General features: G+C 40.4%; 24 protein-coding genes across 47 annotated transcripts; 8 read left to right on the top strand and 16 right to left on the bottom strand.

The window, feature by feature from the left end:
• Window positions 1-6,372: 6,372 nt before the first annotated feature.
• On the top strand, window positions 6,373-15,434 carry RB195_004797 (uncharacterized protein; the record flags this gene model as incomplete). Its single annotated transcript, XM_064182806.1, has 15 exons — window positions 6,373-6,423; window positions 6,483-6,645; window positions 8,256-8,367; window positions 8,443-8,511; window positions 10,641-10,694; window positions 10,999-11,358; window positions 11,690-11,801; window positions 11,870-11,904; window positions 12,150-12,226; window positions 13,403-13,465; window positions 13,545-13,624; window positions 13,811-13,949; window positions 14,624-14,717; window positions 15,208-15,357; window positions 15,428-15,434. The coding sequence occupies 15 exons, from the start codon at window positions 6,373-6,375 to the stop codon at window positions 15,432-15,434; spliced, it is 1,566 nt and encodes a 521-aa protein (XP_064034073.1).
• A 2,563-nt stretch (window positions 15,435-17,997) lies between these two features.
• On the bottom strand, window positions 17,998-26,563 carry RB195_004796 (uncharacterized protein; the record flags this gene model as incomplete). Of its 3 annotated transcripts, none has more annotated exons than XM_064182805.1 (17): window positions 17,998-18,217; window positions 18,422-18,469; window positions 19,373-19,451; window positions 19,522-19,601; window positions 19,668-19,755; window positions 19,813-19,892; window positions 19,954-20,038; window positions 21,264-21,352; window positions 21,416-21,509; window positions 21,579-21,688; window positions 22,752-22,842; window positions 23,435-23,523; window positions 24,894-24,981; window positions 25,040-25,125; window positions 25,178-25,247; window positions 26,407-26,473; window positions 26,525-26,563. In XM_064182805.1, the coding sequence occupies 17 exons, from the start codon at window positions 26,561-26,563 to the stop codon at window positions 17,998-18,000; spliced, it is 1,503 nt and encodes a 500-aa protein (XP_064034070.1). The 3 variants fall into 3 exon arrangements, with proteins under 3 accessions (XP_064034070.1, XP_064034071.1, XP_064034072.1); XM_064182804.1 differs by having other exon boundaries at window positions 21,585-21,688; XM_064182803.1 differs by lacking the exon at window positions 26,525-26,563.
• Window positions 26,564-27,815: 1,252 nt separating this feature from the next.
• RB195_004795 (uncharacterized protein) lies at window positions 27,816-34,732 on the bottom strand (the record flags this gene model as incomplete). 3 transcript variants are annotated; one of them, XM_064182802.1, is made up of 19 exons in its annotated part: window positions 27,816-27,840; window positions 27,919-28,046; window positions 28,116-28,238; window positions 28,835-28,942; window positions 28,995-29,199; window positions 29,268-29,374; window positions 29,455-29,607; window positions 29,701-29,771; window positions 29,884-29,974; window positions 30,045-30,144; window positions 30,481-30,568; window positions 31,124-31,515; window positions 31,576-31,619; window positions 31,672-31,740; window positions 32,055-32,167; window positions 32,239-32,362; window positions 33,172-33,285; window positions 34,458-34,536; window positions 34,602-34,732. In XM_064182802.1, the coding sequence occupies 19 exons, from the start codon at window positions 34,730-34,732 to the stop codon at window positions 27,816-27,818; spliced, it is 2,265 nt and encodes a 754-aa protein (XP_064034067.1). The 3 variants fall into 3 exon arrangements, with proteins under 3 accessions (XP_064034067.1, XP_064034068.1, XP_064034069.1); XM_064182801.1 differs by having other exon boundaries at window positions 32,245-32,362; XM_064182800.1 differs by lacking the exons at window positions 34,458-34,536; window positions 34,602-34,732 and having other exon boundaries at window positions 31,124-31,619; window positions 33,172-33,255.
• Window positions 34,733-38,231: 3,499 nt separating this feature from the next.
• Window positions 38,232-42,082, top strand: RB195_004794 (uncharacterized protein; the record flags this gene model as incomplete). Of its 2 annotated transcripts, none has more annotated exons than XM_064182798.1 (4): window positions 38,232-38,371; window positions 38,727-38,796; window positions 38,960-39,055; window positions 42,080-42,082. In XM_064182798.1, the coding sequence occupies 4 exons, from the start codon at window positions 38,232-38,234 to the stop codon at window positions 42,080-42,082; spliced, it is 309 nt and encodes a 102-aa protein (XP_064034065.1). The 2 variants fall into 2 exon arrangements, with proteins under 2 accessions (XP_064034065.1, XP_064034066.1); XM_064182799.1 differs by lacking the exon at window positions 42,080-42,082 and adding an exon at window positions 39,137-39,229.
• Window positions 41,848-42,174, top strand: RB195_004793 (uncharacterized protein; the record flags this gene model as incomplete). The annotated part of the gene is made up of 3 exons (XM_064182797.1): window positions 41,848-41,910; window positions 41,975-42,026; window positions 42,080-42,174. The coding sequence occupies 3 exons, from the start codon at window positions 41,848-41,850 to the stop codon at window positions 42,172-42,174; spliced, it is 210 nt and encodes a 69-aa protein (XP_064034064.1).
• Window positions 42,175-44,529: 2,355 nt separating this feature from the next.
• Window positions 44,530-49,235, bottom strand: RB195_004792 (uncharacterized protein; the record flags this gene model as incomplete). 3 transcript variants are annotated; one of them, XM_064182794.1, is made up of 9 exons in its annotated part: window positions 44,530-44,619; window positions 44,939-45,065; window positions 45,122-45,219; window positions 45,362-45,442; window positions 47,020-47,118; window positions 47,175-47,260; window positions 47,454-47,598; window positions 48,218-48,318; window positions 49,193-49,235. In XM_064182794.1, the coding sequence occupies 9 exons, from the start codon at window positions 49,233-49,235 to the stop codon at window positions 44,530-44,532; spliced, it is 870 nt and encodes a 289-aa protein (XP_064034061.1). The 3 variants fall into 3 exon arrangements, with proteins under 3 accessions (XP_064034061.1, XP_064034062.1, XP_064034063.1); XM_064182795.1 differs by lacking the exon at window positions 49,193-49,235 and having other exon boundaries at window positions 48,218-48,289; XM_064182796.1 differs by lacking the exons at window positions 47,020-47,118; window positions 47,175-47,260; window positions 47,454-47,598; window positions 48,218-48,318; window positions 49,193-49,235 and adding an exon at window positions 45,560-45,571.
• Window positions 49,236-55,163: 5,928 nt separating this feature from the next.
• RB195_004791 (uncharacterized protein) lies at window positions 55,164-62,898 on the bottom strand (the record flags this gene model as incomplete). The annotated part of the gene is made up of 6 exons (XM_064182793.1): window positions 55,164-55,181; window positions 55,967-56,155; window positions 58,068-58,163; window positions 59,117-59,202; window positions 62,702-62,774; window positions 62,842-62,898. 6 exons carry the CDS (start codon window positions 62,896-62,898, stop codon window positions 55,164-55,166), a joined length of 519 nt encoding a protein of 172 aa, XP_064034060.1.
• A 1,087-nt stretch (window positions 62,899-63,985) lies between these two features.
• On the bottom strand, window positions 63,986-64,417 carry RB195_004790 (uncharacterized protein; the record flags this gene model as incomplete). Its single annotated transcript, XM_064182792.1, has 1 exon — window positions 63,986-64,417. One exon carries the CDS (start codon window positions 64,415-64,417, stop codon window positions 63,986-63,988), a length of 432 nt encoding a protein of 143 aa, XP_064034059.1.
• Window positions 64,418-72,984: 8,567 nt separating this feature from the next.
• On the bottom strand, window positions 72,985-75,835 carry RB195_004789 (uncharacterized protein; the record flags this gene model as incomplete). The annotated part of the gene is made up of 3 exons (XM_064182791.1): window positions 72,985-73,009; window positions 75,034-75,197; window positions 75,806-75,835. The coding sequence occupies 3 exons, from the start codon at window positions 75,833-75,835 to the stop codon at window positions 72,985-72,987; spliced, it is 219 nt and encodes a 72-aa protein (XP_064034058.1).
• A 13,150-nt stretch (window positions 75,836-88,985) lies between these two features.
• On the bottom strand, window positions 88,986-102,597 carry RB195_004788 (uncharacterized protein; the record flags this gene model as incomplete). Of its 2 annotated transcripts, XM_064182789.1 has the most annotated exons (12): window positions 88,986-89,027; window positions 89,087-89,149; window positions 89,298-89,339; window positions 91,188-91,235; window positions 91,301-91,359; window positions 91,939-92,206; window positions 92,264-92,389; window positions 92,445-92,591; window positions 96,359-96,416; window positions 101,370-101,452; window positions 101,523-101,560; window positions 102,525-102,597. In XM_064182789.1, 12 exons carry the CDS (start codon window positions 102,595-102,597, stop codon window positions 88,986-88,988), a joined length of 1,047 nt encoding a protein of 348 aa, XP_064034056.1. The 2 variants fall into 2 exon arrangements, with proteins under 2 accessions (XP_064034056.1, XP_064034057.1); XM_064182790.1 differs by lacking the exon at window positions 102,525-102,597 and having other exon boundaries at window positions 101,523-101,543.
• Window positions 102,598-103,041: 444 nt separating this feature from the next.
• RB195_004787 (uncharacterized protein) lies at window positions 103,042-105,497 on the bottom strand (the record flags this gene model as incomplete). Its single annotated transcript, XM_064182788.1, has 4 exons — window positions 103,042-103,116; window positions 103,182-103,265; window positions 103,322-103,373; window positions 105,445-105,497. 4 exons carry the CDS (start codon window positions 105,495-105,497, stop codon window positions 103,042-103,044), a joined length of 264 nt encoding a protein of 87 aa, XP_064034055.1.
• Window positions 105,498-109,999: 4,502 nt separating this feature from the next.
• On the top strand, window positions 110,000-133,632 carry RB195_004786 (uncharacterized protein; the record flags this gene model as incomplete). Of its 5 annotated transcripts, XM_064182785.1 has the most annotated exons (19): window positions 119,768-119,869; window positions 119,940-120,086; window positions 120,157-120,291; window positions 120,358-120,507; window positions 120,762-120,950; window positions 121,922-122,048; window positions 122,622-122,902; window positions 123,270-123,349; window positions 125,672-125,729; window positions 129,443-129,577; window positions 129,642-130,257; window positions 130,826-130,911; window positions 130,983-131,097; window positions 131,600-131,676; window positions 132,178-132,283; window positions 132,342-132,412; window positions 132,495-132,641; window positions 132,700-132,783; window positions 133,561-133,632. In XM_064182785.1, 19 exons carry the CDS (start codon window positions 119,768-119,770, stop codon window positions 133,630-133,632), a joined length of 2,778 nt encoding a protein of 925 aa, XP_064034050.1. The 5 variants fall into 5 exon arrangements, with proteins under 5 accessions (XP_064034052.1, XP_064034054.1, XP_064034053.1 ...); XM_064182784.1 differs by lacking the exons at window positions 121,922-122,048; window positions 122,622-122,902; window positions 123,270-123,349; ... (9 more) ...; window positions 132,700-132,783; window positions 133,561-133,632 and adding exons at window positions 110,000-110,104; window positions 110,175-110,312; window positions 110,371-110,511; ... (4 more) ...; window positions 115,350-115,499; window positions 115,776-115,964 and having other exon boundaries at window positions 119,663-119,869; window positions 120,762-121,070; XM_064182783.1 differs by lacking the exons at window positions 119,768-119,869; window positions 119,940-120,086; window positions 120,157-120,291; ... (4 more) ...; window positions 123,270-123,349; window positions 133,561-133,632 and adding an exon at window positions 133,252-133,536 and having other exon boundaries at window positions 125,664-125,729.
• Window positions 133,633-133,801: 169 nt separating this feature from the next.
• Window positions 133,802-134,689, bottom strand: RB195_004785 (uncharacterized protein; the record flags this gene model as incomplete). Of its 2 annotated transcripts, none has more annotated exons than XM_064182781.1 (1): window positions 133,802-134,689. In XM_064182781.1, one exon carries the CDS (start codon window positions 134,687-134,689, stop codon window positions 133,802-133,804), a length of 888 nt encoding a protein of 295 aa, XP_064034048.1. The 2 variants fall into 2 exon arrangements, with proteins under 2 accessions (XP_064034048.1, XP_064034049.1); XM_064182782.1 differs by having other exon boundaries at window positions 133,802-134,572.
• Window positions 134,690-134,792: 103 nt separating this feature from the next.
• Window positions 134,793-136,448, bottom strand: RB195_004784 (uncharacterized protein; the record flags this gene model as incomplete). 2 transcript variants are annotated; one of them, XM_064182779.1, is made up of 1 exon in its annotated part: window positions 134,793-136,448. In XM_064182779.1, one exon carries the CDS (start codon window positions 136,446-136,448, stop codon window positions 134,793-134,795), a length of 1,656 nt encoding a protein of 551 aa, XP_064034046.1. The 2 variants fall into 2 exon arrangements, with proteins under 2 accessions (XP_064034046.1, XP_064034047.1); XM_064182780.1 differs by having other exon boundaries at window positions 134,793-135,248.
• Window positions 136,449-136,532: 84 nt separating this feature from the next.
• Window positions 136,533-137,223, top strand: RB195_004783 (uncharacterized protein; the record flags this gene model as incomplete). 2 transcript variants are annotated; one of them, XM_064182778.1, is made up of 3 exons in its annotated part: window positions 136,533-136,538; window positions 136,925-136,994; window positions 137,063-137,223. In XM_064182778.1, 3 exons carry the CDS (start codon window positions 136,533-136,535, stop codon window positions 137,221-137,223), a joined length of 237 nt encoding a protein of 78 aa, XP_064034044.1. The 2 variants fall into 2 exon arrangements, with proteins under 2 accessions (XP_064034044.1, XP_064034045.1); XM_064182777.1 differs by having other exon boundaries at window positions 136,533-136,622.
• Window positions 137,224-138,320: 1,097 nt separating this feature from the next.
• RB195_004782 (uncharacterized protein) lies at window positions 138,321-180,504 on the top strand (the record flags this gene model as incomplete). Of its 3 annotated transcripts, XM_064182776.1 has the most annotated exons (27): window positions 138,342-138,427; window positions 157,699-157,807; window positions 157,875-158,010; window positions 163,522-163,578; window positions 168,766-168,867; window positions 169,750-169,824; window positions 169,899-169,971; window positions 170,064-170,156; window positions 170,232-170,339; window positions 170,410-170,504; window positions 172,716-172,812; window positions 173,096-173,246; window positions 173,326-173,429; window positions 174,188-174,344; window positions 174,499-174,604; window positions 175,249-175,391; window positions 175,452-175,576; window positions 175,643-175,756; window positions 177,226-177,353; window positions 177,425-177,576; window positions 177,885-178,011; window positions 178,312-178,411; window positions 178,474-178,671; window positions 178,811-179,056; window positions 179,123-179,209; window positions 180,173-180,332; window positions 180,427-180,504. In XM_064182776.1, 27 exons carry the CDS (start codon window positions 138,342-138,344, stop codon window positions 180,502-180,504), a joined length of 3,207 nt encoding a protein of 1,068 aa, XP_064034043.1. The 3 variants fall into 3 exon arrangements, with proteins under 3 accessions (XP_064034041.1, XP_064034043.1, XP_064034042.1); XM_064182774.1 differs by lacking the exon at window positions 163,522-163,578 and having other exon boundaries at window positions 138,321-138,427; XM_064182775.1 differs by lacking the exon at window positions 163,522-163,578.
• Window positions 180,505-185,220: 4,716 nt separating this feature from the next.
• Window positions 185,221-197,164, bottom strand: RB195_004781 (uncharacterized protein; the record flags this gene model as incomplete). The annotated part of the gene is made up of 17 exons (XM_064182773.1): window positions 185,221-185,377; window positions 185,467-185,735; window positions 185,799-185,882; window positions 185,948-186,082; window positions 186,174-186,289; window positions 187,466-187,659; window positions 187,909-187,987; window positions 188,057-188,133; window positions 188,210-188,301; window positions 188,369-188,486; window positions 188,596-188,681; window positions 189,613-189,737; window positions 189,791-189,883; window positions 189,955-190,113; window positions 190,552-190,644; window positions 196,808-196,967; window positions 197,090-197,164. The coding sequence occupies 17 exons, from the start codon at window positions 197,162-197,164 to the stop codon at window positions 185,221-185,223; spliced, it is 2,112 nt and encodes a 703-aa protein (XP_064034040.1).
• Window positions 197,165-198,855: 1,691 nt separating this feature from the next.
• Window positions 198,856-199,131, bottom strand: RB195_004780 (uncharacterized protein; the record flags this gene model as incomplete). The annotated part of the gene is made up of 1 exon (XM_064182772.1): window positions 198,856-199,131. One exon carries the CDS (start codon window positions 199,129-199,131, stop codon window positions 198,856-198,858), a length of 276 nt encoding a protein of 91 aa, XP_064034039.1.
• Window positions 199,132-206,535: 7,404 nt separating this feature from the next.
• RB195_004779 (uncharacterized protein) lies at window positions 206,536-216,426 on the top strand (the record flags this gene model as incomplete). Of its 6 annotated transcripts, XM_064182767.1 has the most annotated exons (25): window positions 206,536-206,688; window positions 207,483-207,661; window positions 207,714-207,897; window positions 207,997-208,105; window positions 208,183-208,322; window positions 208,456-208,595; window positions 208,695-208,884; window positions 208,953-209,019; window positions 209,135-209,234; window positions 209,375-209,443; window positions 210,023-210,154; window positions 210,216-210,453; window positions 210,509-210,575; window positions 210,783-210,964; window positions 211,026-211,133; window positions 211,197-211,313; window positions 211,934-212,035; window positions 212,085-212,183; window positions 212,242-212,358; window positions 212,426-212,548; window positions 215,039-215,186; window positions 215,238-215,306; window positions 216,015-216,130; window positions 216,202-216,279; window positions 216,367-216,426. In XM_064182767.1, 25 exons carry the CDS (start codon window positions 206,536-206,538, stop codon window positions 216,424-216,426), a joined length of 3,087 nt encoding a protein of 1,028 aa, XP_064034034.1. The 6 variants fall into 6 exon arrangements, with proteins under 6 accessions (XP_064034034.1, XP_013309062.2, XP_064034036.1 ...); XM_013453608.2 differs by lacking the exons at window positions 215,039-215,186; window positions 215,238-215,306; window positions 216,015-216,130; window positions 216,202-216,279; window positions 216,367-216,426 and adding an exon at window positions 213,469-213,495 and having other exon boundaries at window positions 207,498-207,661; window positions 211,203-211,313; XM_064182770.1 differs by lacking the exons at window positions 215,039-215,186; window positions 215,238-215,306; window positions 216,015-216,130; window positions 216,202-216,279; window positions 216,367-216,426 and adding an exon at window positions 213,469-213,495 and having other exon boundaries at window positions 211,203-211,313.
• Window positions 216,427-216,583: 157 nt separating this feature from the next.
• Window positions 216,584-219,649, bottom strand: RB195_004778 (uncharacterized protein; the record flags this gene model as incomplete). Its single annotated transcript, XM_064182766.1, has 3 exons — window positions 216,584-216,663; window positions 219,315-219,426; window positions 219,533-219,649. The coding sequence occupies 3 exons, from the start codon at window positions 219,647-219,649 to the stop codon at window positions 216,584-216,586; spliced, it is 309 nt and encodes a 102-aa protein (XP_064034033.1).
• A 4,965-nt stretch (window positions 219,650-224,614) lies between these two features.
• Window positions 224,615-243,850, bottom strand: RB195_004777 (uncharacterized protein; the record flags this gene model as incomplete). 2 transcript variants are annotated; one of them, XM_064182765.1, is made up of 6 exons in its annotated part: window positions 224,615-224,692; window positions 224,757-224,843; window positions 225,744-225,874; window positions 227,329-227,411; window positions 228,366-228,454; window positions 243,809-243,850. In XM_064182765.1, the coding sequence occupies 6 exons, from the start codon at window positions 243,848-243,850 to the stop codon at window positions 224,615-224,617; spliced, it is 510 nt and encodes a 169-aa protein (XP_064034031.1). The 2 variants fall into 2 exon arrangements, with proteins under 2 accessions (XP_064034031.1, XP_064034032.1); XM_064182764.1 differs by lacking the exon at window positions 243,809-243,850 and adding an exon at window positions 233,049-233,078.
• A 293-nt stretch (window positions 243,851-244,143) lies between these two features.
• Window positions 244,144-254,181, bottom strand: RB195_004776 (uncharacterized protein; the record flags this gene model as incomplete). Its single annotated transcript, XM_064182763.1, has 10 exons — window positions 244,144-244,467; window positions 246,036-246,101; window positions 246,160-246,292; window positions 246,406-246,473; window positions 246,548-246,631; window positions 246,886-247,008; window positions 250,510-250,723; window positions 250,788-250,843; window positions 250,925-251,137; window positions 254,062-254,181. 10 exons carry the CDS (start codon window positions 254,179-254,181, stop codon window positions 244,144-244,146), a joined length of 1,401 nt encoding a protein of 466 aa, XP_064034030.1.
• A 1,895-nt stretch (window positions 254,182-256,076) lies between these two features.
• Window positions 256,077-257,165, bottom strand: RB195_004775 (uncharacterized protein; the record flags this gene model as incomplete). The annotated part of the gene is made up of 1 exon (XM_064182762.1): window positions 256,077-257,165. The coding sequence occupies one exon, from the start codon at window positions 257,163-257,165 to the stop codon at window positions 256,077-256,079; it is 1,089 nt and encodes a 362-aa protein (XP_064034029.1).
• A 2,498-nt stretch (window positions 257,166-259,663) lies between these two features.
• On the top strand, window positions 259,664-260,011 carry RB195_004774 (uncharacterized protein; the record flags this gene model as incomplete). Its single annotated transcript, XM_064182761.1, has 1 exon — window positions 259,664-260,011. The coding sequence occupies one exon, from the start codon at window positions 259,664-259,666 to the stop codon at window positions 260,009-260,011; it is 348 nt and encodes a 115-aa protein (XP_064034028.1).
• Window positions 260,012-260,652: the final 641 nt, after the last annotated feature.

Here is a 260,652-nt window from a genome sequence, read left to right as displayed (position 1 = left end):
GGTCTATCTTATCCGTAGGAGAAGCGTATACGAGTTGTCATGTTTGTAAATTGACGGTAAAATGAGATAGACTGTACTGTAGTGAAAGTTTGGGTATTTTTGCTTCCTTTGACGTCTGCCACGTCGGTTATTGATCAGCAGGCTGCTAATTGATTTTTTTTCATTGATTTTTTCTTTCTTCTGCGTTGGTATATTCGACTGTGATTCTTCCTTTTCTGCTGATGTAACGAATGACATAAGGTTAACAAGTGGCCCAACCTAACCCTATATATGTATATGGTAGGCAAGATGAGAGCACGTCGGCGCTACCCGACAATCCATCACATCACGTAGAAAAAGCGGGCAAATAAGAAAATTTTCAGATCGTGTTAGATTGTCAGATAGTTTGGTAATACGGTAGGCAGGAACGCTAGCTGTTTGTGTTTCTAGTGCTTTTGCAATGCACGATCCCATCATAAATCAGTGTTCTCACCGAGATATTTAATTTTTAATATTCTTATACAATAATTTCACATAAAATTCGTTGTTTTGTGTCTCCTCGAATACATTATGTGGCGTTCACGTGATGCCGTTAGGATACTCCTCTTTTATTGGTTGGTTTTATCATTTTTGATTAATAGGCCATTAATAGACCAACCCCTGGGAGATGTTTCTGCTTGAGCCCGTACTTACCAGATTGCACCCGTGCTATATTTCACTGCTTATAAATGTATCAATTTTATGTTGTTCTTAAGATAAATCTTGCGAAAAAAGGATAAGAATTACTCGGATTGGAATAAGACGAATAGCAGTGTTCACGTCATGACGCTGTCCTGACCAAGTTTGGAGAGGCGAGATTTATTCTCTTACGTGTGAATGTACCGGCCGCTACTCTTCGTGCTAAGTGGGCTGTTTACCGCGCCCGCCTTTAAAGGCATCACCTCACGTATCTGAAGTTGTACGGATTTCCGGTGGAGTATTCGTATACGTGATCGTAGATTATTGAGAGAAGGGCGTTTCCGTCCATTTCTTCCTAATTGCTGTAGAAAACGGCCCGGAAGATACGGCTTCGGGAGTTCTGGCGCACTATTTCCTGCTAGGAGTTCGAGTGGAGCGCGCCAGGCTTATGCGGCGCCGCATCTTCCAGGCCATTTTTTACTGCAGTTAGGAAGAAATGGACGGAATCACCCTCCATAATCTACTATGCCGTATACGAATACTCCAGCTGAAATCCGCACCACCTCAGATTCGTGGGGTGACGTCTTTAACTTATCCAAACCTGACAGAATAGTACACAAATATAAGAGAGATATCAACATCGAACCTACTTTCACTTAGTCAGTGAGGTAATACTATGACAATACGCGGTTTTCCGCGTCTTGTTCCCTGGTAATAACTCTCTCTTCGCAACCTCGATTCACAGCAAGAACTCGCACAGGACTCATCAATTCGCCACTATTCCATAACGTGCGAGACGCGTCCCGTGTGGACTGCTTATCTACACTGAGTAACTGATTACCTTCAGGTCATCAATGTCCGACAGTTCAGTTTCATGAAACGGAGAGCTGTTATGAAATATTCCACGCTCTTTCTACGTGTTTGACCGATTTCGGGTCGGCTCTAACAGTGTCTTGGTCAACACCACCTTCTTGCAATATGTGGGCAATTTACGTCATATAACTGTGTAGTTATATGGCTTGTACGTGACCAAAGTGTATACTCGAATCCATGATTGCATTTAGTACAAGCGGGGCTATCATGATCAGGTAGCAATCAGACTCGTATAAACGCCCTAATTTCACCTACTACCAAGATACAAGAAATAAATATCAAAACACGTACTAAATAAGCTAGACAGATGCATAAATTAAACGGATAGGGACAGCGATTAGAGATAGCATATTACGTGTCTGATGTGGTGAGGGAATCCGTGGGAAAAGGTACTGAGATGGGATTGTAGATTGCGAATTCGGGGTGGTACCGCTCATCTTCTCATAATTGTAAAAAACAGCATTGAAACCGCAGTGGTTCCTACGACGTACGTTAGAACGCGTCTCTATGTGCACGCTCCCTTATATTCGTTGGTTGCACTTGAATAGGCTGGTGAGGAGACCAGATTAATCTTCGACAGCTCGCATTTGGATGCGACGCGGGCAAGAGGGTGGCGCGTTGCAGCTAAAGTTACCTCCTACGCCGTTTTTACGTCGATTAGGGAGAGATGAGCAGAATCACCCCATCTCGGATTTCGCAATCTAAATACAAAAAACATACAAATATCCTTCAATCCATCTCCGGCTTTTCCCGTGGATTCTCATCATGTCCTCATCATGACACATTCGTGGTATGCCACCTTTAAAAATTTACAACTATTGAGATCTAGGGGCGGGTGTAGTGTAGCGGTTAGAGGTTCCGCTTCCTGCACAATAGATCGAAGGTTCTGTCCTGGTGCTCACCAAGCCTTTCATCCCCTAGGGTGGATAAATTGGTACCAGACATGTCTGAGAGGATAAAAACACTGACTTGACACATCGGCTAGCCGCCGCAAGTCATTGTATTGGCCAGTTACATGTTCGTAAACCTCAAACGATTCGGAATTGAAGTGAAAGTTGAAGAGCATCCCAAGCGGATTGATTAACGCCAGAAACTTTATCCTTTATCCTTTATTGAGATCCAGAGTACTATTAGTGTACCCCGGGCCATCTGCAACAGGTAAGTACATTCGCGTTCAGCATTAAAAACACTCGACGCACTGTCTTAAACCCCAGCCATATGTTTCAACAAGTCATCAACAGCTAGAGAGTAGGTGGTAGACGTGTATCGGTAGAGAGAGACATAATGGTGGTGGGTAATTGTGGCATTGTTCCAATGTCTTTTCACTGTAGCATAGCCTAAAGAACTTAAAACACTCTTCAATTGGCATTTCTCAGCACCTCCATAACTGAATTAGGTATCCTAACATAATTTCTGAAACTGTGTCATACCAAGAATAACTCATCAAATACTAAAGGAGTGCGCAGCATAAGTGCCATAACCTGTGGATGTGAGAAAAGGTGATGTGCAACTCATGCAACTTATACTTAAATACATAGATGGCCCGTCTTCACTGGATATGCGGCACCAGCATCTTTCCCACTTGTTTCCCTCACCGTTGTCATCCAAGATATTCTCAAGCTTCGTGAGTAACGTTAACGAGGCCTTTGGACCGTATCCAGCTGAGCTCAGCTGGTGCATTCAAGCAGCGAACACATCACCCCTCAAGGCCGCGATCTCCCTCGAGGACGTTCAGTATCTCTTTAATTTCATTCTGGCGTTGTAGTCCATCTATCGTGCATTCTTCTTCTTTTCTTCTTCTTCTTCTAATTTGACTGGTCCATCTATTCTCTGCTTTCGATATGTATTCCACTGGATCGCGAAAACGGGACACTGCTCCTAACTGGGAGCTGTGAAGACCGGCTAGGTGTTGTGTGCGTCAGCTAAACTTCAGGAGACATCTCTCAAGAGCCATGAGTAAGTAGCTTCCTAGAGGTGTCTCCCCACGTCGTAACGAGGCCGTAGTTGGAAGAACCGTCGAGTCGAACAGATGGGCAGAAAGATCTTGGTCCGTTGCTGGGGATACTGTCGCCTTATCGTAACCCTCCGATGGGTATGTTAAGGGGGCGGTGGAAAAGCAGTATCTGAGTGGTGCATCGATCGTAGCGACTCCGTAATTTCCTCACATACGACGCGTCCACACCTTGATCGACTAGCGCTGACAGTATTGCATTCCTTTCTTCGCTGTCGAAGGCATTCTCAGTCGGCGAAGGTTTGAATCAGAAGCAGGAGATAGTCCCGGCAGACCTCTATGACCCTTGACACGCTCTAGATGTGATCCATGCAGATGAATCCGTGACGAATTCGGGCTTATTCTTGAGGCCGAGCTTCACCCAGTGTCCTAGATTTGCGCGTAAGGATGATCTTGGTGAATATGTTGTACAAGACACTCAACAAATATATATCGAACGATAGTTCCGAAGGTCATCTCGGTCACCTTTCTCGTGAACGGTAAAAACGGTGTATAAGGTCTTCCACTAATCAGTGATCTTTTCTTTCTGATCATAGGACGTCATGTGTGCCGCTAGAATTACATGAAGCGAATGCCCACCAGGCCTTAAGCACTTTCGAAGGGAGATTCTGCGGTGGAATTTCACCAGTGGGGATGATCGGGCTTGGCACAGAAGTTGACGAAAGGAAAAATCTCAAGTAAAAGCTTTCCGTTATTTCACGAAGGGAAGAGGCGCGAATCCTGTCTTCGCTCAGGAAGGCTGTCAGCGGAATATTATAGCGGCCTCTGCAATTTTCCTTCAGACTTGTCTTTTGTACTGCTTCCAGAACCTTCTTTTGCCTATACTCTGAAAGATCCTCCTGCAGCGCCTTTCTTCAGCTAGTGTTTGCTACTAGTCGCTCAATGTGCCATGCATTTGGATCAAAAATTAAAGCCCTCCTTCTTCCCAACAATCCTTTGCTGGCCTTCGAAATTTGATTCAAGTTTGTAGTGCGCTGCTTCAAGGTACGTTCAGTCGCAGTCCTCTGAGCAGCAGGTCGTAGTCCACTTTTGGGTCGTCTTCGATGTGCCAGTTACCTATCACGTCTCCCCCTTTGTTGCCGATAGCAGTTATTCCTTGTGGCAAAGTTGTATTTTCAAACGAAGGAGATATTGGGTGATTTTCATGTTCACCGACGAGGATCTTACTCCATGAGAAGAGAATTTTCATGAAAGAGGCGAGCGGCGAAATAGCGCACAGCGAGACGATTGCTGTTTCCATTCAGGTCCCGCAGTCTAAATCTTCTGTGACTTTTCCAAGTTTTGCGTTAGTCTCCGACAAACGAATTTGTAAAAGGGTTTCTCGTTGTTGATCAGTTCCTCCAGTTCCTAATAAAACGATTACAGTTCGGATCCATCAGCTGCTGATGTTCGTGTGAAGCAGTTGATGGTGGTAGCGGGTTTTTCGTGCAGAGAGCGGAGGCGAGGAATAGCCACCCGAGGTGACAGGAAATCGACAAGATGGATACCGCCTACGTCTCGCGACGAAACCTCCGCAAATAATGAGTATACTGTCATTCATCTGTCGTTGGCTTTGTATGTTTACAGTCCCCATGGCGAGTATTGCATGTGTCGCCTTTGTCTAGAATCAAAGGCGTCTTGAGCAATCTGAGATTTGATCGCGTCTCACCGACTGACCTCTGAGACGACGGCGCCCATTGTTCAGGACATTGAGGCAGTGTATATGCTGGAATGGCATGAAGACTTTTCATCAAACTAAGCAGGCCTGCCATGGCGAGCTAAGCTTTCATCACAGGTCGTCCCCCAACCTATTAGGATCAGAGAGCACTCTTGCGACATTTTGCTAAGACGGTGGTGAATCTTAGTAATAGTTTATTCCTAGCTAGGGTTCCGCTTCCGAAAAGTTGGAATATCGGATGTGTCGAACTTCTCAGCTTTTGAAGCCCTGCCAGAGGACATACATACCTCGGCTGTGCGACACCCAGAGTCACCTCCATGCCACTATGAGGAGGTTGTGGAGGATGCAACGAATAACATCCAGGAAATTCTAGCCAATCTTTCGGATTTTTCCAGTTTTGTTACAAGAAATAGAAAGGACAAACTGTCAGGCGTTATTCAGTCCTCTTCAAATGCAACAGCACGTCCCCATCAGTCCAAAATCGTTTGAGATTTATGAACCCATGTCTAACCTATATATTGACCTGCGGGAGCATGCCGATGAGTCAAGCTAACGTTTGTATTCTTCCAGACAAGTCTCATACCACTTTATTGATCTCGGAGAGATGAAGGGCTTGCTTAGCACTAGAGCGGTTTCGAAACATGGGTGCAGGCACAGCGAACCTCTTACTGCCTGCGTTACATCCGTCCCCAGTTTACAGCTTTTATCCTCCCTCCATTTTTCAAAATCTGAATTCAAAATGTGACCCTCTACTACCACGGAATAGTAACATGATGACACGCACCGGTGCATCATAAAGTCGTCAACGTGTTAATTAAGTAGACACGAGGCTAGAGCTCAACAATAGCTGCATTTCTAACCATTTTAACTGCAACAATTTTTTTTTTCAAATGAGAAGCAGTGAGATTTCAGCATAGTTAGTTACCGCAAGGAGTTATATTGGTAGAGATGGCTACGTTATTGTGGAAGAACATCTGTTATGTTCTTTGCTGGAAATAAAGGACAAATACTCCGTTAATACCAATTTTCCACTACAGTTTATCCGTGATAAGTAAAATTATGCGTGTTTGTAAGAAGAGAGCAGTCGAAAAAGCGATAAACACTCATCAAAACACTGTTAATTGCTGAGAAATAGGAAGAAGATCGGGGCGAGTATGGTTCATTTTACTACATCATGCACTCGAGTTCAGCGGCCGACGGTGGCCATTCTTCAACTCAACCAAAAGTCGTAACAGCTAAAGTACTGCCTTCTCAATTATCAGAGAGAAACTTCGATTTTTTCAGAATCGGAACACAGACGAACATTATGACAACATAGCACGAATCGTAGATCAATCTATAACAAATGCAAATCGAATACTCGATACACTAGGAACAAAAAAAGAGAATATCAACAAAAAAGCACGTGGTAAAAGAGGACCAGTACCTGAATCGAAATGTTCCTTAGGTGCGCTATTTTATTTGCTGTCTCTGTTCCAATATGACTACATAAATTGGCTGCACAAACTCTACATCAATGAATAGGCCGAGAACGTGGCCTTATTTTAGCGAACACGATCACTTGAGAATTGTGTATGATTCTCGATAGCAGAAATATGCCAGCTGTTCATTTATTTGTATCACCTGCATCATCTGTGCTCTAGTTGTTCAGCGATTTGCTCCAGCGCGAGAACCAGTAATATTTAATTTCGTCCCGACCGCACGCAAGGTTTGGCCAGTGTCTTCTTTCCTCGTAAGAGACATCTTTCCTTGAAGAGCTTTGTGAAAAGGTCTGGATATCGGCGGTCTTCCTGCGGCGCGTTTAATAGGTGGAATTCAGTTGTCCACAGCTCTGGTCCGACGACTGCTGTTAAAGCGCATCAGCGGAAAGTAAAATAAAGTGGCAGGACCACTTTATTTTACTTTCCTCGGCGGATGCGGTTGCGTCTCTGATCTTCGATCGATAACGTGGATCGACAACGTCGCACTTCAAATCCCTTCTTCTAAATGCGAAAAGTGGGACACTTCTAGCAATCACCCTTCCAACTGAGCGTTCTATGACGCTGATCGCATTTTCCTCATGTTTGGAAAATGCAAAATTTCTGATATTCGTGCGTTTCTATTGTCACATATAGGGAGATGACAATAACTACGAGAAAGGATTGTAACCTTGGCTTCTATGGAATGTACGCGTCGCACCGGCACCCGATGTAGCGTTGTAACTTCATTTTTGACGTAAGCGGTGATCATATCCCCAGCATTCCCCAGCAACAACATCCATAATGAACTAAATCGCAAACCCAAACGATGATGACGATTGCGACAATTTCAGCTACTTGCCTGCGAAAGCAGTATGAGTTGGTGCTGAAGAAGATGATCAACCAATCATACCCTCTCTATGTCGCCTGCATTTCACCACAACACCGCTCCATGTCATTTTGACCTACGTGTAACGTGATTTCACGGTGGAGAGCTGGCGGATGGGATCGAGGTGGAACCACCACGAAGCGATGAGCGATGCTAGGAAAAGTCTACTACTTCTAATCGCTACGCTCCGCCGCACTGTTTTAACCGTAATCACTAACGCAACTGCACCGAGCTTCAGAGGCCACATGCAGTGAAATTTTCCTAGTGCGGTAAAAGCGCTGCAGTGAAAAAGTGTGTCTTTGTTGGACACATTGTTATCCAATAGAAATTTATAAGTTTCCACTGGTCTTAGCACTGGAATTGTTTCTGCAACAAACGGCTAGGTAACGCAGCGAAATATCACTGCACTAAGTTTGATCAGGAAACCAACCACACCAGTACTGGATAGCTCAGTTGGATAAATGAGTCGCCGACGGTTCAATTTCTGTCGCGTTTAATCTTACAATGACTGATATATTGGATACGGGCTCAGATAGTTTTGGGTCGGCTAAACACGTTAAGGAAGCACATGAGATCTGTTAGAGAACAGAGTGGTGATTATAACTTCAAAAATACTTAATTATTATTTTAAAATTATAATCATTTACCTATATTATATTATATTATATTATATTATACTACTATAAAAGGCAATAGAGCATTTATTTTAAGCTTCAACAAGCAGCGCTGTTGGTTCACAATCTACTTTTTCCGGGCCTTCTACAAGAGGTTTTCAAAGTTACGTGGATACTCCGTCACGGCTAAGGTCGTATTCAAAGTCAAAGTGAGAAGTTTAAATAACTTTTCGAGAATCTGAAACCTATTGTACATAAGACTCTTTAATGTACAAGTAATTAAGGAAGTCAGAAAATAATGACATGGTGCCCCAGTGTTCTTGTAAAAGAGGAAGGGAAGAATGCACTTGCAGGTTCGTATTGGCATACTACATTTCTACTACCACCTCCTAAAGATTCGCAAATATTCATGATATAAATCAAGATACTAACATTAAAGAATATAACATGGAATGTGATATTATACACAATATTCAATTTTCTAGAGTTCGTTATTTTACCTGAACAAAAAATAACTGAACTTTAACTGAATTCGCCGGCAGGGGAAACGTTTTCACGACCATTTTCTTCCGGCAGAAACTATCCAGCAATTTTCGAGGATTGGCCTTGTTTCAATTTCTGGTTAGAGTCGAAAATAATAATATTTTCCGCTATGTCGGCAGTACTTATGGGAAGAAAAAATGAGACCTAGTTTAGACTCGTTGGTGAACTTGTTTTGGAGTCGCTTATAAAAGTCTGATCGCTACCTGCACGTGGTGTCCCTGTTTTCATCTATACCCTCCACAGTGATATGGACCAAGATTCTCATACATTGCAAAAAGAAGCGGTCGTCCAGCATAAGCCCACAACTTGAGCAGTCAGCTACGTGAAGGAATCGTGAAGAATTTATTGGAGAGTATGGAGCCAGCGCAAAAATGCCGAAATATTAGTAGTACAAGGTTTTGGAACAGATTATCTCGGAGCGACTTATTAAACGTTGGGAAGAAACAACGCGCGACGAAGCTGGCTTTGGTGCTGGCCGATCTACGATTGACCAGAATTTCATCGTTAGGAGGGTTATCGAAATCTGGGAGCGGTATTCGAAGCCAATTCAATTAGTCTTTCTGGAGTTTGAACCCACTTTCGACTCTCCACATCGGGCAGTCTTCTCAATTCTCTCTCTCTCTCTCTCTCTCTCTCTCTCTCTCTCTCTCTCTCTCTCTCTCTCTCTCTCTGTGGAGTACCAGGAACGTTCGTTCGTCCACTCAATGTCATAAATCAACGAACAACTGCAGCAGCTCGAACACAAGCCGGATGTAAATTATTGTTTGAAGGAACTGAAGTGAAGCGAACAGGAGCCGTGGGACCCTTCTAGTTCAACTTCGTCATCGATGGCTCATGCGAAGAGCAGTCCGTCAGTGTTCTGCCGGCATCCTCTTAACGCCATCAGTGTTCTTTCACCAATCTCAACTACGCTCACCATGTTATTTTATTTGCGAATAGCAATACGAAACTTCAACAATCTTCTATCGAAATTAACTGGAGCTCATGGTCTACTTCTACGCTCTGATAAATGTGAACTGATGTCTCCTTGAGACCTTAAACCGGCATCAGGGTAGGCCAGCAACCGATCAAGCTAGTCGATGCGTTCTGTTACCTGGGCTGTTTGCTGAAGAACAACAAGAGATATTTAGCGGAGATGCGCTAAGGTCACCTCTGCATTCAACTCCTTAAATAAATTCCGGTTGTCCACCCCCATTGGCAACGTAATCAAGCTGCAAGTGTGCCCATCCGCAAGTTGTCCCATCGTGATGCACGGATCATAGAGTTGAGTAGCACTATCCACGGTGATTTAGACAAAAAGAAGCTGTTTAGATGACTGCTTTGCTACTTTTGGCCTAAGGCATGTGAGAATGAAGATCTTTACACAGAAATCGATGAACAGTCGAGTCGTAGTACCGGCGAATGACACGTGAAGGTACCAATATTTTGCACCGCTGTCGAAAGTGGCCCCGGAAATTCTTTGAACACGTATTGAGGAGACCAGCAGAACGCCATGTTCAACGTGTTCTGAGGAGTCTGTCGGTCGAGTTCAAGATCGAGAGCCCCACTGAGCAGAAAATGAAAATTCGGTGTCCGCGAACGAGCGTTTGAAATTAACTCGAAATTGGCCAGATGATATGGCGCTTACAAATTGATTCGAAACAGAGTGTGATATCCCGAAGTGGTGCGGTTCAGAACGGTCAGAACACTTCATGTCAGTCCATTTCCTATCTTTTATGAAGACTCGTTCTTTTTTTCCCAAACTGCACTGCTGTGCGCAGGAAGAGAACAGAATTAGTACTAACAAAAAATTCCTAAATCTAGAAGAGGAAACACTTTCTATTAAAGGAAGTTCCAATCTTTCTTTTCATGTCATATTCTATTTTTTTTCCCTGGACTGTGTAGTTATCTTTCAGTTAGAAGATGTTCATGGATAAAAACAATTATCATTACTTTATAGGGAAATTGAACTCCGTTACGCCGATGCTTTGGCGAAATGGGCATCATCTTCTAGGTTTGTCTAGTTTCTTTTTTTTTCTCTCTTTTCCAATGCCCAGTAACACGAATGAAGTGGGAAAGTGGCCGCAAAAAAAACTCAAGCCACATTCATTCTCGCTCGTTCTTTGCAATTCCTATCAGTTCCCGATCACTTATCTAGATTGATATCGGAAAGATTTTGTTATGTTTGATCAGGACAGTGAACTTCAACTTCTAATAAGAAGAAGAAAAAATCTTTTTATCTGCAAAATCGCAAAGCTCTCCTCACAGCTGGCTATTTCTGGATTTTATAACGATGATAATATATGAGATTTTTCCAGAACAGTTACCCCAAATCGTGGTAACGTGTCGTCAAGAAGCAGAAACAATACGACGTCTCACATATCAATGTCTTCTGTTTATCGCTCTAGCGCCGGTTCTTCAGCCGAATTTTCGGAACCATCGAATTCTTCGCGATATATAACGTTGAAAAAACCACGACGACGGAAACTTCCATATCGCCGAGAAAAACCGAGACATACACACACCGACAAAAAAGCCTCACAAACTCATGTTTCAAATAAAGAGGAAGAAGGGAAGGTTATCGAGGAGCAGAAACATCTCACGAGTGATAACGCTAAATGCAGAACTTGTATAACTATTACACATGCGAATAACGTCTATATCAAATGTCGTTGCGGGTGAGTTCAGGATTCAATCTGTAGAAAAACCTTCGATAGATTCACAACTCGCTGATTCAAATTTCTGAGCATTCGGTTATTTCTTTCGGTATACATAAAGGTCAGATTCTCTTTGAATGTTCATTCGAATACTGGCACTGCCACCACTGAGGTGTTCGATTTGAATACTCGATCACATCACCTATTCGAGTGATTCACGTTGCTAAATCTTTCGAATAAAAAAAAGAAGGGTTATATTCATCTTCGATAGAAGATATGCTATGGTGGAGTTTCTGCACGTACTTTTCATTCATCTCCTTATAATTCCCTCTTAAAGAATTTTGCTGCTTAGACATACTTGTCACCAACAAAAAGGTGCATCAATCAAATTTTCTCTGGGAAAAGAAGCAAAGCATCCATTGGTTGTACCATCGTCACCAAAAAAGCCTGCAGCAAAGGAAAAGGTTCGTAAATCCATGTCTTTTTTTTTTTCTTATTGCAACAGTTTCTCTAATTTGTCCCCAAATTTCAGAAGAAAACTTCATTTGGCACAGACAGTGAGAAAAAGTAAACCCATATTTTTATTCCTATGCAGAACCACTGCTACAGATTTGATCTCGGCTCGATCACAAACAAATTCGTGTGCAGTAAATAAGACGAAGGGATTGAGGAATTCGACAAACTTGACCAAGTATGGTTCATCTGAAGGGCAGCAGATTTGCAATGATCGTTCGAACACAGATTCGTAGCAGTGCCAATGTCACCTTTTGAAAAGAAACCTTCCCAACTTCATGTTTTCATGAACTATTCAGAACAGAAACATCGTTACATACAGCTCGATGCTACAGTAAACGTGTCGCAACATCTCCAAAGAAGAAATTTAAAATAGGTGAGAAACACAAATGCGATTATAGGACACATATACTCTGCGTTTAACACGTGACAAACAGACGTTTGTTCTCGAAGGTGAATGGTGATAAATATATTAGTGAGGTTTATTAAATTAAATTTGTTACTGTTGTACGCCTCGGCGAAGATGCGGACAACCGCGCCGGGCGATAACACTAATCCCCACCAACACCAGCCCGCCGATAAGGTAAATACCCTTGTAAACTTATTAAATACCATTTATTACAGATAATTACTTGTTATACTACTGTCTTATGCTTTATTTCATTTATTTACGTGCGTCTTAGTTGTCTCCCATCTCCTGGTCCACATATTTCGTTCTTAAAGGCAGCTTATCACGAAATTAATAGTTATTTACTATGTAATTTAAATTATTTATTTATTTCTGATATTAATTACTAAGTTACAACATGTTGTTAGCCTTGCATCGAAATTAGCTGCATTTATCAGGGAGCAGACTCCGACTCCTCCCTGATGAATGCAAGAAAATGTAGGCCACCTGTCGAGAATCGAAACCTGTCGCACTCGTCGATGAGTTCTGTTATTTGGGCTGTGCGCTGAAAAGCGATGGCAAAGAGATATTCAGCAAAGATGCATCAAAGCTAATTTGGCATTTAACTCATTGACTAAGTGCCTCTGGTAGATTCTCTGGTAGATCACCAACGCCAACGACGTCAAGCTGCGAATATACCTATCTGCAATTCGCCCTATCATGATGTACGGATCGGTGACCTAAGCAGCGCCCTGATTGGGAACCTCGACTGCATGGAAAGAAGCTGTTTAGATAGAAGTTTGGCTACTTTTGTCCAATGGTGTGCCATAACAAATAACTTTACTCGAAAGTGGATACGGTGTACTCGCAGATGACTCATTTGAAATTAGAAGCTTAGTCCTAGAAATAGATTTACATTGCTGTTTCAGGATTAGTATTATTTTCGAAAAATGAAGGATCAACTTTCCAGAATAAATTTCTAATTACAAATGACACTGGCGCAAGTATGAGGACGATTCACTGATTTTCAATCGAGAAACACTTATAAAACCTTTTGGCTGCTACTACATATGCACTTCGTCTGTCACCCATTTTGCCACACTCAAAATTATATTTGCTTAATTATCTCGTTTTGAACCTAATCAGATGTGATAAATATTTCAGTGAATCCGGAAATTCTTAGTAGTCCTGCTACTGACCCAAGACTGCACACACCAAGAGTGTCTAGTATGTCAACTTCTCGTGAAATTTTAATTTTTTCGTTCTCTTTTTTTCAAAAAGCTAGCTTAGTGGCTCTATATTTCAGCTAGTGAAAAATTAAGAAGAGATTTCTGTCGTCGTACATTCGAATCAGAAATGAATCATGAAAAACCACCAAGCACAACGGTAAAGTGATAGATTTGGGCAAATATCACTCACGACTTGATCGCACTGATCCAACTCAGTGATAATCAAGGGGTTACTAGAAAGTGTTATCCATGTTATCCAGATGATTTGTTAATTGAAATTGTACTATCTACTCCAAATATCAATGAATCATCACAGCTCAAGAACTCTAACACTATTTTGCAGAAACAACCAGCAGTTCCTGCGAAACCGAGATCATCTCGTTCGCGTACTCCTCGTGGATATAGAAGAGACTCTCGTAGTGAATCCAGTAGAAGAGAACCGGATCTGCATACGGCTCGTTGCAGAACACCGAAGAAATCTGGTAATACTGAATTAAATGGGGGTTCTCGAGCACTGAACAAGAAAGAATTTCTGGTGCATTTGCGTATGCGCACACCGACTGCAGCACAGAGTTGGGTCAAAACGACATGAAACTAGGTATAGTTGCGTTAACGGTTGCGCTCGAAGCGGTGGAGCGTAGAGGTTAGCATCGACGTTGACCTGTGCTAGCACCACTCATCGCTATTGTTCGCGATGGTCCTGCATCGACCGTAACAGTTACGCTTCACCGCGCCGCTTCCCTTACGCAACTTCACCGAGCTTGCGTCGCTTCGACCCGACTTTAACGCAGCATAATGCTCACGTTCAAGTGTCCGTTGTTTACGATGATGCGCGATTTTTATGCGAACATTTAACCGATGAAATTGAAGGAAAGTCGTCCTTTCGAAGTCACTGTACCGGACGAATATGCTGCGACTGTGCAGGGTGAAGCGCATATACGACGTCCTTAATCGCGCTGCTGCGACGCGACCGCAAAGGACACACAAACACACTGGCACTCCGCTTGTCTGACGATCGCTGGCGCATTTTCACTGTATCGCTGGTGGACTACTCGAAACACTGGTGCCTACCGCGACGCCTTGCGGGTGGACACGTTCGACGTCGATCCTATCCTAGCAGCAAGTATAAACAAACTTAGCAATTGAATTTTTGCAGGGCGAGGTCGAAGCGAACATGTGCGCAAAGGACGAACTCCGAGAGGTTATAAAGGCAAATCAGAGGACTCCTCCATAAGGACAGCAAGAGCTCAGTAAGTTTTCTGGATTTGAATTGCCTGGATGATCAGGATTATCTTAAAATAGGTTCTAATGTTGCTGCTATACTATGGTTTTGATTTTCTGTAGCAGTTTTTTTTTCCTGCACTGCCGCTCCCAATATTCCACTGATACCGAACTGGCAAGCAGAATCACACGCAGAGGTTCCGAGATTAGATCATAATAGAGGGACAAAGTGTCTGGCGTAAATCAAACCACTTGGAATGCTGCGAAATGGTTGGCACTAGGTCGCTCTCGAACCATTAACCGTGCATTCATAGCTGAACTGCTTACGGACTGCGCTATATCCCTCCCGAGAGCATAATACAACCTTCATTTCGACGAACCCATACATGGGTTGTGATTTCCAGTACTTTCTAGGACATCCGCGATTGATCAAATACTTTCCAAAGCTTTCTTTAAGTCCACTGGTTGCCTGACAAAAGCTTTACTTCACAATATTTTAGAATGGAAACTTGTTTTTAGAACTCCTAAACAGAAATCAGATGGTTTGAAATTTGATGCGACATTCCGTGTAAATGATCAGGAAACCAACGAGCTCCATACTCTCATAATTAAAGCAGATATACAAGGCAAGAAGATCAAGAAGCTCATAATGAATGGAAAGACGTGCAAGTGTGTGAAACCCACATCTTAAAAACAACTTATGGTTTTTTTTAGATGTAGGAAAAATATCAAATTACAGGGTCTGATGAAGTACCGGAAAAAGACCTAATGCGGCGTTGGCAACGATATCAGCATCTAATCTGATGATTCTTGTAGTTCTGCTTGTACTGTATATTTACGAGGAGATAAATGATGAAAATTAAAATTAGACTATTGTTAGGACTAATTTCAATATTAAGACACAAAAGTATAGAAGGATAAAGTCACTGGCGTATCAATCCACTTGCGATGCGCCAACGCGTTTTACTGCAATTCGCAATCGTTGAGGTTTTGGAACGCGTCTTGCCCTATACAATGGCCTGAGGGGGACAGCCGATGTGCCAAGACAGTTTTTATGAATACACAAGCGAAACGATACCTAACCGATATCACAAAACTGACAATATTCGAGTCTCTATGAGCAAACATAGACTTCAGTGTGTAGATCATAAGTATGACTGTGGCCCGCTCAATTCCCTCTAACCGTCCTAAGAATGGGATGGGACACGGTGTTCGCTCATACGAGATAGGTGTGGATGAGCCGCGCTTGTGCACGCATCGCATGCACGAGTGAGAGGAGAAAATCAATAAGGTATCGTCAACAGCGTATTTAGAGGCATCACCCTACGAATCTGGGGTGATGCGAATTTCATGTGGAAAGTTCCTATACGGGCTCGTATATTATGGAGAGGAGGGTGATTCCGTCCATTTCTTCCTAATTGCCGTAAAAAACGGCCCGGAAGATGCGGCGGCGCGCTCCAACCGAACTCCTTGTGGAAAATAGCGTGTCGGAACGCTCGAAGTCGTATCTTCAGGGCCGTTTTTACGGTAATAAGGAAGAAATAGACGGAATCACTCTTCTCCCCATAATCTATGACTCCGTATAAGCATAACCCACTTAAAACCCGCACCACCCCAGATTCGTGAAGTGAAATAAGTGGGAGGAATGAAATGGCTGCCGAAAGAACCTGAGCCTGTACAAGAGGTGTGTCCTAACGTAGCCAGTAGGAACAAACGCCGTCCCCCCGCCGTCTTTCACCATGAATAGAGGGAATTGAGTGGAGCCACACTCACACTCGACTATTTACACTCTGGTTTCTATATTTGCCAACGAAGAAATCAAAATCACCAGTTTTGCGATACGCTGCCTTGAGTCCTTCTTGGAAGTTGAAGAAGAAAGACAAGGATGATCCTGTTCCCGTTTCCACTATAATTTACCAAGCTCGATGAGTTCATCATAGCTGATAAATAGAAGCAAGACGGATATACGTATATACAGTCATCCAATGAAAAATCGTCGGCAGATATATGACTGTATCAGTGCTAAATATGTTTATCCACAACACGGCAAAATCCCGCAGCAAAGCGTCGTTGCACCGAGTTTGTGCTAAGAAATCAAGTAAATAATTTTGGATGAGAGAAAAAATGAACCCACTGAAATGGCGAGAAAGTGTTTTCGTGGAATTACAACTACGAAAGATGTATGATTGGACAAAAGAAATGTGACGGAAAATGAATCCCTGCATACTAAGATCTTAGAAGTGCCACACGAGCAAAACAAACAATCAAACAAACAGAAGATGGATATGCTGAGACTACGTAACTCTATTCTTGCATCACTATACACAAAATAACGAAAAACCACAAAACGCAGAACGAAAAGCGGTCCGTGAGTATTCGCATAATGCAGAGAAGCTCAGTACCTTCACCGATAACCCATCGCCTTAGCACGTTACAATATATTTTACGCCATTTACTTGTATGTAACGTATTTTATTGTTTTTATTTGTATGTAACGTATTCTCTTGCACATCTCATCACAGCACAAGTTACTATTCGGGCAAAGAGCGAACTAAGAGTTGGACCAAAGGATTACGGATTCACTAAGATTATTTTACTAGGCGTATGCCCGTGGGTCGTGCAGTAGAATAACTACGGAACGTTAATCATGCGCAGTAACAAGAAAGAAAAGAAATTTAGGACGGAATTCCATTTCTTCAAACTTAAAGTCAAACTTAAAGGTAGGGGGCACTCAGCCGCTCTCTCATTTCTGGAGGTAAATAACTAATTCAGTCGGGGCCCTAAGAGTTAAGCATTAGTCCCAGAAGACTCAACCAATAGTCCCAGAAGAAGACATGTAAGTTAAAGTGACTGAAAGAAAAAAGGAAGTTAGACCCTACGGAAATAAGACTGCGACTAAATGCCTCCTCCCCCTTCCGCTACTACATTTTCCCCGGATTATGAAACCACCAAGATTATCTTACTAGTTGTTTGGCCGTGGACCGTGCAATAGAATTGTTCCGCTAATAGTAACCCTGCATCCAACTTACATTTGACTCCGGTTTTCATCTTCGGTGTCAGATAGATGAAATCCGGAGTCGTTGTACATGACCTGTTTGGTTACGGAGATGCAATTCCTTTCTTTTTATGTTTAAGGTTAAGGCCATTATCCAAACGCTTACGCTTCCAACCTCTGCGCATTTCTAGCTGGAAATAAACCTAGGACCTCCCCTTTAAGTGTTAATCTGACATTTTTTTCCAATGAATTGTGTTCAACAACGGAAAATTGCAATCTTTTTATTGGATTGACTTTTGTATGTTTTTTCTGTATCATTCTGTTGCCATTTGTGCAAAGTTTGACACTTTTGATATCGTTATAGCTAGCAAAGCGAACGCGATAATCCCGAACACAAACGCGATAATAATCGCTGAAACTTCGTCGTCACTCTTCATAACCTTGTTTAGATGACCGAAGTTGCAATCCGAATCATCATTATATCTCTGACTTTCTCCTTTAGGAACAGGAACACCTCTGCTGTCAAACCTCATTCTAAAAAAAGTCGTATGATTCGAAAGTCTATGAAATTAAAGCAAACTTATCCTTTGTAACATTTTATAATACACAAAATCTACGAAATAGAATAGGTCTACATCTTCACGAGAGCGAACAAAGACGGTATAGTTTTACAGATCTCGTTTGAATGTATTATTTGTCAGAAATGAACAAGACAAAAAAAGAAGATACAAAACATACTTGTGCACTGGCGTAATCGCTTCCGCGGAACCTCTGCCGGATTTATCTCTGAAAAAACCAATTGAATCGCTTCGGAAGAGTACGTCCAGAAATTTGAGTGCATATGCCATTTCAGCGATGGTACTGTTGTTAACCGAAATGTGCAAAAGTATACAAAAGTGAAGTATGCATAAGTATACATAAAGTATAGTATGCGCAATACTGGATCATTTTCTTATAAGTATCCGTGAAAATAGTCCCAGATTTGGGACGCCTTTAGTTTTAGTGTATCTCAATTAATCGCGCCCACATCTCAATCATTCCCCAAACATTACCTTTCTTTCAAACGACATCCGCTAAATAGTCATTAATCATCTAGTCGAAGCCATACAGTTCGAACACATTTAATAGTCACTCATCAAAATGGAAATACGAAATGCCGTACCGGATACTCAGATGTCTGAGAAATTAGAAATTCGCTGAAATGGCACATGATAGTCCACAAAAGGAATTCAACAATCGCACTAATGAAAAGGTCTTTCTAAGTCCATGAATATTAAAGCCGTGGTCGAAAAAAAACAATTCGATTCGATTCGATTGAACGATGATCACAGATGGTGACTATAGTCATGTCAAAACAACATGAAGCCCTGTACAATTGCGTAGCAGCAGCACTCGAAGCGGTGCGGTGGAGACAGCGGTTGGAATCGAGGTGGGACCGTTGCCAACTGCAGCGATGTGTGGTGCTAGCAAAGATTCTACCACGACTATAACCGCTACGCCCGCCACTTGGAGCGCGGCCTCCTACGCAACTGCGCCGTGCTTCTTGCAGCTTTGACCTTACTATATATAAGATAGAACAAGGTTAATGCTAAAAATTTAATTGCTATGCACCTGTTTTCAAATCAAACATTAAACGCGTTGAGTTCTTGAGAAAACATCAATGTAAAAGTATCAAAACATGCTACAAACCTATCCTTTGATCGCGACATAGCGAGATCTCTTTCTTCGTTAGCAATTCCTGTCTCAAAACGTGCGGCAGAACGTTTCGCTGAAATAATACGGTGTGGCAGTAAACAACAGAAAATGATTTGTAGTGAAACAAAGTTGTTAATGCTAACCTTTATCGCTTGCCTTCAACATTCTTTGCAGCAATTCTTCCGCTTCAGTTATGTTCATGAAGCGATCACCAACACGTATTCTGAATCCAGAGGTCTACGTATTTGGCTAGAAAACAGTAAGCAAAACTAAGCAAGTTTTCCAATACTTCTGTCTACGACTAGATGCTTCTCGTACTGGAGTTGATGCACGTGACGTTCGACAACTGTCAATTCTGTGATAATTAGGTCGCGGCACTTAAATAGATTCGAAATATCCTGTGTAAAAAATTATTTTCAACAAACGAAACATACATGCAACTCTTTGATTATCACTTCTGGAACGAACATTCGTAGCTGTCGAAGGGTTCGGAAGAGAAGCCTGAGGAACACTTCTGAAAAGAGAAAAAAACGTGAAATCAGTTGATTAGTACATGGTTCCAAATACGGATATACTTTGTCACTACTGTTGGTGATGCTGCTCTTGAAGTGCGAGTGCTGTCAATTCTGTTGAAATTGGTATAATGACGACGAGATTTCTCTGCAAATATTGGGAAAGTTTGCATTTGTATACCTAGCTTGCATCCCAAATTATCATAGTCATAATCATTTGGAACACTACAGATCACGACTGTACTAAGGATTAATAACTAGTCGTAATAGATTATCGTGGAAGAAAAACATCAGAACGTAATCTGTTTGTAACCATTTGGACTCGGCGTCACAATCAAGAAAAACGACCTAGTGTAGACGGCTGTAAACGATATGTGGCAGTGGAGCAAGCGGGAGCATTCTGGATGCGATTCCCTTGCCTGCAACAGTACGATGGCAGGAAATGAATAAAGGTCCCATCCGGATCGCAATCGCAGCACACATACAGCAGCCCAAATTGAGCGCAGCAGTAGGCAATTTTATCAGACTTCAGGTTCTTGTTCCGAACAATGTGTTATAACAATGTGTTAAAGACGAAAATGAATTGGAAACACAGTACAATGCGTCGAGAAATTTGCGTTGAAAAAAATGAAGTAAAAGTGTTTATGGTTAGTACATCTTGGGTAGAGAAAAAAGCACGTATTTCACTAGCTGGGTTTTTCTCCTGGATTTGCGGATAACTTCCGAAATTACTCTTAACAAGTTCTTCGGTTCCACCTCCTGCGCTTTGCCCCCATCCGCTATCTTTTCGTTTTTTCATTTACCATGAATGAAAAGGAAAGGACGAAAAAAAAACAGAATCATATTTGAAAACGTTACCTAGTTTTACCTGTGCTGACACCGAATTAGCGTGTACAAATATTAAAAGATAGCAGATGATTCTGGGTGAGTGCAGCGCAGTCGGTTAGAGGTCCGCTTTGGTCGCATGTTTCGTGGATAGACACCGCCCCGGTGGTGATCAAAGCTTTCATCCTTTCCGGGTCGATTGTATGGGAGGATACAAGCATCGACTTTATCATCGGCTGGGCATCAACCTATGAATTGCAACTAGTAGTACAGTACGAAATCACTCGTAGACGGAAGAATGGAGGAAGAAAGAATGAAACTAAATGAGCGGCTAAGTAACTGAGTAAGTCGAATGACAAACGAGGAAATTTTCCTACACGTTAAGAATAGAAGTTCCAGCCCATTTCCAACAATTAATACTCTCAGATAGGATCAATGAACCCCCAAATGTTCGCCAGAAGATTGAGTGGGAAATGACCATCACCGAACACCGTCTAATTTTGAAAAAGAAAACTTAATTTCGAACAAAAAGTTCGTTTGCGACTCACCAGCATTAGATTCCTTCTTCAATTGAGCGAGATTGCGCAATAAGCCCTCAGTTTCTTCTCGAGAGAAAAATCTACCACCAATGCGAATGCTGAAATGATGCAGTTATGTCAAAATATCAAAATAAAATAATAAAAGACCACTTTACTAGGACCTCTGTTCAAGTTGTACATCTTCTTTCCTGTTTTGAGCAGCATAATCCTTGTTTCTCCTCGCAGAATCTTTGTCGCGGTCTACATTCTTACGCTCTGAATTATTGAAAATCTCTATTTTCTACCGAGATCTTTCACATATTAGAAGTAAAACACAAATCGTACCAGAACCTTCGCCTTTCCGACTGTTCGAGTTTGCCAATGTCCCTTCTGTTCGTTTCTTCGATTTTTTTCGCGAAGCAGAATCTTGTTGTTGTGGATGAAATTCTTCCATACTATAAAATCCAACCTTCTGTTGTTGTAAACGAAGAAATAAGGGGGTGAAGAATTGCATCTTGCAACTTGTTTCACCTATTACTGGACAGAACAAATTCAATTTTTGTTCATTGTTCACGTTACCTGTTGTTTGTAGCACGGCTGTCGGCTTTGCATTACGGTTTAAATCCGACTATTCATTTTTACGTCCAATCAATCTTTTCTAATTACATTCATGTTGTTGTTTTGCGTGTGTTGTGTCGTTTACAGTAAGGTCAAGAGGACCTGAAGCTTGGTCCAATTGCGAAGGCGGCTGCGTGGGCTGCAGACTTCCGGCCCTCTTGACACTCATGGATGTTACGTCAGGTTTGTGTTGTGTGTTTGTATTTTATGGGTGTTTCCCTTCTTGGATTATTGAGTAGAAAAAAAGGAGAGGGGAACTGACGATCTAATCTTCAGGACGTCAGCTTGTTTGAATCTAGTGGCTACTCTAAACGCTCTTATACGTATTGGAACGCGGAAGTAGGACGATTTTTTTGTGGTTGAAGGCAGGATAGAACCCTTGACTGAGTAGATCACAACAAATGAGAAATATCCATCAAACCGTCTTCATCAAGTTCTTGAACAGCATATGTGAGCAAAATTTACTCACAATTTTATCATTTATCTCTGCCCCATCTTCAATTTGATGGGAAAAACTCGTTCTATCTTTTCTTTTTCTGGTATGTAATCGAGTCCACACGACATGAAACATAGTGCAGTTGTGAAAGTGCACTATTTTTCATGTCGTGTTGACCACTCGAAGCGGCACGGTGAAAATAGCGGATGGAATCGACGTGAGGCCATGTCGAACTGCAAAAACGAGCGGTGCTAGCGTGGGTCCCTTCTCGATCCTAACCGCTATGCTCGACTGGTGTGCTTCGAGTGCAGCCGCTTATGTAACTGTACGGTGCTTCATGTCCTTTCGACCTTATTATATTTCTTATTATTTTTCTTATTATATAAACTTTTTTGTGTGGTCTTTCAGAGACCTTCAGAAGTAACCATGAAGAATTTCAAAAACAGCTGTGTAAACAAACAAACTTTCGTGGTGGTGACAATACGAGCTCATCAGACCGATTTCCTGTACGAAAGGTCTCCGCGGTTCTGGTTTCCGGCGATAGAGCAGCCTGGTCTGGAATTATCTTATATGATGCAGACGGGTCAAAACGATCTATACTTGGGTCAAACCTATATAAAGCACGGACAGTTACGTAAGCGGCTGCGCTCGAAGCGACGCGGTGGAGATAGCGATTGGAATCGTGTGAGGATCCTCGCTACCGCCACCCATCTCTGCAGTTCGCCACGGTCCCACCTCGTTTCCAACCGCTGTGTCCGCCGCAACGTTTCGAGCGCAGCCGCTTACGCAACTGTGCGTGCTTCATTTTGTTTTGACCCGACTATAAGCTTTGGCGCAGTTGCGTGGACGGCTGCACTCAAAGCGGCGCGGTGAAGCAAGCGGTTTCGATCGGAACTCTCGCTTGTTGCAACCGGTTAGCATCGGATGATTGAGGATCCCACTTCGAAGGCAACCGCTTCCGCAACTGCACAAAGATTCATGCCCTTTTGACAATACTATACACCTATTACACTACGACTCTAATACTGGCACCCAATAAGCTATGGTTAAGTTAGGTTAAGGAAGGACTTCAGTTCACTTCTGGAGTTCTTTCATGCACTCCGAAGGAGTTTCTATGAGCTGTTATTTCAGACAAAGAAGAACTTACCGTTCTTTTGCTTCTGCGCATTTGCAACGTTAGACTCCTCCAAAGGATTGGGATCAGTTATTGAGACTATATGGTCGTCGAATCGAATTCTACAACAAATCATACGTTCACTTCCACCGCGTTTACTTCAATTTAGAATCGTTTGAGGTTAACGAACACGTGTTCGGCCTATAAATTGGCTTGCCTATGTATCAAGCCAGTGTTTTTATCCTCCTAAACAAGTATGATACCAATTTATAGACCTCAGAGGGATGAAAGGTGCGGTTGGCCCTAGTAGGGGTCTCGAACCATCTACCGTACGGCCATAGCGGACCTCATACTGACTGCGCTACATCCGCCACAACAATAGAAGCTTACATAGATATAAACAAAAATCTTCTCATATAAAACAGAACAAGGAAATGCTATACGAGAAACAACAGTTACATTGGGTGCCGAAATCCTACAACCGGATGATTCATCTGCGCTAACGCACGCATTTTCACTGTTTTAAATAATGCATTGGCACATTTCCTCCAACTTTTGCGTCCGCCCAGTCGAACGCGCACTGCTGGAGTCCAGATGATGACGTTAAGTAAGCGTATCACGAATTTTCCACTGTTGTGTTCTTTACGCGAGTGAATAAAGGTGGAGTATCAGGGAATCACTGTGAATTCCCACCTCAAATTCAGAAGAACATGTGCACAGCAGCGATGCGTGTTTTTGTCTCCTCAACGACGCAACTTACAGCGACCGAGTGTCTCGCGTTTGAACGCATAATTAGCTGCATAGCTGAGAAGATAGAAACTCACGGGGCTAGACTTGTAGGGAGAATTGAGAAGAACTGAGAAGAATTGACTCCTCTCTTATTCGTGAACTACACCACTTCCCATATCCACTTGTGCAGATTTCATCAAAAATATCTATATGCACTCCCTCTGGACGACGGGAAGGTTTTCCGTGTACACTTTTGCTTGCCTTTTTTGAAGATTGCAAATGTAGCAAGCACCTACATTGTGGAGTGAAAGCGATACGAAGTATGTGACAGATGCGTAAGCGGCTGCGCTCGAACCTGTGCGGCGGAACGTAGCGGTGAGAATCTAGAGGGGACGCTTGCTAACATCTTTTATCGCTGTAAATCACGATAGTCCCACTTCGATTCCAACTGCAATCGTAAACGACAACACCAGTTCGAGCGCGGTCGCTTACGCGATTGCACCGTGCTTCTTGTCATTTTAACACGACTATCGTCACATTTGCGCAAGTGCCGTAATTCCAAAAAGTGCACCGATCACGAAATCTGTTCACTCATCTTTAGAATTCGTCGGAGTACTTGTTTTTATAGTGTTTTCAGTTTAGATTTTAGCAATCTTAAGCCAATAGGTTTTCCCCTCATCACAGCTTTGGGTAGGCTTCGCTTTCTGATGTAAGCGTGGAACTGCTGCACTTTGCTAGTTAAGCAGTTTAGCATCAGACTCACTTGTGTAAAGATGGTAGTGACTCGTTGCTTGAAGATGATGGAACAGACATTGACTTATTTAATTGCTCTTCTCGCCGATGACCCCGATCTGGAATGAAAAATAGTCAATATCAGAAAAGAAAATGAAGGACGAGTCACGTGCGTACCTGAACAGGTAACGTTCGCCTTTTCTCTCTTTTTTTTAGACTTTTTGGAATCTTCCAGTTCCACTATATTGTCGTCGAAACGAATCCTGGAATGTTGCATGTCAATACAATACAGATAATTTCATATACTGCACAGACTTGTCTAGAGAAGGAAGTGATTCTCCATCTGAATCCGTCTCAAATGCTGTTGTTTGGTTACTTCGTTGACCTGAATATGGTTAAAAAAATATTGTAGTACTGCTCAGCAAAGAAAAAATACTGCGACTTCGTCTCGTCTTGCATTTGTGGTCGACCAGCCCAGAGTATACTAAGGCCCAAACGACGTGAAGCACGGTGCAATTGCGTAAGCGGCTGTCCTCAAGCGGCGCAGTAGAAAGAATCTGGGCGGGATCACTGCGAATTGCAGCGATGAGCGATGCTAGCAGGGCTCGCTCCCCGATCCTAACCTCTACGCTTCACCGGAACGCTTCGAGCGCAGCCGCTTGCACAACTGCACAGCGCTTCAGGTCGGTTTGATGGCGGCACAACCGCTTAGGCTCTTGTCGGATTCTTCAGGGAATTCTCATTGATGCTGCATTATCACTTTATCGTTTATGTACAAATACAAACAGTTCTCGAGTCATTTTCATAGTTCTGCCGCGCCGTGCAGTATAATGGATAGGGAAGCGGAAAGCGAAGGTTTTCTTCTCTTCTAGCTTAAGCAACGCCGTTTTGACTAGAATCTAAGGAGGACCCTCGCTAGCACCACTTATCTGTGCAGTCTACAATGGTCCCACCTGATTCCAACCGTTACTTCGACCGCCCGCTTCGGGCGCAGCCGCTTACGCAACTGCACTGTGCTTTACATGTCGTTTGGACCCGACAATAGCGAAGGTTCCATCCCGATTGCAAGGGGCTTCACCGCACCCTTTCGTGCAGCAGCTTGAGCAATTGCAAGACGCTTCCGTTCTTTTTGACTCGACTATACAACGGACACCTCTGATAGATTCGTCAGAAGCACTCATGTGCTGCAGCAGGTTGGTACTCCTTCCGTGGCCGGGATTTTCCTCGGCGGTGTCGTCTCCTACAGTAGCCATGGGTGTTCGATTAATAAAAGTAGGGAAGAGTCTGTCAACCACCAAGAGAAAATGATGTGGATCACCACCGTTCGCCCGAAAAACCTCAACGATTGAGAAACGCGAAAGCCTCAAGTCAGTAACGAGCAACGAGTAACGAGCGGCTTCGCTAATCGTCACAAGGACTTGAATATGAACCCTTCTCGTTCACTCCACCGCCGACCAAAGCGCATCGCAACATTCCAAACCAATGTGAATATTGGCGCTCGTATAGTGCTGTAGCTCAAAAATTTTTGAAAACGTAACCATTACCGGCTAACTTGCTCGGAGTCGAATCCTCCACATATGTTTTCTTTCTATACGAATCGATCTCCGTCATCTTAATTATATGGGATTAGAAGCTCCTTGCGGAGGAGAACCGTAGGCATACCACCAGGGTCCAGTTAGTACAAACTGAACCTCGCTTCATCTCCTCTGTACTCTTTGTTTATGTGACCGATAAAGATTGTGAGATGAGCTAAGTTTTCTGATCGTGTATGGTGGGTCCACTTATTTGTAAACTTTATTGATACCGCAGAACAATATCAGTTCACATCTTTTAACCAATAAGAAGAAAATCTGTATCTGATCTGAGACCATACCTCTTTAGAACAAATTTGTATTCTTTCTACATCTTAAAGGTGACGTCAGAGGGAATTTTCGGCGCTCCCATATACAGTTCGGAATGCAGCTTGCAAATATCACAGCAAAACCCGATACGCTCTCACGAAATCATGGAATCAAGAGATCTCAATTTACCAGAAACGGTAACCTTTTACACCCAGACGCGTGCTAGAATGGAAGCGCATAAAGTGATTGATGATGAAATTGCCCAAGGAAACAACTTTTTACATTCTACTTCATTTACGATTGATGAAATCCACCAATATATGCTTTCATTTCATTGTCTATGTGTGCATGTAAAGACTTTCTTCACCGGGTTAACTGAGGTTCTGCAGTTGGATCCTACAGTAGTCAACATCGAAAACTTCCACGGACGCTGCCTTTAACAGAGAGGAAACATCAACACAAAGAAAACATCAAAATAAAGAGAATATCATAATACAAATATCAATTAAAAACTGTTCTGGAAAGAACGGCTTCTCGATTCCTCGGATAATGTTGGAGGTGTTACTTAACGCAACAGTACCATTACTTTAAAAATATAAAATACAATTAACTCTGAATGAAGTCAAGAAAACAATGTAGAGGAAAAGGCAGCACCCACGATAAAATCATCGGTATAAATTATAACGAGTTAAGAGGAGCTGCTATGTGTATTAAGCAAACACACTAGCACCAGTAAATCGATTCAGTTTGCTTAGATTCCATTCAGGAATACAATTTGACGGAAAAGTTTCGATTTACAGCGCGAAATTACTGAGCTGACTGACCACATATTTTGTGGATTGGTGTGCATGTATGGAGAGAAGGAGGAGCTGCACGTTTCTAATGTGGTATTTGTGGAATACACCAGTTCTTACTGGCAGAGATACACTTTAAGGATTTCCGTAAACGCTGTCCTTAGTTTAATCCAATAAAACCCATAAGAATATCATGCTCTCAAATTTTTGTGGGTGCAACCTCTGAAAAACATGAATGAAACAACCACCACTGCGATGCCCACGAGATCTTCAGTTGGTAGTTGATGTATCCTTCTCCGGAAGAAATATGTACACCATTCAGACAAAGATTTCCAACGCAGAACTATAATGTAGTAAGAATATTGATGCAATGCTCCAAAATTTCAACTCCGAACAACAACAAACCACTTTTGACACTAACCTCTCCCATAGATAGGCATGCGCTCCACAAATGAAATTCCATAGTGCTGGAGAAATCTCACAGAAACATACACGCTTGTTGTCTTCAGCAAGGTAGTCGATCAAAACTGGATGCTTCTCCTCAACAGCCTAGGAAAACATGATAATAACACTTCAGAGAAGTAAGGAATAAAAGAGCTCCAGTGGACAAAAACGAACTCGGCCCATTTCCACAGCTAATTCTCGCATGACGTCCCTTGTACTGCCAACTGGGAGTTTTGTGAGATCAAATAGATGAATTTCCACGTCTAGTAGCGCCTGGCATTCTGAGTCGAAGATTGTCTAAAACCAAAGGGTCCAACCAAATGACTGTTACGATCTTACCCGATCCTTTCGAATGAGTTTTCAATGCTATTGCTCACGTTTCAACGTTTATTGCTCTCGTTTCCCGTCAATTTTTAGACGCGAAAAAATCACCTTTAGAAATTGGAACAAAACAGTATGCAATAGTTTACTGTTAGTTATAGTAAGGAAGGGGCAGGGAGGTGGAGACTGGCGGTCGTAATCGACGTAGGACCATCGGAACTGCAAGTTTGTATGGTGCTAGGTGGGGTCCCAACTCGATGCTAACCGCTACGCTCGACCGCGCCGTTCCGAACACAACCGCTTACAGAACTCAACCATGGTTCATGTTGTTTTGACCCTGATATACATTGCTTTGTTCCATAACCAAACGTCTATAAAGCATTGCCCTTGAAAATAGAAAGATTAGAAAGTTCCGCGGGTCTGTGGTTTGCGTAAAACTAATTAGAATCTCTTTAAGTAAAATAATATTGAAATCGGGCTTCAAACAACCTGTGGCTATTGTTTGAAGTGAAGCTTCGGGAAAACAGTAAAGAATAAAATAAGTGAAAGATACTAGAACTACGTGAACCAACATCTTTCTTCTTGACCATCGCAAAAGAAATACAGACAGCCGCATGAGCCACCCTAGCTCCTCCATCATCACGAAATCGAGACTCCAACAACGCCAATTCCAGAAGATACTAAGAAAGAACAATAGTAGTTAGATAGCGGGCACATGATGACTAGACTCACGTGAGCAAAACGAATTTGTTCCTGGTCGCTACGAATGTAAGCTAGCATAAAATTAGCAAATACCAAAGGTGTAGGAAAACAGAGCCCATCGTCTAACTCGTGAATGATTCGTTTCTCAATTTGACAGAGACGAGACCTGTCTCGAGAGGCACCCGCTAGACCATCTACTATACCTGGTCTCAGTGAGTCATATTCTTCCATCTTCCTGAAACTTTTTTTTGTGCCTCATCGCAAAGTAAGGTCACCCAGTAATAATAAAAAAAATAGACTGACGTTCCAAGCACCATTGAGACTGCACATACATCAACCAAAGCTCCACTTGCAATGTGAAAAGAATCCAAACATTTGTCCATGATATAAGCACCAAGATGGATGGATTCCTGCATAAAAAGAGTTATCTAATTCATGCAGTGATTATAAGGAACAGAAAAAAAAACAGCAAGTGCTATGCAGCCCCTACCACCGTATGCCTCAGTTTCCTCATTTCTGAGATAGCTCTCATTATCGCTGTGCGACGATTCGCTTCGGATGCTCCACCCAGTTTTTGAGCTGCCATAAAAGAAGTGCCAATAGCATGAATAGTCGCTTCCTGGTGACATAGCCAGAAATATGTCTGAATAAAGAAAAACAGGTTGAGGGACAGATCCAGCAGTCACGTATGAGGCTAAGGTGTTAAAACGACGAAATCATCTGAAAGAATGCTCACTTCTTTCGCGTACTCATTACAGTACCTTTCCAAATCCAGAACAACGCTATCACTTTGAGTTTTCTCACCACCTTAAATTGCCAACAGTGAAAAGTGAAAGGGATATCCGTCGACTCAATTTGTTAACAAGTTCACACAATTTTGCTTGCTCGTTCGAAAAGGGAGCCACAGAATCAGACTTACCGGGATCGTACCCGTCTGATTCACAAAGACCAAAACGGCCACGTTTGGCTACAGGGCTGCGTACCGGAGAAACATCAGACGTCACAGCGCTCTATGACAGAATTGCATATCAGCAATCAAACAGAAATATCCACCTCGAAGTCTATGTATTGCTACCATACATCAACGGAAAGGCTGTGCTTATCTCCAAGTTCCGGCAGTGACACCGAAGAGGGTGGATGTATGACAAAAGCATTTGAGTCGTAATTAGCGCTCTTTTCTCTAAAAGTTCGTAAGGTTCTCGTAGGAAGGAAACAGGAGTCATTTGAGAAATTGTCACAGGCAATCTCCCGCGAAAAGAACGGCATCGAACACTACAAAGGCTCCAAATGCTAAGAGAACAATTCCAATTGACGGTTACGTAAATTTGTAAAAGTCAAGAGAAATTAGCAACAATGTTACAAAAATTCCAAAAAGCGCCTCTGTTTTTTGCTGAAATAGGAACAGTAAAAAAAAAAAACGTAATTATTTACTGCAAATATTTCACCAAAGGGAAACACTATAACTAGTTCACTAGTTGAGAAGGAAATCTACAATTGTGTGAAGATAATAAAGCACCTGCAATTCGTAGATTTGTCCAGTTGGTGACGCCGACCATCGCAAAGAGAAAGTGAACCAGAAGAGCTTCCACTTTGTGAGAAGAAATCTAGAAAACAGCCAATCAAGTTCATTTCTACTCCACAAAAAAGTGGGCTAGTACAATCCAGCGTCAATAAAGAAGTGACTAACGAATCAAAATACACTCGGGTTCATAACGACTTGAAGCGAAGCGCAGTGCGGCTGCGCTCGAAGCGAGGCCGGACAACTGTGTGGTTTCGATCGAGATGAGTCCTTAGCTAGCTTCACTCATTTCTGCAGTCCAAGTGAAACTAGCAATGATCCCTCTTCGACCGCCACCTCCTTCTTAACGACCTGAGCCTAGTGCAGCGGCGTGCGCGACTGCACTCACCAGTGAAAATAGCGGTTGGAATCGAGGTTGGGTCATCGCAAACAGTAGCGACGAGAGGTAGTAGCAAGGGTTCCCTCAATAATAACCACTATGCCCTCCCTTCCCCCCACCTCCCCCAGCGCTTCGAAAGTTCTGGGAAGGGGAAGTAGATTTCTGCAAGACCGACCATTTTTAATTTGCTACACATTCGATAACTAGGCGTATTTTGCCACAAAACAAAATTACGATGTATTCTGTGCAAAATTTCCTCACCGCTTATTGTTCCGGTGCTCTTTTGAGTTAGGCTCAAGTCACAAGAAGTGAACCCTTCTTCTACGGCATCGATGTATTCCGCAGGTGGAAGAGGAAGTGATAAGGGGTCCACCACCGGGCTCAAACCTGATCCTTGATCGAGAAATCCTTCATCATCCTCTGATCGGTGGGAATACGTAGTGAAATTCGGGAATTTTCGACCGTTTGAGCTAGCAGAGCTTGTCCAGGAACGGCTCGAAGAGCATGTCGAATACCCTTCCGAATGTGAATCCTTCGCAGATAGCTGGCAAGTATTGTAGCCAGCTAATTGACTTCCGCGAGCTGCTGATCGTCTAGAGACTGGTAATGGTGACGATACAGGCGTAATTATCCCAGTGATTGTACTAATGACCCTGCGTGGACTTCTTGAAGTGATAAACTGATCACAATCCAGAAAAGTGAATGAAGAATACCGCGGTGCCACATCCCTCCCTTGAATTGAGGTATGTTCGGTTTTCTAAACACTTAAATTGGAAGACAAAAGGAACTCATTACAAAGAAAGACAAACCTCGGAAAAATCACTGCATAGTGAAGTATTGCTGGAAATATCCGTGCCCAATGAAGGAAATAATGCCGACTGGAAGCAAAGAGTTATTTCTGTAGTTCCTCTCATTACCAACATTGGTTAAAAAATCAAAATCGTGTTTTAATACAGGCTTTTAAAGGAGAGTATCAGAGTATATCGTCGCCTTCTCATACTAAATACCTATTTAGATTTTAAACATCAGCATTGAAAAGTGTTCACTACTTTCAATGAAAGCTGATCATGTTTTATAAGGCAGAAGCAACTATTCCCTTATTCCAACTATTATTCCAACTATTCCCTGCTTAGCAAAAACTTCACACGGCCACCGGTAAGAGAAGAGATTAAAAAAAAAAAGAAAAACTCACAGTATTCTGCGAAGCGCGGTAAGGACAAACATAATCGAAGGCACGAATTTTCTGGTTTCCAAATGAAGCTTTACATGCATTCGAATATATATCGGTGTAGTGAAGATAGTCGTCTAGAAGAAGAACATCTCACAAAAAATATAAAAATACAGATAGAATAAACAAATCTAGAAACAAAAAGCACTTATACTTTGTGCCGCTAGTTGATCTCCATAATCTTTTACAGGTTCCTCTTTTATACTGTGGTAAAAAGCGTCACGTTTCTCTGCTGAGAGAAAAGAATTGGTCTGTGGAAGGGAGTGATCTGCCTGGAACAAGATATACGCTCTTATCTTCTGCATAAAACAACAATCAACTTGGAAGTGGAACAGGCAATCATTGAAGAACAAATTTCGATGTGCAGCTCTTTCTTCCACATACGAACAACGACAATTAACGCCCATTTAGACGAATCAAAACGACCGTAAGCCTAGTGCAGCCGCGTAATCGACTGCGTTCGAAACGACGCGTTGGAGCATGTGGTTGCGATTGAGATGGGACTATAACTAACTCCGCTCAGAATTCAGAGCACCTGGATCGCAAGCGTTAGCTCGACCGATCGCTTCGAGCGCAGGTACTTAGGCAAGTGAACTTGACTTCAGCTTGTTCGATTTCATTCGTCGTAGGAATCTTTGTCGCAGCAGAACGCTATAAGCGGTAAATGAGGTAGTTATCAGCAGGAGCAGCAGATTTTCCCCTTCTATAAAATTAGTAAGTGCTTTACTTCCCTTTCCTTCTGGCAAAAATAACTTAGATGTCTGTTCAGTTCTCCTTCACTGTTAGAAAAACAAATGCCTTGCGCAAGAAGTAGCATGCATACAACACTCCCCAGCTGAATGCTAATTCCAAAAACCACGAAATAAAGAAGCAAATATATCACTTACTCAGGAAATTATATATATATATATAAATCTAATTTAAAAATCAAACTAGACCTCCAATTAGCTGAGACGTTGCATCATATCGAGGAACATTGAAAACTGACATCAGATTTCGCTATGCATATTACAAGATCATGAAGAATACAAGGTAGACAGGAAAACTTTAATTTAATAGCCAGATAAAAAATTCGACTTACCGATGATAGAGTAGGTAGAATAAGTGCTGGAGGACGAGAGACAATCGGACGCTGACTCATAAAGGTGGATTTTTTGCTTGCCATCAATAATATAACAAACAAAATAATAATTCCCTGAAAATAAATACTTTGTAATTAGTGGATACTTTGTTAAAGAAAGACAAAAAAAAGTAAGAGAACACTAAGAGAAGAAAAAGAAATGTTCATCCGAGATACAAATACAAGAACAGTTCATATTCGAATAAAAAAAAAGAAAGGACTTAAAAAAAATAACAGGCTTTTTTAATTAAGAGAAATAAAGAAGAACAAAACACTTAAGGATGTCACAGTTATTTCTTCATTCATTCATATACACTAAAGTAGCACAGAAAGAAAAAAAAAACACTGCTCGAAATGAAAACAGGATTCTCTCTTGATTTTTTCTTTCCTCACGAGAAATGAGGAAAGGTTTGACATAACCTATTCGTGGTGGGACATTCAAGTCGTTCTCATCTTTTCAGAAGGTTAAAGTTACTCGTACTTAAACTGTCAATTTTAAAACAAACAAAAAAAAAAGAGAGGAAATAAAGACTGTATTTACACTCATGGAAGACTATGACCTGTCATTATTGATGGTCAAGCGTCACCCGGAATAGCCGCAGTCGCAGATCCAACAACCTCGGGACGTTCGGTGCAGCTCCGGAATTTATAAATTCCAAACTATTTCGGATATCTAAGATATCGTGAAAATTCGTCTACGATTGCTACATTTTGCTGATTTTCTTTCAAAATCCTCACTTCGGTATTTTTCTGTTAGGGGCTGGTAATATTTCCAAGCGGTGACAACAAGCAAAAACATTTACTTGTTTGTTTATTTGCTCTAGAGCTCCGAGTGCTGTGGAACATTAGATACAGTCGAGCTAAATCGATATCACAGAATAACGACAGTAAATTACATCTCCGTTAGCGTTTTTCAGCAAATTTGTGACGAAAACAGTAGCGCATCTTTTCGTTGTTATTTAATTTTGTCTCAGGAATTTCAAATTTTTTGTTGTATAGTCGGGTCAAAACAACAGAGAAAAAAAACAAAACAAATGCTTTGTGCAAGAAGATGATATTCACGCACAAATGCCAGCTGAATACTGCTTCCAAAAACGATGAAATAAAAAAAAGAGCGAATATATCACTTACACAGGAAATTACATACACATATAGTAAGGTAAAAACGAATTGAAGCTCCGTGCAGTAGCGTAAGCGGTTGCGCACAAAATGGAGTGTAACGATTAGAATCGAGCGGAACCACTCACCGCTGCAGTTGGAGATGGTCCCACGTCGATTACAACCACTAGATTTCCTGCGCAGCTTCGAGCGCTGTGGCTTACGCAACTGCACAAAGCCTCATGTCCTTTTGACCCGACTATAGCTGGGTCAAAACGACATGAAGTACGGACAGTTGCGCCAGCGGCTGCACTTGAAGCGGTGCGGTGGGGAAAGCGGTTGGAATCGAGGTGAACCATGGCGATGTGCAGAGATGGGTGGCGGTAGCAAGGATCCTCACACGATCCCAATCGCTACGCTCCATCGCGCCGCTTCTAGCGCAGCCGCTTGCGCAGTTGTCCGTGCTTCATTTCCTTTTGACCCAACTATACAGCAAGTAATTTGAGATTTTTAAGACAAAATTAAATGAGGAAGAAAAATCCACTATTTTGGTAGACACATATCTGAAAAACGCTGACGAAAATGTAATTTACTGTCGTTATCCTGCGATATCGAAGCGTCGAAACATCACCACTGGATTTATTTCCTGCTTAATTGTTGTTAGTTTGTTTTCTAGAAAATACTCGAGTGCGAGAATCATGAAAATAATGACATAGTAGGGTCAAAACGACATGAAGCACGTACGCAATCGCGTACGCGGCTTCTCTTGAGGCGCTTCGGTGGAGCGTAGCAGCTAGTAGCGTGGTGAAAGTCTTGCTGGCACTACCCATCGCTGCAGTTTGCGACGGTCCCACCTCGGTCCCAACTGCTGCCTCCACCGCGCTCTTTCGAGGGCGTACGCAACTACACTCGCGATTCATGTGGTTTTGACCCGACTATATGTGCTGGGAACGCACATTTCTGCGCGCACGACTCAGTCCGTGACCGTCGGGACTTCGGTCGAACGAGAGCTTGGAAGGTTTCCTAAGGGACCTGCACATTTCCGAAGCAAAACCGTTTACCAGCCCACAATTCTCAGAGCTTAGGACCAATGATCCGTGAAGGGCCTACTAGTTCCTTCCCGCAGCTATGCTTTAAAAAAATCTTATCACAAAATTGACGTGGCAAGGAAAGTCCAAGGAAAACGTAGAGTTCAGGTTGTAGATTACCAAAACGAGCGTAGCGCCACACAATTCGTCCTAGGCTTGTAAGGAAACCTCATCAATCATGGCTCACCGCTGGCTCGTGAACGCGGCGCGTGCGCAACAGTGACGCGTTCTAACGTATCTCGTAGGAGATAATGCAGTCTTTCACACCGTTTTTTTTTTCTACGACGATTAGGGGAAGATTAATGGGCCCAAGTTTACTTTCGTCATCTACAACAAAGACTCTACCTTTTCCTCCCGAACTCCGTACTATGTCAATTTCATGATACGCTGCCTTTAAAACATAGTTTGCAAGTATTACAACGAAAGCACGATACACCTCTAGTAATCCAGAAATCTAAGAACTTATCAGTACGCGAAACAAACATTCATATGAACACATTTTCTTATCTGTTTTACTTGGCGAGCACGTCCCATACGTTCACGTCCCTGTGTGATGATGTGAGCGGTAATGAGCACCGACGTGAAATCACCCATCATTTCATCTTTTCGCCAGCCACCATCTGGTTGTTTCCTCAAGTGTTCGCTTTTTCGTCTAGAAGGTGTACAGACTGTTCTTCGTAGCCATTATTCAGATATTCTGTTCTGTAGTCACTGTACCAGGTTCTTAGGAATTCAGTAGTGTCAAAAGCACGAAACAGGGTGTAGTTCCGTAAACGACTGCGCTCGAAGCGGTGCGGCAGAGCGTAGCGGTAAGGACCGAACCCTTGTTAGCACCACCTATTGCTGCATTTCGCACCTCGATTCCAAATAGTATCTCCACTGTTCTTCATGTCGTTTTGATCCTGAAATACCTCCGTTAACTCCTGGTCGTGTTGCTTCGAGCACTCAGGCGTCACAGTCACTGTTCAAACTAATTCGAAACTCAACGATTGCTACTAGTACAGGAAAAAGGTGTAGCTGGGGAAGGGAGCACTCTGACGCGACAGAATCGAACTTGCTTTTCTGTTGTATTTTCTGACATTGTAGCGGGTACTTCGACTGTTCCAGTACTGTAATAGCGTGAACAGTAGCTGCGATAATTCTTCGCCAGAAAACGAGAAAACGCGGATCTGCGTTTTTTTTTTGTTACGGATTTCAAGTGCAGTATTCGTATACGGGATAGTACATTATGGAGAGGGGTGCAATTCCGTCCACTTCTTCCTAATTGCCGTAAAAAACGGCCCGGAAGATGCGGCGCGTGCAAAAGGCTGACGCGCTCCAATCGAACTCGTTGTAGAAAATAGTGCGCCGGAACGCTCGAAGCCGTATCTTCCGGGCCGTTTTCTACGGCAATTAGGAAGAAATGAACGGAATCACCCTTCTCCTAATAATCTATGATCACGTATACGAAAAATCCGTACCACTCCAGATTCGTGGGGTGATGCCTTTAAGGTATCTGATGGGCCTAGACAACAATAACTTTCCAAAGAGGCTGTAGGATTTTGTGATAAAAATTTGAATGATACAAAATTTTTTGAAACACCATTTAATAGGCCTCTTCCTCCTTAAAAAATATATCTACATGATATTTGAAAAGATTTTCGACAAATCACAGAAAAATGAGCTATATGTAAAATCACATTAAAAGTTTCCATCTTTACAGATTCAAAACTGACCACAGCTGAAACATATTATAGAGAAAAATCATAGGACAGAGATTGCTCTATATTGTGTCGTGCCGAATTGGCAAATCTAATTTGTTAGCGATTTAGCGCGAAAAAGGCCATGGAGCACAAGTGAATAGCTGAGTTAGTCAGGGCTCTAAAACTTGAAGGCATCACTCCACGAATCAGAGGTGGTACGGACTTCAGGTGGAGTATTCGTATACGTGATGGGAGACTATAGAGAGGGGGGTGATCCCGTCCATTTCTTCCTAATTGCCGTAAAAACGGCCCGGAAGGAACGGAAAAAACGCCGCACAAGGTTGGCGCGCTCCAGCCGAACTCCCTGTAGAAAATAGTGGGCCAGAGCGCCTGAAGCTGTATACGGAATCACCTCACTCTCCATAGTCTCCCATCCCGTATACGATTACTCCACCTGGAACCTGCACCACCTCAGATTCGTACGGTGATGCCTTTAAGCATCAGTCTTAGAGGAACCACAACGTGTATGTTGAAGCTACTAAAAAAAAGGAAGACAGAGTTGTACTACTACTGTTTCTACTTTACCAAATCTTTCAAACAAGAAGGAAAATAGTTGTAGGAAGATCTGACTTACTTTTTTTCTGTTAGTAACTTTAGCTTACATGGTATAGATCCGCTAAGACTAATGCTTAGGTCTTCGGACCCTGAGTAATTTAGTTATTTACTTCCAGAAATAAGGGCGCCACTGAGTGACCACTCTCAACTGCGTTTTACCCTAAACAAGTTTACGAGAAATGAATAACCAAGTCATATCATTTATTAGTTCCAAATAAAAAAGAAGAACTGAAAATGGATTCCATAGCTATCCACAATCACTAAACATGCATGCAACAACTTCTATTCACACATTTTCGATTTGTATTCGCAAGTTGGCGGCCCTAAAAAGGGCTTTGGGTAACCCTTAATTAGGAGTGTTCACATTCGCCTGCTTCACGACTTTAACGGGACTTCCATAGTTGTGGCAAAATCGCTCCTTCCAGGGCAATCCACGATCATTCGTCGGATTCTTGCTTTGGCTTCGATGCAAGCTTCGGCCAAGTAGTAATCAGAGTGAAGTCAAGAAGAGTCAGCAAGTTAGAGACGGCTATTATGGATGGGTACCGTTAGGTATCCGCAGCCTCTACGACAGCCTATCCTTAGGGGAAACTACTGGCAACAGCGATCGTTAATTGCGCTGCGTTCGTCTTATACACCGCCCATCACATCGTCCATCTTTGGCCCTCATCGTCTGAGGTGCGAAATATGCCTCCCAGAAGGGTTTAAGCGTTTAACGGTTAACGTGCTCTATGCATTCTTTCCGTGTCTTGTGTTCCATGACGTTTTTTGTGCTCTGAGTGCAGGTCAGTACACGCTATTACAGTAGTGGAACAGTCGAAGTACCCGCTACGATGACACAAAATACAGTAGGAAAGCAGTTTGATTCTGTCACGTCAGAGTGCCCCCCTAACTACATTTTACCACTAATATTTATTATTGTAGGGAAGTGTGGGATCATCGTGCACGACAAGCCACATTCATTCATCGTTGCCACTCGATTCCACGTGGTCTGACTTTTAATAGATGAGAAGCTCAGAAAATCTTGCTACAGTAGCCTAGATGCGACTGAATGCGATCTTCCAGTGCTTTCTGTGATCTGCCGTTGTTTGACCAGAAATCGTGTACGTATTTCCTTCGCGGGAACAACCATGCAGTTCATGGAAGCGCTATAGGCGATAGGCCGCCGACCGCTCAACTCTTAAATCCTCCTCCCTACTCCACATGCGATTTGTCATATTCCTAAGAACTCGTGAATTTGTTGTTGAGTTTTACTTACTATTTCAGGCTGACATAATTTCTATGGGATCAGCTTCACGAAGATCGCAAGCACCTATTGACCACACTGCTGGACAACTATCTAACGAGCCGAAGGCCCCCCAGGTGTCTCGTTTATGAGGAAGAGTTCTTGTGTTCTCAACAGAAGCGACCATAGAGTTGATTATGAATGTGATGATGTTATAGGATCCTATAAGCTTTCCGCAATCTGGCGAGAAATTGGCTAACAACAATGGTGGTGATATCGTAACTCAGATAGAAAATACGCAGCTCTTCTAATTTGCTGATTAGCGACACCGAAGAAAATACGTTGAACTGCTACCAAGTTTCTTTGTACTTTGCTGCATTTGAAGTGTCTCGGGAGTTTTGGATAGAAGCAGACACGTCGAAGCGCTTAAGTTTTTTTTTTGGTGTCTCGAGCTACAAGTTTGGACAAAGGAAGTTTTGTAGGAAGTGAAGTGGGATTTATTGGCCATAGCGATGAAAACACAACTAATTTGGGAGTCATCGAGTACATTCTTTAAACGATAAAGTGGATGAAGTGTGTGGCGTTCATTAATCCACTCGGGACCTGTCACCACGTTCACTTCAATTCAGAATCGTTTAAGGTTTACAAACGTGTAACTGGCCTATGCAATGACTTACGGGCCTAACCGATGTGTCGAGTCAGTGTTTTTATCCTCCCAAACAGACAAGTCTGGGACCAATTTATCTATCCTGGAGGGACGAAAGGCTTGGTTGGGGCTAAGGCAGATTGGAACTTCCGATCGATTCTGTAGACAAAGCGGAACCTCTTGCCTTCGGCGCTACATCCAGTTAAAGGCATCACCACACGAATCTGAGGTGGTACGGACTTCAGGTGGAGTATTCGTATACGATATAGTAGATTATGGAGACGGGATTGATTTCGTCCATTTTTCCGTTTTTTACGGCAATTAGTAAGAAACGGAGGGGATCACCCTTCTCTGCATAATCTACGATCCCGTATACGAATACTCCACCTGAAATCCGTACCACCTCAGATTCATGGGGTGATGCCTTTAATTCCTTATTACGAAATAATAAGGAATCAGGTGTCTTTGTCCACTTTTCAGCAGTTTGAAAAGCACATAACGCGAACGAATTCCGCACTCCAGTATGTATGGGACTTTTTTTCTATGTTATTCACAATTTTGCTACCTATTGTACTTATAGTCGTGCATGGAATCACAGAACATTAGCTTTCTTTCATCTAAGGATATCTTTTTTCTATTCATTTTGTGGCCGGTTAAAAATTAACACGAGTAAGACATTTCGAAGCTGGAGATGCAATATTAAATTCATCGCAAATTTCCTTTGAAAGGAGCCTCAAATTTTGTAGAACTTGGCGCATTGACGAATTTTCGCTCGTGACTCGATCCACGAATGATATTCTGGTATGGAAGTATTCAACTCAATTCACAACAAAACGTTACGAAAAAAGATATTGAAGAAGTTCCGCTCTGTTCACGTTTTTATTTGGTCTTTTTCTAGATGAAAAGTTAATATCAATTATTAAAATAAAATTATGATTTGATGATAATATGTATATAATGCATATAATTATTTGAAAAAAACTGTTTTTTTTTAATCACCGAAACGGTTATTCGTGTATGTTTAGTGGAGTTATGTATGTATAATGGGGCCGCGTATACAACTCTGATTGCTACCTGCTCGTGGTGACCCTGCTTTCCCTAACACAATCAGCATTTGAGTGTACGCATTGGGAACGTACGTGCTATTTAGCCTGCACAGCTATGTGGCGCAAGACTCACAGATAATGCGGAAAAGTGCTGTCGTCAGCACATCGCCAAGGCTCACACCCTGAAGGGCATCTTCCTGGAGGGAGCATGGAATCGTTGACAACAACTATCCGTTTCGTTACGCTGAACTGCTGCACATTGCCGAACGGACTCCAACAAGCCGCCCTGTCCGAACATCTGGAATATCCCTGTGTGCCATAGGCTGCATTCCAGGAAACACGCATCAAAGACCGGCCCATCATCAGTGTCACAGATTACACCGCCTACAATGGCAGTCGGATCTGGATCTGGAGAGCCCACGCACCTACGGTGATCGCTGAAGAGAACAAGGACGCTTTCTATGATGAGGTCAATGCGTTGATTTCTAGGATACCCAGCTAGCAGGAGGTCATTGTCGGAATCGACGCGGAAGCGAAGATGAGACATGAACAACAATCCGTTATGCTAGGTAAATGGTACTACCCTGTGAAACACATCAGAGCGGTTACCGACAGGTTGACTTATGTGAACGGACAGGCTTCCACATTCAAAAGGAATCATCGTCACTCTAAGTTCAAGTGTCAAGGGTCAACCCTTTTAACGCTTCAAGAGCAGCGCAAGTGAAAGATGAGAGCTCTCAAACTTCAGCTCGGCTACGTCTTGACGAAGAATGAGGAGTTCTTCCTCGATCGATGATTGACGGGCAGGCCTGAAAGACCAAAAGTGCAGAAAGAGATTTTGCGAACGAGTACCTGTTCATGTTGGAGTACGGACCAGGAAGAAGCTTTGCGAGGACTCCGTCTCAAAGTATATCCGAGACGCGGCGAAAAAAAAAAACGGTCGAGGGTCCAGAGCAGAGAAAGAAATCCGCTTCCATATCTGAGATAAGATCCATGCGTTGAGTGAATACTGTTGAAAAGGCGTGGGGGACAAGAACCCGAAGAATGCCTACGCTTCGCTGAATAGCAGCATATTCCTTTCGCATCAGACCGTTGTTCAAGTCCCATCCTAGCATTTGCGTCTAGTCCGAGAATGAACATCTACTGGCTGATTCAACGCATTGAGTTCATCATAGAAGGCATATGATCTCATTCATCACTCATATTTATTGTTGTCTTGAGCGATTTTCGTAGGTGCATGGACATCAACTATCTAGAGTTGACGTCCTCTGTGATACCGCAGTTGTACAAAGGCGCACAGGTAGTCATTCCTTACAAGTATTGCGCAGCCTCCTTCTTTCTTTTCATCAGCATTTTCGCTGTAGGTGGTACAATTATCGACTGTGTCTTATGTATCTATTCTTTATTTTCTTTGCAGTGAGTTTCATTGAGGATGGCAGAAAAAATTATTTTTATGATCGTCTTTTTAGTGAAAGGGAGCACAATGGTTGTTTCTGATATCAACCGGATGGCACTCCCAAATCGGAGTATTATCGGGATGGCAGTCTTGAAGAGGACAGTGTAGGTGAATCAAGTGGAGAGCATCATCAAGTTGCCAATAACAGTCAGCATTACTGTTATATGGAAGCAAGACTGTCTACTATCCTGGAGGTCACAAAGGACCCTAAAAATATATAATCCGAATTACAGTTATCATTTGGTGATAATTATATCATAATTACTGGTGGAGCTGAGCATAATTATTTTGTGAGTTGTTGTGTTTTATATGTAGTAGTGATAAATGTGTCACTTGGCTAATTTAGTGTTTTCCTTCTCCTTGCATGCAGAGTATTTCAGAGTGGTATATTTTGTTCCCTAATTCCTAATTTTTAAAACAATCACGAACGTTTATTAAACCTTTGAAGGCAGCACATCACGAAACTGATGATATCGAACGGTCTGGAGGACTAGGATATATATACTATACATTATGTATATGCATATATATATATATATATATATATATATATATATATATATATATATATATATATATACTAGTGTGCAGGGGCGGGTGTGGCGCAGTCGGTCAAAGCTCCATTGCAGCCACACCGTCAATGATTTCGAACCACCCTAGTGACAACCAAGCCCTTCATCTCTTCGGTGTCGATAAATTGGTGCCAGACCTTCCTGGGAGGATAAAAAGACTGAGCTCCGCAAGTCCATTATATAGGTCAACACGCGTTCGAAAATCTCAACGATTACCAGTTGCAGTAAAATGCGTTGGCGCATCCTAAGTGGATTGATACCCCAGAGACTTTATCTTTTCTTATAATGATGTGCAAAACATAAGGACGAGGTAGGTAAAATAGTATAACATATTAACAACAAATTATACTATAACAATAGTATAACATATCAACAATCAAATTCATATAAAATATGGAAAACTATATGAAATGTACTATAGTGCAGGAGTATGTTGTCAGAGGTCTCTCAATTCTGCACAGAAAGCTGGACGTCACATGGCGTGGAGCTACCGTGACTGTAGCAACAAATGGGGCTGGGCCTGCAACATAAGACAATTGAAGTGGCAAGAAAAAAAAACTTTTTTTTTGAATTTGAACAGTGGTAGCGTTCTTGATTACAACGGCCCGGAGACAACATAAGTAATTTGGATGACTTGGTAAGGATAAAGAATAAAGGTTTTGGCGTTAATCAACCCGCTTGGGATGTGCCCCACGTTCACTTCAATTCAGAATCGTTTTAAGTTTACGAACGCCTGACTGGCCTATACAATGACCTGCGGTGGCTAGCCGATGTGTCAAGTCAGTGTTTTTATCCTCCCAGACAACTCTGGCAGCAATTTATCGACCCGGAGGGATGAAAGGCAATTGGTGGGCAATAGGGCGGATTCGAACCTCCGATCGATGCAGAAAGCGGAACCTCCAACCGTTACACTACACCCGCCCCGGATGGCTTGGTACGGGGAAGAATCATCGGGAAGCAGGAAGTAGGACGAATTGTGACGAGAGTAGCCCTAGAGTTTAGTACTGCTCACAGCATTGTTTCACGTGCATGAGGAGCACTTCGAACCACAGGCACTGCTGCACGAAGTGGAGAGGAGGTGGTCGACCACCGTCAATTACAACAACAGATAACCACTATACTATGCAACATGCAAGCAGCAGAATTTTCAATGTGTTTTTTCCCGTTTCAACGGCACGTAAAATTATGCGGTTTATGGATATGTGGAGTTATCAGTATCTGCCAACAATTTGTACTTTTTCGCCTATTTAGCATAGCTGTGTATCGGTGTGTTTGCATACAACTGTATTTTTTCGTATTTTTTCGTTTTTGTTTATTTCTATCTTCTCCAAAGTTTTAAATGTGACAACATCTAACTACTTCAGAGGTAGATTGCAGCGCATTTTTTTTCTTTAGCTTTTTAACTCTGTAACGAATATAATTGTTCTGGTGTAAGGTGGACATTCAAACTTGAAGTGCATTAAAGGCAGCGTACCACAAATCTGAGGTGATGCGGATTTCAGGTGGAGTATCCTTATACGGGGTCGTAGATTATGGAGACGGGGGTAGTTCCGCTCTTCTCTCCCTGCATCACTGCAAACAGCCGCCTCCAGAATACTGTTTTGACGACGCCATCTATTGCAACGCTCCACCCCTTGCGCCGCCTCCGCCCTGCGATTCGTCGAAAATCAATTCGGAACAGCCAGATAGGCAGTAAGGGACGCTACGCGTGTACCACCTCAGATTCGTGGTATGCTGCCTTTAAATAGTAATGCTTTAATTTAATCAAAGATATGGGACGCTACAACATTCAGGCTTGTAGTAAATAATGTAACAATGATTTTTCAACGTGTTAAGAGTGATACGGAACAATACAAATTTATCACTTCTGAAATCACTCAGATAAATAACGTCATAAATTAGTGGCTAGAACAGCCATTCGCGAAGGCAGGAATCCTTCACTATTATCTCGTAAACGTCGTACCCACATCCATCCATCTGGCTGAAATAGAAATAACGTTTTGAAACTCCATAGGATAACCGTAGCATGTGACATCGAATTCGGTGTAATTTTGTTTACACACGTAAAGTCAATACGACATGAAATACAGTGCAGTTTCGCCAGCGGCTGCACTCCAAGCGGTGCGATGAACCGTAGCGGTGAGGATCGGGGAGAGAACCGTGATAGTACAGCAACTTATGGTGCCAGCAAACTTACGCAACTGCATCGCGCTTCCATCGACTATATGATTTCTTTTTTTTTTGTTGCTAAACCCTCACTAAGACCTAAATATACGAACGATTTTGATAATGAAACCTACATCATTGGAGATTACCGTAATCCACTCGCCTTGCTCTACGGTAATGTCCAGAGCATGACGTCCATCAAAATCCTCAATCACAAGACGATGCTCATTTTCTACGCTAGATTTCGCTTGGGATTTTTGTCTGAAGAAGATCATCTATAGGGAATTTAAAACTATAAAATGAACGATAGAACTCACTCAAAAATGTCAAGATGGTTTGCTGGCACAAATCCTTCATTATGGTTTCTGTTACGAACGTAGGTCCATTCCTTATCATCAGTGTTCAGGATGATGACCTGGACAAATATTCAATTTTTCTGGCACCATAGCGTTTCTAATGTTAGGATTACTTCACTTCTACTCTAATTAGGACTACATCCAGCTCTATTGATTGGAAGGTTTGCTAATGTTTTTGTTAACGTGATCATTCGTTATTACCTCCTCTCCTTCCCACACGTTAATGTCGTCCGTCCTGATAGCGTCGTATCGATGACGAATTCTAGCGCGGCCAAGCTCTTTCTGTAAGAACTTCACTATTTAAAGGCATAATCCCACGAATCTGACGTGGCATGGATTTCCGACGGCCAACGACTATACGGGGGCGTAGATTGCAGAAACGGGTTGGATTTCGCTCACCTCTCCCTGCATCACTGTAAACAGACGGCTTCGGAATGGAGTTCCTTAGGATGTCCTCTATTGCGCGCCATCCTTGCGCCCCGCCCTCGCCTCCAATTAGTCGAAAATCCATTCGGAGGCCTCGATGGACAATTGATTTCATTCGACGAATCGCAGGCGGGGAGCAAAGGTGGCGCATTGCAATAGAGGATGCCGTAAGGGACCGCATTCCGAAGCTGTCTGTTTACAGTGATGCAGGGAGAGATGAGCAAGATCCCACCTGTTTTTGCAATCTACGCCCCGCAAAGTTTTTGAGCCTCGGAAATCCATACCACGTCGGATTCGTAGAGTGATGCCTTTAGTGACCTGATTGAATAGACTGTAGTTCCAAAAAAACTCAGAGAAAATCAGTTCTAAAATCTTCTGGAGCTAACACATGCGAATAAATCCTCGAAGTAGATAACAATGTTAGTAATACGCCTATCCGCAGAGAAAATTTTCAAATTTTTTAAAAATTTGCCTCTAACAATTCAATCAAATTTTTTCCCTAGGCTTGCAACTACAACCTTGTAAAGAAATTTGATCTGTGAAGAAATAGCGGTGGTGTAGGCGGTTTCTTCTGAAATACTGCGCATGTTTGAGCAACTTGACAATTTGTTGGAAACCTACGCAGATCCGTGGTATTCTCGCCGATCCAAGCATAGGCATTTGATGACACAAATCGTTAATTTGAAATTCGATCTCCTAATATTATTTCCAACATTTCGAAATGAGTCATTTACGGAGAGTCTCCTTGCCTTCACTGTTTTCCCACTTCGAAAAGTTGAAACCATATTAAACTAGCGAGCTCCGTTGGTTAGAAGACGGTGTAGCGTAGCAGGTAAGAGGTTCCGTTGTGTCTCCGTGATCGATTGGAGTTCCGCCCTAGTTCCAGCCAAGTTTTTCATCCCTTCGAAGTTGATAAATTCTTAGCAGACTTGTCTGGGAGGACAAAAACACTGACCTGAGATATCGGGCAGCCCCCGCAAGTCATTCTTAGGTTGCACGCGCGTTCATAAACCTCAAACGAAGTCTAAGCGGAAGTCGAACACGTCGGGGCATTTCCGCAGAGATTGATTAACACCGTGCACTTCACGCTTTATCCTTTAACGTGCACGGTATTACACCTTTCTCTGGTACGGTACGTTTCTCAACACCAATCACTTCATCGGCAGGATTTTTTCTTGTAGGCCACCGTAAACAATTCTCTTCTCAATACCATATTGGTATTTAGGAAGAGAATCACCCAGTCGAGATGAGCAAAAACAGCACATGTTTTTAGGACTTAGCTGCATATATTTTTGCTTGAAACTTTTCACGGACCTAAGAAACATATGCGAAAGACTATTCTAAGGTAGTATTCGAACCGCTATTACCAATAAGAAAATTTCCGACTCCGAAGGTCAACCAATCCTGTACCCATACCGAACGAAAGCACTCACTGTTTGAAATGGCTGTCCTTCATCCTTTTTCACTGGAAGGCTATCCAGGAACCTTTGCAGGCTAGATTTGTTGATGTCATCATGCCGGTAATTTCTGACCTTAATTTTTCGTAATATTTAGTGGTAGATTGAATAAGGATTACTTTTGTACTCACGGGAATCGTCGTTGCGTTTTCTTGGTCTTTTCTCGAACTTCTTCGACGTAACTTTGCTGATGGTTTGTTCAGTTTCGGTTGAACGCCTGAAAACTACGTAAATTCTGGACGATTCTACGGATTTCTATGGGACTTATTTCTACTTATTTGCCGTCTACAGAACTGGACTGTCAACTTCTAAGAAACCTTGCCCATCACTCCATCAAAAGTCACACATTTTGGATTTGTAGTCGATTTCTTATGTTGTTACAAAAATCAACGTTGGAACATTCATCTCACCTTCATGCGTGTCTACATTTAATCGACAATAACCTTGAGGCACGAAACCACGTTTCCCATCCGTAGCATGGACGTAGATCCAGTCGTCTTCACGATAGATGGCTTTCACCTTGGCTCCTTTTGCTACGGAGAGCTCATCGGCAACCTGTATTACAGCAATGCATTAATTATTCTGATTTCCCACGAAACACTCATCTAATCGCTCTTTTTTTCTTCAGTTACACCTCTTCCAACTCTTTCTGAACTGACTGTTACTTTAACTATCTTTTTTCTCGGTTTATTCAATCGCCCAACACCAGAGGATACCCCAATCCACAAATCTGGGGGCTCGCTACGGTAACAATTTTCGAAAAAAAGCAAACAAAATTTCCAGAATTAGCCCCTACTGACAGAAGATCCTTTTTTCTGAGCGGTTACGTTTTTCTGTGTTTTCTGAATGTGCCCTTAAACACCGAAAGAAGGAGTAAATTGAGTTCGAGGAAGGCAGGAGGATCTAAGCCGCTGTGAGCTGAACGCACAAATAGCCGGATTTCATTAGTAAGCATTGGAAAATCCATAAATTTCTACTGCAATAATCATGAGAAAAAGGAACGAATGGAAGATTGCTCATGGTTTTGCATGAATAGCAAAAATGGGTTAATTAATTATTTAATTGTTTCAAAGACTATTGAAAACTCTTATAAGAGGAAGGTACAGAAATATTAGAGAAGAATTGCATCTAAAGCAGAATCGCTTGTGCATGTTTGGAAAAGTGGTACTTTTACCGTGGCTGTGAAATTCTTCGTCACTCTTCCAGTGGTGAATGGTTCTATGTGTTGAATACACGCAGTGTCCATCCACATCCGGCTATCCTGACTAGACGAATCTGAAAATTTTCTTTTCTTTTCTTTTTCAAAAAAAAAATGTAGATAGTTTACTTAAGAGAAAAATTCATCCGGATTTCAAGTATCTTGAAGTAAAAGCTCGCGATAATGCCAAATATTAGGGGAATTTTTATTAATTGCAGGAGAAGTGTCATGAAGTCTCTCTTCTCTTCTTTTTAGCTCTTCTTTTTTAGTATCTTCATCTACAGTTCGGTCAAAAATCGCAATCGCCATAAGTTTTTACCTGTTCATTTCGATCTACGGTTGGGGTTTGGTTAACTTCCTTCTCAAATTGGAAACCAACATCTTACGTGATGACAGTAAATTCTTAATAATCTCCTGTTGGGTAAAAACAGCGACGCCAAGGTAAACATTCCTGTTTTTCTTCACGATAGATCAAGATCTTCAGATCTGAGTGTAGCTGTGTGTTCTATGTATGTTCGGAAGTAGTCCGAAGGTACCATAACCTTTGTAACTCGGACTAAACACTACTAGACAAAAAAGAAAAGCATCCAATATTCTAAATCCAGATAGTTGAGAATAATGGCCTAAAATATTGAATAGACAGCTCATCAATCAAAAAAAAAAACAAACTAAAAATTTTAAAAGTAGATGTTAAAAATTTCAAAAATAAATCAAAGTCAGAAGTAAATCTATCAAATTAAGTTTCGTCTTTCTAAGTAAGTTTTCAAACTCAACTAACCATTTAAGTCTAAAAGTTTTAACACTCATTCTTGAAAAAGAGTGGAAAGCCTGGAAAGCCTGTCAATAGTTACTGAATATCAAATAAACTGACTTTTAAATTCTACTACTGCGAAGATTTCAAAATGTAACTGTTTCAGCTTCCTGGAAATAAAGAATAGTTCTAAGAATCACCTGTTCCAGTTAGAAGCTTTGAAACGATTCGTCGAATACCCATTTTATGAATTGAGTATGGTTCAGGATTCGAATAAGTTGCTTTCTTAATCAGAAATATAATTGATTAGTGCTGATAGACCGTGCTGATGAATTGTTGAAATTTTGAGAAATGGGCTTCCAGCCAATGCATCGTTCGGAACTGTCAAACGTTATTTGCTCCCGTGCTAAACAAAGGAAAATCAGATCACCGTGCGCTAAATATTGTTCCATTTACGTTATTCATTCATTTTTCTTTGAAATATGAGGAATCTCTCAGGATGTAATCATATTTGTGACCTCTATAACATTCTAAATACCTCATTTTCACTCTCATTTCCATTCTCATTTCTATGTTATTTTTCTGTGGAAATTTATACCTCTGCTTCAATTTTATTTGAGTTATTAATCTAGCCGGTAAATTTCAAACTTGTTTTGTAAAAATGAAAGAGATAGGTTCTCAGGCATATCAATCCGCTCAGGATGCGCCAATGCGTTTCACTGGAATTCATAATCATTGGGGTTTTGGAACGCCTCTTGCCCTATACAGTGGCTTGCGGGGCCAGACGATGATCACGTCAGTGTTTTCGTCATCTCAGACAAGTCTGGTTCCAATTCGTCGACCTCGGAGGGATGAAGGGCTTGGCTGGCACCAGGAAGATTCGAACCACCGACCGTGCGCCCCTAGTGGACCTCTAACCGGCCGCCGCACATCCGCCCTGACTGTTTTTGTGATTTTGATAAATTGAAGAATACACGATTTGCGAGCTACGTACGACAACGTTGCAGAGCCCGATCGGGAATCCCCTTCGATCTCCGTTGTCGAATGTCTACATTGGACGAATCGACCGTAAACATCTGCGTAGCGGCGAAACGTTCCAGCTCCACCTAGCAATTTGGCTCAATGGTCGTCCGCAACAGCGACATGCACGTGACTGAAAAAAAAAATTGAACAAAAACTTCAACAGCGCCTGAAAAATTGAATGCGGTCACGAAAGTGCAGCATTGAAAAAAACGCCACTTTCCACGTGGGAACACACGCAATATTACACCATAGGTAAGGATTTTTGACGAGATTCTTGCATATGTTTATGTGTTTATATGTTCGGTTTACATGTTTGACTTTTAAGATCCCACGGGTCCCACAATTGGCTCGAAAAAATTCGTTGGTCGTTGCGCTGTCTATTGATTTATTAAAGGTGGTCTATCACAGAATTGACGATATCGGTACCTCTGTAATCAAAAATAGAGGAAGAAGTGTAGCTCACGAATGTAAGCGTAAACACGCTGAACTCCCCTTAATAATTCAGAGAAAGGAGTGTGAAACGGTCTTTATGATCCCGTTCCTCCAACGATACAACTTAGTACGGATGATAGAAGGTGGAAATTGCGTCGTCTTCCAACATCCAAGCAATAAAACTCAATAAAGCATAATCTGCCCCAGTCGCTCAATCGCGTAATAAGTTGCATCGTTGAGGAGATGAGACCATGCGAAGCTGTTTCAGACCCCTTTTTCTTAATTACTAGGATTAATTAATTGGATAAATAACCAGTATAAGCTTGATCACGCTCATATTCGTCGTGGAGAGACCCCAACATCGTTAGTAGTGTTCAACGCTGCCTTTAATGTTGGAGGAGGAAGGAGTGATGGCTTTCAGTTGATAGGAAGGCGTATCAACAGACAATACGTAGTCCGATTCTGTGCATAAAATAATTCCTGGTGGACGATGTCGGATAAATTCGTGCCAGACTTGTCCGGAAGGAGAAGGATGCTTACCTCATAGAACTCGACTGGGTCTCGTCAATTTATTGTATAAGTCGCGTAAACGTTCATAAATTTTTGCGATAGTCCTAAAGTCGATAAAAAATAAGGTGACTAATCAACGTTAAGTATATTATTCTTTATCCTTCTAATTCAGGACTTTTAAATTCATCAATGATATGTACAGAATGATCCGGAAGGTAATCGCTGTATTCGCTTCTCAACAACTTCTGACTCCTCCATTTTTCTTTATACCCTAAACCTATACTTGTAAGATTCGTTATTTTGTCGTTCAAGATTTATTTTACAAGTAAACTGAACTTTTTAAAGGAAAGTGAAGTCTTTTAAGAAGTTTATTTCACTTATAAAAGGGGCTTAGGGAAGAATAACTTCAAAGTATAAGGAAAAATGGAGAAGTCAAGAGATGTTGAAAAGTGAATATACCTTCCGGATTACTTTGTATAACAGGTGAATCTAAAATTTTTTAACTAAAACGACAAACGATAAAGTACCGGACGCTATTTATTCTCTTTAGGATAACGTCAACGCGTTCGACTTCAAAATCGTAGAAGTCTATGAAGCGAGTTTTTTTTTTAAATTGAATTTCCATCTAAGTCTTGTGAACTATTAGAAATAAGAAATATACGTGGCATTTATTTACGTTCATTTAAAAGGCTCTTAGAGCTAAACAGTTATTAATCAACTTTATGACCTTTTTTCATGCTGGTTTTCCATTCGATGAAGCTGATGTCAATGACCGATCGATTTTTCCATTCACATGGCCTTTTTCCTTCTAGTTGACGTCTCCTCCCTTCAGACATATGTAAGAATGCGATACTTTTATTTGAAGTGTATTAAAAGTATAAAACAAAGTACAAGTATTTAAGAAAATTGAGAAGAAACTGAGCGTTCATACTGTATGTACAGTAGTCATCATCCGATCTTTGTAGTTAACTGACGTGATTAGTGATATTAAGCAGTCCTTATGGTGTCACGAGGCGGGTGTGGTGTAGCGGTTAGAGGTTCCGCTTCCTGCACAATCGATCGGAGGTTCGAATCCGCCCTAGTGCTCACCAAGCCTTTCATCTCTCCGGGGTCGATAAATTGGTACCAGACTTGTCTGGGAGGATAAAAACACTGACTTGACCCATCGGCTAGCCCCCGTAAGTCATTGTGCAGGCCAGATACACGTCCGTAAACCTCAAACGATTCTGAATTGAAGTGAACGTGGGGGCGAATCCCAAGCGGATTGATTGACGCCAGAAACTTTATCCACTTTATGGAACCCGATTGCTCAAGTCTCTTTGATTTTCGCTGATTTTCGCTTTTCGTTTTAACGGATTTGACGGGAATAATGGCTAATAAGACAATATTCAAGGTTTAGGTAGAGAAATCTTATACTAGAACGGTGTTAACCATGCGAAAAACTGTTGTTATGAAACTGTGGAGATATTTTGAAGGAGAATCTCAACGTGATGTATACGTATCCGAGATGAACCTATCAAAAATTCTGGAAAATCCACCAACAACTACGTGACTCGACAAAAGAACGACTGATTGACAATTATCGTCACATCGATTAAAATCCATTCATCAAACATCTGTTAACCGGAGCATTGAAATAAAAGACCATTGTATTTTGAGCTAAGTAACTAGGTAACTCCAGAGTAAAATTACATTCGATTAAGCATTAGTTTGGTTCAAAAAAGCAGTTCTTTTGTACCATCGATTTCAACACTATTTTATAGTAATAAAGTAGGACATTTGTACGATGTATTATATATTGTTTATACTGTATTTTATGTTCATATATTTTATGGGAATATTATTTTATGCACTTTCTAGATATGTATATGAGAATTAATTCAAGTTGGTCTTCCTAAAATATAGTGCAAATCTGCAAGTCCCCTCTACTTGAATCCTGATCATTCCGTATTAAATCGATGCTCTCTTATTTTCTCAACGAAGATTTGATGGTGTTTTATTTGTGGCTTGTCTTTTCGAGAACTTTGTTTCTATGAAATGTTTGAAAATTGCTTGAAATGCCTGGTACTATGTTGTCTGATACTATGCATATCCAATGAAACACCTTCATATCTGCCTCTCCTTGCCAAAGCCGATCACTATGGATTATGGATTCATTGGATTGAATTACCCTAAAATTACATAGACAAGTGCGCTTGACAAAGTTATCGCTATCAGCGTCATTATCACCATCCACAAATTGCCTAACTTTTGTTGTTTTCATTAGAATACTTTGTTGATTAAAATTTTTAGAAGAAAAAAAAACTCGTTAAAAAACCATTGTCAAGCGAAAAAGTCTGGAATAATAAAAAAAAAGGAATGCGTCTCCCCACAAAAAAAAGCGTACTTATCTATGGGATTTTAGGGGGGAATAATTTTACCTAGTGATTTCGAAATGTGGAGTTAAATGAGTTAAATAGAATTATTTGGTTTTGCTGCGAGATACCGTAACTCATACCTAACACTCGTGTCATAAGCATGGATGTAATCCAGTCACAGTTGATCGTCTAACTCTCCTCATAATTGTTCCAACTTTGTAAATGATAAGGCTAAGGTGTGGGACCGGTCTGGTCGTTACGTTACGAAGAGACCGCGCCCACAGTATTCTATGCTTCAACGCGTTAATAGTAATACGTGGTTCTTTGAATAAAATTTTTGGAATTTTCAAATGATCCTTGAAAGGTTTCAAATTTTGTATTATATACATGAAAAAGCATAAAAATTTTTTGGTTACTCTTTGAAATTTGTAAAGAATGATTTTTTTAAACTTACAACTACTTTACACTTAAACGTTTTATCTCGCTAGTACCTGGTTCTTTGAATGAATTTTTCCAAGTGGTTCAATAACACTTCTATTTTTTCGAATTCTGCAGTGTTAAGAAATATGTATGTAATTTTTTTTGAAGAATTTTGGAAATTTAAAAAGAATTTTTTTTTCGAATTTCGGAGTAATTATTATTTTTATTGTGAAAATTCGCATTTATTTGCTTATATTAGAACAATGACGTTCAAATGGAACTAAATGTTATCGCCAAAACACTCAGCTACAATCTTAGTATCGGATAATGTGTTTTTCATGTAAATTTGGGGAAGAAATCCTAAAAATTGGGGAATTTTCTCAAATTGTATGCTAAATACATAGTGATACGAATGCAAACGGGATTTGCCTGTCGGCAAATAATTAATTATTCAAAAATCCATGAGTGTAATTATCAAAAAGTAACAATTAAGATTCTTTCGTGTAATTTTGTGCATTATGTATTCAACGTCGAAGATTCGATGGGCAAGATTTATTCCATCGATTCCAGAGAGTGAATGAAAAAAAAGAAACGTCTTTACATAAGTGGAGAACAGTTCACAGTCACTACACACATGATTACGATAAGGGGGGGGGGGGGAGGGGATTACGGTTACCGCCTGGCGGCCGACTAAAATGATGAGGTAAAGCTAAAATGCTAGAAGACGAAGAAGAAGAACGTGACTTGATTAGAGGCAGCTGGTGTTTGTGTTTTTTATTTTCTTTTATTTGTGACGAGGCTACGAGCGAACACGAACGAATGGAGCGAACTTCAAGAAACTCCTCACTATCTACACAAAATACAAAAATTGAAGTAATATTTACAAGATGGGAAATGTGCGAAACGTACGATGATGGTGGTTCACGGTGGCTTACGCTTACTTCGCTCATTTCCACAGCACACCCACATCTACGGTGAGACATGTGTGCACGTCGTTTTTTTTTTCATAAATCATGTTTTTGGCAGCGGCACATAAGGAAAGTTGGCCACAAAATTTTCCAGAGAGAGAGAGAGAGAGAGAAGGAGAAAAAAATTAAATTCCATACTAAACTATATACACATGATTCAACTAATTACAGTACTAAAGCCCAAACAATGGAAAAAGAAAAGAAGAAAAAAAAAAAAGGAAAATACGTAGAGAAAATACGAAACCCTACGAAACGCACTTAAAATGGTTATGAAAGAGCTCTTTACATACGAAATCATTTTCTTAGAAATGGAAATAAAAACCTATACGGAAACTTGTGAAAATATACGTACACTATACAAAAAAAGAGATGTTTTTAAGGATTGAATAGAACCAAAGAGAGAACACTAGCTGCTGAGTCGGTCCGTTTCAGGTGGTAGGTCGTCGCTGGAGTTTCGGTGCTTAGTCGATATTGTTGACCTAAAATTAGGAAATGTAAGGGATACACGGGGTTTTTGGTTTTTTCGTCATTGCCTACTCTGTCCAACGTGTCCCAAAAATTCCGCATGAAAGCTAAATAAGTAACTGGTTAGGCGCAAAACAATGAGTTTGTTGAATCTTCGAGATGGGAACTGAGTGATCAGAGTGAGTGAGCAGAACACAGAAATCCTTATCACTACCTCTGTGTAGATTTTTATGTCTTTTTGAGTATTTTCTAAAAAATTTCTTCTATCTCTGTCCAGTATCAGCTGGTTTTATGCAATAAAAAAATTCTCAGTACACATAGATCTTGATAATTTTGACGAAAATAATGCACCGGCACGTAAAATTTAGACATAGAGGTGGAGTGGTGAAGCGTTTTTTTTTTTCTTGCATTTTGTTATGCGACGAAAAATCGCTAGAATTATTTAGAGAGTAGGAGAATGACGAAAAACAAAAAATAAAAATCTGACATTGGAGTGAAATGAAAAAAAAATCCTCCGGCGGAGCCGTATGACAAAAATTTGCAATAAACGAGTCATAGTAAGAAAAAAAGTATTCTTTTCGTAAGCGTCAGAAAATCTCAAGGATTTCGAAAAAGTCTTCTTTTGTGACCGTCAGAAAATCTCAAAGATTTCGAACTGAAAATCTCAAAAAATACCCTTTAGTCTCGAAAATGTTGCGTTGTACTTACTTACTTATTTAATTTATTTATTTGTTTATTTATTTATAAGATTGGCTAGGGATTCTATCATAAATAATCGATAAAATCAACATCAACCTACCTTGCGATCATTATTACGTCCTGATGACATCTTCCCGGCTTTTTTCGAGCGTGTTTTCGTCTTCGATTCGCTACTCACATGAGTAACAGCCGTTGCTCGTTTCAATTTAGCGGCTGATACCAACGGATTCTTCGCCTTCAATGATGTTAACGGCAGCGAAGTATTCGGCGAATCGGCATCGGAAAAAAGCTGAAAAAAAACTATCTGTGAAAAACTTTAGGGAAAAAAACCCATTTCAAAGCAATAGAATTTTCCAAGTGAATGAGAGAATTCGTTTCTTTCTTTCTAACTCGTAAAAGCGTCAGAGGAATACCGTAATTTGAACGAATTGACGATAAAAACCACTTTAACTAGGTTATAAGGGAAATAATAGTGTAAACTCTAAATTAACTTCACTCCTCCCCAAATTTCCCCTTATGCAGCGCGTTCCAATGCCAATGCTGTGATCGGAGGCGAACTGAGTTGCGGGGTGAGAGTACCTGTCCACCAAGCTATACCAGATCCACCTAACTATGTAGCAAATAGCTACTTGATGACTTAGGTACTGTAGCGCTACCAAAAGCGGCCCTCTTTGTCCGAAAGGTCTGGTTCTTGTCCATTGTGTGACTCCGGTTCACCGGTCTCATCTCTACCAGTTATATAAAAGCAGTAAACAGCATGAATTAATGACTTTTGATCGCAATTACGGACAATAATCGTAAATTAACGATCGAAGGAATCGGACACGGCGGATGACGCAACGTTAACAATGCGCAATTCGGCGTAGACAATCGTAAATCTTGAGGGGAACAGCCGTAACGATTGAAATTGGAGCGCAAAAACTGAAATTTGTACAGTGACCTGTGTGGTGGTCGGTCGTGCGTCACATGATCACACCATAAAAAGAAGGGTTTTTCGAATTTCGAACAAATTCCATTGGATCCGATGCTCGGTCTGCTCGTGCGTAGTAGTGCGACCGATCGGATCGAATGGCTACACCACATGACCGCCTAAGCACGTGGCTGCCACCCCCCGATACGTACGCATATCGGACGCAACGTGACGGCACTAAGTGACGTGTGGTCGTGCGTGATCGTCGTAACTACATGATAACTTCACTTTTATCAAAGAAACGACGAATGCGTGGGTGTGACCGATTAGGCTTCGTTAAACAGACTATTGTGACAGGGCTGCGGTGGTAGTCTGTGCTCATGTTATTGTGATTTTGATACGATTTGACAGGAGCGGTCAACAAGCCATTAGAATTGTTGGAACCTTGCCAAACTGGCTAATTCATCGAAAATACCATCATCTCTTGGGATATGTGAATTATATTATTATTATCTCTATTCATCTTTTGGAATATGTGAATTACGGGGCTAAGGATAAAATCCTTGACTGGATATCTGTGCATCCTTACACAAAAGGATCTCTCATGCCTTATTTTGAACATTATTAGTCTAATTACGGTATTTATTATGGCTTAGGATTTTGAACCTTGCCACAATTCACAGTTTTTAAATTAATCGACACACTAACTAGTTTGGTAAGATCCCAACAATTCTAACAGATTGCTGACCGCTTAAGTACCAACTTTTTCTTGTCTTAGTACTTGAAACCTAACTACGGTATGTAGGTCCCAAGATGTCCCATCTTAGAGTCTTCTAGCAAATGGAAAATCATAAAAATGTTGCGTTCAGACGAGTGTACTCCAGGAATTGTTGCTACGTTTATTTCGGAAGGAAATTAAACGTTCTCAGAAAAAAAGGAGCAGATAAGAATGCTAATTCTACATTGCTAATGTACCTAGGATGTTCTACATATCCTCTTCCAGATCCACGCTAAGATCATCAGAAAACCCGTAAAGCTTGGGTTTGCTTAGCCAATAGTGGTAATTTCCCGTATGTCACTTGATCCGTTGACAGCTTCGGGCAGCTAAGCCCCGACTACGGCTGGCTAATGGGGTTCACTCTTATATACACCGGGAACATTAATGATTTTTCGACGCGACCTCCAGACGAATAACCAGTCGTCTGTGAGGGTCGCCGGCCGGCCGGTCGTCGGTCGGCCTAGCCCTACACGTACATACATATACGACGAGCATTATTTCCGCTTCACTCACCACTCGCTCCAGTTGTAGTCGATGCGCTGTCGCAGCTTTCGCCTGTCGTAACTCTTCACTTCGTCGAATCTCTTCGGCGGTGGGAGCGGGCGCAGACTGAAAGCATGACGTGCATTAAAGGGTCTGCGAAGCGGATCCGTGCCCGCATAATCCGTATCCGGAAGATTCACACGGGGGTTGAGTTTATGCAGGAACATCCTCTCTTTACATAGAAGATTATATAGAAGAGATATGCTCCTTGATTAGTAAGATGCGTGGATGTTAGAAAAAAAAACATTTAAGAAACATCGCTGAGTCAAGAAAGCCACTGTCAAAATAGTAAGGATTTAATTGCAGATCATTTTTATTCCGCAAAAATACGCATCAAATCTTTAGTTGACGTGGATTGCGGGGAAAACTGTGACAATTGTCCTTGTTTATTGTTGTTGTTAATTGTTTATTACTTACTCCAAACAAAAAACAGTGGACAAGGAATTTTCCTGGTGAATTTTTCATAGGATACAATTTCATATCGTTTGAAATCCTATACCCTTTAGAAAATTGACCAGAAAAATATAAAACTTAGAATTATTCTTGTTTTCATAATCTTCGGCTACTTTTTATTGTTTTTCTGTCTAGTTTTTTTCTATTTTATCTGAACTTGGTTGCGTTTGTTATTAAAGGAATTAAAACCATTAAAAAAAAACCTGTACTCACGCCAGAACCTATAATTTCTGCAGTTTTATGTGTTATTGTGGATATATTTAAACCAGGAGACAGAAGAAGCTTAAATAATTTTAATTGATTCCATCTTTACATCAACCTTCCTATGAAAAATTTTATTATAAACCTACAAAAGTGTGATTCTTCCAAATTTTCCTCGATTTTCTCCCAAATAGCAGAATAACTCAAACAAAAAAGGGATGTGTTATTTTAAAAAAAGTGAATTTCATTGAATTTGTAATTGTTTTATAGTGCGAAAAGGACCATTGGCTTGCTACCGTACTCTAATACTCAACTGTAATCCAACAACGTTTGCATAGAATTGTTGTCTGAGTATAAACGCTCACCTTCTTCGAGGCGAACGACAATTGATCGATGTCGCGTAACTCAAGATTGGGAATCAATTCCGGAGAGCTGCGACCAGACGGCGCATCTGAAATTCTGAATTATTAACGAGATGAACGAGGATCGTAATGGAATTAGCGAAGCATGGGCAAGGGGAATGGGAGATGGGTCAAGAAACCGTCCAGGTCTAATTGATTGATATTGATTTACTTCTTTTATTGTTTCAACTCTTTTTTTTACTCCAGGACCACCGGAACCAACTACTTTTTCTAAGCTAGTCAGACTAATGAAATCAGAGATACTCCATTTACGATAGGTATAAAAATATGAGATTGGAACTATTGTGGATTGTAAAAAGGGAAATATGTGTGGACGTGGAGATCAACCGAAGAAAAGGTGTCATTTCTAGTTTCTTTCAACTTTTCAATGAAATATGTAATGGAAATCAGCGCTGATGAAAGTTTCCCCCTCTGGCTGACTTCTCGCCGCCGACGATATTCCCTGATCGATCTCAACAACTGAGCGATTCTGTTTATGTAACGATGTTGATTACGTCACACACACGCACACGAGAGGGAGGGAGGGAGGGAGGGAGGGACGGAGGGAGCTGTGTTGGTTGGCCAAAGAGTTGTGAGCGACAGCTGAGGCGTCACACGTAACTACTCGACAAACGACGATGAGGACCACGGATGCCACCACCACCGCGCACATACTTGAGAGCCGGCCATGGTTCTGTTCTCTCTCCCCTGGATGAGCACCTAATCGATTGGGCAACTCCACAACTCCGGATTGAGCATCAGCTAACCTTCAAAAACAATTTCCCTGTTAAAAACTCAGCTAAAGCAACTAAATGCTCCTTTAGACGGATATTTTTCATACTGAACACTACCCGTTAACAGGACAACTAACATAAAATGTTCTCAATTTCACTTTCTATGGAATATTCACCGGAATTTACGCCTTCAACACTCGAAGACTATGATGAGCTCAGCTCGGAGTCTAACAAAGAATTCTATTCATCGTTCATCGGAGCCGGAAATTTTCGTGGATTTCAACTTTTAACGGGGGAACTGCGTTCGTAATTGCACGAGTGGAAATGAGGGCGAACGTAATAAAAGTGCGAATTTGAACAGAGAGAGGGAGAGAGAGAGAGAAAGAGTAGGACAACAGGTTTCCTACCTAGGATATGGGTCAAATGCAGCAAAATATTTATGTAAGTTTTTTTTAAGATCAACTCAACCATAGCAGAAAAATTCCCGTTTCATGTCCAAATTTTTGTTCCCCTAAAAGTAGTCATTTTCCGTATTTCGTGAGATTTCGAAATTTCCGTAACGAATCGGAAGGCAGAGTGCTGCTATCTTCATCCGGAGCACACGGAACAGTGGATTATCATCACCTTAAGTAAGGTGGAAACGATGTCGATGTGGGCGGCACTTTACCATCCACTGCGGCACGTTTACTCTAAGGTTGAACCTACTATTAGCTAAAGCCGTTAGCCAGAAAAAAAAACACTCCAGCGTCAATGGGTTTTTTTTAACACCGTCTCTCTTATACTAAACAATCGCAATCGCATATTTTTTTTTCTTCTCGAGTTCTCCCCAACGATCCCCCCTTCAAGGCAGAGAAAATTATCGTGTTATTGACGAGGACGTGGTGAATTTTTGGCACTTATCTGTGAGAATCGTCGTCGTCGTCGTCGTCGTCGTCGTTGTCGTCGTTGTCACATTTTGTCCGTGTGTTCATGCATGCATCACTAATTGTTACGCATATGTTAAGATCGTGCGGGTGCGGGCGCGCGCGAAATCGCACGCGTCAACGGGACATTATCGCATGCTGGTTGACTGCCATACAATGAAATGCCAGTTTCGCACGCGTTTTGCGCCTGTGAAACAAGATGAACAAAACAGCGCCAGCGCCAGTTGAGTGACGATACGAGTTTGTCGCAACTGCACTGACAGACACACATACAAAACACATACGCATCATATAATCGCGCTACGTAATCGCTGCGATAGAACATTATAGTGGTTACGCGCGATCGCGAGGATAGACTGGTTATGTATGTGTATGGATGACCGGGCAATAGTTCAAAAACATTGTGGATAAGCGCTTCGGATCAAAATTTCAACATCTTAGGCTAATAGGAACGGTTCAGGTACAGCGCGAGGCGGGAAATTTCGCAGGTTTGGTCAGTGGGACCCTATATCAATGCTACAACTCAATTATAAGCAATTTCTTGGAGGAATAGAGCTCCCAGATATGAACAAGACGTGGAAAGTGGTCCTATCGCGATAGAAAAGTCCCAACGGCACTTCATCATGATTTATTGGAGTTTAAAGGGACATCTAGACTTCGATCAATATGTCATCCATGGGACCTACCTCTAAAATTCCTACGACACTACGACCGACCAACTACAACCTTCCTACTGCATTTTTAAATCTACTTAATACTTTATGGGTTCGATCACAATTTTTGAACGTGTCACAATTCAAAACTTCTGATTTTTTACAAGAGAATAAGCATACAGTAAGTCTACAGTAATTCGCAAGTCTTGCATTCTCTAAACCTGAGTATCGATTTTTTTTAAATTGCTTTTTTGTGGTTCTAAGCGAGGATTTCATGAAAATTACAATCACCTGGTTGGAAAGCTATCGAAATTCCACCCAGCGATCGTAGTTCTTTTATCAAAAAAATTCGGATTTCTTAAAACCGTACTGGATAACGAGACACCACTATATTGACGTGATAAAATTCATCTCCCTGGAGGATTTTTTTTTTGCATCAAACCACTACAGTCCCCACTAATTACCTCTATTCATCCCTCATTGTTTTTCCTTCGATCCCCCTCGCCTTTGCCTTCTCTACGTTCAAACAGTCAGCAAAATAAAATCATGGATTTGAACCAAACGCGCCAAGCTGTCGACTATGCTTACGTAAAGCCGGAGAAAAAAAGGCTAACTCTATACAACTCCTCAATTCCTCCGCAGTTTGAGAGCGCGCAGACACATGAAAACTCACAAATTGTTGAGAAATTCCGTTAATGTGATTTAAAAATTGAATTTCATTTTTTAAAAAACCACAAAAACTGCTTATATCGCATCGTTCTTGTCATAAAATCGATTAAGAAGAAAGAAGTACGCTACGATACAGCAAAACGTCGATCAATAGTCATTTTACCATGTTGCCGTCGATTTATTCCAAGGCTGCCTAAGCCATAAACGCGAAATTCCTCCTAATCCTTAGATTTTGCAATAAAAAGGGGTTACGAGAAGACTGTTAACTTCAGGGTCGCCCACATTTTTTTTACTGTCTACATTCTCCACCTCGGAACGTTCCAGACAGAGTCAGCTGCGAATCAATCTGCTATCCAGCTGACCTCATTAGTCCTCCTTACATGGAGTAGGATCTGACCCTCCCCCTCCACCACCCCGCTCCAGGACGTAATTTAATTCGAAAACATCGACTAAGAAACAGCCTGTGAAGTGTGCAAAAAGAAATCTGGTCGAAGCAATGAAAGTTCACTAATAGGTCTCGGAACGATGAATCGTTGAATGGAGAGTTCTAGAAACAGCTCCAAAACTCACCATCGACCAAGCACCAGTCATCCTCGGTCATCTTACCAGGTGGGCACAGCGACGCTTCACTGTCATTGGAGACCTGAAGAATCGAGAATTTATCTATTTCATGCCCTAAGGCGAGATTATTTCGATTAGGTTAGACTCACCTGCGAATCGTTGGAGTCCTCAGCTCCGAAGATGTAACCGTAGAGACCGTGCAGCATAGTGTGTTATGGATGGAGGGAGGAAAGAGGGTGGTGGAGAGGAGAAAGCCTACAAGGCACGCTCTACATTATTGATGAAGCACACATAGGGGACGAGTGAAAATACGACGACGACGACGACGACCGAGGCCTCAACGAGAGAGGTCTGCCGCTAGCTGGTTTCGATCAGACTAGTCACTTGAAAAGACGGAGATAGGCGACAACAGGGCGGTTTTTTTTTTCGCTCGATTGATCTATGATACAAAAGAGAAATCCAGAAAAAATGGTAGTTATGAAATAACCAGTAAGAAGCAAAAAGCGCATAAAAACAGAGCCGATTGAAGAAAAACACACATATGCAAATGAACAATGAGCGAGAGAAAGGAATCAACGACGAAAAACATCGCAATTACGAGAGTGGGCGGCGCTTCGCCACGCCCACTCGATTATTTTCGTCGTCGTCGCTCTGGAAATAACAAATCAGAGTTCTTGCTTAAAGCATGGTGAAGTCGAGGAAAAACAAGACCATCGTTCAACCGCAAGGAATGGAGTGTTGGCTTGGATCAGCCTAAGTCTTCAGAGGAGAGCAGAACAGGAACAGAACGAAAGGCGGAGATGTCACACGCTTCAAAAATCAACTGACAAATAACTACGGTAGGAGAAAAAAATTCTTCATAAAAATAACGTTAATAATGATCCATCAGGACTCTTTAAGCGGATCCTTTGTTTATTTCTTTCCTACATGGTATATGGTTTCAATAAATCCACACCTGAATGAGGATGTTCCTTTGAAGAACAAGGGAAAAGAGACTGAAGGTGATAAAATTGTGAAAAAAGCGCCTGCAAGTGTTCTACGCCTCGTTTTCTCTCACCAATGATATTCATCGAGGAAAAACTCGGTTTCCGAATATTCGAATGTTCGAGTAGTCATTTAAGTGAAACTGAACAAGATAACACGAAGTCATTTTGTTTGTCACTTTCGACATGAGTAGAGAGGAAGGGATTGTTATCGAATATAATGACTATGAAAGCGGAAAATATTATTTTGAAATGGAAATTCTTGAAATAATCCAGGACGAGATGGATAGGAAGAAACTGTGAACAAGCGCTACCTCTCCAAAGAGTGCAAAGCAGTTGAAGAGGTGGTTTGGCCGAGTTCCCATGACGCCGTATCGGCTGGAGAAAGCGCGAGGACGGCGATAGGGCCGCCCGCCCGCCCGCCCGCCGGTCCGTCCGCCCAACCACACACGGATATCATGTGAGTGGTGGCGTCGGCTGCGGCGGCGGCGACGGCTGCGACGACGACGACGACGGCGTGCCCGTCCGATGGGCGGTCGTTGACCTCCTCCGTCCACGCTGCCGCAATGACGCAGACGTCGTGCGTCCGAGACGAGGGACGTGTGACGCGGACGAGAGCGCAAAGATGTAGACTGCACGCACACATCGTTTCCATTATCGGCTGCGCACCGTTTGAGGAGACGGAGGAGGTGGGAAGGAGGTTAACACGAGCCAGCAGGTGTACACACCGCCGCACACACATACACATATCAACAACAATGCGCATAATCGTGCTTCACTCTAGTTAATTGTCTGCGCTCTCCGCTTCCACAATACTATTTAACAACTCTATAACTTTTATAACGAACTTTATATAAATCAATAGATTCCTCAATGATCTCCGTACTATCGTCCAACTACAGTACACCACGCAGTTGCGCGTACGGTTTAATCGAACCAGGTGAAACCACAGAACCACATGTGGTCTTATCCAAATTAGTGGTGGACGCGGCACGCGCAAAGACCATGACCGAAAAGCGTTGCAGCAGATCAATAAAATGGATCGATAGCATCTATGAGCTAGGAGAGTTCGTAATAGAATAGAGCAAGGATTCAGAATGAGAAAATGGTACTCCGATTAAACTATGGTGATCTTTGAAAGGGGAAAATTTTGAACTCCTATGTTCAGGTGATAATCGATGAAGAAATGAGGATCAATCGTACATGTAATAAAAACCATAACAATAGAAATTAAAAAAATCACGAATAATGAAAGAATCCAGAATTTTCGAGCTATAGGTGAAGCGTCTTTCAATAAATTAGTGATCATTTTCTAAAATTTTCTGTAAATTAATGAATTAGAAATTTTACAATTTGATGCTTAGATATTCCATCGATTAGTAGATCACACAGACATGACATAGCACGAAATCGTTTTTTTTTCTTCTTGAAAAAAATATACATGTCTATTGGCTAATACAAAATATTTTCTGATTTCACTTAGTAATTATTGATGCCCCCCTCACGAAGAAACGTAGAGAAGGTTCATGGATCTCATAAGAGGTTGATTTTCTTGGTTAGAGCCGAAATTACTTCATCTCTCTGCGTTTCTATCACATACATTGTGTCTATGATTTTTATTTTATTCTTATTTTTTATTATATTATAATTTAATTACAGATATTCTACCCTTGTGCCTCTTCTAGTAGAGAAATCTTACAAAAAAAAACATGAAAATTCATTTTATAGAGTATACAGTAATCATCGAAAATTTTCCCCTCTTACGACACGATACGTTACATAGTTAGCGCTTGCACGTGACTTTGCGTTATCGATCAGCGACAATGAACAGAAGCTCGTCGCAAAGTGGCGGCTCACGGAACAAAACGATCTTTGCCGTACACTATACCATCAATGAGTTCTACTGGTTTCGTAGTTTTTTGTGTGGAAATAATTTTCTTTTCAGGAAAAAATAATGCTATAGATATTTGAAATACGAGATTACATGGCCAAAAGCAAAAGATCAGTTCTCATCTCAATTCGACAAACAGATACGTTGATATTCTCAATATTTTTCCCCGTTATTTATCGTTCAATCGAAGAGAACGAAAATATATTTCTGGCTCGGCAAGCAGAAGAAAAACGTAGAGACGCAGAAAATCGCGATTATTGATTTCTTCGATGGTGTTTTGATGATGTTTTGTATTTGCCGCGCTTTTTTGCATTCACAATTCGAATCACGTTTAGACCCGATAAGACGCGTTTCTTTTTTTTTCGTGTTTACACTTGTCGCTGACAAAATCCATCACGTCAACAGACGAATTTTTACTTTGAAACGTGTGCGAAAACATGTTAGAGTACCAAAAATTATTGTAAAAACATGTTTTTTTGTACAAACGTAGCTATAAGATTTTATAGAAGATATCCAAACTGATCGATATCGATTACCAGTGTAGATCAAAAACCCGCGCTCATTTGTAAAGCGGAATTTTCTTCGCTTAAACACACGTTTCCCGCCGTCAATCACACACACACACATAGCGATATCGGTTTACACGCAAAACAATGTTATAGCAAACATGCAATCCTATGTAGACATAGTATATGTTTGCATGGATGTGTGCGTACTGAAAAAGCGAGTGAGAGCAAGCGATAAGGAAATGGTGGGTCCTGAGTGGATTTTTGATGTGTTGAGTTGACAACGAAAAGACAACTAAGACTGATTATTTTAAGGGAAAAACACCAATCAAAGCGTTGATAAATTTTTTTTACGTCGTTTAATTAATTGGCTAACACGCACGTGCACCATTTTTCACCGATGATTCTAGAGGGCAATGAACGCGGCGGGAAAAGGAAAAAATAACCTCGAAGCCACGCCCATTTCCGATCACCGACCGATTCGCAATCGAAAACACGTGTGCTAAAATCCATGCCAATCTGCTGGAATTTCCGAGTTTTTTTTTTTCTTTTGGTTTTTCTCTCTCGAAAATATGAGAAAAACTCGAGAATAACGGGGAAAAGCGTGTATGAGCGTTAATGTTTACGTTTTGAAAGTAAACATAATTGTGGTGTGATGCGGGTATGTCTGTCTGACAGGCCGACTTGGGCGAACAATTGGCGCGTGTTTTTTCGTCACGTATGAAAAATATAGCACGTATAAAGAAAATAAAAATATGAAAAATATAAAATATATTTTCTATAGACGTGTAAATTCGAAAAGGTGGAGAGATGTCATTACGCGGTAGTGAAAAAATTCCCCTTTGACACTTTCAGGATAAATTACTGGGGGATGGGGAGGGGGAGAAGGCAAAACGGGAAAGAATTGTCCTTGAAATTTGAAAAAGGACAACATATGTAATTACGTAAGAAAAATAAAAAAGCTCCCATGACCGTCGCCCGAGAACGGAAAGAGCCTCCACATTGGAAAAAGTGGCTCTTTGGATGGAATTTCTGATTCAATGCATAAAACGTGAATAAATAAGTGTGAACATGGATGTTATTGCCCTAAAGAGTTGGGGCGAGCTGGGGAGAAAAAAGGAAGAAGAAAGGGAAACATTTCTGGAAATTCAAGCAGTGAAAAGTGAGTTTTGATCTACCTTCCTTCTACTGTTCCCGTTAAAATTAATTACTCCTACATTAAAATTCTGCAGGACCTGCTGCATTCTTTAATTTGACGATGATGATTATTCTTTTCATGGAATTTAAAAAAATTAGATTAACTCAAAGATCGAGGATTTGTTCTTCATAAAACCTGGTAAAATCTGGAAAATCTCTTATAAAAATAATTGTAGCGCTTAAATTGAAACCTGAGTTGGACGTGGACGGGAACGGAACCGAAGGGAGAGGGAGGAGAAGGGAAAAAAAGGAGAAGGGGTGGGGTGGGGAGCGGTCTGCCAATCCTCAAAGAAACGCACTTGCAACACAATGGAACGACTATGTATGACATGTTCTGGAAAGCCCTCCCCCCTCCTCTTCCTTCCCCCTCCATCCCACCTCTCCCTCCATTCTTTCTCCGCTCCTCCCTTTCCTCTTCGCTTAATCTTAATCCTCCTCCTCCCCCTTTCCCATTTTACATGAATGATGTTGCACTCGAATCATTCGCCTGTTAATATTTTGTTCATTTAAAATTATTACGGTAGCAAAGTATGCTTTTGTTTCAAAGAAAGCGATTACCGTATTCCCTACATATGTAGTTCTACCGAAGAAAGAGGGAAGGGTGTGGAAAAGCCTTCACAGCTTGTAGGATCAATTTAGGATGAGGGAATTCACATTTTTCGATCTGCATTCCTTACGTGACTCAATTTTTGTCGGAAAATAACCGCCACGTAGACAACAGTTAGTTCTTCATAATCAGCCAAAATTCCTGATCGAGCCGTGTCCAGGGAAATTAGCCGGAAGCCTCCTGCTTTTTCCAGTGTCTCTTTGCTTACTGTGGCAGAACGTGTTATAAAAACAGTTTTCCTGGATACAACTGTTTTTTCACAGTTTTTTTTAAGATGAAATTTGCAATTTTCTACAAATAAATTAAAAATGCCACTAAACAGATGCGGATTCCCACACAGAAGAGTTCGAATTGCTGCCCGGCAGCTGGAAAAGCGCAAACAATGAACAAGAGAATCCTGCATCTGGTCGTTCGTTCGTGCTAGTAGTTGTCACCGGTTTTTCTTCGACGAACACCATCAACGATCTAATCCTTTCCTTCTAAACATACGATAAACACATAAACATATGCCAACTCTACAAATCCATCAGGATTTCGAGTTTATTCCAGGTTTTTATTGCTGAAAAATTCTTTAGAAATGGAAAGCAGAGATATTTTTGTACGGCGGATGAATTGCTTGTAAAAAAACACAAGGAACATTCTCGTTCTCGATTGGTGGATGGGGAAAAAACGAGGTGAGGACCAGTTGTTTTCGTGCGCGAGCACGAACCCGCGATATCACGAAAACAACAAGTTTTTTTTCTCTTCCAGCAGCTCACTCAGCTGACACGCAGGACAGGAATTTTTCGGGCTGATAAGAAGAATCGACGACGAGAACGACGAAATACTGTTCATATCAATCAGTACTTGTTTACGAACGGCTGATTTACTGATAAAAGGATCAGTGGCGACACATTTCGTCGACTGGTGATTTTTCGCTATCAGCGCAACATGAAAAATTGCTTCGTTTGCAAAAAAGAAAATCCTGCACTGAACGAACGTTTGCTTCCAGAACTTTCTTCCTAACAAACAGTAACAGTATAGAGTTTCACATCGTTCAATGGTAACAAAGAGCTGCCAAGTGTGGAACGTGTGCAAACAATGATTCAAAACACGATTGCAAATCTCGAGCTGTGTATCCATCTTCTCCCACTCCCTATTAGCAATAATATTTCGATATTCGGAGTTTTTCCACAGTTTTCTACTTGAACGACATATCTGTGCAATCGAAAGGATGGGAAAGAACTGGTCGCACACGATGAAAAAAAAACAACGCTTTGTTGGTGAAACCATGGGAGAAACGGAGAAAAAAGCGCATAGAAAGGAAAAAGAAGAGGAGAAAAGTTGAAAAAAGAGTCCCAAGCGGAATGAAAGTGCTTCGAAAAACGTCCACGAAAAGAAAATTTCGGTTTTTAATGGATTTTATAACAAAGAGAACAATAACAGTTAGGAAATAGGCACAATAACAGCAGTTATTGTGTCTATTTCTTAACTGTCTCTATTATTTAATCATCTATTGATTGATTTATTTGATTCAATTTGATTTGTTGGTAAATTATATAATACCCTTTTTCCTCGAATAAATATTCCTCCGTAACCTAAAAGGTTTTCTAAGCGACCGGCACCAAATAGCTGCGTTATTGTCACATTCTGCCCACGGAAATCACGGGAAGCGAACTACGGGAGTAACTGCTGCTATTGTTCTGCTCATTATAGAACTCAGCACTAGTACAACCTTATTTTTCTGGAATTTTTTGTGATTTTTACCGAGGAGGTAGACTAGAAAATTCCTCCAAAAGTATATTTTTTATTTGTAAATAATAAGCAAAGAAAATAAATAAAGAAAGAAAATAAAGATGATAATAAAAATATTCTAACATCTTTAGCATTGGTTTATCGTAATAAACACAATAGAAGGAGGAAACGATCACACTAGTAACTTCTCTGAACTTAAATATAACATTTACAGTCTTTATTAACATTTACTTTTCTTTTTTTCTTTTTTTGTTATTTATTTTTTTACTATTATCTTAGTTGATTTATTATTTAATATTACTCGTTTCTATTTGTGACTTATTTCTTTTTCTTCTATTTATTTATTTATTTATTTATTTATTCTTCTGAGGAGGTGCTACGTTTAAAATCTCAAAAATTTCAAATTTATGTTTTATTTCAGAAGCTCGAGCAGTATGTAGTATACAAACGGGACCCAATTACCATATTAAACGACGTTACTAAAACTCCATGCATTCATGCGTACGAGTTCCTGGCCACAATTTTAATGTGCTCCATAAAGGATCGACTCGTTATGTCGTTACAGGGTTTTTTTTCTAGCGAAATAAAATGAATGACTGAAGTTTTTGAGGAGGGACGTTTTTGAGTCGTTTGGATTTATGTGCATTTGCAGTAGTTGCAATGTATTCCACGCAACATTAAATTTCAACGATAGGGAAAAGTTGACAAGTGACTAGACGTCATCTAGGTACACCTCCTTCTTTTAGTTTAAGTGCACTCGGTGCTGACTACTGTATGATGTGCGAGTGCGAGTGTGTGTGTGTGTGTGCGTTTAAATTGACGCATACGTTATTTGCGTTACGCAGTGCATACACGGAAATCGATATGCAAATAATGAGCAAAACGGACCAGATGTTTGGCTTTTAGTGTAGTGTAAGGTTCCTAATGCACACACGTATCGGTATTAAAATGCAAAATGGCGGCGCTTCACGACGGCTAGACGAAGAGGAATTTTTGCACAACAGCACTTAGTAAGTTCAGGTGTACTTGTGTAATTGCGGACGTGACGTGAGCAATAAACGGAAAATTTACATCCATCGACATAAACAGGTCTTCGCCACATTCGAACTCTGAACGTTCTGTTGGTGGAAACGCTGTTGCGCTATCATATTCATTTCTCGTTAACTCGTACAAAAACAAAACTCGCTGACCAGATCTGTTCACTGATAAATATATGAACAAATCATGGAATCGAAGTACAAAGTATGGATCAACGTTGAAATATCTATTTGCCTAGAAAAGATTATTTCAAAGGCTTAAAAAATTATTACCGCCTGATAAATGACATCAATTCCCCGGATGGAATGTTTTGTGGATTGAAATTTCGCTGACCACGTCCCCACTTCAATTAACGCTGTGAAGCGGAATGAATTCCCCTGCTAAAAATTGGGATAATTACGTTTTCCAGGCGAATTGGCAGCAAATATTTCCTGAATTAGCAGCTGCAACCTCTAGCTGAAAAGCATTGAACAATTTTTCGGTGAATTTTTCCAAGGAAAATTTTTTCCAAAGTTGGATAAATGCAGCTGCACGGTTGTTGATTCGTTTGAGAACACCTACAGATTTTTTTTTTTCAGAAGCAGAAAAGATGAAATATAAAAATGTAAAATTAGGAATAAAATGTGCGAATAAACGATCAACACAGCGGTAAGAAACATCTAGAACGTGGCAATATTTCGCCATTTCGACAAAATCTGTGCGAAATGCGGGAGTTCCCCAGTACATACACTCGTCACTTGCTCTTCTACCGCTGCAGTGCTGCCAAAGTGTTGATTTTCTGCTGAAATCGACACAAGGACGGTGGCGAGCTGCTCATGTTCTAAAAATGTTCTAAAAATCCAGAAAGTGACACGGGATCTCTAAAGTCTCACAAATTTATTGGAAATTTTCTGGATTTTGGAGTTTTTCTTTTCTTTCTTTTCGAAGATGGAGAGATTCTTCAGAATTACTTTTATCACTAATTCTAATATTTCTAGAATGTGAAGCAAGGAAACGAGGAATTTTTTAAATGTTTTAGGGGCAGCAGTGAGGAGTTAGTGGAACAGTGGTAGAGTGGCATCCTTCAGTTTGTATACAACAACTTCCCATTTAGTAATCCTGTATCACTGGATCGGTTCACTACGCGCATTCGCGGTGAAGTTATTTTCCAAAAATCGACTGTTGCTCCAGGAGAATTCCGTTTTTCGTTACAAACTTCAATTCGAAAATCATAAAAACCGACAGCGACATCTCGTTTTTATCGATTTACTCTTATAAACGGTGGGTGTCCGTTTTTGTTTCTGTGCGAATGTGCTAAATTTTAATGACGTCGGGATTCAATTTATCCTTTATTTGTATAATTACTGCCCTATTACTTGTATTTCAATGAATGATCCAGGGAATTTCTTGCACTTCCAGGCAATCCTTTAATGTTTTAGTTGTGTTAGTTGTTCTATAGTAGTTCTTAGTTCCCTTAACATCAAATAGGTTTTTTTGTGATCTTAGGTCCATTTTCTATTAGGCGTGTTCATGCAGAATGATTGATGACAAGCGATAGCATGTGACACGTTGTTTTCACAAATACAAAACACCTAAATACCGTATGACTTTCAAAAAACATCCTAAAAAATCACGTGATTTTCCGCGGAATAAGATCTTAGAAATACGAGAATCGGAGAGCAAAAGGTGTGGCTGCGTATTGTGGAACGCGGAACGAAGTTGTTGTTTTTTTTTTCATAGTGGAATCACCACATTAATTAGCAACAGATGTTTGTTAACTGAGGGCAAAGCAAGCAATGTGAGGTGAGAGCTCTGACGATGATGAAATGTTGTAAACCACCATGAGGATACGAGAAAAAAAAATAAAAGAAAATGGGAAACAAAAAGAAAAACGTGAGGAAGATAAGCTTCAAGGTGGAACTACAGTTTTCATTTTGCACTCCCTCCCCCCTCCACCCTTGGAAACGTCTGCAAGCGAGTAAAAGTATATAAAATATTAACTTGTAAAAGTATATATATAACCATATACTATACTGATTCTTTAGTTCCTTCATAGCTTTAAAGATGTTCTTTCGACTACTCGAAACTATATTCTATTCTATTTATTCTTCATTCTATTTTATTTATTTATTTATTTTATTTTTTTATTCTATTTTTTTATTTTTTTATTTTATATTTTACTCGACTATCATTTGAGGGCGAGTGTAGCGCAGTTGGTAAGAGGTTCCATTGTGACTTCATGATCGATCGACTGTTCGAAACCGCCCTGCTGTCAGCCAAGCCATTCATCCCTCCGTCGTCAATAAATTGGTACCAGACTTGTGTGGGAGGATAAAAACACTGACTTGAGAGAACGGTTAGCCTCCGCAAGCCTGGCAACGCCTAGGCATACCTCCATAAGGATCGATCAACGCTGTGAATTTTTATTTAGTCATATTATTATTATTTTATTTAATCTTTATTAATTTTTTTATATTAGGATGTTTTACGAATTTCCCTTCCAACATTATTCAGCTAAAATCATAATTCATAGGTGAGGTGTCCATCTCATTGAGAATATTGAATGATATCAAAAATAAATTTTCCGAAAATTTTAACACTAGAAGAAATTTGATCCGTTTCAACTATTCGGGTATTCCAAATCAAGCAGGGCGAATAACTATGAATAACCAAATTTTCTCTCTCAGTATCTGAAACAACCGATCCCCTCATAGGGTGTTTATTGAATTTTCGCGCAGAGACCCAAGAGAGTTAAAATGGATGCAGCTAACGACGCGGAAAAAAGATGTTAGTAGCGTTTATGGATATTGACTTTATGAGGGAATAGAGGTCCTACCGCTCTCATCGTTTACGATACCGTATACCGGGAACTAAATTGTATATCATGTGACTTTCAAAAAACATAGAAATCACATGAATTTCCGCAGAAAATGATCTTAAGAACTAAGTAGTCACATTAATTCTTCGTTTTTCGAGAAAATTCGACGACGAATTTCGAGATGAAAATAAGGTAGGATTACTCTTAAAACTCGAAAAAATCCCAGCTATGCCAAGAAATAAAAATTACAGAATCGGAAAATATACGTTTTAAAATGCGTCTCGCCGTTGGGGGGAGGGGGGGGGGGGGGGGGCTGGAGTCAAAGTGGCGGTGGCAACTGGCGTGGCTGCGTATCTCTATTTCGTAATAGCAGATTTTGTGTTGTGCAAAATTGCGAAACATCGCGAACCTGACCCTCCCCCCCCCCCCTTCCTCCAAAGGTATATAGTACCAAAAAGGATTAAATGCTTGATAATCCTGCGAAGAATCTGGAAATTATACTGATTCTTCTCGATTCCCCTCGTCCACATTGAAAAATTCAAAAAATCCCTATCACATACCTAATCAAAGAAGGATTTTGTTTACAGTCATGCTTATATTTGTTTATAACGTCGCACTTCTTCGTATCTAATAATGAGTCAGAGAATACGATCTTGAGGCCAATTACACATAAAATATGGTACACACCATAGATCGCTCTTACAATCAGTGCACAACTGCACATTACGGTATGGATCCCCTGTAGCGCAACGTACGGAACCAGCTCTCCCACCCAGCGGGGTGCGACGGGACGGATGGGGTGGAGGATGGTACATGTGTACATGACTACACGAGTGTAGTAGTGGTGGTGGTAGTGTTCCCGTCACCAGAGATTGAATGATAACTTGTTTGATAGATCGAGTACCGGTTGTCGAAATTGGCAATCTGCCAAGTTAAGTGGTACGGTAGTTTGAAAGAACTCTGACAAAATACCAGCAGCTCCTCACCACTCCATCTTTTTATTTCGCTTTAAAACTGGCACACAAAAATCCAACTCTAACAATCGGTGGTCCACTAGCATAATGGCATTAAGTCATCAAGGATCTGGAAAAATCGACGAAGCCAAAACGTTTGCCAGAATAAGAATCGACAAGAATCTTGGTTTTTTTTTTAAAAAAATTTTTTTTTTATTTTTTTTTTTTTAAATTCTCAAAAAAAAAAATTTTTTTTTATTATTACTGTCATTTAGTTTTGTTAGGACTCTTTACGAACTTATGTATGTAACGTCTTCCTCTGTGCAATTTCAGCGAAAAAACAGGACAGGCACAGGAGAAACGTTTTAGAAAAATAACCCCTGCTTGAATGGATCATAGGTCCGGAGTGGAAACACCCAAACACCGCTTTAACAACGGGTCCTTTCTAAGCGAGTTATTGCATGAATTTCATCGAATTATTTAAAAAAAAAGACCTTTGACAGACTCGACGATAGTTGACAGTGTTCCCTTCGGCTCATTCAAACTTATTGTTTAAATAATATTAAAGGTGTAATCACTCAAATTTAAGAGGCGTTCTATTGGCAACAAAGAAAAAATACGGTACAGAAAGACACCTGTAACGGTAGTAGCACATACGCACAGCTGGTGCGACCGCGTCGTGTTTTGTTTTGCACACGACGGAGGCGTGGCCATCGGCGACGATCAGCTGATCGGGATAGAGTGCGACGAAATAGTATGGCGGAAGCGGAGCGATGAGACATGGCGGGGCGTTGCACAGCTGCAATGATCAATGGTGATCATATTTTACTGTTGTTGATAAGGTAATGAACAAACGGGATGATATTTACACAACAACAATAACAGTTATTTAAAGGTAAATAGTGTGTGCGGATTTGCTTTACGGCACATTTGTCACACCAGCTTCAAGCTGACTATAATCAGTTGAAATCACTCGCGTTACGCGTATGCGATAACCGCAAAGTAGACAAAAGGGCGCCAGCGGAACTTACTCGAACCATTCCATGGGACTATCGATTAACACCCATGTTGTAAAAGATCTATTTTCAGTTGTAGACTTTCGTATCTACAGAGCTGCTACGCTAAGGAACCATCGGATAAAATGTGTGTGATAAAGTGTCTGGCGTTAATCAATCCGCTTGGGATGCGCCGCCAAGTTCACTTCGAGTCAGAATCGTTTGAGGTTTACGAACGTGTAACTGGCCTATACAGTGATTTGCGGTGGCTAGCCGATGTGTCAAGTCAGTGTTTTTATCCTCCCAGACAAGTCTGGTACCAATTTATCGACCCTAGAGGGATGAAAGGCTTGGTGAGCACTAGGGGGGATTCGAACCTCCGATCGATCGTGCAGGCAGCGGAACCTCTAACCGACTGCGCTACACCCGCCCATTGTACCATGCACTTTGCTTGGATAAATATGAATGAAACCATGAAGAGATCATCTACATCACCAATACGGGCGTGGCTTAGCTATAAGCAACGATTTTACCTCTTATTCTGCGGAAGTAACCCTTGACAATTCATCGACCACCTACTATCCGCTGCAATACAATGTGATACACTAAGCTGACATAGCTGTCTTGAAGAGGAAATTTTTTTCTGAAGCATAGCAGGTAAGTATGGCGCAGCTGAAGTGATCAGTGGTGTGATCTCGGCAGAAATTATCATTGCAGGGAGCAGCGGAGATAATTTTGAAGTGCAACGAACAATTCTTAGGTCAACAGAGATAAAAGAATGATTCATCGCTTCTCCTTCGTCTTCTGTCGAAGAGTTAGCGATCTTACTGTAGATGTACGTATGTCAAGCGCATTAATCGCAACATAGGTGGTGACCGGCCTAGCTGCAGTGACGTCTCCTCATAATCTTACCACTCTGAACCGATTCCGAGGAGTCCGTTCCCTACAGAGTGGGTGACTAGAGACGTAGAGTTTTTAATACACTAATTGAACGGACCGAGATGGTGGTACAGCGGAATGTATTTATTACATGAATGTAGATAAACAGAACAGATGCAAGCAATGTGATTTACTGAATGAGTGGGCAGAGCGTTCTCTGCCACACTCTTGGACGGTACGAGTCGTTAAGCCACGAAAAATAACCATAACAGTGCTTTATACCACGCTCCTTATCTATCATCGGGATCGATGATGATCTTTCACTACAGAAGAGAACCCTAGCTCGGTCTCTGAGCGACGTCGCGAAGTTCGAACGTAATCAACGCGTTACTCGGGGGCGGGTATAGTGCAGTCGGTAAGAGGTCCCGCAGTGACCGGCTGACTGATCGATGTTCCGGTAGAAACTGTCCTTGTGTCAGCCTAGCCTCTCGTCCCTTTGGGAGTGATATTGACGGGATTGGACTTGTCGGGAAGGACGAAAATACCGGCGTGACACATCGGTTAGCCCCCGCAGGTCAGGGTCTTGTTAAGGATAGACACGCGTTCGTAAACCTCAATCGATTCCCAATTGAAGTGAACCCGTTGGCGCATCCCGAGCGGATTGGTTAACGCCAGACACTTTATACCTTATCCTGCTTATCTAATCGGTTTAAGGAAACGTGAAGAATATACTTGTTTAGGTCACTCAAGACATGTTCATGGCAAGCTGGAATCTCCACTACAGAGGTAGAAGTGGCTAAGCTAAAAGTTGTTGTGCCTGCCCACAATTTTCAGGAATATTTTAATATAATGGATTTTCTGGCGTTTGAGGAACCTTCCCTTCGCATAGAGATTGTCCATTGGTCATCATAGTTTCCCAAAAATAAACTCTTGCCATATTTATCTTATTTTTGCTTCATACGCACCAGTGGTGCGCAAAAAAGGAAAACACACTCGTCTGAGACAGATTTTTTTTAAGAAATCGGCACCCAACTTATTGTTAGTAAAAACCTGACAAAACAATTAATGTATCTGCACTATCATTTGACTTTCAGATGGATCTCTCCTGTAGTCTTCCTCAATCTCTGTTGTTTACTGTCGTGTTTACTAGGTTCGTCAGTGTATTGAATGCTCTGATCAGTGGTTCACAACAATTATGATCAAATGTAACGTCTTAACAACACATATCAATCACCCGTAGGAACGTGGAATCAATCGCATCATCCGTGCCTACACCTAGAGGAAAGGCGAAATTGTTTCTAATATTTCACTTCAAGAAGGAAGGAAGTTCACGTAACAGCGAAGAATTCTACAAAAAGTGCTCGACACGTCTAAATGTATATTGACAAAAGCAGAAGAAAGCTACATATCTGTTTGCATAAGATTTAGGAATAAGTTGTGGACGTTTTTTTTAATGTTTAACGTGAGTTTTATTAGTTTTTTGTGTTTTACATATGTTATGGAAGCGACATAGAAATAAAAGAATAAAAGAAAAAGTATTTCCAAAATATTTTGTCAAAGCCTTTTTTGGAGGAAAATTCTTCACTATCCAAGTTGGTCATTGTCCGATTATCCTGCTTATCCTAGTTGTTCTATTATTATTTTATTTACTGTTTACACAATACCAATCTCAGCTTCCGAGAGACTATCGTGTCGATTGAACGCAAAAAGCAAACTTTGTCGAGAATACTCCGTTTTGTCCGTCACTTGACACTTCACTTCGATAGTCTGAAAAAAACGTGAATCGATAGAATAAAAAAAGTCAAACTACTGTTATTTTGTGGAGTAAGATTATATGGAACAATTCTTTTTTAAATTTTTTTTACGATTTTTATAGAACAATTAAAAATAGTTTTTTTTTTCTGGTGCGCACTCTTCACATTAAATTAGCGCTCACGACTTATTCCTCAGCCTAATAGAAAAATAATAATAAATAAAATAAAGATAATAATAATAAAAATAGTAATAACACTTTAAATAAAAATGACAATAACACTTTAAACAGGAAGTGTTTGCTGACCGTGAAACAACGCGCTATTCTCCAGTAGAAGCGCCGTCACCAGGTACTAAATGATTTTAGCCTCCGGACAAAAAAGCCCCAAACACATGTTTAATTTTTTTTTTGATTTTATAAAATTCTTATTATTGAATGTTTATTAGCTGGGTTTATTTACCTAGCAATACTTATTTATTATTAAATATCAAATACTTGTTATTAAACATTTATTATTTTAAGTACTTGACTGGTTGTTTGCGCGTTAAAATACGTCGTGGAGCGTCATTTGTTCAGAGCTAAGAATCTATTGTCCACGAATGCGTCATCATCGTACACACAACACAGCGTAGTAAGCAGACAGACAGACAGACAGACAGACAGACAGACAGACAGACGGACACACACACACACACACCGTATGTGTCAGTTATACATAAAATGAACTATACTAGTGCAGATAAACAAGCGCTCAGCCAGAAAAAAAACTGATGAAAATGCTCTTCGGACAGGGACAACTGACCAAAAGTGCATCGATAGTACAAAAATGAAGGAACTAGTGTAGTTTTTATGAAACTTCTTTTACTGGCTTCGGAGCTGGACTTCCGGAGAATAAAATTCCGCAAAAAGAAAGACGAAATTCCCACTTCTTTTTCTAGGATATTTTGTTCATATTACCTATAAGAATCCTATCCACGTGAATGTTCAATAAGTAGTTATGATAACAATTATTCGTTATAGAAATACTAACACTACCGTAACGTTATTCAAATTTTTCTCAAAGGTAATGCAAAAGAGTGATTACAAAAAAACTTACTTTTCCTTATTGAATATTTGGGCATCTTTTTTCTTAATACATAAAAAAAATAAATTCAGCGCATTTTTCTTCCAGGAAATATGGCGTAACGCTGACAAAAATGCAAGTCTATTTATCTTGAAAGAAGTACGCATTCAAAGTTCAGGATAATGGATACCTTTAATATCCGAAGCAAAAGAAGGTATTCGTTATACGTTCTGTTTCTGTGCTTTTCTTTTAATCCTAAGTATTTTTGTGACTTCTTGCTGTTTATGTTTTATGTGAATAATCCCAGATCTCAATACGGTAATTTTTCTAACTTTGACTTTGAAGGATTTCGGGACCACTTCTCACCAGATTAGCTTCAGTTATCAGTTCATTTCATGTTCAAAATTATAATCTTTACATCATCGTTACAGCTCATTACTCCTTATTTTGAAATATCCAGAAGTACTACTAAATACTAATAATACTATTAATTAAGCGCTTAAAGGCATCACCCCACGAATCTGAGGTGGTGCGGATTTCAGGTGGAGTATTTGTATATAGGATAGTAGATTATGGAGAGGGGTGTGATTCCATCCATTTCTTTCTACTTGCCGTAAAAAAACAGCCCGGAAGATGTGCACGTGCACAAAGCTGGCGCGCTCCAATCAAACTCCTTGTGGAAAAGAGTGCACCGGAACGCTCGAAACCGAATCTTCTGGGCCGTTTTTTTACGGAAATGAGGAAGAAATTGACGGAATCACCCCCCTCTCCATAATCTACTATCTCGTATACGAATACTCCACCTGAAGTCCGTACCACCTCAGATTCGTGTGGTGATGCCTTTAATCTTTAAATGTAATTGAACTGGTCCTGAATGGAAAGTCTAAATCAGCTTTACACCATTAGAACCATCGGTTGTAACACTTCTTATGGACGGAGTTATGTGGGGCTGACGTCATTGATCGCATTAAATCGCACCCGTAGCATGATCAAAGCTTGATCGCTAAGCAGGAATAGCGCAAAAACATCGGATTGTGATGTCAGGTGACCGTAACACAAATCAAATACTGTAGGAGTTTTTCAAGTCAAGCAGGCATTACTCTTGTATGAAAGTATTGCTGGTAGATTTTTTTTTTGAAATCCGCATTCAAGAACTCGGTCATTCGAATCGATCAATTTAAAATTTTTCCTACTTGCATGCGATATTTATGCAACTTTCATGCAATATTCCTTGCGTACTCATCTGCTAATCGATATCAACACTTAAACTAATCAACAATTTCTCTTCTATTAGTAATTGTTTGTTTAAAAACCTTATCGTCACCTTAGGTGCATTGGTCGTAATATTTGACAAGATAAACTCGGACAACTCACACAAATCAATTAGTGGTCAGGGCTTACGTTTTTTACATAGAAGAACCTAGTTGTAACTGCTTACTATTGATCCATTTTCTTCTCTACCTCCCACTAAAGAAACGAGTAGATTTTTTTTCTTGGTTCATAAAACTGTATAAATTCGTCAGAAGCCTGTACACAGGAGGTGTGGCTTGGCTACAAATATATGATTGTTCTAGAACGATGAAAACAGTTTCCACTCGTTTCAATTTGACAACGGTACATATTTGTTTAAATGTTTTGTTTCCATAGAGTTAAATTTGTCAGAAAACATTGTGTAGACGTGAAAAACGCCATTTCCCTGCGCTAATAAAATGTGATAACAAGTTACAGTGTTCATCGTTTATCTTTTTAATCTCGCTCTTCTTCTATTCAATCTCTTTAACACCACCGCACTTCCTGTTTTGACCTATGCTTCAGAAATCTGGGCACTTCGCAAGCAGGAAGAGAATGTCATTGAACGCTCAATCGAACGAGTGATGTGTGGAGTATGTCGCTTCACGCAAATGAGAGAGTGGGGTCCGAAGTTCTGTCCTACGTCAGCGATCGAAGATTAGAGACGACGGCACATTTGCCGCAAGGAGGATAAAGGAAAAGATGGGATGGTGATGATGATGCAAAAATGATGCAATCCATTTTGAGGGAAACTGTTGGACCAAAGTTGTGAGAGACTTGGTCACACACGATATTAAACACCCTCATGGAAGATCGCCAACCCGATAGCAAGACTTCTTCGAAAAGTCCTTTAGAGAAGAATTTGATCCTTTTAACGTCCCTCCCGGAAGAATGCAAAAATAGGTGACTCTCGCATGCAATTGAAAGAAATAGAGGAATTACTAGCGCTCGCTCGATCAAATCGAAGAACAGCAAGAGTCAAGGTGAATCCAAAAAAGAAGTGCGAAACGATTAGGTATGATTCCGTCTCCCAACGATGCAAATTATCACGGGTAATAGAACGATGGGAAATCCACCACGGATTCTCTGCGATATTAAATGCACCAAGAGGAAGGCTATCGATCCATAGCCAGATCCTTTCACGAAAGCTTTTGAAGAAAAATTTGATGCTTATTTCACCTTCCCGAGAAAGGCAACGCAACTCAAGCACGCGATAAGGACAAAGAGAACAATTACAACTACTGGCGCCTGCTTGGTTAATTTGAAGAACAGCGGGTGTCCAGGCGATGAAGGTGAAACTATAGAAACAACTTTAGACACAGTAAAAATTCAATTTCATAAATCTCAAGGTTTTTTAAGTGCAGATGTTACCAGGAAGTGCGAAATTGCAGGAGATCTTCTCGCAGGTGAATGACACAGTTTTAAAAGCCAGTGTCTAGTCATCCACAAAAAAAAAATTCTCACCAGAGGCATGTACAAGGCAACTATTTACTAATGAAATTTGATAAGTTAATAAATAACATAATAATAATTGATAATAATACAATCTAATAATTTAATGCTATTGCCGGGTGCCGCCAAGAGATCTCGTTGAGGTATTGGATAATGTTGCTCACGAAGTAGTGCAATCTACTGTAAATTTTTAGCGAAATATAGTTTTTAACTTAACATTTCGAGTTTAGAGATCTGTTGAAATTCATTTTCGCTTTTTTTTCTTTTCACATACATAAAATTCGTCGAATGTCCTTCAGAAGAAGAAAATGGAAGTCGCTATGTCGAACACTGACTTAGCTATTTCTCTTCACTCTCCACTCCTTCAGTTGAACCACCTCTGTTCACTTCAACGTCTTCTTCGATCTCGGGTCGCTCCGATCTGTACAATTTCAATGAGTATTCATCAAAGTAATTAATCGCAACGTTCTCCTTTATCGCTCTTAACTGTCCTCGACAGAAGTGAAACGGTCAAGGGCGGATATTTTTTTTTGTTCTGAGAAAAGGTGTTCGTTTTAGAAGCAACCACATATAATCATATAAGAAGTATTGTTTTTTTCTGGAAATAGTCGTTCACAGAGCTGGTACCGCTAATATACTGGGGCTCTATGTAATCGAGAAAGGATACTACCTCTTAGATGGTACCCAAAATATTCAGTGCTACTTTCGAGGACGTAATACGAGGATTAAGGTTGGATAAAAAGGATAAAGTGTTTGGCACTGGTCAATCGCTTCAATCTTACATCATTTGAGGTTTAAAAATGCGTGTCTGCCCATAGCAATTCCTTGCGCGGGCGAGCCGATATATAAGGTCAGTGTTTTTTTTTTTGCTTCCTTCCAGACAACTCTTGTACCAGGTTATCGAACCCGGTGGAATGAAAGACTCCGTTAACAGGGCAGAGCGGTTTCGAATCATCAATTGGTGGTGAAATCGCAACGGAACCTCTTACCGTCTCAGCTACACCCGCCCCTAGAGTAACGCATTCGAACTTGGCTACGTCGCTTAGAAACCGAGCTAGAGTTCTCTTCTTCTGCCTAAGGACAAACTCCTTGGAATCGGTTCAGAGTAGCATGATTCAGAGGAGAACTTCTCTTTAGCTAAGTCGAATCGCTATGTCGCGATTACGCCGCTTGACACACGTACATTTACGATAAAATCACTAATCTTCGACACAGGACGGAAAAGACGTAGTCGCAGCGGAACCTCTTACCAACTGCGCTACAGCCGGTCTATGGGTAATGCGGGAGTGCAAATTATCGAATCCTTAAGTTACACCACATTCATTCGTTTCATTCTAGGTGCTCGCATTAAATCCTATTTCCAGAATACATAAATAAACACACAGATAATTAAAGAGATAAGAGTAAATTTCTATACGTATTTACGTGCAGAACAGATATAGAGCCTGCTATAAGAGCTCTGCACAACCTCTCTTAAAATCCTCGAAAGCAGTAAGCAAGGAAATCTCTTCTTGTTTTATGAGACAACATTTCCGCAAAAATTACGGTAGCTTTTGTTTTTCTATGACTTTCATTAGTTTTCCGTTCCTAGAACATTCTAACAAAACAAAAAAGACAAACAAAACAAGGAAAACACACAACAGAACCAAACACAACAAAAACAAACAGAACTACAACACAAACAAAAAGATTGTTCGAGATAAATTCTACTAATTCTATTATCAGTTCTACTAGTGTGAGCGAGAGAAAAGAAAATTGGAGGCGATGGCAGAAAGAGTACAATGATAAGTGTCTATACATATGTATGTGTTTATATATGTACCGTAGCAGGTGTTTTTCAGGAATTTTTGAAAATAGTAAAATCAACCCAAGCAAGCTAATCCTCCATTTTAGTCCCTGATGTATGTTTCACCTAGTTGTATTTATATTATTATTTATTTATTTACATTAATTTTTTTAAATTTTATTTTAATATGCTCCTCTGTGTCTCTGCCTTCACCGCGCTTACGCGCCTACCTCTTAACGAGTTCCACTTAAAGGCACCACCCCTGGAATCTAAGGTGGTACGGATTTCAGGTTTCTTTCAGGAATATTCTTATACGGGATAGTAGATTATGGAGAAGGGGTGATTTCGTCCATTTCTTCCTAACTGTCGTAAAAAAAGGCCCGGAAGCGTCCCGGCGCGTTATTTTCCAGAACGAGTTCGATTGGAGCGCGCAAGCCTTGTGCACGCGCCGCATCTTCTGGGTCGTTTTCTACGCCAGTTAGCAAGAAATAGGCGGAACCACTCATCTCACCCGATCGGGTTGATAGTAACGAATAACACTGTGTTTGAAATTCTTCGAAATCGAGCAGAAATTTAGCGCTGGAGCGGATGATCGAACAGTACCCTGAGATCTGTCGAAAACTGCTGTACTCGTAGTCACTAATTATATTCTAGCTAATTAATGGTCTCAGAATTGACTGTTAAAAGTGTATTTTCCTTTCTTATTTTTCTGGTGAGGTTTACATGAAGACTTGACACTCACTCCAATAGTAATGACGCGTTACGAGATGAAAAAATAATCGCGGCTCAGGATTTACGAGCAGCTGATCGAGGCAATAAAACCGCAATCCTACCGCAACATGTGTTGTTTGGCATCGAGGATCTAGTAAAATATGTATTGGATGCCACAAAACTGGCTGCACTGAGTGGATTCGAGGGGAATAATTGTAGAGTATAGACGCATTTTATGGCCAATTTGTGCATTCACGGACCTCGTCGCATCGTTTATTCCGCAGGTGGCAAATAATGATCTGTGACCATGAAAAGGATGACTCAAGCATTATCTGGAGGAAACATTTCCCAAGAAAATATCAATAAAAAAATCTAAATATAAATCTCACTGAAAATTCTACGGTTCAATAATCGAAGATCGAAGAAGATTTCCAAAGATTTTCAAATTTCCAAAGATTTCCGAAAATCTGGAACTTCTAGGAAATATAAAATCTTATAGCGAGAAGGGAAGATTGCAATTTGATAATTAACTTGTTATTGTAGTTATGTGACATAGTACAGTTCACGTAATTGATTGATTGATAACGATATGATATTGATCGTAATTGATTTGATTTTGATTTTTTTTGGTAATATTTTCAACATTGTTTCGTGCAAAAACTAGAATTGCCTTCTTTTTCACTGTTTTAATGTAACTTTAATTAATTTTTCACTTTTTGCTAATCCTATTTATCGCTGCGCTTTGTTGCAATTCAAATTTTCTACAAATAAGATAGTTTGAAGAGGTTTGGATGCGATTGCACGGTCGGTGCTTCGAGACCGATTCAAACCAATCCTTTCCACCTTCCGTAGACAATCAAATTGGTGCTACAATTGTCTTCGAGGATGGAAACATTGATTTTATTCATCGGCTGGGCTCCGCAAGTAATTTATGTATGTTTTATGTCACTTTGCCCGTATTCGCAAGTAATTTGAGAAAACAAACATTTTTGTCATGTAGAAAATTACTTCGTTTCAAATGTTTGTTTTAATTTCCAAAGAAAAAAAAATTGATCTTAAAGTACACTACCACTTATTTTCTATTAATTCTTACTAATTCTAAGTAATTAATAACTTAATTAGCCGATTTTGTACAATGAAATGAAAGGGAGGAAACTAGTTTTATTTTTCATCATTAAGACAAAGATACATCTATAACAAAAACCAAAGATCATCTATGCAACGCATACGTGAAGCGTTGATCGTAATCCCATAGTGCATTTTCGTGCACAGCGGGATGTCAGCTGTCTACGTGGGCGAACTGGTTCGTGTGAAGTTTGTTCCCACAACGATTACGTGCGGCGTCCTTCTACGGAAAAGGGCAGAAGTTTGTAGTCTAGTCATTATCGCATAATTATGTCAGCAATGGATGAAAAAAGACGCGAGAAATTCGACGGAAATGGCGGAGCGAAATTTTGAGACCCTGGGATGTAATCGAATCCTTACAGAATCCAAAATTCTTAGACTTAACATTTAAAAAATGCTAACTTGTTATTTTACTGGTAGCAGATTCTACATTGATATAGGTGCGTTTTTTTTAGAAATAAAAGTTAAAAAAGGGATTTTTAAATTTTAAAAAGATTTTGGTTGGACTCCATTATCGTACATAAATACTAATGGAAAAATTAGAAAATAAATGTGAAAATTTGGAAATTCTATGGGATCATTTTAAGTTTTGTACTGCTGTTTTTTTAGTCGTACGCAGTTCTTACTGTCAGTCGTGTGACGGTCATTTCATGTCTCTCTTTCTCTCTATTCTTCCCTATTTATTTGCTCTCCTTATTTTTCTTTCTCTTCATCCACATATTTACTTACTCATTCAAATATGTTTTCTATAATTTTTCCTGCTTATTAATATGTTTATCACGTCATTTATTTATGAAGCTGTGGAGGTTCGGGGATATAATAAAAAAAAATATCTCATCTAGATTTATGTATATAATTCATATGAAAATAACTTTACAAGGTTGGAAGTGAAAATAGCCATTGAAACATAATGATTTTCAAAGTAAGAAATGAAAAAGAAAAGAAAGGAAAGAAAACTAGATAGTAAACTAAGCAACTGTAAAAAAAAAGCGATGAGGAATTTTCGTCCGAGCCACAAAAAAAACAGATAGGAAACAAAAAAAAACAGATAGGAAACAAAAAAAACAGACAGGAGCAGGAAAGAGTGCATTATCTAAACATTCTGGGATCCTGTGACAAAAATTCAAAAGAGTATTGAAAGCAAGAAGAAAAAAGCTTGTTTTTCTAGTTTATCTCTCCAATCCAAGTGAATATTGCATCAGAACTGCTGATTTCTGGAGATCTTTTGAATTTTTAACTTCTCTAAAAAAAATTTTAGTGATTTTTCTTGGATTTCTAATTAGGTATAGTCTATTGTTACTCGTATGAAAGGACTAACACCAACCATTCCTTCGGTGCCTTGGAAAAATACTTACTAATTACGATTGTCGACGAACACAAAGAGCGCCGTGTTTCGTTGTGGAGAGGGCAGACCGCTCGACAGCGTAGACTACGTTTGAAATGTGGAGAGATTAGACGATAGAATAATTGGCATTGTTTGTTGGTTAAGTACATAGAATAGCGTAGGGGCAGCGATTTTTTGCACATGTCCAGGAAATCTCACGTAATTGAAGGATTACGCTTCAGGAAGGGGTCGCGCGGCGACAGCGAAGGTGTCATGGACACGTTTTCTTTATTTAATCATGACCTAGGCTCGGAATATAGGATTTTATCGGGATTTCATCGATTATTTGGGGTATTTTAAAGTCTTTTCGAAACGGATTAACTTTTTCTATTAATAGGCTTCCGAGATTTTTTTAAATAAAAATTTCTATCTAAATTTCTATGAGAGAATGGAATTACCAGACCAATATTAACCAAGGAAAAGAACTGTGTGGAGAAAAATCAAGAAAAAGAAAAGTGTGGAAAATTAGGATGGATCGATACCTACTTTCAGGTATTAGCCACGTACTTCAAAAAAGAGGAGATGTCGAATAATCGAATAGTCGCATAAAAGTGGAATTAAAGAAGTAAAGTTAAAGTATTTAGATCATGCTTCTATCATAAGGATAGATCGATACCTACTTTATTTGCGTGCGTTAAAGTAACACAACATAGTAGACGTATAGATTTTTTGTGAAGGCGTTACCGGAATAAGGTCAGGATTATTTATTCGGGACATTTATAATAGTAATGTATTAAAATGAATAAACTTATTCGATTGATAAGGTGAAGCAAGAAGCCAAGGCTGCTAAGTCTCTATAACGGCTAACGTTTCGACATCGTCAGAGCCTGAAAAGTGAGGGAATCGAAATGACTGCTGAGATGAACACAAAAATTTAGGCTTCTTTCTCTTGTTTCTAGATTTTATATCTTGGGGACGATGGCTTCTTCCGGATGAGGGATTTGAGAGGATATGTTGCAAATTTTCTCATTTTTCAGGCTCTGCCGAAGGCGACAACGCCAAAACGATAACCGTAAATAAAGACTGTTGACAGTTTTGGTTTTTGCTTCACACAATCAATCGAATAGTTGCTGTCCTTAAGCCAAGATTTAAGGAAGGTCAAGGTTTTAAATAAAGTTAACCAATAATTAATAAATAACTTCTGACTTCATAATTCTGCTCAGCCACTTCCAACACAGGCAACACGTTCCAACAGTTAATAGTTTAGCGTCTGGATTACGGTACTTGATGTTGTACTACCTAACTGTATGCTGCATCCTCTACTACTACCTCCTATCATAGAACAAGGATCAGAAATCTCTTGCCTGTGCTTCGCTTCATGTCTCTGCTCATCCCGGCAGTGTATTGCCAGAGACAGCTGAAGGATATAATTTAAAGACCATTAATTGCGCATACGCATGGATCCACGCATGGCTCCACCAGGTGCTCCAGGATGTCGTTGACATGTTGGGGGCGATGGTAGCGGCGGCGGTAGGGGCGGCGGTGGCGGCGGTGGCGGCAGCGGTTAAGCTGCGTCACGTCGTCACCGTCGTCTCAAAATTCACATCACAGTGTTTTGTCACCCGATGCGTTGCGCAATTTGCGTACGGGGTCAAAAGGTTCACCACTGCACCACACGAAAACAACACGTGCCATTCCATTGTATGTAGTGTTGAAGTACTTGCAGTGTAGACATTTTAGGGACTTGCAAGGAGATTGTACTATTCTCATTATATTAAATACAATACTAAATTGAATTTACATAAGGTACGATAAATAAAACTTTAGTAATAAGATAATACAAATAATTCAAATAAGTCTAAGTATAAATTGTACTATTCTCATTGTACTTAATTGAAAATTGTATTTATCATTCAGGAAGAATTTCTCGAAATTTCGCCTTTCTTACTGTTATTCACTCTACTTTTCTTTTAAAATCTAGTTATTAAAACAATTCAAAACCAATATTAATCCTGTATTTTTTTTCTCATCTCATACAACACATGGTAACACAATACAAAGTCAATTCGAATATTTTTTTCCGTGAAAAAAATAACACATGGAACGATCGTTAACTGAAAAGCTAGTCACTATAATTATTCAGGCAGTAATAATTGTCCAGATCATCAATTTTTTTTCTAACAAGGTGTATACCCACACGTATAAACTTCTATGTCTTAATTTGCATCTTGAAATTCGGGTCTTTCGACACCTTAAAAATACGAATTTTGAAATTCGTACTCGATCATTTTTCCATGTTTAATTACCAACGTTAACTTTTACGTCTTCTTCATCATTCGCTGTGCAATCAAGTCGTATGATAGGTCCTTCATCCTGAATGAGCGAAAAGAATTTGAAAGTTTGAGCAATAAGTAAATTCAAAATAATAATAATAATAATTCGTGATAATAAACGAATTCAGTTGTAAGTAAAGGTAAGTTCTACTTCAGTGAAAGATGATAGCAAAAAAAAAAACACCCACCTCTTGAGTGGCAACTGTTCTTGATCCCATTTTTTCAACACTCTAAAAAAATGCGAATGAAATGTTTATTGTTAGTAATTATACGAGAAGTGGGGGAGAGAGGGAAGGAGGTGGCAGAGTAGCGCAGCCGGTTAGAGGTTCCGCTGTCCGCAAGATCGATAGGAGGTTCGAATCCGCCCTAGTGCTCACCAAGCCCCTCATCCCTCCGGCGCTAAGTAAAGTAAAATTGGTACCAGGCTTGTCTAGGAGGATAAAAACACTGACTTGACACATCGGCTAGCCACCGCAAGTCACTGTATGGGCCAGTTACACGTTCGTAAACCTCAAACGATTCTGAATTGAGGTGAACGTAGTGGTGCATCCCAGGTGGATTGATTAACGCCAGACACCTTAACCTTTGTCCTTGTTAATATTTAGACGTTCCAGAGAACACAGAGTTGCCGATGCTCGCGTAATAAGTTGCATCGTCGGGGAGACTGGATCACACAACGCTCATACTCCTCAACTACATTCCATCCCAACCTAATCGTGAATACTGCCCGAAATCGTCCATTTCGTGATGTGTCACGTATGGAAGCAGATGAGGCTATGAAGCAGAGCAGCAGCAGACGGACAACTTTTCAAAGACGTGTTGGATTGTTATGCGGACTGATCCCTCTCGGTGGTACTGATCACTCGTTTCTTTTCGGATTTGTGGAGAAACTCGAGCGCTCTCACCGTGATAATTGTGAGCTGAACTCAGACTACGAAGACTTCTTCAGAGGCTTCCATTCCCACTTTTCATTTTGTTGCGGATAATCTCCGTTAAAAAACGGTGGATAAAGAAACATCTGAAGAAGATGTAAGTGTCGAAACGTCCGGAAAGCATAATAAAAGTTTGACCTAATAACCTGGGAGGTACATACAGTATAAATTCTCTTATTTCATTTCAATTATTACGTATAAATTCATTACATTACATTATTATTACTCATATAAAATTATATTTTATTTCACGTTTAATCCAAATCCGTGCAAGTAGAACGTACAAGTGGAGAGATCTCAACATGAAAGCTTTCGCTAAAGCTATAAAATGGGGTGTGACGGGTTCACCGGCGTCGGGTTGGCGCGCTGGCGCCAGATTCCTATAGAAGGGGTTGCGACGGGTCTCGCGGCGTCGGATTCCTGCGCAATAACTTCGTGTGCATGTCGTGAAAGGTAAATGGTTGCAGCCGTTTCATAGCCGTGGCCACTGAGCGCTTTGCTTTTCACCTTTATGACTCCTCCGCCCCCCCCCCCCCCTTATGCCTATTTCTTTCTTCGTTCGCCTCAAGTTTGTAGCATGCCGCTCTCAGAAAGTGGAAACACGCATGCAAACGACTGCTTAAATAGTAGCAAAATGTTTATGTGATCTGACGTGGGCCGTTATCTTTATCAGTAGGATGATGTCATTCACGTCACTTTATGCCAAAATATCATTCTCTGATAACAGTTTATAGAAAACAGGAAGAAAACCATGTTTCGCGTGATACTTTTAAATTTTGTCTATAACATATAGATAAAGAGTGTTTAAAGCTGAAGTTCGAATGTTCTCCAAATGTAGAACTGATGCGTTTAGAAAGAAGACTATGAAATCTTTCGCTTATAGTTATAATATAAAAAGAAAGAAAGATTGTTGGAGATACACAAGTCCAATTTCATGGAACTAATAACACTATTATTAACTTTCGTTGATCAGTGAAGGCAAGCGCAGCAAACACCACAGAAACAAAACAGCGAAGCTGAAATCCAGCTTTAGCCGGAAGTTCAAACTGGTTTTTGAATGTCTTAAAAACAGTAAATTGTTATTAGTTAAAAAAAAAGAATTTTCTGAAAACAAAGAAAACGATGTGAACGAAGTATAGCACTCACTGTTCCTCCAATTCCAACAACATTAACTACTAGTTTTCTTCTCTTTGCCTAAGCTTTGTATTTTTCGTAATGAGCAAAAATAGCAACGACGTGAAAACTTGCTTAGTTATCACCTTCTTTTTCTTCTTAACATCCTTCGAAGGTATTTTTCGTGCTGTCTTCTTTTTCAGAACTAAAAATATTCGTGATTATTTAGTGGAATCAAACAATATAAACGAGATTCTTTCACAACATCTACTTCTACAGCATAGAGACAACTGCGATCCATGCTGCTCTCACTAACACAACTATATCGAGATAGATTTAAAGGAATCACCCCACGAATCTGAGCTGGTGCAGAATTCAGGTGGAGTATTCGTATACGGGATGGGAGACCACGGAGAGGGAGGTGATTCCGTCCATTTCTTGCTAATTGCGGTAAAAAAACGGCCCGGAAGATGCGTCGCCGCACAAGACTGGCGTGCTCCAATAGAACCTCTTGTACAAAATGGTGCGCCAAAACGAATGAACCCGTATCTTCCGGGCCGTTTTTTACGGCAATTAGGAAAAAATGGACGGAATCACTCCCCTCTCCGTACTCTCCCATCCTGTATACGAATACTCCACCTGAAATCTGCACCACCTCAGATTCGTGGGGTGATGCCTTTAACGAACAAAAGGCAGCTGAAAACGGAGGTATAACCGTCATTGACCGCTGCCTTTTACTGCGATAGTCGTGAGTTCTCTCAGCAAGACAAGAAATTTCTCTAACCTTTCACAGCGTTATCTGTGTCTGATCTTACAGCGGCTGCTCTCCTTTCCTCTTCGCAGTTATCTTGAACGCGATACGGTCCCTTATTTCTTTTCTCGTAATTCTTTTTGCATTGATCATCATTTCGTTCTTTATTAGTCTTTTGTTGCTGAACTTCCCATTTTTCACCGCTTGCTAGCGCAATTTGTGAAGATCCAGAGCCGGAACACCATAACTCAGGCAACAACTTGGGGTTTGCCAAAAGAATATCGAGAAGAATACGTTTAGCCTGTAGAAAAATGATGTTTAGCTAAGAATAATAGTTCATACTACTGAAAGTGCTCACCCGATCCTTGTTCTTGAGAAATACGCGTTCTTCATCAGTTATCGTGAATCCCAAAGCTTCAGCATTTTTCTTATTGTTGAAGATCGATTTTTTAACAGCTTTTTCAATAAGCTTTAGGGTGGCAACCTGTGAATTAACCCATAGTTAATAGCATCCATGCTCTCAACCTTATTTCACCCACCTTATCACCTTGACAAGAATTTCTTTCTCTTGTGTTGAAATACTTGAACACCATTAGTGTCTCATTCATGTCCAGTGTTTTTTCAAGTAAACGATGTTTGTTCCAGAGTTCTAGTATGTGAGTGGCCATTGCGATTGTTTTCGCATCCTAAAAAATGTTGGTTTGAAGGTTTAAAGGTAAAGGTAAAGTTTAAAGATTTTTTTCGAAGCAACATTGTTGAACCACCCGAACGGTGAATAGATAAGGAAGAATCGTGCTTGAACTAAACATATAGTAGACGACAAGAAGCAAGGTGCAGTTGCGTAAGTGGCTGCGCTCGAAGCGGTGCGATAGAGCATAGCGGTTAGAATCGAGGGAGAACTCTTGTTAGTATCATCCTTCGCTACAGTTCCAGTTCGAGGTGGCCCCACCTCAAATTCAACCGCTTTCTCCACCGCGGAGCTTCAAGTGCAGCCGCTTACGCAACTGCATCGTGCTTCACATCATTTTGACCCTACTATACTTGGACGTGAAACAATAGAAATATACCTATTTCCGTTGAGAAAGTGTAGCACAGTACTAAGAGATCAGAACTATATTTAGGTGATCGATAACTTGACATCATCCAAGATCAACTAAGCCTTTCACCTCCTCGGACACGGTTCATTACTTTCTATGATTCTGAATTAAAGTACCCCAATGAGATCCGTCTACACATGGCGTTTGCATGACTTTAGGCTCTCGCTTCAGTATCCATCGCTGAGAACAGACCCACTTTAGGTCTCATCGTAGTCATCAAATGAATGCTGGAATTAGCCTGCATCAGTAGAACCATAAACACGAGAAGCTTTCAATCTATTCCAATGCTTGTCAAACAATCCGTGGAGATTCTTGAAGCTTAGCGCATCTCAAGATTCGATTATCAAGCGTGTCGTTGTTGATGCACCATTTACATCTCAGCTCCACTTGATCGCATCTGAGCTCGACTAAGATTATATTCTGACTAACTGACAGATACACGGGTCTCCCTCACTAAAAGAGCCACAGCAAGTTAATAGCGATGCCACGACACAAGATGGCGGATAGGATGCTAATAGCGGACAGTAGCGATTTTTTTCTTTCTCGAGACGCAAGTGGATTCACTGTGCGGAATCCCTGTTTCTGCTGTGCTAAGAGTGACTATAGGATCCTTGTAACCCGCACGTCGGCCAGGTCAATTGTCTGCAATCAACTGACTGGGAGTTGTGAGGGAGGTTCTTTGGAGTCGCCTCCAAGAAACAAGCTCCACTTGTTCTCCCCAGAGCGACTTTCTCCCACCAACCTGTAAGCTAGAAGCCGGGAAACTGCCCATGGGTTTTAGGATTACATGCAAGACACAGTAACAAGTAAGATTCCCCTGATTCCAGAGGAAAGCCTGGTACGGCAGCGCTAGGAAAAATGTGGTTGCAGGAGTCAACTAGGCTACCAAAACGGAAAGGGACCAGGACGACAATCTGTACTTACAACACACATAGGTTTGCATTGGAAATGAACATTGAAGAAGAACATATGATGATGCATGCTAGGACGATTAAGTGCGACGTGATCGGACTGACCGAAACGAGGCGATGCCACCCACTGAACGCAGTGTATGACGCTGAAGAAGAACTGTTCTTAGGAACATGCGACAGTAGAGGAGTAGTGGAGATGATGTCCTCGTGTACACAAGTAAAGCAATGAACATCGACTCTTTCGAGCAACTAACAAAACAAGCAACCCGAATCACAAGCAACCCGAATCGGAAGTTAACGAATGGAATGATGAGATTCAACCCAGCTTTGATTATCTTCGTATTTTACTCCCTAACATCAAGCTACAAACAGGAAGTCGAAGCTTTCTATATGGACCTGGAAAACTTATACAGAGAAGATCACACCTCCTACAACATCATCGTTTGTGATTTCAACACCAAAATTGGGCCCAGACGAACGCCTGTAGAACTTCACATCGGAACCCACGGCATAGAATGCAATGAGCAGGAAGAGAGACCTTCCGAGTTTATCATCACGACTAAGACCATCGAAATTCGCAAATTCAGAAGCCCTCGTGCCGGGAGCTGGACGTGGGAGCCACGCAATGAAGGGTAAAAGTTTTGCTTGACGGATATCGCTGTTGCACCAAAGCCTTACACGGGATTACCTTCTTTGAGGAAAATTTTCTTTCGCATTGAGAGGAAAGAAAGCCACGAAGTTCAGGAGGTGGACTCAAGCAACCATCATCGACCAGGAGCTCTTTCGCTTGTCGACTTTTGAGGATATACTATCATGAACGATATCAGTGTTGGGTTGTCGAAAATCTTCAACTGCACGATGTAGGCTGAGACTTTAAAAGTCACTAAGAGACCCTCTGGCTAATAGCTAACAGCTAATAGGACAGCGTAGAGGTGTATGAGCTGCAGACAACCATGAACTCACTTTCGAACTCGCGAAAGAAAAAGAAAAGGAAAAAAGACCTCGGAAAGAAGAGAACAGCAGTATTGGCTGAAGCAGCAGAGACGGGTAGGAGCGTTCGCTAACTTCGCAACCGTAGAACCAAAAATAAATCTCTCCGAAACTCGGATGGGACAACCACAGCATCGAGAAGTGGATAAAGAAAGTCATTCACGAATATTACTCACATCTCCTCGACAGCCATATCCACTTGCCTTCTCATTGTCACAGAGAAGACGGAGGTATTATTACAAAAATTCTCCCGTGCGGAATACAACTAAAAGTACGACATGAAATCAAGTCAGTGAAGAATCGTACTTCACCCAGTTCCGACAGAATCAACATCTCTGAACATCTTATGTACCTACCGCCAGTCCTCATCAACACACTGGCGGGGCTCTTCGCTCGTTATCTGTCGGAGTGCAAGGTTTCTAAGCAATAGAAAACCGAACAAGACCGCGTTGTTGTATAAGTAGGGAGTCCCACAAGGCTCGGCAACTATCTCCCAATCTGCTTACTCTCTGTCATCTACAAGCTCTTCAAAAAAGTCAGCTCAGCTCAAAGGGACGATCATATCCGCTTGCACCGGCTACGTTTATCTGGGTAAAGAGATAAACAAGAAGAACGACCGTGCAATAGGAAAAGAGCATCCTGGGGTTGTAGAAAAGGAGAATGTAAAGAAGGCCAGGATAATCGGGCTTTGTTCTCATCATTTCAACACCGCCACCCATCCTGCTTTGGCCACTGCTGCAGAAACCTAGGCACTCTGCAAGCAAGAAGAAACTGCGATCAGCCCCATTAAAAGCTCAGTCAAAAGAGTAGAGTAAAGAGAAATTCTGTAAACCGATTATTACAGACTTCGTGGCATTTAGCAAAGAAAGTAAAATGAGGTGGACTACCAACGTGATGCGTTATAACGACGATTGATTAAACCAGAGCCGTAAACTTCTGCGTTCCAGATGCTAATGAAAAGAGCATAGATCCGATGGCCACGTTTCTTCACAAAAACCTCTGAAGAAAAGGGTGGATCTCTTCCCGTCTCTCGCGAAAAAACAGACCACTGATTGACTCTCGTATGTAATTGGTGGAAGTATTAAGGAATTGCTGGAGCCCGTTTGGTTGCAGTTCGAAGAACAACGGAGGTCAAGGTAAATCAAGGAAAGGCGAGCGAAACAGCCTTTTGTGAGCGAAGTAAACTCTTACAAAACCCATTAAAAGTTCCTCAGCTGGTGCTCGGAAATAAGCCTTCGAAATAACAGACAGCAGAAATGTTTTAGTAATATTGCTGAGCATTTCCTATGGAACCACCTAAACTAAATGTTCATACCAATATTTCCCTCTAACAGTTACTACTATGTAGTTGCCAGTGAAGTGAAATGTTGTTCTTAAATGATTTTCAGAGTTTTACAATGTCAACTGAAAAGAATTTGTTCCGATCCTTCTTCTTACACAAATCGCGAAGCTCACCGGCGGCGGTGATCCCGGATCTTCTTGTGTTGGGTTTTCCTTCTTCCCATCCTTCCACCTTTAAAAAGACGTAAGTGTAGGAAATGAAGACAAAGAAGGAAATGTTTAGGAAAATCTTGGAAAGTTTTCTTATTTTTTTTTCGAAAAATTACTTTTTTCTTCAATTATGCGGACCTTAGACAACAACTAGGTTGCCGTCGCTCCACTGCTCGTGACAAATTTCTTAGATGGAACCGTAGAGGGGTGCTTCGCACGCCTCTTTCCGGATTATCAGGAAGAATTAAGCATTATCAAGCTCATACTCTCGAACTACACGTTCATTGCTACCTATTCCTGGATAAATTCCAACATCGTCAATTCCGTCTTACGCTTCCTAAAATATTCTGAATACGAATATGACTCATGGACAGGTCATGAACTCATGGTGGAGAACTATGAAATGCAAACCGTCCGAAGTCAGGCACCGTAACACGCGAACGTTTGGCGTGAGATATATTGTTAATTTTGTGCAACTGCACACGTTACGCACACTCGACATGATAATGCTCCTGGTCTTACTATTCATCTCTACTTTACATCCAAGAATGACTTAGGTTAGCTTTTCCTGGTTATTTTGTATGTGTTCTGCTTTTTTATATATGCGATTACAAGTGAGATTGTAACTTCAATTTCTTTTCTACTTTTTTTCCCCAGAATTTACTTCAACATTGTTTGCTGCAAGCTTCCTCATCTTCTCTTTTAGCAGTACTTATTGAATGAACTGGATGCGAACCACTGGATTCTCCATAGGGGAAGCTTAATATGTATTTTACCGTTTTGAAGGCTACTTTAGGTCATCATCAGTCTGATGGCGTTTCTAATTTGTAGAGCTTTAATTCTCTCAGTGTGAGCTTAAAGAACTACGCTAATGTCAATAAATGTTTTATTATGCATGAACCAATACGTGTGTCCACATGAACGTTTTCTCACCTAAGAATTCGAAAGGGTACATCACGTACTTAGTGATGTCATCAAAAGGCTCCTATTTATCTTGAAATCTGCAAGACCAAATTAGAACATCTAATAGCAAACAATAATGATAACAAACATGTAAACATGCAATCAAGTCGTTATCTGAAGTTGTTCCTAACCAAGTTAGGCAGACTATCATCTCTACTACCAACACATCTCCTCAACTTACTTAATAAAGACTAAAGAGGTATAGGAGCTCTCCACCTGAAATCCCCCCCCCCCCCCACGAATCTGGGGTGGTGCGGATTTCAGGTGGAGCCTTCCTATATGGGGTCGTAGATTATGGAGAGAAGGGTGATTCCGTCTATTTGTTTCTAATTGCCGTAAAAAACGGCCCGAAAGACATGACTTCGAGTGTTCCGGCGCGCTATTTTCCACAGCGAGTTCTACTGGGACGGGCCAGCCTTTTGCATGCGCCGCATCTTCCGGACCGTTTTTTTACGGTAATTAGGAGGAAATGGATGGAATCACCCTCCTCTCTAGCCGACCCCGTATAGGAACTCTCCACCTGAAATCCGCATCACCCCAGATTCGTGGGTGGTGCGGATTTCAGGTGGAGAGTTCCTATACCTCTTTAATCTTTATTAACGCTGTTCGTGTTCGCCTGCTTCGTGACTTTACGAGGACTTCCACTGTTTGGCCAAGGTCGCTACTGCAACGACCACCCAAGACTGCAATGGCCTACAATCTTTGTGCTTTATGGAGGTTTTCACGAACTACAATCTTTCTCCTCCATGGACTTTTTTTCGGGCGCCGAAATGCAAGCTAACGAGGGCACGGCTGAGTGGCCCACCCTACTACCTTAGCACCTCGTGTGTTATTTAGACTGCCCGCAGAGTTCAGAGCCGCGCGGTTTGGCGGCTCTGCAGTTTTGGTGGTTATTGAGCGAACTTTTGGGAGTAGTCAATAACCACCAAAACCGCGCGGCTCTCAAATCTGTGCGCAGTCTTATCCATTCCTTGGCGTGTCTGCGTTGTGTGCTAATGCACGTAAACAATATATCTCACGCCTAATTCCCACAGTTTATTGTGTGCAACTTTAGACGGCTTTCATTTTCATGCGGTGCTCCTATCATGCAGTCTTATATGCACGACCTCGTACGGCCTACTCGATGGTCCTACGATACGTAATATGTTAAGACCAGGACTTATTTGCGTAAAAAATGTAGTTCCAGAGGAACGTAGAGCACTCAGTGGCCCCCTTATTTCTGGAAGTAATTAGTAAATAATTAATTCATTCGGGGCCCTAAGACCTAGGCATTAGTTTTGGAGGTTTATGACATGTGAGCTAAAGTTACTAGGGGAAAGAAGTAAGATAGAGCGTCCAGGAATAAAGACGCCAGTGGCTCCCCCCTCACCCTCCCCAAACTACATTTTCCCGACAAAAAATAGAAGATTCAGGTGCATAGGTCGAATTACAGAAAAAGAAACGTCAAAAAAAGCGGAAAAAAATCACCAATTTGTCTCTACAGTATGACAATGGAACGACGCAGGTTCGGTCCGCTAAGTCGAATTTCTGCAACAAAAAAAAAGTTAGAAACTTGAACCTTCTTCAAGAAGATGACGAATTTAATTCTATGTAATTTTCAGCAGTTTAAAAGTGAATATATTGGAATTTATTGACTAAATAAGCTCAGATTCTGTGCACATTGTTAGGTCTGGGAGATCGCGAATAACTTCCTAATAGGAGGACCAAAAGAAATGTTTCAGGTACTTTTTGAGAGAAGAAGGTTTGCTCTAAAAAAAACAGTCATATCGCTGTTTTTTCCACTTTCTAGTATTTTTGGAATTTTGATGGCACAAGGTTGGAATAATGGTATTTCCTATCTTTGTCCCATCAAAAATTTAGAAAAACGGGGTCCTGGAAATCGAATGATGTAGCATCTGATAGAGAAAGTCCTCGGCTACAAAATGCTTGAAGACGATTTGCATCGCGCTAATTTACTCTGAGTTATTGAATTTTATTCAAGGTTGTACACTATTTGGTGCAAGAGCAAATTGCGGATTTTGGCGAGCTTTTCCATTACAGAAAAATGTGGCGGTGTTTTAAAAACTCAGCCATATATTCGGGTAGAAGGTTTTTTTGATTAATTAATTTCATTATATTCACTTTTAAACTGCTGTTAACTACGTAGAATTAAATTTTTCATTCTTTAGACGTGGTTTCAAGTTTCTTACTCTTTTGCAAAAACTTGACTCAGACGGGTGTCGAACTTACGAAGTCTCATTGTTACCTTGTCAACTTGTTATACATTTTCAAAACAAAATGTTGAGGATTCCATACTGTCCTACGCCTGAAACTAAATACAATATTTTGTATTAGGGTGTTCGGAAAGTATCTGCGGAAAAAATTTCGCAGTAGCGCAGATATTTTGAGATGTTCTGGAAGTTCCCGTTTTAAATATATTATATAGGGACACCACCGCTGTATACACACAACACATCTGGCTCCCTCTTCTTTGCCTATTTCATCCATTATTAGCCGAACATGCCACCTATATTCGACACGTACTCCTTTACGAGTTCGAATCTGGCCACCCTGCCGCTGAAGCCCATCGAAACTTAAGTCAAATATTTGGCACTGAAGCCCGTTCTGAGCGGCCCGTGCGCGCCTAGTTGCAGCGCTTCAAAGCCGGAAACAAGAAACTCGAAGATGAGCCTCGCTCTGGTCGACCGACGAACTGAAGAATCTGGTGGAGCAGCATCCATGTGAAGGTGTGCGGTATCTTGCTGCCAGTCTTGGCTGTTCGCTCTCCAATGGACTGCGATCTTTCGGAATAGTGAAAAAGCCCGGTCAGTGGCGCCCACATGCATTGAGCGGCGGCAACCTCCAAAGACTCCTGAACATCTGCACTCAGCTGCTTTCCAGAAGCCGCAGATTCGACTGGCAGGGCAACATTGTCACTGGAGATGAAAAATGGGTCCTATTCGTCAACCACACCCACAAACGCGCGTGGTGCGCTGGCGATGAAATGCCGGATCCTTTCGTGAAAGGTGGAATCTATGAGAACAAAGTCATGCTGAGCGTCTGGTGGGGAGTTTATGGAATCTACGGTTCCGAACTGCTGCCGGACAGCACGACAGTTACTGCCGAGGTCTACTGCGCTCAACTGCAAAGACTGGCCGATAAGATCCGCAAGAGCACCTGAAGCTTGACAACGTTCGCCTGCTGCACGATAACGCACGCCCTCACATCGCGAAGAAGACTTCCTAGAAAGTTCTGGAGCTCGAATGGGAAGTTCTATCGCACCCACCTTACAGCCCGAGCCGTGACCACCTCGAAAATGACTTCGGACTTTCTTCGCCTCCAAGTCGCCGGAGTTCTACGCCAAAGGAATCCGTGATCTTGTGGTACGTTGGCAGGATGGTCGATGTTGATGGAGATTATTTCGTCGAATAGCAAAATGTTGTTAAAAAGCTGTGTTGTTTTGAAATTTTACCGTATTTTGGCAGATGCTTTCCGAACACCCTAATAATTCATGTAATAATTTTATATCATTCATTGTGATATTTTATAATGTATATAATATTATCATTCCATCCTCCATTCACCACTGCCCACCGCACACTCCCTTACGACCCCCTCCCTTTGCAACCCTCTCTCATTACGACTCCTCGATGGGGAAGTCCCATCACACGCTTGACCCTGTGGACACGATACAGGTCCATCAACTGCCTGTTAAATTTTTTTTACTTGAATAGGCTGTCGAGTAGACCTCGTTGGTTTTCGACTGACCGCACGTGAATGCGCTACTGGAATCGTCGTAAAAAAACAACGTTAAAGACGCTTTTTTCACGACGATTAGGGAGAAAGGAGCGGAACCATACCGGATCCTTCAATCTACAATCCCACCTCTAGCTTCTCACATGGATTCCTCACTACGCCAAAATCGTGTTATGTTGCCTTTAAATTGAACTTGTTGTATAGTCGACTCCATTCAAACAGACACGGTAACGGAAAGGAATTACGATGTGAGTGAGAGTGTTTCTGAAAAGCAAACCTCAATTTCCCTTTCCTTATGTGAGCTTTAGCGGGTTGCGCATCCCTTTCGTTCTCAAATTCTTCACGTTCTTCATCCAAATCCTATGAGACAAAAGTAGTGCTGTTGAGCTTTATGTTCCATGAACTAGCACCTGGACTGTTTATCACATACCTTTTCCTGATTCATTATCATTATTGATGAGTTAATTCCTAAAAGAACATTTTATCCAGAAGTTTGTTTTTCTGACTTTTCTAGGGCGGAAAATCTAGCGATAAACTTGACGATTTCCTGTTTAAGATTGATTTGAAAAAGATTAGTGTAATTTAAAGGCATTAATCCCAGCACTGTTAATGTCTTTATCACGGCATTAACAGTGCTGGGATCTTTCCACGAATAGATAGGGGTTGCTTTGATGTACACGGGTACAACTGTAATCACGCTCAATGCCGCTACCAATGAGGTAAAAAACGTGTGAAACAGCCTTGTTTGATCCCGCCCACCCAGCTTGTTGCGTCTTACACGGGCAACCTCGTTTTCGTCCAGCGACGGTAATCTTCGAAGCGTGAAAATGAGGCCGATTCTGCTAGTTATTTGAGCTATATTAGTGGGGTTAAGGACGTTGGACGATTGAGTTTCCCACCTTCTATCCCGCAATAAGTTGCTGGAAGAAATCACAAGGCTGTACCGCACATCTTTTCTCGATTACCAGCGAAAATTGATCCTGACTATCCACACACTCCGTAAACTCAATCTCTACCACTATCTAATCGTGAAGATTTTCCAAAATCGTCAATTTTGTGATATGCTGCCTTTAATTTAATTTAATTTAATCCCGGACGTTAGAGCGGTGAAAGAGCATTGCTCTCACAGTGACCTAAGAGATAGCGTAGAAACACTTATGTCACCAATCAGTGACATAACTCATTAAGATCCAGCGCTACCTGTTTTTGCTACGCTGTGTTCAGCAGTGAACCAAAGACAAACTCGTAAAAAGAGTTCTCACAAACGACAACGTCGGGAAAAGTTCGGAAATAAAGTAGAAACTTTAGCCAGAAAAGAATTAGTCACTTTTTGCTAAGTGAGTTCTATCTATAGTAGGGTCAAAACGACATTAAGCGCGGTACGCAGCTTCTCTCGAGGCGGTGCGGTGGAGCGTAGGGATTAGGAGCGTACTGGAACCATTGTTGGCACCATCTTTCGCTGCAGTTTGCGATGGTCCCACCTCGGTTCCAACTGCTGCCTCCATCGCGCCGTTTCGAGCGCCTACGCAATGCACGGTGCTTCATGTCGTTTTGACCCGACTATAGCTGGCTGGCATTACTTTAGTTTTCATCCAAATTTTCCGACTGAGTGCGACTTCACGATGTATACCCAGGCAAAAACGACCAGAAGCAAGGTCCCATCACGTGAGCAGCTGCGCTGGAAGCGACAGAGTGCAAATAGCGGCTGGAATAGGCGTGGTACTTTGCGAACTGCAGCGATGAGAGGTGCTATCAAGTGTCATTCTCGATCTCGACCGCTACGCTCGACCGCGCCAACGCAGCCGACAATTACTCTGTGCGTCATTTCATTTTGACTTTACTACAGTTGTACTAGTGAGTCTCATAAGCAAAATTCTACTTCTTCATTTTTTGAGTACATTTAGGTCCGAACTAGTAGATAATTGACAGACGAGGACAGATCCTAATTATCAACGACGCTTGATTAGAATATGTAGAAACTTATCATAGTCTTCAGCTTTCATAATTGAGTGACTTGAATGTGTCTGTAATTTTCGAGTTTTTTTTTTTTGCTATGACTTTAAAAGTTTATTTTTATGCTTCACGAAACCTGCTTTTCTCTTAACAACGCTAAGATACGGTCTCCTATGGTTCCACGCTTCCGAACACGGACATCACCAATTTTCGCTGTCATCTAAAAATGTCATACATATGGTAGAAGTGGACACAATACACCCACAATCCACTTACGGCTGGTGAGTAGGAAAGAGTAACACTCCTCTGCAACCAAATCCTCTCAAACCTACAATTGATGCTATCATTATGATAAACGAAAATTGTTTAGATGCTTATTTTTTCTCATTTTATTCTTTTGAGTTATGCCGAAAGGTCCACAATGAACAAAAACATTGCTCCATTTTGATCATGTTTGTCGCTGCTGCAAGGCGGTGCACTTAGTTTTGCTGTAGTCAAGTCAAAACGACACGAAGGTTGTGTGCAATTGCGGCTGCGCTCGAAATGGAGCGGTAGAGCGTAGCGGTCAGGTCAAGGAGGGAGCCATGCCAGCACCACTCATCACTGCATTTCGGGATGGTCCCACTTCGATCGCAACCGCTGGCTTCCACCGCGCCGCTTAGACAACAGCAGCGATGTTCACGTTGTTTTGACACAACTGTAGGTTTGGAACGCAGTCTTGCAGGTGTCGCAACAAAAACGTGAAAACTCCCTACAAATTCAGAGATCGGACAAATCAGAGCTGTCATGGCTAATTAGTCTGTTTAAAGGCATCGGATCAGGAATCTGAAATGGTCTGGGTTTCGCAGGGAAAGCTTCTATGTGGGGTCGTAGATTGCGGGAAACCAGGTGGTTCCTCTCATCGCCCCTTAGTCGCTTCTAAAGCACTTTTTTAAATGCAGTTTACGACCCCATCAAAAATCTACTTGAACGATTGCGCGGGCATTCGCCTTGTGGCGCCCTGTGCCATCTCGGCGGAACTTCGCAGGCTTAGGCAACTTAAAGGTATCACCTCCACGAATCTGTGGTGGTGCGGGCCTCAGGTGGGTGATGCCTATACTTGGACGTATATTATAGGAAAAAGGGTGATTCCGTCCATTTCTTCCTAATTAAAAAACAGCCCGTAAGATGCGGCGTGTGCAAGGCTGGAGGGCTCCAATGAAACTCGTTTTAGAAGATAGTGCCCCGAAACGCTCGAAGCCGCATTCTTTTTTTGCGTTTTTTACGGCAATTAGGATGAAATGGACGGAATCACCGTCTTCCCCAGACAACCCAGAGTTGACAAAATTCTAGCAGAATATCTACTTTTTTTCCTCGTTTCTGCTAGGCCGTGCTTGTATCTCTAGTATATCTTTTGTTCGTTCATCTCTTTTTGCATGCTATATCTCATAAATCAAGAATAGTGTGCTTATGTCTACTGTCTGCTGATGTCTGAAGTATTTTATATTTTATATGTCACAATAATGTTATACTTGTTGTACATATATACAGAACACGTAATACTTTATAAGCATATCGTACATATATGATGCGTAGGTATGACTTTTGTGCCGTTCTTTCTCTGCGTTTATTGTCCTCTTCACTCTTCTCTTTCTTTTTTTTTTACTTCGATATTGGGAGAGCTGCAATGCTATGTTAGAATATATAGTTCGCTGGAATATAATTTTTAAAGTGTAGAGATATGAAATAAATAATTAAAATATACATATGGGAAATGTGTAGAAGTGTCTAAGGAAATGGGAACAACTCGCAAAACAAATTCAATGTTCAATTACATGAATAATGCTGTTACACCAAAGATTGTGGTAGTGGTGAATTGTAGAAGTCAAGAATCATTGAAAGCATCACCCCACGAATCTAAAGTGGTGCAGATTTCAGGTGCAGTATTCGTGTATGTGATGGGAGACTATGGAGAGGGGGGTGGTTCCGTCCATTCCTTCCTAATTGCCGTAAAAAACGGCCCGGAAGATGCGGCGCCGCACAAGGCTGGCGCGCTCCAGTCGAACTCCCTGTAGAAAATAGTGCGCCAGAACCCCTGAAGCCGTATCTTACGGGCCGTTTTTTTATGGCAATTAGGAAGAAATGGACGGAACCACCCCCCTTTCCGTAGTCTCCCGTCTCGTATACGAATACTCCACCTGAAATCCGTACCACTTCAGATTCGTAGAGTGATGCCTTTAAACGCGACCTCTCGCGCACCCATTTAGAGGCATTAGCCCCCTCTGGCGTGGTATGTATTTTCGTTGGAGTATACCTATATCGGGTCGTAGATCATGGATACAGGTGTGGTTACGCTCATTTCTCCGTGTATCATTTGTAAAGGGGGCGGGTGTAGTGTAGCGGTTAGAGGTCCCGCTTACTGCACAATCGATCGGAGGTTCGAATCCACCCTAGTGCTCACCAAGCCTTTCATCCCTCCGGGGTCGATAAATTGGTACCAGACTTGTCTGGGAGGATAAAAATCACTGACTTGACACATCGGCTAGCCACCGCAAGTCATTGTATAGGCCAGATACACGTTCGTAAACCTCAAACGATTCTGAATTGAAGTGAACGTGGGGGCGCATCCCAAGCGGATTGATTAACGCCAGAAACTTTATCCTTTATCCTTTTATCATTTGTAAACAGGCGGCCTGGAACGGCGTTTCTTACGACGTCCTCTATTGCAACGCGCCACCCTTGCGTCCTGGCACCGCCTGCAATTCGTTGAAAATCCATACCACGCCAGATTTGTGAGCTGATGTCTTTAAGTAGAGTAGATGGGGTCTTATCTAAATCTACTTAAAGGCATCACCCCACGAATCTGAGGTGGTACGAATTTCAGGTGGAGTGTTCGTATACGGCATAGTATATTATGGAGAGGGGGGTGATTATGTCCATTTCTTCCTAATCGCCGTAAAAAACGGTCCGGAAGATGCGGCGCGTGCACGAGGCTGTCGCGCTCCAATCGAACTCGTTGTAGAAAATACCCTGACGGAGCGCTCGAAGCCGTTTAAGTATTCGCACTCGCAGCTATTCGACCTTATTTCAATACAAGTTTCAATGGGTCCAATGGATAATCTCCACTTTCGAGACGCCAAAAAAGCGTTTGCTACATAGCCTATTCTAACTTCAAATGTCTGCTGACAAAGGTAAATTATTTCTGGATGTGTATTCTATTGTGTGTGTTGTGACTTCTTTTCTCACTTGAATGACCTTTGTTTCTTGGCCTGTATTAGCTAGGAGTTGTTTTTGTGAAGAATTTAAGTTTGATTCTTTGCTTGTTGCATCGCCTACAATGATTTCTCCATTACTATTATATTTGCTATGCTCTGCTAGAATTGATCACTGCAGATCCATTCCTTCCGATAATCAGTGTACTACGTGACACAACTATTCAATGCAAGTAGTTTCTTCCCAATTTTCATCGCACTATTCCTCCTATTAACTGAGACTAGTGATTGTACAAGCTTCTACAAACTCTCTTTGGTGAGCTCGGAGTTATTTTTGCAAGGAATTTCAACGCACTACTTATGCAGTTGAAAGCTGGGTTTCTTCTACGAGTTGTTCCCATATGCCCGCACATTTCCACTGATGTTTATCTCTACACCTTAGAGATTCTATTCCATCGTACTCTCCTTCGTTTCTAAAATTATTCCATTTCTACTCTGAAGTGTCGAGTATAGCTTTTCAAATTATTCTTTTCTATGATTGACTTATCGAAGGTTGGAGAGCATACTGTTTCATTGAGATAATGATTTGCAACCGTTCGAGGTAAAAATTTCCAGAAACTCCTCGTGATTTTTGTCTGTTACAACGCTTCGTAAACGACAATCTACTACGTCCATATTTTCCTTTCATTCCATTTACTTTTGCTCATACTTTATTCTTGGTATTATAAGAGTGTTAACTTGTTAAATGTGTGGTTATCGTTATTGAAAGCCTCTTTATTTCGGAGTCGTATAGTTCAAAAACCATACCTTCGATAGATCAATAATTGAAGACGATTATCTGAAAAGTCTGGAAAGTAATGCTGTTCAGTTCAAAGGAGAAATGGAATTATTTTATCATCGACCCCGATGATAGATAGGAGGCGTGGTATAAAGTGCTGTTCGTGGTTATAGTTAATATTCTAGCTCATATTACTACTTGTACGGTCCAAGAGTGCGGCAGACATTGTTCTGCTCATCTGTACTCACATAATAAAGACATAAAGACAGTTGACCTAATGAATCTCTTAAAAACAGAGATCACTGCAAAAGCCTACGTCAAAAGCAGACTTGGCCATAAACATATCAACAAGGCCATCCCATCAAAGACCAATCATGACAAATTAAGGACTAATCGTAACTGCTTGTTCTGTCATAAGGACAATCATGTATCAATGCAGTGCCGAACGGTTACGGATCAAAGCATTCGCCGCAAGATACTTAAGGAGCAGAATCGCTGTTGGAAATGTTGCTCCCCTAATCATAGCAGCTTTGATTGTCAAAGATCAGACTGTCTAAAGTGCGGACAAAAACACCATATGACCCTCTGCTTTAAGACAGAGCAACTCAGTCAAAACAACAACTCGAAACCCAAATTTGTTTGCGTTGGCCAAAACATCGACCGCAATGATATATAGGGGGCGTGGTATAAAGTGCTGTTCGCAGTTATGGTTACTCTAGCTCATATTACTACTTGTACGGTCCAAGAGTGCGGCAGACAATGATCTGCCCACTCACTCATACAATCCTATTGCTGGCAATTGTTCTGCTCATCTAGACATTCCACTGAACCACCTCTTTTTGGTCTGTTCAAATAGGGTGATAAAATGCCCTAAAGTCTCTAGTCACCCACTCACACATATTTGAGCAACGAAGAAGGGGAGTACGGTGGAATAGAATCTCCAAAGTGTAGAGATAAACGTCAGTGGAAATGTGCTTCATGGGGACATGGCAACAACCCGTGAAAGAAACCCAATTTTCAACTACATAAATAATTCGTTAACAGGGAAGCTTGTACCAGCTATGTGTTTTAGAAACCACGAATCTTCAAACTTCCTGCCAAAAACAACTTCAAGCACAAGTCAAGAAACGAAGACTATTCAAGTGGGAAAAGAAGTCACAACATGCGACACATCTAGAAATAAATTACCTAAGTTAGCAGACATTTAAAGGTTGAATAGACCATGTAGCAGGCGCTTTTATGGCATGGCAAAAGTGGAAGTTATCCGTTGCACCCATTGAAGTCAGGTCGAACAGCTGGGAGTGTCTTTTAACACGAAAGGCCCGCCGATATGGCAGACTTGGCTGCGAACCAGCGCTCCACGACGTTTAGGTATATTTAAATGGTAGCGCCGCAATTCACTGCTTCGACATTGTTTTTGTGGTTTTTCTGTGTTTCTTTCCCTTATTTTATTCTTTTCTTGCCGTGGATTTGTCTGTGGCTACATATTCCTTTGTTTATCTTCTATATTATCATGTTTATTGTTGTCAATCTGTAGCAATCTTTCGTTGCCGGCTATTTTTCCTCGTTTCATCCGCTTCCCTTTCTTCGTTATTCTCGCCTTTCCTCCACCTATTCCTTTCCGATCATGCATCCTGTTTTGTCGCTGTCGATTGATATAGTGTGTTTCTTACTCCGTGCTTTCTGTTGCACCTATAGTAAAGTCAAAACGACATGAAACACGGTGCAGTTGCGTAAGCGGTTGCGCTCTAAGCGGCGCCGTGGAGCGTGGCGGTTAGAGCGCAACCGATCACGCATCAAGAGAGGGTTGCTGCCCTGATTCATTGCTGCAGTTCGCGATGGTCCCACCTCGATTCCAATCGCTATCTTCTGCGCGCCGCTTTGAACGGAACCGCTTACGAAATTGCACCGTGCTTAAAGGCATCACCTCACGAATCTGAGGTGGTGCAGATTTCAGGTGGAGTATTCGCATACAGGATGGGAGACTACGGAGAGGGGGGTGATTCCGTCCATTTCTTCCTAATTGCCGTAAAAACGGCCCGGAAGATACGGCTTCATTCGTTTTGGCGCACCATTTTGCACAAGAGGTTCGATTGGAGCGCGCCAGTCTTGTGCCGCGCAGCATCTTCCGGGCCGTTTTTTACGGCAATTAGGAAGGAATGGACGGAACCACCCCTCTCTCCATAGTCTCCCATCCCGTACACGAATACTCCACCTGAAATCTGCACCACCTCAGATTCGTGGGGCGATGCCTTTAATATCGTTTTGACCCGACTATATTTCCACCTCTCCTGCTCTTAGGATAAGTACTTTATGGCTACATCTTCTTCTGGTCCTAGCTTGGTTACTGTGCGGTGCTACTTTTCACTAGTGACTTTCACTTTTTCAGTGCTCTTTCATTCTTCTATGTCCTCTTGGTGGAGAAGTACTATGAGGAGAAAATTTCGCTTCATTCGACTTCCCCTGTGTTCATCTCTTTATCTTTCTTCTCTATTTATGAGGCTGTTAAAAAATCTCAATGACGTTGCTTCTCAAATAAATGGGCTTATGTTTATATTTATACCTGTAAATAAATAAATGAATAAACATTTACATATACATATACATATAAACATAAACATATGTATGTATATAATGTACATGAACACATGCATATAAATGTACATATACACATATATATGCATAAATTATAACAAATAACAACAACATCAAGTTTTCGTATCATCCCCTACTCTGCTTATTTGATCTATGAGTTGTCTGCCGACGGTTACAAACTTATGATGTTCATGAAAACTCATTATTATCAATCAATTCATTGCAATATCCATCTCATCGCTGATTGTTTTCTCCTAGACGAAAAGTGAAATCCAGTAGCTTCAGATAATGGCTAGACGTATGTGCTGTATTTGCCATTCGATTCTGCCCGAGGCGTACCTGCGATATTTTTCCACACTGATTAGACAGGCCGCAGTTCTGCTATGTACAATGGTGTTATTCTGTGACGCTTCTTCCGAGGACTTGAAAGCCATATACATGGCTCTAAAAGGAGGGGAAAGGAGAAGACTCTGCGATATGCACTTTATCGAGACCGTAAGTTGAGAAACCTGGATGGCTTCTTATATGAAGTTGTTAGTCATTATGTGAGTTACTTTATATACAGGGTCAACGTTTAACAGCTAAGATAACGTCCTCCGGAGGGATTTTGTCGCGCTCAGAAGATGGATCTTATTACATACGTAGTAACGATATTCCTCCGCAACTACTTACGAATCTGCGAGCTGTTTTGAGCGGTTTCGATGTGAGGTTTTGTAAGTTCAAAGACATCGTTCCACAGTTCACAATAAGCATATTGACAGGATAGTTTCCGCTTCACTGAAGCTGATATAGTGACATTTGTGACGGACTGTCTGTACCGGCATTATAATGGCGAGGTGTGGAGGGGTCCAGACTTGAAGTTTCCTGAGACAGTACAGCCTACAGAAGTAGAGGTCGAGGAGGTACAAATTTTCAATTATTCGTGTTTATGAAGTATGCTTTGAAAGGGCAATTTACCAGGAGCCAGGTACTAGCGGATTTCAATTTGTTGCGTCTTTCGCACCGTCTACTTCTAAGAAACCAAAACTTGAGTTAGAAAGTGCAAAGGAGCAACAGTCGATTTCGAAATGCTCATATGCCCACTCTGTTTCCTCGGGGAGTGCCACGGTAGGTCCGAATGTGTGGAAGTGCGAGATGTTCTGTCGGTTCAGACTCGCAATTCAGCATGTAACTGTTCAAATTGTCGAATTGAATGGGTAAAATTTTGAGCTGTAGATTGACATCAGTAACTGATGAATCATAGTTTTCCTGTAAGTCGGTTTCGTGCCCAAGTTCATGAAGTACAAGTTTGGATCCTCATTCGATCCTGGTTGGGATGTCCAGTACATATCTGAGCGGGACAGCGGCCTAATGAGTATTTCATGGTGGAGAGGGAACAGTTACTCCGACTCTTTCGGATCTGTGCGCAGTGGGACCTAAAAATTCTCGACAGGGTCACTGTGAGAATTTCCAAGCTTCATCTACACGAAATGTTCTCTAGAAAGAGAGCAGACCAAGCGTGCTACTGCTCTTTTTGGTGACAAAATATATAAGGGGAATATTGTGGCTGCAGTTGCAACGCTAACAAGAGGACTTCGATTCGTCCTAAGTTACTAAGCCATTTCTGCAAACAAAAAAAATCTCCGTTGCTGTTCGAAGACAAACATCGTACGAATTCTGACCTATACAGAAAGTTGCGTGAGAAACGTGTAAGAGCAACAAAAGCAGAATTGAACGAGTTCTAATTTTCAATGAAATGGTGAGTGGGTGAATTTGTATGAGAGTCATATGTTTGTGAATGTCGTGTAGAAGAGCAGAGCTTCTGGTAGTCAAACGCTAGCCAGATAAGGTGGGGATACAAGGATTATGACAATAAATTGAAAAGCGATTTATGAGTGTATTCATTAATATGGATTAATCAATTCCTTAACAGATTAGTTTCTATTACTGCTGTTATGATCCCATAACGTAACACACAACAAAAACATAAGCACATTTATTTGAGAAGCAACGCCATAACAATTTTGTAATAGCATCGCAAAGAGAAAAGAAATTCTCCACTAAGAGCAAATAGAAGAATGAAGGAACACTGAAAAAATGAAACTCACTTGTGAAAACTAGCAACGCACAAAAGCCAGGTTAGGACCAGAAGATGTACCCATAAAATACTCACCCTCGGAGCAGAAGATATGGAAATAGGCGCGAGAGAAAAAAAAAACAGTAGCAGCTCACTATAGCGATCGACAGCGACCAAAAGAAGAGGCTTGACTGAAAGGCAATAGGTGGAGGAAAGGCGGAAACAGTGAAGAAAGGGAGGCGGATGAAACGAGGAAAAAGAGCCGACAACAAAAGATTGGTACGGATTGATAACAATAAACATAATAATGTAAAAGACAAGTTAGCGAATATGTGGCCAAAAACAAATGCACGGTAAGAAAGAAACGAAAAAATGCAAACAAACACGAAAGAGAACCACAAAAAACAACACTAAAGCAGTCCTGTCGGGGCGTCCTAATTGATTTTCGATTTCCGACACCTCGCAGGCGCTATGCGCCGGTGTCTAACCTTGCACAAAGTGCGAGGTTGGCGTCTAGTACGTGGAATCGTACAGCCATTAGGGAAGGATGGGCGCAACCATCTGATTTCCCGCAATCTAGGACCCTATATTGAAGCTTTCCTTGCGAAACCCATACCAGATCAGATTAGTGGTACGATACCTTTAACGAAGCAATTCAGCCGCAGTGAAATGAATGCGCGTAAACTGGCGCGACGTACCGCGAATTTCGGATTTCACCAGACAGTGCGCATATTTGCCGACGGTTCGCTCTTGTTTCTAGCGTTTCTCTGCAGCTAATCGTTTTCTTATTTCGCCGTGCATTTGTTTTTTTTAACGCTAATAATCTGTTCGCACCTGCTGATCACGCGAACCTTTGTGAGGATTTTGTTCAGTCTTCAGTTATTCTCCCATAATTCCTCATTTCAGTATGTTCTATTCTGGTATTCTTTATTTTGCTCAATCTGTTCACATAGGGGCTTCTGTGGTAGTGCGGTTAGAGCTTTCGCTTTCTGCACGATTGATCGGAGGTTCGCTCTAGTGCTCACCAAGCCTTTCATCCTTTAAATAAAAATAAATTGGTACCTGACTTGTCTGGGAGGATAAAAACACTGACTTGACACATCGGCTAACCACCGCAAGTCATTGTACGGGCCAGTTACACGTTCGTGAACCTCAAACGACTCTGAATTGAAGTGAACGTGGGGGCCCATCCCATAAAGCGAGAAACTTTGTCTTTGTCTTGTCTGTTTACATGTGATATTGTCCCCGCAAGAGTTTGTAGCTGTTAGTTCTCTTTGCTTAAGGAGCTTGCGGCTTGGAAAGGAAAGGATGATAAGATTGGACAATTCCTAGTGAATTGTGTCCTAGCTCATAAATCTTCTAGGCTGTGTTCTGTTAAAACCGACATATCACGTAAAGGTAGGGTTAAGGGTGTAGGCAACAAGTATGACAATGACGACACTCAAATTGTTTCGAAAAACAACTTTGGAAACGGGTTTCAAATCTGAACATTCTTACAAGGCAGGTCATTACTCAACTTTTCTATACACTTCGATCCGCTCAGTGATTCGCCTATCAATTGGTTTTACTTGAATAGACAGCTTTGGAGATCTCACTGATTATTTATTCATTCGAAAATACCCATAAGTTTCACATAAAATAGAAACGACAAAGAACAGCGCTCAATAGAATTCTACCTAAGCTTTATACACCAAAGTTAGCTTTTTTGCACTTTTCTCTGTAGTGTTTACAGGTCACTCCGCTGCAACAGAATAAGAAAAATACTCACACGAATTCCTTTTTCAAAGCTTAGACCGCTATAGAGGAACAACGGTCACCAGAGTTTGGGTAACCAACTTAAAGAAATCACCTCGCGAATCCAGGGTGGTGCGTGTTCCAGGTGGGTTATGCCTATACGGGGTGGTAGATTATGTGGAGGAGGGTGATTCCGTCCATTTTTTCCTAATTACCGTAATAAGCGGCCCGGAAGATACGGTTTCGAGCACTCTGTGGCGCTATTTTCTACGAGTTCGATTGGAGCGCGCCAGCTTTGTGCACGGACCATTTTTTTTTTACGACAATTAGAAGAAACACCCTGCTCCCAATAATCTACGACCCCGTATAGGTTTAACCCAACTGAAACCTGCACCACTCCGGATTCGCGGGGTGATGCCTTTGACCTAGAACGGACGAATCTGGCCGGGGCTTTCGACGAACGGATGGGGGACCTCAAGCGTGAGTGCTTACCAACTTTAACGGCTAACCACTGCTGAGAGAGAATAAAGACCAACTATGTGAACAAAGGATAAAGTGTGTGTCTGGCGTTAATCAATCCGCTTGGGATGCTCCCCCATGTCCACTTCAATTCAGAATCATTTGAGGTTTACGAACGTGTAAGTGGCTTATACAATATACAATACAATGACTTGCGGTGGCTAGCGGATGCATCAAATCAGTGTTTTTATCCTCCAAAAAAAATGTCTCTCAGACAAGTCTGGTACCAATTTATTGACCCTGGAGAGATGAATTGGTGAGCACTAGGGCAGATTCGAACCGATCGATCGAACAGGAAGCGGAACTTCTAGCCACTACACCCTTCCTATATGAACAAACGCAAAAAATAGTTTAAAGAGGCGGAATTCCTGCTAGCTAGTGTCATTGTCGTGCTCTTTTTTCTAAAATGCCTCGTAGGAAAACTCGAATTCGAAGACCGTTTCTCATGCCGTTTCTTTTTTTCATGTGAGCGGGTATACGCTCTTCTGCACCCCCATTTTTCTTGGAAGGATCATAACGTAAATTTCGTGATATGCTGTCCTTAAATTAGTCGATCTTTCTTGGGTTTCACTCTTTGGTGATCTATTAGTAATATGGTTTGGCGTTTGTAAACATGCGAAAACAGTGCAAGTCTACTGTGGAATCGTCTCATTTTCTTAGTGATTAGAAACGTCTTCTCGCTGATTAGTTTTGCATTTCAAATGAGGTTTGAAGCGCATAAGTTTAGATAATGGTGAAGCGGCGAACCTGCTGCGTGTGCAGGCAATTTGTTGAAGATGCTTATTCCCGATGGGCTTCTACTTGCCATAAACAACGTGCTGTTCTACTGTGCGGACTGGTGGTGTTCGTCTGCGGCAACTTGAAGACCCTGAAAGTAGCATACGAACTTATGAACTCGAAGAGGAAAAGGATTTGCGATCTCCACTTTATCGAGACTGTAAGTCGAGACAACTAAATGGTTTCTAGCGTGAAACAGTTGATGTTTATGAGACACATTTCTAATGCAGGGACGATGTATGACAGATCAGATAATACTGAGTGGAGGGAGTCTGTTACGCTCAGATGAACAAGGCGAAGTTAGAGCTTACATACGGAACAGTGATATCCCTCAACATCTAGTTGAAAGTCTACAAAATGTTTTGAATCGTTTCGATGTGAGGCTACGGTACTTGATTGGTTTTGATATTAACCGAGTTTTAAGGTCTGACTAATATATTATCATTTCTCAGGACGGTATTTTCTTCTCTGTTTGTGATGTGGGGACATTCGTCAATGAATGTCTCTGGCGCTACCATAACGCTGAACAGTGGATGGACCTGAACATGCAGTATTCGAAGCGATTGGAATCACAACGCGTTAAGCAGGTTCTATGAATCTCTAGTCATTTATCAGATTTAGAGGATTATGAGTATTAAAAGAATGCTTTAACAGACTGTAAGAATTGGCGGCTCTCATGACCTTCTTCCTGCTTCAGCCCAATGTATTCCTGAGAGTCCAAAGCTTGAGCTAAAAACTGTGGAAAAACAGGAGTCGACGGATGGGTCGTCAAACGGCCATTCTTTTTCCTCGAGATTCGTGACGGTATGTTCGGTGTAGGAGAAGTGCAAGGTGTTTGGCTCGGGCGCACCCTCTACCAGTGATGTAATGGTTTTTAAAGTAGTATAAGTAGCTCTGTGAACGTTGAGAAGTGCGCAGGTTATTATATGAGAAGCATCAAAGTAATACTTGTTACAATAGACTTATCATGCAGTTTGCCGAGAACTGGAAATAATGTGAAGCAAGTGAAACACCCTGTACATTCGTGTCCAAACTATTAAATATTGAATTATTAACCATTAAATCATACTGTTCGCACAGGTCGGTCCTTTGCGCACACCCAAGGAGGAACCATCTGATCCCACAATCGATACTTCCTGGAAAATCTCCGAGTTGCCTCCGCAAGATCCTAGTCTGCTCAAGAACTGCTTCATGGTGGAAGGGAAACAGCTAATTCAGCTGTTTCGATTTTGCCCACAATGTGGAAGCAAAATCCCACCAGGGAACAAAGTAAGGCTTTTGGAAAATGGGACCACACCTATCGTGCAGCACCTCTGCAGCATGTGCTCGCTTCGAGGAGAGCCAGTGAAACGGTGGGTTGGTCAGAAGCATTTGCAGGATGAGCTTTAAGGACGGTGTAGAGCGTTACCGTAACTGAGATTTTTCGAACCTAATTGTAAATATGTTGGATGTTGTATGGGTTCTTTTCTGTTGCTTCGTTGTTCGTGCGATTCTCGCAGTGAATGTTTTTGACATTCTAGTTTTTTTTGTTCTTCCTTCTTTCCTGTTTTTCCTTGTACATATTTCTTTGTTCGTTCTTCATGAAGATCTTCATCACGTGTATCTTTGTGTTGCAAAAGTTATATTTTTCACATTTGCACTAAACCCGAGTTCTCAGCCTTCCCTCAGGCAGGATCCCTGAAGAAGAATTATGCGATAACTGAATTTGTATATATTTGTTGATGTTTTCTTTCTTTTTCATTCGTCTATACGACCATTTGTTCAGAAGATTTCCTTCACTCACTTAACTCACTTTTGCTTCTATATGCTACGCAAATATCAATATAATCTGACGATAGGACAGACTAGGTGGAGCTATTTCATCTCTGTAGCGTTGTCATAACTGTTTCTTTTCACCTCAAACGTGAAACTCCAGGCAGCTTTAAGCTTTACGTTGATAATGAAAGTTATTTTTCTCATAGTTTTTATATAAACCTTAAATTGTTCACTTCAGTTGAGCTATTTTCTGCATCTCATTGTCATCGATTTCCCCCTCTGTAATTTTGAACTATTTTGCTCGATATGAAGTGAAACGTGACAAATTTGGATTGTAGCATATGCTTACCACGAATGTAGTATCCACTTTGCCCAAAGTTATCGATTGATTTGAGAGTACTTTCTGCCTAAACTTTGCAAACGCTTGGAAACCGAGGATATGGCTCAAACTGATCACCAACTTTACTTACCTGACATAATCGGTGGGCTCATATTATCACAAAACGCGGTTGCCCTCATCTTTGCCGAGCCGTATCGTCTTTGAACACAACTTTGCGTAACCTACTGGACTTACAGGAAGAGCATGCAAAAAATTCATCCATATGTCGCTGTTTCATAGCCTACGAGGCTTAACATCGCGGGTGAACTTTCTTTCGACATCGAGTGCGCGTCGAAAATGTCCAGCACTTCAGCGTAACGAAACGGAGATTTACCAAAGATTTTATGCTCCGTTTAGGTATTTGACCTAGTTGAATGGAGTTTAGGCGGGGTACTGGCCAACAGCACCTTTTGCAATAGCTAGGAAACTTCCACATGACTGTCCAACTTGTATAGCTCTTGCGTGTTGAAAGCGTATACTCAAATTGCACTTAGGGCCTCCGGAGCAGGCAGCAACCAGACTCGTATATTCGACCTCTTGATCGCGAACATGACAAATATTTCCATGCAATGGTGCACGGAATCAACAAGTTATTGATTTTGATATTACGCACCTTCTTCATAAGCTTCGTAAAACTATTCCATTTGAGGTTGCCATACACCCACTAGTCACAATTATGATAGGTTTTTGTACAAAATCACGGGACTTTATCGAGTTCTTGCCATCGATATTTGTCATTATCGAAAGCTATTTTCATGCAATCGGCAGAGAATTAATAAAGTATAGACTTATTGATCGGTAGAGAATTAATAAAGTATAGACTTATTGATCTTGTGCAGTTAAAGTGGGGTCAAAACGACATGAAACGCGGTGCAGTTGCGTAAGCGCTAGAAGCGGTGCGTGGAGACATCGACATTTTTCGAAGGAGATTGTGGAAAGTGAATTTTGACCTATAAGAGATAGTGTTTATTGGATTTTTTGGTAATTGCTTTTACCAAGTAATGGGTAAGGTTTGATACGGAGTTTGCTAGTATCGAAAGTATCGAACAAAAATGCAAAATCTTTTCTATGAATCTAAAGATCAAACAAATCAGAGAAGTCCTGTCCAAACGATTTATTTGGTGAATACTATGCGATACGCTGCGTAACTTCACCCGCAGTGAAATGATTGCACGTGAAGTGGTATCGCTAGCATAAGCGGATTTCATCCGAGTGCGCACGTATTTCTCGACGCTTCGATGTCGTTTCTACAGTTTTCTTAGCGCTAATCGTCTCTTTATTTCACTCTGCGTTTTATTCTATGCAAATAATCTGCTTGCACCTGCTCCCTGCGCGAATGCCCTTTTCTTTATTGATCGCTGTTCACGTTTCTTGCAGTTGGTGGTCGGAGTGAATTATTGCGGGCACAACGTAAAGTAACTTCATTTTCCGTTATTTTCTCTCTCTTTCTTTTCAAGTTTGTGTTGTGAGGATTTTGTACAGTCTATGACCTCGATAATAGTCGGGTCAAAACGACATGAAGCATGAATAGTTGCGTTAGCGGCTGCGCTCGAAGCGGTCCGGTGGAGACAGCGGTTGGAATCGAGGTGGGACCATAGACAACTGCAAAGATGGGTGGCGGTAGCGAGGATCCTTACACGATCCCAACCGCTACGCTCCGAGCGCAGCCGCTTACGCAACTGTCCCTGCTTCATGTCGTTTTGACCCAATACAAGCCACTAAAACACAATATACCCGCAGATTTTGCTTAGGCGGCCGCGTCACGGCGGGCCACATTGGAGCATGGCAGCGACGGCGCAGGCTTCTACTGTTTACTGTTCGCAACTGTGAGGACATGTAAAGTTCTGCTCTTCCCTCATTTTCTGTCATTTCTTCAATGTCGTTCGTCTCAACAGTCTAGTTTCACTTTTGGTACGCTATTGCTTTTTTTCAATCTTATTGCTACGTTGCTTATATTAAAGAGTTTCTTGTACAAACTGTACTTCTTTTCTCTTTAGGTATGTATTTCAGCTTCTGTCGTCTCTTTAGAGTCGTTCGTTACGTAAATATAGCTTTACTTTTGATACATTACTGCTCTTTATTGAAGTTTATTCTTCCCCGGCTGCAGATTCCTAAGGGTCGTCCCTCGTTAGCAGCTGTATGCTGTGAATCTCCGAATTGCTACAAATGCGATCTCTATGCGAAAAAGTATGGTTAATAGTGTAGATAACGGTTGTGAACGTGAATACGCTCAATTACTCAAAGTCCTCTTGAAAAAGGGCGTTGCAAATAGTTTACGTGCTCGAATTTTCATACGAAACATCTTGTAACATCCCACCACTGTACACCCACCGACCCGCTCAGCAGCTTATTGGATTTACGTGAATAGGCTGCTGAGGGAACCTCAGTGGCTATCGTTCGTTCGTTCGCTCGCTCGCAGGCGCGGCGTACAATTAGAGGAAATTCAGCGTCATCACGCACATACTCGTAATCTATGCTCCTAATCCTATCCCATCGTGAAGAGATCCCGTCATCGTCTGTTTCGCCGTATGTTGCTTTTAAACTTATCTTTTTGTGCTTTAATAAATTGACTTATGCATATACTAAAAAGTGACGTTCATGCTTTCAAGTGTTTCCGTTTTGGTTGATTTCTTTGTTATTTATTCCACATCATCTCCGTTCCTGAAAGGTCGATTTTTTTAAAAGAGTTTGGCTTGTATTCTCACATTTGTAACCATGTGTGACTGCTACAAGTACATATGATATTGATTCAGTTTTTTGGCGATTAGAGGCGTTTCTTCGCGGATTACATTCACATTGAAACGAGATAGAGTAGAATTTATCCTATATTTAGACAATGGGAAAGCGTACCTGCTGCCTGTGCAAGCGATTCGTTGAAGATTCTCTCTCTCGAAGTGCTTCCACGTGCCATAAACAAAGCGCTGTTCTTCTTTGTGGAATGGTGGTGTTTCTCGGCGGTAACGTGAAGATCCTGAAAGTAGAATACGAACTTTTGAAATCGAGCAGGAAAAGGATTTGCGATCTCCACTTTATCGAGACTGTAAGTTGAGGCAACTAAATGGTTTCTAGCGTGAAACAGTTGATGGTTATGTGACACATTTCTAATGCAGGGACGATGTATGACAGATGAGATAATACTGAGCGGAGGGAGTCTGTTACGCTCAGAGGAACAGGGCGAAGTTAGGGCTTACATACGGAACAGTGATATCCCTCAACATCTAGTTGAAAGTCTACAAAGTGTTTTGAATCGTTTCGATGTGAGGCTACGGTACATGTTTTTATGTTATCCCAATTTTATGGTTCTGACTAACTAATATAATTTGTCAGGATGGTGTTTTCTTCTCTGTTGGTGAGGTGGGGACATTCGTCAATGGATGTCTCTGGCGCTACCATAATGGTGAAAAGTGGATGGACCTGAAAATGCAGTGTTCGAAGGGATTGGAATCACAACGCGTTAAGCAGGTTCTATGAATCTCTAATCAGGTATCAAATTTGGAGGATTATGTATTGAAACAACTGTTTTGTCAGACTGTAAGGATTACTGGTTCTCGTGACGTTCTTCCGACTTCAGCCCAACGTTTTCCTAAGGGTCCAAAGCTTGGGCTGAAAGCTGTGGAAAAGGGGGAATCGATAGAGGAGTCATCAACTGGCCATTCTTTTTCTCCAAGATTCGTCACGGTATGTTCGAGAGTGTAGAAGTGTAGGGTGCATTGCTTGCTCAGATTCTGTCCTTTGATATTATGATTTCTAAAGCAGTACAAGTACCTCAGTGAACTTTGAGAGGTGCGTAAGTTGTTATATGATAGGCATCAAAGTCATACAAGATACCATAAGCTAACCATCTGCTTCGCAAAGAACTAGGAATAATGTAAAGCAAGTAAAACACCCTTTAGACTTACGTCAAACACTATTGAATCATACTGTTCACATAGGTCGGTCCTTTGCGCACACCCAAGGAGGAGCCATCTGATCCCACAATCGATCCTCCTTGGAAAATCTCCGAGTTGCCTCCGCAAGATCCTAGTTTGCTCAAGAACTGCTTTTTGGTGGAAGGGAAACAGTTAATTCAGCTGTTTCGATTTTGCCCACAATGTGGAAGCAAAATTCTTGAAGGGAACAAAGTAAGGCTCTTTGAAAATGGGACCACACCTATCGTGCAGTACCTCTGCAGCATGTGCTCGCTTCGAGGAGAGCCGGTGAAGCGTTGGGAAGGTCAGAAACATGTACAGGATGAACATTAATTGCTCTTCTTCCTTCTGTTTTTCCACTACACCTTTCTTTGCTCACTTTTCAAGAAGATCTTCATCACTTGTATCATCAAAACAGAGATTCTCTGTGTTGTAAAATTGTCATATTTTCGTCATTTGCATTGAACCCGGGTTCGCAGTCTTCCTTCAGGCAGGATTTCCTGAAAATGAATTAGGTAAGAGCTGGATTTGTTTGTGTTTGATGTTGTTTTCTTTTTCTCGTTTTCTGTAAATGAGCATTTGGAAGTTTTTTTCACTCACTCAGCTGTTCCTTTTGTGTATTACACATTCTACAATATTGCGACAATAGGATGGAGTAGCTGAAAAACTTCTGTCTTTCCAATATGTGTTTCCATCTAACCCAAAGCGTAACTGATGGTAGCTTTAAGTTATCCTTTGATGATGAAAGTCATTTTCTTATGCTTGTACATAGAATTTAAATTGTTCACTTCAGATGAGCTATTTTCTGCATCTCTTTGTCGTAGATTTTTCCATTCTTTCAAACGTACTTTGTTCAGGATGAAGTAAAACTTGACCAACTAGGGTTGTGACATATGCTGATGACCACGTTGTTCGAACTTATCAATAGAATTTCATGCACCTTCTGCCTTGACTTCGTAAACCCTTACTAGCAGAGGTTGACTCACACTCACTTGATCCTGAAAGAGGAGAGAGGATCTCTTGGTGATTTTACCGACTTATTGATTCCGATATGCTTGCTGAGCGTGTTATACAAAGTATTCACCAAGATCATCCTCACGCGCATATCTAGAACACTAGATGAAGCCCAGCCTCAAGAACAAGTTGGATTCCGTCAGGGACTAAGCTGCTTGCACCACATCCAGACCGTGTCCAGGGTCAGAGAAATTTTCTGGGAATACCGCCTGTCTCTTGTTCTAATCTTTGTGGACTATGAGAAAGCCTTCGACAGCGTAGAAACAAATGTAACACTTTCAGCGCTGGTCGATCAAGGTGTGGATGCGTCGTATGTGAGGACATTAGCCAATTGCTACGATCGATGCACCACTAAGATACAGCTTTTCCGCCGCCCCCTCACCACACCCATTGGAAAGGGGTACGGCAGGGCGATACTATATCGCCGAAACTGTTCACGGCTGCACTGCAATGGATAATGAAATAACTTTGTTGGGAAGAAAGGGGCATGCGTGTTGATAGATGATTCCTCTCCAAACTTCATTTGCGGACGATATCGTTCTTTTTTCGAGAAGTATCAATGAAGCAGAAACGATGTTCAACGAATTGAACAAAGCAGGGAAGAGAATAGGACTGCGAAGAAACAGAAGGAAGAAACAGTTCATGAAGAACATCTATTGCGAGGACGCGGGACAACTTGAAAGCTCCCAAATCGTGGAAACTTTGTCATACGTATACCTTGGACGTTCTATGAATATGGAAAACGGCTGTATAGAAAAATGAGAGCAGCGTGAAATGAGAAGAAAAACGAAAAAAACAGCGTGAAGAGAGAAAAAGAATGAGAGCCAACTGACGGACCAAAATCTCTGTTTCACTCGACATTTCTTCCAGCGCTCTGTTACGCAGCGAAGAAGTGGACAGATATCGCTGCCACGTCTAGGAAACCACTCACTACCCACGGAGCTATTGAGAGATGTCTTCTGAAATTTAACCAGCGCACACAACACCTAGCCGGTATTCGTAGCCCCGACTTACGAGCAATGTCCAGTCTTCGCCACGCAGCGGAATATATATCGAAAGCAAAGCACAGATGGGCCGGCCATGTGATGAGAAGAATCGACGATAAATGGACTAAAAGAACGCTAGAGTTGATCCCAAAGGAAGGAAGAGGGGTTTGATGGGACATGCATAGCATCAAAGAGCTCGGGCAATTTTGACTCCTTTGATAAAGAAGTTAAATATTAGCCCAATTATAAAGTTCCACCAAAAACTCGTTGGGAGAGCATGAAAATACAAGTTCAGCGCACAAAAAACTGGCACCTTGGAATAGAATTACAGATATTTGAACGAAAAGTTTGTGTAATGTTTAAAAATCAACGAAATAGAGATAAGAGGAGTTTGTTTTTGTCTGGGCTTTTTTTGAGTTCGTTTCCACTATCTTTCAAAAATTCCTTTCAACATCTACACGGATGTACTAATAACATGTAGCCCTTTTTAGGAACACAACTTTGTTTTGTAATTAAAAAAAAAATTTTTAAGGCGTTGCGATTATCGGCACTTGCACTGCTTTCATCAGCCAAAGGCGATTGTCGCGTTGTCTCACTGATGAACTGCCAAGAGTGAGTCACCGGTGACTCACATTGTTAATGGGTTGGGCAGAGTAGTAGCTATGCACACCGCGTTCATTGCAGCAGAAGTACATATGCACCAACTAGATCTAATGATAAGAGAACGCTTGGTGAATCACGCGATACCTCCATCGTGCACTTTTTCTTCGTTGCAGAAAACCAAAAAATCTGGAAAATCCGATTCGAACTTCAATCGTTTTCTCTGTTTTGATGATCTACACTACTATGGCACAAAGTGAGAAGATGGCTAAATTAGCGAGAGTTCTGCTGCGACAGATTGCTCTAGAATGTGATCTCGCGTTTTTTCTTTCGCATTCAAACTCGGTGCTTGGGGAAGTTACTCTGACAAAACTAGTTCCGTTTTGGTTTTAACCTGCTTATATTTTTCCCTTTGAGCGAACATATTTAGCAGTTTAGGTCTTAATATTTATAGAAGAGAGAGGGAATTTACGGATTTCGCCTCGAGGGACATTTCTGTCTACAACTTTAGTGTATGTGTAGCATAGGATTGTCACGTGCCTGCCGCGATAGCAGGATTTTTATCGCATACCAAGAATCGGAAAAAAGATAGGTGCAAGGAAAAGGGAAAGGTCGCTGCTGAGAAACTAGTAGAAACAAAACTAAAAACTGGAATATCTTGTCTTCTGCTCATCTCAGGATCGATAGGAAAATACGAGAAGCACAAGTTTTCGTTCCTTCCTAAAAAAACAACTTTCAACAGAAGTCATCCGAAACTCATGCATTTTTTTAATATCTATAGAATAAAACGCACAAAATATTTGAAAAATAGTTTAGGAAAAAAATCAAACGGAATTTTTAAGGAACTAACGAAAATGTCGGAGAATTTTTCAGGTTCGACCTTCAATAAACGTCGGCAAGATAACGATTTAATATTTGCTGTCTTGATTTGAGCCGGGCTGGAGATTGTTAATAATTTTCTATTCGTGGTTAACAGTTCGATGAGTTTGGTTTCTTCAGAGCCTGAAAAGGTGTAGTCCAAAATGAATTATCCGATCATTTGGGAGAAATTTTTCTGAAGAGAGAAAGGAGGAAAAGGAGAAAAGGAATCTTGTGAAGAAATTTAGTAATTATTTCCTCCATAATAAACCATGAGTGATTTGATTTCCACTTGATCAGTGGGTCAGAATCAAGCCATACTATACTGCTATTTAATAGAACAAATACAAAATACAAATAGGATTATATGTGTAAAATATGTAATGAAACATATACATATATCTATATTTCAAGGTGATTCTTTTTTTTTTTGGAGTGGAAAGTTGTTATCGAAGGAGATTTTCCCAACTATCTTTGCAGGCTCATCTAATAAAATGAATTCTGGTATATAGTATGATTTGACCTGAAAATTTTCAGATCTTTTCAACTTTTTGCGAATTTTTATTTCGGATCCGTTGGATAAATTGAAATGAATACCCATTGTTCGCTAAATAGCAGTAACAGAATTAATTCTCACAGAATCACTGTCAAATTGAGATCAAACGATCAATTTTGAGACAATCGATCAATTTTTGGACGAGTTCACTGCAGTTCTTGTACACATACTTATTGGTCGCTAAATAGCAGTAACAGAATTACTTGTACACGTCAATAAATACTAGTAGGCATGGATATATCACGCGAATAACTCATGTGATGCAACGTTGCTGCAAACTCGTACATTAAATTATTTTAACGTTTGTTTCTTAATGAAAATCGAGCCGAATTGAAAAATTTGTGCGTATCAGTGTCGGTTTGTGTTCGCTCTGTTTACATTACAACTCGTCCATGTTAATCATTTATTATTTATTTTTTTCAAGTAAGTCAGGTTTATTTGTGCAGTTCTAAGTTCACTAACTTCGGAATCTGCAGTTACTTATTCTTGAAAATGCCAGGTTAAATAAGCTGAGCAAATACTTTAAATTTAATGTGTTAATGTTAATTTAATGTTAAATTTAATGTTAAATATAACACTGTTACAGTATTCTTCAATTTTTTTCTCTACCTGATACGTGAAAGATCAGGACGTTTAAGTGAGAATTTTGTGGAAATTTTATACTCTGTCAAATTCCTGTATAAATCGTACTGAATAAAATGTTGAATTCGTGTATAAATATAATATATAAATACAGAAAAATAAAACAATCACGGCGTAAAGGATAGGTAACCTTCGTTTGTCCTCATAACTATAAATTCCTCAACTTCTGATAGACGTCTGAATATGGTTAGTAGCTCGTAAAATGCTAGGGTATAGCTACTGATAAGCGTCGGTTGCTTCACCCCGTTACTACACTCGTCTGATCGATAGATGTTCAGCTTCTCAGTTTCGCTCATATTGAGCTTATTAGTTTGGACGGTTGGATCGAATGAGTTCGTAAGTGTTCCTGTTCTCTCCTCGTTACTTATCCAAACAATTTTTATGGAATTCTACACCTTTTTTTTCCTAATTTTCCGATCTATTTTTAACTATAAAGACATATTCTGTGTATTATCGTTTTTTTTAAATGAGAAGTGGTTAACATTTTACGAAAGCAGGAAAAAAAAACAGTATGCATTTTTTGTCCCAAATAAAAAACTAGCTTATCAATAAACTCGTAAGTTGAAAATTTTTCGAAATTCTCAACGTAACTGAAATTTCGAATTTTTCTTTTTATTTGAATCACATTTTAAATTTGATTTTTCTTTGAGTTTTTGAAATTACCAATCTAACGTTCAAAGAAACAAAAACACAGGTTTTGGTTATGCCAGAAATGGAGGGATACTCTCATACCTAAGCTAAAAACCTATTTATAATCTGTTTTAGTTATATGTCTAGCGCTTCTTTTCCAAAGTACAGGCAAAAAGTGTTATTGAAACTTTAGCATGACCAAAATAAGTGAAATTGATGTTTCTTCAAGCATAAAACGACGACTGGTGCTCATTTTCATTATTATTTTTGTCAGATACTAACAATAAATGATTTTTGCTCTCTAAACTTTCCTCTCTCTACAAAACGGTACGTTTATCCATCATGATGATAAAAATCTACCCCTACATCTTTTCCTGGATGGAATTTTTGAGTTGAAGGCATCACCCCACGAATCTGAGGTGGTACGGATTTCAGGTGGAGTATTCGTATATGGGATCGTAGATTATGGAGAGGAGGGTGATTCCGATCATTTCTTCCCAATTGCCGTAAAAAAAACGGCCCGGAAGATGCGGCGCGTGCACAAGGCTGGCGCGCTCCAGTCGAACTCGTTGTAGAAAATAGCGCTCCGGAACGCTTGAAGCCGTATCTTCCGGGCCGTTTTTTACGGCAATTAGGAAGAAATGGATAGAATCCCCTTCTCCCCATAATCTACGATCCTGTTTACGAATACTCCATCTGAAATCCATACCACCTCAGATTCGTGGGGTGATGCCTTTAAGTTGCTAAAGTCCTACATAGATGATGAAGTTTTCATCGGCAAACATCTCATATCCGTAAACCGTAGAAGGATAATCGAGACCACTTAAATTACTTTGAACACATGTCGTAAATTCAGCTATTAGGTCCGTTGTAGGTAAATTGATTGCCAAGGTCCTCTCGCTAATTCTTTTTCAATAACGTAGCTTTTACTGGGATAATGATCTTTGCGCTGAGATTGGAATGTTTCCGTACCTTCTGGGTAACGGAAGCAGCAAAGATCAATGGATGGTCTCCTCATCCTCATAAAATGTCAAAGTCCTCCTCAAAGAATCCTGAAAGTGATTCCTCAAAGAAGTGATTTCCTACGAAATATAACGCTCAGGTCTGGTCGTCTTGTATTCAGTATTTCTGCAATAAAAATGGTAATATTACAAATATACATGACTATTATAATTACTCATGTCACGTGATCTCATAAAATAAGAATTTCACTGGTAAACCATTCCTTTGTATCCGTCTCTAAGCACTGATAATTTCGAGATGTCCGATCATCCCGTAACCTGGGACGGTCACGCCTGTGGTCTTGCCAAATTTACGGCTAGTTCTGAATTTGAAAACTCTTAAATTATTCTTAAATCTTAATCTTTCTTAAATTCGTAAATTTCTTAAATTTTAAATTAAATTATTCTTAAATTAAAAAAAATTTAAAAAGTCTTCACATCGAGGAGAAAAATGATCTTTGCGTTGAGATTGGAATGTTTCCGTGGTTTCTGTATAGGGGAAACAGTAAAGATCAGTGGATGATCCCCTCGTTCTCGGAACAAAACACGAATTGCACCAGGATTCACTATTATTGCTTTGAATCCGCCTATGAGCTTAGATTATTTCTATTTCTTAAATTTTAATCGATCTTCGATCATGTCTCCGGACTTGGGACGGTCACGCCCAATGATTTTGGCAAGTTTACGACCGGTTCTGAGTTCAAAAATTGTGTCTGGAAACGTTCAGCAGTTTTAATAGTCATGTTCATTTGTTGTTTTTATTGCAAAAAATCCTGAAAGCAAAGCGACAAGACCTTGCTTTCAGGATTTTTTTTGCTTTCAGGGGTACCTTATCATAGTAAATCGCTATATGGAAGGTGATCATTTCATGGAGAACGAGAAGATCATCGATTGATCTTTGCTGCTGTTCTTATCCAGAAGCTACGGAAACATTGTAATCTCAGCGCAAAGACCATTTTTCGAGCAACAGCTACACTTGATAAGGTTATTCTACGTCAATGTGCTGCATTTGCTGTCATCCTCGTTAGAATTTCGTGGAACCGAGGCAGAGTGATTTTTTGTAAGTAGGTCACACCTGATAAAAATGGGAAACACCACTTCTAGAACATTTATTTATTTGTTTATTTATTTATTTATTACACTCAAAGACGTGCCAAGAGTAAAAGGCAAAGAATGAATACAAATAAACAATAGAAAAACCAGCAACAAGAAAAGAGTAGAATGAGAATAAGCAGGGATAAGTCACGCGATTTTTTTTAATCATTATTTTCATCATTAAATTTCACATTTGTTAAATTCAATAATAATCGCCTTAATAATCCATGTATATTTTCTTTGTTATGATATTTATAGACATTGGAGAACATTTATAGGAATTTCGAAGATTCCCATGACGGAACCATGCAAACCGTAAAGAGTAAAGAAAAAGAATAAAGTCTCTGGGGTAACAATCCGCTTAGGATGCACCAGTGTATTTGTGTGGAATTAGACTGCAGGTTCTACTGACAATAACCTCGACGATTTTTAAAAGAAATTCTGATTCAGGGAACTATGTTTTTACTTTTTTTTCTGGCGAATCAACGGAGTACGTGAATAAATGCATTAATAAATAAATTCGCAGTAGTTGAGATTTTGTAACGTCTGTTGACGTATAGATTGAATTGCGGTCAGCCGATGATTAATTTAGTGTTTTTATCCTCCTAAAGAGTCTGGTACCAATTTATCGATACCGGAGGTATGAAGGACTTGGTTGGCATAGGAGCGCTTTTGAACCATCAACCGTGCGGCCTCCTGCCAACTGCGCCATACCTGCCTCATAATTGAAAGTAAAGGATAAAGGATAAAGTTTCTGGCGTTAATCAATCTGCTTGGGATGCGCCCCCACGTTCACTTCAATTCAGAATTGTTTGAGGTTTACGAACGTGTAACTGGCCTATACAATGACTTGCGGTGGCTAGCCGATGTATCAAGTCAGTGTTTTTATCCTCCCAGACAACTCTGGTACCAATTTATCGACCGCGGAGGGATGAAAGGCTTGGTGAGCACTGAGGTGGATTCGGACCGCCGATCGGTCGCTCAGGAAACGGAACCTCTAGCCGCTACACTACACCCGTCCCTCAAAATTATGGCATGATCAAAAATGCATGCCGCAGTGGTCATGAGCTCGTTGTGACACTTCCATGTAAATATCCTGGCGTAATTTTAAGATGAAAGGATGATTTTTAAGGGAACTGAAACTCTATTTTGGGGTACACGTGCCTCAATGTATTATCTATTGCTACATTAACGCTAAAAAGTAGATAAAGTGATCCTAAGATTTAAAAAAGACTTAGTCCACATTTTTTTTAGTTTCGACCACTTTTAGGAGATATTTCTGTATATTAACAGATTTTCTATATTTATTGATTTTCCTTTCAGCGCAAAAGCTGTCGACAAGCCCTACAACGAGGTAGATATGTGATAGAAAATTCCGTTCCGGCACTCGTTCATGAGGAGACGAGTCGGTATCGGAGAAGAGTTGCTGAACGAATGAAGGAAATGCAAACAGCTGAGGTTGGCCCTTAACTTATTAAAGGACTAGCAGAAAGAAAAACAGCGAGAACTGTTCCTTTTACAGGTTCTCCACCCTCAATCACTCATTTTCCCAGCGAAATATTTGTCGTTGAAGGCGGTTGGTGACGATGGTCAAGCCGCTACGTTGCCACCATGTCCAGAACCTAATCGTACCATGTTCACTACCTTGGCACCAATTACCGTACCCGCTCTGCAGACAACAACAACTGGTGTGACTAGTTGTAGTTCTACGGTTATTCTTAGTACAACTGTAGCGGGCACATCATCTGGAGCTCAGACAGCGATGACATCCTCTTCTGGGGCAGCAGCCAGCTCGGCTGGAACTACCCTACCCTCAGTTGGGACTTCAGCAGCTGCTCAAACGTCGACGACGTCACGAACTGGAGGAACTGGTACAGCTCAGTCGACAATCGCATCCAATCCAGCAAATCCTACCACTAGAACAATATCCACGCAAACTGTCCCAGTTCCAGGCGACGACAGCAACACCCAGACATCCACGTCTGGGGACGTTTCTACCGTCGCATCCATGTCAAGTGCAGGAAGTAGTTCGGCATCGTCGTCATCACCGTATACGACATTTTCACCAGAAGCTCCCTCGTCAAGTGCTGGGACCACCATGGGAGCGTCAGGATGTGTGGGACAAGATGAAGGGAAAGGTAATTCTATGATGATACTTGGGTTTTTTCAGTATTAAATTAGTTTTAAATTTAAATCATTATTTTTCATCATAAAATTTCATCTGTGAAATTTAATAATGATCGCCTTAATAATCCATGTATATTTTCTTTATTATATTATACACATTTATCTACTAAATTAATTTGTACATTTATTATTTTCTATTATGTTACATACAATTTTTCAAATTATTTCGTATGAATGTAGATTTTATTTTTATAAACTGTTTGTACTTTTGTTTATATCTATTAATATGAATTTAAAAAAGTTGTATAAATCTGTCTTGAAAAATCGATAAACTGCAAGATCCAACGGAGGCCACACCCATTATCGATTAGCAAGATCAGATGTATACGAGTTGATTCGTAGCCAATCGATCGCCCTGTCTCGAAGTTTGTCGGTCAAATTTGTTCGGGATTTAACTTTAACTACCCATTTAAAATCTAAAAAAATTACAGCAATTTATCTTATTGTTATTTATTAATTCAAACTTTTACTACGTCTTATCCAAAGGAATGACGTCATCCTGCAAACTGATCTATTCAGAATCCAAGAGATCCTTTGTTATGCCCACTATGTACAGTTCAGTGCCCGAATCTGATCCATTCCACAATTGGATGAGCTCAATTTATGTAAGCGATCAGTTGACGTCCCTATATTAACGATTGATCGCTGATCTGACCAACTGATCGATCAATTGCAGGATTATATGTTCAAGGAGGAAGAAATTTGCGATCAACCACCATTGAAAGACTTGAACTCGATCACTGAGGATCAGTTGTACGGTTTCCTGGCCACATTGTCCGCAGCTAACCCAGGCGAGTTTTTCCCTTGCGTTTCAGACCCCGCATTCGTGACCTCACAGTCAACCAGTGAAGTTTGGAATTTCCAAGAATTCACGGAAACAAAATTACCGGTTTATTTCTCATTCCCTGCCTTCATTGTATTTTTTTTTTCGAGCAATTTGTTCCAAATTAAACTTTACTTCATCCGCCAGTACCGAAGTAACTTGAGGATTTTCTCGTTTTCTCCTCATTTCCTCTTCATTTTATTCAGAATTTCGTTTTTAAAGATGTTCCCAACAATGGGAACAAGCAGAAATTTTTCGTAAGTATTGAATTTTTGAATGGCCAAAACAAGAGTGCACGCAGGGAAAAAGGGCATAGCTATGAAAAAGTTTGCGAACAAAATAAAACCTAATTAAATTGAAAGTTCTGAAAAAGTAAAAAAAAAACGGAGAATTAAAAACAAGTGGTACCCGGCCGCTGGTCGTGTCACGAATTTCCTGTTAATCTCTCCTCTTAGTTAAATCCTTTTCAGGTCCTTTCTGCTCGTTGTGTGATCGATTTATGAGTGAAGTTCGAAAACGAGTGTTTGTTGCTAATCCGCTGTGGGGTGTAAGTTATTTACTTTTCCAAAAATTTGTCTTTCCTTTAAAAAAATAAATGAAAATAAAAGGAAGTAAAAAATTAAAGAGCAAATAAATCAAATAGATGATAAAGAATAAAATCCAAAGATTCAACAGTCAAAGATAAATACGCAAGATAAAAAGTTTTTGCATTGTTGTGATTTTCCATTTCTGCAAAACCGCCGTACTATCTGTGTCTCTGTAAAACTTGTTATTTTCTCTGTTGTGCTCTTACGCATCGTTTGGTTGGTCGTTCTTAGTTCCCAAAGTCTTTCCCATAGTTTTCGTCCCCTCAGCTGCCGCTTCACGACCATCGCGCGCAACGGCGGCAACGCTGCCGGCGTCTAGTCACGCCCAAAAATCAATAATGTAGAACGCTGTCAATGAAATGGTGCCAATGCGATGGACACACAGAAAGAAAATCATTAAGAACAGCTCACTTTTGATCCTTTCCTCTGCGTCTCTACCCATCATGTTATTTTCTTTTCAGGAAGACGGTGAACATATTATGCGATTATTGTACGCTAATATTCCAACATCTAAAGCATTTTGCTCCACTCTGGCACCGGCGTGTTACGAAAATTACGCGGCACGAAGTATGTTCACTGCGGCCAGAGATCGATACCTATCTATAGTACATTGCCGAGTTTTCAGCACGTAACATCACGGAAGCAACAATTTGTTTGGAATGCACTGCATGTATGACCGTTGGGAATGTGATTCAGGTAGCGCTGGAGTGCAGACGAGCAGCGCCGCGCGGCTCCTCTACGTCTCTCTACGTACTGTACGTTCGAGATTTGTTTTCAGCATAATTTTCTGCTCGACAAAGGAGTCGTCGACGCTTTCCTACGTTTTCTTCGCTCCTCCTTCTTCCATAATACTTGCGCCGAACTTTGTCTTGTCTGGCAACCGCTCAATCTAACGTTGTTCCCAAATGGATTCACCTACGAAGGGGTACGTCACGTAGTGGCGACTCGTCGATCAATCAATACCTGTGTTTTTCGTGCTTTAGTGCATGGACTTCATGGACGACCGTTACGCAGACGTTATTAACATCGCTACAGTACTGCTGCGACCGGAACGATTTTGCAGTTTGGTAAGTTCTGTTGCAGTTAGGAAAAGTTATGTTTTCAACTTTTTCACGGCCACTCATGAAATCGGACGAGTTCTCCACTCAACACCTATTCTTAAAAACGTCAACAATTATCTATTAACATTAACAATTAATTAATTAATTAACGATTAATTTTAACGATTAGTAAATTAATTTCCCATTAGCGTCCCAGATGTCTAGTATACCTCTTGAATGTAGTACGTAACGAGCTCCATAAGAAAATGTACGAGTTTTCGTGAGGAACGAGAGAAATCCAGGAGGAAAAAGAACCAAAACATATTATCAGCTATTATCAGCTAGCTGTACACTTCATCTCATCGGAAATTTCATTGGAAATGCATCAAACACAGATAAGAAGTGGTTGGTTTTTTTTTTCGGACGAGTTTTCCGTACTCCCAGAAAATTCACTAAATCCTAGTATTCAAACTAGTCTTTAATTTTCCTTTCGAGGTAGTTGTTATAGTCGGGTCAAAACGATATGAACCACGGTGCAGTTGCGTAAGAGATTGCGCTCGAAGCGATACGGTGAAGCGCAGCTGTTACGATCGAGGAGGACCTTTACTACCATCGTTTGTTGCTGCAGTTTGCGATGATCCCACTTTAATCCTAATCGCTACGCTCCACCGCGCCGCTTCGAGCGCAACCGCTTGCGTAACTGCGCCGTGTCGTTTTGGCTCTGCTGTAACTTCAACTGGACAAGGAACTGGAAGATGGGTGGGCGTGGTTTACCGTTAAGGACGAGTTATCTCGATCCGATAGACAGTGCCGGTCGGGTTCGACTGTGTCACGGGTCTTTTGACGGCTAAAGATAGTGAGGCTGCTCAGAAATGAAACGGGTGTTCGAAAGCCATTCCATGAATAGTGGACGAGTTTCCATTTCTGGAAGCCGGTGACAATAAGCAAGTGATTCTTCACCGAAGAATTTGAAGTCAAAGCTTTTGAAGATGGATTTCATACTTACTTACTTACTTAGATACTTAGATGCTTAGATGGCCCGTCTTCACTCGACGTGCGGGCCCCAGCATCTCTTCCACTCGTTTCGTTCCCTCGCCATTGTCATCCAAGATGTTCTCAAGCTTCGTGAGTGACGTTGACGAGGTCCTTGAGCCGTATCCAGCTGAGCTCTCAGCTGGTCCATCCGTGCAGCGAACACGTCACTCCATCTCGTTGGCGGTCTCCCTCGGGGGCGTTTGGCGTCCCTTGGGATCCACTCTAGCGTTCTTTTAGTCCATCTATCGTCGATTCTTCTCATGATATGACCGGCCCATCTATGTTTTGCTTTCGATACATATTCCGCTGGGTCGCGAAGACGGGACATTCCTCTTAAGTCGGAGCTACGAAGACCGGCAAGGTGTTGTGTGCGCCGGTTAAACTTCAGGAGACATCTCTCAAGGGCTCTGTGGGTAGTAAGTAGCTTCCTAGACGTGGCCGCGGTGTCTGCCCACGTCTCCGCTGCGTAACAGAGCGCTGGAAGGACTGTCGAGTCGAACAGATGGGCACGAAGATCATGGTCCGTCAGTTGTTCCGTAGCTTCCCTGACGGCTGCGAATGCTGCCCATGCTGCTCTCATTCTTCTATTCAGTTCTTCCTTCAAGTCGTTTTCCATGTTCATAGAACGTCCGAGGTATACGTATGACGGAGTTTCCACGATTTGGGAGCCTTCAAGTTGTACTCCTCCGTCCTCGCAGTGCGCGTTCTTCATGAACTGTGTCTTCTTTCTGTTTATTCGTAGTCCTATTCTCTTCCCTGCTTCGTTCAATTCGTTGAGCATCGTTTCTGCTTCATTGGTGCTGCTCGAAAAGAGAACGATGTCGTCCGCGAAACGAAGGTTCGAAAGAAATCTTCCATCAACACGTATGCCCCTTTCTTCCCAGGATAGTGATTTCATTATCCATTGCAATGCAGCCGTGAACAGCTTCGGCGATATAGTATCGCCTTGTCGTACCCCCTTTCCAATGGGTATGGTGAGAGGGCGGTGGAAAAGCTGTATCCTAGTCGTGCATCGTTCGTAGCAATTGGCTAATGTCCTCACATACGACGCGTCCACACCTTGATCGACCAGCGCTGACAGTATTGCATTCCCGGCAAACCTCTATGACCCTCGACACGGTCTGGATGTGGTCCAAGCAACTGAACCCTTGGCGGAATCCAGCTTGTTCTTGAGGCTGGGCTTCATCCAGCGTCCTAGATATGCGTGTGAGGATGATCTTGGTGAATACTTTGTATAACACGCTCAGCAAGCATATCGGACGGTAGTTCCGAAGGTCCTCTCGGTCACCTTTCTTATGGATAAGAACGGTTCGCGAGGTCTTCCACTGGTCTGGGATCCTTTCTTTCTGAAGATAGGATGTCATGTGCGCTGCTAAGATTACATGAAGCGGATGGCCACCAGCCCGAAGAAAGTCTGCTGATATAAAATCAGGTCCGGGGGCTGTGCCAGGTTTCATGCTCTTGATAGCGACTCGTACTTCCGAAGGGAGAATCCGTGGTGGAGCATCGCCAGTGGGGATGATTGGGCTTGACACAGGAGTTGATGAACGGAAAAGGTTCGAGTAGAACCTCTCCGTAATGATTTCCATCTCACGACGAGAAGACGTGCGAGTCCCGTCTTCGCTCAGCAAGGTTGTTAGCGGAATATTATATTCGCGGAGGTCCCTGCGGCACTTCTTTAGACTCGTTCTTCTTTGTGCTGCTTCTAGAATCTTCTTCTGCCTGTACTTCGAAAGATCCTCCTGCAACGCTTTTCTGCAGCTAGTGTTTGCTACTAACCGCTCAATGTGCGATGCATTCGGATCAAGCCTCAAAGCCCTTCTTCTTCCTAACAATTCCTTGGTGGTCTTCGAAATTCGATCCAAGTTTGTCGTGCGCGACTTCGAGGCACGTTCAGCACAGGCTCGTAATCCTCTGAGCAGCATCTCGTAGTCCACGTTTGGGTCCTCCTCGATGTGCCAGTCACCTTGGGACAGGGAGTCCTCGAGTACGCAATCGTCGTAGACGACTTCTTTTCTCCTTCGTTGCCGATAGCAGATGTTCTTTTCCATCGTGTGGCTAAGTCGTATTTTCGCACGAAGGAGACGGTGATCAGAACCACTACAAAAGGATGGTACTACTGAGACGTCAAGTAGACACCACCTCCGGTTGGTGAGTATGTGGTCGATCTCCGCACGAGTCGCGCCATTGGGCGATTCCCATGTCCACCGACGATGATCTTTTTTCATGAAAAGAGAGTTCCCATGAAAGAGGCGAGCGGCGGACAACAGCCCGGCGAGACGATTGCCATTTTCATTCCGGTCCCCTAGTCCAAATCTTCCAATCCTGTATTCCTCTTCTGTGGCCTTTCTTAGTTTTGCGTTGAAGTCTCCGACAACGAATTTGTAAAAGGACTTCTCGTTGTGGACTACTTCCTCCAGCTCCTCATAACACGCGTCCAATTCGGAATCATCAGCTGCTGATGTTGGTGAATAGCAGTTGATGATACTGATGGATTTTTGGCGCAGAGGGCGGAGGCGAAGAATGGCCAGACGAGGTGACAGGATCTCGTGAGAATCGACGAGATGGACGATAGATGGGTGCACAACGAAACCAACACCGCCTACATTTCGCGACGGAACCTTCTCTCCACGAATGACGAGTGTACCGTCATTCATCTGTCGTACGTCGCTCCTTCTGCACTTGGTCTCCTGCAGAGCAATCACGTGAAATTTGATACGCTCTGCAGCTCCGAGAAGGGCATGCAGGTCGGCGTCTGTGGAAACTGTTCTCGCGTTGTAACTACACAGTCTGAGACAGTCTCCATGGCGAGTCGTGCGTGTGTCGCCTTGGTCCAGAATCAATGGATTTCATACTGCATTTATATTAATTTTTAATCATTATTTTTACTTTTTTATTTTATTTTTTTCCAAATTCTACTATACATCATTTTTAGTCATTATTTAGAATTTTTCTTTTGTAATTTATTTTCTCCCACATTCTACTGTTAAAGAATTCCCGTAATCAACTAAGCATGTACATCACAGGAATGGGACCTGGTAGGTTTAGTGGGCGGGGTTTATCCGCGCTTCATTCACGAGATCTCCTGCCATTTCCAACATTTTTTTGATCGTGTTACATATTTTACTTTTAGGAACTGCAATGGTGTGAGCTGAACGAAACGCCAAACATCATGCACTGTCTTTATGAGCTTTGTGTAGAATGTAAGCACAACATTTGTCTACTGTATCGATCGTCGTGCATAATTTTCACCGGAACTCCATCGTTACAGCTCTGAAGGACACTCCACAAGCGGCATGGTTCTGTTCGCTAATTCCGGATACTCCTGTGATGGCCTATCAATATTTAAACATTCAAGAGACGAAACGACAAAAAACATGGAAACCGTATCACGACAAATTTTTGGACGAGATACGTCATGACGAATTATAACGTTATCGATCGGTTGAGATCATTGCATAAATTGAAATGTTCTATCGCATAAAAACTTTGAAATTCGTGTTCATGTCCTTGTTCCGTTTCTTAACGCTACGTCTTTTCTTCGTTTCTCCTTTTTCCTCGTTTCTTTCCTGTTTTTCTCTTCGATAATCTCTTTATTTTTTCAATCCTTTTTTGAAGTTTTCACTTATTTCCAATTTTCTGTTCTTTGTGGCCTTTCTTCTTCTTTTTCATAACTTTTCCTACGTCTTTTCCTTTTCCGTTTTCGTTCTCTTTTCTTCCTCTCTTTCATTACATGACCAACAGATACGGAATGGGAAGGTGCTGTGAGGACAGGAGTTGAGGCAAAAAAGGGTACGAGGGAACAATGAATGAGTGAATGAATAAATGATTGGTCGAATAGGTGAATGAATGATTAAACGAATGAGTGAATGATCGAATGAGTGATTAAATGAATGAATGGATGAACTAACGAATGAATAAGTGAATGAATGTATGAATGCGTAGGAGGATGAACAAAAATTTTGCTTCAACACCGCTTCCAAACATATTTTGCTCAACATTTCTTATTTGTATGTTCAAGAATATTTGTACTATTTACTTTGTTTATTTTGTATTATTATATTTCAGGAATATTTTTATTATTTATTTGTATGTTGTATGCTCAAGAATACTTCTTTATTTGCCCTTGTCGTCATCAAAGTTCCTCATTTTCTTTTCTAGCCCAATTCATTTCATTCATCTTCACTCATGTCTCTCTTCTTCCTCTTTTTTTTTGAAATTCTCTCCTAGATATTTATCTTTGCACAAAGTATCGAATGTACGTACTCCACAACCATTCTCGTCCCGTTTTCTGCGCTTCTTTTTATTTTCCTGTTGATTTCCTATTTTTTTCTAAGATTCATTAAGTCGTTCCTTCTTTTTACTATCTTCCCAGTCATTATTCGGTTCTAAATGCTTCTTTTTTTAAAGTTTTCATCAAATGATTGACGGATGACTCAGCTGTTTTCTTTCATTCACCTTTCATCCATCAGATCCTTCGCCGGTTGAGGAAGAATTTCCCGGATACGTCAAATTTCCCATGCAAACACATGAGAAGCTGCTATTTCGCAATGTTTTCGTTTGGTTTTCTTTTCCGAATCTGTGAAGAACCTCGGTTCCAGAATAAGCTGCTCAGTGGACAAATATTGCGGCTGAGGTCAGTGTTTGACTTAAAACTGGATATTCCAAATGAGCTAGAAAGCGATGAAACGTAGCGCTTGCAGAGAAAAAAAAATCAGCTATCCAGAAAAATAAGATTTTCCCAAAAGTTTTGTCACATTTTAGCAAAAGCAGATAAGGGGAAATGAGAAGTGTTTTTAGAGAATTTCCATAAATGGAGAGAAGTGCCGTTATAAAAAGGCAACGTTTTAGTAGACTGCTAAGCCAAAAAAAAAGCAGGATAGTAGTGATTCTAGTTTAGTAATTTAATTTCACATACATGTAAATATTCGGTCATTTGCAATTCCTTTTCCTCTTTTATCTCTTAGATGAAGTTTTCTCTTCAAAATCTTTGAAATTTATGCTTTTAAATTTATTACAACAGTTTTTTCTTTCTATTTTCTTCGCTCATTCAATTTTTTGCATTTTATCGTAACAAACGAAAAAGGAAGGACGGAGGACGTTGTGAACTTTTACAAATCCGAGGAAAACATTTAGTTCTTCTTTCGACATTTATTGTAGTACTGATTTGTTTCGACCAATGAGAGACATGGTTTAGCCCCGCCCATCCTTGCAAATTAAAGGCATCACCCCACGAATCTGGGGTGGTACGGGTTTCCGGTGGAGTATTCGTATACGAGATCGTAGATTATGGAGAGAAGGGTGATTCCGTCCATTTCTTCCTAATTGCAGTAAAAAACTGCCCGGAAGATACGGCTTCGGGCGTTCCGGCGTGCTATTTTCTACAAGGAGTTTGATTGGAGCGCGCCAGCCTTGTGCACAGGCCGCATCTTACGGGCCGTTTTTTTTACGGAAATTAGGAAGAAATGGTCGGAATCACCTCCTCTTCATAATCTACTATCCCGTATACGAATACTCCACCTGAACTCCGTACCACCTGAAATCCTCCTGAAATCCCCCACCTGAAATCCGTACCGAGTAGTTATCAGATTTGTAGTAATAATATTCAGAGGAAATATAGCAATCATTTTTTAGAGCGGACGAATGAATTTATGGAAGAATGATAGAATGAACCAACGAATGAATGAATGGCTGAATCAGTGATTGAGTGAATGAGTGGATGAATGAAAAAAGATTGAAAGAATGATTGAATGGATGAATGCATGAACGAATGAATGAGCGATGATTGTATCAGTGAAGAGTGAGTGAATCGCGATGTGTTTATGAATGAATAAATGTACGGATGAGCGAATGGATGAATGAATGAATGGAAAAAGAAAGATTGAACGAGTAACTGAATGGATGAGAGAATGAATGAATGAACGAATGAATTGAATGAACGAATGGTGGAACGAATGAATGGATGGATGAGTGGGAAGACGAACCATAATTTTGCTTCAGCTTCCCGCTTCTGAAAGTGCTTTGGTGATTTTTTTTCATGTTTGTCTACATTTTAGAATAAAAGAATAATCATGAGCACATAACGAGCTCTATTTTCCACCTTTCAACAGTGAAGGTCCCATTGTGGCTCGGAATCTGAAAACTCGGGCTCTGTTGCACTCCATCCTGAAGATTTTCGAATAGATTTTTGCTCAAGAAAAAATCCTGGGACTTTTCCTGAGGACCAAACAATGTTTCCAGTCCCGGGCGGTCATCGATGACGTCAATCGACAATTTCCATGCTCACAACGCTAGAAGCTGGGAATAATTAACGACATCGTCGAACTTTTGTGTGGACGTCAAGTGAGCAGACGCTCCGCGAGACAGCGTTGCCGTAGAGGAGACGCAGACGGTGTGACGTTGGGGAAATAGGGTGCGCCGGCGGGGAGTCGTGTGGAAGAGCAACGGAAAGAGTGCGTCGGGGTGTGGAGGGTACGAATGCCCTCCGGACACATCGATTCCGGGCAATGTTTTAGGCGCTCGCTTCCGGTAATTCGTCGCGGACGGCGAGCCGCTCCGAAAATTCACGGACGACGGTGGCCGTTCGGGTATCGGTCGCACGCTATTTTTCCGCTTGGATCCGTTCCGAGTTTCCGTTTGCTCGCCTCCGTTACTCCCCAGCTAATAAAGGACTCGGACTTTTCCGCGCACGCAGACCTCGAAGTTGGCTTTTTCGTCCTTTTCATGCGTCTTTTTACTAGTTCTCGCCTAAAATGACTACGTATTTCCTTTTTCTTTCTTTCCATTCTTTTTTTCCTACGATCCACACTTCTGCAAATGTTCGTATTTCCCCTCCTTATCTTTGTTTTATTCTCTTACACTGAAACCTATTACCACACTTGGAAAATATCCATTCGGCTTTTCCCAGTTGAGATTTTGGGGAAGAGCTTTTGGTTGCAAACGCACACGGGACTTTCCTACCGTAACCGGTCTGGAGGACTGTTTTATTATGTTTCAGCTACTTCCTGCATGTCGTACATAGTGTAGGTACATACGGTAGAACGCGCAAGTGTCCTTATTCAGTTGTATTTCGCGGGTGTTCGTTGTATGTTCCGCATTTACGGACCTCTGCCAATACCGTGATTATAATACGAATTTGATCATTGAAACCTTTACCAGTTCTCCTCACTAATCCCTTTTTTCTCTCATATGTATGCTTTATTGCGGACAATTAAAAGCATATCCTCTTAGAGAGTAATTCGAAAAAAATTGAATTATTCCGTCAAATTCATTGATAATTTATTTATTTTGAAAAATTGAACGAGGATGTAATCCTTGCCGTTTCTTATAACATTGTTGTCGTATTATAGACGCGATTACTAATGTTTTACACTATAAAATTCCCTTCTTAAAGATAAGGGAGGTGTGTTTGTGCATTTGCGGAGCTACCAAAGCCACCGTTTCCAGAAATAGTTCTTGTGGTCACGGACGTCACGGCATTGCATCCGTTCCCATTTTGAAGATATTTCTGCTTTTTTCAGCCCCAAAGAACCCCTACACCTTATATTTAAAGGTAGCGTCAGCTCTTTCAGTGATCGCGATCGACTTATTGATTGATCTATAGGTCACAGGCTACAGCTTGAGTGTTATAAACCATTTTCTACCATATCCAGCTTTGAATGGTGTGGAGCATCACCAATGGGTGTAGATCAGTGATCATTAAAGGATCATTGTCAGGAACTTTCATGGATCGACATCAGTCCTTTAATAGTGAGGAATACTCACGTGGTTCAGTTTTGTTCACGTTATCGATTAATCCTTTTAGGATTTCATCTAATCCTGACCGATCGCTTAGATTTGATTTATGCTCATTTTGATTTTGTACATCTCTCTCTTTCTTGATCTCTCTGTGCTCTCCACGTTTTACATACTCACTCTGCTGATGATATTTATGAATGTATGGAATTTTCGCGTTGATTCGTTCATCGATCGACTGTTCATCGTCCAGGCATACATCGTCGGTTGTACATTGAAATGTAGTTTCTGATGTTCGCTCACGCATTCAGTTCGCATCCTCAGTGATCGATCGATAAACGATAATACAGTAGAATGATCAAGGAATTCATTAGATTTTAGTTTTTCTTGCGCAGAATGAGCTATTCGATAGTTAACAATATGTTTTAGCTTTTTTTTTTCGCATATTTATCTTCAAAAATGAAGGAATTTCTCGAGATCGTCGGTTCTACCTCAGCACTTCTTCGTCGTTATGTATTTTCTGTTAATCTATCCTGTGGTTCTAATAAATTTTTATTCTAAACATTGTGGAAATCTCCTCTATAGGGGAAAAACCTGCACGAATAAGAAATTAGGTAAACTTGAACGATAGGGACGATCTACTAATATTGATTAGATTGGAATCGTCCAATTACAGATGTTTCTGCTCATAGACAACATGTTTAGGTCCTGAACGGATTCCTTCGTCTCCTTCGTTTTCAGGAATCATTGTCGATTTTTAAGAATTCGTTTTTAAAGCTCAAGTTTTGTCTTCTATCGATCCTTACTCACATTTCCCTCAAGGTCCCACCTACTTTAATTATTTCGGCTATATATATACTTTCTATGTACATTTCTCTCTTTCTAGAAGAATCTGCATTCTTCTCTTACAATTTAAAAGGATATTTCTAGAATTTCTAGAATTGTATTTATGTGGTTTTTAATTGAATTTAGTCTCAACAACCATTTTTTTTTGAATAAAATACCAGCAATTTGATTTAATCCATCAGATTTTTCCAATGAAATTTTGTTATTCTCGCTATCTTTTCTAAAACTTTTTGTTTTATCGACAAAACAGTTCTCAAGCTCACAATCCGTTTTTCTTTAATCCCGTTTTTTTTTATTTTTGTTTGTTTCTCATAATATTCTTGACAGTTTGCAGCGTAGAGCGTAGGGTGTATGATTTGAAATCGCACAGCTCCTTGTATTTCTGTGTCAATATTATTATACAATATTTATTTATGCTTTCTGGATTCTCCGTATGAAATTTTTTTATTATTTGGAAAGGAAAATCTTGCTATAAGGTAATGGTATGTAGTTTATAGCCATTTTATAGGCCTTTATTGATTGATTGATTGAAATGCCACGTATTACTAGGTTATGGAGTAAGTTCTTCAACTTTTCTCGCGAGGAAAATTTTCCTGTTGCTTTGGTCTTTTCTGGTATGTTTTCAAACTTTTCTCGAGAAAAAAAAATTCCTGTCGCTTCGATCTTTTTTGGCTGAAAGCTTCCAGAACATTCGGAAGCATTTGGAAGTTTCTCTAATTCGTTTTAAGTTCATTTTCATACACCTAAGTTTGACTCGGAACTCTGTGCGAAATAATGGAGTTAGAAAAAAAAAGGGGGGGAGGGGAAGATCATTCCCGATGACTTTTTCTTTTCACTTTGTTTTTATACGTTTTTCCGCTTTTTCTCCCTTTTTTAAAATTCTCTCGTTCTCTTTCTCCATCTCTTTTTTCTATCTCCATCCCTTTCTCTATCTCGTTCTCTTTCTTTTTCTCTGTCTTTTTCTCTTTCTCCATCTCTTTCCTTTCCTTTTCTTCTTTGTCTTCAAACGTCTCATTATTTGTTTGTAACTGAGTTCATAATTACTTAAAGAAGCAGTAGATATTAAGGTAATTTGAGAATGTTAATTTAAAAAAAAACCAAGAGTTTTCTTTAGGTGAAGTTAGACATACAGATTTCTAAGGAGGGTCTAGAGATACAGAGAAAAATGCGAAACTATTTTTCAAAGCAATTTGAGCAACTTTCAGAAATTTTTCTAGAGCAACATCCAAACCAACATCCGTAATTTGAAAAAAAAAAACCTAATTTCGTCCGTTCCTTTTCAATTTTTGTCCAAATTCTACTAAATCGATCCGATTCTTTGTATTATTTTTTAAATTTTATTTTATAACATTTTTCTTAGAATTATTTTTCTCATTTCTCGAAATATAGACCCTTACTATGCAGGAATTCTGCAAACGATCGTGTTTACGGTAGAAATTATTGTTTTGGTGTAGCCATACGACAATGTTGAACAGCAAATAACTTAGATGTATTTTGACGCTACTAGGCAACGCATATCCACACACGGACGCCTCGCCTTCGCTCACGCCTCATTCACGTGACCGTGTTTTAGTCGCCGTCCCACCACCTTCACGATCCTTAAAGCATCACACCACGAATCTGAGGTGGTACGGATTTCAGGTGGAGTATACGGGATTGTGGATTACGGAGAGGGGGGTGATTCCGTCCATTTCTTCCCTATTCCCGTGAAAAAACGGCCCGAAAGTTACGGCTTCGAGCGGTCCGGCGCGCTATTTTCTACAACGAGTTCGATTGGAGCGTGCCAGCTACGTGCACGCGCATCTTTCGGACCGTTTTTTTTACGGTACCACCTCAGATTCGGGGTGATGCCTTTAACTCATAGGAATTCAGGCAAATCTATCTTCATCAATCTATTTAATTGGTCCTCAGAAGCCAATGACATGTATATTTACGTTTCACCCCCGAATAAGCCCCGCCCATTTCAGATTAGAAATTTTATAGGTGAACTTTTTGTGGTACTATGTATTAGGTTTTGAATTTTTTTTTGTAGTTTTGCTCTACTCGAAAACCTTTAAATCGCAGACAACCAGCAATTCACACTTCCTGGCCGATTAAAAGACTTTTGTTTTACTTTATTTGTTTTATTTATTATTTATATATTGTTACATTTATTTTTATTTTATTAAGTTATAATTATTCAATCTAAACTGGCTTCTTTCAACGATACCTAAACTATGCGTACTAATTTTAAGCGTCTGATTTTATCTGATATTTTACATCACAACATTATTATACATTTACAACATTATACTAGTATTTGATACTTTATATATTATTTTTATTTATTACTTTTTTTTGTCCACGAAATTCTATGTTTTGGTAATTTATTTATTTTTCGAATGAATTATGTAAAACTTCAGCATCTGAAGTGTAAATGTGATGCAGGGGTTTCCGGAAATTATAGGATCCTTCTATTGATATTCCGATACCCTTCATTCCACTATCTTTTATTCAGGAGCTTAATTTTCCCCCAAAATTCTAATTTTACACAGACATAAATTTTCAGACGAAACGATCAAGTTCCGTTGTATTTATTCAGTCGTTTATTTGTTTGATCATTTGTTTATGCCGTTATTTGCTTCTCAAATGCATTTAACGGTGCATCGAAGCGACTGGGAACATTCATATATGCATATAAGTAAATAAAATAATTATATGGTCCTAGAAAAAGTTTATGGTGTAGACGTGACAACAGAGGAAATTTCGACTCGATAAAGGGACATGTTTTAAATCTTGGACGGTGTCTTGTGGAAATGGAGAGGGTTTTTTAGTGAGCAATTTTTTAATGCAGTTGATTTCATAACGGTTTACTGTACAACTAATCCACTAAATATTAAAGGCATCACCCCACGAATCTGGGTTGGTGCGGGTTTCTTGTGAGCTATTCCTACACGGAGTCGTAGATTATGGAGAGGAGGGTGATTCCGTCCATTTCTTCCTAATTGCTGTAAAAAAAAGGTCCGGAAGATGCAGCGCGTGCACAAGGCTGGCGCGCTCCAATCGAACTCGTTGTAGATGATAGCGTGCCGGATCGCTCGAGGCCGTATCTTCCGGGTCGTTTTTTACGGCAATTAGGAAGAAATGGACGGAATCACCCTCCTTTCCATAATCTACGACTCCGTCTAGGCATAACTCACAAGAAACCCGCACCGCAAGAAACCTCAGATTCGTGATTCCTTTAACTAAGCAGCATTGCGTGGGTGGCGCTAGTTGCAATTTCGGGCACGGTTGATAGGCTACGATTACTACGAAATTCCTATGATAGTTAAGTGGGATCAAAGTGGAAAATTCTACACCCCGTTCTCTACTTTTTCTCATTTCTCAATAATAACTGATGCATCGTAGCACTTTCCGATTAGTAATAATCACAGAATGGTTGCGATACCACATATATAGATTGATAAATAGACAAATAAATAAAAGATCTTAGAAAAGTCTATGGTATAGATGCGACAATAGAAGAAATCCCGATTTGGCACACGAATATAAAATGTTATAAATATTGAGCAGTGCTTTATAAAAATAGATGAGGGGTTTTTTATTAGACAATAGGTGATTCCAAGGAAAACCACCGAAGAACTGGACAACTAATCCACCAAATAATAACTGTGCAGCACTTGCGTGGGTGGGGCTAGTTGCAATTTTGGGCACGGTTAATCGGCTACGATTATTGCGAAATTTCTAAGATGGTTAAATGAAATCAAGCTAGTAAATTATATTCTATTCTAAATTTTCCCCCAACGTTTTTTTTTCTCATTTCTCAATATAATTGATCCTTCATGGCGTTTTTCGATTGTCTATCCATCAACGTATCCGATATACAAGTGCACTTACGTACATGAACCAATACATAGTGCGTAACTTTTTAATATGACGCATATATGTATGTATGAACCTTTGTGAATGCGAGGATTTCGCAATATTCCTGATTATGGACTCATTTTTTCCGCGTAAAGCTCCGGGAAATCCATGAATACATGGGGGAATGAGTCATACCGGCCGGCCCTAGTGCACAATCCCCCGAGGAACGATTGAGGCCGAGCTGCTGCTGCTGCTGCTGCAGTTCCATCACATTCAATCAGTTACGTAATGAGCGCATTCTGATGTGTTCCCTCTGGAGATCCGTATCTGTTGAATTTATGGTTGGCCACACACGTGGGACCATGGTGAGCATGAACACGTGTAGGGCTTATGATTCGGCTGAACTCGTCCAAGCTGGGATGAAAATAAAAATACAAAAATATAAGCGCTTTAAAAATATCCAATTAGTTCCGAAGCGAATTTGTGGTGTTGACGTCATTGGAGAACAGCGTAAACCAGGCTTACTTTGACATTCTAATCATTTTGTTTTTTTTTAATCTTTTTTTTTTCATTTTTTTTGCTGAAGTCTACTCTTTATTACCCCTTCCACTTTACATTTTAAACATTTTTATTATTATTTTATTATTATTACATTATTATTTATATTTTATTATTTATTCTACTAGAATAATTACTCCATATTTATTTTATTATTATTCATCATTTTATTATTTATATTTATTTGTGGTTGTTTTAATTAATTGATTGATCAATTTGTTCCTCATTTCTTTCATTTATTTGTTTATTATTTATCGATTTGTTAATATCTTGAACCCGAATCCAAATCCTACAAATTATTCGAGAAGATTTTTTGAAATTAGCAATATGTGCATCCAAAGTGAGCTTCAACGGTTATCCCAATATCAGAGAGATCAGAAAATCCTTGGAAAAAAATAAAAAAAAAAACGTCTTGTTCCTAGAACCATATGGTTTAAAATACATCAAGCAGCAATTATCGTCCCATTTTCGCCATTTTGTTTGTTTCTTTATGACTTCTCCAGTCCCTATGCTATTCTTGTTTTCTTAAGGATTTTCTTAAGTTACAACACGCTGTGCCTTCTCTTCCCAATAAATTACTCGTAATGATGTCATTAGGGCTTTTTTTTCGAGTATTTGCGACCTCATCGTCTTCCTCGTCGCCGCCGTCGCCTTCCATAATGAGATCCTAAACGACGTGACTTACAGCTACCATTTCCACTAACACTTGGTCCTCCTTCTTTGATGTGAAATCGATGGCGGAATCCTTATTGCCTTGCCTTGCTTGTGGGAACCCTATGTGTGACCATCGATTTTTCCTCCATGAGGAAATTAAGCCTACTCATTTTCTTTCGTTTCCACTCTTTTCTTTGCAAAGATAGCATTAGGGTTCCGCATATGTGGAAAATTATTTGCGTTCTGGAATTGACGTTCTCTACGGTACATATTTTGACGTCATTGACGCCTTGATAGTTGCATGAGACACCGGTGTCTCATCTTAGACCACGAAGCGGTGTGGTTCACCAATTGATCACAAATCAAAGTGTTTTTTCCTACAAGTAGCCAGAATCCCACCCATTCTTTATTACTCCCCTAAGATGGATCGTCATTGTATGGTATATACGTACAAAATACGCAGAATGCGAAATATACTTACTACTTGGACTAATCTGACAGAAAGTAGTAACCATAGTTTGAAATAACGTTAGAATTTTGTGGTGTGACTTTAAAATCTCAAAAAAAATTACTAATATCCAACAAATTGAAACTTCTAGGGCATTGTAGACCCAGCAATTCGAAAAAACAAAACAAAAATTATATGAGCATGGTAGCGATCTCATGATGTTTTATATTGATTTATCCAGCGCTAACAACCAATGAGAAATTGAGCATGCCCCGCCCACTTGTCAATATTTCTCACATACATCATTTGGATCTTAGCGCTATCTTCATATTGTTATTGCTGTATTCTTTTTCGATTTACTTTTTCTAGGCGAATTTCCACAAAATCGTTTTTTTTTTCGCAGAACGTATAACCACTTCCAACGTAAAAAATGTACAGTTATTGTTTAATTTGGGTTTCATTGCCGAATGTTCGATTTTAGGTCTAGATTGTGTTAGTTACTGCGGAAGTTCCGATGAATCTTGATGAGCCTCCTGGACGAGTTTTCCGCAGGTCTCATATCTCATACTCGTCCCTTGTACTCCTCTTCGTATGAGACGAATTCCTCTCTTGCTTCCTCCTACTCTAGAATGCACTAAGGTTTTCACTTTAGGGTTTACTCGGAATTAAGGCGCGATCATTTTACGTGTTGTATTTTTTTTGTGCAGATTACTATTGATTTGGACTTTTTTATGTTCATTAAGTTTTTCTGAAAAGAATTCATAAAGGGGCGGAGCTTAGGCTGCGCGTGATTGGTCGAAGACCGCCAGCGAAAGGCCAACGTTTTCAAGTGTTGCAACAATTAAATTACGGTATGTATAAGTACAGGATCCCACTGTTTAGACTCCGCCTAATTCTGCTCAAAACAATGGTGCTGAACACCATTGTTTCGAGCAGAATTAGGCGGAGTCTAAACAGTACGGAACCATTTGGGTTAAGAAATAGATGACGACAAAAGTATAAACTGTGTTTAGACCCTCAATAGATCTAGATCTTTTTTTTTCGGATTTTCCGGTGTGAACGGACCCGTTGGAAAAAAAAAGTCGCAAACAAATTCTGATGTTATTCGAACTCCGAACTCATCGCTTAGTACGAGTTCACTGCAGTTTTTCATTCCCGCTTCAACAATTTCTCCGTCTGTCTGCGCCTCTTTCGGTCGCAGTCTCTCGGCGAATGCCAATCGCCACCCACACATTCCGGGTTCCGGAGTTAATCGCGCATCTATTTTTTCACCCCTCACAATCGACCTTTATGTTTGCTCCCGGTGCTTGCGCCTCTGTACACGATGGATCCGGCCGATTGTTGCCGATCCATCCGTGTGCGACGAGCCGCCGAGCGCGCCGACGTCGACGACCAGCTCTGGCTGGCATGAGCGATGAGTCATCCGCTCCCGGCCAACCATCAACCATCATCTCATTTCACGTTGTTCACAACACCTGTGACTGTTTCTGTCTATTTTTGAGCCGATTGAGTCAATTGTGGATACATACTCTCTACTGTGACATCCAGCTATCAGCTGTTTTCACCGCGTGGAAATCTCCCTAAAATCACTAAATAAAATAAAATCTACTTTTCGGCTTTGTAAAACCTCTTTCCATCGAAATATAGTTGGATTTTTCAACGTTTCGCCCGGATTCGCTCTTCTGAATTGTTATTTTACATTGTTATACTATCCAATGACATTTATTCTACTATTATTGTATTTGGTTCGAATTAAACGTGGTGCAATAGCGAACAATACGGAGGTATTTTTTTTACGACACGCCACGTCGGCTCTCCCGTCCGATCAACACATTCCGGTGTACTAAACAGCCCTCGTACCAACATATTTGCCCTTTTTCCCGCTCGATTTTGCACTTTAGAATACGAGATTTTCTTATAATTTCTACAACGACGTTTACGCGTTGTCATGTTGGACATTAAGGGATGTGGGCGGTGTTGGAGAGGTTTTTTTTTCCCTGACGTCTTTCCTTTCACAATTTGCGGTGGCCATGAGAAAAAGTGCGGAATTTCTTCGTTTTTTCCACTGCCGAACTAAAAAAAACGTATAAGAAGTTGAGTTGGAGTGGTTTTTTTTGGATTTTTTCTTTCAATTTATCGTCTTGACTTAGTTCTACAGTACTCTTGGGATATATCTCTGCTTCTTTTATTCTTAATACTCGTATAATCGTATAGCAAATATCTGTCAGCAAACCATGATTATTTCTGGAAATTCGGTTTGGGGGCTAGAGCAGGCGTCTGGGTGATCCCAAAGGATCGCGGCGTAAACGTTTTAGTCATGATTATTATTGTATTCTTATTGTTCTTACATTTTTCTGCTATCTACTCTCGTTACATGAACCCCAGCTCATAATGGGATTTCATTACTCGTTAATCCATAGTTGAACTTAGAAATTTGTTCCACCTTTTAGCTTGTACATTAGCTCAACAAACATGCCGCAGTGAGTTGCCCCGCCCACTGCACATATGCGGCATAGTTGTTGAGGATGCGTGCATAATGTCTTATTTGTTCTAGAGAATCCATCCGTAAATAACAGAACCTCTTAAACGTTTTCGCAAAGGTTAGGAAACAGTGGGAGTATGGGGGAGGAGGAGGGGGAAGAGGGGAGAGTTATGCTTCAGATAAACAACAAATGGATAGAGTACCTTGGCGAATTCGCTCTTTTTTCTTCGTTTTTCTTGTTTTTATTATTAGCGGATATTCAATATTCAATTCAGCAATCGAGGATTTCTCATTTACATTTCATTGATTTATACATGACTTATGTATATTTATTTACATTTATCGTGATTTATACATTACAATGCTGGATGTCCTGTCAAGATCTTATCCGCTCGTCCTATAGCCCTTTTAATAAGTACAGTTTATTAAGGCCTTTTTGTTGCTCGTCTAGTAGAAGGCTGATAGGGCACAGTCTCCGCATATTGTTTACCCTCTTTCTAAAATTTTTTCTGTAGAGCTTTGAAGATTTTATTTTTTAAAAGCTACTGGGTTCTGGAAATCTCGTCACCACCGTCATATTCGTGCACTTCTCCATCCGATACCGATCCTAGTGTGATACAGGGAACAGCGCGTGTTAGCATTTTCCCGGAAATTTTATGCTTGATCCTAAAACAATTAGTCCCCTTAGGTAATGTCACTACAACTTTAATACAATGCATGCAAATTGATCAGCGGCAAATCAGTCTTTCTAGCAAACATTTATACATATAAGCAGTTTGCAACAGACAAATATTCTAAAACGTAGTAGACACGACAGATGTGTCGTCGTCTGGAATTCCGCGCACATATTTGCAAACTCCTCCGCCCATCGCCACCAACCAATCACAGCCGGCCAGGCATGGAAATCAGCTTTCAGAATTGGACCGAGTTGTCGAGTAAAAGCTACTCTTTTTCACTTCTTTCCGGTGATTATGCTTTCATGTAGAACCACTTTTGTTTTATTTTGATCGAAAAGTACATTCTCTGTGTCTCTGCATTTGTCCTTTCGATTCCAGCTATTTTTCAGTGCGTTTAGACATTTTTCATTGCTGAAGCGGGCTGATGACGTCTATTTATTAACGCCGACGTCGAAGCGCTCATTCATGTTTATGCACGCATACCGATCAGCTGATTTCATAGCGTTCCGCGAGCGAATCATACGAATATGTCGCTCAACGATGACACAATGTTGCTCGTTGCTTCCAATCGAATGCTCCTCATCCTACAGAGCTATGTAAAATGGAAAGAAATTAACTTTTTTGCGGTCTTCACAAGCTGATTTGAATTCGAAGGACGTAATTGCAATTTAAGCTGTCAGTCGAAGAAATCTTCTTTGAAAAATGACGGTCTCATTTCCTCCACATTCAGTCGCTTACAAGTTCTGAAATCGTGATTACGAAGTTCAGCAAGAAACACGCAGAGCTACATTGAAATACATTTTGGACAAACCTGGCGTTTGAGCGATTTTTTGCCTCTCTAGCTCATTTTCTTTACGCTTTTCCGGTGAATCAGCACGATCAGACCATGGAATTTGTAGAAGTTCAGCGTAAGTGACGGCTGAAAAATTCCTGTGAGCCTTCTCACACCTAAGGGCATTGCGAGGGGTAAATGCGAAAATTCCTAGCGGCGCTGCACCTACATCAACAAGCATGCCGCAAACACGTTGTGGGCGGGGCAGGTTGCTGCGGCGCGGTCATTTGACAGTGTGCATGCGATCTATATGGATTATTGGCAGTTCAACACTGCTTTATTAACGAGTCAGGTGTATACCCTTTCCAATATTTTTATGGGTCTTCAAAGCACTATGGGATTCGATCAGCATCAGTAAATTCTGCAGTTCACATTACAAAATATTTTTAGGTGATTTTTAGTTTTCAATTTAACGTACGGTAACTTCTAGCCTTATTTCGTCAATTGTTTTAATTTTGAAGATTTCCGTACTTTTAATATTGAACCTAGCGAATATTTGATAATCGCGAGATAACGAATCTGCGTGAGATAATGTTGAATCGCAAGTGCGGCGCAGTTATTTGCAAGGGATCACAAATAAGATTACGTGCAAAGTGTGCCTTACTGCTACTCTGTAAGCGCTTTTTTGCTGTTTTTCAAGCCTTTACTGCTTTTTCACCATTTATTTCATCATTGTCATCGAAACGGCGCCTTCTGATTAGACCTGTCGACATCGGATGACGTCCTCGTCGATGACGTCGTTCATGTATGCGGGATGGAATTATTGATGTGAATGTTGGCGAAAAAAAATTGCTGATTTATGCAGCTGCAATATTCATCAATGAAGATTTTACGACCGTCCATGTTCACATTCGCGAAATTCTTGGTACGGTATTACCATTGGACGAGTTGCTAGGCGGTGTTTTTTTTTTTTTGAGGACGAATTTCAAATTATCGCATAACAACTGCTCATTTTTCTCTGGATATTCTGGTTTCATTGCCGGAATTTTTTTCCCAGGATTTCGAATTGATCGCTAAGATCCAATTTATCCGATTTCCTAAAAAAAAAAAAAAACGAATCTTCCTCTCGAAAACTTTCGTCGCGGACGCGTGTGTCCTGTTTCTGTGTGTGTGTGTGTGTGTGTGTGTGTGTGTGTGTGTGTGTGTGTGTGTGTGTGTGTGTGTGTGTGTGTGTGTGTGTGTGTATGTGTGTCTGTGTGTGTGTGTGTGTTCAGATGAGGTCGGCCGTGTGTGCCATGCGGCCACCTCCGCATTCCTACGTCAACGTCGCGTTTCACCTCTTCACCAGCCTTTTCCTCGGATTTTCCCAGCAAATTTTCATCATCATCACTTTTTTTTTCGCGATACATGACACTAAACGATTCCCACGATTTATCCGGTTGCCAGGCAATAAGCAAAGGGGAGATTGCGAAAACGTCAATTTCTTCGCCAAGTACAATTCTTGACGATTTATTGGTTTTTATTTTGCAATTCCCCGATTCTTCACCGTGAATAGGGAATCGCAACGGTGCACCAATCAATACGTATTCTTATCACTACTCCTCAATTCTTCAATCGCCAATTTTTTGTGTATTATATTTTTTTATTATATTTTTTGGCGTAGTCGACCTTATATACATTTCTTTTAACACAGAAATTATAGTGATTAATTTTGAACAGCTGTTTGTGTGGAGAAAATTGTTCTGGATGTTATTAGCATTGTATAAGAGGGGATCCGTAGCGTTGTAGGAGTTTATTGTACTCAAATATTTGGCTCAAAATACTATAACTACAAAAAAAAAATACAAAATACTGTTCTCAGTTGTTGAGCTCAAAATTTATCCGCTTGCTTGATTTCTTATCTTTTTTGGCTTCTTTTTCTTAAGTTTTTCTTTTTTCTCTGAACTTCATCTTGAAAAATCCGTATTTAATTCATTTTGAAATAAGTTTATCCCATATATTCTTAAATAAATAGAGTAGAAGATAAAGTTGAACGTTGAAATCTTACGGAATGTTTTTTTCCTCACCATCAATACAACTATTGTAATTTCGAGGACACTCGTGTGTACCTGGGCGTCCAAAATGCACCGAAAAGGTAACCGCAGCGCTTCCGATCGAGTTGCTTCGGGCGCGTTGCGGTCACCTAGCTGAACACGGTACCGACCCCTATCCGTATATTGCCTGGTAGTCTATCGAAAATGATCTAAAACGTTAGAATAAACTTCTACTTCATCATAATTTTTCTTTTTGAAGAAGGTTATATCAAATGTAGATGTTGTGAAGTTATACATAAGTTTTGCGGTCATTTTTGACGTGATGACGTACTTCGGCGGGTGGAGGAACGTTCATTTTCGCCAAGAAATGTCTTTCCGTATTTTCAGGTTGATCCTAATTTAAAATCTGAAACGAGGCTATACTTCTAATCCTTTCATACGAGTTACATTGTTTGTTATTCTTCATTTTCTTATCCTAGTTCTTTTATTTTTTAAAAGTTCCTCAACGTGTAATCAAAAATATGAGATTTTTCGAACTGGTGCTGAATTTTTCTAGAAGATTCCATCAGTCTCATCAGCTGAATCTTTAAGTAGTAAACCAGGTGATATTTCATTATTAAATAAATAGGTTAGGGCATAAAGCTAAACTAAATTTAAATATCTTACTATGTTGTATGTGTAGGAATTCTTTAATTTTAAAAATTTCAAATCTTCTAAATTGTTTTGTATTTAGGAGTACATTAATTATAAAACCGCTTATATTAGCATTATTAGACTTTTGTGACGTTTGGCTCTGTGGCTTATTTCCGTGCTAGAAATTCTAGCTTCTATTGACGCATTTCCGAAAAAATTCCATTCTTTTTCCTCTAATTGACGTAGTCCTCTTAGTTCCTCTCGGTTTTATTTTTCACTTACTCTTTTTTTACTCCTTTTCTTATCCGTTTTACCTCATCCTCTTTTTTCTGAACTTCTCTTATCAACAAATTCTGTGGCAGCAATCCATTTCTGATTGATATACGTCTTTTTTTTCCTGGGAACATACTTCTGGATGGAATGGTGACAGGCATGTTAGATGAAATTATACGATCTAAATATGGAATTGACGAGTAAATTAATATCATTTAAATGAAATAATATAATTGATAATAACAAAATGACATAATAAATAATATAATAAATAAATTTGACTTCGGATTCTCCTTATGTTCGCTCAGGTTAGGTTTCATTTATTCAGGAAAAAAGCTTTCCTCCAAATTTAATGATAAGCAAAGCGATTAGGGAGAGATAACGATGGAAGAGCTGGGATTTCGGGTTCGGTTAGTTTTTTTCTTTTGAAAAGGGAAATCCTACTCGATTTTCATTTCTGCATCTGCCGAAACAACGAATAGAATAGCGAAAATATCCTGTGACTCACATCAATGTGAATCTCAAGGATTGGACCGAATTGGATTCGAAAAGCGCCCGCCGAGAACCAAAGCAGATAGGATTTTCGGTACGAAGAAAAATCGCCTCATCGACGCGTCCCTTTCCACGAAATGGAACGAAAATCGGAGAAAGCGGCGGCGGCGAGCGAGCGATTCGCTGGCATGGCAACGATGAAATCCAGCTTTGCAAGTTGCAACCGACCTGTTTCATCACAGTTCAAAGAACCGCAACACGCGACTTCTTAGCACACAACGAGGACAGCCCGCAGCCAACGTCAGCTCATCCGTCAATCCACGTCTCGACGACGACGGCGGCGGCGGTGCCGGCACCGCTGACGGTCACTTCAGAGACGGGAAGAGTTACGAAATCGTCAACTTTCACGGCTGTTTGTTGTCCTAGTTCCTTCGATTATTATCCATTCAGGCAGAGAATGCTGTTCGCCATTTGCTTTCAAATCACACTCATAATCGCCATCGAAAAAAATCGATAATGTAGCTTCTCGATTCTGTGCGTCTAAATTTCAATTCCTTTCCAATTAATTCGGGAAAAACGGGAGCTCCATGGTTTTTCTACAGTATCTCCAGGTTATTCTTAGGTGACGAACGCTTCTGAGAATATTACCTGGACAATATAATATGCGGTACTATAAATAAAATAATACATATAATTAAATTCATATAATATACATTATAATAATATGATATATATAAAATAATATAATATACTGTGCTATATATACAGTACTGTCCAACTCTTATAGGATTTCCTTAACAATTAAAAAACTAAAAAAAAATTTCCTTCCTTAGGAATTTTAGGTTAGGAGGAACCCCATTTCTCGGCTAACTCTCAAGGAGAACTTTCAGTCCACCTACAGTAGCCGAATTTCATCGCAGATTTTTCATGAAAGCATTTTTCATTTTTTAGCATTTTTCTGATCAATTTTATTCTTTTCGTTTTTCCGTTCGTTTGTTTCGTTTCGCAAAAAGAAATTCTTGTTTTTTTTCCCAACCACTCACTATTTTTGGCGATGGCGCGCCGCGTCACCGCCTCCTCACGCGTATTTTCTTGGGATCCTTTTTTTCTCCGGTGATTTTTTTCTCCTTCCTTTTGCTGTTATTCGGGTTTGTGTAGTTTTACGTAGGTCGAAATATAGCAATATAGAAACATGCTTCCATTTATAAGTTCTCCAAATTTTTTGCTCTTCTCTCTGCGTCCACTCCATTTCCGTACTATCTGCAAGAAAGCGGTATGTCTTACAAGACATCGCACAGTTCAACACAAATATCATCTACGCTGTACCTTTGTATGGAATTTGTCAATGCGTTTTTATTTTGTATTCTTTTCAATTCATAGAAAGAAAATGAGGACTATTGAGAAGAGCGCAACATGAATTTCTTTTTTTTTGGATTTTTTTTTCAAAATTTCCGACTTTATTTCTGGTTATCAAAACATCTCCTAGATAGTACATCTCAAAACGAATTTTACCTTATTTGTAACATTTGAACCAACCTGACATAATCATAATCAACCATTGCCTATGCGAGAACTAGTCCCCTTTTTCACAACGCATTTCCTAGGCAATAACCACGTTTGGCATGACTACTATTTAATATAAGCTTTTTTTGTTTGATGAATGACTCGGATTTTCTTCTTAACAAAGACGTACAATTTTAGAAATATTATGAAGGACCAGATCTCGCTGAATGCCACCACATTCGAGTGTTGTTTGTTCTTCATGTTAAAATTATTTTCTTGCAAAAGGAGAGAAAAAGCAGCTTTTTAAATACTCATGCTACTCATTTAGCTAATTCTCGTCAATTTCAATTTTTTGAAATAAAATTCATAGCGAAAACTGGTTCTCTTCATTTATCAATAGGATCACTGGTAATACTACCATCTCCTCTGTGTTGACTATATTTCCCGAGATATTTACTAGATGAAGTCCAATTTAATGTGCGAAAGTACCAACGTGAATATCGATCTTGTTATCGATCAAATGCGCGTGGGGACCAGTTTTCGCCGAGGCAAAGAATTTGGCTGTTTGTTTTGAGTTAGATGACACAATTTCTTTAGCGTAAATAAACACATTTATCTTTCCCAGCAACATTTTCGAGCGCATCTATCGATTTCCATCAGTTCAGATCAAGTGGTAGTGAACTCGCACTTAATTTTTGGTCACGTCTTTCAATTTCCTGTTGTCCGAGAAGCAACGAATCCTGTTTTTGTCATCCGCCTACATTTTCACGTTGCGATGTGCATATCTAAAAACAATGTCGACGTTTCCGTTCATGGAATCGTTATCGTGGCCCAGAATTCACATCAGTCTCGCACGTGAACCGGAATCAATCATGCGTTGTCATGTCGTCGCGTTGTTTTTTTCCCACTCAACCAGATCCTGATTTTTTCCCCAGCTCGATCTTCTATGGTGATTTTAGGCTGTCCAGCACCTGTTTATCACGTTGGTGTCCGTGTTGTTACGCGGAGCTCGACGACGTGCCTCGTGAATCGTCGCGACCGATCGTACTCACGCCAGAACACCTCAAGGTAACGTCGTCTTCATCGTATCGTTTGTTCGAATTTTCGAATATGAATGAATGGATTGTTATTGAAGACCACAATTCGTGCATATCCGACGAAACGTGACGTCGTCGTCGTCGAGTGCTCTGCTGCTCCATCGTCATCAAAATCTGCTCAAATGACAACCACAACGATGCTCACGTCATTAGACGTTATTACACCGCCTAATGGTAAGTAATATTTGAAAATTATTGACGTGTTGTAAAATTATTTACTTGTTCTTTTGTTTTCGCTTGCAGTTTTTATATTTTTCAAAAATCACAAAAATCTTCTTGCGTTCACTCTATGAATTATCCCCTTCGTTTGCCTTCTTCTTCTTTTATTTTTAGTTTTATTTTTCCGAATTTTTTTTTTCGGAAATACTGGAATTTGTGCAAAGTTCTCCTGGATGTTAAATATTTCCTTCTTTTACTAGAACTACTCATTTTACTGGGTTTTGTCGTATTTTTTTCAGCTAATTGAAACCCATTTTTTCATCATAATGTTAAAATTAACACGGCGAGAAGTGGTCCCCAACATAGTTTACAAACACGAAAGGTCAAATTCATGTTTGTTCAGCATTTTTCTATTTTCTCTCATTCACATATAGTTCAATCATACATTTTCTCTTATTTCTACGTAGCTCGTTCTCCCCCCACCAGAAAAAAAATTTCAAAAGTTCAGCGATATTTGAGGCTCTTTTTTAGTGGTGTTAATTTTTGTATTCTTTCTTTTTTCTTTTTTTCCCTCGATATTTTTTCTCTGACTATTGCATGATGTGGTGTTCTGAACGCATTACATGCTCTTCTAAAAATTGCATTCAGTCGATAATTTTATTTTTTTTTCCTTTTTTTTTGGGAAACCCTGCAAGTGCAAAAAAATCACCGGTCCGTATCTGTTTTTTGGGGATGAATCTGATGACAATTGTTCACGCCGTTGTGTTATCATCATGATGTTCGCTACGGGTTTTAATGTTGCAATGATGTCGTTTATTTTTATGATTTGTGCAATTACGTACTCTAGGGAACTGTTTGCACACTTTTATTGTTATGCTGTGTCTATTGATCCAGTGATTTTTCACAGGCAACAACTTCGTGCAACTTTCCTGTGCTTCCTCGGAACTTTCTTTTCTTCTCTCGCACTCTCTATCGTATGTGCACTTCATCGTTTTTATTTCCACGAATTCGTGTGTCGAGACATTTTTCCTTATTTTTCCTGTTAAGCGCCAGTGCTTTTCCCTCTCTCCACATCAACGATTCTAGCAGTTCTGGACGAGTTTTTCGGTCCCGTTCACGATCCTAAAGTTCTCCCAATTTTCGAACGTCAAGCTCATTCATTCAGCGGTTAGGCATTCACAAATCAGTCAATCAGTCCGTTATTTCCGCAAGGACAACTGTTCCTAGAAATCGTGCCCCTCCGCTACCGATTTGTTTGATAATCGCCATCATACCGGGCGTTCCGTCGTAACCTTATCAACGACTCGAAAGTACAAGCATCGATTTTCCATCCGGAACCATTCTGCCTCCATTCCACTTCCCCAAGCTCCGCTACGCATTCGACTGCTAGTTGTGTCATCTTCAGGGCTTTCGCCGACTTCGCGACTATCGCCCGACTGTCGCTTATGCTCGCTCCCCATCACTTCCTTTTGCTGACGGTCAACTAGACTATTCAAGGATCAGAAAACTGGCCTAGATTTTGATTTCATTCCGCTGGCGAAAAGAGAGCTTTTTTCTACGATCTACAATTCTTTTTTACTACATTTCTTGCGACATCGCTTCCCTCTTGATCTCACTCGCGAAACTACTTCTCGCTTATTCTCGCTAAAAGTATAAAAATATCCTTCTTCATCACATCAGACAACTTAGTGCTGAATCGGTAAAAAAGCAACAACTATCGGAGCTGTAACAGTTATTCCCCGCTATCGCTCGTATGTATTTCTTGCCTTACGCAGCGATTACGCCGACTCTAAACGCTAAATTTGCTATAAATTCTTTGTAAAATGTCTGGTTTATTTCTCTGCTAAATTTGGTTTTTCTTCATGAATATTCTAACTGTCACTCAAAACCGCTTAGTGTTGTAAACGTTCCTGAAATATGTCATTATTGATGACACTTTTTTTTGGAGAGCGATTACTTCAACATACATTTTTGACTATTTGCTCTCCACGCGCTATACTCCACATCGTCGCTCGCTGATGTCGCTTGAAGTCGCTCATTGTCGCTCGCTAATGTCGCTCACTCTCGCTTTGGTCTACAATGGTGACAATTTTAGTGTTTTTCCAGTAGAATCTCGCAAGGTGTGCTAAATTTGTGGAAGGTAAAAAAATCAAAGTTACAAAGTAAATGTAGATTTGTTAGAATTTTTATTATTTTAAAAATTCTTAAAAATTCTGAGCCTAACAGCGTTATCACTATCTTCTATGTTTCTATGTTCTATGTTTTGCGAAATAATAATCTCAGTTGAAAAAAGCTGCTACTTTAGGGTTGCTCTTAGTGTTATACCGTACTCCGTACCGCCTACCGTATCCGATGCTTTGCCTTCTTTGTGTACGGAATTCAAGTAATTCATCTTAAGGTGTTGTGAAGGTCGAGATGAACAGCAGAAAAAAAATCAGCGGAATCGAAGAGCGCGCGCGCGCGCGATCTGTCGTCCCCGACCGCGTCCGCTTGACGCAGAGGTCGCCCAGAAACCAGTCATATGACTCATCCGGCACCTTTCTATCTACATTGTATCGCACGAAAACATTGCCGTGCAAATGACGGATGGCCAACCACTGCGCTTAGACGGGCGATTACCTGCCAATCCTAGCTTCTCTCATTATTTTCTTTTTAGTTTCTACTTTCTATCCTTCATATTTTTCTGCACTGTCTCATACCTCCTTTCAAACTGCACTATCTCACGGCCGCTGGATGCAAATCTATCACTTGATTCGTTAAAGCGACATTTTTGCACCAGCACTTCCGCATCTTGCATCATACGTTGCATTGGAGCAGATTTTTGCCGAAGCGCACGTTAGCTCCGAGATCTCCTGGCCTCTGGATCTCTAGATCTTTTCGGACGCTGTGATACTGTAATGCGCACGTAATTACGGACACGCTACGGTTCTTTTTGTCCCGTTGCGATCCTGGTTCCAATAGGTTTTTAAAGGACTGCAGATGAGATATTTTGATTTCTTGAACCATGACTACAATTTCTTGAACTGTGACTACAATTCGCGATTTGCTCATAATTAGGGACATTCTTTTTTTCTCCACTACCTCTCGAGGAGAGATTCTTCGAATTCGACTCAAATAAAAATATAAAAAAAATAAATAAAATACTCAAATAAAATACTCAAATATTGTTAACAACAATTAGGTTTTGTTCCTATTTCTTCTGTATTTCTATATTTGTAACTTTTCTATTATATTTCTTCTATATTTCTAACCTTTCCGAGGTACTCCTCATAGGTTTCCACGTGGGACCCAGGAGGATACAGGTGTGTACATAACAGAGTTATACGATATAGTTATACGAAAAACATGTAGTCCTGGAAGGGTTAGGAGATGCGGGAGGAGGGGGACCTAAGTTGCTGTTTCACATTTTCTAGCTGAATATATTTACTCAAGTGCCTTACAATTCTTTTCAGGATCTAAAAGGTTCTATTCTTTAAACTCTTTCACTTAAATAATTGATCTACTCTCACAACCTCATCTATTCCTAATCCATAGCACCTTGGCTCGAACATTTAGCCACACTAGTTTCGCTTGGTTTCACCCTGGTTTTCCACGGTTAAATTGGCTTCCTCCGAGTTAATTGGATTGGTGCCAAGAAAAGGCAATACTTTTTGATATTCTGTAATTTTGTCCATATTCGTAGTTTCCTAGTGAAAAAACCGCTGTACACGTGGCTGTTTGAGTTTTTTTTTTCTTTGAATATGTGTTTGATGTTCTAGTAACGACGACATAAACGTTTTTGTTCATTGCTTTAACCAAAAAAACTTTACGTAGTACAAAAACAACAATTTTTTTTCTTCCAAAACATTAAAGGCATCACCCCACGAATCTGAGGTGATCCGGATTTCAGGTGGAGTATTCGTATACGGGATGGGAGAGTATGGAGAGGGGGTGATTCCGTCCATTTCTTCCTAATTGCCGTAGAAAACGGCCCGGAAGATGCGGCGCGTGCACAAGGCTGGCGCGCTCCAGTCGAACTCCTTGTAGAAAGTAGAGCGCAAGTACGCCCGAAGCCGTATCTTCCCGGCCATTTTTTACGGCAATTAGGATGAAATGGACGGAACCACCCTTCTCTCCATAATATACGATCCCGTATACGAATACTCTACCTGAAATCCGTACCACCTCAGATTCGTGGAGTGATTCCTTTAACGAACAACGGAAAAGTACCAAGACAGATGGAGAAATTAGTCAGTATGTGTCAAATGAATGATAATATTAATGTAATGATAATATCAATACATTGTATGTAGAAAGCACGACTACGACTTTATTTCCAAAATTTTATTTTTTTTTTCTTATTATTTTATTTTTGTTTTTTTGTGTCTACTTTTCCTTCATACTTTTTTACTTTTCATCTCCACTATGCTAAAATTGATCTTTCAGTAAATTTTTGATTTGCTTCTTAAGCGTCAGACGCCTTTTCCTTGGGTAATACAATTAAACTAAAACCATTTCGTCGTTACAAAACATTTGCGCGAGAACTGGTCCCTACAGTTCTTTTCCGTCTGCGTCTCCGCAATCACCGTAGTCTTTTAAAATTTGGAAGCAACACTACTTGAAAGAATTCATTCTTATTCCGCACAATTTTTCACCATTTCAGCATATTTTACAGTAATTTTGCTAATTTTTCCGGTATCATTACGGTATGCACTGCTCTTATTATTACTATTTGAATTTCTCGTTTTGTATTTTTTGAAATTAGCAAACAAATGCAATGTTGACGCAGAATCAGTTATGACCTCTTGAAGGAAAGGTCAGTTCAGTTTGGGGATCAGTTCTCGCTGGGGTCCTTAGCTTATACGAAAATGATTGACCGCGTAGATTTCAACCTAATTTGCATAGAGGTGTGTCGAAGAATTTCGGCTGGTTGCCCCGATTTTCTTCTACGAACGGGAAGATCTGTTTGTGTACATAAGTCCAGGGACGAAAACATTCGTGTAAGAACTCCGCACGTATTCGGTCACTTTTGGGAAAAGTGATGTCATTCGCCTCCGTGATTCGTCACTTTTAAATCTATTTTATTGTTTGTCACCACTAAACGAACTATGATTCGAAAGGTCAAATACGGTAGGCAGCTGAATTGAAGCATGCATTTTTTATGCAACGAAAGTGTTTCACTTCCGAACCAGCTGCAAAAGTGGATCGTAGCGTTCAGCGTGTTGTTCCACGTAGTGCTTTTTGCGCTTATCTCGATGACTAAACCAGCCGTCGTCGGTAAACAGAATACGTAGCGGCAGCCGGTGAATTACGCGCCGTCGCAACCTGGCGAAGATCGTCATTTGGCGCCTTGTCTCCGCTGTCGCTGATAAGCGACACGTCGACGATTTTCCGTCCATCGGCACAGTCTTTATTTACACGTCAACAACAGCAGCGACATACAGGCGCTGCCGCTGCCGGTCTCGGTCCCAGTCATTTCGAAAATCCTCCGTCGTCGGGCATAGTTTTCTCTCTCACGCAGTAGTCGCGCATCATTTCAATCTACAGTGCACTACGCGGACATCAGAACTTCTCCTTGTTCCTGGCCGCTTAGGATTACTGTAGGTTTGTCCTTCAACCTTTCTATTTTTTGAATTCTTATTCACGAAGAAACGTAAGCACTATAGCGTCCATCTAATTTTTTTTTCTGTTTTTTTTTTCTGCTCCTACTTGTCAAACTTCATCAGTATTAACCACTTTCTTCTACTGCTTAACGTAGAGCTGCGGTACTCCCGAACAAACTGGCCCGATCAGTCCTTTCACTAGATGATGATGATTAATTTTTTAGATTCAAGCGAGATTTTATTTTTTGGATTTTGGGAGCGTTGCTTATATGTGAATCAATCTATTAACTGTAAAATAGCTTAGTATTTGTAGTTTTACATTGCATCTATCGCCATTTACTGCTGCGGTTCTTCCGCAGTAGTAAACCATACCTTAGCATTCCTGAAAATAAATGATAAAAGATGGACTAAGTGTTCTTATAAAGAAAATGTGTAGATTTCACGCTATGAAATGATTACTATGAAAGCAGTGATTTTCGAGAGAATCCACTATGTGCATGTTTTCGTCATTTTTCTGCGGAAGTCCCGCAGTAGCTCCCGTAAAACCGTCTCCTCATGTCAGTCTTTAATTTCGGTTTATTTTGCTGCGCATTCTTTTGCGCGAGTTTTGTGTCTCGACAGATCCCGTCCATATTTCGTATCGGCTCGGCTTCTCAAAGAAGTGGTGTTACTTCTGCGGTACTACCGAAGAAAAATCCAGGATTGACTCGGTGTGCAAAGAAATACTGGGATTATTTCTGGATCATTTACTATAAACTAAGTGCATGCGTAAACATAAAGTCGCCTTTTCTTTCCTTAATGACTTTTTCGTAAAGAATAGTAACAATAACATGTCAATAAAAACAACAATAAGAATGAAATAAAATAAAAATAAGATCAACAACAATATCCTGTAGCATATCATGGACAAAGTACGAGTGCAAAATTGTCCATTTCCGGATACCTATCATTTTTTACCGTAACTTTTTCCCACGTTATCAGCGCAAACAACTTTTTCATTAGCGTAATATGTCTTCGCGACAGCCACCGAACCTCGCTCGTTCGCAAAGACTCCGCCCAAGACCACGCCCACCAGGCGATCGGCACCGAGGCACCGGTCAATTTCAGCTCAGAATCGCGTGATCATCCCGTCTGTTCCTCGTAACTGCGTTCCCCTTCCGCCACCATACGCTAGCGGATCATTGATCGTCACTTCCCAAGCAAATTCCACGCATTCTGTTGCTTCGGCGACAGAATACAGTAGTCATTGGACGGCATGCGGTGACCTTTAATTCAATTATCGCGGAAGCGGCTGCGATATAATCGAAAATTTCCGTTTAAGCAGCAATATTGCACTCGTAGAAATGGTTCAGGATGATCTCATTCAGGATGATATCGCGTGCACGGAGGGGAACGTGAAAACTGAAAAATCTAACGAGTTTTTCCCTCCGCTTTGTTTGTATTGTGCTTGTGGGCGGGTTTATCCGATTTTTCTGTGCTTTTTCACCGTGAAATAAATTTCTTTTTGCCCCAAATAACTCGTCCTCGTTTCTCGTTCGAAGAGGCATCGACGACTTTCGAATCTTCCATGTTCGTCGATAATTCACCTTTGAAGTGCGGCGGGAAACTACAAAGGCGGGGTGGGGTTTCTCCGGAACTTTCCCTGTATAGAATTTCCCGGAAAATTCCAACAAGCTGTGATTTTCACAGAATTCCCGAGCTAGGATTTGATTTTTTTTTGTTTTCGTACGTGTACGGTTTTTTGTTTGTTTTTTTTTTCTCTTCTGCTTCGTACGCGAGAGGTTCCACACTGTTACAGAAGATCATTTTACTCAACTAATAATTTTTTTCCAATTTTCCTCTCTTGGATTCTCCTTTCCTCAATTTTCCTCCCATCTTTTGTTGCTCGATGACAGGTTTGATTAGCTAATTTTGCACTCCGGTAGTAGTTGGCACTCGGCCAAGAAATTCCGAGACTCCTCGAGATTCGACGGTGGTGCCACCGGACTGTTACTCTGCGTCTTTGACCACCGCAGAGTTTTCGCTGACAGCAGCATCCATTGCACCCGAAGAGACACACACACAACCTGATACGTATTCGTAGCACACGTGGCAAATGTCTTCCCGGAGGAGAACTCGGCCGCTGTCTCATCCTTCGCGTTTTCCTCTCAGGACCCACATTCCATTTTGTCGCACGCATCACATTTTGTCCACAGCTTTCCTACTTCCAAGACCACGCTAACATCAACATTAAGCTTACTGTACTTCCGGTCGCCTTATCCAGAAAATATCATTGATACTAAAAAGAAAAAACGTGCATTTCCATTTTATTTCTCGATTATACTTTTAAAGAGACCAAGCTAGAGAGAGAGGGAGGAAGAGTAGCCTGTGATCATTGCTCCTCTACGTCTCTGTCGCGTTTTTCTTTTTTTCCTCGAGAACATCGTGAACTATACATGGATTATAAATGATAGAATCTTGTGTATGGAATTTTCTCCCAAGAAAAGTGTCGGTTCTTCCGCAGCAGGAGAGCTCGGAAAACTCGAAATAGTCTTAGTGATTGTGAAAAAGAATGAATTAAGTGAAGGCTACTGCGTCTGAAAAAAGAATTGTTTTCTTTCGAGCATTTATTGGAAGAATAATAGTGGGACCAAACCAAAACGGACCAGAACTTTCGACTCAATCTATCACATTACTTGCAGGCCTCTGATTGGTCCTGACATACTCCAAGGCTATGATTGGTCAACTGGCCAATCATAGCCGAATGCCTTTCTCTTGTTTTACTATCAGCAATTATTTTTTCAATGGCGGTTACATAGTCTACCAATCAATTGTACATTATTGAGAAGTTTTGATCGTCTTAACGTCGTTAACGGTATCAACTCTAAGCTCCTCCCCATTTAATTATTTCTCTATTTTCCTTTTACGCATATCGTTAGATGTACTAGTATTTAGTTTAGGTCTTGTTCAAGTCTCATGTCTTCGAGAGGCACTAGCATGGTAATTTTTCGTAATTTAGAAGTTATTCGTTCGTATTCGAAGTTTCCGTGTAAACTCGTCCTTGTGATACAGTAATCGGATGTTGCACTTACGAACTCGTCCGCAGAAAATCTCAGCGTTAGAATGTGCTCTAAATTTTTGGTCCTGAGAGTGGAATAATCTTCATTTGAAATTCTTTTCAACAAGTTTTTATTTTTGCTCCACGATCCTAGAAACATCGAGAGCAGTTCAGAAAAAAAAAACGCTGGGAAGTTGTCGAGTGTTCACGAAGCGTTTTTCTTCACGCTGTACGCGTTTCGCTATCTCGTCCATCTTAATACTGTTCTCTGGTTGTTTTGGTCATCGGAAAAATGGAACGAAGTCTACGAAATTTTGCACAACAACACGGCACACGCGTTGTTATCTTTCTGTGTGTTCGACACGTGTAACTTTTAGATAATATGTGTTAGTGCGTTGTGATTTTGCGCTTTGGGCGGACCGACGGCGCCCTGCCGTGTGCCCTTCTGCCATCCGTGAACACGTGATAACTGCTGTTTACTCAACTGCACTCTTTTGCGCTCTCAGCACGGACGGACGCACGCTCGCGCGCGCGCGGTGCAAGCGTGTACTTCGCGCTGCAACCCAGTGTTCTTTCATATATCATTCTCATGAAATTTCTCGCATTAGTTTTATTCTCCCTTTTTACATTCGAAATCTACCGTAACCACAAGAACGAGAACAAAACCTCTGCTTCAGCTTCACCCCCATTTATTTCCAACGATCCAGCTGTGGGCGGAGCTTTTGGAGCGGTCCTGATTGGACGTTCTTTTTTCTTTTGTTCGATGAACGAATTACGATTGAGTTGAATATTCTCCAAATGAAAACTACAGTGTTTTGAGCTAGACTAAGTCACAATAACTACTGTAACAACGATGCCTAACGAAGTTTCAGTTAGTTCTTCATATCTGGGACCCATTAGAATTAGTTTTCCGAAGTTTTTCGAAAGAAAGTTTTATATCTATAGTTCTAAATCTTCTATATGAATATCTTATGATCCATGATGCTTCTTAAGGGTTTTTTGTCATGTTTCTGCTAGTGGTGTCCCATAACACCGGTCCCATCGCGCACTATCAGTACAACTGTGCGCTTTCTATGCATAAGGACCGCCCCCTTCCTCTACACTTTTCTCTCTTTGCAGTGATCTGTGCTCTCCAGCAATTTCCACATAATCGGTACGGAAATGGAATGTGGGGGTGGGACCTGTTATTATCATCATTGTGGCGGGTAGAGACGTAGAGGGAGGAGAACTGTATCTTTGTTTTTCTCCGCTTCTATGTAAGAAAAAAAACATGCGGGTTAGAAATAGGGGGCGAGGGCACAGCAAGTCACGTCATAGGGCAGAGACGTAGGGTAGTTTCAGTGAAAACGTTGCCCTCTATTTAAGTTTGCTGTTCATTAACGTCAACAATGAACTGTGTTCAGCGGTTCTAACTGCACAAAACACTTTTGCGCAGCTCAGCAGCGATGGTCAGAGACGCAGAGTAACACGGGAATTGGTCGCTAAATAATTGCATCATCTTTGTTTCTTTACGAAAAGATTGATGGGAAGCGGAGAGAGCACGAGAGAGGAGGAGAGAGAGAGAGTCAGATAAGAATAGTAAGCAGGAAGAGACGCAGAGAAGAAGTGCTTGTCGAACCTGGGGTAATTGTTGAAAAAAGGTAATCTTGACCTTATTTCTATTACTATACGCTTGTTTCTGATTAGAGAAGCAGAGTAGAACAAAAGGAACTTTTTTCGTTGGATTTTTTTCGCTACTGCATCCGCTTCTTCCATGATGTGATTGAGTGCGGAGTCCAGACAGCTAGAGTCTAGTACCACATAGTGATCTTTGTGCATTTTTCTACGTCTCTGCTCGGTCGATGCTCTGGGTGCATATGATCCTAAACAAGTTCACTCCAAAAGAGAAATAATTCTTGGAAATTCATTGATCGACAATGGAGGAGGAGGGGTCACGTGATTCATCTTCTATTGTTATCGACAGCCATGTTAACGCGTAATTATCGCACTAACACGAGCCGCCTGGGTCGAATTTAAAGGACCCGTCACTTTCTTATCGTATTTTTTCACATTATTTTTCACATCATTATTTGCACTCTTCTCGTATCGTATCAGGGGAACTAATCCAGGATTAATACAATTTTTATGCGAATGACCTTATCAATTTTTCAGAACCGGCGAATTTTCCCACCGCTTTGTCGTCAACGCTGGTTACTCAAAGCGCCCCGAATACGCCAATAGCGCATCGAATGGCAAGGCACGAAGCAAATCAAGGTATAATTAGGCTATTTGTTTTTTTTTCTGATTAAAAAGAACACTCATAGAAAATGAATGAAAGTGAAGGAGCAAGCGAAGGAATTATCTGTAGTTCTTCAAAATTGTTCATAAAGTTAAAGTTGAATTTTGTTGAATGTTGGAATTTTTCATGGACAATATAGATTTCAGGGTGGATATTATGACTATGTGTGAGGCCACGCTCAATTTCCCTTAGTCACTCTGGAAAACGGCGTGGGGAACGCCCTTCCGCTACAAATTTTCCTACGACCCACCTTGCAACGCGCTACAATCACACACGCGCCGTATCCGTGAGCGTGAGCTCAAAAATCAATGAGACTTCCTCAGCAGCATATTTCAATAAAATGAATTCAGTGAATAGCCTGCTGAGGGAATTAGCGCATATACGAGAGTGGCGCGTTAATAAGGTGCTTCGTAGGAGAAATCGCAATAGGTGGCCTCTTCTCACGCCCTTTTTCGAGATGATAAGAATTAATTGAGCGTGAATACGCACGAATTCGTAATCTACCGCCCTAGCTCTATCATTTCCTGGAGAGATTCCGGTTTCCATCATCTATTTCGTTACATTCTGCCTATAAGAAGGGGTTTTTTTCTCCAGAAAAATATGCTTTCAAAGTGTAGTAGCGTATATGCAGGTGATTTAGTACTCTATGTACTCTAGTACCTACAAAATTCATACCCTACTAATGTAGTCTTGATGTACTGCACCTCAACAAAATCGTGTTCCTGTTATAATTGTGCGAGATCTGGTCCCCCAGCCCTGTCTCCAACGTTTCCATCAGAAACGGCTAGCCCGCTTGTCAAATACTGTACGGAAGTGATAGACCTTGTTAAATCCTTGATGTTATTTTTTGTTTTTAGAAGCTCAGCGGCATCAAAACGTAGTAGCACCTCAGGGAAAGCCGCTCAATAACAATTACTATAGGGCTGGGATTGGTGAGTGTCATTGGAAATCAATAAATCGATTGAAATTGCTCGAGCCAATTCTAACAAATCTTTTGGTGTTTCAGGAACGCTCTACGAAGGTATTTTTGCATGTTTCCGACCAGTATGGGGATATTTTGGGCGGAGTAATAATGACTTGTAAGTCTACCACATAATTATTGATTACTATCTATCGATTAATAGTTATTGATTAATATCGATCCGCTTTTCTCAACTACTTATACATTCAGGGTAAAGTCAATAGAAGACGATTGGGAGATACCGTTCGAAGCGATTACGGGTTTAGAATGGCTCGGTGCCGGTTCACAAGGCGCAGTTTTTAGGTAAGCGGGGAAGGTTAGAGGTCAAAGAAGCAGAGTCTTCCGTCACAAGTCCGATTAAACCACGCCCATTTCCAGAGGATGTTTGAACGGGCAGACTGTGGCGGTGAAAAAAGTGAAACTAAAGGAGGAAACCGATATCAAACATCTACGTCATTTAAATCATCCGAATATTATCAAATTTATGTGAGTTTAAAGGACCCGAAGCCCGGATTGAGCCCGGATGCATTACGGTAATCGCTTTTTTCTTTTTCAGAGGTGTATGCACACAAGCTCCATGTTTCTGTCTTGTTATGGAGTACTGCCCAAATGGCCAATTAGGCGACGTTTTGAAATCAGACAGGGTTATAGGTGAGTTTTTCTCCCTTTTTTTCTAACTGAAAATACAAAATAAAAAAATATTTGGTAGATGGAATGTAAATGATGTAATAAATTAAATAATAAATATCCCTAATTAGTTATTGTATTTATTTAATGTTTTATTGTAGTTATTTGTAAGAAAATAGTTTGATTGTTGAGTTATAATTCTGAGAAAATACCACCTGTTTTTAAATTGTTCTAACACTTGTGGAAAATGAAGCAGTAATTGATGTCGAGCTGTATAATAACTGTAAGACTGTAGGAGAAAATATTGTTTTTGTTTTGAATGTTTTTGGAATAAACGGATAAGCTTGAAATAATCCACAAACTAAGAGTTGGATGGCGATATGATTAAGTAAATGAGTTGATTTCGAATATAATCGAAGAATAATCGGAGTTGAGCTACTTTTTTTTTCTTTTTTCTTTTTTTTTTTTGCAAAAAATTTGAAGTTTCTACTCAATATTCGCTTCTAATTTTTATAGTCCAGTTGTGAATTTTAAAATTTCATTAGTTTAATTTCCAATTTTTATTTCGAATGCCTTTCAGCACTTCTATTTGTGATTTATTTTCTTTTGTTTTTGATGGGAAGATGGCATCAGTTGTTTTTGAAGAAACGCAGCACTTCATGTGTGTTATCTTTGTGATTTGTGTTTTATTCTTATTTTTTGCTATTCCTTCATGGAACACTCAAATATTGACATTAACAGTGACGACTGTAAATTACAGAAGAAAGGCACCAGTTAGCTAGGTATGTGGGGACTAACCGTGTAAGAATCGTCCAACAATCGTGTAAAACTTAGGACTTAATGGTGCCGTCTACTAAAAAAAGCATCACCCCACGAATCTGACGTGGTATGGATTTCTGAAGGCCAAAGACTACACTTCTGAGGAGACGTAGATTGCGAAAACGGGTGGGATATCGCTCATCTCTGCCTGCATCACTGCAAACAGACGGCTTCAGGATGCGGTGCCTTACTACGTCCTCTTTTGCAACACGCCACCCTTGTGCCCCGCCCACGCCTGCGATTGGTCGAATGGAATGAATTGCCTATCTGGGCGTCCAAATGGATTTCCGACGAATCGCAGACGTGGGCGGGGCGCAAGTGCGGCGCTTTGCAATAGAGGACGTCGTAAGGAACCGCATTCCGATGCCGTCTGTTTACAGTGATGCAGGGAGAGATGAGCGAGAACCACCCGGCTTTGCTATCTACGGCCCCGTATAGTCCTCAGAAATTTATAACAAGTCAGATTCTTGGGATGATGCCTTTAACGGCTATGTGCTATGGCTTCTTCATACACAGGACATTAATGTATGTTTAATGCAATAATTATGTAATTGTGCAAAATAATTACCAACTGAATTAGTTAACTGTTATGCAACACTAACACCTAATACAGTATTTAAAGGCATCACTCCACGAATCTGGGGTGGTGCAGGTTTCAGGTCGGGTAGCCTATACGGAGTCATAGATTATGGAAATTAGGGTAATTCCGTCCATTTCTTTCTAATTGCCGTAAAAACGGCCCAGAAGATACGGCTTCAGGCGTACCGACGCGCTATTTTCTACAACGAGTTCGATTGGAGCGCGCCAGCGCTGTGCGGCGCAGTATCTTCCGAGCCGTTTTTTACGGCAATTGGAAGAAAAAGGAAATCACCCTCCTCTCCATAATATACTATCTCATATAAGAATACTCCACCTGAAATCCGTATCACCTCAGATTCGTGGGGTGATGCCTTTAAAAAATTGGAGGAGACGGGTTCAGTTTCAAAAAAAGAAACCACCACCGTATCAACGCCAACAGATTTTTTTAAACTTCTATGGATTTTTAGGTTTCTATGAGTTATCGTTAATGTGGTGTTTTATGCAATAATTAAAAGCTAATAATTAAGCTAAAATCGTAATTTTGCTAATTGATTCTATTGGTAATTATGCATAATTATCAATTAAATTAACTATCAATTATGTTACATTAACAGTTAAGAAAACCATGTATGTGATAAAAGTCAACAACTGGAACAGAATCGGAGAATAATCGTGGAAGAATGGGGATAATCCGAGTGCGGACGATTTCTATGAAGTATCATAAACAATATTTGCTCTTTTTAAAATTAAATTGATTCCTGAACGATGTTTGAGTTGAACCTGTTTAAAAACCATGCAATATACTGTCTGTCGTGTGGTAATGGTACAATTTTTCAGGATGGCAAGAATGGTGCTCATGGAGTCGCCAAATTGCTGAAGGAATGGAATACTTGCATAAGAATAAAGTGATACATCGTGACTTGAAAAGTCCTAAGTAAGTTCACACAAAAATTGATTACCACTACGATCAATCAATACTCAAGCCACTATCGATTGATCTTGATTGATCTCAGCCGTTTTTTCAGGCGTTTCTTGTCTCATTCAGTTATTTCTTGTTTTTATTTTCTCATTTGATGGGATGTTTCTGACACATCTATTTGTATTATTTTTGAAATATTTTAACAAAATATGAAATGAAAAGATGTGCAGACAACAAACTCAGTTATTTTGGTGTTTGTTTCAAAAAAAAAGAAGGAATCATTTATTCACCCATACAGTATTCTATTCGATGAGGATGGTGTGGTGAAAATATGCGACTTTGGTACATCACATCAACAGAAGAAACAGAATAGTACGGTAATGTCATTTTGTGGTACGGTAAGCTGGATGGCACCGGAAGTGATCAAGAAACAACCGTGTTGTGAAAAGGTGAGTTTCACTGTGCTACTACCTTTGATTGTTTGACTGACCGATTGATTGATTGATTACTGTAGTCCTGGTGTCCTAGGTTGATGTCTACTCATACGGTGTTGTACTGTGGGAATTATTGACAAGAGAGCAACCGTATAAGAATATCAATCAAATGGCAATCATCTATGGAGTTGGATCAAAGTAAGTGATGTCGATTGAAGAATTTTTAGTACACAGCCGTTCTATCGCTTTATGATTGGCTGACCGGCGCTTCAGCTCCTTATTGGTCATTTCAGAAAATTATTTACGAAATTTATTCATCTCCTGTTTGGTCAATTCAGATAATTATTTTGTTATTTATTTGAAAAAATTTGTGGAATATTCAAAACAAATTCCTGGTAATTAACATGATTGCATGAAGGAGACTTTTTTCTTGATCGTGCTTAATCCATCAGCCCATGTTTGTACACAGTCTTCCATCCTTAAAAGCATCACCCCACGAATCTGAGGTGGTGCGGATTCCAGGTGAAGTATTCGTATACGGGATGGGAGACTACGGAGGGGGAGGTGATTCCGTTTCTTCCTAATTGCCGTAAAAACGGCCCGGAAGATACGGGTTCGAGGGATCCGGCGCGCTATTTTCTACAACGAGTTCGATTGGAGCGCGCCAGCTTTGTGCACACGCCGCATCTTCAAGAAGTTTTGTTAATGTTTTTACGGGTGATTAGAAAATAAGATAGAGCTTGTATTTTCACAATGCTCTACCACTTTTTTTGAGATAATTTCTCAGAATTCCACGCGCGCTGCTCTAAGACACGCAATTGCAAAAACTCTATGAAAAATAATAAAAACTTATGGAAAAAGGACTCTTTCATTTCTTACAGTACTTGCTGCAAGGAAACCCTTTGTTTATTGTGCATAGTTTTGCACTTTGTTGCTCCAATCATTGTATTTTACAGTAACCTCTCACTTCCCATACCGGAAACAGCTCCGGACGGTTTAAAGATGTTAATGCGACAATGTTGGAGCACTACGCCTCGAAATCGACCATCATTTACGCAGTGCCTCAAATATATGGATATATTATATGCTGAATTCAAGGAAATGGGTGATGAGGTGAGAAATATAGGGGGCGGAGCTTAAACAAGCTGATATTGGTGGAATTTCGTGAAAATTTTCGTCGTTTATGGATTTCTATATGTTTTCAACACAAACGTGATTTTTTTTCGCTGGACAATATAGTTTATTTTGTGAAATTTTCCCTTTTCAGGAATTCTTCCGTCGAGCTGCTAAATGGCGAGCAGATGCGGCAAATATACAGTATCCGGAGACGATCACTAAAGGAAACGCTCAAAATTTTGCTGAACGAGAAGACGGTGATTTTTCCTGCCCAGTTCATTTTATTCGCTTAGAATTCATTTGGAGAAGGTACCCTATTTTTTTAGACGCTGAAAAAAGCTTCAACCTTTTCCTCAATAGCTGCACTACTTGTTGCACTAGTATTTGGAATGTTTAGAAGTTTGGAAATATTTGTTTAGAAATTTATTTGGAGATTTTTCAAAACCAAGAACTGAAGTGTTATATGTTGCCTGCACCCATTGGTCGAGAGTGGCACGCATATTTCTCCCTTTACATTCGGGCTATTTGGAATTATTACGCAAGAAACTCGCTGACCAATAGCAAGTGAGCACATGCCACGCCCACTGATATCCAACGTTCGTCTCTAGAATAAAGCACAAATAGCACACAAACTACGAGATTTTAAGTTCATATCATCTTGCATCATTGTTAGAATTTTTCTCGGAGAAGACATGCCACAGAAGGGAAAAGCTGGCTAAAAAAAACGGGGCAGTCCTTAAAAAATCGATAACGCTCTTATTAATTAGTAATAATTGAAGCTTGAATAATCAAAACTCTGGAAAATTTCAGCAATGTTGCAATGGGAAGTTGTAGAAATTTTTTTTGTCAATTTATAGAAAATTTTGCTTCAAAAATTCAATCTCATCCACACTTTTTTCAGAGAAGGAATTGATCCGGAAAAGAAGGGAAGAACTGAAGCATGCTCAGGATATACGTGAAATGTACGAGAATAAGCTGAAAAGAACGAATAAAATGTATTCGAAGCTTACCGATTGTATGAACGAATTGTTGTTGAAAGAAAAGGTGCGTGACGTCATCAATCAATACATGTTGTCATGTGTCCGTGGAATCCGTGGATTTTAGGAGCTTGAGCATCGTATTCGTATGTTGGACGAACAACAACGTTATCCATACATGTACGCTAGCACGAGTACTCGTCCTACGGTAGTTCGAGCCGGTCCACGTACTATGAGAGGATCCGAACAAGAGTACGTTGATCCCGGCGTCTCTCACTGATAAATCCACTAATAAGTACGCTAATTGAATGATTTCAGCATTTATTGTACTGCTATCGACCCGCACACTTACGGGATGGAGGTCTCGTCAAGCGAAGACGATCTAGCCGAATATCATCGTGGCTCTCCTTATAGATGTAGTCAAGCTAGCAGGTACCGTGTTTTTGGGCGGTGAGGTTAGAGACGCAGAGAGGGTCTCTGACGGGACCCTTTCTCTGCGCTCTAGCTTTCTTTGCACTTTCTAATTCATCTTTTATTAATTTATTATTATTTTACACATTATTTTATTATTATTTTAATTTCAATTATTTATTCTACAATTTATTTACTTGCTTGTGCCAAACTATTTTATTCCATTATTTTAAATCGGTATTCCAACATAAGTCACATTATACGATAATTTACTACAACTCGGTAGTTGGGACCTTTTTTCTAGTTTTCCAGAGTTCGCAAGACTGAACTCAGTTCAAATTCCCCAAATCAAACTTATTAGATTTCATTTTCAGCTTAAAACTTTAGATTTGATTTAAAAACCGTGTTCCACAGTTACTGTACTTCGAGCGATCGTCGTTACGAATGGGCGAATTTTTCGATTCGTCATCAATATTTACTCATAGACTTATCTCAGCTGCTCACTGTAATGCTTATCGAAAAATGAATTCAATTGCTCATCAAATCCTCCTCCTCTTGTAATTTTTACCACTCTCTCCTTATAATCGCGAGTTAAGAAAACTGTCATGAGAACTACGAACTAGACTGTTTACATTTTTTATTTGTTTACTAGCATACACAAAAAAACACATTTTGTCTCAATCAGAACATTTTAAAAAATGTGCTATTACTGGAAAATGGTGCAGTCATTTTCGTGGATCACTTAGCCCTGGACAATTAATCCTGATGCGTGGACAGAACGAGCACATTGGGATCTTGGGAGAATCTGACCGAGGACTCTAAGCAGGAGAGTTCACCAACTTCCATGATCCTAAAACGATTAACCGCCGCAATCAGACAGACAATAGTCAAGACCAAGATAGCTAGAACATCTCAGAATTCAATAGGAGGAGATTCAAAAATAATTGAGGGAGGGGGTAATATAAAGGAACAAAAAAAAAAACAACAACAAACAACAAAAATAACAACAAAAATAAAAAATGGATATAACCGCAACATATTGGCATCGCTGTTAGTGAATGGAATTCAGGGAGCAGAACAGGCTTTTCAAAGAGAGGAGGAGTGGCGACGCAGTTAGCTGGATTCAAAAAAAAGTAATAGAAATAGGAGAAAAAGTGCAAAAAAAAACAAAGCAAAAAATGCAGACGAACGACAACTAAAAGGTATCACAACTGGGAATCCGTGATCCTGCTCCATGCATGGAAACACTTCAGAGTTCTAAGAGTTGCAAGAGCCGCGAGGGTAGACATCAATATTCAAAAACCGTCGACATGCCAATTTTCTTCAAACTCATCTCGAATTTGTTTATCTACTTATTTATTTGGTTATTTATTTATTTACCACGCTCTATTGCGTGCTAAAAAGAACAACACTAATCAAAAAACTTGGAATACATTAAGGACTGTGGCCAGACAGGACATAGTTAGTTGTTTTCAAAATTAATATTTCAGTTCGTCCGGTTTCCCCTCGTCCACATCAGCGACATTCTCTCGTCAATCCTCATCTCGTAGTTCAGCTGGAATGGCGCGACGCCGTGACAGTACGTTGCGCGAGTCGCCCGTACGAGGTCACCACAGTCGTAAGTTTATCCGTAGAATTTCTGAGTGGTTTATTGTGTCCTACATACAGTACAGTTTCTACTTCTTCCAGCATTCTCTCGTAGCCCATATATGCGACATTCATCATCATCACAGTATTGTTCGGAACTGGTACGAAATTCACCAGCACGAACGAGTGGAATGTCTGAGGATAGTGGTGTGCACATGTGGAATGAACCAAGTGTATTACCAGGAGGACAACAGGTATTGCTATCGTCGCAATTGAATTCACCTCAGCTTGGTACCAAATAGGTGGATTTTGACAACTGCGCACATTTTGTCGCAAAGAAATAGAGTTTTTGACCACATTCACTTGTCATTGGTCCGCTCTGTCGAGGAGGCGTGGCCAGAGCGTCATGATTGGTCTAACGGCGCACTGGTTCCGCCCACATCTAGAAATTCGGTTTTTGTTCACATAAGCATTTCAATTCTTTTTATTTCTATGATTCCAGCGAATTGTTGAACTAAACCTATGGATCTATAAAACGTGACATCAATTGCAGTCATTACAGGTTGTCTACTCGCAAACTCTTTTCCGTAATGTGGATGGTCGTTGGTCGGATAGTCGAATAGTTCAACGGAGGAAGCCAAAACGATCCTCGACCTTCCAACGAGACAGCCCTGCCCGAATACCACAAAGTAAGCGTTGAAGTTCGAATTTTATTAGAAATTATTATTCTGCCGCTCATTATTCTCATTCATTATTATTCTGCCGCTATTTTGTTGCCCTTACCTAGGCCCTCCAGAATGTTAGGAATTACCTGCATATCGTACTCGTTTGTAAACTTTGGCCTCCTTGAATATAGTACCTATTAGTTCTGATTTTTTAGAAGTAGATCTCTGTAGGATCTGCATTGACGATCTTCTCACTACCCCATACAGCAAAGTCCGCAAAAATCGATGGAATGTTTCTGCACCTCTGTCCAGATCCTCGTTTAGCTCGCTCAAAACAACAACGAGCCTCGTATCCATCGCCGATGCATCTCGATTTGGAGTGTTGTTGTGACTGTAACAATGAGAACTGTTGTCGTCGACAACGGTTAGTTTTATGACGTCCGTAGTTGCGCTCCCTAACGTCAACGATCAAATATCGATTTTCAGCGCTCGATCGATGATTCATGAGCGAATGGAGCAATCACCTACACCGTATGACGATCCGGCCGAGTTGAATGTGTCGAATTTGCCGCAGTCCACCTCCTATCAGGAAGCACTACGTCAAGCTGGTGAACTGCCGTCGACATCATCCGAACATCGACTCTCGACCGTAGTTGAACCAACACCGTCCAGAGGCGTTATGGGGTGCGTATCATCCGGGATACTGGTCCCAAAAATTGTGCATTAAACATAGAAATATAGTATATGCACTCCACACGCCATGCGCAACTTTTGGGACACATTTGGTTCCCTTGTTTTTTTCTTCAGATCAGTAGAATTTTAGGTATACAAATCCAATTTTTGTGTCACCGGTCACCTCGTACGTGAATCCTATCTCTTCACCGGATTCACCACAAAGCCCACCACCATCCCTACGGAAGTTATCCGGAGGACAATCCACTAATGTCGACGATCAAAACATGGATTTGTTCTCATCATTGGATTCGAATAATCCACACGCTAAACCGCAATCACAATCTGATGCGTCGGCCGAAAGTAGCACGGACGAAGACAAGGACGAAGAGAATGGGTACGTGTTTTCGAGCTGGCCATGCGTTATTTTTGGGACAAAATCGAGTATCACCTTTTTTTAAAGAAATGTTTTGGATTCGTCGCTGGATTCACAAAAAGCATTCAGTGCTTTGACAAAAACGAGTAGCGAAGAGGACAGTGCTGAGAAACGGTGGGTTGAATGAGTATACTCGCTTGCAAATGAATAAATCTGCCATTTTCTTTTTTTTCGCAAAAAAATCTTTCTTCATCCATTCTTCTATCAAATCTATTCCATACTTTATTATTTTAAATGTTAAGTAAAATGATTGTAAATGGTGTTCATATTAGCGAACATATCACAAGAAAAGAAGTATTCGATAGTTTTGAAAGAATTATAAAGTAAATTCGCAATTTTTCTCTCTCGATAATGCAGTACGCATACATATTCTTTTGTAGTCAAAATTTTGTTAAACAAAAGAATCGTGCATGATTAAGTTGAAGGATTCTTCTTGAAGTATTTTCAGACGAGGCGAGAACTGGTCCCCGTGCACTGGTTTGGTGGTCCCATTGAATTGTCAACATTTGTATTTTGAGAGTACAATCCATATAAGAACCATGTACAGCTGAAAACGGGGATGCACCATGGGGACTAGTTCTCGCTTACCTATCTCCGTTTATTTCATCGCTTGAACTCGTCATGGTTATATCATAGACACTTTTTTCTTCTTTAAAGGCATCACCCCACGAAGCTGAGGTGGTACGGATTTCAGGTGGAGTATTCGTATACGGGATGGGAGACTACGGAGAGGGGGGTGATTCCGTCCATTTCTCCCTAATTGCCGTAAAAAACGGCCCGAAAGATACGGCTTCAGGCGTTCTGGCGCACTATTTTCTACAGGGAGTTCGACTGGAGCGCGCCAACCTTGTGCGGCGCCGCATCTTCCGATCCGTTTTTTTACGGCAATTAGGAAGAAATGGACGGAATCACCCCCCTCTCCATAGTCTCCCATCCCGTATACAAATACTCTACGTGAAATCTGCACCACCCCAGATTCGTGGGGTGATGCCTTTAAAAGAAGTTTTTACGACGATAAACAAATTATGTTTCTATTTGCATTCCTGATGGTGAATTTCAGACCAGACTTTTTTTCAGAAAGCGTGAATTGATCATGTTGACGTCATCATCGACAATGGCTTCTTCGTTGGAACGATCTCTGGAGCAGGGCGCAATGCATTCAGACGGGCTCAGCGACAAGGAGCGACGAGTGCGAGCAGTGAAGAACACGATCCGCGGACATCGACGAACGCAATCGGTACATATATTCTCCTGGATTATCCTCACGGGGAAAAACTGTGCCGCATCTTGCAACATTTAGCAGCAAAATAAGAAAAAAATTAATTTTCTAGAATCCACAATCTGTCATTATGTCGATAGTGGATGAGACAAGTTCGGAGACGGATTCGGACGATGCTGTCGACATTTAACCCCGTCTTGTTCGTGTGAGCTATAGTGTTCATCAACAACAGTGTGAACTAGACGCTCCACCCATTTTCCCTAGCACACTTAACTTTTCTGTCTATCAAAGAAAAGTTGACGAGATGTTTGTGAGTACTTGGTAATGTCACTATTTTTCAAGGAAAAAAATCGGTGTTGGAAATTGTGTCGTCGTGTTGTGTGTAACTACGAATTCTTATTACGTACCCATATTTATATTTCTTGCACAAATATTTTTCTATTCTGGACGTCACATGTAAATCGATGCCGATTTTGCATCAGCTGCTCATTCTTGCCCCAAATATAGTTTCCTAGAGTACAGTAGTTTTACAGTAGTCTTAGATGAGTTCTCTCTCCTTTTTCAAAGGTTTTTTTTTTGTTCAATTTCGTGTAGCTTTGGCTCTGTTTGCTTGATTTCCCAGTGTCTTGCTCTCTAGGTTAGAGACGTAGAGGAATAATTCTGTGCACGACACGGTGAACTAAAACTCTACCACTCTGTATCTTTGAAATTCTCATTTCCATTTTTTCTAGCTGTTTATTTATCATTTCATGTAGAGATCAAAAAATAATCGATAGCATACAAAAACCCCTGTGCTTCTGTTGCGAGTATTTGTATGTAAGTTGTTTTTTGTTCGCATTTGTAATGATTTATAATGAATCTTAACAAACATTTGTTAATGTTAACAAACATATTTGTTGATTTTGAGTACACGGCAGAGAATTTAACTTCAGCCGATTCTTCATAAATTTCGTGCTGCCTTCTTCGTGATTCTCTTAGTCTGACCGCCCGTTTTCGGGTGAAAATTTGCCTGAGCTGTCCGCGAAAATTCGGTTAAAATCTGCCTGGATGGATGGATTTTCAGTCGTTTCGCCGATGCACATACATAAATTTCGTTCATTTTATTATTTATTTATATTTCTATATTTTATTTATTTACTTATTTATTTTTATATTTGTGTTATTATATTATTATTTATATTTATCTTATTTATTATTTATACTTATATTTTATTTTATTTATATTTCTTTTCAATAACTTTACTTACTACTACTTATTGCATATAAAGTAAAGTAAAAAGTGTGTGGCTTAAGTCAATCCGCTTGGGATGCCACCAAGTTCACTTCAAAATCGTTTGAGATCTACGTATATGTAACTGACTTACACAGTGATTTGCGGGGGCTGGCCGATGTGTTAAGTCAGTGCTTTTATCCTCTCAGACAATCCTGGTACCAATTTATCGACCCCGGAGTGATGAAAGGTTTGGTGAGCACCAGGGCGGATTCAAACCTCGGATCGATAGTGCAGGCAGCGAAACCTCTTACGGACTACACTACACCCGCCATACTTACCGCGTATTGTAATCGATGATTACCGTATGCCATAAGTTATTCTTGGATTGCATCAGGGGTGACCATTTGTATTTTCCTAACAGCAACTTGCATTTTGTCCGTTACTGAAAATACAATGAAGATTTTCGAGTTAGGAAAATGTCGAATTTAAGCGAAAATCACTTTGTTTGGTGTTTCCGTTTTTTTGTGAAATAGACAAAGCACTTTGTGAAAGATTGGTATTGATATTTATTAACAGCTAACGTTTCGGCGTTTTCGCCTTCGTCAGAGCCTGGAGAAATCAAAGCCATTAGTGACTTATTCTCTCAACCGCCTTATCACCTACAGATCATCCAAACGGTAGGTAAACTCAAACAGCAACACATGCTTACCTCATTCACTAGACTTGGTAACGCAACAAACCACCACATAGCACAACCACGAGTCACAAGGGTTTTTTATAGGGACCTCACGACCCGCCCCGTAGATCAAAACCCGCACGGATTTTGAAATGGGGTAGTTCGTTTGTGATCGCAATGCATTCATCCTTCCTGTTCATTGCTGGACTTTTGGTTGTGATCTTAAATTTTTCTGGTGTTCTACGGGCTACGGTCTCGGACTCGAACGATAGTATAGTAACCTCTACCTCTATTTCGGAGTTTTGATGACTTATTCAACGGTGTGCTCCGAGTGGGATGGAACGTCTAGATTTTGAGTCCATCTGGATGCTCCTTGACCCGAACACACAGTGGGCGTCCCGTTTCCCCTCCGTAATCGTGACCGCCGAACCTGCACGTGATATGATACATCACCCCCCTATAGCATGCAATCACTCTCCTTGCCATACAAGTTAACCACGCAGCTGGGAGTTTTGTAGAGTCAGTCATACGCACGATTACGTACCAGCTGACCCTTGAGGTTTGCTGATGGTATTTGAACAACCCTCATGTCATTCTCTAGACCCGCTTTTCCTAGGCAGCTCCCTTCCGCTCTGCTCATATCATCACATATATAAGGTAAACAGAAAGGGATCTTTTCTAGGTCATCTACTACATTGGATCTTCGAGAGGGATGTCGTGCTTGTCGGGTAGCACCATCTCCAGCTGTGTACCCGTTGGATATTGCCACTTTATGGGCCAGATTTACAGACCATGTTTTTTCATGGTTACTCGATGAGACTCTTGCCGCCGTCCTTTACATGTTAACTATAACGGATTTTTTCGTTTTGCTGGGATGCGCTGAAAAATAGTGGATTAAAATGTTTTCACTACTGGGTTTTCGACACCGCTTAGTTTTCCATATCCCATTCCGCAAGTAAATATGCACATTCAGGAAAGTCAACCAGTTGTCTAACGGCTTCTCCATCGTGAGCTTAATGTGCGGACACTGTTGGTTAAGAAGACTGAAGCACGTGTCTAATTCTCTTCGTGTTGCGCAGACGAAGCAACAACCATCTATACCATGTAACGACAATATAGCAGTGGTTTTTCTAGCTTGGACAAGAAAACAGTGACAAAAGTGGTCTCATAGCTAAACTTCGAAGTTGTCGGTAGCCAGTGTGTTGCTGTTTGAGGTTGCCTGAAGTTTGATGCATCTTGTAGGTGATAAGAGGCTTGAGAGAATAAATCACTAACGGCCTTGATTTTCTCATGCTCTGACGAAGGAGAAAACGCCGATACGTTAGCTGTTAATAAATATCAGTACCAGTCGTGGCCATAGCTCAAGCAAATCAATAAAAAAAGCTATGTACTCAACATGTCTAGATTCAAGGATAGTCGGATATGTTCAATTCCTACTTATTTGATTTAGGACGCAAGGGTGAACGAGAACGTATGCCCTTGTCACTTGTGAAAGTTGCGAATCATGAAACTGATGTAGTTGGGAAAGTTGCCGTAAAGTGTAGAGTTCGGGGTATAGGTTATGGATATGTGCGTGAGCGCTCTCAATGCCCCCTCCCCCCTCAATCGTCCTGAAAAAAAAACTTGCGAGGGAGCGACATTTGTTCCTACGAGTTACTGGGGGGACTGGAAACAAGGAAAAGATCGAGATAAGTACCACACCCAATACAGAAGGACCTACTCATCTTAGGCTCCCGCAGAGTCCAGAGCTCTTAACGGCCACGCCATATTGAAAACCGTCGAATCTGGCCAGTTAGGAGTGCTACAGAAGAGCGGAGAAAGTGAATACCAGATACAGTAGGACATCCTAAAATCCTAAGCTCCGGTCCAGAGCTCCCCGGTGTCCCATGCCGAGGGGGACAAAATTGGCGACAGCAGACGAAACCACCGACTCGTGGACCAAGGTGTGTGATATCAACAAAAATATATCTACAATTACCCTCTAGCAATTGGCTTCCGCTGCGAGCCGCTTGAGGAATCCTGAACTTGGGGTATTCTTGAGAAGAGTTTGGTATCCATAAGGATAGGATCAGAACTCTTCCGTAGAGCCAGTGACTCTGTTTATCTCTGCTACCCGTTCGAGGCGGAAATCTTTTCTTCAAAGACATTAAAAAAACAGAAAAAAGGGATCGGATAGCAGTGCCTCGGAATATCCCAACCATATAGGGTGAAGAGCGATCTTAACCCAATATTTCGGCTTCAATACGAGGTAACCTAGTACGTTCAGGTGCAGGATGCAATCACTTCTCTCGATTCATAGCGTTAATTCATTCTTCTGACTGCTGTCACACTGGTCGATGTTGGACGGTTCAATTCTTTTTGGACAGAACAGCTGAACTGTTCCATCTAGTCCTTGTGCACTTGACGGATGCGCGATGCTACGCAAACCTGTTGAATGCACGCCAAGTAACTTTCATTGGCCTATTTGAGGAAGGAAGACAGAGATATCGTAGAAGCCTAGGAGTGGAAGGAGGGTTGTTGGAGTTCACTCGAGTGTTCGGCAGTTCAGCGTGACAAAACGAATGCTTGGTGCCAAAGATTCCCTGCTTCCTTCAGGCAGTCAACCTTTCAGGTTATGGACTTTGGCTATGTGCTGGACGACAGCTCCTTTTTGCAATGTATGGGAATCTTTCGCCATATAACAATGCGAGTTATATAGCTCGTACGTTCCCAATACGTACACTCGAACGCCTCGAATGCGCGTCTAGTTAAAGCAGGGCCACCACGAGCAGGTAGCAATCAGACTCGTATACGCGGTCCCAAAGGCACATAAGGAACTTTATATTAGGATGACGTCAATAAACAACGAGAAAAAGAAACAGCAAATATTTATTCATCTCTAAACCACGTAAATATTACTCTGTAGCAAATCTGGCAGAAAGCGAAAGAAATCACAGACGGAAAGCGCATTACAATCGAACAACAAACAGATCGCGTGATATGCACACGCTCGATCCAGAAACGGAGGGGGCAGGGCGCTACGAGGCGAGTTGCGACAGTGTGGCAGTGACGCGAACCGGTGACATCGTTTGCGAGGCAGCACATGAGGTGTGCGATGGTGATAGATGTACTGGTGGATCTTCACCGGACACATAATAATGTGTGACACCATTCTCGCCTTCGATTGTTGAAATACTAGGAAGAAATAAATTTGGTTCAAATAAATAATCAGTAGACGGCGAAAAAAAAACTGAAGAAAGATAAATTTCTAGAGTAAAACCCACTTTGTCATTGTACTCATCCCTTCTTTAGTTACTCCAAGCACCGGTGCTGGTCTCGGTGTGTTCTGTCCTGTCGTACGCAAAGCGTCGCGCGTGGTACATCTAGTTGGAGTGGCAATTGCCGGCATTGTGGTACTTTTCGCCGTTGTAGTCACCACCGCCGCCGGGATTCTCTTCAGTAAATGTGGATTTTCACAATTAAACGACGTCATCTGCTCTTTTTGATGTTCAAAACATTCTCGACACAAGAAATTGTTGGTTTGAAGTGCTGGCTGAAAATTGAAACGTTGTTAGTAATACATATTTTCTCGTCACCAAGAAAAAACTCTTCCAACCTTTCCACAATATTGATTGATGCAGGTGATCATTAGCGATGACGCACTAAACGATCGGCTAATACGTTTTCTACCGCTCTGCGGCTGAAATACAATGAAGTCATCGAATCTGTTACTTTTAAAAAATACGACATTCCATCACTTCTCACCTGTTTCGAACTTAAAAACCTTTCTCTAGCGCTTCTCATATACTCTCGAACCATTTCTTCCATATATTCGTGAGATGAAGACACCAAACGTGATGCTATAAGACAACTCGAACGCGATAGATCAGCAGCGCAGGTCTAAAATGATGGAAATAGCTATGAACAAAGACAAAATTTGAAGAATGAATGATGTTGTTGGTAGAGAAATCAACTACCAACACACACTCACACGAGCATCGATGCCATTCTCTTTATTTTTCCCATTGGAAAGACGAAATGTACGAAGGAACTGTTGCGTGATCTCATTGATTATTCGTTTTTTCTCCTGTGTACCACCTGCTACTCCTGAAAAGTTGGAAAAATGACTATTCTTGTGGATATTCAGCGAGAACATAGAGGGACAGCAGAGAACCATCGGTTCCAATCATCTTAAAGGGAGCGTATCATGAAATCGACGTAGTACAAGGCCCCATGAAAACTCATAGTGTTCGGATTGTAGATTGCAGAAGCCAGCGTGGCCCCAATCAATTCGTCGTCCTAAAAACGGCCAGGGAACGGCGTTTGTTCCTGAGATGTACGTTATTCTTTCCTTGTGTCCCCTTGTGCACGCTCCGGTCCCCTCAGCAGCCTATTCATTGGTTATACTTGAATAGGAGGAGGGCGAGGACGCATCACTGATCTCCGACCGATCGCTCGAGGACGCGGCGGGTGCACAACGGTGGCGCATTGCATTGCCACGTTGGGTTCCATAACCTACAACCCCTGCTTTGTGGATTCCACGGGGTTTCCATACTACGTCAATTTCGTTATACGCTGCCTTTGAATGTAACACCGGACGAATTCATTCAATATTAAAACCAAGATGAAACTTGTGAAATATCATTGAAATATTGAGAAATAAAAACAAACGTAATAATAATAATAAATTAGTAAAAACAGAGATCTAGTGAAGAAAATAAAATCCTCATGGACTACATAAAAACTCTAGATGGACATTCTAATTAAATATTTGTACAATATACAAATACTATACACAAAGCAATTACAGATTAAAAATTGTCCACCCTCCTAGCGCCACCACAGACATTCCATAGACACTCGCAGAACCTAATCTCAGACGGTAAAATTAGGGCTGTAAAGTTCACTCCATTCCTAGAATTTTACTACCTGACTCTCGCCACATTATTTTTCTTTGTATATCCCATTCTATACAAAAAGTGATCTAAATTCCAAACGATGTTACGTTTGAACATCGTCCACCGATGGGCAAATCAACGGCTATAGCTAATACGACCCATTTTCCAGACTATTTGGGACGATAACCTCTCGTAGCCACAAAAAAAGTGCTGCCGCTTCGTTCCGAACAATAAAATTTAAAAATTAGGCCATCGTTATTTATCGAATACTACTAGTTCAAAACCGTTCGATGTACTATTCTTTGACGGAATAAAAACGCATAAATAACGTGAAATAAAGTAAAGGAACGATGAAAAATTCCCACTTAAAAATTGACCTACTCACCACTACTAGCAAGTGTCATACTTTTGTCCATCGCTGTGGTCGTCTGTGTTGTACGTATCGGACGAGTTTTCTTCACACTTCCCCTTCTCACGTCCATCTTTACCAAATCCATGTATTCGCTCAGCAGCGCTAGCTTATCGCCGTCGGTCATCGCTAGTCTGGCCGCCATCGACGCGTCATCATCGTCACTCCACCTTCAACACATCCTCTTAGCGATCCCAAGAACTTTTTTCTCATGCAGAGAACAGCAATAGTGTCCTAATTTCATGCACTGTGCTAGAAGCCACAACTAAAGGAAATATTTTCATCTTATTCACTAATAAAGTGATTTTCTCACATATTCTGTTCGGGTGAAGAACATTCATTCCTGACAAAGTTTAAGTATGGATTATCAAATGTTAGCGAAGAAATAATCCTAAACAGAACCAGCATAGAATGCTTACCAACTAAAATCTGGTCCCGGATCTATTGCAAAATGTACTGGAAGTAGATTTCGGTTGAAATCTGTTATGGGAATGATTTCTGAAAGCAGACAGTGACAGTCCCTCAACGGCTGATTAGGAACAAAATCCTTAAAAACAATCCACTCACGCATTTGCGATGAGTCATGTCTCATCGGAACTAACGGTGAGAAATGCGCCGAGTCATAGCACAACACTAGTGGTGACCTTGAAAAAGATCAGCTGATCAAAAATAGAAACAATGGAAATATCTGTGAAAATCTCAATCGATCAGTCGATATACCTATGGCACTGTTCCGATGGGCACTCTAGTGGCAAGTAAATCCCACCGAACGAAACAGGTGATAGTTCTTCTCCTTTTGCATTGCGGAGCACCTAATATACGGCTGATGACGCTTTTAATTACAATGATATAGAAGATTTCAATCACAAAAGAACTCACTGTATCTGACACTACTATGATCGGTCTTTTAAGCACGTGAGCTAGTGCAAAAACGTGAATCGCTTCTAGACTTTCATAAATTTGATCTGTTGAGTCGGAACTCGAATCATCTGTTCTTCTAAAACAACATGCTCTGTGGAAACAATAATAAGCACAAAAATAGAACTTGAAGGAAAGAAGAGAAAACCAGCATTTGAAAAAAAAAACAAATAAAACATTAGAATTACCTAGGTACAGGTGACGCTAATGCTACAATACCATTCCATTCTTGCATCCATTCTTCATCCGAAAGTGTAAGGCTGAGTCCGCTAGCCTATAACACCATAGACCAAATCCCTTAGGAAAACAAAACATTGCTCTCGAAGATACTAAATATGAATTTGAAGCTATAGGATAGAATAAGCTGACAAAAACGTCAAAATGTGACAAGAAAAGACAGCGAGAAATACATTTTTCAGAAAAGTGTCAATAAAGTGCATCGAGATGAGATGTATAAACGAAACTACGTTTTCGATACTCGAAACAAAGCCACACATTGCCAGAATCAACCTAACTTTGATCAAATATGCCTTTTGAAGTTAGCATCGTCAATCCAAAATTTACTTTCCCCAACCTCCCTTACCTGATCTCGTCCAATAAAATCAAATTTAATCAAACTAGTAAAACTGCAACACAATAAAATCTACAAAAAAAGGCAGGGAATTTTACCAAAAAGACCTCAGCTTTCATAAGTGCATAATTACTTGAGTTTTTAATTGTTTTCAACAACAAATTGTGTTGCCCTTTTTAAGAGAAAACTCCGACATGTCCAAAAAAAATCGAACAGGACCAACACCGAAGATTTGATAGACCTTGCCCAAAAAAGCTGTTGATCCTACTCTGTCATCAATAATACTTTCATTTGTTTATGCACCAATCTTCTTCCCATGCATTCAATTCTCCGCAAGACCAGCGAAACCTCGCTCAATAACAACTCCTCACTGTCATTACGCTTTAATCTGAGAGGGTTCGTAGATTGGTCGTGTCTCCAGGGAGACGGCTACGCTGATTTACTCCACATTGCTGGCAACATTTCTCAAAATTGAATCTCTAGTCAATTCTCAGGATCTCCGGTAATTTCTCAATATTTCGACTACCATACTGACATTTTTTATTTGTGCTAATTAACACGAATTCACTATCCAAAGCAACAAAACTGGCCTAATAAGCAATATTAGCATAGCAATAAAATTGGCCAAAAATACCTGATTCGCATGATGTTCAGCCCATTTCCAGCGGCGCCACAGCGCGCTGCGTCTTGAGCCTCTTTTCAACATTTCATAGAGCGCTTCACGTAAGGTTAGCTGACGATCATGTAGTCCCCACATTCCTGTAAATCTCTAACATGTGTACTGTCTTAAAATTGTCTGTGAAATTACCCACCTAAGGAAGCAGCATGAAGAAGACAGTTACCATCTCCCGTGGTTGAAAGCGGGTATAATTTTTGACCATACTGATGCCACCAATTAAGATGTTCTGGAAAAATTCACCCTGGATTCAATGTAAGGAATCCTAAGATGAAAATGAGACTTGAACAAAGAACGCACTTGACGCCTCCAATCTTCTTTGCGTCGGCGTCTCAATAAGGTCTTTTTCGAGAAAATTCCGAAAATCCGGTGCAAGTCTTTCCAAGTCCGGAAGGCAAAACGCATATCCCGGCGTTGGCAGTTTTCGTGAGCCCCATTCGCTTATTCCAGAAACTCTATCTAAAAAAATGTTGTTTTGTTGCGAAATAAAACAATGCTACATAAAATTCTTAGAACCATAAGCGCATAGAACCCACTCCGAACTGATTCCAATAGAAAATATAGACCGGGAAGATTTTTTTGGAGAAAAAAATGTTGCTACGCGATGTTTGAGTACTAATTTGGACATAAATGAAATTAAAAAGAGCACTTAATTAAGAATGCTCGCGAGTACGCTCCCAAAGCTATACGCGCCAATAAACAACAGTCATTTCGCTGAATATCAAAGTATTCCAGGAAATAACCTCAATGAGATCTGCCTAACAAACGCGGGGCAAAGTAAATGATGACATAAAACTGGAAAATAGAAATGAGCGAAAAAGAAGAAGATAGAAAAAGATTGCAAAGGATGTTTCTATGGAAAATAAAATAAAATCACATGAAAATCAACTAACTAACCATGTGACGTTGATGGCGTCATTGATTCCATTTCCTCTCGTGCACCTTCCAACTCGAAGTTTTTCAACGCAACCGCCAGATCCCAATCGCATTCTGAAAATTAGACTCTTCACTTCAACAGCACGAAAAAAAAATCATGTGATGTTTTTTGACGGTTGGATTTTGCATCGATTAGCGGATGGAGGAAGTGACGAAGGAATACTTCATATCCACCTATTCATGGTCCGTCCCTAATTCCACCATTCATCCTTCTTAATGAGAAGTTTTCCATTAACCGAGTTAAAATAAACGTTTTTCGTCCACGTTTGAGATGAGTGCTTGAAGGAAATTAAACACAAAAAACTATGTGACGTGGCAAAGTAATTTCGAGAAGACGCATCAAAATGCAGCACATTCGTGATTGCTACAATTAAACCTTTGAAATCGCCATGTACCTAGGATAAACGGCAGAAAAGTGTCTCCAGTGTTTTTGAACTGTGACCGTAACTGATTATTCATACAATCCAGCCTAAAATCTCAATACAGTACCCCTTGAAATGGCATGTATAACAAACTATTTTGCCTGCACTATTTTCGGAGAACTGGAAACACGCATGCAGACATATTTTTAGTTCCCTTTATTTGCTTGCAGGACTGGAATGTATGAATCACCTATCGGTCCCAATTGAAAGTCACAGTTACAGATTAGTCATAGGCAAGCGCTGCCATTCGCGACAAAGAGGAGCTGCAGTTGAGTGTGAGTTCTAAACAGAACCCATCAATCCTCGGCCAGCGCAAAGCATCAAACATTGTTGATGCTCTGCCTCAACGAGGGGAATCTTTCAGTTCAGAATCTGACCCAATATATGCAGAGTACATACACTGGCGCAGATTCCGAACCATAATTTTTCTCAAGTTGTGTGCTTACTGAAATTATTATAATACGAAAATGTGTCAGAACGGATCTCAACGACATCATTCTTCCTGTTTATGTATGTGCACAGTGAATCATGCAAAATAACCATGATTCGGAGTTCATTTACGTGTTCAACTCAATTTTGCTAGCCTACACAATTTACGACTTATATTTAGGTGTTCGCACTGCATATATATATATATATATATATATATATATATGCATACACATATGCATATATATGTATATATATATATATATATATATGTATATATATATATATATATATATATATATATGTATATATATATAATAGAACTGATATAGATCAAAGTGACTCAAAGACGGCGCAGTTACGTAAGCGACGCGGTAGAGTTAGTGGCTGTGATCGAAATGGGACCTCTACCTCCGCGAGACTGCATCGTGCGACAGTCTCATCTTAATCGAAGCGGATGAGTAAAGGTCCCATTTCCATCGCACCCGTCAGCTCCACCGCGCCACTACGAGACCAGCCTTTTGTACAACTGCACCAGGCGTCCGGTAGTTTGATCCAGTTATATTCTGGTATCGATAAGCGTTTTTGTCGTGTTGTTAGGACATTTATAGGACGCATTGTCTTTTGGGATTTTCCTCATTAAAAAAGGGATGAAAGGAGTAGCACTAGCTAGGAAATAGACTTTTTAGATCCTTTTTTTTTCCATTACCGAGTTACTTAATATACAGCAAAGAGACCGTGTTAGTATTCCTTCATTAGATTCCTTTGTGTTTTTACACTTTTTTTTTTTTGTTTTCCGTTGTCAGCCTATCAGGATATCGTGCACCTTCACCAGAAATGACAGAGTTGAAGGGATTTTCGTGTAAACGAAGAGTTTTTGCTTCTTAACTTCTAATTCTAACATCTGGAGATATTTTCCCAGAAAAAATCTTCACGTCCTATACAGAAATCAGATATCTCAGTTCAGGTAAGAATTTTACAACAACGGTAGTTAACTTGTTCTTTGTTCAAAAATAACTAAAACTGATAGTAATCTAACAACATCGGATAACATCCCTTCTCACCCAAATCCGTTGCGCATTACTCCGCTAGGAAATGAACCACAACTCACTCAGCAAACATAAATTACCGAATCGAATCACATGTAATGAATCCGCGGTAAATTGGAGGGAAACCCTTGAATGTACGAGAGGAAATCTTCTACGATTCGTACAAATCGCATATAGACACCTCTCTCTCTACGTTTCAATAATCATTGAAAACTCCACGGCGTGGAAAATCAAAGGTTTTAATCCTATCAAACCTATTCGTGCGTACGATATGTTTCATATTATGATTTACTGACGTTAATCGCACGCCTGCAATACGATACGCGAAAAATCGCTATGCAGAGTGCATAAATCGATGATCAAAGAGTGGATAACTAGTTTCTGGTTATACGACAGCGTCAAAAAAAAAAACGCTGAACGGCCACCGCAATTTTAAAAGGACCATTCTCGTCGCGTAAGTAGGAGAAAGAATTCTCATGAATGGGAAGCCATTATCCCAGAAAATGTATCGTCAGAGAATACTAATCGGATGAGCTTAGCGTGAGATGACGTCGCTTTTCGATTCGAATTAATCACTACCACTAATTTCTCACATTATATTATCGAAATGGTCTATAAATTATAAAGCTAATGTGAGAATAATGATCGATTTCCACAGAGAAAGTAATTTCCAAAAATAGGAAGGGAAGGATTTTTGCTCATAGTCATTCAGTAAATCCTCCCTATGTATTTGAAAGTGTAGGAAAAATGCATCTATAGGGAACTATAAACCTGCAGGAATTTCCATTCGAGAGAAAAAATTCAAAATCTGACGCTATACCTCAACCGAGGAAAAGTCGACACTAAGATTCTTTCACTGGATGTCCGCGCCGTACGTTTGATTCGATTGACGGGGTGGGACGAGGAAGGTTGTGTGTCAAACGGTAAAAATATGTGCGTTGCGGATGACGCGTCGCGGTCGCTCGGCTGTAAAATTTCGCCCACGACTCTGCCACGTTTAGAATGTATGCTCGCAAAACATGGATTTTCTCTCATCTGAGCATTGTTCCACTTACAAGAAGCAGTTACACAGAAATAAAATTGGCAAGGACAAGGTGATCGGAAGAAATTTGTTCACCAAATCATTCGCCGACTACCGACAAGCTCTTCACCGAACGTACAAAGAAGCACCCCGTGCCTCCTACTGGAAAGCAAAACAAACTTTGTGCTACAGCTCACAAGCCTAATTTTTAGCATAAGCAGTGTAATGAAATGTTGCTTATTAGATAAAGAATGAGCAGCTCATACTCATTTTACGCAGTTATACAAGTTTTTCACGTTTTTTTCGGGCTGTTTCTAATTCATCTTCATCTCCAAAATATGACAAGGTTAGAAAAACACTGAGGCACAGAGTGATGGATTCCTATGCAAATCAATTTCCAGTCAAAATCTACAGTAATCCTAGTCGCAACGAAAAAAACTGTAGCGAAGGGTATACAGAATGTTTCCAGTCTGTCAGTGCTCAAATTTGATGGAGCAAGTGTGGGTGAGTGCACAGTACTTTTGTTTCCGGATATTTCCCTTTCACTAGGTTTAGCCCAAGGGGTTCTATCGTATTCACATGATTTTTGATTCATTGGTCGGATACAAACCGATATCATGATGGCTTAGCTGAGGTTTCACGAGGAACGTTTTCTTGGATGATCCATGACTGTGGGTTGGGGGGGGGGCGGACGAAATGGTGCGAGCGGCATCAGGTTAAAGATGATTAGTTGATATAAAATGATTGGATCACATCTTTTTTTTCAATTTTCATTAAAAATTCAAAAAGGAAGTTACATGGATAAAAGCAGTTTTTAATTTTCTGAATTTATTGAATTTGTCTCCTCTATACTATGCTACCGTTTGCTTCGAAAATATTATTTCAGACTTTCAAGACAAAGAAGATGCAACTTTTCAAGTAAAATTATTCCAGATTTGTAATGCGACACCTAAATAGTTTCAAAAATAAAAACCCCCGTAGTAGAAATATTTGTCGATAATAATGAAATATTAAAAAGTATCCTTTCCTTTTTAAACCTTCAGGATGGGCAAACACTGCTGCTATCATATCTTCGTTTATAGCACCCTTATGTATTGATATGGATCTTGCACAACAATAAACTAAAGAACACACAAATGCGCTGTAAGTTAGCATAAGAAGCTGCTATGCTTCTCATAGAAAATATTATCTTTAAGAAAGTATTTGTCATCTGTAAAAAGAAACAAAGCTAAGCTAAGCTAGTTCTAAGATGACAACGGAGAATTTTTCCAGAGAAAAATCTTGTCTGTCATAATTTATCCCCATCACCATCAGAAAAATCTATTCGCTGGATGCAAGTGGTAGCAATAGCAGCTGTTCTAAATTCTTGTTCTGTTCGGTCCGCTTCGGTCCCTTCGCATGATATCGTTCTCTGTGTTCGCACACAAATTCCACAGAAAGATCGATCGTTTTTTTTTTTCACATCCGATAACATTTGCTCAATGAACACTGTGGAATTCCCACGTCAGCATATTGTCACCCCATCGCTCCGCAACCATCGCCACCGCAGCCGCCGGCGTCGTCGCCGCTGCAGCGGTCGCATTCAGCGCCAGCGAGCGCAGACGAACGTCTTATCAACCCCGTCATATCGTAACCACTTGAACATTCCGCAAGTGATTCTCCTTCCGTATGTCTGACACATACATAGCTGCTGTTACGGTGGCTCTATTTGCTCTTTGTAGTCATCGACGCACAAATATTCATGTCGCGCGCGCGCTCGCCCGACTACTACATCACTACGACGTCCCGAGCGACGAAATCACACCTAATTACAATCATACAACAATGAGCTGTCACGTAAACACACAAACATAAACATGCCACTTCAAAGCTCGAGATGATCTCCAGAGCAGAAAAACAAGCGAATGAACTGGTTGGAATACAGCATAGTCATGGAAAACAGACTTAAAGGTAAACTTCAAGAAAGAACCGACGATAAAAGCGGCAAGCTCGTAGCTAATGAGCTAGTTATGCTTTGTTTAATCTAATTAATTCAATCGTTCTGCCTTTTTTGAGTGTTTATTTAAAACTTGATTCTTAACACACAACAATTGAAACTTGGGACGCTTCTTAAAAAAAAAACTAAGTAAACTAATTCCACAAAAAGAAGGACCAGAAAATTCGAGCCAAATGTTCCAGGTCACCTCCGAAATCGTTCGAAACATTAAAAAAAAGCAAGAAAACATGTCTCCAAGTCCACTCCGAAACGATATCAAACTTAAAATGAAAAGAAAAACCAAAAACCTATGGGAGTCGAGTGTTCAAACACTGTTCCACACTTTACCACTTATAGTTCTACACATTTTCCTTTTGTGTGAAGGAAAAACGGTGCACCGAAAAAAAATCTATGCGAGAGAACCTGATTAGAAATGGAATCTTTTACGAGTGCTATGAGAAACACCCTAAAAATAGTTCTGCGGGGCGTACATAAAAATCTATCATGGATGCGCATGCACCGCATTTTTCCATGATGCTGCTCTGCTACTTCTTCTACAGCATCCTTCATTACAAACTGGTCTACCATGAACACTTGTCAGATGGAGAAAAATGACGAAAAAAAGAGGACTGCGGCTGTTCATGTTTGATAGATCCGTGATTCGTGGAAAACATTCGTGTTTTCAACGAGACTAGTTCATGCACTGCTATGTTACCGAAAAAAAAAAACCTTTTAAAGAAAAATAATATCCATCTGAAAAAACTGACATCCACATCTTTCCAACCTCTAGCCCTCAAAGAACTTCGATTCTTTCGGCAAATTCTGTATTGGTGTTATTTGAGGGAACATTTATGAACACATATTTTTTAGTGCCGTAACTCAGTTTCTATACATCAGCAGTTACACAGAAAGAATTGATCGAAATCTTACGTATTAAAGTTACCGATTACGAATACAATATTCGTATTCCAATATTTTTGTGGTGATACGGTATGAGGCGTGTTCTATTATGGTTACAAAACTGAAAAATTATGCATTCACAGTGAGCACTACCTGACGTATACGAATATAATAGTGATTTACTGTTTGATTACAATTCGAGAGACACAATACTGTACCTACAGTACGAACACAGTAACTGTACAGATATAACATTGTGATGTAAAACAGACGATGTTTTTGTGATCGAACGCTTCAATTAATCTCTCTACACAAAATTTCAAAGCTTTTTCAACTTTTTGTAATTTACCCCTGACTGGTGTCGATCACTGTTTGACGCAATCCAGTAAAAAAAAGAGCTGCAAAAAATCGACGAACTCACCTCTCAGAAAGGAAATTGCTTGCGCCTCATCAAGTTGTGTACGGCTTCGAAAAACGTCGATCGATTGAATTTGATCGACGTTGAACGTCTCCGTCATATTCACGTCATTCATCGCTGAACACGTCGTTGATGACGATAGCGCATGAAGCAGCACGAATACCTGATAAAGTTAAAGGGTTCTGTGAGCGGATGGATTCAAGGAAATGAACGGTCATCTCGGACACGAAATAGGAGGGAACCACGAAAAGTCACGGTAGAAAATAAAGCATGAATCATTATTACCATAACAAAGTCTGGCACGATACCAAAAACTCCAAGGACACTATAATCCACAGGATATTCGGAAACGGTTAGCATTCTCTGATGAACGGTGTTAGTGATGACGATGGCAAAATGTTGAAGAGGTGGCGCGCAAAAAAAAAAAATCGGTAGCGCCGTTTCTCACATACACACACAATGCATGGCAATAATAGATGACAATGTTTGCTCAGGAAATCGTAACATTTCAATTTTTGACGTTTTGAACTCTTGGATAACGGAAAAATGCGCGATTTGAATGATGACATTGATTCCTGAACTTGAACAACATTAGACGCGTAACATCTGGGCACATATAAACAAAAGTATGGTGCATAACATCATCTCTGAACTATCGTGCCGCGCAACCGATCAAACAACAAAATTTAGCAAGACATGAGCGCTGTACGTCCGCAGGTCTTCGGAAATAACACACATTAAACGTCGTAACACAGCAAAATTTGGAAATGACGAGCAACTAATTGAGAATTGGAGTCGAACATACGTTCATTGACCTTTTCTGCAGATAATTTTCACTTTTAGCAGTCTGTCAACTCAAAATTAACATTATAACATCAAATCTGATCCAAAAAAAAAATGCTCTCCGAACGAATTTCTCGTTGTTTCAAAAGACAATCAACATTTCCCGTCTACGATAAGCGCTCAGCGCCTTCCCTAACATAAGTCTCCGACAGCCTTATCTTAAAAAAAAAAACCCCATAAAACTATTGATCACAACTTGTCTTAATCTTTTTCCGCCCACTATTAAGCTTAAACAGGACATATTTCATGTATTACTCCTTATACGGTAATTAACTATCTAAAACTAACTCAACTCTCTCATTCTATCACAAAGAAACACTTTGGTTTTTCTGCTGAAGCATGCTAAATGAAATGACCCAAATAATTTAGGCTAATATGATCGTGCAACCACACAAATAAAGAAATGAGCCATTTATGAACAGAAAAAGCCAATTCAATCTGCGTCTAGGCCTTCTATTTCTCGAGAATTCTCACGCTCTCTACTTGCAGTTTGCCCTACACTTTTTACAATAGTAATCTGAAATTTTCCATCAACGGAAGTTTACCTACATCTATACAACTCCGACCTTAGCCGCAAGCAATTTCGTATAGCTGAAAGGTCACCTTAGGAGAGTTTCGCCAATTATAGCAGATCTACTAGACCGAATTTTGCATTAATACATAAATCTATAAATAAGTATGCCTAGTAGATCACCACGAGGAACGAAAAATAGTATAAATCTCGAACGTATCAAAAAATGCGCAAAAATTGAAATTCTGATGGTTGAAGCGGTCCAGATTATTGATTAAATAAAGTCCTAATTGTAACACTGCTTAAGAAGGAGAAAACATAGCTGAGGATTAGTTGGACTTTCCAATATAATTTCTAATAAAAAAGCATTAACTACATATCTTAGAAAGAAATTTACCAGCATCCACAGGTTACTAACCAAACAGCATTTAATGAATCAAGAAGAACCAGATCGATGGAAATGCAAAAAAGTACATGAAAATAGAAAGTGCAGTCATAGCAAGCTTGCAAAAGAACCGGTAGATGAGAGAAAAATAGAAAATCGGAAAAAGGGCACCAGAAACTACGGAGCCGCTCAGACTTAGAGAAGAGATGGCTGTAATATCAGACCGTAACCACTCAATCGACCACGCCTAGCAATTATTACACAGTCATCGATGATAGATACTGAGTGTAGAGTATCAACCGGCAAGATTTCTTAAGCAAACATGCGCTTGAGATCATTTTCTCGCACTTTCTTGTGACTGGGTGTGTAAATAGGCGACAGGAGCACGTCGTGTCGCTGACGCTGGCTCGAGGAACGACGGGCGACCGGAATCCCGAACGCTACCGCTCGCGGGGCGTGGTGCCGAGTGATGGCGCTCTTCTCTCCCGTCGTCTCCCTTCTCGCGATGCGATCGTCGCTGAACCGCGATGCGGCGGCGCTAGCGACGATCGCATCACGGCTGTTCGCTAATTCTACTACCGGCCACATGCTCTCTCAGCGTTCTCTTATATCAAGGCGAAACAACATATCATATCTTGCCACATCCGTAGATAACAATACATTTTACTGGATTCCTGAGCGATTATAATGCAAAATAGCACAAACGGTCACAAGTGCATGATGAAAGAAGAGAGTAAGGGCATTTCTAAAAACAGAAACATCTTTTAAGAGCCGGATGGACGGCATTCAAAGACAGACCGCAAAAAAAAAGTTGCAATTCTAGTAACCGAACATGCACTTTCTCACTAAAAGAGGTATGACGACTCCGCTCAAAATAATCATACTAGCACAACAGCGCTTGTGATTATAGCAACTTAATAAACTTATACAATCGCAGAGCAAAAAAAAACAGAAAGAGAAGAAAAAACACCTATAAAACTGCAAGACAGGCAACTTAACCGGTGCGTACGCAACCTGCACAGGTTCCCCCCTCCAAAAAAAATCGTCTCCCCAACTAACGATTAAGCAAAAAGCGGAGATTATCAAACGAATAAGCCACGTTTAAACATTGTTTTCAAGACGTCTTCTTGGTTTTTTTTTCTTCGAAAGATGGACTTATAACACATAGACCGCACACACAAAAGTATATTCCTCAGTCAAGTTGAATTTTACATAAGCACACACATAAAATGTTTTCAAATTAAAACACGGCAACCAATGCTGTTCTTTGATCTCAACATCTTTGCAAGGCAAAAGAATCTGCTAGTGTCCAAGACCAGATGTTTCATGTTTGCAGCTTTGGGCGAAAAAAAAAGCAAGAAACGATCACTCAATACAAATCCGTGGCGCAAATCTTTAGGAGTATTTTTCCTTTTTAAAAAAGTGACTTAACGAAGTCTCAAAGCACAATTCCGCCCCCCTACGCTTATTTAGTCAAGCAGAGCAGCTAGCTATTGAGCTGTGAGCGAGTAGTTCGTATGTTTACTGCTTATGCAGCACTGAATAAACACGTTTAAAGCGTTCCATCCGTTTGTTTGTACGCTCTCCAGGTGCTCTTAGGATCGGATCCGCGTTGACTTACACGCGTGCCGTTATAAAGCCTACAAAAACATGAAGTGCGCGCAACAATTCGGGATTTGCTGATTACATGCAAAACACGTCTTCAGTCCATAAAAATAATGAAAACATCTCGATGTCTGGAACAATAGACTTGTGTCCAACGATCGAGAAAAAGAATAGCGTTCAGGGAGAATGCAGACAATGACCTGACTGTTATTAACTGAAGAAATCAAGTAATTCAACTCAATCGAGTAATGCTCATCACTTTCCCAGTATATAGACATCGTCTACAGTCATGCAACCGTACGCACTTTTCAAGTAGCGAATCGCGCAGTTTTTAAAATCTCCAAAAACTGTAAGAGAATGCATTAAGATCGAGGTGTTAAGTGCAATTTAAAGAGAGAAAAAAAAAGTCTCCACGAATACGGACAAAGAATACGAAGGAATTGGAACACGAGAGAATATTAAGTCGAAGCCAAAACGAATCAAAGAAAAAAAAATAGTTCTAAGGGAACGGAGAATCCCTATCATTATTTTATCTCCCATTTACAAAAAAAATTTCTCATTCTGACATTTCAACCCCATCGGCTGAAATTTGGACTATGTTGAAGCAAGATAAAGACAGAAGCGCCACACATTAACTGAACTGTGCTTCTTTCCGTATATCCTAACGGTACTGTAAATTTCGGTAGAGTATATATTCATTGAAGTATATAAAGAGTTATAAATAGAGAATTTAGTACCACGAACTCAAATAACCAGGCCGGATACAAGTCAATACTTTTCCACCGCCTCTTACAAAATCAAATAAAATTTGATTTTGTAAGAGGCGGTGGAAAATTTTCAACAAATTTTTCAACAGCGTAATAAAAATCAAATAGTAGATTTTTATGGGAAACAGAAAAAAAGGAACTTTGGTCGAATTCGAACGATAGCGGCATCCTGTTGATAAGATAATCGGTGTGGCGCCGCACTTACGCAAATAAATGGAAGAAAAACAGTTCTCGGTTGATGTTTAAAGGAAGATTTGACTATCTCGTTCTCTTGTCCTCATCACTCAGCCAGTATTAAATAATTGTGTGGGACCTTGATCTCAAAAAAACTCTGATCTTCAACATATCGATGCGTCAGCAAAAAATAGAGAAAATGTTCTCTGATTTTCAACATAAATTGCAATCACAATCATATTCCGCACGCATATCCTGCAGAAAAGAATGTAAAGAATTGTTTCACCTCTTCATAAATATTTTAACATATAAACATCGGCGGCGATCATGTGATACAGAAAGAAGTGCAGCATATACGTTCAAGCAAATATCAACAGCTGGGGAATTTTTCATCGCTGCTTTGAATCATCCATCAAGCGGTTCTAGTGGACCACCTGAGAAAAGATCAAAAGAAAAATGATTACCCATAAGTTAACAAAATCATGAAAAAGGGAAAAATAAAAAAAAAAAACAAAGGGAAAAAGTCAACTCATAGGGAAGGAAAAACTCACAGCAAGCTTCTCATAATTCGAAAGATTTAGAAACGACCGAAGTGGACGGAGTTCGATAAAATTTTCGGGCATACGTATAGTTATAGTTTTGTTAATGTAATGATTCCTAGCGTAATAACACTAGGAATCATTACATTAACAAAACTATAAAACTTGTGCTTCGCTTATTTCAAATGTTCGCGTGGCCTTATGCCCATGGAATGATTCAAACTGAAGATTTGCAGTTGCTGGATCAATCCAGACTACAGTATGCCTCTATTTTGCAGCAAATGTTAACGTCTACGTCAGTTTTCTTTGTCATATGTCTATATGTGTGTTTGATCGGAAAATGTATTAAAATAGGACTTAATGCCAATAAACCATGACCGGTAACATTTAGAAAACAAAAAGTAAGTGCAAATTCCTCGAAAATGACTGGGACAATCTCAATTTGCGCATTAATAGAAGCTAAAAGCATCATTGAGGTTTAATAACTGTAATCCATAATTACTATTATACAAGGAACTTGAGCTATGGATACGCTCCACGGTGGCGATGACAATTAGCGACACCGAATGCATTTCTGATAGGTACTGATGGCAGGCGGGCAATCGCCGGGATCACCACAATCGTCTCGCCTACGATCAATACCCATCAAAAATGAAGATGCTACCGCCAACTATGACGACATATTGCGGCAAACGCAGGTGAAAACAAATATTTAACTGCACGACTCTATACCAAGTAGTACATTACACTAACCAACAAGTGTTCAGTTGTAACAAGTCGCGGAAGTACTATAACAAGGAGGTTGTGTACGAACTCGTTCATGCTCCTATTTTCCTTCGAATAAACGATCAGAATATTTCTTCAGGATATACATTTAGATTCAATGATACAACTCCGAGATCACAAATGGTAAAAAAAACCTATTTCACAGGTGATTGACAATGTCAATTCAAGGAAAATCCCAAAAATTTGCACTGAATTCTCTAATATTCCTGAGGGTTGTGAAGTTTTCAACGAATCATGAAGGCCAACTACTACTGTGGACACTGTAATGAGTACTTGGGCCTGTGTGGTCCTCTTAATCCAGAAATTCCTAGAGGTTACGAATTATGTTCATTAATTAATTATAAGAAGTGAAGATATAGAATGAAGCCCTCATGTTACTTGAACTCTTATGAACACAGTTCAATTAAGAAATAAGAAACTCTAGTTTAGAAGTTACAAAGCTCTCCTGAAGAACTCCAGATAATATCTGAGAAAGATAGAACAATTCTCTATTTCTAGAGGTTCCCAGTGAAGCAAAAAGATCGGCAACATAAAATAACAGACATAAGAATTCGAAGCGATATTACGAGCACAGCTGTTCCTTAATGATACAATGAATACGAGAGTAAAGGTTCAACATCGACGTGCATATTTCGCGTCAACTATCGTATTTAGGACGCTGGATGACTCATAGCTCTTCATCTTCCACCATAAACCTCTCTCTTTCTGCCATTTGTTTCAGTTTTTCAAACGAATTTGACACCAACAACTGTTCGAATGGACTAGAATGCGCTGCAATAGTTACGATTCTATCAATATATACTACCGCGGGAAAATTGATGGCTGCCGTTTTACAATTGGGTTGTACTAGCCGCTCCGGGGCTATAGATACTCGCCGCGCATTAAGGTTTAATATGAGTAAGGGGAAGGTTCAATAAGGGTAGGGGAATGATATAGCTACAAAGCTCCTTTCATAGATGAATTTACAAACTCTTTTCATTATCCTCTCAAAGACAAACCTGATAATTGGATAACCGCAGAAGTTATTCTGTAAACTTACTTATATAGTACACAACAATCACCGCTTTTTCCCATAAATGAGGAGGGTAAACATCCTGACGTCCTGATATCGAAACGTGATATCAGAACGCTTAGGTAGAGAGCATTGAGTTCACGTGCAGCCTACTGAAGAACAATTACCATAGAAAAACCATAATTACCGCTACAACAAACACTAGTATAATATATTCTACGCCCGACGCTGCCTGTGATTGCTCAAACGACCGCAACGCGTCCGCAGCAATTAGTGCAACATCCCTAACTGACACTCACACTTCTTCCCTTGTTTATCGTTCCCTTCCTTTCCAACTTCTACAGTCCCCAAATCAAAAGCACATTGCACTTCTCCAGGAAGGAATAAACATTGGCGACATACAAGTTATTTTCAATTGAATGAAAATGAATTTGAATTTTAAATACTTTTTAGAATGAACCAACGCTTACAATAAAGGTGTTCTTAATTCGCAAAATGCTTCTCGTTTACCTCTATTTCATTTCTTCTTAAAATATCACTGTTAGCCAATGCTCCAAGTGTATACAAGATCCACTGGATCCACTACCTGACTCACTTTTTCTCGCCATATCATACAAGTCTCCCGCACGTTCCGTAATTTACTGAAACTACTCGAAACAACAATAAATATATACAATAAATAATAAATATACAATGAATATTCTGGAGAGAATGCTGCTATCAGCGACCAGGTGGCGTAAGAAAAAGTTACAGGACGGGAAGTTGAGTTCCAATGACGAACATCACCTGTGTAACCAACGTTTCTTCTTCAGCACGTGAAGTGGCACGATGGGAAACTTCAATCTGATTGACATAGACATAGTTTACAGAAGCGGAAAAATCCCCCCCCCCCCCTTGCAGAAAAAAAAAACGATACGTGCCGTGAAGCCATACAGCATGAGACATAAAACCATCAATGATGCGCGGCAAAATGGTAAACACATTAAATTGAGGATCCACGAAAATGAAGCATTGAAAATGAGTCACGACGGGATCCCTAGGCTGACATCTAAACGAAGGGGAATGCAAAATATGCAATGTAAATGCTTGAATTCAGCTCCAGGCTATTGTTGAATTTGAAAAATTAAAGATTTTGGAGGGGGAAGGGATTTTTTTCTTAAAAAGCGACGTGAATTGGGAATGAAGCCCTGGAGAGTCCGGATTATTTCGACGACAACTTCTCCGACATACAGTGGAATCGAGAAAAATTGATGTTTGATGAAAGATTCATTAGCTGACTAATACCTGTGACAGGTTCTTTTTCAATCGATACCCAAATATTTCAACATTAGCGAGCGAACGCATTAGCTAGATTGTGCAAATGCACCAAACATTTTGGATTTTCAACCCGACTATAAATGGAGCCATTAACAGTAGATTATTTGTATATAGATCTTCAGACACACAGGAGAGTATACGGTAGTTTCGGATGATTACCAACTCAAATAGAAATAAACCTACGTGCGTGTTCTTCATTGCTCTGCACCCTACCTTCTTATTACTCCACAAGGAAACAAATCTGGGAAATTAAGATCACTCCAGAAAATAAATAATAGTAAACAAAATGATGATACACAGTGACCTAACAAAAATGATAAAAAGTAAATAAAATTTGTTAATATCAATAAAAATTATCCCCATTACGTCTTTGAATATAATTAAGCGAATACTTACTATCTGAATCTTTTGTCAAGGTTTTTCACTTTTAAATGTAATAAACAGCTACCTTTTTGCTCTTTCAAATCAATCGTGTATTAGACGGAAATTTAGGAGCAAAATCACTTTCGCCATGTCAATTTATCATGAAAATTACACGTGAATATCTTGTCTGCAAACTTTTGATATGACGTTGGAACTGGGAGCGAAGCGATCGACGACGCGCATAAACAAAACAAACATTACAGCTATCAACTGATCAAATCCATGATAACAGAAAATGAAAGGTGGCGACATTCAGGAAAAGCAGCAGCAGCAGCTGTAAGCAGATGAAGAAGATATGAGCTTTGAGCAAACAACACCATCAAACGGCTAAACAATCCCACGCTAAAGTGGCTTCAACAAATAGTATGACATGATGTTCATTCAATACGATGGAGTGCAACAGTCAACTTCCCGAAACTTTTTCCCCGAGCACAGAAGTTTCTAGAATCGTGAACGGTTGCGTTAAGAGTTGGCGTTCACATATGAGAGGATAGGAAATATGATCAATGTATTACCCCTTCCATATTCTTCAAAGAAAAAAAAAGATGAAGGAGAAACGATGCCTGAGAAATCCTAGAAATTTCACATAGTTAAAAGGAATATGCCTGATGGCAATAATAGACGGGGAAATGAACGCATTCATAGAATTTCGAGAAGTTTCTCTCAGACAAAGCGGCAAGTAATATCTCTCTTCTCATTCCACCGCTAAAAAAAAAATAATAAAGAAACTCCGTTTGAGAAATTCACAGAATTTCCACACAACCGATAAACGGAACACGCCTAGAGGCAATATCAGACGCCGGAAACAATTGTATCCGTAGGGTTTCGAGAAGTTTCTTAGACAAAGAGTAATGAAAGGGATACAAATCGTAGCTTTCGTAGGAAGTACGAGGAAATCCACGCTAATTTCCTGAAACTACGAACAGCCGCAGATTCGGTGAGTTGATATCACGGGGACCCGAACAGCCACCGGCGCCGTCCCATCACCCCGGGCGGCCTCGTATACGCACACACAGTGGCGAAACACACACAACACACACGGATGAGTCAGTAGTGATAGGACAACGCAATTAACGCTGGCATTGATCCAAGTCGGTCGGTACGCAGCCGACCGATGGAGCACATCACGGAAAATGCACAGACGACGATGGGATAAGACACAAGCCATACGCACCGTTGCGGGACCCCAAAGCGTTATCGCCGCGGGCCCCCTTTAAGCCTCGCTGTCATACGCTCCGAGATTGACCGCTTCGAAATCGACGCGTACGTCTTCGAAACATTCTTTCTTGTTTATTTTTGCATTGTTCTCATTGCCAAAAGTTTCGTTTCGCGTTCGCGATTCACGCTTTCCCTCAAATCAAATCTGCGAATGGATGTCGCTGAACAGAAGAATGATAGTAGCGAGCCCACAATACGTTGTGAACAATTGCGTGAATATAATGGAGATTCTTCAACGAACAGAACCACAAGCAGTGACGATATTGTGAAGGATCTCCTCAATGAGGTTCGACATCTGGAAAAGGTTAGTTGTTTGGAATTTTCAAAAGATTTGTGCTTCGATCAATTGGGAACGTTCTTTGCCCCACCATTTGCATTAAAACACGGTTAACAAGGTGTATTTCATGGATCTTATTTGAACAATGTTAATACTTTTTGCGTAGGAACTGTAGAATCTTCTCAAGTCCTTCTTCAAATACTTCATCTTCATAAGCAAAATAATTAAGCGATTTTTTCGGTTCGAAATATGTCCAGTTGAAATTCTCATATCAAATCGTTCATTGTACATAAACTACTCGCTTTTTCCTTTGATTTCGAAAGTACTTTGATTTTATAGGGGTTTTTAGATAGCCTCGCCTACGATAGGAAGCTTATGCAGTTTATAAACTGCTGGTCCGATTAAAAAACGGCGTATATCTCATCTTAAGAATTAGGGTAGAACACATTGTTCCGCTTATTTCGACTTTATTTCTTTGCCCTGAATTTAATTTACGTAGTTCTTGAAGCCATTTTGTTTGTTGTATTTTCCTTGGTGATCTGTCCGCCGTTCGAGAACATAGAAAGGCAAGCATCTGTAGGGGGAAGCTTCCAAATAAGGATGTTGTTACTTTACGAGATTAGAATCTTCTTTTTTCTCGGTAATCGTTTCTTGGAGAGGATAGGATTTAGTATTTTCAGGTTTCAGACCCATTATTTCTCAGTAGTTTAGTTTATATGCTTACGCAGGTAGGCAAGTAGAACTCCTCATTGATTATTCTCGAACTAATGAGGAGAAAAGTGCAAAAATGTTTATTTTTAATGTTATCTACAAATTTCTAGCCGTTTACCGTTGAGGACTTAACGTCGAAAAAGAAGGACAAAGAGAAGAAAAAATCGAAGGAGCACAAACACAAGAAGTCGAAAAAGAAGAAGAAGAAGCATCGCTCGAAACGTGATCGAAGTGGTTCTCGCAAACGTTCCAGGTCTCGTTCTAAGTCAAAGAAGAAACACAGGAAAAGGTGTTTTGAATTGCTGAAGCCTCCATTTATTTCTCTCATTTGCGAGTTTTAGGTCTAGAAGTCGCTCAAGGTCAAACTCGAAATCCCGTTCTAAAAGTGGAACTCCGTCCAGAATTCCAACCCCCTTAAAATCTGAATCCGAAGAAGATGAGACGTCTGCTGTGAAAAAAGAGCCGGAAGTGACTTCAACTCCAGAGAAGAGCCCATCTTTCCCTGAAAAGTCATCGATTCGCGAAGTCAGCTCATTATTACTGTTTTATTAAGTAAATGTCCACGAGATTGTAGTGATATTTTCTCCGAAAAATATTTACTCTGCAAATGTATGATCTTTTCAGATATCTGACGAAGATGATCTGCCAGTTGGCGCCGACTTCCGCACGGTGATGAAGGAAGCGAAAAAGAAAATTAATATATCGAGCAAAATAGGTTCTTCGTTAGATTTAGGCTCGTTTCCTGCCATCACATATTGATATTATTATTATTTGTTGGTTAGCATTCCATGAATTTCCTAATACTTTTAGCAGCTCTTCCTGTTGCTCCTCCACTTGCCAAACCACGATCCTCTCACGCTTTCCCATTGTCGAAAACCTCAAAGAAGGATGAGGATGATGATCTACCCCTACATTATACTGAGAAGCGAGAGTCAGACGTTCTTAACAAGGTTATTATCGAGCTTTTGTTGATTTTCTTCGTAGTTACGTATGGAAGAACCATTGCGTGGTTATCCTTCCTCAATTGTTTTCGTAATCTTCTTATCTGTTAAAAGTTGTTTCGACCGTTGAGGAGATTTCCAGGTTATTGCTGAAAAAGGCCGTGGAGACTTTATTCCTCGTAATCTGAAAGTGAAAACCGCTGTTTCGGATAGCTTGGCAACACAGAGCCAACCAAAAACCGAAGATATTGGCGTCGATATGAAGCCGTCGGATAAGCTTAAGTATGCGAGGTCCATCTTACCTTATTATTCTTCTCTTCCTCTTTCTGTAGCGGTTTTAAACGATTGTGTCGTTATATGATGTTTAATTTTTTTTCACAGTTTGATGGATGTATCCGCTGATGAGACCGAAAAAGATGAGGAGTTTGGTCCGTCCTCTCTTCCTCCCAAGTTTGCTCCAACTACCAGTTCGGCCAAAGCAACTGAGTCCGGTCCAGCTCCAGAACCGATTAGTGACGGAGAGCTGGAAAAGGAGATAGCAGAAGAAATCAATGCGGCAGCACAACCAAAGGTTTGTATAGTTTCTCGTTTCGTTTGAAGTGCTCTATTTTGCTTCAAATCATTGATTTCCTTTTACAGTCAACTACGAAGAGCTCCAGGTTGGAAAAAATTGTTGAAAGCTCGTCGGCTTTGATTTCCAAGAATGGTACGCTTTCCTATTGCAGTAATATTGACCAGTTCTAGGATTGTGAGACGCAACTGTCACTATTTTAGCGTGAGTGTTTAGTTTAGAAGTCAACGATTAATTACATGTTCTTAAGTATCACGGGAAACCAGTAGAAGGAAACGCCGCAGATCTCCAAGGAAACGCAGCGCAAGCCCAAATACAGACGAAGAGCTGAGGATAAGAGCACGAAATGCGTAAGTGCTTAGTAGTGATGATCAATCGTTTTTATTTATGAAATAGAATAGGTTCTATTGATGAGGGAGATCTTGATTGCGTTTTTGTTATTTTTTTTAAAGATTTAGCTACCTTTTTTTTAAAATACATTCTAATTCAGCCGCTCAAGTAAGGTCATGAAGAGGGTCGCATCGCCACCTCGACCACGTGGTCGCCGACGCGATGATCGGTTAGTATTTCCCTCTTATTGTTGGGGTTTTCATTGGCTATCTAAAATCTTTTGTTCCACAAGAAAGCTGTCCATTTACCACTTAAATGTGATTCTGAGCTCACAATCAAAAGACGTGTAAGGTGAAAGCGGGTTATAGTAGTGTTTATCTGATTTTAACACAATGTGCAGAAAGTACATTGTCTTTAAATTTGATGAATTGAAGATTCAAACGTAAGCAGACAAGGGATTGTGACAAAGTTTTTTGTTATTTTCGTGTTTCATTGTTCCTACTTTCTGATTGACATATTCATTTTTTTCTTTGCTAACTAGTGTTGTTGTTGTTTTGTTATTTCTTCTACCATTATGCAGATTTCTTGATTTTCACCTTACTTACGCAGAAATTAGAAAATTCGCATTTTCACGCCGCTACACTAAATATTGTTCACGAAACCTCCTATTTCCGGGAAAAAAGTATTGAAAGTGGTTCAATACCCTATCCTCTTTGTTTACTTGTCAGGAAATGGGAATACTTTGTCTTTCATGCTGTTAGGAACGGATTCAAACTGGATCATCACAGAGATTATTTGCATCTTTTAGCGAACGTCGCTCGAAATCGCGACGCCGATACTCAAGATCAAAAAGCAGAAGCCGCTCGTATGACAGATATCGGCGAAGATCGAGGTCGAGAACTCGCAGCAGAAGCAAAAGTCACAGTAACGACCGTTATAGGTGGGAAATCGTGAAGATTTGTTATTCAACGTAAGCTATGTGGCTGATTGTGATACTTTAGGTCTCGTCGATCTCGATCAAGGTCATCAGCACGTAGCAGAAGTCGTAGCCGTAGTTCTAGTCCAAGTAGAAGTAGGAGTCGGAGTTTGAGTCGTAGCAGGTCACCAAGATCACCTAGACGTGATATTGGAGGTGGAGCCAGGCGACGAACTGGTGGTGGTGGTCGCAACAAGAGAGGTCGAATTGATAAGGCCAAATTATTGGCGATTGCGAGAAAGAAAGCACAGAAAATGCAGTTGGTGGGTATTTGAAAGAAGATGGAAGTGCTAATGAGAATTAAGTTGTTCGTTACAGCTTGGTATTAATCTCGGAAGTTTGGATCAGATGCAGAATCAGCCGAAGAGTGTGGACGACTTTGTTTGTGGGTATTTTTCGTTTGGTTTCTTAACTTGCAGTGTACTTTTTCGATATTAGTCTCTTTTGTTGTTTTGTTTGATATACCAATGGCTTATATCAAGTGAAATATCATATTTTCATGACTTATTAAATGTCAATGAAAGTCTATGCAGATGATTATCTTGCTGATAACAGGACGATTGAAGTAGTATTTCATTGCCTCTTTTTTTAGCCTATTGCCAGCAAATCCAGCGACGTCAAGATAAGGAAGATCGGCGAGAAAAAGGCGAAAATGTCTCGAGTGATGATGAACCAGGAAAGTCCGGATCAGGTGCTGCGAGCCCAACCTCCTTTAAGCATCCGTTTGGTGTGAAAACTACTGGACAAGGCGAAGGCATTAAGATAAACATAGTGGTATGCGCAGACAGCCTAATATGGTTTACAAATACTTGGTCGATATTCACAATCACTTTAGAATGCTACGACGATCCCGACAAAGACGCCACAAGAGCGAATTCTCGACAATTCGCAGTTACGATTAGTCTATCCGGTGTCTTCGGGAGTCACACACAAAGAGAACACAGTTAGTTGTCGGAAGAATCAATAGAGTGTTTGTTTAATTTGTGTGAAACATTTTTTCTGATAGCTTCAGGAGAGAGATAAATGGACACCAGTTGTAAAGACCGAGTTAAAGACCTGTTCGCTTGAACAGAAAAAATATGTGGGAATCACTAGCCTGGAGGCACAAAAATACCATAGTTCGGTTAGTTTGTTGCAACAGATACGTAAGCTTTCAACCTTTTCTGGGTGCGAACATCTTTTTTAAGTCCTCTCTATGAGTTAATCCGTTCCAACTCGATACAAGTACTTGTTCTTCGTTAACTCTTGCCTCTTTTTGCTTTTTGTCGCTCAGTGCTTTTTTTCATTTGTTTGATTTCCAACTTCTTTTGTAAATCTTATTTCTTGGCACTTTCATGTACTATACACAACATCTTTTTGAATCATATCAATTAGCTGCTGCATTATTACATTGTTTTCAGATTCGCTAAGTTTTTTTTCTTGATAACAACTGCTGAAAACTTCTGCCGTAACACACGATTTAAACGCATTATTTCGAATGTTTAGCTTTAGATTAGGCCCTTTCACGAAGATGATAGCAGAAAGAATTAATTACTTCTCCAAGTTTCAGTCATTTTACATGGAAGAGGACACAGTTTTTTCAAAAATGTGATCGCGCCCTAATACATACCAGAAATGAAGCGTGGTGACGTTTTCTTTACCTAAAACTTTGGCTAACCACATCTTTGAAATGGTCCACGGACGTCTCAATGAACCTTTTCATAAACCATAATCTCGCATTTTCGAAATAAATCTTATTTACAGATCTCATCAGTTGACCATCTTCTACCACCACCGCCAGCTCCACCGATTCTTACTGGTCTAGGCGGTTTGTTACCGCCTCCTCCCCCTCCTCCGAAGCTCACTGTAAGTTTTATTTTAGATCTGTGAAGAGTAGTACAACAGTTTTTCTTAGGCGTTCGATACCTTGTTACCTCCACCGCCACCGTTGCCAGAATTGCTCGTTGTGCCACCAGAAGAAGAGATGATCATTCATGAACCGGATAAGATTGAAGTAGTCGGCGCAGAAGTGCTTGCAGTAGAAATTTAGTAACTTACATTTTGACTTGTAGGCGAAAACAAAGGATGTGTCAAAAGTGTTAGCCCAACGAGCAAGCGCTCAATTGGCTTTGACAACAAACCCTAACGATTTCGAAGCGATTCGAATGCTGAAGGAAGCAGATGATCAGGCATGATATTGATAATTTAGGTGTTTGGTTCTCTTAAAAGGATTTCGAACGCGTTTTGTAATTTCAGATGGCTGCTTGGGCAGCTGCTAAAAATCTGCCGGGAAAATTCACCGGTTCTACTGGTCTAAACGTGCTCTCCTCTAATGAATTGCAACCACAAGATCCACGGTTCAATGCGTGGGTGAAGAAGGTAATCTCACCTAGGTTCCACGGTAGTCCTAGTTGAAGTTTCAGGCTAGAAATTCTCGAACAAGTAGCAGCTTACTCTCCATTATGCTAATAAATAATTAGCGCTTTTTTGGATTACACTTTGCGTTTAGGCTTATGTGATTTTGATAGGTCAGGACAACTACAGAGCTGCGTAGTTATTTGCGTCTATCTTGAGTCTTTCGTAGTGGAAGACATTTTTAGCTGTTCTGAACGTATTTTCTTCATATTTGTTATCGAACAGAAACCGTATCCTTGACGAATTTTGTCTTCTCTTTTAAATTCTCATTTGAAAGACAGTAGTAACGGCTCCATTCAATCTCAGAGCGACAATTAAGTTTGTGATATGGAAATGAATATCTGGTAATGCATATTCTTTTTAAATGTCACATGAATAGAACTTCTTAGGGGTAGACATGCACCACATGACATCATGGAAGCTGTAGAACGTTCTTTTTCACGACAGTGATCCGTCACTTCATTAACTGCTCGCGAATTATAGAATTCGATGACTTAACTTACTTCTTTTCCCATCTTCTAAGAGTCGAATTTATTCTGAACAAATTATTAGTGATTTTTCCAAAAGTTCTAATGATCAACTCCATTTTATTCGTTATTTTGTTCTTTTTGTTCACCAGTTTATTAAGGAGAAATGTAGATGTGACGTTTTGAATCATTTCTAGAAATGGATTTGAATGAAGTTTGGGCGGGGTACATATTCATAGGGTACATTTACTATTTGTTCAACTTAGTTTCCGTTCTGGAGTTGGATGGTGCCATCAGTAGTGATCTATTTGGTGCACACTTTGCGTAGTCGATGCCTGACCATGTGGCTAATGAATCAGATCTGGTATCTGGTTCAATAGCCTCATGGTCAGTGACATTCGAATTAACTTTCTACAGGATGAGGATGTTGATGTGCAGGCTTAACGACGATGATAGCTGTAGTGTGCGGCTGCGGTATGCGGACGGATATTCTTTGATCATCATCCTAGTCTTCCACAATGTGTCTTCCGATTCTTTGATTTCCACATATATTCACTACTTCACATGTATACTACGGGAGGAGGCCGATTTTGTTGTTCAAGCGGGTGAAACGTGAGTTTTCATTTTCAGTCAACGTTTGTAGTCCAATTTCTCCATTTTTTAAATCGATAGTCGGGTCTAAACGAAATTAAAAGCATCACCCCACGAATCTGCGGTGGTGCGGGCTTCAGGTCAGTTATGCCTTTATTTTTCTATTTCTATTTTTTCCGTCTATTTTCTCCTAATTGCCGTAAAAAAACGGCCCTGAAGATACGACTTCAAGCGTTCCGGCGCGCTATTTTCTACAGCGATTCGATTGGAGCGCGCCAGCCTTGTGCATGTGCCGCTTCTTTCCGGCCGTTTTTTTTTACGGCAATTAGGAAGAAATGGGTGGAATCACCACCCTCTCCATAATCTACTATCCCGTTTGAGAATACTCCACCTGAAATCCATACCACCTCAGATTCGTGGGGTGATGCCTTTAAGCACAATGCAGTTAGGTAAGCGGTTGCGCTCGAAGCGGAGTTGTGGAGATAGCGGTTGTAATCGAGCTGGGACCATCGCGAATTGCAGCAATGAACGGTGGTAGCAGGGGTACTCACTCGATCCTAACCGCTGCGCACATCTTCGAGCGGAACCACTTACGCAACTGCACCGTAATTCATGTCGTTTTGACTCAACTATATGTTCATTAACTCGATCAACTCTGTATGTAATTCCTTGAGTCTATTTGAGTGAAAACTTTGAACGTTTGGAATTCGTTGTTGTTTAAGTAGAACGAGCTTGTTCCACGCAGTTCATGTTATTTATGTACTAAATATTGCACCATGTATAGCCTACAAATGAAAGGTTTAATAGAATCCATTGACCTTGGATTCTATTAAACATTTCATTGAGGACCCAAAAACCAGGATTGTCGGGGAGGATCGGGGTCAAACGAGGGTCAGCCGATGTATCGTAACCTCAGTCGTTTCTGAATTAAAGACGAGTGGATGGAGCATACCAAAAGACTGATCAACTTCACCCATTTATCCTTTACTTTAGGTCACATACCTGAAAGATGATATTTGGCTGGGTCAGCTTAGAATCGATAGTTTTTGGAGCACAGTCAAAACAATCATTTTGCGTTTTTGTTCTAATTCTTTTCTCACCTTCTCGCCGCTTCCAAACACCGTCCTGAAGTTTACCTACAATATCCCAAGTAGGAAAAAGTTTCTTTCTCACTCTTAGAGAAATGTGATCCACTCTAAGCTGATCCTAAGTGGGTGGTGATGTTGGACTCATACGAGTGACTGAAATTGATAAACTTGCGGTGTTTGTATTTTTCAGATGCTTGATACGGCGTTGACGATCGAGCGATCATCGTAATGTAGGCGTTGTCATTGGAATTTCTTTTGGGAATATTCACTTACCTTAGATGATTTTTCATAAGAAGTCTAGCTTTTAGGATATGTTCAAGAATGCGCGTCCATCTGTTGGGGGTGTGGGCATGCGACTTATGCAAAAAATGGGCTGGCGGCCAGGTGAAGGCTTAGGTCCAGATGGCATGGGCAGTATTGAACCATTGGTGCTGGATGTGAAGAATGATAGAAGAGGTAAACATTTTAAATGAGGGAACGATTGAGTGGATTTTTGTGTTTTTCTAGGTTTGGTCGCGCAGGAAGATCTCGGTAGCAAAACAGTTCCTGTGCCGAAAGCTAGTGGTGATTCAGTAGGTTTGTTTTTGCTTCTCACATTCCCTTTTTTCACTCTTAATTCTTCAAAATCGCTCTACCTATACCGGTAGGATTTCTTCTTGCCTGAGTACAGCGATGATTTACTTTATCTTTGTGATATTGTCGGGCGAAAACGACCTGAAGCTTGGTGCAGTTGCGTAAGCGGTTTAGCTTGAAGCGGCGCGGTGGGTAGTATCGGTTATGATCTATGAGAACCTCTCTAGCAACAATGGTCGTTGTAGTCCGAATGAAGCTAACGATGGTCCCCATCGATCTCAACAGCTATCTCCACCGCGCTGCTACAAAGGCATCACCCCACGAATCTGGAGTGGTACGGATTTCCGGCGGAGTATTCGTAATATGGGGTTGTAGATTATGGGGAGGAGGGTGATTCCGTTCATTTCTTCCTAATTGCCGTAGAAAACGGCCGGAAGATACGGTTTCGAGCGTTCCGGCACACTATTTCCTACAAGGAGTTCGACTGGAGCGCGCCAGCCCTGTGCGGCGCCGCATCTTCCGGGCCGTTTTTTACGGCAATTAGGAAGAAATGGACGGAACCACACCTCCCTCCATAATCTACTATCCCGTATACGAATACTCCACCCGAAATCCGCACCACCGCAGATTCGTCGGTGATGCCTTTAATATACATCACTTTTTCTGATGGTTTAAGGTATGTTCTTACTGTTAGAAGGACTCATGTTTCAGCTCCAAAACATCCAGTATCAATGGTTATGGAACTTTGCACTAAACGTAAATGGCCAACGCCCACTTTCGTCAGTCATGAATCTGGTCCGCCTAACGTCAGAGAGTTTAAATGCACCGTAAGGAGACTACACTTTTTTTTTTGGAAAACGTAGCCTTTTTTCTGTTTCACGATTTTCATCTTCTTCAGGCGATCGTAAATGGTGTAGAGTATACTTCAAATGTCGTATCCCGCAGCAAAAAGGACGCAAAATCACTGGCATGTCAAGTTGGTGTTTATTAATCGGTTGCTTTCTTTTTATTTTCATTTTTTTTTTCGTTGGAAGCAAGTACTACACATTTTAAAACGTTTCAGATAGTTCTTCAATCCCTCGGCCTTTTACCTCGTGATCCGTTGTTACCGGTTGTTATATAATTTCGTATTGTTCGCGGATAAACCCGTATTAAAGAGTATGTCAGCCTTCGGGTTCTACTTATTTCCAACTTGTGTTCTCTTCCTTCCTCTTAGAAAATAAATTGTTGTAAATAATTGATTGAAACATAGATTTAGTTGGAGTTTATGTTCTTTTTTTTCATTTTTGTTTTCGCACCAAGGTTTGTGACTTTAATTTGTGCTCATGTTCGTTTTTCTGTGTTATGTTGATGAATTTTCCTGTGGAATGTGAATACATCGATGACTTGTTTATATGCTCATCGCACAGAACAGAATATAGGTTTTTTTGGATAAGGTAGTGCCATTTAGATGACTTCTATATTCTGAAATAATGCTAATTTTCTGAATCGAATGTATTTACATTATGAGAATGTACATATTTGTGATCTATAGTCGGGTCGAAACGACGCGAAGCACGGTGTAGTTGCGTATGGGGTTGCGCTCGGAGCGGCGCGGTGAAGGGAGCGGTTTCAGCCAAGGTGGGACCATCGCGAACTTCAGCAGTGAACGGTGCTAGTAAGGGTCCTCGCTCATTCCTAACCATTACGTCCCACCGCACAGCTTCAAGTGCAACCGCTTACGCAACTCCACCATGCTTCATGTCGCTTAGAGTCATTCTATACCTCATGACGATAATGAATGGTTGGTCGGAGGTTGCTGTTCACCTAATGTGATGATGGTGCTTCATAGAACAAGGTGGGCAGTAAATAAAAGGAAAGAAAAATGAAAAAAAAAACAGAAGTAGGATTTGGGTGAGAATTTCGTTGTACTGAGGGCACAGCTTCGAATTCTAGGCAATTTAAAAGGACGTCCAATGGTCTAATGCGATAAAGATGACTTTAAAAGCTTTTAGGACATAGTGATCCTGGCCCGCCACCCTAAACTGCTGTTAACTGGTATGAAAACGGTGTAATTACAATATACTGGAATCTAAATTTCATAGGCGAAATGAGATCCAACAGCGGCCGTTCCATAGTGTATCGTAACAGTCCAGTTACATTATTTCTCTGAATACAATGAATTGCCGTATGGATCACCACTAAAACTCTTCGAGCAGAATTGAGCTAGGATTGGGGATTAGACATCAAAGATTCCAGAAAAAGTCAGTAATACTTATTTGATTATTCATTTATTCTGTTATAAACCATTGGAAATTATTATTAATTAATATTAATTTAATTATTATCATATTAATTATTAATTAATATTAATTATAAACCACAGGTAAACAGATAAACAGGTCATTCTGCTCCGACAGATAGTGAAAGATTCTTTTATGGGATCTTTGTGTGTGAACACTGAACAGATTCTAAACAATAGGATTCACAAATTTTCGTGAATTTCGAACGAATAATCATGAAAATATGGACAAGCGGCAGTTAAGAATTACCATTTGGAGATTGCGAAACTCAATGAGATGAGATTCATCCAGAAATTGTTCAGAACTGAGGTAATGAAAGGGGAGAAAGTTTTAAAAATTGGAATAACTGTGAGATATTAGTATCCTTTGTCAGTGAGCGAACATCCGAACGAACGCGAATTTATTTACTGGAAGGAGGCAAGGAGTGGCCGCGCAAATAGCTGTAAAAGAAAAGTATAAGAAAATCAGCGTTAAAAAAGAACGGAGGAGCGAAGAAGGCAACTAAGAGGTTTCATGGATGCGAATCGGCGACCAGTTCCATCACCATACACTATGTAAACGAGATTGGAGCGCAGAAGCTTAGTAGTAACAGCGGTTAGACATCAATATTCAGAAACTGAATCATGACATTTCTCATTTCTTCGAACTTTTTCTAAATATTTCACTGTATGCAGCTTTACAACTCACGAGGTAAGAACTTCAACTATCTTGCTGTTGTGAAAAACATGAGGGCAAAGTTTCTAGTTTGTGTTCTTGCGTGATGTAGGTTGAAGCAACCAAATCGTTCACTACCAGGAATGAAGTACCAATATTTGCTGAGCTTTAACCGAGTTTCTTTTGTACTCTTGAACTTTTGAATAAACTCGAAAGCAAAAGCCTAAATCGTATACATATAGTTGGGTCAAAACGACATGGAACACGGACAATTGCGTAAGCGGCTGCGCGCGCGAAGCGGGACGGTAGAGACAGCGGTTGGAATCGAGGTGGGACCATGGCGAAGTGCAGAGATGGGTGGCAGTAGCGAGGATCCTTACACGACCGGACCGCAACCGCTACGCTCCACCGCGCCGCTTCGAGCGCAACTGTCCGTGCTTCTTGTCGTTTTGGCCGAACTATACACCCGTATGTATGTATACGCATGTTCCCTAAAGGCAGCGTAACACGAATCTGACGTAGTGAACGGAACCGCTGGACAAGCTAGAGATGGGGTTGTAGATTGCGGGGATCAAAGGTGGTTCCGCTCATCTCTTCTTAATCGCTGTAAAAAGACGGCGTCAAACACTCGGTTTTTCAGTTGCACCCTTGTGCACGCGCCGCATCCAGCTGCGCAGCGGTTGAAAGCCAGTAAGTTTTCCTCGGCTGCCTATTCAAGTGAAACCAATGAATAGGTTGCTGAGCGAACCAGAACGTATACATGGAGAAGCGTTCTAACGTTCTTCTCAGAAAATAATGCGTTTCCTACGCCTTTTTTCAGCAAGGTTAGGGAGGGGGAGCAGAACAACTCCCTGGTCCCGCAATCTACAGCCCCATCTCTAGCTTTCCTCGCGGCTCCCCTCCTCACGTCAGATTCGTGGTGTGCTGCCTTTAAGCTGTCTATATCTGGTTTTTTGAGAGGATCACCGACCCCACCAACTATCCTATTTTCCTAGGAACCGTTTTTCTCCTGTGTCGCTCCCTCCGTTACTGGAGAGATGGAGCCTATTTGTTGGATCTCAACTACCTCTCTTACCCCTCGCAGTCACTTCCAGGCTTTTGTCCGGACAAAAGTGCAGATGCATGTGTGTGTTATAAGTCAATCCTGGCTGATCAGAAGCAAGGAGTCTGTCTCCACCAATGAATGTCTGAACGAGCAAGGAGTTTGTCTCAACACAGGTATGAGGTTGCTTTTCATCCGCGGTTGCTCCGTATCCGTTATCTGGAGTCCCGTCACGTAGCTTCGCGACTAACCAACTTCAATTTCTGTAAGGGAGATCCAAGGCCCACTACACTGTATCCGCCAGCAACCACATGGAGTTGGAGCACGTTAATTTCGCAATGAGGGAAGAGTACTGGAGTAGTTCCCATTATTACATGAAACTCACCTATCCGAGGTTGGAAACTACAGAATACTTGCGACACTACTATATCTGATTTGAGTTTTTTTTTGTTGAAGATTTTGCCGTCCAGAGAAATCAGCAAGAAATTCTTCTTGAAAAAGGCTTGCAGGAATAGGAGGGAAACACGTGGATGTTTCGAGAAATTCAAATGAGCAAAGCCATAGACTTAAAGATGAGATGAGAGGAATGTGGGAACGTACATCTTGGAAGCCTGGTTGCGCAAGTTGATTGGAGGTCAAACCAAGCTATAACTAAATCCATAACGTGGATCTGCATACATATATATCACCGGACGTAGGTGTACAGATCTTGAGTGAACATTACGGTACGTAACCAGTTTGTATTACAGTTGCAGCAAATGCAAAAGTAGCACTGAGTGACACAACCCAGAATTCTCCTCAATGATACACAAGGAATCCTTTTTCTTGAACTTATGCACGAACGAGACAGAAGATCTAAGGAAATATTATGATGATAAGAAAGTCTTGTCAGGGTTTCTTGAAAAGCACAAAACTTTCGATTCTTGATTGATGCCCACAATGTATCAACGTGTTAGCCGTAGAAGATTGTCGGAACTCCTCCGCAAAAGGTATATATAACCGGGTGCCCTTCCTTTCCTTAACTTTGAGCACGATATCAGTTTCACAAAGAAAAGCTTCGAACCATCATCTTCTATGAATAGCGCCGCGGTAGTGGAAGTCCACAACGTCAGCAGCGGAATGGAGGAGGGAACCACTAGCATCAGAACTATCCACTGCTGGTTTGCTCGTGTCGCAAGAAGAGACACGATCTTCGAAGGCAAGCTCCACTCAGGAGCCCCCACACTGTGGAAGACTCCGCCATTCTGGAAAAGGTCAAAGAGGATCCCGGAGATTAGCATGAACAGTCTTGCGCTGAGACTTGGTTGTAGCCATTTAACACTCCTCAGTTGCCTCCAGGCCCTCAACTACAGGAAAGCGGTCGCTAGATGAGACCCGTGCTACCTAGACAGATGTCACGCGGTACGCCCGAGTATCCACCCGCCAGTCTCTCTTCCTCCGCCTGCATTGAAAGGAGTTTCTAGAGGACTTTGTTACTGGAAATGAGAGTTGAGTGTTCTACGATTTCAATTCACACCATGCCGTGTGGATCACTCGATGAGAGGGCCCTCCCACGCAAGCCAAATAGGACATATACCTAATGAATGCTAACAATTACCGCTGTCATTAACACCACTCGGCTCCAGAAACTCGCTGAAGCTGTCCCAGAAAAGCGGCCGAGGCGAGTTTCGGTGCATCTTCTTCATGATAGCGCGAGACCCAGTGTAGCTAAAGAGACCTTTCAAAAAGTCGAAAAGCTAAGCTGGGACTAGACTAGGACCAGCTATTACCCGCTGTCCTTTTTCTCTTGACATAGCCCCTCTAATTATCATATATTCCGCCCACTAAAGTTTTTTTTGGCTGTGACAAAGTTCGCCAAGCTCGAAAACATCAGTCGAGTTCTCGCTGACTTCTTCGACTCCCAGCTTCCACAGATCTGAGAAACGGAGATCGCTAACCTTCCCATTAGGTGGAGCACTGACATTGGCTAACAATGTCGATTATGTTGTTGACTTATTTCAGTTTTATGCCTGCCAAAAAATAAAAAGCATAAAGTCACTGGCGTATCAATCCATTTAGGATGCGCCAACGCGTTTTATTGGAATTCGTAATCGTTGAGGTTTTGGAACGCGTGGCGGCCTATACAATGACTTGCGGGGGCCAACCGATGATCAAATCAGTGCATTTATCTTCCCAGACAAGTCTGGTACCAATTTATCGACCCCGGAGGGATTAAAGGCTTGATTTGCACTAGGGCGGTTTCGAACCCTCGACCGTGTGGCTACAACGGACCTCTAACCGATTGCGCCACACCCACCCCTCTCGTCTCCACTACCAAAGGATAAAGAGGAAAAAATTACCAAAACTGACAAGACTTTCTTATTAATCTGCTAAGGTCCAATTTTGAAGTAGTAATCGTCATACGTATTTGTGAACGAAAAAATTTAATAACAACGACTAGAGTTGAAACATGAGTAAGCCAAAGCTAATACTTCTCATTACGGCAAAGTGGGGGAAAATTTTCCATGGCTTTTCCAAAAGGTGAATAACCATCATCTTTTGAAAGAAAAAGGAAAGAGTGATTACCTACTGAACCCATGTTGTTAGGTTTTTTCCATGAAGTAATTAGAAAGTAGAGTAACTTCGATGAAGTAATATTTCGTAGTACAGAAATTCGAGTTTTTTCTTCATCGGAAAATTTTTTTTCGTACTCCCTCGGGTTGACTGGTCTTTAATGCTGGTTATTTGATGTCATCATTCAACAAGGATTACAGTGTATCATTCTATAAATAATGCAACATTTTATTGTTTACTTTCTTTGTATTTGAAAATTAAGATAAATAATTCTCTCCTTCGAACCTAAAATACTCCATTTTTTACATTCCTCTTCCATATGATGGATTTTCTAGAATCCACCTTCTATAATTCATTTCTTCTTGATGAAAAATCCCAGTACCCTCGGAGAAACCGCACTGTTTATGATCCAGTATTGTTACAGACTTATTTGATCCTGATTTTGCAAAGGAATTTCGTTCGAACGCTAGATTTCCATAAAGTTTGTCTTATAATCGTGCATATCAAATGGAAATGAAACAACGTTGTTTTTGCTGCACTATTGCTGGCATTATGTGGAATTTTTGAGCTCCTACTGATCTTTCGATGGGCATTTCAACGTCCATCCAAGGTAAACTCCATGCCCCATGAGTAAACAAAAGTAAATAAGATTAATTAATTTCCGTATAAATATATCAATTTAAATGTATAAATTAATGCTCTTGCGAAGAGTACAGGTCGTTGACATGTGATCTTCGTTCGTGCTGCTGTTGTGCTGCAATCGTGCTGCAGCCGGTGTCCTTGTCCGGATATTGTCTATCAGTTAAAGGCATCACCCCTCGAATCTGAGCTGGTACGGATTTCGGGTGGAGTATTCGTATACAGCATGGTAGGTTAGAGATGATTCCGTCCATTTCTTCGTAATTGGCGTGAAAAACGGTCCGGAAGATACGGCTTCGAGCGTTCCGGTGCGCTATTCTCTACGGGTTCGATTGGAGCGCGCTAGCCGTGCGCACGCACCGCATCTTCCGGGCCGTTTTTTTACGCCAATTAGCAAGAAATGGACGGGATCACTCACCTCTTCATAATCTACGATCCCGTATACGAATACTCCATCTGAAATCCGTATCACCTCAGATTCGTGGGGTGATACCTTTAAGGATCGTGAAGAAGAGAACTTCAAACATTTTTCTAAAAAAGGTTTTCTTGTTATGCCTATGTTATGTTAAGTTTAGGTGATGTTTAGCTGTTAGTAGCCTGACGTTTCCACAACTGCGTCATTATCAAATGCGCGGAAATGTCTTCGAAGTCTTTGATGCTATGTGTATCCCATCAAACTTTACCTCTCTACTTGCCAAACCTCCATATCGTTCCAAGTACAAGTACATCACGCAAGAACTCCAAAAGGAAAACAAACTGACCAGCCTCACCGACTAGCGGGGCTGGTGAACCACACAAATTGAATGAAATGAATTCCGTATCTGGGCGTCCAAATGGATTTTCGACGAATCATGGGCGGGGGCGGGGCGCAAGGGTGGTGCGTTGCAATAGAGGACGTCGTAAGGAATCTGTTTCGAAGTTGTCTGTTTGCAGTGATGCAGGGAGGGATGAGAGGAACCACCCTTGTATTCATAATCTACGACCCGAGGTATAGGTGTACTCCAACGAAAATCCATACCACGTCAGATTCGTGGGGTGATGCCTTTGAGTACCGGTGTCTGGGAGTGTTAAGGAACTGCATATGGGACAATCTTATGGTTTTTGTAGTCTTTTTTTAGCTCATAATTTTTTTCGTGTATTTTTTATTCTGCTGATAAGAGCTTGAGCGGTCAGCATAATATCTTTATTGATGACATGGATCAAGCACGATATAAAATCACCATATGTTCTATATACAAGTATGGGATGGGACTAGAACGAGTAACAATTCGGTTTGATCACGTTTTGAAATTTTGGGGATGTATGAGTCATACAGTAGAAGTAAATAGCGGAGTCCTAACCAATTAATCGATATTCTCACAGGGATATTATGCTCTTCGTTCACGTTATCATTTGCGAAATGAACAAAATGAACGTATGAACGAACAAAAAAAAAATAGGCGCCTAGGGAAATGTACAAAGGACATATGTCGTACAGTAATATGCTCGTATTGAGGGGATGCATATAAAAGAGAATGGAGGGGGGCGGGAGCAGACCCACGTGGTGACATTGAGGGACACACGGACACATGGTGGCGTGACGCACAGACACGGAAGCGCACATATGTATGTATGTATGTATGTATGTACGAACGAAATTGGACACGACGCACACTCATGCGCAATCACATATGCACACAAAGACGGCGGCGGCAACGAAAATCGATATATCGATCGGAAGTCCCACGAGCTAACATCGGTTGGAGGATATAGTATAATGTGTATATGTACGCAAAGACTCGTCAACATCGTAGTGCGCTGCTACCCAGGTAAAATAAAAGGAAGAACCAATGTACTAATAATAGGCCGCGCAGAATTGCCGCATACAAAAAAGTTGTGCGCAGTGAGAGAGAGAGATGTTGGGACGGACACGCCCCTACCAAATACTCTCTCACGCATATCGTCATGTAGCTATTATTGAGGCGAGTGACATGAAATAATGTATGAGGAGAAGGAGGAAGGAGAGAAGATTTGCTAGCGATGCGTTGAGCTGAATTACCGCGATCAATGAATGGGACACAAAACTGTGTCGCAATTCGTGCACACTTTGCCAGCAGTCGCGAATATTGATCGGCAGCACGATTATCGGTCGGGGGCAGTGTTTAGGCATAGCTCGTTTTGAGCTTCGAACACACACATTGCGGTCGACACGATGTTGCTCGTCGCCGCCGTGGAGTCACCTGAATTGGATGATTATTGATTGGTGGGTGGGACGAACAAGTGGCGAGAAGGATTATTGATTACCTTATCGGTAGGGGATGATTCGCTGGTAGAGAAATGAACGGTGATCAAATTCTCTAATGTCACCAACATCGCTTCCATGTTAGCAATCTGAAAATTAAAAATTCGATCGTGCAATACGAATACGGTGACAAAAATATTTGGTTCGCAAGAATGAAAACAATCAGTAGGCGTGGCAGTAGTATAGTCGGGTCAAAACGACATGAATTACGAGTGCAGTTGCGGTGCATTTGCGGACACGCTCGAAACGGCTCAGGGGAGGCAGCAGTTGGGACCAAGGTGGGACCGTCGCAAACTGCAGTGATGGTTGATGCCGGCAAAGGTTTCACCACGTTCCTAGCCGCTGCGCTCCACCGAAGCGCCTCGAGAGAAGCAGCGTACGCAACTGCGTACGTGCGTCATGTCGTTTTGACCTTACTCTATCGCAGTGCGGCACATTTTGCTCAGACAGCTACATATACGAGCCGGCACTTTTGTTTACGTAGACGATCACGGTGTACGTTCAACTAGGGCAAACATAGGTCAGAAAGATGGTGCGCGTGTGCGTCGCGGTCGCCCGGGTGAACATAAGTGCCGGTAAATGTACAACAACTAGTACTGCAGAATTTTGTGATATCAACGTGCAGTCAACTCCAATCGAAGAGATAAGCCTGGAAACTTTTCACTCGAAAATGGTGGGACTACAGAGCCTGCGTACGCGTTGTGGTCATCAGAGTGAACATAAGTACCGCAGGAGCTGCATAACAGCTAGTACTGGTCATACTCGTAGAGCAGGATCTATCGATTGATATCAGGTTAAATAAACACACGAAAACACCTAGTCAGCAATTGTGCTGCACTGACAATTTGGTTCCCGAGTAACAACGCAATTTTTGAATGATTTCTAGGTTTCTTTAGTTGAAGGGTGCACGATTCAAGCGGTTTTAGTGAAGAAAGACATCAAAATATGAACAACACAGAGAAAAAAATCACAAATCCATCGAAACGAACCTGTTGCGGTGTGATTGATGGTTCAGTTGGCGCAGGGAACGTCTTCTCTAACGCTACACATCGTTTCATCTCTACCACATACGCCGCTACACAACCGATAAATTGTGATGCGTGTCGTGTAAATTCCACACCTGAGCAACAAAAAAAAATCCCAAGAAATGTTTAAAACGTAAGATTTCGACATCGAAGTTTTTATTGGATGAACTGTGCACATTTTTTTCCTTAAAGGCATCCCCTCACGAATCTGAGATGGTACGGATTTCAGGTGGAGTATTCGTATACGGCATGGTAGATTATGGAGAAGCAGGTGATTCCGTCCATTTCTTACCAATTGCCGTAGAAAACGGCCCGGAAGATACGGCTGCGGGCGTTCTGGCGCACCACTTTCTACAACGAGTTCGATTGGAGCGCGCCAGCCTTGTGCACGCGCCGCATCTTCCGAGCCGTTTTTTACGGCAATTGGGAAGAAATGGACGGAATCACCCTTTCTCCTTAATCTACGATAATCTTCATATAAAAATACTCCACTTGAAATCCGTACCACCTCAGATTCGTGGGGTGATGCCTTTAAAAACGTTTCAGGTACTGTAATAGTAATAGTTTGTTTCAAATGTGAATATTATTATTATATTAATAATTATTAAAACAAAAATACAATATGACAGAGGTCGGCCTCAAAAACATAATCAGTTTGTCCTTAAGTGTCTTAAAGTTAAGATTATATCGTCTCAGATTACGGTGAATCAATACTTTCAGATTTCCTTTTGACGCCACCATTAATATCTATTTTTTTTATAGTAAAATTAACGCACTTTCTCAAAACACATAAAGAACACTTTTTAAAACAGAGAATCTAGAGTAAAACAAAATATAATAACAATATAAATAAATGTAATAAATAAAATTCAGTTCTCAAATAAAATTGAAACAATACACGAAATAAAGAGCCACATAAAGTGAGATGTGTGAGAAAATCCGTAAAATCGTCAGACATCGTCATATAAATGACGTGCTTTTATTGCTATTCCCGTTCCCCGAACAGCCGGTCGTAATCCGGTCGTAATCATGTATCCGTGGGAGATTTAATTTTTTTTTCTCGAAAAAAAAAAGAATAAAAGAATTCTTCTGCTAGAGTAATTCAAGGCATTCATTCCTAGGACACAATATTCTTATACGTTTCGTTGAATACGGTAGTTACACAAGTCCGTAATGGACACATTTATGGAATATCTGAGCATCATCGCAACTTTGTAATCGGCCGATACAACTTGATGGTCTAAGTGAAGGTATAACCTTAGCAGTAGGTCTCCGTAGCACGCTACGGTTCAGAGTTCTATGTTGTCCGTCAGAGCATAACTTAATTCATAGCGAACTAATCGATATGCATCTTGTGCATTAGAAAAGTGAGGCAAAAATTCGCAGAAAATTTCGCTCTGGAAGAAGAACCGAGAAATGGACCAAGTCGAAAGATTTTTCGGGCTTCTGAAGCACACGATAATTTATGATTTATGTTTGAGACTTCGTGCACAGGTCCCAGTAACAACAGAATTTTTCAAAAAAAAAGTAATTCATCGAATAAACACACCTTCATGCCGTAATTGCGGTAAAACACAGTTTTTCGCTGCTTCACATGCCTTTAAGCACGCCCGACCTGCAGTTTCGACTTCTCTGGAACGGAAAAATATGGAATTATTCTTTTTGATCAACTCGAAAAGAGCCACAGTTGATACTGTAAACACCTATAGAATTAAATGTCTTGTGTCTCATTAATTCACACGTAAACATTCGTGGAATTAATGAATCACAAATAATTTAACTACATAAAACCTGTTCAATACAGAAATTACTGGATTACTTAATTAAAACTATTGAAAACAAAAGATATAGGGTTAAAAAACCGAAAAAAACATGGAAATGGGAGTCGTTCATTATTTTAATAGAACGGAAAATATTATTGTTAATTTTCATAGAGCAGGAAGAAGAAATACTTTGACAGAACATAAATTTGACAGAACTACATCTCTTTTCATCCCTTTCGAGATCAAGCAATCAATACACTAATCAATAGCGATGGCAACGTCGATAACGACTAATATAATGGCAAAATACCGGCAAGTTTCTGGCTCCGAAAGGGAATTTGATCTACCATCGAGTGATTCACAATTTGAACGATGATTTCTTTCAACAACTATTACGTTTTATCACTTTTTCCATTAATTTTACTTTTTATTGAAAAATTTCTTATGGTATGTAGATACATTTGAAAGAAAATACAATTAAAATTTCTAACCGTTTATGGATCGTGAGCATGGAATTTGCGGATATCAGCAGAAAAAAATTAATAAAACTATTAAAACTATTAGTTATTAAACAATTATTAGTTATTGAAAAACTAATAAAAAAAAACTAAACTATGGGACAAATTTTAAGAATTCAGACTCCTCCTTTTTCAAATTCGAAATGAAAAGAAAGAGATTTCTTCAAAAAAAAAAACATTACTATTTATTACTAGTATTTATTTATTATTAATTATTTATTTATCAAAATTGAAAATTTCCATCCATACCATTCACGATTCCTGTTAGATATCAAAATAGCTTCATTTTTTTTCCACGGACTTACCTCCTTAATGAGGCGCCATCGTGACTGGTTCCTATACCTTGTGTCGCATTTCGGAATAAGGCCAGTTGCACGTTGCATTCGTGCACCAGCTGTAATAAAAATCTTGCGTTTATTTATCATGGATTCGATGAGAAAAACAAACAAACAAACAAACAAACAAACAACTATTTGACCGCTATGGTGCCGTTATTTTACATGGTGGTACACGCCATGCATAATAGTTCCCATCACCCTATTCACTGGTTCAACTATGTAGTCATTTCACAGCGTTGTTATCGACTGACGCAACGCGAAGCGGATGACGTCAGAATTAAGTTCTTCACGATGACGTCATCGCTGCCGTCGTTCTCGTCGTGCATGCCGCGTCGAATATGATTGGAAACGGCAAAACACGTCGACGACGACGACGCCGATGATGACGATGCACTGATGACGTCAAAATTCAGGCAAGTTGACGTCGCCTCGATCAATACGCTAACTGCCGTGGTCCCTCGAGGATTTTCAGGTGAAACTTTCACGAATAATATTCCGAAGAGAGTGAATTTCCCCTAATATCTGGAAGAAGAATAGTGGGATATTTTACTTGTTATTAATTTCAAGAAGTATAGGAAGAAAAAAAGGAGAATTAATAAGAAAAGTATTGTTGCAGGAAAAAAAAAGGAAAATTCAAGTATTTCAGACAAAAAAAAACCAAAATATACTTTTTAAAAAACCATTTCAAACGGCCTTATTGTTATTTGGAAAACTTTCGAGTTCCATAAGATTTTATTGTTCGAGCTTAGTGAAATAAATATAGAAATAATAAACAAAAATAAAGATAAAATAAAGCTTCAATAAGTAAAATAATAAATCTTAAATCCAAATGAAGATAGGAATTTAGTAGTAAACAAAATTGTTTACTAAGATGATAAAAAACCATTCAACAGAAATTTTCGAATAATGAGAAGTGAAAAAATTATGGAATGCGCAAAAAAATTCAAGAAGAATTAGAGCTACAGAAATTGTTTTGAACCATGTATTTACAAATAGTTGTTTGCTCACTTCTTTGCTCACGAAGAAAATAAAATCCGCCTTTTTCTGATGGTTTTCATTCCGTTGGTTCTCTTTGTTTCTGATTCAAACATCCCAGATGTTAGAAGTAACTCTCCCTCAGAAATTTATCTTGGACACTCAACGAAAATATCGAGAAAATTTTAAGTTCGAAAACTCTTCGCAGAACATTAGGAAAATCCATCCAAAAAAAAGCAGAATTAAAAAAAATCAAAAACAAATTATGTAGAAGAAGTTGTTACGTGAAAATTACGATGAGAAGAAATCCACGAGGTTTTCTCTAATCATCTGTGGACAAAAACAAGAGAAAAGCACTGACCGATGAGATTCCCAGGAAATTTCTTTCAGAGCAAAAAGAAATCACAGGTGAATTCATTTTTTTTTCTGGAAGAATTCCTAGAATAGGAAATTCCGATTGTGACATAAGAATCCAACCCCCTAATGCTCTTCGGTAGAACAACTAAAGAATGATCAGCCCTTTCATCCCTGTCTTTGAACTTCTTCGGAAACGGGAAATTTTTCTCAAAATTTTATGTATTTCTTAAAATAAATCACAAATGCATCAGGAAAATAAAAATCTTCCTTCCTTGCTAGGAAGAAAAAAACTTCCCCAGATGTTGAAAACAAAAATTATTCGTTCTTTTTTTCAAATTTCAAATTAAACTTATAAAATAAAATAGAGACATAACTATGAAATCAAAGTGCTCATTCAATCGAAGTTACAGTCACGTGCACAACATGTGATTCATGGAACCGATAAAAGTGTCTTCTTTTGAATCTTCAAAAAACAAAAAAAAAATGTGCAGTACGAACAGGAAAACGAAAAACTTTGCAGTTCTGACCAGATTCGGTTAGTAAAACTAACAAGATTACGGTAGTTTTGTTGAATTTGAAAAATAAAAACAACGAATAGGAGCGCAATGCAGAATGATGCTCCGTGTGTTCACTTTAGCAACCGCAACGCATCCGCGTCGCCCCTCAAGTCGAAGGCGCGTCGCGGTTGTCCCGGTAAACATAGAATAAGTCTACGTACCTTTCCAGTTTCAAGGGGAGATTTCGATCCAACCCCACTAGAACAGTAGTTTTTTTTGAAGATGATTTTTAAAATCAATTGTAATCGTTGTTGCGAAGATTACGTCTACACATTTTTAGCAGGGAAAGAAAACAAAATTACAATATCGAATTTTAAACATCCAATAAACTGGACGAACAAAATCCAAGAAGATGATCTCATTCTTTTTTTCATTTTTGATTGTTCAGTTACCCGCCGAACACATGACTGGAAACTATTACAGCACCCCTGATATAATTTGAAAATTTTAATAATTTCTGTTTGTTTTGTTGTTCATAAATTCAATTGATTGTAATTAATTTTTACATTAATTTCTGCTTCTGCTCTTTTTTTAAATAATCGTTGAGGGGTATGATCAAATTGCAAAAAAAGTTCAACCATGAAAAATATAACCCTAAGCAACGATCTATTAAATTCGAAAAGGAGTTAATGTCAATCGATATTGATCTGCTAAATTAATAAATTAATTTAGAATATCTGTTAAAATCTAGTGAATTAAAAACTACTCGGTAAATTCGATTGAAGTCACATCTGTTGACTGAACTGTAGCTAAATTTATGGAGCAGATTCTAAATTTGAGCGCAAAAAAAAAACTCGAGAAAAAACCTGCAATTTACGGCAATTTATCTCTTCATTATAATTTCTGTGATATATATTTAAACAAATTGTCACTATTTTTAGATGAAATAAATACATGAAAGCAAAAATAAAAAAATAATACTCGAAATAGAATTTCCCACAATAGCTTTCCCATTTCCAAAAATAAATACAATATTTGAGTTCATAAGAAGAAAAATAACGAAGAAATCCCCTTCCAGAACAGATTTCCCTGCACTATGAACTCAGAACTACCGCAGGACAACGCGATAAGAGAATATTCGGCAAATCTCTACGATTTACGAACAAAAAACAGGTAGTGATTCATAAAGAACCCTAAAAATGCTATACGTAGGGAGCTATAGGTGGGAAAAAATCATGAAATTAAACTGAAAACGATCTTTCAACTGGGTGGCATCGTGAAGCTTCAAAGATTCTTCGAGAAGAGCTCGTCGAGAACCTCGTGCACTCGCAAATTTCGAATCGCCTCACGATCGAACGAATTGCGTCATTCGAACAAAAACGTCTGCATTTACACATAGGAAGCTTCGAGAATTTATGGTTTATCATAGACCCGTTGTTCATTGATCAGGCACTTCGTTTCCTCACTCAAAACTATCGACTATTTTTCATCGGTGGATCATGAGTGGGTTAGTGACGTTCGTTAGAACGTGCTAATAGACTATTTATTTCAATTCTCATGACAGAGATCGATAGATGATCGATCGGTGATCTAAGCTGAACTTCTGCCACAGATCGAATTTTCAGCGTTCGGGAATATTTTATTCTCCGTATTTTATTCACATTTGTTTTTTTACTTTACTATTTATTTATCTTTACTTCTGGAGTATTAAAATTATCAGTAAGAAATTTGTTCGTTACAAAAAGAAAAAAATCAAAGAAAAAAATGTTAATTTTCAAAGAATCCCATATGTTTTATACAAACAAGTTAAATTTTCGGGACTACCGCAGTAAGCAAAAGAACAAACTGGCTCTCCGCAAGAAATTTCGCTAAGAATAAACAAAAAAAGATATTTGCTAGGGCCTTCAAAACATGATCTGAATTAAATAATTTTCTCATTTTATGACACATCCAAACAAAATACGCTGCAAGAGAATAAAAACGGAAAAATCCTAGATTTCCTAAGGAAGATTTCTACAGTGCTTAAAGTGTTCGATTACTGAGACAGAGTTCAAAATTGAAATCCTGCGACGAGTGCGCAGTAGAAAGTTTTTCTGCTTTTTCCATGAAAACCACAGCGGAAGTTCAGAAAAGCGAAAAAACGGGCTGAAATTATGAAATATGTCTTATTTTCGAGAAATTTCAATCAAAAATGAAGAAATACATCTTAGATCATTTTAGAAAGTTTTAGAAAGTATAAGGCGAAAAAACAAAACGTATTTCTTGCAAATTATGCACAATTTAGTGATATAAATCAACAAGTATTGATCGATGATCGATTAAAACGTAGATCAAGCCGTGAGAATCGTATCATCAATTATTATTATTAGTATTATTCTTAGTTATTATTTTATTATTATTAGTATTAGGATTATTTAACTGATATGATATATACGATTAAATCAACCCCAAATCAATGCGAGAGTATGGAAGAAATTGATGAAAAGCCGGCGCTAATAGCGAGAAATAAAATGGAGATCAAGTCAGAGTTCACCTCCATCAGCTGACGAAAGGAGAGTAGAGATTTCTGGAGTTTTCTGATGAAAAATGGAACTAAAATATAAGAAAAAAATCCGGAAGAATTCCTTTCTTTTTTTTTCTTCTTTTGCTTTTATTTCTGGAAAAATAGCAAGTCCTAGAAGAGTTCTCGAAAGAAAGGGGAGAGATTGATCCAGAAAAGAAAGACCGAATTTCTTTATCAAGCTGATATCCATTCTTGAGAATTCTTGGATAATTCGATCAGATAATTAGATCAACTGTTGAGCAAAAAAAAATTCCGTACCGCTTGTAGTCGTTCTGCACCATTAGACATCGAGATAGATCAGACTCGGTTCAGATCAGATCAGTCAGATCAGTCAGATCACAGGTCACAGGTCAGATTAGATCAGATTAGTTCAGTTCAGTTCAGTTCAGATGATTTGGTTCGCTGTGGCTGAGAGTTGCGAAGTGTTCCGCTTGCGGAGCAAGTCCAGCTCAGTCTCAGTGCGCGGAGCTGGACCCGGCGGCCGGCAGTCGGCGGCGGTCGACCCGGAGAAACCCACGCGGACGCGCGTTCGTCGCACTCACGCACACACACACACACGCACGCACGCACCTACCACCGAAATGTGCTGCGGCCGCATATTTATAGCGCGCGGGGCCCGCTGTGCATGCGTGGCGGCGTCGTCGTCGTCGTTCATCGTTCGTGTGCGTATTGATGTCATTCATAGACGTAGTGAATGTGGATGTATATGTATATGTGGGGCTGGATACATGTACACACACACATATACACATACAACACGCCCACTTAAATCTTCACGCTCTCTGGTTTCCTTCGACCCTATCGTTGAACTGTTGCTAGCCAACAACACGTCGTCCAATGGGACCAAAACGTCATCGTGTCCGCGTTTTTTCCCCCCGGCGCATTGTTATATCGGGCCCGGGATTCAGCGCTTGGTGTCATTTTACAGGCTGGCGGTTTTTTCCCCCACATTCCAGGTCAAACATAGGAGAAAAACCTGGATGTGTTTCATTTTCATACCATCACAATAAAATCCTTGAATTTCTACATGGAAATATATCTGAATTCCTCCAACTCATCGTGTTCCAATACTCCATCTTCACTTTTTTAAAATTTATATTACTTTTTAAAATTATTTCTACCACTACCGTATTTCATGCGCATTTCCATCCACATACTACTACCGTAGTCCTCGTTCTCTAACGAAACCCTAAAATTCACCTGAATCGATCTTAAAACTCGGCCCTCAAACCTATGGTTTTTTCTTCAGGGGATTTCCTCATTCACCACACCATCATTCATATCGCGCCTCTACCGTACCCCTTTGAATTTATATTCCACTCAAGATTCGTGTGTGTGTTTTTTTTTTCGTTGCTTGCCTGGTTGTCTCCTCAACGTTGCAAACCACAAGTGTCTTTCTCATGCTTTTCGTTGATTATTAACCGTTACGCCCCCCTTATCTTTTCAAATCGTTTCAAATCGTCTCAAAAAGATCTACCACTTGAATTTCAATGACTTCAATCTCTTCTCAAATTTTTTGCCAAATTTTGAAATCAGATTCCTTCGCTGTAATATCAATTCCGGGGAAATTCTTGGCTTACATCTCAAAATATGGTCATGTCCAGGATTTTTCCTGAAAAACACGTTTTTTTCTCCGATTGTCAGCCGTTACACTAAATGAACACTGAACAATGAATACACTTCTCGTATTTTTTTTTTTGGAATAAATTTCAGTTAGAGTAAAAGAAATTAACATAGAAACCTTTTATATCCGAAAAAAAAAACCTCTGATGTCATAGTCATTCTATTCGGAAATTTTCCACAGGAAAAACAACAACAACCATCAAATCTATCCATTCTTTCCAACCTCTGATAAATTTTATTTTTTTATTTATTGAAATTACGCCGACTACCTCTGGATCTTGGCTACATCTCAAGTGAATCAATTGAATTTTGTTTCTCTTCAGAGGAAAAAAAAACTCTAGTTTTCACAAAACGCCTAACATAATTTCTGTTTAGTCTTCTAATTTAGGAGAATAAAAAATAGAAAAAAATATCATCAGCATTCATCATTCATCTCAAAACTCATCATCCGATCCTCTATTTATATCCCCATAAACATTAAATGTACAATAAAACAGATATTAATAACATACCGGAGTGAAAATAGAATTTCAGTAGAACTTATGGAAAGACTTATGAAAAGAGATAGGGAGAAAAGAGAGAAAGAAAGAAAGAGAGAGAGAGAGACGTTCTGAGACAATCCTTCGTAAATGATATTAACGAATGACAAATGTCTAGGGATTTCGAGAAAGGTGGGAAAAGTTCAGCATGGATGCAGGAAAATCTGGACCACCGAAAAATCATTGAAATCAGTTCAATTGCGTTAGAAAAAAAAAACAATTCCGCAGATATCGGGATTTTCGTAAGATGCATGAAAATCCACGTAAAATCAGACAAATCGTCCAATCGATATCCAATCGTATCCTGGCTGACCTATGCTTAATTCCTATTTTTGAAACTTTAGATGATTTTAAAATGGGATTTTTCTTTCACTTTTCACCACTGAAAAACCATTTCACACATCACAAATAGAGATTTTCCCAAATAACGACGAAATACTATCTCGTCAAATCAGCGAGATAAATACGTAAACAAATAAATAAATAATAAATAATCACAAGTGATTATCTTCTTCCCAAGCAGAAAACCAGAATCACGCTGAAAACGCGTGCACACAGGTAAATACAGTAGTCCTCAAAAAAAAACACGAACCCAATATCGCACAAAATTTCAAGTAAACAACTGAAAAAATCCAATCCAAAAAAAAAATACAAATCCTGCCCTCATTCCAGAGAAAAACCTCATCCCATCAATCCCAACAAAGTACTGGACGCCACTCCCCCAGCGCTCCTTTAAAACATCACTTGAAACAGGAAAAACAATATAAAATCACCCGTGAAACGATGAGAAAATCTCGGAGTGCACGGTACAATTTGAAGAATTCCAGAAATTTTCACTTCAAAAACAATTCCTTAACTAAGAAATTGAATTGAGGGAAATAAGCTGTGTCTAACAATGGGAAATATTCCAGAAATGTTTCTGTTTTCGAATTTTTTTTGCCGACAAAAATAAGCAGAATGTTCTCGTGATTTCTGATTTATTTGTAAAAATAGGCCTGAACAATATAATAAATAAATGATCAAAATAATCGAAATAATTGATCGCGACCCCTTCCTTGACCTCAAAACGATCCAGAAATAATACGAGTCCATAAAACTTTCACTTGTCGAAGAGAATAAAGAAGATTTCAAGAGTTTGTACTCTGTGAATTTTGGTCTCTCTGGAAGTTTGACGACATCTCTTACGTCGACTTGGAGACAAGGGGACCAATATATCATAGAAAGACTGCGGAATCTTTTTGAATGTGGTTTTCGAGCAATTCACTTCAGCAGTTTTATTTCCTATTCTTAGTTGATCTCTTTGATCCTTGAATGAGCGTTTAAATCAGTACTTGAAATTTTTTTCCTAAAATATGAGCTGCATATTGTGTTTTCTCTCGATGGAAAAATGGAAAACACTCTTCAATCAGGTCTCAGATCTGGAATAATAAAGATTCGTGAGAAAGTTCTGAGACCTACTGTGATAGAAAAAGATTTTCTGAGTTCATGTAAAAATAACACATAAGTGATAAAATCCAAAATAAAAAGAAAAACAAAAAGAAATACGTCAAAGATTTCAAAAAGAAAAGTTGTTCCCAAACAAAAAAAAATCATGAAACTTTCTGATGCAATCTGAGGAAAATTTACATCTAATAACAAAGTTTCAATTGTTTATTTTTACGTAATATTGTTTGGCGTCAAAAAAAATAGGAATTCTGGAAAGCCTAGATATTTTTCATAGTTGTGCGTCTCCGATTTTCTCATTTAGTTCTTCTCATATTTGATTCTCGGATACAGTCAAGGTTCAATCCTGTCCCACCAGGAAAAGAAGTATCGAACGAGTTTATGCGAGATGTTTGCAAATTTTTTCGCATTTGGCCCTAATCGATAAGATAATTTCTAGATTAGAAAAAAGCTTCTGATTTAGAAAAAGTAAGATATCTGTTTGAAATTCATGGATCCACCTACAGTCAAAAATTCACGAGAATATTGTTTTTTTTGTTTCTTTATTTATTTAGTTTTACTATTAGTTGTACTCATAAAATACGAATGTAAAAACGAATGAGATTTTGGTTCGATTTTGAAGTTTTTCTTTTCTACAAAATTTTTTTCTAACGCATAAGTTTATTCTGTAGGATTGTAAGTTTCAGGTTTTAGTTTGGTTTTTAAAGCTTTTTTCCCAACGTTTTCTCTAACACACGTAACTTTATAGTGTGAAATTCTAAATTTCAGATTTTAGATTAGTTTCTAAAATTTCTTCCAACACAAATTTATAGTGTGGAATTCTAAATTTTAGGTCTTTAGTTTAATTTTTAATGTTTTTTGTTCTCCAAAGTTTTTTTTTCACTAACACGTAAGTTTGTAGTGTGCGAAATTCTAAATTTCAGGTTCTAGTTTAATGTTAAGACTTTTTTCTCTTTCAAAGTTTTTTTTTCTTTCAAAGTTTTTTTTTTCCACTAACACATAAGTTTGTAGTGTACAAAATCCAAATTTCAGGTTTTAGTTTAATTTTTGAAGTTTTTTTTTCTCCAACGTTTTCTCGTGTAACACACGTAACTTTATAGTGGAAAATTCTAAATTTCAGATTTTAGTTCAATTTTTTTTTCAAGTTTTTTTTTCTAACGCCATAAGTTTATTAGAAGTGTGGAATTCAAATTCTATTCTTCATGCGAAAAATATCCTTCTTTTATTTTATGCATACACACACATGCATACATACATTGTGTCATGTATTAATATAACAATGCGATCGTCATTTCCTCTTCAATCGCGTTCATTGCGTAGGCGAACGAACATGACACTACATCGCGCGTCGATGAACACGTGGCGTGTGATGGTATATTCATGTGAGTGCAAAATCGGATTGTACGTCATTATTAACAATGAATCTTGCACACACACACATTTATTAAGATGCGAGAAAGATATTTCTAGCGAACGTTGTTCAATGGAGATCCAAAAATACCACGACCATACTGACTACATACGTCCGCTGCAATTTTGCACGCAATGAATTACAATCCCCGATGACGATGCCCGACCAAAAGCTGTGATGTGTTTGTTACCACGACTAGCTTAAGTCGGGGGAAATCTTCCTAACAGCAAAAAAAAAACAGACAAAATAGCTCTCTATAGCTGGCCATAGTCGAGCCACGAAATTCGAAATCATGTCCGAAATCACTCTTACGAGTATTTCTCTATTCACCATCAAAGAGAACCACTATTGGAACTTGTCGGGAATGGTGACAGGACCTCTCTTACAGCGAACTCCTATTTGTTGACCATTAATAAAAAACCAATAGGAAAGTGATGTTAGTTGGAACTATTTAGAAATTAAGTTCCTGACGGGACCTCTCTTACAGAAGTCTCTTATTGGCTAGTTATCAGAAAGAAGCGGTAATGAACGTGTTGAATGCTGTCAGAAGCTACGTTCGTGGCGGGGAGCCCTCTTACAGGGACCTCCTGTTCGTTGGCTATCAGCAAGAACCAATAGGAGACTAATGTGAATTTAAATTATTTGGAAAGTAACTTCGTGACAGGACCTCTCTTACAGAAGTTCTTACTGGCTAGTTATCAAAAAGAACCAATGTTAAACGTGTTGAAACTTGTCGGAGATCATGAAAGATCGTAACAGGACCTCTTTTACGGGCACCTCCTATTCATTGGCTATCAACAAGAACCAATAGGAAACTGATGTGAGTTGGAACTCGTGACCTTTCTTACAAAGGTCTCTTATTGGCCAACTATCAAAAAGAACCAGTATTGAACGTGTTGGAATATGTAGGGAACTAAGTTCGTTGCGGGACCCCCTTTATGGAGGTCTCTTATTGGCTAACCATCACAAAGAACCTATAGATTAGCGATCTTAGAAGTTGGAACTGTTTGAGAACTGAAAAGAGATGAAAATTGGCAGGATTTAGGATAGAAAATAAAGTCAGTAAATAAATAAACATATACATACTCCAAAACTATATGTAAGATCTATGAACGGGTTGCGGGTGTACACAAAATAATCCTTCCAAATTATTTCTTTCATCAGACATCCGTCATAGGTGAACTGAATTCTGAACTGATGTTCAGCATCCATATATCACAAAATTTAGTGATTCGTAAACATTGCGGTACAACCGCAGCACCATATCCAAAGAAAAATCAACGAATCTTCACGAACAGTGCAAAATTCATTAAAATCCCCACTGATAGTAAATAAGATATAAGTAAGATAGTAATTGTTCCCTGTGTGTCGTTTTTTCTCATGTGGAAAAATAAGTGGGAAAGGAAACGCAAGGATAGCAAAATCCACTATATTTACCATTTATTCAGAAATACTGAATTCAAAAAAAAAAATCAATGAACAATGGTGAAAGGTGATTGATCTCAAAAAAGGACTCGCTCCCTTCGAATTCTAAAAGAGATCTTCTTTTTTTTTTTGGAATTTTAAATAGGTTAATTCAAGGGAAATATCTTTATCAAATGCCACTATTTCCTGGAAAACGGAGATTTTCGCTTCAGTTTCTTCGCAACCCGCAAGCACACACCTTTTCCACTATTTACTTGAATAAATTAAATTATTTGAGTAAATCAATAACTTATAAGATTATTTAATGTCTAACCCAACTCATGAAAATTTTCCCATTTTTCTTTTCCCTTTTTTTCCCCCCTACTCCAGCTATTTCATAAACATACAAACTAAAACTGCCTCTTTATTAACCTTTAATTACAATAAAAGATATCTGATTATGATTTTGAAAAATAACGTAATTGAAGGGAAAATAACAAGTTTTTAGATATTTTCCATAAATTTGTACAATAAAGCAACATTTAGTGTGGATACGAGTGAAAACAATAGCAATAAGTCATGCTAAACACTATAGACGGTCACAATTATTTACTTTACTCCTTCAATATAAATAATATAAGAAATTATAGTAAATATAAAAAATAATAATAATTGTATACTGAACAAAATCAATATTTACTAATTAACTGTAGAAAAATCGAATCTAACTCGTTGCCCATTCCCTAAGAAAAGGCGAAAATTACAGAAAAATCCCATTTTCTCCAAAAAAAAATATAATTTTCAAGGGATTTATAGAGATGAAAATATTCTGAATATAAATATATTTTGTTCCAAACTTTTTGGGTGAAAAATATATTAAAATTTACATAAAGTTGAAAGAAGAAGGATAAACGATCGATAACAATCTTCATTGGTTTGCTCAAAATGAAAGTACATTACACATATTTGTTCTGAAATAATTTCTTTTCATTCAAATCACTGAAATATATTCTTCCTCTTTCTTTCAGATTTCTTTTTCATTCTTTCTCTTCCTTATAATTTTTCTTCTACACCGAAGCGCACGAAATCACTATTTCAACATTTTTTCCCCCACCTCCGAAAGGTCACAAGCACTACCAAATGTCTTAATGACGTCAAGTTTCACAATCTCACGTCATTTTGAAGAGCCATCCTCTTCTCCTCTCCTCTCCTCTTCGTTTTTTTTTTTGTCCGAGAATAACGACTGCAATGCGATCACGCCCACCTAGGATTTCTTTACGCTTTTTGAAAGTGCATCACATTCGAGGGACTCTCCGAGCTCCGCGCTCAATGACGAGGCGAGCGAGACAAGTAGCAATACGACCCACCACATTATTGAACTCTCAGCACTTCAAATACTCAGCCAAAAATATTGCTCGTCAGCGTTTTCCCTTTTTTTGCTGCGGAAATTTTCCCCCCGTTACCGTAATCAATGTCAAGTAATAGTTCACATTTTCAAAAAAAGTGACGATCATCTTACTTTTTCTCCTGAGTGTTGTGTATAGGAAATCAGAAGAATCTCTGTCGACCGATTTAGATATTCCAGACTTACGTAAATTCGGAAAAAAGGGAACTAATTGGTAAAATTCAGACTCCCATAAGTTAAGATGAATTGCGAATTCCGAATAGGGTGCGTGTAAAGAGGGTCCCGGCGGAATTTCCAGCATGCCCCGGTCATGCCTCGTCAGGGCAATTAGCGATGATGCGTGTCCTAAAGATATTCACTTTCGTTGGCACCTAAATAACTGACTCTGCTTACCTACCGCTAATCATACGCTGCGTCACCGGCTAGAATATAATTCACCATTTGTTGAATTGTTCTGGAGAATCAGACACATTCACTGCTATTTTGTAACGTGAGGTGATCTCAATTTAGTAATCGTACCAGAAGCAAGAGAAATCCTCACGTGAAGTTTGAGATAAAGATGCCAGCTCTCAAAAGTAACTCAAAAGTAATATGAATTAACGTTATCCTGTAACTCCCAAGCTTTTTAAAGCCTAAGTTATTTCTAGACAGAGGGATCTTCTGTATCTCTGACTTCCGGGAACTTACAGGAAGAAAAAGAGTTCAAATTTGGTAAGATTTCAAGACTTTCTGAAGGTGATATAAAGACAAACTCACTCCTTTTCTTTATTAGAACACCATTCAAAATCCCATGTACTTCTATCTAACACTATTATTTTTTGACTTATTCGGTCATTTCGACAGCTCACACTACTCTGCTTTGCATATTTCCTTGAAACTGCGCAGTTTTCTGCGTCTCTGTGGTGGGAAGGACATCTATGGCGGTTGTCTGCGTCTTCATAAACGATTGCAGCGTGACCTCGTCGAGAAATGTTCGCGTATCCGCCGGCATATCCACTGGGCACGTTATGTCTCGGAGGCATTCGCGAAGAATCCGCCGGGACCCTCTTTACCGTTCCCCTTCCGAATAGACTATTTTCACGACGTCAACTTTGCGCGTATGACGTCAACAAATTGAGTATTCGTGGGAAAATCGACTATGAATGGCGTTCAAATGGGAGAAAAATCGCATCGAATAGAAAAAAACGAACAAGCGCGCGCAAGACAAAGTACGTAGAGAAATATTCGAAAACTTCGCCCACGTCTACTTCAAACAATGCTGCACCGTCACTGTTCAAACAATCCCCCGCCGCCGTGACATGACCTAGGCGCCGCCGCCGCCCGACGGCGGCTTTTCACTATTCAGCAGCAGCAGCAGCAGCACTCCTCGGCTCGCTCTCGCTCTCGTCCCAACAGCAGCAGCTCATTACCCTACCACTCCCCCGCTCTTGCGCGATGTCTCGATGACGACGACGACGACGACGACGGCGGCGGCGGCGACAACCCTAAAACGGGCACCACCGCCACACTAACACGCTAATCAATGCGAACTTGAGACTTGGCGGTTCAGTATCAATATCTGGAACTTCTGAATCCCGTCCAGATTTCTTTCCTCTTTTAGCGATCTACGTTTACTGACAGAAGCGGTGGCAGCGGATCAGTCAGCGCCCCAGGTCCTGCCAGTTCTTCCGCAAGCGGAAGCAGACGGCGCTGGCGGAGAAACCATTTATAAAACTTCCTAGAAAACCTTCTGATCGCACTCTTCGGTTCGTTTTTGTTAGTGGCGCCGAGGATGTCGCACTAGCTGAAGCTTTATGGCGACAAAGGCGTGGTCATGGTGTCGGCGGCCACTCTGGCTGCTGCCGCTGATGCTGACGAGGGGACAGCCAGCCAGCCACCCGGCCACAGCAATCGATCCACATTCCTCGCCTCTCTAGCCTCGTGTGTGTGTGTATATGTGTTGCCCCACACATATACATACTCACAGATATACAGTTGAGCCGATTACGTAACGTCACAGCAACAAAGCAAAAAAACCCCCTGACTTCGTGAACGATACAAGGAGCAGAGTTCGCTCAAGTATGCAAAACACCAAATTCATTTGTACTTTTTACTAATACCTCCGGTCAGAACTGGTTACCGAAACGAACATTATTTTAGGGTAAAAAAGAAAGAAAGAAAATATGGCCAAGGACAATAACGACGACAACCTTGACGTCTTTCAAACTCAGCGAATTTGAAATCAGTGAAAAAAGAAAATAAACGTATCACACAGGACAAGCAAAACCAGTTAGTACAAAATCAGTCAAAGTACGAAAGTATGAAAACATCATAAACGATCGAGAAAAAAAAACAACCACAAGGACAAATCTTGAATACATCCTTTAAAAAAAATCATTCATAAGAATCATGATTCACAATTGGAATCTTCAGAAATGCGTTCAAAAAAAGAAGAAAATAGAATATTTAAAAAAAACCTCGAAAGAAAGTTTAAAGTGCAATGTAATGATCGACCGGTAGGCGTAATTGACAATGGTGATTGATGATATTAAACACAAAGATATAATCCATATCTATTACAAGTAAAAAAATATGGAATAGTTTTCCATCCTCTCCAAAGAAAAAAAAACGTTCTAAAAGGTTTTAAAAAGCCCAAAAAAAATGTATTTCCCAATAACTATGAGAAGAAGCATAAAAATACGATGAGAAGGATTTTTTTCATCCACGAGCTCTTCTACAAAATATAGAGCGGCTGCTCTCAACAACCTTATTTTTAATCTATAGTGCAATGTTCATTGGTATTGATTGATTCCAACAGAAAATAAATCCGTTTTCTATTCACTTTGCAGAATTCAGGCAACCACTTTACCGAAAGAGCGAACATCACACTTAGGCAGAAAAACATCAACAGCTAATTCTAAGCAAATTTATAGTTCCATGTGAAAGTTTCTGATTTTTCTGCTGAAAAAGTAAACAATAAAACCGAGAGCTGATTCAGATCATCTCTCCAATATATTCGACCTGAGAAGAAGCACGAAACTTGCGATAACTCTAACGCAACATTTGCACATAAGAAGAAAAGGGAATGGAATTCGAACAGCTAACCGAAAGCGCCAGTTAATCAGTGCTAGTTGAACCCGGGTGACGTGAATATAACGGCCATTAACAAGTCTATGAAATATTTAGAAATAACTACAACAACAGTTCACAATACCTCGTTTAGTTTCCTGACACTTGACATGGAGTGCTGTCGCATGCCGCCACCGGCCCGCACGAGGAAACACAACGGCGGACGGGGGGCGGCGACGACGACGAGACGAAGCAGTACAGTACGCGTACACCGAGTACGGTACCACCTGCAGTTGATGTCGGTGTCAAATGAGAACTGGAGTGCGCGTCAGCGCGAGGAATCGGTTGGCGGATTCGCAGCCAGCCCACAAAGGGCGCTAGGCGTTCCGGGGTCAACCGACACACACGCACCTACACACTCAACGTAGAACACACGGGGTCTACCAGACGGGGCACGTAGCCGAGACACGGGGGGCTCGCTCAGAACAGCACGACGGTGAGTGCGGCGAGCGGTTGCGATGCGGCGGTGGCGGCGGCGCAGTAGGTCGGGCCCACGCAGCGCGGCACCAGTACGGTCGGCTGCTTGCGGCCCAACACGCGACTCTTCCATTCGCGAGCACGCGCAGCCAGCCTTTCGCGTCGTTCCTCTGCGTCTCGCGAGTCGTCGTGTTGGGCGCCGGTCTCTGCGTTGCACTCGACGTCCTCCTCCTCTGCCTCGTCGCCCTCACCGTCAGAGAGGTAGCCGGGTTCCACGAAGAATGCCTCGTGATCCGAGTCGACGTCCGAGTCACCGCCTGTGTCGTCCTGAAAACACATTGTATCAGTTAAACTGTTCGTTAGCACTAACCTAAACTCTTCCTACTGTTTTTTTTTTACTTAAAGATTCAGTTATGTGTTGATATAGAATTGATTCGGTAACGGAGTGGAATATACGTGACGAAGAGAGGTTTGTCGAGCTTTGTACATTACCAAAGTGAGCAGAGAGGAGGAATTAGGAACATGATGCTGCGGGAGAGCCTCAAATAATAACGTAATCCTTACATCTTTATCGATTGAAATCGACCAAAACATGTCCACTGTTCTTACGGATGAATTCACCTCAGTTACGAACTACTTTCCGCATAAAACCACAGAACGCTCTATGAATTTATGCAATTTCGTCGCACTAAGCAGAAAAAACAAGGACGTCTAGTCACGTCATAAATGATGTCAGGAATGTCGCGAAAATTGAGTTTTTCTTCTGAACTGAATATCGAGTTTGCTCATTTCACCACATTAAAATGGATGGCAATATTTCGAGTTGAATTACATGATGTGGAAACTGAGCAAAAAAAAACAAAAAACAAACAAACAAAAAACAATGATTCCACTTGAAATGGCTGTCAAAAGTCACCAATCGAATGTTTGCACGTCCTCCTCTAATATAAGAGAATCTTTGAAGAAAATCTCCTAGTTGCTTTAAATTCTACGAGACTACTAACATGACAATAGAAAAGTAGTGAATATGCGTTAGATCAAGAAGTAGTAGTAGTGCGGTGGTGGCAAATTTATATTTGAAAGAGATTTCAGAGTAAATTGTAGATTTTGAGATAAGTTATCCACATCATAGTACCGTCCTTCATTCTCTTCAATGAGTTACTAATTACATTAGCTGAACTTGTTGTTATTACCAATTTCTAGAAACTTAATTTCTTCCAACTATATCATTTGATGGATAAACAAAAGAAGATAGAAATAATTATGAAAAAAAAGTTTTAAAGTCTACAGAGTTTTAAATTCTTCAGATTGTATTCTACTTAAACAAAAGCAACTAGACTTTTCTACATGGCTAAATGGTGGAAAATGGAATATAGCGTTGTTTCGCTCATTCACGGGCGAGAAACTTTCTTCTTGATCGACTTCGAACAAAAGTTAAACAACTACTGAAAAACTTGAGAAATAAAAAACCAAGTGGTTTACAACTTCAAGCACTTTTTTTTACAAACTATTGTCATAAATTTGAAATCTCTTTGAACATGATAAAGTATGTTTTTCCTATCTTTCAGGAAATTTATCCCAGAAAATCCCAATTATTTCATCTCATTCTCGTGGCGATAGTGACAGAGATAATCCAATCGATAGATCAAATCCAAACCTAGCTTAATCCTCCTACTATCTTCTCAACCTAGGATTTCTTGATGACATAACAAAAGAGGTAAACTCAATGTGCAGATACAAACTTTGGTAGGAACTTGAAATAGGAGAGGAGCGCATACATATATCAATGAGATCTACACTTCAGATGACTAACATCGAAAATGTACGTAAAAGAATTAAATAGTAACAAAAACTAAGAAAAGAAAAGGAACGGAAAGATTGTATAGATTGAATACCTCTTCATCTGACTTGCACTCCTCGGCGTCAGATGGTTCTTCTTCCCATTCGGCATCCGAGTCCACCTGAAACTATTTGTATAAGGAATCACTTTGGGACATTGGGAATTACAGAAATACAGACTTCATAATCGATATTCTTTTCTGTGGCAGAGAACGGACGTCGACCCGTGATGACTTTGCTGTGACTGCGCCAAGTACCATAATATGGTGGACGATAGTTATCGTGAAACTGGTACAGTTTCGCACGCATAGGACTAAAATACGTTATCGACACTCATATGAAAAACTCTCGCAGTCCTTTCCCTCTCCCCATCGCAAAATTACCGCACTATATTGTGGTTAAAGTTGGAAAGATGTGAAGACTCACTTTACAGCAGCTCCAATAAGTTTTTTCGGGTTAATTGATAATGATGACAGGTAGGATGTTTGCGAGACCTTAAAACATTGGAATTCGAGATTTCAAGAAAAGAAACAGCAAAGTTCCAAAGAATGAATTACTCGGAAATTACCTCTGGATGTTGTTTAAGAATGTCTTCTTCCAGCTTAAGAATTGGTCGCCTCTGTATGGGAGCAAGCGTCATTCCATCTTTGATCTAAAAATATAACTAATAGGAAAATGTTAACAAACCAAATGTGAATAGAAATGTTGTGAAAACGTGAAACTGTAAGCTGGTGAGATCCACACTCGAGGTTAGATAAATTATATCTTGATAAGACTCTAATACCTAATCGAACAGCAATAACCCATACGTAATAGCATTTAAAAAAATCGAGCTAAAATGAGGGATTTTCCTCTTCAACTCCTTTCCTGAAACGAACACCAAAGATTTAAACACTGAAGTCATACCTCAAATGGCTTGTACCAAAGTTCTTCATCAGCCTTCGCAACCACATCCGGTTTCTTTTTCTCGACTTTGTTGAAAAATTTCATGAAGTTCGCTGATTCGCGACGTTTTTTCTCTTCAATCGCCTGGAATTTAGCATTATAAGTGTTTAAAGTCACTGAAAAGAAGTGAGAAAAAAAGGATATTTTAAAAGCTTCAAACCGAACGTGCTCAAATTTCGAATGTGAATTGCTTCCATGCACAATTAGAGCGTCAAAATTCGACATTATAAAAAAGTTACTACTGCTTAAGTTTGGTTTAATGTCCAAGCTACTTCCCTTCGCTCATTTTTTATATCATCAAAAAAAACGATAGAATCGCAAATCTCTCAATAAATATACAACAAAGGAAGCCTAAATTATTTTAAAACCACCTCCACGCTGAACTTCAAAGTTGAACTTCTTCTTGGATTCCTATAGGCAAAAATCCTGCTAAGAATAGAATAGGTAATGTGGACTTGAAAGGTAGAAGATAGAAATCCCCTAAGCTTTACGTAGGGAAATATGGAGCAAACTTTTATCTTGTCGAATTGAAACGACTGAACAATTTAGTGCAACTACAACTTTTTCGGCTCAAAAATACCATCGAATGAGACCAAACTTTTTACATTAAGACCAGACTGAATCTATGCTAAACTATGCGGCATTAATACAGTGAACCTGTTTCCAGCCCTATATGTAATCTCCCATCCATTCATGCAACTGTTGTAAGGAATACGGCTAAAAAGAGAATAGAAGAAGAAAGAAGACGAGAAACAAAGAATACAACTCTACTGTTATTTCTAATAAAGCCCATACTTTATCTGCATCCTTTAGTCTTCCTGTAAAAAAATCTTAGACGGTGGAAATTCTTATGTGGTCACTTTTCTTGCGAATAACTAACTGTTCGGCGAAAACAAAATCACTTAACGAAAACTGCTAACAACGAAGTTGCGCTAACTCTCAGATTTCATTTCTGCTGCGAATTTGTGTGGAAACACAGCACTACGAAATGTCAAGGGCAAAAAAAAAGCAGAAAAAAGGGAAAAATTTAACCTCGGAGATAAGAAACTTTAAAGTTGGAAACTGTTCTTTCGCCTGGTAACTCATTTGAAGTAAGAGCTATGTTAGAGCGGTAGTAATGTGCTCCTTATACCATCCCGAACTTTTTGGGATTTTTAGTCACCCGTTGTTATTAATTCTTGTAACTAGTTATTTAATGTGACTCAGACCTGCAAGAATAAACTTGTGACAATAGAAAACAGAAAAACCAAAACTCATTTCCTGGGCTACTTTTTCTTCTAGACCTTCAGATAAAATACGCAAATATCGAGTTCGATATTTAAAATTATTTCACTTAGGTGTTGAAACCATCAAATCTGCTTAGCACCAGTTCAACTTATCTTCATAGTGTTACATCGAAGGAATTACAGACGTGACTTCGAACTTTCACCTATCTACGGATTAGAATTTCAAAATTCTGTAATTTATGCAGGAATAATAGAGCCCGCACATCTCCGCAGCATAGGTACGATAGGGAGGAATCTGACCCTCCACAGGTGAAGCGGGTCTAACTCATGGGATGCCGCTCAAATGAAGGAGGTCCCTTCACTAACCGTCCTAAAATCAAGGAGGTCCGCGCATAGGCTCCGAATATCGCATCTATGCTCCACATTAATTTGTTTATTGACTTGATATAATTTTGAATATACTCTAAAGATTCCCGAAATCTTTAAAATCATCATTATCGAAGGGTTCAACGATATTCACGAAGAAAGAATAGGTGAAATTTTTCGGAGCACTACGAGTTGCAGGCCATTATTTGAAATCTCCCCTATCTTCTTCGTGAACATCGTTGAGCCCTTTGATAATGATGACTTTCCTGGCATCGGATAACTTCTATAAAGGTATATTAAAAGAAGAAAAGTGACGGTTTTACATTAGCGCTAGTACTTCTTAATGTAACCAGTTATCTCCAAGTCCTCTCTTCTTGAAACCTCGGCATTTGATAGTGTATTTATGTTCTCTTCTTTGGCCAACGAGGTTTAAGTGAAACTTTTTTATTGGCCTGACGTTTCGACAAACTCGTCTTTTTCAAAGGTCTGAAAAGAAAAAAAAGTAACCAGTTAAGTTGTTGATGATTTCAAAAATAATGAATGTGAATAACCGGACGTTTATTTTTATATCATATATTATGTATTTTTCAGTACCTTCTATGGTGGTCCCAGAAACCAAACTTTCAGCAATCCTTTTAAACTCAATTCAAGCAAACCAGCTAACTTAAGGGCCAAGAAAATCTTCGGGCGGGGCAAAAAGCATATATTAGAAGCGCTAAGCATTAAATTGTTATTTATACCATAGTAGTGACTGCTAAATTCGAAAAGTACGAAATGATTCAATCTTCGTTCTTCGCAATCACCTCATAAGCTCTCGATTTTAAAGTGAAGGAAACTGAAAACAATCCCATCATTTCAGTTCCATGAAGTCAGAAACTCAATATTTAGCTGAACAATGTGAAAAGGGACACTTTAAAACCTGCTATGAAACCACTCTTAATAAAGCGTCAAGATTCTGATGAACTTAAGGTATTTCAGCTATTCAAAACATAACACGATATGTTTCATGGTAAAATAAGCACATCAGCAACGAAAAAAAAACTAGCATTTAATTCCCTGCGATCTCTATTAGTTAGTATAATCGCACTGCGGCGTAGAATGGTGCCAAAACCTTTAAGGGTATCCGCTGTTGTAAAAGCGTAGCATTTCTCGTGGAAACGATAGCGATATAACTGTTATGTTGTGTATTGCAGCATATTGGAGAAAGTGACGACTATACACTTGTCCGATCCATTATCCGGATGAACGACGCCGGTGACGACGACCGCTCATACGGTTGCGCGTGACATCTCGCGCGTGTGAACTTAAGCACATCGCGTCGCCACTTCACCTCAATATGAAACATGTTGCGGGTGGAGTCGAGCGGTCTACGTCCGATCAAAGACCTTTGTGGCCGCCTCACGTTTCACCTGCTTTCGAACTGACGTATAAGGAATGCCTATTGCTTTCTGCTGAGAAATCTCTGCTGAGTTTTGCTCAAATAACCGCTACAACCTTACAACCGCTTGATCCTATTCCTCCAGTAATTACATATCTTGAAAATTTCCGAACCATTTCAACTCAGACTCACAGTCTTCCTGGCTTTTACTCATTTTCTACACACTCTTCTCCCTCCAACTGTGCGTTTGCACAATTTAGACTACTACGTTCTCACATAATGGTATAAAATTATCCATCAAAAAGAGCCATAGATGCTTCAAATCAAAAATTATAAAACCAATATCAAGAATAGCAGTAAAAAGTAGAACAAAGACAAAAAAGAGTTAAACATTAGTGGTTCATTACCGAATCCGTGAAGCGTAGTTCCGCATCCTACAAAGGTAACGAACACTGGGCTCGGTAACGCTTTTTTTTTAATTCGCAGTTAGTTTCGGAAAATTAGCTGTTTTAGAAGTGCTCGAGTGTCACATAATATTAGAACAATGTTCTTACTACCAATAGTAAAAATAGTAAAAAGTAAAATAGTAAATTGGTGTTATAGAAATAGTCCCACCTCTTCCTCTCGTCGTTTTGCTTCACGACGCTCCTCCTCTTCCCTGCGTTTCGCCTCCTTCTTCTCCTCTTCTTCACGCTTCTTTTGGGCCAATTCCTCTTTCTTCTTTTGTTTTTCTTCCTCCTCTTTGCGTTTGCGCTCTTTTCTCTCTTCCTCCTCCCTTCGCTTTTCTTCTTTTCTTCGCTCTTCCTCCTTTCGTTTCTCCTCTCTTTCTCTGTAGACAGAATTGGATTGATACTAAATGCCAAATATGTTGAAAAAACAGAAAGAAACCCCACCTCTCCTTTTTTTCTTTTTCCAGACGTTTTTCTTCAGCTATTTTTTCCTTTTCAGCCTGGAACGAATTGAGGTCAATAGTCCAACTTGGTAGCATCCTGTCTTATTCTGAGGAAGAAGCTATTCTGTTGAAACATACCTTTGCCCGCTCTCTTTCCTCCTCTTTCAGTTTCTTCTGCAGCGCTTTTCGTGCCTTTTCTGCTTCTCTTTCCTCTTTCGTCATTTTTGGTGTTCCTTTCTTAGAGGATGTTACCGTACCAATAGCAGAAGTTGCGAGTGAAGGCGTGACACGTCCTGAGCTCTTCGGACTGGACTCGTTGTCATCCAAAATCGTGACATCGTCTTCTTCAACCTAAAAAAGTAACGCCCTAATTCTACCATAGACTGAACACCTACTGGACGTAAAACTATTTTTCTGCGTGTGTTCGACAATCCACAAGTTCTTACCCTACGGCTATGGCCTTGATTAGGAGGATTATGGCTTGTCTTCGCTTCATACTCGCTTCCTATGAAGCTGTATAAAGTTTTTTTGCAGTAAGACTACTGAAAGACATCAGCGTGAGCTAGAGAATGGTTTACTGCCATTAGTTTACGCTTGGAAAACTGAACAGCATAATGTCGCTTCGAACTCAAACTGTAATAGTAAAAGAGGGAAATCCACTTCCCTCCGTAGCACGCACATCAACGTAATTTTGTGATTCTTCATAGACTTATGCAATTACTGTGTGTTTTCAACACTTTGACTTTTCATCTAACGCTTTAAAGGAAAGAATATATGATGAATCCGAGGGAAACTGAGCCAACAGCTCTGTGGAAGGGAAACGCTTAGACGCTTTAAATGAGATAACCGACAGAAAATAGGATAGAAAATAGAAAGAATTTCAATCACAACATGTCCTCTTTTCGACGGAAAATGTACATTTAACAAAGTTGTTTTAAAAGCTAGAGGGGTTGTCGTCGAGTTCACACCTTAAAAACAACGATAAATCTAACAAGTTTTGAAGGCATCACCCCACGAATCTGAGGTGGTACGGATATCAGGTGGAGTATTCGTATGCGGGATCGTAGATTATGGAGAGAGGGGTGATCCCGACCATTTCTTACTAATTGCAGTAAAAAACTGCCCGGAAGATACGGCTTCGGGCGTTCCGGCGTGCTATTTTCTACAAGGAGTTCGATTGGAGCGCGCCAGCCTTGTGCACGCACCGCATCTTTCGAGCCGTTTTTTACGGCAATTAGGAAGAAATGGACGGAATCACCCCCTCTTCATAATCTACTATCCCGTATACGAATACTCCACCTGAAATCCGTACAACTTCACATTCGTGAGATGATGCCTTTAGGATAGGAACTGTAGCATTTAACACAAATTAAGCAAAGTGGTAATTAAATTAAAAGAGAGGTCATCATATAAGATAAGATCCTAGCATTAAACACGTTATCTAATGTGCACACTCCATCTTGTTTCCTATGAACAGCTCAATCCAGAAAGTAGTTTTAATCTCAAGCAGTTTAAGACAACGTAGACAAAGTTTCTTTTCCACTACCACTAAATGAAACAATTATTAAAGTAGATTTATTTTTGTTTGGAAATCTTTTTTTCTTCCGAGAAACTGATGCTAAATTTTTCCAGCGAACAGAATGACAGTATTTTTTAATGACATATTCAGATATAGTCGGGTCAAAACGACTTGAAGCTCAGCGCAGTTGAATGATTGAGGTGACCGCTTGCTAGATTCACTCACCAGCGCCAGCTCAACCACGCCGATTCGACCGCTCCCGCTTATGCAACTACATAGTAATTCAAAATTCAAGTAGTTTTGATTCGACAACAACAAGAATAGTGGCAGATGCGATGAAACGCAAAAAATAATTTGCACCCAGGTGTTGTGAATTCGTCCTATTAATTCAGAATTCATGTATTCGACACATTTTTGCGACCATTCTCTGATAGTTTTCATTGTATGAACGTTTGTAACAAATTTCCAGCAAATTCGTCGTTATAGATCTATCAAAGTGGCACCTTTTTGGTGAGTTCTTAATTCTGAGCCTAACTTTTTAGGTAATACTTTGATCCTTGAAGAGATTTTCAATTGTCATGACTACACAGTTCATGCCTTCATTCTTTTCCTAATCAAATCCCATTCGCACACATGCATTGTTGAAAATACTACAACAGTATTTCTACTGTAATTGAAAGCGAACAGCAAGTATATTTATACTTTGCTCTTCGATTTATACCTGTCCCGTTCCCGAATGAGTAATAAGTCCAGGTGTAAAATAGCAATATAGCAAAGTCAAAAGTTCATTCACACGTATGCAAAAGCTATACGGATCGAAGAAAAGTAGTTGACATCTCAAAACACTTGTTCTACTACATTTGTTCTCGTAATTAGTCATACTTAGTCGTGTCAGACATTTTGACATTAGAATAAGATTGCACTTCAGAGAAATTCTATTCTAAATTTGTACGACATGATTTTAATGTCAAAATAATCATAGTAGATAATAACAGAAATGTATTTTAAACATTATAAGAATCGAAAATGTCATATGAATATCTTTGACTAGTCAAAAATGAGAGAATTTCGTTTACGAAATCACTGGATACCTTACTCCTCTACTCTCTCTCTCTCACACACACACATTCCTAAGGTGACCGATGACGAATACGACTATTACTACTCGTTAATCAAATATGAAAAAATATATGACGGAAGTTTACGCTAAAAGTAACTGTATAAAAGTGACTCATATGATATCTGAAAAGGTCACACCCATCAAATCAAATCAAGACCATCATGTATTGTAACTCAATCAAATCTTGGTTTGTTACTGTACAAAATCGGATACCTCAGCTAAAAACAGCTTAGAAAACTCATGACAGATAAAGGGCTTTAAGAAGGATTTATTTCTAGCATTTAACTTTAAAATTAGCTTCGATTTCCAGCCTTATATTTCACTTACTCCCATTTTGTTTCAGTACGCAACTAAAAATCATTGAATTAGTTCCATCGATTGATTCTGGCCGAAATCCCGGCGTCACCGTATCACCTAAGAAACCAAAAGCACCTATGAATTTTGTGCAATTTTACTATAATATAATATTACTATTATTTAATAACATACGAGAAAGTATCAATCGCATCGAAAGTTAATGAGATCTCGGAGAAGTTTCAAACATTTGAATGATCGACAATTTGAGAAAAAAAATCCCGCAAACCACTGCTTTTAGAAAAAAAAAGAACCTCAAAATACAAATATAATCGATTTTACCTTTGATTTCTTGATAGGATCTGTATCAGAAGGAGAACGAGTTCGTTTCAAACCATGACGTCCATCAGCGCTCATCTCAACGGCGTCATTTTCTTTCGTACAAACATCGACTTCGATCATTGTTAAGGAAACTATTAGCGTAGTTAGTGTTAATTCCAAGTTGATTTCTAAAATAAGACATTTTTACAAAAGAAATATATGCATTATCGAGGAGAAAAAAAGAGAACTACAGTTGTTTCAGAGAAATAAGATATGGGATTGACGTAGAAGGGTCAGCTGTAGCAGCAGCGTCATAACTTTTGAAGGTTTAGTGACGCTACAACGCTATCGATCGATAATGACGTCATGTTTGTTAATGAGGTCATTGTTGGAGAATTATAGTAACTCAGCAACTTCTCTGAGCATAGAAAATTTCTAAAAAGCCAATCAAAATCTCTTCCGCAACGAAGAAAAGGGGAAGAAAAGAATTTACAGTTCATAAACGATCAAATATCAAATTTTTGACCTATATAAATCACAATTCCTCTCTTCTCCAAAACAAAAAGTCGTTAGCGTTTGATCAGTGGTGATCCTTTGTCCGGTCCTTTGAATGTGGAACCTCTACCAGTAAGGTCGGTGTTCTGGGCACTATGCAGCGTTTTTGGCTCCAATTCGTTCAAAATACATGTTCAAATAAAGCGCGTCCACAGATGAGAACTTCCTGAGACTTTCGTTACCTCCATGAGGAAGTAAGTCCTCCGCAAAACATGAGCAGAGCACTACATGAACGACTGAGTGCGAGTCCACCCACGCTAAGCGAACGATTTTAATCCAAATCTGAACTTGTCTTTGCCTTATACACTAAATTATGGATAAAACGGAGGGTTTGATTGTACTAACCCTACTACTAACCACCTCTATCCATTTTGTTTGAATACCTCAGTGAGAAAAATAAAAAAAAAGAATGGCTCCACGCGGAAATGACGACAAATTTCCTAATTTCTTTACTCTAAATGTCGTAAGTTTGGATATCTCAGATCGAGGATCGACTTCCGACGGAATAACAATGGGAGAAACCGGAGAGTATATAGTGGAAATTGAAAAATGTAACAAAGATGAAAATTCGGTGGTGATACAGGATCTAGTTGAGTAAAAGGAGGTTTTCCGAGTAAGTACCACCCTATGGTACTTACTCTTCCTTTACTGTATTCATCTTTACCGAAAAAAATGATACAAAGATGAAAATGATAAGGGTATGGATTGGTAGTAAGAAAAAGAATACAAGAAAGTATTTTGAAACGATAAGTATTGCTCCTAATGATGAATTAAATATTCATAACAAAAATTGTATAAAATGCAAAAGGGGTCCAATCGGATTAAAACTTCCCAAAGTCCAATGCACTTGCTCTCGAAGTGGCGCTTTGAAGTTAGCGGTGGGAATTAAAGTGGGACCTTGCTCATCTCTGCAGTTCGATTCCAACAAGCGAGGGTCCTGCCTCGATCGTAACCGCAAGCTTCACCACACCATTTCAACCGCAGCCGTCTATGCACCGAACCTGAGTTCGTTTTGATCCAACTGTAACCACGGTGGAAAAATAAATTTTGTGTGATCTCGCATTTAGTTGACATCATTTTTACTTTGAAATATGTCATAAATCTACCACGCAGTCTCAAAAACTTGCTTTTGCCTGGATTACGGCGACGCGCCTGCCCCAATGCTACGGATTCCGTTTTGAAAATTCTCTTCAGAACAATGTTGCAGCTGTACGAATAGCAGAATTTGAATCCGTATAGCGTAGTTAGGTGTTACGTGGTTGAACCTTCCAAGCGTCAGCGATGCGACCCCTAGCGGATTATGATGACCATGATGGACCTAACATAATGGACAGGATTTCATTCTCTGTTGTCCATTATATTAGGTTAGCTGCTTTTCACTCACTCATACCCTCTACAATTCCATAGTTTCTTAATCACACAGATGACCACGCGTAGATGTAATCATCGTGCCTATCACAGTGTTCCATCTTTTGTATGGGTTACAATTCTCTGACACCAGAAGCTGGGGACTGAGAGTCGAAAAACAACTCAACAGCGAATTTGAGGTTAGTGAAAGACTTGAACGGTTTATGCTTCAGGGAACGTTTAAGGGGATGATACAGTAGATAGTCTAATGTAGCGAGGTTTGGGGAATAGAGTCGATGGAGGACCATTTGGACGGGAAGGCAGAAGTGACATGCAGCAGCGTCGGATGTAGTGCAGGAGGTATACAGCGGCACGTCTCGGTCAACTCGCGAAGCTGCAGCGTGTAACTTCGACGTCAACCGTCTGGTCGTCGGGCAGCAGCTCTTATCACAGCATTCCCCAGAGTCCAGAAGCAGCGGAGTAGGACCTTTTACTGGTGTGGATTCGATTATGTTCACCGGGTACGGAAGGTGTCGAGAAGCTAGCAGACATCTCGTCATAGAGGACTTAGCCCTCGCGACGATGTCCTGCGGAAGTTCCGATCGACGCGAGCGGAGCAGCAATAACCGGGAGGCGCATGAGTGGGTCTCGGTCAAAGCATAGGATACCCATCTCGACAGAACTTCGGTGGCTTTTAGCATGACGGTGAACCTTAATGGCGCGCTTGGCAACGCTAATTTGTGCAACCATCGTTCAAATCCTGGCGTTCGGAAACTGCTCCAAAAAACTTCGCAAACTGTCGTCGACGTTAGTGGACGTCCAGTGCATGGAAAGTCGGCGAAAGAGAAGTTTACCTCATTAAGGCGAAGAAGCTGATTGTTAACGGTTGATCGGGTAGTAGTCCCCTCGCCCAACGCCTTGTTGATCCCTGACGCACCGTACAGCGTCGCTTTCACTCGTTGAGGAAGATCACTCAGAGATGACGTCGATTCATTTGCGTCACAACAAGGAAGCGGCTCTTTTATCCAACATATACCCGTGGCTAAAAAGCTTCTAGAGCCGCCTAGCTTTTGCCTGAGCTTCCAGGAAAACAGGCGTGTCCTAGCTTTCAAACTCAAAGGTGCGGAGGAGCTAGCGGTTGTGATCGAGGTGGGACCTTCGCTTGCTGCAATGGACTGCAGAAATGAGTCCTGAAATAGTCCTGAATTAGCTCCTGCTTTCATTAGACGAAGTGTATTTTTTGAAGCGGGGCGGGGATAGGGCAGCAGGAAGAGATTCCGCTGCTAGTAAACAGTCGATGACTAGAAATCGTCTTAGGCCAAATCGACCCTTTCGTCCCTCCGGAAGCGATAAACTGGTACGAAACTTTTGGGTTAAAATGTAGGTGAGGGGGGGAAGCACTCAGTAGCGCCGTTATTTCTGGAAGTAAATAACTAAGTCAGTCAGGCCCCTGAAACCTAAGCATTAGTCTTTGAGGATCTATGACATGTAAGCTAAAGTTTCTAAGGAAAAAAAGAACGAAAGATACAGCGTTTGGAAATAAGGGCGCCACTGAATGCCCCTCCCCTCACCAACTACATTTTTCCCCAAATTTTCTGGGAGGGTAACCCTCCTCCTCAAGTCATTCTTTAATCTACATACGTTTTCATTAAACTCAAACGACTCTGAAACAGAGTTGGAACGCGTTGGTGCATTTCACAAACAAAGCGAAGTCCACAAAATTTGACTGAAAATCCCAAATGAGTCAAACTGCAAGAAATAAACAGGCTATCGTGGTGGGACCACCACGTGGGCAACGTGCAATGTGCGAACGTCTCACAATATTATCGAATTATGCGGATGGAGGAGTGATCGCATACGCACCAGCATCATTCTGCAAATGCACCAAATCCCTTAAAAAATCGACTCGTTCGTAAATTGCTGCAAAAATACATCTATTTCTTAGCTTCGACAAAGGTGTCAAAACGAACGAAGAGAAATAGAGGCAGAATCACTGAAGTACGACTGAGTTCATCTAAATTATATTTAATTTCTGTTCCTAGGTGAGATTTTTCTTCGTTGCAAAACTGAAACTATATCATAGGAGTGAGAACAGCTAGAAAATACGCATGAACGTGTATGAGAGAGCGTACGTCGTAAAAAGCTGCTCTAACGTCTTGTATCCATGGAGCGAATCATTCGAAATGCTACTCTAAGCCCATTTAGAATTAGGACTTCATTTAAAATTTTGATTCTAGCCGACTTATGTCAAGTGAACCTTTAAGAGGAGATAGAATTGAATCCAGTGGAACTATCAAAAATTATTAGAAAAGAAATATGAAGCAGAATCGAAGAAGGTCCCAGCGAAATGCTATGAAGTCCAGTCCTAGAATTAATTTTCATTTAGAATTTTGATTTTAACACGCGGCGTGCTTCTGAGGGGACACAGGATATAGTCCAGGAAAATTATCAAGAATTACTAGCATAGAAACGTCAAACAGAATCGAACAATGCTGAAGTGTGAAAAACTCAGCGAATTTGAAAACCGGGAATTCGCGCGCATTCGCTGGAAAGGGGCGTGTCCCCGGGGTGGGCGTGGCGTAGTGTGATCGATGTGTGGTCTCACCGTCTACGTCCTCCGTATGGTTCGTGTCTCTCATCCGTGAAGTCGGGAGTGCCATTATACGCACAGGATGCACACATACATGCATGTATTGCGGTATGATGCATGTGTATGTATTGTTGTTGTTGTTGTTTACGTTGTTGTTGTTGTTGTTGTGCCAGCCGACGTCGACGGTTAGCCAGCGTTATCCTCAAGGTGACGTAGAAGTGAAGCCGAGTTTTCCAGGCGTCCCAAACAGATATCGTAGTCCTTTAATGTTGTCAGTGCGTGTGAGTGTTTATTCAGCACATGCAAACGTGTACTACTATGCACTTCCCCGCGTCGTCTCTATTCTGACAACAGCCGAAATCTTTTGTTCGTTTCGGGACCCCTGCCACGTCCCTGAAGAGCAGAGTGTAGCGCGGCGATTCGACGCCAATTCTCTGGAAATTTTATTAAATTATACGTCTATTGACAGTCGCTCCATTGGTTAATTCACATTTTGAACATTATTAAAAATTATTCATTATTTGAATTTTGTTCCTCAGAAAAAAATTCTCTAAACCAACCATTTATGTTTTGGCGGGAATTTTTCGATCAACTGCTGCGTTCATTTATAGTTCGCTATCGATGTCGCTCATTGTTCTTCGATCAATGTCATATTTTAGGTCCCAAACTGAAAACGTCTTCTCTTTGATTTCACCTTCTCATTCTGCAATCTTAATCCTCCTTCATTTAGGCTGGGTCCCTATGTACTCTGGCGCATTTGGGGTTCTTGTAGGAATGACCGTAGTTTGACCCATCGATCCACACGATAAATAGCGGAAACTCATCAAATTTACCCGATCGTGTTCCTCCTTTTCCCCCACTCCCCAATGTTTCCCGCTAGTTAATCGAAAACAATCGACAATGCACTGATAACGATACGAATAACAAAACTCAACAAAAGTCAATCAAGTTCCCCGGGAACAGCGAAAACTCGTCCGTTTTTTTCCCCCGCTCTCTTTCGTACAGATCATACAGCCCGTGAACGAGTCTTCTGTGCCCATCGTTGGACTCCGCCACAGTTCGTGCGGTTCGTTTGTTTGTACATCCAAAAATCGTGATCGCCCGTATTTGCGGACATCAGCAACGGCGGCGATGGTGGTGGACACCACCGACCGACCGACGGGCGGACGACGACGACGACACGCCGCACACCACAGACCGAAGCCATGTGCGCGTGTGTGTTTGTGCGTAGTACACAACAAACCACGTTCACTACGTCCTCGTATTCTACTCGATCTCGATATTCCCGCCACCTCCACCGTAACCCTCGGGGGATCACAGATCGATATCGATCAATACGATAGTGGCGGTGGCGACGACGACCGGAGAGAGAGAGAGAGAGAGACCCTAAAAATATCGGCGTGCGTAGCTATTTCGGCTATGCTTATCATCACGAGACCTTATCAAGGTGATTCTCGTTTCCGCGAAGGAGAAGCGTGATCACCGCACACACACCCTTGCCCGTCCTAAACTGACGGCTAGACGCATCTCATTTCCTCGCTCTGCTTCTCTATCCTCTCTCCGCTTACCATGAACTCTAACTGCCTTTCCTTTTTCTGCGTCTCAAAGTCCACCTCGCCCCTCTTGAGACTGAGAAATGCATAGTTTTCTCTGCTTTTCCTTTTCGCCCTCTGTTTCTGTGCTCCTAAGGATATTGTATGTGATTTGTAGAGGTGCGAAAGAAGCAGAAAACCCTGTACTCTGTATCCATTTTTTACTCCATTTTTTGAAATTAATTTCTTCTTTTTTCTCTCTTTCTTTTTATCATTTCTCGTTTTTTGTGTACTCTAGATACTCGTAGTTTTGATCGAGATTTTTTTCGGTGATTTTTTTTTGCATCCGGTAGTAAGATAGCCCATTTTTCAAAAGAAAAAATCTATTGCAACTTGAAAAAAGGACTAAGGATGATTTTTTTTGGAATAGTTCGTGCAAACAGTCAGAAGAGTCAGCGCTAATCACGTTTTGAAATATTTTCATTTTTCAATGTCTCGAGAGAACATAGAAAACAATGAGATATAGAGAAGCAAAGAAAATTCCAATTGTAAAATACTTAAACTATCTCCTGAAAAGCACATCAGGGA

Source organism: Necator americanus, chromosome I, assembly GCF_031761385.1.
Source record: "Necator americanus strain Aroian chromosome I, whole genome shotgun sequence".
NCBI lineage: Eukaryota > Metazoa > Nematoda > Chromadorea > Rhabditida > Ancylostomatidae > Necator > Necator americanus.
This window is presented reverse-complemented; position numbering and strand designations above follow the sequence as displayed.